Source organism: Pongo pygmaeus, chromosome 22, assembly GCF_028885625.2.
Source record: "Pongo pygmaeus isolate AG05252 chromosome 22, NHGRI_mPonPyg2-v2.0_pri, whole genome shotgun sequence".
NCBI classification, from domain to species: domain Eukaryota; kingdom Metazoa; phylum Chordata; class Mammalia; order Primates; family Hominidae; genus Pongo; species Pongo pygmaeus.
The window spans coordinates 56,707,462-56,924,414 of NC_072395.2; the positions used below are offsets into that span (position 1 = coordinate 56,707,462).

At 52.4% G+C, this 216,953-nt stretch overlaps 3 protein-coding genes, 1 non-coding gene and 2 pseudogenes across 9 annotated transcripts; 2 read left to right on the plus strand and 4 right to left on the minus strand.

The window, feature by feature from the left end:
* Positions 1 to 6,053: 6,053 nt before the first annotated feature.
* Positions 6,054 to 8,734, minus strand: CSTB (cystatin B). Its single transcript, XM_054468927.2, has 3 exons — positions 8,349 to 8,734; positions 6,768 to 6,869; positions 6,054 to 6,438 (listed from the first exon to the last, which is right to left on the minus strand). Exons 1-3 carry the CDS (start codon positions 8,412 to 8,414, stop codon positions 6,310 to 6,312), a joined length of 297 nt encoding a protein of 98 aa, XP_054324902.1. The 5' UTR covers positions 8,415 to 8,734; the 3' UTR covers positions 6,054 to 6,309.
* A 12,008-nt stretch (positions 8,735 to 20,742) lies between these two features.
* On the plus strand, positions 20,743 to 35,658 carry RRP1 (ribosomal RNA processing 1). The gene is made up of 13 exons (XM_054468928.2): positions 20,743 to 21,009; positions 22,599 to 22,681; positions 23,859 to 23,916; positions 24,504 to 24,589; positions 26,507 to 26,568; positions 28,733 to 28,862; positions 28,942 to 29,006; positions 29,219 to 29,412; positions 31,073 to 31,152; positions 32,023 to 32,120; positions 32,366 to 32,385; positions 33,771 to 33,884; positions 35,073 to 35,658. Exons 1-13 carry the CDS (start codon positions 20,877 to 20,879, stop codon positions 35,333 to 35,335), a joined length of 1,386 nt encoding a protein of 461 aa, XP_054324903.1. The 5' UTR covers positions 20,743 to 20,876; the 3' UTR covers positions 35,336 to 35,658.
* Positions 35,659 to 42,865: 7,207 nt separating this feature from the next.
* On the minus strand, positions 42,866 to 43,777 carry LOC129022652 (uncharacterized protein FLJ46757-like; annotated as a pseudogene).
* Positions 43,778 to 85,382: 41,605 nt separating this feature from the next.
* Positions 85,383 to 89,613, minus strand: LOC129022628 (myosin light polypeptide 6-like; annotated as a pseudogene).
* A 5,128-nt stretch (positions 89,614 to 94,741) lies between these two features.
* On the plus strand, positions 94,742 to 216,284 carry AGPAT3 (1-acylglycerol-3-phosphate O-acyltransferase 3). Of its 6 annotated transcripts, XM_054468565.2 has the most exons (11): positions 94,742 to 94,900; positions 118,781 to 118,926; positions 132,396 to 132,458; positions 190,067 to 190,292; positions 198,770 to 198,939; positions 199,953 to 200,114; positions 201,495 to 201,648; positions 202,271 to 202,373; positions 209,700 to 209,775; positions 212,598 to 212,796; positions 213,908 to 216,284. In XM_054468565.2, exons 4-11 carry the CDS (start codon positions 190,115 to 190,117, stop codon positions 213,994 to 213,996), a joined length of 1,131 nt encoding a protein of 376 aa, XP_054324540.1. In that variant the 5' UTR covers positions 94,742 to 94,900; positions 118,781 to 118,926; positions 132,396 to 132,458; positions 190,067 to 190,114; the 3' UTR covers positions 213,997 to 216,284. The 6 variants fall into 6 exon arrangements, with proteins under 6 accessions (XP_054324540.1, XP_054324539.1, XP_054324542.1 ...); XM_054468564.2 differs by lacking the exon at positions 118,781 to 118,926; XM_054468567.2 differs by lacking the exons at positions 118,781 to 118,926; positions 190,067 to 190,292.
* Positions 149,374 to 149,480, minus strand: LOC129022729 (U6 spliceosomal RNA). The gene has a single exon (XR_008496528.1). It is a non-coding gene; the product is annotated as a U6 spliceosomal RNA (small nuclear RNA).
* Positions 216,285 to 216,953: the final 669 nt, after the last annotated feature.

Sequence of the window (216,953 nt, forward strand, 5' to 3'; positions counted from 1 at the left end):
CCTCCCCTGGTGGCACCCTAGTCTCTGATGGAGACCGTGGCCTCTCCACCCAGAAAGTGGGCCAGGCCCCGCCATCCCTGAGCTCTGTCTGCCTACGTCTCTGGCTGCCACTGACCCCACCAGCATCTTGGCCTCTCAACAGACCCCCTCCGCCCTGACTCTGTGTCATACCCAGGCCTCGCGACACACTCCTGGGCAAGGCTGCGTCGGCAGCACTCCAGCCAGGGCTGTGGTCGGGCCATGGAGGGGGCCCCCTGGCTGAGACCACACCCTGTACCCCCAAAAGAGGTCATCCTGCCTGTGCCAGAAACCCCGTCAGGTACATGTGCACCCCTGGAGTGTGGGCGCAGAGGCCAGCCACATTTAGCCAGTTGTACATTCATTCAGGCTGCAATTCTTTCTCATCCCTGGGCTCAGGGCCGCACCCAGACCCGAGGCCGGGCAGGCATGACTCAACAGCCCTTAGGATCTGTGTCCGTGATATTCCCACTGTTAAGGAGCACAAAGGTGAGCGTACCCATGGGGGAGAATAGGGAAGGAAGAAGGGCCAACAGTGGCTGAGTCAGCTCTGCTCAGTCTGAACGGCCCCTCCCATTGCTCCCAGGCCGGGCAGCAGCCTCTTGAGCAGCACCCAGCTCCGCTCTTGTCCTTCCAGCCGGCTCTCAGGGGCTCACCCCCTCCCCACCCCCACAGTCAGCCTTGCAGTCGGCTTTCTCTAAAGGCAGCTCCGGCACACGTAGCTCTCTCTGCCCTGCACATTGTCCACAGCGCTCCCTGCCCCCAGATCCCAGTGTCCCCGCCACACCTCAGCACGGCTCCTTGATCTGGGCCTGCATCAGCATCCCCTGGTTATGTGGCTACACGTGCTGCAAAGGAGCTGGGAAGTGTGTCTTTTCCATCTGTGCGAAATTCTATAGTTTTTCTCGCCCTTAAGGGAAGTGGGGAGAAGGATCTGGGCAAGGAAGGCCTGGCCCATCTCTGGCCACCTATGACACTGTTAGCCTCTCAGAGAGCGGCCATGCCTGCCTCGCTCTGCAAGCAGACCTGCAGGGTGCCTGGCACAAGAACATTCAGATGTGGGAAGGAGGGAGGAGGGAGAGACGACCTGGAAAGGAATGAGTGTGAGCTCAGTCGATGGTCAGGGACAGTGCCCAACCAGGGGCTGGCTGTGCCGTGGGGAGCTCACGGAGCTCTGAGCTTCCAAATGCTGGAGTCCTGACCCTGCCTTTTGTGGGATAGAAAATGGGAATTAACACCGCTTCCGGGCAGCTCAATTAGGACATCTTAGATGCTCTACCTGGTAGTGGAATGATTAGATTACTCAAGCCTACAATTTTATCTCTTGCACAATTTGCATCCAATTATGTTATTCTGTCTCTAGTCTAGTGTGAATCTAATCTCATCTCCATCAATTGGCCCTGCTTCGTAACGCACGTTTCCTACAGCAGTTAGAGGAGAGACTGAGTGAGGCTGTGGTGGCATCTCCCAGCTCCTTTGGGCTGGTAAGGATACTGCTGGCTTTGCCTGGCTCCCCCCAGACCCTCTCTACACAGACAGAACCTCAGCTAACACAGAGCCTGGCTGCCCTGTTCTGCCAGATCGGGGACACATGGCCAGCAAAACCTGCAGGCACAGGGCACGGTGGCTCACGCCTGTGAGCCCACCACATTTTGGGGCTGAGGTGGGTGGATCACTTGAGCTCAGGAGTTCAAGACCAGCCTAGGCAACATGGCGAAACCCCATCGCTACAAAAAACACAAATAATTAGCAGACCAAGGTGGCATGCATCTGTATTTCCAGCTGCTCAGGAGGCTGAGGCAGGAGGATCGCCTGAGCTAGGGGAGGTTGAGACTGCAGTGAGCCATGATGGCCCCACTGCACTCCAGCCTGGGCAACAGAGGGAGACCCTTGTCTCAAAAAAACAAAACCCAGGCCTGGCATGTGGCATGTGGCTCATGCCTGTAGTCCCAGCACTTTGAGAGGCTGAAGCGGGTGGATCACCTGAGGTCAGGAGTTTGAGACTGACCTGGCTAACATGGTGAAACCCAGTCTCTACTAAAAATACAAAAATTAGCCAGGCATGGTGGCAGGCGCCTGTAATCCCAGCTACTCAGGTGGCTGAGGCAGGAGAGTCACTTCAGCCCGGGAGGTGGAGGTTGCAGTGAGCCAAGATTGCACCATTGCACTCCAGCCCAGGTGACAAGAGTGAAACTCCATCTCAAAAACAAACAAAAAAATAAAAAAACAAAAAAAACAAACCTACCAGCTTTGGGAAAAGTGATGCTCGCTGAGAATTCGGGGTGGAGGGTAGGAGACCCAACCAAGATGACACTGTCACTTGAGAGTGAGTGACAGCGGGCTGGGGACCCGTAGCTGCCTGCTCAGCCCAGGGACCATGCCTGCCTCAGGAGCTTCAGAGTGAGGGTCTGGGCTCTCAGCGTGGGGCGGTTCCCTGCCTAGCATCTGTTCAGTGCATTTACATCAGCCGGGGCCCCAGTGGAAACAGGCAGCACTCACAGGAGCAACTCAAGGAGCATTTGGTGTCCAGCGTGTGGAAGCAGTGTTCCCTTTCAGGACGGGGCCCGCGTTACAAACAGGGAGCTCAGGCCAGGCCGTCCTGGGCTCCTGCACGTTCTGGACATTGCACACCCACCCCTCCACCTTCCCGTCCTACCTGTGACTTGAGCAGGCGCCCAGGCTGTAGGGCAGACTGCAGGAGAGGGGCTGCCCTGGGAGGGGGTTGTAGGCCTCTGCTGCCCTGGCTCCCCTTGCCATTTTCATTTATTTATTTATTATTATTATTATCTTCAAGACAGGAACTCTCTCTGTCACCCAAGCCAGAGTTCAGTGGTGTGATGATAGCTCACTGCAGCCTCGACCTCCCGGCTCAAATGATATGATCCTCCCACCTCAGCCTACCAAGGAGCTGGGACTACAAGTGTGTGTCTCCAAACCTGGCTAATTTTTTATTTTTTGTAGAGATAGGGGTCTCACTATGTTGCCTAGGCTGGTCTCAAACTCCTGACCTCAAGTGATCCTCCCACCTTGGCCTCCCAAAGCTCAAGCCATTTTTAACATTGCCGAGGCAAACAGTTTTGGGGAAACATGCCTGAACGAACCATGAGGAAGACCTCCACGTTTTCTTTCTGTTTCTCAGGGGTCTGGAGGGGAAGTGGCTCATGGCAGGTCCCAGCACGTAGGCCTCTGTTTTCTGGTTCATGTTCCAGGATGGGGAAGGACCTAAGCTGTCAGTGTCCTGGAGATCCAGCGTCTTGATTCATTCGGGGTAGCCCGTCCCGCCCTCCAGACTGCTGGGCACACCAGGGGCTCTGCTCCTGCTCTGTCCCAGGACTCAGGGCCCCTCCAAGGCAGCTGCCGTGACGTTGTGGCTATGAGGCATTCAGCCGCCTCCCAGAATGCGCCATGCTCTTGCCCAACCTGGACTCCCCACTCTCTGCTGCTGGTACCAGGACAGTCTCACCCACCTTGGCCTCTGGCTCCTCCTCCTCAAGCTTCAGGTCTGAACTTGGGCATGGCCTCTGCCCAGAAGCCTTCTGCAACTCTGTCAGATCCCCGTTTACCCCCAACAGGAGCCTCCCTTAGGGCGCTTGGTACAATTTCACATCCATGATAGTGACAGTCACCGCCCCCATGCTGTGAGCCCCACGGGAGTCCAGGCTGACTTCTTTCTTCCCCTACTATGTGCCCCATCCACTTTGAGCTCCGTATTAGTCCATTCTCATGCTGCTAATAAAGACATATCCGAGGCTGGATAATTTATAAAGGAAAGAGGTTGAATTGACTCACAGTTCAGCATGGCTGGGGAGGCCTCAGCAAACTTACAATCATGGCAGAAGGGGAAGCCAACGCATCCTTCTTCCCATGGTGGCGGGAAGGAGAAGTGCTGAGCAAAAGCGGGAAAGCCCCTCATAAAACCATCAGATCTCATGAGGATTCACTCACTATCACGAGAACAGCATGAGGGTAACCACCTCCATGATTCAATGACCTCCCACCAGGTCCGTCCCATGACATGGGATTATGGGAGCTACAATTCAAGATGAAATTTGGGTGGAGACACAGCCACACCATATCAGAGCGCCTAATGCACTCTCAGAGGGCAGGGTTAAACCAGCAGTGGGTTCGGTTAAACCAGCAGTGGGTTCAGTAACAAGGGACTTTTGTCAGCAGGTAGTGAAATTCATCAGATTTCCAAGCTGCTGCTGTTAATGCTCCTAAGGAAGCAGACAGCATGTGGATGAAATTGACAACTTCATATAAATAATATATATATATAGAGAGAGAAACAGAGTCGTATTCTGTTGCCCAGGCTGGAGTGCAGTGGTGCAATCTCGGCTCACTGCAACCTCCTCTGCCTCCTGGGTTCAAGCTATTCTCTTGCCTCAGCCTCCTGAGTAGCTGGGATTACAGGCACCTGCCTGGCTAATTTTTTGTATTTTATTTTATTTTTTTCAGTAGGGATGGGGTTTCACCATGTTGGTCAGGCTGGTCTCGAACTCCTGACCTCAAGTGATCCACCCACCTCAGCCTCCCAAAGTGCTGGGATTACAGGCGTGAGCCTGTAATTTTGATCCCTTTGTCAACTTGTATTTAAACCAGACCACAGCATTAGTATTTTATTTTCTGTTTTACACTGATATTTCCTGTTTACACACAAGCTTCTAACCCTAAATCCAGCTTCCCCCAACCCAGGTGCCCCATAGGAGTTCCTGGTCACTGCTCCTGCAGACACCCGCTCCCTTCCTGTTGGGGATGGCTCTACCCCTGCGTGGTCCCCTAAACAGCCCCTCCCCCACCTGCCTTCCACTGGAAGTTCTCAAGTGGGAAATACATCGGGTTTTCCTTTCAATGCAAAACTGCTTGATTCTGTTTTGCATGTTATGAAAGCTTAGTCTCAGAGTTCATGTTAAGAGTGCAGAATACACACTGTCCATGATTCAGTTTTCTTTTTTATTTTGAGACAGGATCTCACTCTGTCACCCACCCAGGCTGGAGTGCAGAGGTGTGATCTCGGCTCACTGCACCCATCACCTCCCGGGTCCAAGTGGTCCTCCCGTCTCGGCCTCCCAAGTAGCTGGGATTACAGGCACCAGCCACAATGCCCAGCTAATTTTTGTATTATTAGTAGAGACAGGGTTTCACCATGTTGGTCAGGCTGGCCTAGAACTCCTGACCTCAAAGTGATCCACCCACCTTGGCCTCCCAAAGTGTTGAGATTCTAGGTGTGAGCCACTGCACCCGGCCTGATTCAGAATTTCCTAACATCACTTTCCAAGCTCCGTGGACTCACTGGTAGATCCCTCCTTAGTCTTTACTGCCCCCACCATCTGGACAGCCTGAATCCTGCAGCTGCAGTTCTGGCATACGCTGCCGGATGCCTTGGAGGCAAAGCGCAGCTCAGGACACCCTCAGGAATACATTCACATCATGACCCCAGTGCACAGAGACTTTCACCCCATCTTAGCTCTTATAATGTATGATGCTCCCTCTTCTGTCCTATTTAACATAGAATCACAGGTGGGAAGCCACCGGACCGATTCCATGAATGGGAAGTAATCCCTGCTGAAAACTAGAAGGTGTTTTTAAAAATAGCCACGCTCTCCTAAGATACCTCCCTTTAGGAGTCCACATGGCTCCATGGGAAGCCTCCTGCACCGCACGGCGCTCAGTGAGGCTGCAGGCTATTCTGCACATGCATGACACTGTGTGGCTGCCTCTCTGTACCGGAGCATAAAGTGTGTGAATGTATCTGAGATCTGGAGCCAGTTACGCTCTGGAATTGGATTTACTCACACTCTTTTATTTTATGGGAGAAACTGAAGCTTGGGGCCAGGACCTAAGAGTCAAAGCAACAACATGTAAAGAGTGGTGGTTAGGAATGCGGGCTGGAGCGGGCAGATGTGAATCCTGGGTCCACCACCCGCTTGCTGTGTGAGCCAGGCAGTCTCCCCGCCCTCCATGCCCCCAAGGGGAAGGACCTGCCCAGGGTGGTTCAGACGAAGAAAAAAATCTAAAACAAAGGAGGCAATCTGTAAGGATTTTTAAAATACATCTATTTTGAAAATATTCTGAAAGTAATTAAGATCACCGATTGGGAAGGAAAGAAATCAACACGATGAAATTTAAGAAGAGAAATGCAAGAGCAGCTGCAGAATCCCGCCCCTTCCACCCCGAGGGGCACAGCCCAGAGATGAAGCTTATTTTAGGATCGCAAGTGCACGCTCTGGTCGACGGAGGATCACTTTAATTGTCAGTCTTCTGGCTGAAGGGCCCTGTCCAAAGTCGGGATCAGAAATAGGTCAGCTCATCGTGCTTGGCTTTGTTGGTCTGGTAGTTAGATAAGGTCAAGGGCTTGTTTTCATGAGGGAGAGACTGGAACACTCGCAGGTGTACGAAGTCCTCGTCGCCGACGTGCACCTGGGAAGAGAGCGGAGTGAGCGAAGCCTCTGATCCCAAGTCACCTTGCTGCATCCCTCCAGGTCATTAGCAGCCGGCTGAGGACAATCTTGTCTTCTCCTGCATATGCAGCGGATGCCTCACATCCCACACTTGTTTCCTTAGGGTTCTTAGCTTCCCAGAAGCCCTAGTCCTTCTCCTGAAAGGCCAATGGACACACACAGTGGATGCTTATCTCAGAGGGCAGCCACAGGGCGCCCCAGCACCTAAGACCACACAGCCCGGGCCTGCACAGGCAGTTTCCTACCAGCACCCGTTCGGGGCAGGTCCTCCCGAGGCCCACACTCTACCTTGATGAAGTAGTTTGTCCCCGCGACCACCTGGCTCTTGAACGACACGGCCTTAAACACAGGGAACTTCTTGTTTTCTTTCTCTTCAAGCTGGGACCTCACCTAGGCAGAGGGGACAGAATGAGGATGTCTCAGTGGCTTCTTGGATTCCCTCCTGCTAGAGTAACTTGCGCGCATGCACACACACAAACACACACGATTCTGACACTGGCTCTTTACACAATTGTCTCTTACAATTGAAGGGACATTTAAACTGTTAGCCTAATAATAAAGTACAAAAAAAACAGTTCCAGTCGGGTACGGTGGCTCAAGGCTGTAATCCCAGAACTTTGGAAGGCTGAGGTGGGCGGATCACTTGAGGTCAGGAGTTTGAGACCAGCCTAGCCAAATGGCAAAACCCCGTTTCTACTAAAAATACAAAAATTAGCTGGGCGTGGTGGCGAGTACCTGTAATCCCAGCTATCGGGAGGCTAAGGCAGGAGAATCCCTTGAACCTGGGAAGCGGAGGGTGCAGTGGGCTGAGATTGCGCCACTGCACTCCAGCCTGGGCAACAGAGTGACTGCGTCTCAAAAACAAAAAACAAAAAACACAGGCCTCAGCATCGCCTGGACCTGTTCTTGCTTGGGGCATCCCGTCGGTCACCAACCATGACAGCGAGGCGGGCCTGGCCTGTGCTCCACCGGAGGGGGGTTCCTGCACAGAGGACCTGCTCATTTCAGCCCCTCCAGAATCTTCTGGCAGGCGCAGAGCAACAGGACGTCCATTTCACAGACGAGGAAACCGAGACACAGGGAGGGTTGCCGTCTGCAACCCAGTCCGGTTTTTATCTTGTTTTTTTGTGTTTTAACTTTTTATTTAGACTTACAGTTTGAAACAGTGCTGGAATCGGAAGCATGTAAAGAAACCTGTGGACCTTTTATGCAGATAAACTTAAGTTTTTAACCCATGCGCCTTATCACTGGGGACCTCTTGCACTCTCTCTCTCATGATTATTTTCCTGAACTAGTTGAGGATACTGACAAAGATTCTTGCCTGGCCAAACTGTAGTCGGGCTCCTGAAGCGCCTAGGCCACCCGCGCACTTCCTTGTAAAATCCAGTTTTAGCAAGAAGCCTGGCTAAGTCAGTTTAGCCAGACCTTTCCCACCCGCTTGCTATCGGATCACCGTGGAGATCGGAGCCGGCTGCTCACCTGCGCCATCGCCGGCGACGCCGCATCACCCCGCCTGCCTGAAGCCAGAAGCGCCTCATCCCTGGGGTTTCCCGAGACTGTCCATGCAGGGACCGCACCCTGCTCCGGGCTATCAATTCCCACTCGCCCTTGCTGTACTCAGCGGAGCCCAGTGTCTCCCCAGCGGCGCCCCAGGCGCGGCCCCCTCCCCTGCACACTCGCGCGCAGCGCCCGAGCGGAGGGAGGCCTCTCACGGCCACAGCCCGGGCCAGCCCGGGGGTCCACGGCCAAGCCCGCAAGCCCAGGGGTGCCCAGCGGGGCCGAAGTGGCTTCTTTCGCTCCAGGAGCCGCGGCCGCGCCCTGAGGCTAAGGCAGGACTCCGGGCCGGCCCCGTCCCCGCGGCCCACCCACCTGGTCGGCGATGTGCTGGGTCTCGGCGGTGGCCGGCTGCGTGGCGGAGGGCGCCCCGCACATCATCTTGGCGGCGACGGAGAGAACCTGGCGAGGGAACTCGGCGAGGGGACCTGGCGGCTCCTCAGCTCAAGTAGGCGCTGCGGTCACGTGACGCGCGGGCGGAACCAAGGCGCGGGGAGGAGGCACCTTGGCTTGGGAGTCCCCTGCGGGGTCGCGGTGGCCCCGCAAGAAGGGGCGCGCGGGGCGGGGCGCAGGGCGGGGCGCGGGGCGGGGAGCCTGGCCACCACTCGCCGCGGGCTGGGGCTCCGCGCCCAGCGCCGGTGTCGGGAGGGAGCGTCCCCCTCCCGGGGCTGGTATCGTCTTTCCAGACGCCGAGTCACACGGACCCGGGCGGGGGCGCGGCCGGGTGTCGCCGGTGGGTTGGGCGCGCAGGGTGGGACGATAGAGGAGGGGCATTCGGAGTGGGCGCAGTCCTGCAGGGTGGCGGGGTCCGGGCCGCGCACGAGGGAGGGCACGGGTGGGGGGGGGCCGCAGCGCTGCAGGGGTCGGGGGTCAGGGGTCCCGGCCCCGCGGGAGCAGGTGTGCGGGCTGCAGTGAACATCACCGCTTGTGACCCAGAACACTGAAGGCTGAAGGGGGTGGACAGAGGGGCCCAGGGAGGGGGAGACGGCGCCCGCGCGCCCCAGGCTGGGTGGGGGCCGGGGGTAGAGCAGAGGGATGAGAAGAAGGCAGGGTTCTCTGGTGGAATTTGCGTTTTAGGATTTCTTTTCTTTTCTTTCTTTTTTTCCTTTTCTTTTTCTTTTTTTTTTTTTTTTTGAGACGGAGTCTCGCTCTGTCGCCCAGGCTGGAGTGCAGTGGCGCGATCTCGGCTCACTGCAACCTCCGCCTCCCGGGTTCAAGCGATTCTCCTGCCTCAGCCGCCCGAGTAGCTGGGACTACAGGCGCACGCCACCACGCGCAGCTAATTTTTGTGTTTTTAGTAGAGACAGGGTTTCACCATATTGGCCAGGCTGGTCTCGAACTCCTGACCTCATGATCCACCTGCCTCGGGCTCCCAAAGTGCTGGGATTACAGGCATGAGCCACAGTGCCTGGCCTCTTTTGTCTCTTTTCTTTCTTTCTTTTCTTTTCTTTTTTTTATTGTTTCTTTCTTTTTTTTTTTTTTTTAGACAGTCTTGCTCTGTTGGCCAGGCTGGGGTGCAGTGGCCTGATCACAACTCATTGCAGCCTGGACCTCCTGGGCTCAAGCGATCTTCCCACCTCAGCTGCTATAGTAGCTGGGACCACAGGCCCACCCTACCACACGCATATATATAGAGACAGAGAGTTTCACCATGTTACCCAGGCTGGTCTGGAACTCCTGAGCGATCTGTCCACCTCAGCCTGCCAAAGTGCTGGGATTATTGGCATAAACCACTGCACCCCTAATTTTTTAAAAAAATGTTTTTGTAGAGATAGGAGTCTCACTGTGTTGCCCAGGCTGGTCTTGAACTCCTAGGCTAAAATCGATCCATCCCCCAAAGTGCTGGGATGACAGGCTTGAGCCGCCACACAGGCCCTTTGGTTTAGGGTTTCTGTTAGACTGGACCACCTGGGGAAGGGAAGGGTCGCTTGCCTTATTTGGGGTGGGGGTGGGGCCTGTGCTAGGCACCTGTTGGTGTGATTGACTCTTCCAAATGACCCAGACCCCCCCACCCAAGGGCTGTCCCTCAGGGGGACTGGTCCGCTCCTGCGTGCAAGGCCCCAGCTGGAGCGGCCCATGAATGGGTTGTGGAGTCCTTTCCCTTACCTACCAGGGCACAGCCTGGTCTGTCACTTCAGGGAAGGGCCCAAAGGGGTGGGCAGTCAGGTGTGGTTGAAGCCTGGGGGGAGCGGGGCCGAGACCCCCATCATTGTTGAATGAGTGAAGGCAGATTTGACCCTACAAAAATGGAAAACTCTTCTATGTGGAAAACAAAGCATCAGAGGAAAAAATGGTCAACAAGAGAAAGGGATGGTCTGCTGCTTGTGCGGGTCCTGCAGCTCTGTGGGGCTTGTGCTGTGGAAGGTGTTGGCCTTGAGGCCTTTGGTCCTGAGGTGCCTCCTGGAGTCAGATCCTCACTCTCCTTGCTGGAGCTGGGTCCCAGGTGCCTCCGTTTTACAAGTAGGAGGATAACAGCTGTGGAAATAAACAAAGCCCACGCAAATGAGAATAAAAGGCCATTTATTCAGGGCTTGCTGTACAAGGGAGTCGCCATCCTCTCTTGTGTTGACCAAGATTCCTCAGCAGGCGGGGGCAGAGCCGGGGAAAAGCCTGGAATGGGAAGCGGAGGCTCAGGTGCACCTGAGGGAGGCTGTGGCCTAGGGAGCCAGAAGAGGGGCTCACTAGGAGTATGACTGTGACAGGTCCGTTGCCTAAGGTGCAGGAAGTCAGCACACTGCCACCCAGGGTTTGCAGCAGACAGTTTGAACCGCAAGGTTGTAACTGGGAGGAGACCTCAAATCCATCTCCCTGAGGAGTCTGGGGCTGGGAACTTTCAGGGGTTTGGAGTGGGCTGAGGGCGGGGGCTGCTGACCGGTGGAGAAGTGCAGAGTGAAGCAGGCTGGAGTCATGGGGTGGGGTTGAAGACACGGTGTTCTCATGCTGGTTCACTTCCTCTGTGGGGCTCTTCAAACTGGTTGGCCTGGAATTAAGGATCTGAAATATCTTAAGGAATTCTTAAACAAAAGCCTCATGATTCTGAAGTCAGAGATTCCATCCATAGGAACAGTAGGGGTGCAGATGGTCACTAGCGCTACGTGACTCTCAGAAGGAAGTGGGTTAAAGTGTAGCCTGACAAATGCTTAGTTATCCCTCTCTCCCTCCCTCCCCGCTCCTTCCCTCTCTCTCTCTTCTCTCTCTCTGTCTCTTTCTCTCTTTCTTTCTTCAGAGTCTTGCTCTGTCATCCAGACTGGAGTGCAGTGCCATGATCTTGGCTCACTGCTGCAACCACTGCCTCCCGGGTTCAAGTGATTCTCCTGCCTCAGACTCCCGAGTAGCTGGGATTACAGGTGCGTGCCACCATGCCCAGCTAATTTTTGTATAGAGACGGGGTTTCACCATGTTAGCCAGGCTGGTCTTGAACTCCTGACCTCAGGTGATCCACCCGCCTCGGCCTCCCAAAGTGTTGGGATTACAGGCATGAGCCACCACACCCGGCCTATAACTCTAATTCTGCTGAATGCTTAGTTATAATAAATATATAATAAATATAATATATAATATAATATATAATAAATGTCCAGAACCTGGGCAGAAAGCTTCTGGCTAGCCGCGAAGGTTGAAGTTTGGCGTCTGGACAGTCACTGTGGCTCAGAGTTCTCTTCCCATATTTGGTCTGGCTGTTTTCTGTTTGTGTGTTCATTGTCTCACGATGTCAAAGCTGCCTTAGTGCTGCAGGTCTGGGTGCAAGCAGATGTTTTCAAACCATCTTGGAGGGCAGGTGCTGGAGCCCAGCTGCCTGAGTGTGGACTCAGCCCTTCTTTGCACCTGCTGTGTGGTGAAGGACTAATTGCTGAAACTCTCTGTGCCTCTCTCTGTGGGGATAATGCTAATAACCAACCTCAAATTTTTTTTTAAAGGACTAAGTGAATTAGTAAGTACAAAAAGCTTGGGACAGTGTCTGAGCTCCAGGGTGAGTTGTCAGTTTTGTTATTATTAGTATGCTAATCAAAGCCAACCTAGAATTTGTATTACTTTTTCAATCAAAAGCCCTGGAATTTTTTATTTTATTTATTTATTTTTTTGAGACACGGTCTAATTCTGTTGCCCACGCTGGAGTTCAGTGGCACAATCACAGCTCACTGCAGCCTGGACCTCCCAGGCTCAAGCAATCTTCCCATCTCAGCCTCCTGAGTAGCTGGGGCCACAGGTGCGCACCGCCATGCCTGGCTAATTTTTAAATTTTTTGTAGAGGTGGAAGTCTCACTATGTTGCCCAGGCTAATCTTGAAATCCTGGGCCCAAGTGATCCTCCTACCTCTGAAACCACCTTTGCAAAAATTGTATCCATGAGAAAATAGTGGCAGTGGGAGAGATCTGATCCAGCCAACCCTGCTCTGGCCTTTAGCTTTTAAGCTGCCTTGATTATTCCTGGGCTTAGGCTGAGCTAACTTTGGCAGACATTTAGTTATAGTTTAGATGATACTGGCCCTTCCCCAAAACTCAACCACCTTTGCAAAGCTCATGAGAGACTAGGCTAGGAGAAGGAGAGGAGCCTGGGTTCAGCTAAGGTGCAGACAAACAATTGCCAGCCATTATTCTGGAGGTCACAGGACAGCAACCTCCCCAGTTAGTCCTGCAGTTAATGTCGCTATTGTAGACTGGCCTTTTGAGATACTTTTGCAGGTTTTGGGCATGTCTGACACCCATGGCTCTACCTGGACCCACTGACTATGGCTCCTGTGGCCCCTCCCAGAAGCAACTCAGTGCAAAAGGACAGTTTCCCATGATGTCATCTCCAACCCACTCGGTCAGCAGCAAGCACCCATTGCCCAGCCACTCCAACCCCTTCCCCCAAACCACCTTTGAAAAACCCTAACCCACAGGCCTGCGATGAGGTTGATTTGAATAATTACTCCATCTCCCTTGTGGCATGGCCAGGCCAGCCTCACATCAATTCACTTTTTTTTTTTTTTTGAGACAGAGTCTCCCTCTGCCACCCAGGCTGGAGTGCAGTGGTGCAATCTTGGTTCACTGCAACCTCTGCCTCCCGGATTCAGGCGATTCTCCTGCCTCAGCCTCCCAAGTAACTGTGATTATAGGCATGCATCTCCATGCCCGGCTAATTTTTGTATTTTTACTAGAGACGAGGTTTCACCATGTTGGCCAGGCTGGTCTCAAACTCCTGACCTCAGGTGATTCACCCCCCTTGGCTTCCCAAAGTGCTGGGATTACAGGCGTGAGCCACCGCACCCGACAATTAATTCTTTTCTTCAATGCCATGGCCTTTGTACAGCAGGCAGGAAGAACCTGTTGGGCGGTTCCACCTCCGCCTCCCAAAGTGCTGGGATTACAGGCATGAGCCATCACGCCTGACCATGCTGACTTTTACCTCCCATTCTTTGATACCAGAGGTTTTCATTTACTGAAGGCAAGGGGACAAGAGCAAATACCTTGTCTCCCCACTTAGAGAATGAGAAAGAAAAAAATTATGAAGATTTCTTATCTGAGGAAAATGAACCCTTTTTTTTTTTTTTTTTTGAGATGGAGTCTCGCTCTGTCACCCAGGCTGGAGTGCAGTGGTGTGATCTTGGCTCACTGCAAGCTCCTCCTCCTGGATTCACACCATTCTCCTGCTTCAGCCTCCCAAGTAGCTGAGACTACAGGCGCCCGCCACCATGCCCGGCTAATTTTTTTATATTTTTAGTAGGGACAGGGTTTCACTATGTTGGCCAGAATGGTCTCGATCTCCCGACCTCGGGATCCACCCGCCTCGGCCTCCCAAAGTGCTGGGATTACAGGCATGAGCCACCAGGCCCGGCTGAAAGCGAACCCTTTTAAGTTATCAGGCCCAGAGAGAAATTAAAATGAGACACAATCACATGCTGTTTATCCTAGAGCTGTGTCACCATCTCTGGAGACTGCTTCCTCTCACCACAAGTAGCTGTAAGTGAACCTAAGGATGCTGCACACAGGACACCGTAATCCCATACAATGTATAGCCAATCACTAATCAATATTATTTCTGTAAACCAATGAGAATTCCTGATAGACAATTTTGTATCAGCCTGCTCCTTGTCCCCCTTTTGCCTTTAAAAACCTGCTTGTTGGCTGGGCGTGATGGCTCACACCTGTAATCCCAGCAGTTTGGGAGGCCAAAGCGGGTGGATCACCTGAGGTCAGGAGTTTGAGCCCAGCCTGGCCAACATGATGGAACCCCGTCTCTACTAAAAATGCAAAAAAATTAGCTGAGCATGGTGTCGGGCACCTGTAATCCCAGCTACTTGGGAGGCTGAGGCAGGAGAATCGCTTGAACCTGGGAGGCTGAGGTTGCAGCGAGCCGAGATCGCGCCACTGCACCCCAGCCTGGGCAACAGGAGTGAAACTCCGTCTAAAACAAACAAACAAACAAACAAACAAAACCCTGCTGTCACAAAGGTCAAAAGCAGCACTCCCAAGGCAACGTGGAAGTGTGTCTTGCTGTCCTCAACTTTAGCCCACACAGTCTCTACAACAATTCTGCCTCAGCTTCTTCCTTCAACAAGGAAGAAAGGAAGGAAGGACTAACAAGACCTGGGGGCACCTCAGAGACTTTGAACATCACTTACATTTGAAATCTGTATTCAGAAGAATCAAAGTTTGAAATCTAAACTATTTCAGAATCTCACTTTTGAAATCTTGGATTTTCCCAGGGTCAGTAGAACCCTAGTTTGTTTGATTGCTTGATTTTTCTTCCATGTGCCTTCTTCCTCAGCATGCTGATCAGGTTTCTTGGGGGTTTTTTTGGGCTTCCTGTTAATACTCCTAAGCAGGTGACTCATACACCTGTTCCTGGTTCCAATCAGTTGTTTGTGTTTCCATTATGCAAGAGTTTCATCATGAGAATTTGTTGTTAATTAAATTCTAGACATCAGAGGGTCTCAGCCCAAGCAATAGGTGTTGGGGGCTGTGGGCACCGGGGGCTGTGGGCACTAGGTGCTGCAGGGGGGCTGTGGGCACCAGGCGCTGCAGGGGGGCTGTGGGCCCCATCCTGGCACCCTGTTCATGAACCTGCAGGCGATGCTGTGGGGAGCTCTGCCTGGTGCGAAAACTGCTGACGTGGTGGGCTAAGGAGGTCAAAATCCCTCTGTTGCAGGATGTCCCAGTGGACCTCAGGTCCTTCCTGTTTGCTGAGCTTGTGTTTCAGCTGCCTTTCTTTCCCACTGCAAGCCCTGCCTTCTTCCAAAAGCTGCCGGTAGATCCAAAGCCCTGCAGACTTCTACTCAGGTTGCGACATGGCAACGTGAATTCCAGTACTCTCCACGTTTCTATTTGAGGATTTCACAAAAGCCAGTGGCTTCCAAGGAAAAAGGCCTGAGACCGTGCATGAACTATTCACCCTTTCATCTGGCTGTGCGCCTTACTCACGCATCCCTTTCATACGTCTGCGCTTGCTGTTGAAGAGCTCCTACTGCAAGTATGCAAGTATGGGGAGAAAAGAAAGAAAACGAGGGAAACAACCAGTGAGCCGGGGAGGGATGCCCCTGGGGCACTTGCCTGTGGGACCCAATACAAGGAAAACCGCTCAGAACCCAGGTCTTCAGCAGCATTCGAAACACACAAGAGCAAGATGGTGGCAGGAGTGTCATCAAACTCTCATCCTGCACGGGCACCGGGACGGACAGATCAGTCAGCGGCGGGCGCGCAGTGCGCTGTGGGCTATGTCATAGGGATGTGGTGCCCAGCACCTCAGTGTGTGACCAAGTCTTGCTGTAGGATGACTAAGCAGGACCACAACAGAAACTGGATGAGCTTCTAAGAGCATGGCCTGCTTGACACTGTTACAGGAAAGGGGTCCCGATCTGGACCCCAAGAGAGGGTTCTTGGATCTCTCGCAAGAAAGAATTCAGGGCAAGTCCACAGAGAAAAGTGAAAGCAAGTTTATTAAGAAAGTAGAGGAATAAGAGAATGACTATTCCATAGAGCAGCCCTGAGGAATGCTGGTCGCCCATTTTTATGGTTATTCTTGATGATATGCTAAACAAGGGGTGGATTATTCATGCCTCCCCTTTTTAGACCATAGAGGGGAACTTCATGACGTTGCCATGGTATCTGTAAACTGTCATGGCGCTGGTGGGAGTGTAGCAGTGAGGATGAGCAGAGGCCACTCTTGCAGCCATCTTGGTTTTGGTGGGTTTTAGCCGGCTCGTTTACTGCAACCTGTTTTATCAGCAAGGTCTTTATGGCCTGTAGTTTGTACCAAGCTCCTATCTCATCCTGTGACTAAGAAGGCCTTAGCCATCTGGGAATGCAACCCAGTAGGTCTCAGCCTCATTTTACCCAGCTCCCATTCAAGATGGAGTCGCTCTGGTTCAAACACCTCTGAACATGTTCATGCATTGTTTGACCCACAGTAGATAAGCCTGAGGCTAAGCCTTTGACTCATAATTCTCGAGAGCATATCACCAATCAGGAAAATGAACAGTGGCAGCCAGGCATGGTGGCTCATGCCTGTAATCCCAGCACTTTGGGGGACCAAGGTGGGAGGGTCTTGCTTGAGCCCAGGAGTTCAAGACCAGACTGTGCAAAGTAATGAGACCCCATCTGTGATGGTTCATGCTGAGTGTCAACTTGATTGGGTTGAAGGATGCAAAGTATTGATTCTGGGTGTGTCTGTGAGGGTGTTGCCAAAGGAGATTCACATTTGAGTCAGTGGCTGGGAAAGGTGGACCCACCCTTAATCTGGGTGGGCACCATCTAATCAGCTGCCAGCAAGGCTAGAATATAAAGCAGGCAGAAAAATGTAAAAAGACGAGACTGGCCTAGCCTCCCAGCCTACATCTTTCTCCCGTGCTGGATGCTTCCTGCCCGCGGATGTCGGACTCCAAGTTCTTCAGTTTTGGGACTCAGACTGGCTCTTCTTGCTCCTCAGCTTGCAAACAGCCTATTGTGGGACCCTGTGATCGTGAGAGTTAATACTTCATAAACTCCCCTTTATATATATATACATATATATATATATATATATATATATATCCTATTAGTTCTGTCCCTCTAGAAAACCCTAATACACCATCTCTACAAAAAATAAAAAATTAGCTAGCTGAGGCGATGCACACCTGTGGTCCCAGCTATTCAGAAGGCTGGGGTGGGAGGATCACTTGAGCCCTGGAGATTAAGGCTGCAGTGAGCTGTGATTGCAACACTGCACTCCAGCCCGGGAGATACAGTGAGACTCTATCTCTTAAAAAAAAAATAAAATAAAATAAAATAAAAGTAGTGGGACATTTCAGGCCATTTAAAAATTTGCAATTTTGGTCTTTAATATTCATTAAAAACCAGGTCATGTTTTCTTGTTACCACCTCTACCCCGGGGGAAAAAGAGAAAATACAGTGAAAAAGAGGTTTAAAGTTAGTTTTCCTTAAGGTTGAGCCCTAGTGTGACTTTCAGTCAGAAATGGGTTATACTGTGGCCAGGCATGATGGCTCACGCCTATAATCCCAGCACTGTGGGAGGCTGAGGTGGGCTGATCACTTGAGGTCAGGAGTTCGAGACCAGCCTGGGCAACATGGCGAAACCCTGTCTTTACTAAAAATGCAAAAATTAGCCAGGTGTGGTGGTGGGCACCTGTAGTCGCAGCTACTTGAGAGGCTGATGCAGGAGACCCTTGAACCCAGGAGGCGGAGGTTGCAGTGAGCTGAGATCATGCTACTGCACTCCAGCCTGGGTAACAGAGCAAGACTCTGTTAAAAAAAAAAAAAAGGGGGAGGGGGTTACCCTGGAGAGTGGTTTTGTTTCTGCCTTCAACAGGTCATGCCAGGAGAAGAGTTTTTTTTTTTTTTTTTGAGATGGAGTCTCACTCTGTCGCCCAGGTTGGAGTGCAGTGGTGCTATCTCGGCTCACTGCAAGCTCCGCCTCCCAGGTTCACGCCATTCTCCTGCCTCAGCCTCCCAAGTAGCTGGGACTACAGGCGCCCGCCACCACACCCAGCTAATTTTTTGTGTCTTTAGTAGAGACGGGTTTCACCGACGAGGTCTGGATCTCCTGACCTCGTGATCCACCCGCCTCAGCCTCCCAAAGTGTTGGGATTACAGGCATGAGCCAGCAGGCCCAGCCCAAGAAGAGATTTTTTAAAGCCACTTTATTCTATTTCCAAATCTTAGTCTTCCATATCTTTAGAGACCACCTGCCATGTCCTTTCCATCTGAAGCCTGGCATCTCGAGCCTGGTGTGAAGGTGCGCTCCCCAATGCACAACTTCACCCTCCTAGTACAGCTTAGTCCCTCCCACCCTGTTCTCTGCAGTGGGGTGTGACATACCCACTGTGTGCCTGATATACCCACTATGTGCGAGACATACCCACTGTGGGCCTGACATACCCACTGTGCGCCTGACATGCCCATTGCGCACACGATACACCCACTGTGTGAATGCGACATACCCACTGTGTGCGCGACATACCCACTGTGTGCGTGCAACATACCCACTGTGCATGCGACATACCAACTATGTGTGCGACATACCCACTGTGTGCCTGACATGACCATTGTGCGCATGACACAACCACTGTGTGCCTGCGACATACCCACTGTGTGCGCGACATACCCACTGTGCATCTGACATGCCCATTGTGCACCTGACATGCCCACTGTGTGCATGCAACATACCCACTGTGTGTGTGCGACATACCCACTGTGTGTGTGCGACATACCCACTGTGCGCCTGACATGCCCACTGTGTGCATGTGACATACCCACTGTGCGCCTGACATACCCACTGTGCGCGCGACGTACCCACTGTGCACCTGACATGCCCACTGTGTGCGTGTGACATACCTACTGTGCACCTGACATACCCACTGTGCACGACATACCCACTGTGCATGCGACACACCCACTGTGTGTCTGACACGCCCATTGTGCACGACACACCGTGTGCGTGCGACATACCCACTGTGTGCCTGACACTGTGTGCATGCGACATACCCACTGTGTGCAAGACATACCCACTGTGCGCTTGACATGCCCATTGTGCACCTGACATGCCCACTGCGTGCATGGGACATACCCACTGTGCGCCTGACATGCCCACTGTGTGCGTGCAACATGCCCACTGTGCGTGACATACCCACTGTGTGCGTGCGACATACCCACTGTGTGCGTGCGACATACCCACTGTGTGAGTGCAGGGCCTCTTCTCATTTGTGCTTGTCCCCCGGAAAGTCATGTCCGCTGGAACCTTGGAATGTGGCCTTAATTTGGAAAACGGGTCTTTCCAGACATGGTTAGTTAACATGAGGTCATGCTAAATTAAGGCAGGCCTAAGTCCACTGACTGGCGTCCTCATAAGAAGAGGAGAGGCTGGCCGGGTGCAGTGGCTCCCACCTGTAATCCCAGCACTTTGGGGAGGCCGAGGCAGGCCGATCACCTGAGGTCAGAAGTTTGAGATCAGCCTGGCCAACGTGGTGAAACCCCATCTCTACTAAAAACACAAAAATCAGCCAGAAATTGCTTGAATCCTGGAGGTGGAGGTTGCAGTGAGCCAAGATCGTGCCACTGCACTCCAGCCTGGGCAACAGAGCGAAACTCTGTCTCAACAACAACAAAAAGAACTAATTCAGATTCTAAAACCAGTTGCTAAATGTTTCCTAACTTTTTTTTTTTTTTTTTTTTTTAGACAGAGTTTCAAAGTCGGTAGCCCAGGCTGGAGTGCAGTGGCATGATCTTGGCTCACTGCAACCTCCGCCTCCTGTGTTCAAGCAATTCTCTTGCCTCAGCCTCCTGAGTAGCTGGGATTACAGGTGCTCGCCACCACACCCAGCTAATTTTTGTATTTTTAGTAAAGATGGGGTTTCACCATGTTGGCCAGGATGGTCTCGAACTCCTGACCTCAGGTGATCCACCTGCTTTGGCCTCCCCAAGTATTGGTTGGGATTACAGGCATGAGCCACCACTCCCAGCCTTTTCAACTTTTTATGAAAAATCTCCTACATAGAAAATGTCAGAAGATAGGTCAATGAAGACCTGTATTCCTGCCTGTAGACGCCACAATTCTAATTTTTTGAGACGGAGTCTCACTCTGTCGCCCAGGCTGGAGTGCAGCGCGATCTCGGCTCACTGCAACCTCCGCCTCCCGGATTCAAGCAATTCTCCTGCCTCAGCCTCCTGAGTAGCTGGGATTACAGGCATGAGCCACCACGCCTGGCTAATTTTTGTATTTTTAGTAGAGACAGGGTTTCACCATGTTGGTCAGGCTAGTCTCAAACTCCTGACCTCGTGATCCACCCGCCTCAGCCTCCCAAAGTGCTGGAATTACAGGCGTGAGCCACCGCGTCCGGCACACCCCTGGTTTTAAAAATAAAGTTTCGAGCCGAGAGTGGTGGCGCCCGTGGTCCCAGCTCCTCGGGAGGCTGAGGCTGGGGGATCCCTGGAGCCCGCGAGGCAGAGGCTGCAGTGAGCCGAGATCGCGCCTTGCACTCCAGCCTGGGTAACAGAGCGAGACTCTGTCTCAGGAAAAAAATACAAGTGGGGTTATAAATAAAATGAGATTAAAAAACAACAGATCTTTGCCTCACAATCCAGACCAACCGCAGCCCCAGCGAGGCGCAGGCGCAGGCGCAGGCGCGCTCTCAATGGTTCCGCGCATGCGCACAGGCAGGGAGCGCGCGCCCTCTCGGTAGCCTTCGGCTTCCGGGGGCTGCAGTTGCGCGGCTCGGCCACTGCGTGGCGGTGGCGTGCGCCTGGGTGTTGTCGCGGGCTGTGACGTCACGCCACGCGCCGGGGCCAGGAGGAAGCGGGCGCAGGAGGTGCGTGCTCAGTGTGCTGGGCACCAGGAGACTCCGGGACAGGGGTCTTGGCCGTCGGCGTCATGGTTTCGCGCGTGCAGCTCCCGCCTGAGATCCAGCTGGCTCAGCGCCTGGCGGGGAATGAGCAGGTGACCCGGGACCGGGCGGTGAGGAAGCTCCGGAAATACATCGTCGCCAGGACTCAGCGGGCCGCAGGTTGGCGGGGGTCTGGGCGGCTGGCGTCTCGGGGGCCGGCTGGGCTGGTGCGGGTGTGGGCGGCGGCGGCCGGAGCTGGGGGCCCTCCGAGCTCTGTGGAACCTCCACGTGGCCGGGCCGGGCAGGCGGGGCCCACGGGCCTGTTCCCGCTGTTACCGGCCCCACGGCCCCCGCCACCGCTTTCCCTCGTGGTGCAGTGACTTCTGGTCACTCTGCGAGAACGCTCCTCCCCAGCCCCCTAACCCCTTTCCTAGCTCAGACGTCCCCTCCCTCCAGTAGACCATGTACTCCTGCTGCCCTGCTGTTTGGGCACCCAGGATTTTTCCCTCATGGCAGCATTTCCCACTGTTTGCAGTTTTCTGTTTGCGTTAATTATTGGATTGTTTTCCGATTTCCACTCGAGGTACTTCTCTGAGGGCCGAGAATCTACTTCTTGTTCATGGTACCCGGTGGTTCTGCGAGCGTGGTCCCCCATCAGCAGTAGCATTCCCTGGACATTTGTTAGAAATACACGTTCTATGCCAGGCGCAGTGGCCCAAGCCTGTAATCTCAGCTACTTGGGATGTCGATGTGGGAGGATCACAGAAGCCCAGGAGTCCAGCCTGGGCAACATAGCAAGACTCCATTTCCATCGCAAAAGAAAAGAAAGAAATGCAAGTTCTAGGATCCCAGCCCTGCCAAATCAGGACTAGCATCTGCTTTATGAAGCTGTTCAAGTGATTCTGCTCCCCACACTCAGCCTGAGAACCACTGCTACAGGAACAGGTTGCCAGACACATAGGACTTCAGTGAATGTCAACTGAATAATGTTTTAAATTAAAATTTTTTTTTTATTTTTCTGAGTGAGACAGACCTCACTGTCATCCATGGTGGAGGAGTGCATTGGCACGATTACAGCTCACTGCAGCCTCTACCTCCCAGGCTTAAGTGAGCCTCCCATCTCAGCCTCCCCAATAGCTGGGACTACTGGCACCGTGCCACCAGGCCAGCTAAGATTTGTATTTTTTGTACAAATTGGGGTCTTCCTATGTTGCCCAGACTGGTCTTGAACTCCTGGCCTCAAGTGATCCTGCCTCAGCACTCAATTCCAAAGTGCTGGGAGTACAGGCATGAGCCACTGCACCTGGCCTGAGTAATTTCTGTTTCTCTCGTAGTCTGAATGCCTGAGTTCGCTTTCTTCTTTTAGTATTTGAGATATATTACAGAAAAGTGCAGAAGCCCTCAGTGTAATGCTGGATGAATTATCACCAACAGATTAACCTTGCGGCCACTGGCCAGCTTAGGAAACCGTCAAGGTTCGCAATTTTGAATTTCCAAAATGGAGTATGGTGCCTGATACCTTGTAGATTCTCAGTCAGTTTTACTGTGTGCGTGAAGTGGCAGTTACCTGGAGGAGCTGCATAGCCACAGGCACGGCAGGTTCTGGGTTAGAAGGATTGTTTGAAGGGGAGGGTCAGATTCTGCCCCCCAGTTGCCTTTACCGTAAGTGGGACTTTGGTCTCATTCAGGCAGTCACGTTTCTGTGGCTTCCTTTCTGGCACTCGAAGGTGTGGGGTTCATTTGGTACAAATGTTGCTGTTTTGATGCAGGTGGTTTTACGCACGATGAGCTGCTGAAGGTGTGGAAAGGACTGTTTTATTGCATGTGGATGCAGGACAAGCCACTCCTCCAGGTGAGTGGGGGGAGCAGCAGAGAAGGTACAGAAGCAGCGGGGGAGGATGGATGGGCATCTGGTCAACCCAGTTTTTTTTTTTTTTTTTTAAGTCGGAGTTTCGCTCTTGTTGCCCAGGCTGGAGTGCAGTGGCGCAATCTCGGCATACTGCAACCTCCGCCTTCCGGTTTCAAGCAATTCTCCTGCCTCAGCCTCCCGAGTAGCTGGGAGTACAGGTACCTGCCACCATGCCCGGCTAATTTTTTGTATTTTTAGTAGAGACGGAGTTTCATCACGTTGGTCAGGCTGGTCTTGAACTCCTGACTTCATGATCGCCCGCCTCGGCCTCCCAAAGTGCTGGGATTACAGGCGTGAGCCACTGCGCCCGGCCTGGTCGACCCAGTTTTAATATGGCCGGAGACCCTGGGGAGGTTGTATAGCCTTGATGCTTGGTTCTGCATGGCTGGTGGGCCGGGGCCTTTGTTAGGTGAGTCTTACACTTGCTGAGATGCTGATGTGACTGAGCTGTGCACCGCAGCAGCACTGGCATGGGTGAAAACTGGGTTTTGTGTTTGTCCTGGGTTGCAAACAAGTGCTGAAATAGTGGAAACCAAGGGGCGGAATTCAAGTCTCCTGAGACAAGGACTTCTCCCGCTAGCCTTTTTCAAACATTGTTTCTCAAATTGTGAATTTTGTGCTCTCCTTCAGAATCTCCTGGGTGGTGAGGGTACTTAGTTAAATTCAAGTTCTTGGGCCCTATTCCATGCCCATTGAATTATCAAGGGGAGGCTATGAAATGTCGCTTAGCGAGTACCCTGGGCAATGCCTGGCGCGGTGATGTAGGCAGATAGCGAGTGATCTATGGGGTCTCACAGCCCTCCTCCTCCTGATGGTTAGGGGGCTGTGAGTCCCAAGGCTCCCTTCCGCTCTCCCATGTTCCTCTTTAACCGTGACTCTGTGGCTTAGGGCACAGCCCTGTCAGGAGGGCAGTGCCTGCCGTGGTTGTGTGAGAGGCTGTTGACCCCGGCTGTAGAGGGGTCTTTGGGAGCAGGGGTGAAACCTCCAGTCCACTGAGCTGAGACCCCCTGGAAGCCGACTCTCTGTGATGAGTGAGTGAGTGAGTGGGTGGTTGTGTGTGTGTCATTGTGAGAGCCTGCTGCTTCAGGGGCTGAGGGCGTTTTTGTTGTTTCCTACGCAGGAAGAATTAGGAAGGACCATTTCCCAGCTCGTTCATGCTTTTCAGAACACGGAGGCCCGTAAGTATGCTCTGCCATAGTTGGGGACATTTGTAGATGTCAGAACCTCTGAGCATCAGAGCCACCAGACCCAGGAGGTTTGTGTTCTCAAATCCAGAGTAAGGAATACCTAAGGGCAAGAGAGCACCAGCTGGTGTCTGTGGGTGCTTAGCATGTATGAAATGCTGGTGTAAGTATTCAACGTGGATTAGCTCATTTACCCAAAACACTATTTCGAGTCTAATGGGCTAGTATCTTACACTTTAAAAATAAAGTGAAAAGCCAGGATAATGTCACCAAGAGATTTGACTGAATTCCACCTGATGGTCCTGAGGTTCCTGCGGTTGATTTTTCTGACTCCTCTGTTCTCTGGTGACCGGAGTTGAGAAGTTCTTACCCTGCCTGTCTGTGGGACTCACTTGAGGAGCCTCTAAAAATCCTGATGTCCAGATCCTGGTCCAGCAAAACCCAGTTCTGGGGGTAGGGCCTGGGCATCAGCATTTTTATCTATAAATAAGTAAAGAAAGCGTTCCTCCACGTTCTCACCTCACTTCCCAGGGTGGCTTCGTGCTCCTCAGTGGTTCTCTTCTGGCTTATTCCTCCTCCAGAGCACCTGTTCCTTCAGGCCTTCTGGCAGACCATGAATCGCGAGTGGACGGGCATTGACAGGCTGCGCCTGGATAAATTCTACATGGTGAGACAGCCACCAGGGCACTGGTGGGCGGGGGCAGCGTAAGTCTCAGTGCCTGGCCAAGCAGAGACAGGCGGCGCCTGGGCAGGGAGGCAACCTGAGGCAGTGCGACCCTGAAGCCAGAGGTGGGAGGTGGAGCCGAGACTCCGGGCGGTCCCTGACCAGGGCTCTGCAGCATTGTCCAGTCTCTGAGGGTCATTGAATGGGCAAGGAATTCGACCCTTAAAACACCACACAGACTTTTGGTTCAGAGAAGGAAAGTGATGATTGCTCTCCTGGTGAGAGTCGATGGTGACACCGTTGTTACCTTGTCGAAGAGGCAGAGTGAGTCTGGAGGCGCAGCAGAGGGGCTGCGGTCACGCCCTAGCGTGAGCCCTGGAGTGCTTAGCCTGCGAGGCTGGGATGGATGGTCACGGTGCGGGACTTCCTTTCCCTCCTTCCTCATTGTATCCCCATTCAGGGTACTGATTTGCCCTGAGAATACAGGGAGACACTGGGGTTTAGAGGTGCAGCGTGTTGCTGCCCGAACCTGCTTCTCTCCTTCCCTCCTTCCCTCTTGTTGAACCGCGAGGTCTCGTTACTAAGGTGGTGGTCATTGTAACCTTAGAGCAGGCCTGAGATACCGGGACATTGTCACTGTGTAGGAGTTGGTCACCCAGTGGGGACACTGAAAGGGGCCGTGTCCGAGCCTCACTGAGGACAGATGTTGATCTGCCACTCTGGCTTCAGTGTCCAGCTCAGATTCGGGCCAGGACTGTGCGGAGAGCGCATATACCAGTATAGAGTATATACACCAGTATAGAATATATACACCAGTATAGAGTATATACACCAGTATAGAGTATATACACCAGTATAGAGTATATACACCAGTATAGAGTATATACACCAGTGATTCTAGAAGTGGAGACCAGGGTGAGACAGGCCTGGAGCTCAAGAAGGAAGGAGGCTCCGGGGCAGGCCAGGGGCCCCGCCATGCACTCGGACAGAGTGCAGACTCTTAGGGACAATGGGGCTCTGCAGGGAGGCCACCCTGCTGTTTTGCTGAGATGTGGCTGCTGGGTCCTTTGATGGATGCGTTCTGCTGCTTTCCATGGCTCTTTTCTGGGTGCCCCTTGTGTGGCTGAGTCCGGCAGCACAGCCTTGCGTCAGGGCCGGCCTCGGTGGCACTGCAGGGTGGCGTGGGGGATAGGCCTCCCGTGTCCGCAAGAACAGTGTCCGGGCTGCTGGGCTGTGCTCTGTCATCGAGGCTTCTGGGGGTCCGCGTGTCCTCTGCTGCTATTGATTGCAGCTGAGACCCCACTCTGGGCGTGTGGACATGCTGGGTCAGTAGCCTAAAGTGGGGACAACTGCAGAAGGGTGTTGAGCCACATGGAGGGAAATGGCATTGTGGGGCAGATCTGGAGCTTGATTCATGGGTGAGGCTTGGCGGGAGGGCCTTTGCTGTGTAGCAGACCGCAGAGGAAGTGAGCTACGTTCTCCCCGTTGGGGAGAGGTTGGTGAGGACCAGCCGTGTTTCAGACCCGGTTTTGCAGAGGGCTCCACCGCCCGTGGGGGTAGCCGTGCCTCTTTCCTGGTTCTCCCTTATGAATTGGACTGTTCTGTTTCAGCCCCGGTTTATGGACTGGAGTCGTAGGACTGTCCCCTATTCCTCCCCGCCTCCCATGCACCTGCTTCCTGCCAGCTGGGGCCTTGGATCCGGGGAGAGGGCGCGTTCTCAGCCCAGGGTTCTGAGGGCTTGGTGGTGTGTCCTCCAGCGTCTGTCTGTCAGCAGCTCTGGGGGCCGGCTGTGTGCCTGGTTCCGGCAGAGGTGACCACGGCCATGGCTTTATCCTGCAGCGGATCGTGGTACATGGGGAAGGGTGGTCTGGTGAAGTAGGGCTGGGCTTCTGCTAACACGAACCTCCTTCTGTGTCAAAGCTCATGCGGATGGTCCTGAACGAGTCCTTGAAGGTTCTGAAGATGCAAGGCTGGGAAGAAAGGTGGGTGCGCGGCAGGCCTGCTCTGGGGGGATCCCTGTTCTTGGGACCACAGTCATGTGTTTGTCATTTGATTCTTTGTCATAAGGAGATGTCAGCCTTTGTATTAATGTGTGCCCCCAATCGTGCTTAGAGAGAAGATATTTTTTAAAGTAAAAATCAGTTTGTGTGTTTGTGGAAATGATGCCATTTATCCTCAGGCTTGGAGGCCAGTTCTCACTGGGAGTCAGAAGGGAGTTTTTTAATGAAAGGGTGTCCAGCCAAGGAGCTTCTTATAAAAACACGGCATGTTCCGCTCCATTAGCAATGCTTTTTGTTTTTTTGAAATAGGTCTCACTGTTGCCTAGGCTGGAGTGCAGTGGCGTGATCTTGGCTCAACTACAGCCTTGACATCCTGGGCTCAAGTGATCCTCCTGCCTCAGCCTCCCGACTGGCTGGGACTGCAGATGTGCACCACCAGGCCCACGTAATTTTTGTATCTTTTTTTGATAGAGATGAGTTCTGTCCTGTTGCCCAGGCTGGTCTCAAACTCTTGGGCTCAAACAATCTGCCTGCCTAGGCCTCCCAAAGTTGTAAGCAATGTTAATTGCTCCTAATTCTAAAAATATGTGAATTGGCCGGGCGTGGTGGCTCACATCTGTAATCGCAGCACTTTGGGAGGCCGAGGCGGGCAGATCACTAGGTCAAGAGATCGAGACCATCCTGGTCACCATGGTGAAACCCTGTCTGTACTAAAAATACAAAAATTAGATAAATGCATAAAAAAGAATTAGGCTGGTTATGGTGGGGCAAGGGGATCTCTTGAGCCCAGGAGTTTGAGGCTGCAGTGATCCGTGACTGAGCCACTGCACTGTAGCCTAGGCGATAGAATGAGATTCTGGTTTTTTTTTTTTTTAAAGGATCAGCAGGAATTGGACTGTGGTTGCTGAGTTTCTCCAGGTTTGAGTTGCATAGGTGATTTTGCATTTAGGGCAGCGGTGCCTCTGGGTTGGAGGGATTTTTGTTCTTGAGTTCCCTGGCAGGACTCGGATGCTAGGAGTCTCATTCATTCTAGGCCTTAGCATTGTGGATTACCCCATAGGGGTCTCATGGCTTAAGCTGAATTAAATGTTAAAGGGATGATTTTACTTTTGTTAACTTTTTTTGGCTTATTATTACAAGAGTATTTTTCTTCCCTGTAACTGATAATTTAGTACAGGAATCATTTGGAAGACCTCGGTGCCTTCCCCCAATGCCTGCAGTCCCAGTGCTGACAGTGGGGTCCGCTCTTCCCGCCCTCTTGGATCTCCTGCAGGCATAACCAGGCTGTCATTAATATCCATGCCATTGCCACTGGCCTGGGAAGTCGGTCCCTCGCATCTGTGTGTCTTCCTCTTGGTCTCAGCACCTGTTCTTGCCTCTGTCTCCTTTTTCCTGAGCCTTAGAGAGCATCACTTTTCCTTTCCATCACCAGTGATTCTCCAGCCTTGCTATGGAGCTTCCTAAGGATCACACAGTTTACAGATCCGAGTTAGGCAGCTGCATCGTTAAGCACCCCAGGAGGTCCAGATGCATGTAGATGCTACAGATTATTCTCTGGGGCTGTCTAGTCTTCAGATCCAGGGCCTGTGATGCCATCAAACCCACCTGCCAGGGAGAGCTCCGGTGGACGTCATAGATGGAATGCGCCGTGCGGCAGGGCCTGGGAAGCCAGCAGGTGGCTCATGGTCCTCAGCCCCTTTCTGGGCCTCCACCTTCCTTTCTCTGCCTGTGCTGTCCTGACGTGTTTTCCCCAGCGGTACCCAGTGGAGACAGTGGAGAGGAACACCAGGCAGGGTATCTCATCTCAGCCAAGCCTTTCTCTCTGCTAGCAATCTTGAGGACAGAGAGAAGGCCTGTCTGAATGTTTACACGCGCTGCATTTTGTAGCTGACATGCAAACTCAGGCCATATGTTCTGGTGCTGGTGCTGGTCACATAACTCCCTAATTGCAAGACTGCTTTGCGCTGGAGGAGACCCAGGATCGTTGATATCATCTGCGCGGACGTGAAGGCTGGCATGTTTGCAGACAGTGGCGCCTGCCCGCACTTAGGTTCCCATCAGAGCGTGTAACTGTGGGAGAGTGGGGGGCACGGCTGTCTTGGGGCTTGTCGAGGCTGCCTGTCATATTTGCTTTTTCTTTCCTCAGACAGATCGAGGAGCTGCTAGAGCTGCTGGTGACCGAGATCCTGCACCCCAGCAGCCAGGCCCCCCACGGGGTGAAGAGCCACTTCATCGAGATCTTCCTGGAGGAGCTGACCAAAGTGGGCGCCGAGGAGGTGAGGCTGGGCTCCGACGGGGCGGTGGAGCTGGGCGTTTGTGGACGAGGAACTGAGCTCCCGCTGGCTTTCCCCATAGCTTACGGCAGACCAGAACCTGAAGTTCATCGACCCCTTCTGCAGAATTGCTGCCCGGACCAAGGAGTAAGTGGTGGGTGGCCTGATCAGGCCCGACTCCTTCACTGAGTTCTTCCCATGGGGCTGCTGTTGTGGGGGTGCTGCTCCCTCAAGGGATGAATCTGTCTCAGAATGGCCGCTGGCCGTGTGGGTGGGGAGAGGTTGCAGGGGAGTCGGCGGTTTCTGCTTGGGAATCCAGCATAACGGGCCTGCTTGCTGGCCTCTGCTCTGTCCATCAGTTCCTTGGTTTTGAACAGCATCACTCGAGGCATCTTTGAGACGATTGTGGAGCAAGCCCCGCTTGCCATTGAAGACCTCCTGAATGAACTGGACACACAGGATGAGGAGGCGGCGTCGGACAGTGATGAGTCCTCTGAGGGCGGTGAGCGCGGAGATGCGCTGTCCCAGAAGAGGTCTGAGAAGCCGCCCACAGGTGGGGGTCACAGTGCGCCTGGCTTCTCCTCGGAGCTTGTCATGGGCTGAGCCAGTGCGGTCTCCTGCTGGGTTGCTCCTGCCATCTCCTGCCTGGTCCCCTTGTCTCTGCCCCTCCCCACAGTCCATCCTCAGCATAGAAGCCAGAGTGACTTCTGTGGGCACCAAGCACACGTCGTTTCCCCTCAACCCCCCAGCCTCTGGTGTGCTCCACGCCCTCTCCGGACCCCTGGACTCCTCGTCTAACCCATGCCTCTGGCTCAGTTGGCCCCCTGGACTCGTTCCTGCCTTGGTGCCGAGTCTCCCCGTCCCTCCCACCGTCTGTCCCCCCATCACTCTCTGGGGCTGGACTCTTTCAGCCTCCTGGCCTCTCCCAGCCCCCCACGCAGTCCTCCCCATAGCATCACTCTGTGGCACGGGATATAAATCACTTGCTCCTCATGTTCCTTGTTCCTGGCCCGTCTCCCCAGAGGACAGCAAGCTCTGTCCAGACTGACTGTGACTGGGTTCAGGCCTGAGACCTCAGGGCACCTGACTGCTCTGTGTGCAGTGTGTGTGAGGGGCAGGTCTACTCACCCGCCCCTCACTGCCTGCCAGAGGCCTCTGGGGGGGTCCAGCCTGGCCCGTTTTTTGGTTCGATGCTGTACTCATTGTCCGAGCCTGCTGGGTGGTCTGAGCTCTAAGTGTGGCATCCTGGTGCTGTGGAGGGCGTGTCTTTGACCATGCTTAGGACCCCAGTGTGCCCCAACTCAGTGCTGTGGCCGCTGTGCCCCTTGGCTTCCTAATCAGAAGACCCCTCCCCACCGCCCCCAGCACTTGGCCCGGCCACGCTGTACGCTTCTCCCCGGTCTCTGCCTTGTCCTTCTCTCTCAGTAGCCAAGGCTCCTGGCAGGTCTGCCAGTGCCTGCTGCTGGCCCCCGGCTGCCACCTCCAGAGCAGACCCTTGTCACATGCTGCTCCACAGCTGCCTGTTGCCCAGAAACCTTTCTTCTGCAGACAGTGCCATCAAAGCCCCAAATGCCCAGCCTAGCTCGAGCGCCCAACCGAAACATCAGCTCCCACAGCTTCTGGATCAGGCCACCCTGAGGCTGGACTGAGCTGCCCCTCCTCACTTCTGGAACTTTTGACAACGGCCTTTATTGCCCAAGATGCCAGCTTGTAGTCAGCCACTCAGGGCTGTATAGGCACCTGTGCCCTGGGACGTCTTTTTTCCTTTCCAGGCCTGAGGTGGCATCTCTCATCCTGTCCATACGAGATTAGAGGTCACGTGGCACCTAGTATCTGCCTTGAGCTGCGGGCTTTCCCAAGCCTGTGCCCATGTTCTGACCAGGGTGCAGGGTGGGCTCTCCGTTCCCGGGTGTTTCCCGCCTGTGCCCGCGCTCCGACCAGGGTGCACGGAGTGGGCTCTCCGTTCCTGGGTGTTTCCCGCCTGTGCCCAGGCTCTGACCAGGGTGCACGGAGCAGGCTCTCCGTTCCTGGGTGTTTCCCGCCTGTGCCCAGGCTCTGACCAGGGTGCACGGAGTGGGCTCTCCGTTCCTGGGTGTTTCCCGCCTGTGCCTGCTCTCCGACCAGGGTGCACGGAGCGGATTCTCTGTTCCTGGGTGTTTGGGGCTGGCACACGTTGGGCACAGGTAGGGTTCACGGGGTCCCTTTTGTTACAGGCTCCATCTGCAGGGCTGAACCTGAGGCTGGTGAGGAGCAGGCAGGTGATGACAGGGACAGTGGCGGCCCCGTCCTCCAGGTGGGTGCCCTGGGCTCGTGGCTGCGCCCTCAGCCTTTGCCCCCCTGTGCTGCCGCTTGCTCTGGAAGAGGAGGGGGGCGTTAGGAGGGAGGATGGCAGCCGTCGGCATGGACAGTTACCCGGACGGGAGTTAGCTTTGAAGGAGGGATGGGTGCCCCAACCCTGCCTGCCTGTAGATGAGTGGGATCATTGAGAGTGGGGCTGGGGCCTGAGAGAGTGGGGCTGGGGCCTGGGAGGGTGGGCTCAGGCAGAACTGCATTATCCAGGGCTGGCCTCACCTCACGCTGTCCTCTTGACTCACACATGGGCAGCCCCCCAGATTTCCTGCGGCCCCCTCGTTGGGTGCTGGTCTGGAATGAGATGGCATGTGCCAAGTGGCTGGGCTGTGGGTCCCAGCGAGGAGTCCACTCAGCCAGTGGGGTCTGACTTCAGGCAAATTGGAAACTTAAATGTTTTAAGTTTTAAATATGATTATCTGCAGACTGAATAAAATTTGGCTATCTTGGGTTAAAATTGATCAAATTAACTTACTTTCTTCGTGCTTGTCTGTGTGTGGCTCCTAGAGTTGTAAAGCTGCAGGCAGGCAGCTGGCGGGCGTGTGCCCTGCAGTGTGCGCCCCGCAGTGTGCATCTTGCAGAGTGTGCCCCGCAGTGCGTGCCCCACAGTGCGCCCGCAGCATGTGTGATGCCCGCCGTGCTGTAGAGTTGGCGGAGCTGCAAGGCCCTCAGTGAGAGTGGGCTGTGTTCTTGTGAGCCGAGTGGAGAACCTGCAAGTGGGACCAAGTTCTGTCTTGGTCTCAGGGGTTCCACGTTCTCGGAGCATGCAGAGCGTGACTGACCTTGCCTCTGTGACGTCTCTCTTTTGAAACAGTTTGACTACGAGGCAGTTGCTAACAGACTGTTTGAAATGGCCAGCCGCCAGAGCACCCCGTCTCAGAACAGAAAGCGTCTCTACAAAGTGATCCGGAAGTGAGTGTCTGAGGGCGCTGCGTCCTCCCTGTTGCCGTTGGAGTTGCCCTTTCCTCCTCAGATCTGGGTGCCTTCGCCTTGTCCTGGGCCCTTCCGCAGCCCCCGGGGTGATCCCCGCTAGGACCCTGAGACCCATCCACAGCCCCTGGGGTTCCCTTGGCTAGGACCCTGCAGCCGCTCTAGCTGGAGCCTCCTCCTGCGGAAGCCGCAGCCGTGGTAAGTGGGTATCTGTCTTACTCTTTCAGGCTACAGGACCTGGCAGGAGGTGAGGACCGGCCGGGCACTGACAGTGGCACCACCTTGGAGGTGGAGCTCCGTCCTCGTGGGAGTGGATTGGTTCCAGGGGTCTCATAGCACGTGGAGTCTCTTTGCAGAGAGGCCTGGTGGTGGTTCTGGGGGACAGGGAGGCAGGGCGTGGGGTTCCACAGCTCTCGTTTTTGTGGTTTTTGCTGAGTGGTTCTCAGACTTGAGTGTCCATTGGAGTGCCCCGGAGCCTGAGAGACGGGGTGCTGGCCTCAGGGGCTCCCAAGCACTGACCGCAGTGCTGCTACTGGTCTGTTGTGCAGCACACGTCTGTTCATGGCAGCGTGTGGCAGATGGAACTGGCATAGGTTATCGGAAGGACGGTTTCCTAGTGGGGTTGATGGTTAGAGACATAAGCGTTTCCCCCGGTGTTTCCTTATGAAAAGTTTCAGACCTGCAGCTCAGTTGGAAGGATTTTATAGTGGAGGTCTGCATGTCCCCGCCGGGCTCCAGCATCGGCACTTCCTGTCCTTGTGTTAAGCTCCTCTATCCCAGCGTCACACCCCCTGCATCCACCAGCGGGCGTGTCATCAGCTGTAGTCCAGGGTTTGGTTTTTTTATTTTTTATTTTTTGAGATGGTGTCTCGCTCCGTTGCCCGGGATGGAGTGCAGTGGTGTGATTCAGCTCACTGCAGCCTCGATCTCCTGGTCTCAAGCGATCCCTTCCACCTCCGCCTCCCAGTCGCTGGGACCACAGCTGCACGCCACCATGCCGGCTAATTGTTTTATATTTTGTAGAGACAGGGTTTCGCTGTGTGGCCAGGCTGGTAGTCTGGGGTTTTTAGGACAGTGCGCGTCAGTGAGGTGCATGAGGATTGTGTGCATCTGGCAGGTTTTGATGCAGAAAGTTGCCTTGTGCCGCCAGCATGGGCATTTTAGGCTGTAGACTTTGGTGTACAGGTTGAGCGTCTCTAATCCGAAACCCCAAATCCAAAATGCTGCCAATCCAAAGCTGAGTGCTGACAGGAAGCTCCAGGGAAATGCTCGTCGGAACGTTTTGTGTTTGGGATTTTCAGATTAGGGATGTTGAACTGGTGAATATGATGCAGACGTTCCGAAACAATCTGACATTCAAAGCACTGCTGGTCCCAAGCGTTTGGGTTCATGAATGCTCTACCTGTGTCCTGGATGCTCCAGGAACTGGCTTTTCCAGATGGGCTTGGGTCTGAGCTGTTTTGTTTCAGCTGTGGTGGGTACTGAATACACTGCTCCTGGGCGTTAGAACAGGGCACTTTCTCACACACGTTGTTGGGAGGTGGTGCTGGGTGGGGCCTGCTGGAAGCAGCGAGCCTCAAACCATAAGCCCCCAGCCCCCGAGAGCCCCCTGACTTCTGCCCTGGTTCTCAGGCATTTTCCCTGAGGACGAGATCCCAGAGAAGGCCTGCAGGCGTCTGCTTGAAGGGAGGCGGCAGAAGAAGACGAAGAAGCAGAAGCATCTGCTCAGGTTGCAGCGGGAGAGAGGTAGGACTAGGGGGTGTGTTAGTCATGGAGCTGACGTCCTCACCTGCTTGCTTGTCCCCTGGATGGGGGTCACCTGCAGTGTCTCCCCCTGAAGCATGAGTGCCGAGTCCCCCGTCCTAGGTGCTTGCTATCCACACATCGTAGAAATGCCCTGTTCTTGGCATCCCTCCTGTAGGCCTCTTCCCCGCCTCCCCACTCGACTTCCTTGTCTGCAGCTCCCCCCAGCTGTGTGCGCTGCCCTCCCTCCCGGTCTGGAGACGATCCTCCTGGCTGGGCTGCCTCCTCCTGCGCCTCCGTCTTAGATCCAAGCCCCGTCCGCTCCTCTCCCGCACCCTCCAGAGATTCCTGAGTCTCTCCACTTCTTCCCTCTGCTTCTTCCCTCCCCTTCTTCCCTCTGCTTCTTCTCTCCACTTCTTCCCTCCCCTTCTTCCCTCCCCTTCTTCCTTCCACTTCTTCCCCCCACTTCCATCCTTGATTTCAGGGACTGGCTTCCCTCTCGGGCCTCTGGCCACACGAGTGTGGTTGGCATGTGACGCCCTCACCAGGGGCAACCCTGTGTCCGCGGCAGACCACTCAGGGCCTGGAGCTGCCTACCTGCAGTGGAGGGGGTTGAGCACAGTGCCGGGCAGGGCACGGGGCCCATGGCAAGAATGGGGTACATAAGAGGGAGACGATGGCTTTGCCCCACACTGCGAAGCCTTCCCTGTTACTCTCTCCGTGCTAAACTGGCCCCAGGGCCTAGGGATTCACCCCTTCCCTTGCCCAGAGCTCCGTGCCACTAAAGCCATCCATCTCATTTCCCATGGGGCAGTGGCCTCCTCTGCAGCCGGCCCTTGGCTGTGTGAACACTGTCGGCCCTGGCGTTCAGGACCTGGCACTGCCCGGTGTCCTCTTCTTCCACCTCCCCTTCTGCCTTGAGCTCAGTCATGCCTACTCCTCTGTGCCTTTGCTCCTGGGTCTCATGACCCTGTCCTCACGCTGGTCCTTCCGAGGTCAGCCCTCGCTGGGGTCCTGAGCTGTGTGGATGGAGCTTGCCGCCCACACTGGAAACGGGATGTGTCTGGCTGGCTGTTGTGGCCGTGTTGTCCTCCCAGGTCCGTGGTGCTGGCATCCTCAGCCTGAGTTGGAGTAAGTGGAAGGAGCCCACGTTGGCATTCTCTGGCTCATGGGGTCTTGCTGTTTTGTCAGGGAAAGGTGAGAAGGAGCCCCCGAGCCCAGGCATGGAGAGGAAGAGGAGCAGGAGGAGGGGTGTGGGGGCGGACCCCGAGGCACGGGCAGAGGCTGGTGAGCAGCCAGGCACAGCTGAGCGGGCCCTGCTCCGAGATCAGCCCAGGGGCCGTGGCCAGAGAGGGGCTCGCCAGAGAAGGAGGACACCTCGGCCCCTGGCCAGTGCCCGAGCAAAGGCGGCCAATGTCCAGGAGCCGGAGAAGAAGAAGGAACGCAGGGAGTGACGTGGCCGGGCCCAGGACAGGCAGGGAGGGAGGCCAGGCCGCACTTGCACCGAGGGATGAGGCCGACCAGGCTGTTCTGTAGACTCAGGACCGTGGCTCCAGAACTCCTGTGCCAGGCGGAAGGGAAGAGCAGCACTGGAGAGATGAGCCCGTCATTAGGGGCCAGCGTCCCAGGAACCGGACCTTTCCCCAGAGCCTCCGCCTGTGGCTGTGATGACCTTGGGCCAGAAGGTCAAACTCTGAAGACAAACTCCACCTGCAGCAGGACTGGCCACCCCCGCTGTGGGGGGTTCAGAAAATAAAATGCTGCGCGGCCCTTGCCAGGGAAGTGTCGCTTTGGGTGTGTCCTACCGACGTGTGGGAGGTGGCAGGCACCAGCCTCTGAGCAGTGTGGTGGTTTATATTCATGTTTGTGGAAAAATCTTGTAAGACATTTCTCCTTTCACAGAGCCGCCCAGGTGTTAACAGGGCTGTCTGGACGGGGCTCTTTTGCTTCCCCCTCAATCTGAGGTCTGGAGTCGTGCAGTGAATTCAGCTCCAGTAAGGCCCGGATTGCCCGGGGTGAGCGTGTGTGTGGTGGGAAGACCTGGCTTCCGCGAGAGCCTTGTCCCTGGAGGCAGGAGCGCCCCCACCATTGTGGGTACCCGCGGGTCCGCAGGCTGCACCCCTCCTCCCCTCAGCCAGGCCACACTCAGCCTCCTCCCTGCCCCTCTGCCCTTCACGCCTTGGAGCCTATGAGGGAGGTGGCGGGTCCCCACTGTGGCGATGGAGATCTGACAGCCCAGGGCTTTCCACCTGCATGGAACAAGGGCCTATCTGCCGCCAGCGTTGTGGCCACAGCCTGCATAGGTGACAAGGGGCCGCTGCGTTGGGTTTTGCCCGCATGTTCTGTTCCATGGGTGCCCAGCCAGCCAGGCCGTGTGGGATCCAGCGAGAGGCCAGGGCTTGGAGTGGGCCCGGGACCAGGAAGGACCCCCAGGCTGTGGCTGGCATTATGCAGACCCTGGACTGCATCCGGTTCCCCAAAGCCCTGCTGCATTCGAGTGTCCCCCAACCCTGGGCAGCTGGCACCTGGTGATACCTCCTTCAGTCCCACTCAGCTGGGTGGCTGGGGCAGGCTTAGGGCGCAGTTCGGGACCAAGGAGAGGGAAAGCCAGGGCCCCTGTTCTAGGGGTTAGGGTTCTTTCCCCAAAGGAACTTAAAAAGACAAGCATGGCCAGGCACAGTGGCTCACACCTGTAATCCCAGCACTTTGGGAGGCCGAGGTGGCCGGATCACCTGAAGTCAGGAGTTTGAGACCAGCCTGACCAACATGGAGAAACCCCATCTCTACTAAAAATACAAAATTAGCCAGGCGTGGTGGCACATGCCTGTAATCCCGGATACTTGGGAGGCTGAGGCAGGAGAATTGCTTGAACCTGGGAGGCAGAGATTGCGGTGAGCCAAGATCGTGCCACTGCACTCCAGCCTGGGCAACAAGAGTGAAACTCTGTTTCCAAAAAAAAAAATAAAAGACAAGCGCGTCCAACATAAACTGCCGGTGGCGAGCGTCAGGTCTGGGCAGTGTCCCCTGCGCCTGGTCAGTGTTCCCCTGGGCCTGGCCTCTTCACCCCAAGCAGGGCCTGTTGGGAGGAGCCCCTGCAGTTGGAGGCCTTTGGAAGGGAACGGGGTGCATAATAACGCTTTCTTGTTTTTGAAGTTTCTTTGGTCAAAAGCTAAGGAAACAACCAAGCTAACAGAAGTTTCTGGAAAAAAGCAAGTTAGTCATGCCGAATTGCAGTTGTGAAACCAGAAGCCACAGTGACTTTGGATCTTCTTTTATGTGTGTGTTCACAGGGAGGGGTTTTTCACGGCTGCACCGGCACCGTCACGCTCTAGCTGTTTCCAGGCCATGCTGGGTACACATTTCCCCTCTTCAAAATCGTTTTAAATAACCACATTGTTCTTATCACACGAATTACTGAATTCCTCTCCTATTGGTAGTCTCTTTTACTTTGTTTTTTATTTTATTTTTGAGACTGAGTTTTGAGTTGAGTTTTTTTTTTGAGACTGAGTTGTTTTATTTCCCCACATGAATGGTAGTTCCAGCTACTCAGGAGGCCAAGGCGGGAGAAGCACTTGAGCCCAGGAGAGAATCATCGAGAGGTAATTCACAGAGTACAGTTCGCCCAACTGAAGTGTATAATTCGAGTTTTCAGCATATTCAGAGTTGTACAGCCATCACCACAGTCAACTTTAGACCATTTTCAGCCCAAAAGAAATTGGGTATGCCTTAGCCATCGCCCCTCTGTCTCCCCGCCACCTGCACGCATCCTCCCGGCTTCAGGTTCCGGGCCATGTCTGTTCTGGCCATGTGTTACGGGATCACGCGGCACGTGGCCTTTTGCATCTGGCTGTTTCCACGCATCACCGTGGTTCCAGGGCTCATCCACACCATGGATTCTTTCCTTCTTATGGCTGAGTGACATCCCATGGTACAGACAGTGCATTGCGTCTGCCCGTTTGTCCACTGATGGACATTTGGGGTGTTTCTGCCTTTGGCCGTCTTGAGTCACGCTGCTGCGTAAGGATGAGTTTTCAGGGGAGGGATGTTTTCATTCCTCTGGGACAGATGCCTAGGAGTGTTATGGCTGGGTTTTATGCTCACCGTGTCTAGTTGCTTGAAGAACTACTTTCCAGACTTTTCTACAGTGGCTGCATGTGTTGAGTTGAGCCTCGGGGTTGGGCGTTCTGCTATGGCCAGGCTGATGGGATCCCAGGAAGTGACACTTCTCAGGACACTTGGCCCAGCCACTTTGACTTTGTGACCAGGACAGGAAGCACCTGTGGTTCCACTCACCTGCCTGTGGAGTGGGAGTAACAGCACAGGGCTGGGATGAGGATGATGTTGCTTTTTCCTGGAAAAACAATCTCTCAACATTCCAGAAACATTGCGGACACAGAGAGCATTTCTCCCCCGAGCTTTTTGAGAGCATTTCGTGACTTGGTGCCCCAGCACCCTGGATGCTTTGTGGCGCATTTACAGAGACATTCCCTTAACCACAGCACAGCGGTCACGTAGGGAGCTAGAGCTGGGCGTCGTGGCACATGCGTGTAGTCCCAGCTACCCTGGAGGCCAAGGCGGGAGGATCGCTTGGGCCCACGAATTTGAGTGAGCCTGGGAAACATCAAGACCCCGTCTCAAAGCAGGAAAAATCAGGGAATTAGCATGGATACCTCACTGTGTCCAACCCTCGAACCCTCAGTCCTTAGTTGTCTCAGTGAAGTTGTTTACAGCCCCAGGGCTCTGTTCAGATTCTCTCATTTCTCTGAAGAGCTCTAGCTCCTGTGAGGGGAGGGTGGTGTTTAGAAGCGGATCTGGCTGGGCCCTTGCTATTCCGATCTCATTGTTCACAGACGTTCTCAGCTGGCAGAGCTGGGGCAGTGTGTGCACAGCGCATGCCTGTTCTCCACCTGTCCCTCTAGCCCACCCGCCAGCCACCCTCCATCTGTCTAGATTAAGGTCTTCAGAAAAAACAGAACCAATGAATGAGGTATGTGTCTGTCCACTGCAGCTGCGAGAACAAAATAGTAGGGACTGGGCAGCTTAGGCCTGGGAAGGTGAGTTTCCGATCTGGTGGATTCCGAGGGAGTGTCGGCAGGGTTGCTTTTCCTGGGCCCCCTCCTTGGCTTGTGTTAATCGATGGCCACCTTCTCATGGTGTCCTGACCATTTTTTTTTTTTTTTTTTTGGAGAAAAAGTCTCGCTCTGTCACCCAGGCTGGAGTGCAATGGCACCATCTCAGCTCACTGCAACCTCAGCCCCTGAGTACCTGGGATTACAGGTGTGCGCCACCATGTCCAGCTAATTTTTGTATTTTTAGTAGAGATGGGGTTTCACCATGTTGATCAGGCTGGTCTTGAACTCCTGACCTCATGATCCACCTGCCTCAGCCTCCCAAAGTGCTGGGATCACAGGCGTGAGCCACCGCACCCGGCCGTCCTGACCTCTGTTACAAGGATGTCAGGAAGGTTGGACTAGGGCCCAGCCCTGTGGTCTCATTTAACCCTAGTGACGTCCTTAGAGGCCCCATCTCCAGTCACACTGGGAGTTAGGGCTTCAACATGTGCTTGTCGGGGGACACAGTCGTGTCGATAGCAGGTGTGTGTGCATGGTGGTGGCGGAGGGGAGAGTGCCCTGTTCATTGTGAGGAGTCAGCTCACAGGACTGGAGCTGGCAGTTGGGAGTTCTGCAGGGCAGGCGGCCGGCTGGAGACCCCGGAAGGTCCTCAGGGGAGGGGACCCCGGTCTTTTAAGGCCTTGGCCAGGCAGACTGGATGAGGCCCCCTCTGCGGAGGCCCACCTGCTTTCCTCAGTCCACCGATTCAAATCAGCCTCATCCTGGCAACACCCTCAGGAACATCGGGGCGCTCCACCCAAAGCTGGGTACCAGCGTCCGCCGCAGCGTTGGCCGCTCACTGTCTTATCTGCTGCTCGTGCCTGCCCTACTCGTGTTAGGAGTTGACCTCCAGGAGAGGTGGTGCCTCCAGCTGTGATGGACACCCAGGGTGTATTCTAGGGTTTCCCTTCTGTGTTTGAACCTCCCTTTCCTGAAGGAATTCTGGCTTCCATTACCCCCGATACTCATTTCATGCAGAACCGAGGCCAGGAGTGGGTGCTGCACCCCTTCCCGCGTGGGTGCCCTCCTCACCTTCGGCTCTGCCACCCCTGCGGGAACCCTCCTTCCTGGTCACCTGCTTTCACACCCAGCCGCGCCACTCCCTGCGTGGCCCCTGGTTCCTGTGGGGCTCCGACACCAGGACACCCACTCCTCACCCAGCCTGGGCTGCCGTGGCGCCCCGCCCCCACGGTGCAGCTCTGCCCTTGTTGGCCCTATCTGAAGCTCCTGAGGGAGCTTGAGGGAGCTCGAGGGTGCCTGGTGAGCGGGGGTCTCCTGGATGCCCCTCTTCCAAGCTCAGAGACTGACCTGGCAAGTGGCAGTGCCCCACCTCCCCATTTGAAGCCCACAAGGAGGAAGAAAAGAAACTTCTTGAACCAACCACAGAGACCCACGGCCATCCCGAGAGGTGCGGCCACGTGAGCAACAACGCTCCACGCTGGGTGTGGGCGAGGGTCTTCCAGGGACCCTAAGCCTTTTCAAAGAACAACTTGGAGATGTAATTCATGCAGCGTTCAGTTCCCCGTTGTGGGTGCACAGTCGGGCGGCTGTGCACTGCAGCACAGTTCATTTTAGAGCATCTCAGCGCCCCAGAGAGCAAGTCCCTACGCAGGGCCCCCTTTACCTGGAGGTGACTCCGGGGAGGGGCCTGTGGACTCGCAGGGTGGTAAGGCGAGTGTGTGCATGTACAGCTTCCTCCAGCAGCCAAACGGTCTAGAACAAACGTGCTGTGTCCTCGCTGACTTCAGAGCTTCAGTAGCAACCCACGCCACAGCTTCACAGTTGACAGTTGTCACAGGCTCTGCTCGGAGGTGACATTCCGGGGACTGAGCAGCAGCTCTGGAGTGACAGACTTAGAGGGGCCATCTCCGGCCCCCCCCGTTTTTCCTCCTTGCCTTTGTAGCAGTAGATGGAGACCCCAGCTGCAGTCCTGCCAGCCCACACGTGCATAAGGCTCTTCCCTGCAGGCTTTCAGCCAGCCTGGGTCGCCAGAGGTGCCCATTTTCCTGCCTGGCATGGCTGAGAAGAGCCAAGAGACAGTCTTGAACCCCAAGACCTCTCCCTCAGCCAGAATGTTCTCTGCATGAGCTTCTCACGCTCAAATATGATTGTGACCTATAACTTCTCCCGGTAGGCCCTGCGGGCAGTAGAGGCGTTGCACGGGCGAGGGAGGTAAGCAGGGAGCAGCCCCTGGCCAGGGTAGGCCCTGCAGCTGTGGCAGGGGTGAGGGGAGGGGCTGAGAGGTGGACGGCAAGTCAGGCAGTGCCCTGGGTGTTGTGGGGCAGTTCACGCAGGGGTGTGACCTGGCCAGGCAATTTTGGACCCACTTCCTGGCCGTGGGATCGAGGGTGGGTTTGGGGACAGTTCTGCCAGCCGCCCCGGGGTTGGAACTTTGACCCATGTCTCACAGAACTTCCACTGTTGCATATACTGCCTTATAAAGATAGACCGGTAATGGGGACTGTCCCCCCTCATTAGCCCAGAAGTTTCCCCAAAGGGCACAAGACCCCACGCGGTGATGTTGAGGCCTGGACGGTGGTGGTGGATGAAGAAGAGGCCTGGTTTGCAGTTTGTGTGGTGCTGTGGCCTACCAGGAAGAGGGCCCAGGAGTGGGCATCCATGTGCCCAGCCCCCAGCCCGTGTGGTAAGGAGCCGGCCCCACAGCCACAGCCTGGAGTCTGAAAGGGAACATCTCCATCTCTGATGGGAACCTTTTCCCCAAATGGACTCTTCTACTGTGAAGAGAATGGCCAGCACCGCGGTGAGCTGCTCAGAGATTATCCATCCAGGCATCACTTACCTGTACAGAAGGGCTGGTTTTATTTCCTGAACCAGATTCAGCCAGAAGGAGCTGCAGCAGATTGCCTCGGAGTCTTCCCGCAGGGGCCGTCTCCCCAGCGCGCGGCCTCTCCCCTGTGTAGCCTCTCCCCCATGTGACACCTGCGGCCTCCCCCATGTGACCTCTGCCCCGTGTGACCTCTGCCCCGTGTGACCTCTCACCCGCGTGGCCTCTCCCCTGCGTGGCATCACCCGTGGGTTCTCATTGCATGGAGCCCTGGCCCCTTACTGTGGATGAGGGGTAGGGGGAGGATTGGCCGTTGGGTTCTGGGTTCCGCAGTCCACAGAGGGCAGTCTGGCCGTCTCTGTGCCTCCCCCAGGGATGTTGCCGGCCCTTTGTCCCCTTCTGTCACGTCCCCTGTCACCTGCCCTCTAGGACCTGCATGGCTGCAGTCCCACCAGCTGCCTCTGGGGGGTGCCCATGGCCCTGGAATGGGCTTGGGGGAGAATGCGCACCGGGGCCTCTCCAACCCTTTGCTCCAGGCCACTTGCTCCACCCTTTCTTGCTGCCCCGTGTGACCCAGGATCCCTTTGGCGAGGGCCTCGTTCTCTCCCTGAGTGGAGCCTCTGCAGGTGCTTCACGAAGGCTGGCACCCACCTCTACCTGTGTGCCACGGCCTGGGATGGACCCTGCAGCTGTGGCCCTCCTGGCACTATCCCTACCCTGTACCCCGGTGGGTGTGCAGTGGGGACAGGCACCCTGGGATCTTTGGAGGCTCAGCCTCCTCAGCCCTCACCCCCGAGACCCCATTGTAGTGCCTGTGTCCACTCAGGGCTCATCCCAAGTCTGGCCAGAGGTGGGGAGGGGACAGAGGGGGCCACATAGGAGCCTCTACCAGCCCCTTTCTTACCACGGGGTGGGGGCACTTCCTTCCCACAGGGTCTCAGGCTTGCGGGCTCTGCCCAGGCCCCAGAGGGCACTTCTGACCCTTCTCTTTGGAGTCTGCCCTGGAGGGTTCCAGGCCACTCGCTCCACCCCGTCCCTCTTCTGGAGCCTCCCAGCACCTCAGTTCCAACTGTGGGGAAAACAGAACCCTAGGAAGAAACCTCACGGCTGTGGGCAGGGGAGGGCGGCGGGGATCCCCAGCTGCCCCACAGGGACATTGAGTGAAGGCAGAGCCTGGAAGGGAAGTCAGATCCGTGCATGGGTCCCACCTTGTTGGTGTTGGCGTCCCTGAGTGAGCAGCCATCCGCCGCCCCCTGGAAAGAGACCTGGAGAAGCAGCTTCAAGCCTTGGAGCCCCGCCCAGCTGCTAGCAGTCCCTGGGTCACGGTGCGAAGGGGAAGGGCGGGGGCTTGAGGAGGAAAGTGAGAGGATTGTTCCCCGGGGGCCCCTGGAGGGCCAGTCTAGAGGCGCGTTGGGGTGAGGCGGTGCTGGCTGTGCGCCTGTCTGAGATGGACAGAGGGAAGGCGCCCGGGGCTGAGCCCAGGGTCCCCGGTCCAGTCCCTCACTGCTCTGGGGTTTGGTTTCGTCACCTGCACAAAGGGCGGGTCCCGTGCTCTCCGGAGGCCACACGGGGTCTCCCTGAGGCACTGAGTCTGGCTTGTTTCTGGAAACCGAGGCACAGGAGGACGTTGATAACTGGCCTCCCTCTGTCCTCTTTCCCAGGGGTGCAGCTCGTCCGTCCCCATGGTTTCAGATTTGCCCAGCATGTTGCAACAACCACCTGGCACTCAGCTTGCCTGGTGCCGCCTGGCCCCGCAGCCTTTCTTAGGCCTTGCAAGGGTGGCACAGATGGGGAAACTCCATCTGCAGGGGTGTCACCCTGAGGGATGTGTCCGCCACACTCCCTTGACGGTCACGTGGGTCCCGGGAGGGCGCGTGTGACTCTCCCCAGGGTTGCAGCATTGGGGCATTCCGCCAGCCTGGCCCCGTGGGTGCAGAGTGCTGTGGACCCCTCGGCCCTCCCGACCTCGTTTCCCTTTGATGTAGAAGTCTGCATGGCATGAATTCCAGTGACAACGGGCCGGGCCAGGCTCCCTGTGCCCCTGGTACCGCTGCCCAGGGCCGGTCTCTGCAGTCACCCTCCTTCCTTCCTGAAGGCCCCTCCCTCCCTCCTTTGTTCTTCTTTCTTTTCCTGCCTAAATGTTTATCCAGTCCCTCCTGCATTAAATACCCGTGCTGTGCAACAGATGACCTTGAACTTGGTGACTTCACCACCACTGCATGTCAGCGCCCAGCTGTAGACGAGGGTTTGGGAGGCATGGCTGGGCCGGCCCAGGGCTCCCAGGCTGAAGTGGGTGCTGAAGCTGCCAGGCACTGGAGGCTGGGCCTCTCCCACACTCCCTGGCTGTTGGGAGGGTACATTCTTTTTTCTTCCGTGTCTTCTAGAGGATGCACTCTTGGCTGTAGGCCTCCCGTTTCTCTCACGGGCTATTCCTGGGGTTCCCTCAGATCCTGGAGGTGCCCACAGCCCCCTTCCCCGAGGCTCCCCCACCCCTACACTTTGCTTCTTCAGTGCCAGCAGGAGAAATTCTCCCTCATCAGCTTCCTCAGAGAAGGGCTCACCTGGTCAGATCAGGCCCCCGCACTAGGGCGGGCACAGCAGGGCGCACCCCGTGATGCACCCAGAACCCGCCCCCGCAGTCCCTGAGTCCTGGCCGCTGTCCCCAGCCCTACGCCCCTTTCAGAGCTTGAGCCAGGGGCAGCACAGTGGGCAGCTCCTTCCCTCTCCTGTCTCTGGAAAACTCTGCTCTGGGCAGTTTGGCGGAGAGTGAGAGGATTTGAAAACGCTGGTACGTGGCAGGGGCTGGCAGATTCCAGAAGTGGCCCCAGACTCCCTGGACGCCCAGGCCATCTACCTGGTGCCACAGTACCTGATCCCCATGGCCAGGGCATTGGGGAGCCAGGCAGGGGCAGGGGAGGGGCGTTCCAGGTCCTCCCTCCTTGCCTTGACCTACATCCTAGGTGACCCAGCGAGGCCCAGGCCCCCGCCCAGCCTGCCCCGCCTCACAGTCAGGCTTCCATGTTCATCCTCGTCCCCAGCAGCCCCTGGGCCCCCCTGTCACCCTCAGGGCACTGGAGGGCAGGGTCAGGCCAGACCAAGTGTGGGGCCTGGCCAGGAGCACGTGGGTGCCGTGGAATGAGTATAGGGCTTATGGTGCCGTGGCCTGCCTGCTGCCTGGTCTGTCCTAGGGCCAGTGGCCCTGTCCCTAGGCTGTGGGGTGCAGGTCCCATTCCCCGGGGGAGTGAAGGGCTCAGGCAGCAGGCAGCCCCGTCCCCTCCCCTAGGGTGTGCCTGGATGACTCCTGGGCTGGCCGACTGGGAGCCAGCCTGAGTGTAGGTTTCCAGTCTGAGCACCAGGTCCTCACCCTGCCCCTGGCACCCCTTGGGCACCTCCTGGCACCCTATCTGCTCTGTGCCACTTGCCCTGGGGTCTGTCCATCCCTTGGACAGACAACAGTGTCCTACTTTTTTTTTTTTTTGGGACAGAGTCTCTCTCTGTCGCCCAGGCTGGAGTGCAATTGCATGATCTGGGCTCAGTGCAACCTCCACCTCCTGGGTTCAAGCGATTCTCCTGCCTCAACCTCCTGAGTAGCTGGGATTACAGGTGCACGCCACCATGCCCAGCTAATTTTTGTATTTTTAGTAGAGACAGGGTTTCACCACGTTGGCCAGGCTGGTCTCCAACTCCTGACCTCATGATCTGCCCGCCTTGGCCTCCCAAAGTGCTGGGATTACAGGTGTGAGCCACCGCGCCCAGCCCATAATGTCCTACTCTTGCCCAAAGGCTCTGAGCCATTTGGGTCTCCTGGACACGGAGAAGCCACAGCCCATTGCCACCTGTGCTTTTCTCTCCGCTGCTCACAGAGGCCGAGGTCTGTACACCCATGGCTGCCCCAGGCTGCCCGCCAGGAGCTGCCTTTTCCCTGGCCAGGCTGTTTCTCAGCCCTGCGGTTCCCAAGGAAACGGGTTTCCAGGCCAGCCCGGATGGAGTTCACTTTTCTCCCAACTAGAATGCGGCTGAATTGAATCCAGCCTCTGCTCCCCTCACCTCCACATCCTGAGTTTCTGCTCCCAGCTCCCTCGGCCTGGGTCAGGTTGGGTGGGTGGTGACACTGTATTCTGGCCCTTGGGGTTTAGGTCAGAGTTGCTGGGGCTTGTGTGGGGTGATCATGGCGCTCTCCGGAGAGGGAGGGAGCCGCAGGTGAGCGGGACGGAGCCAGGCCAGGAGGTGGGCTTGGCTGGAGACAGCCTGGTCCCACTGGGAGCCCTGGAGCACCTGGAGTTGGGCTGGCTGGGGCAGGAGGGCTGTCTTTTGGGCACCCCTCCAACCCGTCAATCAGCCGTGGGCTGCCCTTCCATTGAGATGTGGGGAAAACCTTGATGAGGTTTGTTCAAGGTGAATGTTCGTGTGGTGTGAGCCACCGCGCCTGGCGCATGATGTCCTACTCTTGCCTCTCGCCTAAGGCAAGGGTCCGCAACACCCGGGCTCAGCCTCTGTTTTGGAGGGAGGAAGGAAGGAAGCAGGAAGACTATCTGAAGCCCCCGTTAAGTGGAGAAAACAGAGCAAGGTGAAGGGTTGGCCGCGTGGAGGGTGAGTGTGTGGTCAGGCGAGGGCTTCTTTGGGCAAAGATTTGACGGAGGCAAAGCCGGGAGCCAAGTGGATATTTGGGGCAGCGTGGGGTTGGTGGCAGGAGTAGCCAGTGCCAAGGCCCTGCAGGGGTGCACAGGTGTATAGAACGGTGAGGGGACGTGGCTGCAGGGAAAGGTGGGTGGGCGGGGCAGGGGGGCGGCGGAGAGAACAAGTGGCCCCATCCTTTGAGGCCGCTGTGTGAGTCTGCTCTGGTGGCCGTGACAAAGGACCACAGGCTGGGGCTTCAGCAACCCACATAGATTCTCCCACAGTCCCGGAGGCTGGGGCCCGAGGCCAGGGTGCAGTGAGGCTGGCTCCTGAGGCCTCTCTCCTGGGCTGGCACCTGGCGCCTCCTCCCCGTGTCGTCACAGGGCCATCGTCCTGTGTGTCTGTGTCCTCATTGCCTCTTATAAAAACACAAGCAGGTTGGGTGGGGTCCACCCAAATAGCCTTATTTTAACTTAAAAAATTTTTTTTTTCATGTTCTGGCTTCTCAGTAAATTTTTTTTTTAAATTAAGGTATTTGTGACACTTAAAGATCATATATTTAAGATACAATTTGCTGATTTACAATCTAATTTTAATCTAATCACCTCTCTTAAGACCCCACCTCCAAATACAGTCACAGCTGGGACCCTGGGGGAGTCAAGACTCGCATGTTCGGATTTTTGAGGGACACAGTTCGGCCCGTGACAGCCTCTGCTGTCTGAGGGACACCGACCCCATATGCGTTTCCTGTCTCCAGCTGCCTGTGTCGGTCACACGTGTTATCCTCACATGCCGGCCCTGGTTACCCGGTCCCCTCCGCACCCTGGGCCGTGCCGCACTTGGGTGGAGCAGCCCCGGCCCCTGCCTCCCTCTCCTGCTGAGGGGTTAACAGGGCCTGATCTCTGGGTGAGCTGCTATGCCCTGTGCACTTCCGCGTCCAGGGCCTTCAGCCACCGCCAGGGTGCAGCCCAGCTCAGCCAGGTGGTGAACGGACACAGGAGCCACTGGGGAGATTTGGCCCTAGGTCAGGTCCTGGCCTGGGGTGTGTGGCCCTTGCGGGGCCAGAAAACCTGTCCCTACCGCCTAGCAGGTGCTAGGGGATGACCCCTGGACATAGCCCCTCCTGCCACTCTCCCCCTGACCGGGAAGTCACCCCCACTGTCCCCCCGACACTTTCCCTGTAAGAGGCGACCAGGCACCCCACAAAGCCTGCTGTGGGTTCTCCCAGACCCAGGCTGGAGGGACTGACCCATCAGCCACCTCCCCTCCACACTTCCCAACCCCCCAGGCCCCAGACAGCCTCTGTCCACGAGGGGTCTGCCCCAGGAGCTGGCCACAGCCCCAGCAGGGACGGCAGCTCTGTGGGGCTGGCGGGGGGTGCCTCTGCAGGGCACAGGTGGACAAGAGGCCTCTCCTGGATGGCCCGCAGGAGGCCCAGCCTAGGAGGAGGGCTGGGGGCACCAAACGAGGCAAAGGCTGGGGGACCATGGTTGGGGGGGCCAAGGAAAGAAGGGGGACAGCAGAGAGCGCCGTCTGCTGCAGGCTGAGCTCAGGACAGAGGTCTGGGCACACTTGGCTTGGGGCAGGTGGCCGCCTTGTGTGGGTCGAGGAGGCGCAACCTGACCTGTGACCCAGTCCCTGGTTCTGAGGTCACAGCGAGGCCACTGGAGACCCCAACTGGCCGGGCCTGTCGCCGTGCAGGGTGGCTGCAGAGACCCGCTCAGCGGGTGCCCACTGTCACCTAGCCGGAACCAGCAGGCAGGCGTGGCAGGACGGACCACAGGGAGAATGCTGGAGGGGCCAGGGAAGCACATTTAGCACACCTGGGGCTGTCCCAGAGGGTGACACCTTTCGAGGCTCGAAGGCAGCTCAGGGCAGCTCCTCCCACACAAAGGCCTCCTCTGGGCTGTGAGGGTCAGCGTTTCTCCTGGAAGTGGCCCGGCCCTGGGGCCTCTTTGCATGCCCTCTGGGTGCCAGCTCAGAAGGGTGCTGGCCCCAGGCCTGCTCCGCCCCAGGAACTGGGTGGCGGTGTGTTAGCTGGGCAGTGGCTTCTGAGGGGCTGCACCGGGAGGCTCTGTGGGCGTCCCCGGGGCCGGGGCTTCCCCTCAATGCTGTGGTCCCACCCTAGACTGGGGAGCCAGCCCAGCGCCCTCCTCCCACATAGTGTCACAGACAAGCCCACCGACCCTGTGGGCTTGGGATGGGACAGCCAGGGTCCCAGTCTTGGCAAGGCCTGGTGCGGTGGGTGTCTCGGCTGCAGCCAGCATTGTGTCCACCCCCTCCACAAGGCAGTGTGTTTGTGATCAGAGCAGGAGCGTGGCCTGCTGGTTTCGGTGCGCATGGCAGAATGCGTGCCAGTGCACGCTAGCAGCATCTCTGTGTTCTTTGTGCGGCAGCTCCATGCCACGGCCGAGGTCTCAGTCTCTGTCCTGCTGATTGCTGGAGCAGGTGTGGTGGCCCATGTCCGAGGACGGCTGTGTCCTGGAGAGGTGGGCAGTGGCTGGGTTCATCTGCCTCTGGAACCTGCTGGGCTGGCAGCCTCCTCCCGGGTTTCGTGGCTGGCAAGCATGAAAGCTGCCTCGATGGTGGCGGTGCCCTGTTGATGTCAGATTGGCGTTGCCTCCTGAGAGCTCCTCCTGTGGGTGTGCGCAGGGATTGCGTGTGCAGGAAATGGATGCACCCTGGAGCTGGGCCCCCAGGGGCTGCCCCGGGCCTGGGTGGGGGCCGTGCCCTTGTCTGTCCGTCTCTCTGTCAGTCTGGCTTCCTCCTCTCCAACTCTACCTCTTTTGGGGTCTCCTTTCTGCTCTGTATCACCCCAGGATAGCTTCTCCAGCGTAGAAGCTTTAACTTTCCGTTTTTTTTTTTTTTTTGAGATAGGGTCTTGCTCCATTGCCCAGGCTGGAGTGCAGTGGCGCAATCTCAGCTTACTGCAGCCTCAACCTCCTGGGCTCCAGTGATTCTCCAACCTTAGCCTCCTGAGTAGCTGGGATTACAGGTGCACACTGCAATGCCCAGCTAATTAAAAACTTTTTCTTTTTTTTTTTTTTGTAGAGATTGTGGACTCACTATGTTGCCTAGGCTGGTCTCAAACTCCTGAGCTTATGTGATCCTCCTGCCTTGGCCTCCCAAAGGGCTGAGATGCCAGGTGCACACACACACAAGCACACACATGCACATAGACACACAAGCACACGCAGACACACACAGACACATGCATGCACACACACGTACATGTGCAAACACTCATACACAAGTCCACACAGGCACTTCCGGTGATCTCCAAGCCTGAGGCTTTATGCTTGGTGGGTGGGGTCTGCCTCTACCCTCTGTCCAGACTGAGGACCCCCTCAGCCTGCAGAGCAGTGCTGTGGCTTCAGGAATGTGCTTTGTGAGCTCCCTTCTGTCTTAGACCCCCTCTTCCCTCTGAACTCTGCGGTTGGAAGGTGGGACTTCTCCTATTTTCCTCCCCAACATTCACCGCCTTGTCTTTTGTTCTGCTTTCTGGGAGATGTTCTTGAACGTCCGAACTTCCTCCTGCATTTTAAATTTCTGCCCTCCCAGGTTTCATTTCCAAGAGCTCATTCCTGCTCTCTGCTTGTTCTTTTTTTACAGCTTCCTGTTCCTGTTTCACGAGTGCAGTGTCTTTTTTTCTCCATCTTTCATGCTGTGGTGGGGTTTTCCAGCAGGAAAACTCAGAGCTGGGTGGGAGGGCTCTGCCATGGTTGGTGAGTTTGCTCCCTTTTCCCCATGGGCTGTGTTGGTTGAAAAGAACTCTCTCCCTCCCGCAACTCCTCGTCAAATTCGAATGCTCACAGGGTCTTCAATATTCAGCGACCTTTCACGGATTAAATTCTGAGCCATTGTTTTGCCCCTAGAAGGTTGTCCTCATAGAATAGAGTAAAACTGTTAGGAGATTGTTAGAACAAGGTCTTGCAGGCACCTTCACTTGGCAGAAGAATCGATCAAACTCCATTTAGAAGGGAGTTCATTGAAGGGACCTTAGTTTCCCATTTCCTTTGTAACCAAGACAGTTCTTTCCAGAGGAAATAGATTCGGCTTGACCCTGCATCTCAGCCCAGGTTCCCAGCGGCTACATGCCAACATTCGATGGGGGTGGGGAGGTGCAGTCCCAGGGGAGAGAGAAGGGGGGGTGGGGAGAAGGGGAGGGAGGGAGAGCAGGCTGTGGCTGTGCAGTCCTGAGCTGGCCTCAGCCTTTGGAGAGGACGACGGACATCCTGGAGAGGCCACGGGGAGCCACTGCATCCTGGAAGAGTTGAGTGTGGCAGCCTGAGCCCTGGCCTTGGTTCTGCGACCTCCGGTGTGAGCTCACCAGGTGTGAGAAGGGGACGCTGGCAGGGACACAGACCGTGCCTGAGCTGGCCTTCCCGTGTGGGCCCAGATACCGGCTCAGGTCCCACCTCCCCTGGTGCTGTCCACACCAGGACAGCAGAAGCCTCATGCCTGGTCCCCAGGGACATGGTTCTGAATCAAAACCTCTCACGGCACATCGAATTGAACCTGACCAACGCCTGGGTCCTGGCAGTGGAGGCTGGGAGGAGAGTGTCTGGGATTCTGTCCGGGGAGGCAGGGCTGTCACTGTGGGGAGCTATGAACATGGATGGGGCTTGCTGAAAAGACTCAAGCAGCTCGGGGGTCAGAACAGCTCCGAGAACCATGTCGTCCTCCCATTTTGGGATCTGGGCCAAGTCTCCCTGCCTCTCCGGGCCTTGGTTCCCTCCTCTGTAAGTGTGTGGAGGACAAGATGACCTCTAAGACCTGTCCAGTTCTGGGGTCCCGCCCCTGGGGCCTTTGCAGCCTGGGCTGGCAGCCCTGCATGATACGGGGGACACCTGCAGGGGCCGCACCCCTGCATAGACTGGAGTTAATTCTGGGTTAAGCAAAGCCTGTGTTTCCCACACGGGCCCGGCTTCTGACGTCTGGAAAGATGAGGACCCGCACTTGCTTCCATCAGCAGCATGTCCTATGCACACGAAGGTTGCACCGTCCTAAAAACACCACCCCGATGACGATCTGAGCTTTTAAGTGTCTCCTGCTGTCTGCAGCACGTTGAGCAGAACACCCTCCAAATTCGACCTTATTTGGAATAAGGGTCTTTGCAGGTGTAATTAGTTGAGAGTCTGAGATCATCCTGGATTTAGGGTGGGCCCTAAATCCAATGACAGGTGTCCTTATGAGAAGAGGAGAGGCCGCAGAGGGACACATGGAGAAGGCCATGGACGGTGGAGGCAGGGGTCAAGGTGACACAGCCACAGCCGAGGGACGCCTAGAGTCACCCGAAGCGGGGAGGGGCCGGAAGGATCTTCCTTGGAGCCTTCAGAAGGAGCAGGGCCCTGCCCACACCTTGGTTTCAGCCTTCTGGACATGAGAACTTCGAGGGAATCCTTTTCTGTTGCTTTGGGCCACCAAGTTTGTGTAATTTGCTACTACAGCAGCCACAGGAACTCAGGCACCATTTGTCTTTTTTTTTTTGTCACTCTGTCACCAGGGTGGAGTGCAGTGGCGCCATCTTGGCTCACTGCAACCTCTGCCTCCCGGGTTCAAGCGATTCTTCTGCCTCAGTCTCCTGAGTAGCTGGGGCTACAGGCGCTCGCCATCCTGCTGGCTAATTTTTGTATTTTTAGCAGAGACGGGATTTCACCATGTTGGCCAGGATGGTCTCCATCTCTTGACCTTGTGATCCTCCCGTCTTGGCCTCCCAAAGTGCCGGGATTACAAGCGTGAGCCATCACGCCCGGCCTCTCTTTTTGAAAAGAAGTGACCAACACATTTTATGAGATAATGTAATCTCAACACCAGAAAAATGAGGACATTACAAGAAAGGATAATTATTGGCCAATCTTAATTATTAGAAAAATACTTTTCAAAACAGCAAAGAAAATATTAGCAAAATTCATCAAGCAATGGATTTTGTCCCAGGAACCCATGTTTAGTAAAACATTACAAAAGGTACCCAGATAATGCATCTTTTACCACTCTCACCAGTTAAAGGAGAAAAGACACGCGCCTTTATCAGCTGGTTCATAGCTGATATTCAATAAAATTCAACAAAGCAATGACCTCAACAGGAGAAAGATTTTCTTCCAAAAATCTACAGAAAATGCTCGATGGCCAAAAAAAAAAAAAAAAAAATTTTTTTTTTTAAGAGATGGGGTCTTGCATTGGGCACGATGGCTCACGCCTGTAATCCCAGCACTTTGGGAGGCCAAGGTGGGTGGATCACGAGGTCAGGAGATTGAGACCATCCTGGCTAACACGGTGAAACCCCGTCTCCACTAAACATACAAAAAATTAGCCAGGCGTGGTAGCGGGCGCCTGTAGTCCCAGCTACTCGGGAGGCTGAGGCAGGAGAATGGTGTGAACCCGGGAGGCGGAGCTTGCAGTGAGCCGAGATAGCACCACTGCACTGCAGCCTGGGCAGCAGAGCGAGACTCCATCTCAAAAAAAAAAAAAAAAACAAAAGAGATGGGGTCTTGCTATGTTGCCCAGGCTGAACTCAAACTCCTGAGCTCAAGTGATCCTCCTGCCTCAGCTTCTGAGTAGCTGGGATCACAGGCATGAGCCCCCGTGCCCGGCTCAGAGGGGCTTCTTGTAAGTTAGAAGCAAGCCCAGGCCTTCCCTCCAGATGTGGTTGAGCTGGAGCTCGCTGGAGCTCAGACCCACCGCGCCACGGGACCCCGGCCTCAGACCCAGGTGGCTTTGGCTGCTCATCTTCAAGACCCCAAAGCTCCTATTTCTGCTCCTTTTTGTTTGTTTGTTTGTTTGTTTATTTATTTATTTATTTATTTATTTTTTTGAGACAGGATCTCACTCTGTGGCCCAGGCTGGAGTGCAGTGGTGCGATTATAGCTCACTGCAGCCTCGACCTCCCGGGCTCAGGTGATCCTCCCGCCTCAGCCTCCCGAGCAGCTGGGACCCCAGGTGCAACCACAGTATACCGGCCTCTGCTGTCTTCCATACACGATGGAAGCAGCCGGGAGTGACACCTGCCCAAGTCCTCGTAGGTCTCCTCAGGTCCCGTCGGGTCGTCAGGGCCAAGGTCGGCTGAGGGTTGGGTGTTCACAGGCTGATTTTAGGCTGGGCCTGCTGACCATAGGGCCTGGGAGTGAACCCCATGTCCCCGAGGCCTCTTCCCTGGTCTCCAACCTGTCCCCAGGTAATCTTGGCCTCTGCTTCATCTTGGATAAACTGTGGCCCCACAGAGGCCTCAGAAAGCAAAACCCTGCCCCTGGGAGGTTCTCGTCCCATTTCAGCTCCTTTTGTAATTCGGTGGTGAGACAGCAAACCTGAGCCTAGAGTGGCTGTGCAGACAGGCCCCCCGGCCAAAGGCCCCGGGTCTTCCAGCAGCTTTCGTTGTCACTGGGACCCGGCCTGCTCCCAAGGTTCCCGAGAGTGGTGGGGCTGTCCCCCACACCCAGGTCCCATCAGCGAGGCTGGGGGCTCCTCTCCCCTCGCTGACGGACGGGGAAGCCAGGCTTGTCTTCCTTCCGGGTCCTCGATTCTCACTGGATCAACAGTGTCACAAGTCAGACTCCTTAAAACTGCTTTCCAAGGGAACCCAAAATATCTGTTTCTAGAAGTGTTGGCATTGAAGAGCTGGAGATGACTCACAGCCCAGCCAGTGTCTCCTTTTCCACACCCACACTGCTGGGTCTATTTCTAGACAGCTTGGTTGTGTGCAGAGTTCAGGGAACCTGGATCTTCAGCGTCTTGTCTTAACTGGAACGTTCCATCAGTGGTTCTGTCCAGAGTATCTGGTGCGCTGTTTGCAGCCACTCCCCTGAAGCTCAAAGGCAATGATGAGCCCTCCCAGTGAGCAAAGACAAAGTCACTTATGTTCCACATCATTTACCCTTGCATTGATAGCTGTTTAAGTGCATCCTGGAGGTTTTCTGAGGCAGGCAGTTGGAGTATGGAAGTGGTCATCATGGAAGCCACACACGTTTGTGCTGTTTTCAGGAGGCCTTCGTCCCAAGCCCTGCACCCCACCCTGACCATAGTGCTTAGCATCACCCCCATCCCCGGGGCAGGAAGCCAAGGGCCAGAGTAGCCCCTGCCTGTGAGCAGTGAGGGGCTGTCCAGTGCTTTCATTCAATCCATCCCAGTTTTCTCATCAACAAAGTGAGGATGAGAATGCCTCAGAATCACAATGCTTACCTTTCAGGGTTGTTTTGAGGAGTAAGAGATGACACACGAGCAGGGTGCACACAACAGGCACTTCATGTATGCAGGGATCAGCGTGCACACAGCAGGCACTCCATGTGTGCCGGGATCAGCGTGCACACAGCAGGCACTCCATGTGTGCAGGTCCCTCCTCCTTCTGGATGTTTATCGAGCACCTCCCTGACAGTGCCCCGCGTTCGCTGCAGGCGCCGTGCCCAATGGGGAGAGGCCCCTGGATCGAGTCCGGGTGGGTGCGGCTCCACCTCTTCCAGCTCCAGACCAGGAAGAGCCTCTCAAGCTGCTTTTCAGGGCCACGTAGAGCTGAGGCTGGTGCCACTGTCTGATGGCTCAATGGCTGCCGACCATCGGCTATGTCTAAATCCATAAAAGTCCTAAATGAGCTAACAAACCATTCATGAGATCTTTTCCATCCTCCTACTGGACATGCCTGTTTCCACGAAGACCTGGAAGGCCCGTTAGAACTTGGAAACGGGCTGCTCCAAGGTGGGTTCTGGAAGGTGGCGTCAGGAGCTCTGGCCTCAGCTCCAGCCTGCAGCCTCTTCTTCCTAGCCAGGACCCTCCGGCACCACCACAGCCCTCAGCAAATAGCTGTCCTTGGCTGCCCCTCGGGCCTGGGGTGGTCCCCTTGGAGGAAGGACCCGGGAGAGGCTCATGCAGACCCGGGAGGCCGGCTGGGGTTTTTGGGCAGAGAAATCTCCGTCTGGGGCCCTGGAATGCGGTCTAGAAGGTGAGGGTGGGGGGCTCTGGGCGGAAGTTCCCTGGGCCCTGCAACCGCCCTGCCCTCTGAGTTGGGGGTGCCTCCCACATGTCCTCTCACAGCCTGGGTCTCCAGGCCCCGCCATGGGGAGATCAGCTCGGCAAAGGCACACCCAGCGCTGCACCTCCTGGCCCCCGGAGCTGCACCTCCTGGCCCCCGGAGCTTCACCGGGAGGTTAGGGCAGAACTTTGTTCATCAGGAACTGGGGGGGTTCAGCCTTCTCCACCCCTCCCCATCCTGCCGTGGGAGCAGCTGTCCCCAGGCTCAGGGGCTCCTTTGGCCTCTTGGCAGGGTTCTCAGGGGCACCAGCAGTGAGCTGCCCGCAGCACCCAGTGGTGCCCGGCAGGGAGGCGGCCCCTGCCACCCACTGGCTCACTTGGCCACGGTGAGATGTCCCCATGCAGGATCCCGTACCAGCTCGGCTTGCTGAGAACCCGGCCAAGGCAGGTATCAAATACGGTAACCCGAGAAGAGAGGAATTTCAACAGCCACATACACAAGAAGAGCATGATCCAGCACCCGGCGCCAGGTCTGCTCTGACGGCACGGCCAGGACGGCGGGTCCCGCACGTTCCCGCTCATGTGGAAAGGCTACACCACTTAGTAGAAGAGGGTTTTATCACAGAAGCTAGCGCTAAGGGGACTGCAGCGTGACCGCCATCCCTCATCTTGTTTGCTCACTGCGTGTGCCAGCCCAGACCCTCCCGCCCCGCTGTGGACACACCGAGGAAGGGGCGTGGGAAGGCCGGAGGAGACAGGAGCCCTCCCACCACGCCTCTCCCCTGGCACAGGGCTGCATTTGCCCTCAGCCCCCAACTTAGGGCTGCACAGAGGGGCAGAACTGGGGGTGCTGAGGTCCGGGGTTGGGAGGGGCTTAAAGCCTGAGAGGAGAAGAGAAGGAGAAGCAGCAAATTAGCACAAGGTGGCCCAGGAAGGGGACCAGGAAGTGACCATGTGAGGTGGCCGTGTCCACCCACTGCTAGGGTCAGACCCCTGGACCGGATCCTGAGCTGCCCTCTGGAGAAGGCAGCCCTCCAGGCCTAGGCATCCCTGGGCTTCCCTGGGGCGAACAGAAGCAGCTGGGAAGCCTGTCCCATGGGAGGGACGTCACGGGGTCCTTGAGCTGAGAGAGATGCATCTGGGTGTGGGGGGTATGGAGTGGGGTCTCGGTTGAGCAGCAGTTCAGGGAGGGCCGCAGCAAGCTCAGCCGGCACCAGCTACTCAGGAGGCTGAGACAGAAAGAATCGCTTGAACCTGGGAAGCAGAGGTTGCAGTGAGCCAAGATCGCGTCATTGCACTCCAGCCTGGGCGACAGAGCATTTCTCCATCTCAAAAAAAAAAAAAAAAAAAAAAAAATTACAGTGATTGGCTGGGTGCAGTGACTCATGCCTGTAATCCCAGCACTTTGGGAGGCTAAGGCGGGCAGATCTCTTGATCCCAGGAGCTTGAGACCATCCTGGGCATTATAGCGAGACCCCATCTCTACCAAAAAAATACAAAAATGAGGCAGGTGTGGTGGCACTCATCTGTGGTCTCAGCTACTCCAGAGGCTTAGGTGTAAGGATGGCTTGAGCCTGGGAGGCAGAGGTTGCAGTGAGCTGAGATAGTACCACTGCATTCCAGCCTGCGCATGACAGAGCCAGACCCTGTCTCAGTTTAAACATTATAAAAAACAAAACAAAAAAATACAGTGATGACTGGGCGTGGTGGCTCACACTTGTAATCCCAGCACTTTGGGAGGCTGAGGCGGGCGGATCATTTGAGGTCAGGAGTTTGAGACCAGGCTGGCCAACGTGGTGAAACCCCGTGGCTACTAAAAATACAAAAATTAGCTGGGTGTGGTGGTGCATGCCTATAATCCCAGCTACTTGGGAGGCTGAGGCGGGCAGATCATTTGAGCCCAGGAGTTCAAGACCAGCCTGGGCAAACAGTAAGACCTCAACTCTACAAAAAATATGAAAATTAGGCCAGGTGCTGTGGCTGGCTGGGCATGGTGGCTCACGCCTGTAATCCCAGCACATTGGGAGGCCGAGGTGGGTGGATCAGCTGAGGTCAGGCACTCAAGACCAGCCTGGCCAACAGGGTGAAACCCCGTCTCTACTAAAAATACAAAAATCAGCTGGGCGTGGTGGCGCATACCTGTAATCCCAGCTACTCGGGAGGCGGAGGCAAGGAGGCTTCCTTGAACCTGGGAGGCGGAGGTTGCAGTGAGCCGAGATCACACCAGCCTGGGTGAAAGAGCAAGACCTTGTCTCAAAAAAACAAAAAAACCACAAACAACGCCCCCTCAAGTGTCAAGATTTGATAAAACTGATACTTCCAGGCCATCAAGCACATCAGGTGTTTGGTGATGAAGAATCCGATGTCCATTAGTAGAGCTTGGGGCCATGGCCTTGATTTGTGCTAAGACACCAGCAGTTTAAAAGCACGCTGTGGTAAAATACATGTTTACCATCCTGCCCATGTGTAGGGGTCCCATTCGGTGGCACTAAGAGCATCCACATTGCTGTGCAACTTCACCACCCCGGAGCTGCTTCAGCTTTCCAAACTGGAACTCCGTCCCCATGAAACACTCCCTCCCCGCCCCCCCGCCAGCACCTTCACTCCACCTGCTGTGTGTGTGGGTCAGACTCCTCTAGGGACCTAAGTGGAGTCACACAGCATTTGGCTCTTGTGACTGGCTTCTTTGACTGAGCGTAATGTCCCCACATGTCAGAATTGCCGGCACTCCCGGCTTTACCTGCCATTGCTTCTGTACCATCGACAGTGCAAATGTGAGTCCCATAAAAAAAAACATCTTGAGGAACATCTTAGTCTTGCCATGAAAATAGTTCGGACCTCCCAGACCCCCCAGGGCATCAAATGAGTCCACACAGGAGAACCCCGCACCCCGTGGTCTCTACCCGCAGACACAACTGAGGTTATCACCACACTTCTACTCAAACAGGAACGTTCTCCACAAAGCTACAGTGCTGGCGCCACACTAAGGACATTCACGGCAGTGTCTTTCTGTTGGAGCCCAATATCCAGTCCACACTCAGGCTCCCAGCTGAGCCGGCGTGTCACACGCGGTGTTTTCCAAACCAGCGCCAAGACTCACGCTCTCCTTGGCCGTGGGTTTCTTGTCCCTGTTGTGGCAGAAGCCCCCAGCCCTCCCTGCTTTTCTTCCTCCGTGACAGTTTGAGGACACTGACTCGGAAGAGAAGGCACACCCAGGGCACAGCCCTCCCCAGTGCTCCTGAAACAGGCAGTGCTGTCTACGGCAGGCGTCTCGGCAGCGTGGAGAGAAGCCACCTGGCTGCCGGCTTCCATCTCGGATTTGGTGCTGCTTTGGGTGATGGACGTGGAGAGGGAACCACACCAGTGTCGGTGGTGCCCATGAACCTCAGGCAGTGTGAAACACAGATGCTTCCACATGCCAGAAAGGCTGTTAGAAAATCCTGCATGTCTGCCGGGCGCCGTGGCTCACGCCTGTAATCCCAGCACTTTGGGAGGCCAAGGCGGGTGGATCATGAGGTCAGGAGATCGAGACCATCCTGGCTAACACAGTGAAACCCCGTCTCTACTAAAAATACAAAAATTAGCCAGGCGTGGTAGGGGGCGCCTGTAGTACCAGCTATTCGGGAGGCTGAGGCAGGAGAATGGTGTGAACCCGGGAGGCGGAGCTTGCAGTGAGCCGAGATCGCACTACTGCACTCCAGCCTGGACGACGGAGAGAAACTCTGTCACAAAAAAAAAAAAAAGAAAAGAAAATCCCGCATGTCACCGCCCTCGCCACCAGGAGTCACTCGGTGGTCATTGGACTGTGCCCCAGCGGCGGGATTGGCTTCCCATGGGTGGCTGCCCGCACCAGGCAGGTTGGTCACTGCAAACCCACACTGCCTTCCCACGCCAGCTCAGGAGCCGACGTTGCTTCTCGGTGTCCTCAGCCACAGCCCTTGTTCATCAGACACGAAGGGAGCTCACCAAGGACCACCCAGTGGTGCAGAGTTCTTATCCAGCCACACAACGGCCTTCACACAGCTGCCCTTCAGGAAACAAAATTTAACTCTAACCTGCCTATGTGTGCATGCACTGTCTTGTTATTAAGTGCGCCAACATATTATTTTAATATTTCAATAAGTTTTTCACTTTAATTGGTTTTCTTTGCAATCAGATGTGTTTTATCTTATGGATTTGTCAACATCATTTCAGAAGAAGTCCATAGGGCTCAGCAGATAACCAGGTGGGCCATGGCATAAAAATGTTAAGAATATGCTCGCTTAGACAATACATGTGCTAAAATTGGAACAATACAGAGAAGATTAGCAAATTAAAAAAATGTTAGGAACTCAGTATGGTGAGGTATGGTGCCTCATGCCTGTAATCCCAGCACTTCGGGAGGCTGAGATGGAAGGACTGCTTGAGACCAAGAGGTTGAGACCAGCCTGGACAACATAACCCTGTCTCTGCTAAAAATAAAAAATTAGCTGGGTGTGGTGGTGCATGCCTGCAGTTCCAGCTACTTAGGAGGCTGAGGTGGGAGGATCGCTTGAGCCCAGGAATTTGAGGCTGCAGTGAGTTATGACGCACCACTGCACTCCAGCCCAGGCGACAGAGCGAGACCCTGTCAAAAAACAAAAACAAAACAAACCCCAACAACCTTGGTCTGGAGGATCCATCCAGGTCAAAACGTGTGCAGGTTCCTGTGGAGGATCTGGGGGTTCACGCTGCCCTCCTGTGAGGCCACAGTGTGGGTCATCCCATGGGCGGGGACACCAAATGGACCGCTTGGTGGGGGTGGTGACCTTGAGAGCTCTCTTTTGTGAGGGTCCTTGGCAGTGAGCAAGTCGCCGGCTCAGCAGCACCACAGACACGGCTTTCCCACACGTCCCGGGGTTTCGGCAGCCAGTGCTCACCCTCGCCTGAATCAGCTGTTGCCCGAGGGGGCTGGTGTCTGGAGACGTTCTCAGTCGGCTGTTCCTGCCACACTTCTTAGCTGGCATTTTCTGTAAGGAGAAGCTGTTCCTCATTAACTAGAAAAGGCCGGTGACTGGTGATCACTTTCCTTTCAAAGCCAATCTTCAGAGGGAGGGATTCGCAGGATGTCACCTCCGGGTGACAAATGACATTTGCTTTCTTCTCCCTCGCTCTCTCTTTGGTGTCACTGTAGACTTACAGATTTTTTCTTTCTTTTTTTTTTTTTTTTTTGAGGTGGAATCTCACTCTGTTGCCCAGGCTGGAGTGCGGTGGCACAATCTCAGCTCATTGCAACCTTTGCCTCCCAGGTTCAAGTGATTCTCCTGCCTCAGCCTCCCAAGTAGCTGAGATTACAGGCACCTGTCACCTCGCCTGGCTAATTTTTGTATTTTTATTAGAGATGGGGTTTCACCATGTTGGCCGGGCTAGTTTTGAACTCCTAACCTCAGATGATCCACCCACCTTGGCCTCCCAAAGTGCTGAGATTACAGGCTCGAGCCAGATTTTTATTTAGTACTAGTTTATGATCAAAATAATCGATTGCTCTTTTTAATGTTCCAAATGACCCACACTTGGCCAGTGGGAGCCCCTGCGGCCCAGCCATCCACCCTGCCGGACTTGGGCAAGTGTCCTCACCTCTGGCATGACCAGGTGCCAGGCACACCAGGACCTCACCTGCCCCGCCCTGGAGTCAGCCCCTTCTCCAAAGAGAGTGCCCCACAGCCCTGAGTGGCAGGGCGTGAAAGCATGGCCCTCCTGTGGGCACAGAACGCAGCCTCCCTCTGCCTCAAGCTGTCCTGTGTGGCCGTTTCCCTCTCTCTCATTGACCTTTCCAGGCCCAGGACTTTTGGGGGGCCTAGAGCATACTTGCTTTCCCTCTCTCTCATCAACCCTTCCAGGCCCAGGATTTTCGGGGGGCCTAGAGCATACTTGCTTTCCCTCTCTCTCATCAACCCTTCCAGGCCCAGGATTTTCGGGGGGCCTAGAGCATACTTGCTTTCCCTCTCTCTCATCAACCCTTCCAGGCCCAGGATTTTCAGGGGGCCTAGAGCATACTTGCTTTCCCTCTCTCTCATCGACCCTTCCAGGCCCAGGACTTTTGGGGAGCCTAGAGCATACTTGCTTTCCCTCTCTCTCATCAACTCTTCCAGGCCCAGGATTTTCGGGGGGCCTAGAGCATACTTGCTTTCCCTCTCTCTCATCGACCCTTCCAGGCCCAGGATTTTTGGGGGGCCTAGAGCGTACATGCTTTCCATTTTTAAGGCTTCTTTTCCCGTATGCTGCATGACGTGGCTTCCTCGGACATGCAAGGCCCTGCCAAGGGTGTCCAACACGTGTCCATGACAAAACACCAGGTCCTTCTCCTCCCCTCACCCTGTGCCCCCACAAGTCCATCAGTAAGTCGTGCTGGCCCCCACCTGGACGATGTTTCCAGCATCTGACCTGCCCTCCAGGCTGCCCTCACCCAGGCCTGCATGCTCCCCACGCCCCCATCCCCAGTGCACACGGCTCCCTGTAGCCCTATGACTTTGCAGAGAAGGCCATGTTTCTGAGTCCCTCGTCACCAATGAGGCAGCTGTGGGCAACGGGGAGGGCAGGCAACTTGGCCTCCTGAGCAGGTGACGTGAGGTTGGCAGCAGCTCCCAGGGAGTCACCGCGGCAGGGACTCCCAAGGTTCCCGAGAGTGCTTGAGAGCTGTCACCTCGCTCCTGGCCTTCCTTAGGGTCCTGTCCAGCAGCTGCGAGAGCCTTCGAGCACCTGCGTCTGAACCCTTCTCCTCGGAACACCTGGAGTGGCTTCCACTCTCTGGGCAAGATCTGACTGATAGCCCCAGACAGCCCCTCCCTGCACAGGGTCAGGGGCAGTGGAGATGACCCCTTCCTGGGGCCTCCCTGTGACTAGCAAGAAATGTCAGCGACCACCGGCCACCTTCACACTTGACTCATACCTTAGTTTTCCATCATGACTGTTTCAATGACGGTTTGTAAAGATCAGATGCCAAGTTGTTGTTTTTTCTTTTCGAGATAGAGTCTTGCTCTGTCATCAGACTGGAGTGCAGTGGTGCCTTGTCAGCTCACTGCAACCTCCAACTCCCCAGTTCAAGCTATTCTGCCTCAGCCTCCCGAGTAGCTGGGATTACAGGCACGCCACCACATCCAGCTAATTTTTGTACTTTTAGTAGAGACGGAGTTTCACCATGTTGGCCAGGCTGGTCTCGATCTCCTGACCTCGTGATCTCCCTGCCTCAGCCTCCCAAAGTGCTGGGATTACAGGCGTGAGCCACCACGCCTGGCCAGATGCCAGGTTGTTTTTTTTAAAAAAGCGTGTGACAGTTCCTCAAAAGCTTGAACATATGAAATATAGAGTTGTCATGTGACACAGCAATTCCGCTCCTAGGACAGACCCAGAATACTGAAATCAGGGACTCAGACGCTTGCCCTGGGAGGCTTAGAGTGGCACTCACAATGCCAAAAGCTGGAATCAATCCAGGGTTCCCTGACAAACGAATAGGCAAACTCAGAGTGGCACCCAGCCTGCTGAACATATTTTGGCTCCTGTGTGGGCTTCACCTTTTGTCAATGGGTGTCTATCACCCATATAATCTCTGGCACTGCACTCCAGCCTGGGCGATAGAGCAAGGCTCCGTCTCAAAACAAACAAACAAACTAGAAAAGGTGCCAAAAAAGAAACAGTGCCAAGAAGAGAAAGGAGCGAAGGAATTGCTGTGGTAGGTCCTTAGACACACGCGATGGGCAGTGATATTGTTTCAGGGTGGAACATGCTATGTTGAAGGTGTGCATTGTATCACTTGGCAGACAGGGAGAGGAGGGAAAGCAATTTGAGCTCTGCAAGCTCGCCCCCACCGTGGACACTGGCTGGGCTAGAGGAGAGGAGCCTGCAGAGGGCCCATTGGGTTTGGGGTTGGGGAGGTGTCTCTACTGGGTGCACCCCCCATTTCACTTCCTCCCTTCTGCCAGGCTGGGGGTCCACACACTGTTCTGATTTTCGAGGCCGCCCTCCACATTCCATTTGGCGATGGGCCGACATGTCTAAGCGGGCCAGCGCCTCCCCACCCTGCAGAGGAGCCTGCGTATGCCCAGGAGCGCCCGTCGCCTCGCAGCCTGCTTGGGGGCTGTCTGGTGCCATCGTCTACGGTGGCATTGGATTCTCGGGGCACAGCAGGAGGGTCTCAGGGCTCAGAGCTTGTGCCTGCCGGGGCTGCGTCTCTCAAGGCACCCATAGCGCCCTTCCCGTTGCAGCTTCCGTGTGGCCAGGCCGAGTCTCCAACGTCTCATTCAGAGGAGGGATTGGCGCAGCTGCCGAGCTCACGATCTTTCCCCTCAATGAGCAGCTTTGGTGAATCATCTCTGAAAAGACAGCTGAATTATTTAAAGCAAACGCATCCATGAGAAGGAACTGCTTGCTGGGGCCTCAGGCCTTGCTGTGAGCTGTTCACCAGGAGGGAGCTGGCTGGGCAGGGGGTATGAAGGCCGCAGGTGTGAAGGCAGAGTCGTTACCAGGCAGGGACAGTGTGACCCAGCTGGGCAGAGAGCACTGGCCTGTCTCAAAGGTGAGCTCACAGGTCTGGAAATGGTCTGAATAGAAAGGATTGGTCTCCGGAGGAAAGCATACTCTTCCTATTACCAGAACCCTGTGGGGTTTTTATTGATATTTCACTGGATTACAAATGTTGAAAATGTTGCAAAATGAACATCCTGGTGACTCAAGTATTTCATGGACCCTCACAAACCTCTGTGGACGCTGTTGGACCGGACCCCAAACCACAACGGGGCTGCGGTAGAGGAACTGCAGGAAAAGCAGGTTTCCTATAAGGAAAGACAAGAGGAAGCTCATTCTCCACACACAGACCACTGGGCGTGGTGTTTGCGGCGCCCCTGGGGGAGCTGTAACGGGGCATGGAGACCTGCTCCATTGCGCCCCCGACCAGGGCCGGGCCTGGCTCTGACTCCGGGGCGGGCAGTGATGCCATCTGTCTTCTGCAGAGGAGAACGCTGGGACCCCCTGGAGCTCGTTTCAAGAACGCCTCCAAAGCCGGATGTTTGCAGTGGGAGGAGAGGAAGGGAGTGCCCGGCTGTGTCTTCTTCATCTCCCTAAACACAGGAGGGGGCAGCCTGGCTGAGGCCTGACCCCTGGGGGGAAAGCGCACCTGGTGAAAAACTGTTCTCTGACTGATGTGATGATAAAAATGAATGGCAGGTCCGTCTCATACTGCACGTGGAAAGAAGGCCCTGGAAGCGCCACTGCTTGGCTCCAGCGCCCCAGCTTGTTCAGAGCAAGCTGTGGCCCACAGGGAGCCCCTGGAGGATCTGCTGGCTTCCTTAACGAAGCAAGGCTCTGAGCGCCAAGGTGGGGACGGGGTCTCCCTCAGCATCTTCAGGAAGGAAACAAACCGTGCCTTTCCCTGTGGGCCAAGTTCCAGGCCCTGCCCCTCCCTGAAGGGCAAGGGGCATTGGGGGACAAGAGATGGACCTCCTGGGGACACATCCTTTCCCAGGCCAGCCTGAGCTCCAGACTTTGATTTTATTAAGGGAGTCAGAAGGGGTCCCGTACAGACAGACCTTCATGGGACCACTATGGCCCAGACACCATGGCCACAGGCCATCACCAAGAAGAGGGCAGGGTCAGGAGGCACAGGGACCCAAGCCCTCCAGATGCAGCAGTCCCGGCCATCTCCTCACTCTGGTCCCTCACCCCAGCCCCACAGGATGACCATCACTGGCCATACACAGCTGAGGATCTAGGACCCCACCTGGGCCAAACTCTGACGGGGGGGTCACCAGACATCAAAATGAGAGGGAGATGGGGAGAGAGAGAAAGAGGCAGTGGGGAGGAGAGAGAGGATATCTTGGAATTTAATACTATTCAATGTTCCAAAACGAAGCATCAGGGATAGCCACTTTCAGAATGTCAGAGTAGGGCCCCCTCCAAATCTATTTCTCCATAAAATCAATGAGAATACTGGCAAAAATTATAAAAGTGAACTCTTTCAGCACTCTGGAAATTCACCAAAGGGTTGCAACCCTCTGAGGAGCATCTCTACTAAAAAATACAACAAATTAGCCAGGCATGGTGGTGGGCGCCTGTAGTCCCAGCTACTTGGGAGGCTGAGGCAGGAGAATGGTGTGAACCTGGGAGGCAGAGCTTAAGCCAAGATTATGCCACTGCGCTCCAGCCTGGGCAACAGAGCAAGAGTCTGTCTCAGGAAAAAAAAAGAAAACAGCTGAATCTCATTGGAACAATGAGTGTTGGGGCATTTTAGCTGTCACTGTTTCTATTCCCCACCCCCCCACCCCTGCAGTAGCCTTGAAAACCAGCATCCTGGTACCCACTGGCAGATTAGGGTGGGTTTGGAGCTCCCAGAAACCCCATCCCCTGATAATTGTCACTATTGGACCCATCTGGCAGCTTCCTAGAAACACTCCCCCGCCGCACCACCACCCTTTGCAGGGCTTGTCTTTATTGACCTGACTCAGACCTTACTTAGTAGGAGCAGCTTTTTCCCTGGGATGATTGTTGAGAACTGTCCGTGGAAACTGCTTAACATCACAGCTGCCTAGCTGGCATTACCAGTAGGGGCAAACGAGAAGACCAAAACCTTAAAAGGAAAAGCTGGAGAATGGGATGTCCACAGGGGGTCTGAAAGGCCACATGTTCCTGGGAATCTAGAAATTAGAAATCACTAATAGAAGAAAATTTGGGAAATTCACAAATATGTGGAAGTTAAGTAACATACTCCTAAATCACCAATGAATCAAAGAGGAAATCACAAAATAAATTAGAAAATACTTTGAGATGAATGAAAATAAAACCACAACATATCAAAATTTATGGAATACAGAAATGAAGTGGTTGGAGGAAAATTTATAGCTGTAAACACCTGCATTAATAAAGAAAAAGGAAAAACAATGAGATACCACTACATGTGCATTAGAATGGGGAAAATCCAAAGCACTGACAACACCAAATGTGGGGGAGGACGTGGAGCCACAGGAACGCCCATTCATTGCTGGTGGGAACGCAAAATGGTGCAGCCACTTGGGAAGACAGTTTGGCAGCTTCTTGCAAAAGTAAACATGCTCTTTCCATAGGACCCGGCAATCGCACTCTTCAGTATTTACCCAAATGAGCCGAAAACTTATATCCACACAAAAACCTACACACAGGACTGGATGTGGTGGCTCACACCTGTAATCTCAGTACATTGGGAGACCAAGGTGGGAGGATCGCTTGAGCCCAGGAGTTCAAGACCAGCCTGGGCAACAAAATGAGATCCCATCTCTATAAAAATTTTTAAAAATTATCCAAGTGTGGTGACACACACCTGTAGTCCCAGCTACTCAGGAGGTTGACGTGGGAGGATGGCATGAGCCCAGGAGTTCAAGGCTACAGTGAGCTATGATCACACCACTGCATGCCAGCCTGGGTGACAGAGAAAGACCCTGTCTCAAAAAAACAAAACTAAACTAAAAAACCAACCAACCAAAAACCTACACCTGGATATTTATAGCAGCTTTACTCATAATTTCCAAAACTTGGAAGCAACCAAGATGTCCTTCAGTATGTGAATGGATAAATAAATGGCAATGCATCCAGACAGTGGACTATTATTCAGCACTAAGAAGAAATGAGCTGTCAACTGTGAAAAGATGTGGAGGAACTTCAGATGTGTATTGCCAGGTGAAAGAAGCCAGCCTGAAAATCCTACCTACTGGGTGATTCTGTATGGGAGGAAAAACCTTATCTCTACCCTCTTGGGGTCTTCGGCTGGGTCTGAGAATCAAATTGACCTAAGTCAGGTTAACAGGAGAAAAGCAGGGCCGGGCGCAGTGGCTCACGCCTGTAATCCCAGCACTTTGGGAGGCCGAGGTGGGCAGATCACTTGAAGTCAGGAGTTCGAGACCAGCCTGGCCAATATGGTGAAACTCCGTCTCTGCTAAAAATACAAAAATTAGCCAGGCATGGTGGCGGGCGCCTGTCATCCCAGCAGGAGAATCACTTGAACCCGGGAGGCAGAGGTTGCAGTGAGCAGAGATTGCGCCACTGCACTCCAGCCTGGCGACAGAATGAGACTCCATTTCAAAAAAAACCAAACCAAACCAAAACAAAAAAGCTACAGGAGAAAAGCAGACAGATTTTGTTTTACAGGTACATGGAAGTCCCCACAAGAAGATGAAGACCCAAAGACATGACCAGGCCTAAATGTCTATAGATTAGGCTGAGCAAAGAGAGGAAATTGTGGAAAAGTCACTAAAATATATGAGGCGACTAAAGGAAGACAAGAATTATTTTAACAAGATCTGTTTGTACAGATTTCTCTCTGCCTGGAATCCCCATCTCTGGTGATAAAAATGTTTCTTTCCTCCTGGTGTAGGGAACTGGGCTCTCGTATGGGAGTTTAATCTCCTACTTTCAGGAAGAAAAGCGGGGGGTCTAAGCGTACTTCTTGCAGCTACTTTTATTTTTAGTGCCTTTAGCTAAAATAATTCTTATGCCATAGTAGCAGGTTTTTGGCTGGTATATTCCCTTCAGTTCTGACTACATGATGTCTGGAAAAGACAAAACTATGAAGACGGTAAAAAGATCAGTGTTCGCCGGGGTGGGGGGAAGGAGGGATGAATAAGCAGAGCACAGGGGACTTTTAGGGCCCCTGTCACACTCTGTGTGACACTGTAATGACGGATCCGCTCCAGGTGCATGTGTGAAAACCCACAGAATGTCCACCACCAATAGGCTGGGCGTGGTGGCTCACGCCGGTAATCCCAGCTTTGTGGGAGGCTGGGCGGATCACCTGAGGTCAGGAGTTCGAGACCAGCCTGGCCAACAGGGTGAAACCCCATCTGTACTGAAAATACGAAAATTAATTAGGCATGATAGTGGGCATCTGTAATCCCAGCCACTCGGAAGGCTGGGGCTGGAGAATCACTTGAACGTGGGAGGCGGAGGTTGCAGTGAACCGAGATCACACGACTGTACTCCAGCCTGGGTGACAGAGTGAGATTCCATCTCAAATAATAATAATAATAATAATAACAATGCTGCTAAGGACAGTCGTGTCGTGTATGAGTTTCTGTGGGAACACGTTTTCTTTTTTTGTTGTTTTTTTTTTTGAGACGGAGTCTCTCTCTGTCGCCCGGGCTGGAGTGCAGTGGCGCAATCTCGGCTCACTGCAAGCTCCGCCTCCTGGGTTCACGCCATTCTCCTGCCTCAGCCTCCTGAGTAGCTGGGACTACAGGCTCCCGCCACCACGCCCGGCTAATTTGTTGTATTTTTAGTAGAGACGGGGTCTCACCGTGTTAGCCAGGATGGTCTCGATCTCCTGACCTCGTGATCCACCTGCCTTGGCCTCCCAAAGTGCTAGGATTACAGGCGTGAGCCACCACGCCCGGCCCACATGTTTTCATTTCTTTGGGGCCTTACCGAGGAGTGGAAATGCTGGTCATACAGTGCCTCTATGTTGTACTTTTGGAGAGGCTGCCGCACTGCTTACGGACGTGATTGCACCACGCTGCATTCCTATCAGCCTCCCCTTCAAGGCTTTCTGTGGCCTGCCTGTTTTACTATAACCGTCTGAGTGGGTGTGAAGTAATGATTCATGGTAGTTTTGATTTGCGTTTCCTTAAGGTTACTGGTGTTGAACGTTTTTTCATGTGCTGATCGGCCATTTGTAGATCTTCTTTGGAGAGATGTGTCTTCAACCTCTTTGCTCGTTTTTTATTCAGAATATTTGTCTTTTTATTTATTGTTAAGATAATATTCTGGATATCAGTCCCTTCCTAGATGTATGATTTGCAAATATTTTCTTCATTACTATAGGTTGTCTTTTCAGATTTGTTTGTTTGTTTTTGTTTTTCTTTTTTAGAGACATGGTCTGTCTCTGTCACCCAGGCTGGAGTGCAGTGGCATGATCATAGCTCACTGCACCCTCAAACTCCTGGGCTCAACTGATCCTCCCACCTCAGCTTCCTGAGTAGCTGAGACTACAGGTGCATGCCACCATACTGAGCTGATTTTAAATTTTTTTGTGTGGAGATGGGGTCTTGCTACATTGCCCAGGCTGGTCTTGAACTCTTGTCCTCAAGCAGTCCTCCTGCCTTGGTCCCCCAAACTGCTGGAATTACAGGCATGAGCCAACATGCCCAGCTCTCTTCATTTTTTTGTTTGTTTGTTTGAGACAGAGTTTTGCTTGCATGATCTTGGCTCACTGCAGCCTCTACCTCCCAGGTTCAAGTGATTCTCCTGCCTCAGGCTCCCGAGTAGCTGGGATTATAGGTGCGTGCCACCATGCCCAACTAATTTTGTATTTTTAGTAGAGACGGGATTTCACCACGTTGGCCAGGCTGATCTCAAACTTCTGACCTCAGGTAATCCACCCACCTCGGCCTCCCAAACTGCTGGGATTACAGGTGTGAGGCACTGCGCCTGGCCTCTCTTCACTTTTTTGATGGTGTTCTTTTAAAAGTTTAAACTTTTAGAAATTTACAAATTGGCCAGTCGCAATGGCTCATGCCTGTAATCCCAGCACTTTAGGGGGCCGAGGTGGGAGAATCACTTTAGGCCATGAGTTCGAGACCAGTCTGGCCCACACAGCGAAACCCCATCTCTCCTAAAAATACAAAAATTAGCCAGGAGTGGTGGAGCATGCCTGTAGCCCCAACTACTCAGGAGGCTGAAGCAGGAGACTTGCTTGGACCCGGGAAGTGGAGGTTGCAGTGAGCCAAGGTCGTGCCATTGCAGTCCAGCCTGGGTCACAGAGTAAAAGTTTTAACTTTGATGAAGTCCAATCTGTCTATTTTTTTTCTTTGGTTGCATGTGCTTTTGGTGTCATATCTAAGAAGCCGTTGCCTAATCCAGCGTCACCAAGATTTATGCCTGTGTTTTCTTCTAAAAGTCTCATAGTTTTAGTCTTATACTTAGGTCTTTGATTTAAGCTAAATTTTGTACATGGTGTGAGATAAGGGTCTAACTTTATTATTTTGGATGGGGCTATTAATCTGTCCCAGCACCATCTGTTGAAAAGACGATTCTTTCCTGATTGAGTGTATTTATTTATTTATTTATATATTTTTGAGACAGAGTCTTGCTCTGTCGCCCAGGCTGGAGTGCAGTGGCACGATCTTGGCTCACTGCAAGCTCCGCCTCCCTAGTTCACGCCATTCTCCTGCTTCAGCCTCCCAAGTAGCTGGGACTACACGCGCCTGCCACCATACCTGGCTAATTTTTTGTATTTTTAGTAGCGACAGGGTTTCACCTTGTTAGCCAGGATGGTCTCCATATCCTGACCTCGTGTTCCGCCCACCTCGGCCTCCCAAAGTGCTGGGATTACACGTGTGAGCCACCGTGCCCGGCCCTGATTGTTTCTGGAATGCTGTTTTGAAAATCGATTGACCATGTATGTAAGGGTTTATTCTTGAACTCTTTATTCTACCTCATCGATCTCTATGTCCATCCTTATGCCCAGTCCCCCAACTTTCTTCCTTTTCAAGACTGGTTATTCTGGATCTTTTGTATTTTCATATAAAATTTAAGGCAAGCTTTTCAATTTTTTTGTTTTTAAAAAGCAGCCGGGATTTTGATAGGAATTGAGTCGAATCTGCAGATCAACCTGGAAAGTATTGCCATCTTAACAAAGTAAGTCTTCTGATCTATAAACATGGGATATGTTTCCATTGACTTAGGTCTTTAAAAATGTTCTTTCAGGCCAGGCATGTTGGCTCATGCCTGTAATCCCAGCAGTTTAGGAGGCCGAGGTGAGCAGATCACTTGAGGTCAGGAGTTTGAGACCAGCCTGGCTAACATGGTGAAACCCCATCTCTACTAAAAATACAAAAAATAGCCAGGTGTGGTGGCAAACACCTGTAATCCCAGCTACCTGGGAGGCTGAGCCAGGAGAATTGCTTGAACCCAGGAGGTGGAGTCTGCAGTGAGCCAAGATTGTGCCACTGCACTTCAGCCTGGCGACAGAGCGAGACTTCGTCTCAAGAAAAAAAAAAAAAAAAAGTTCTTTCAGTTATATTTTGTAGTTTTCAGTGTGCAGATCTTGCACATCTTTTGTTAAATGTATTCCTAGGTATTTTAATCTTTGTGATGCTATTGTGAATGGTTTTCTTAATTTGACTTTCTGATTGTTCATTACTGTTTATAGAAATGCAACATATTTTTGTATATTGATTGTTTCCTGCAGCCTTGCTAAATTCATTTATTCATCCTAATATTTGTTGATGTGTGTGTGTGTGTGTGTGTGTGTGTGTAATCCTTATGATTTTCGATATATAAGACCATGTCATCTGTGAATAAAGATAGTGTTACTTCCTTTTTAATCCAGATGCCTTTTATTTCTTTTCCTTGCTTGGTTGTTCTGGTTTGAGTCTCTAGTAGAATGTTGAACAGAAGTGGTAACAACAGAGATCCTTGTCTTATTCCTAATCTTGAGGGGAAAGCATTTAGTCTTTCATTATTAAGTATGATGTTAGCTGGATTTTCATAAGCACCTGTTTTCACTTCAGGTTCACGTTCAGCTTCAGGTTGAAGAAGCTTCCTTCTATTTCTAGTTGTTTTTTTTTGTTTTACCATGAAAGGATGTGTTAAATTTTGTCAAATGCTTATTTATTTATTTATTTATTTATTTATTTATTTATTTATTTTTTAAGATGGAGTTTTGCTCTTGTTGTCTAGGCTGGAGTGCAATGGCGTGATCTCGGCTCACCGCAACCTCCGCCTCCTGGGTTCAAATGATTCTCCTGCCTCAGCCTTTTGAGTAGCTGGGATTACAGGCATGCGTCACCATGCCCGGCTAATTTTTTGTATTTTTAATACAGATGGGGTTTCTCCATGTTGATCAGGCTGGTCTCGAACTCTCAACCTCAGGTGATACGCCTACCTCAGCCTCCCAAAGTGCTGGGATTATAGGCGTGAGCTACCACGCCTGGAATTTTTTTTTTTTTTTTTTTTTTTTTTGAGACGGAGCCTCACTTTGTCACCTCCCTCTGATGCCTGTAATCTCAGGCCCTGGAGTGCAGTGGTGCGATCTTGGCTCACTGCAACCTCCACCTCCCGGGTTCAAGTGATTCTTGTGCATCAACCTCCCAAGTAGCTGGGATTACAGGCACGCACACCACCACGCCCAACTAATTTTTGTATTTTTAGTAGAGACAGGGTTTTGTCATGTTGGTCAGGCTGGTCTCCAACTCCTGGCCTCAAGCAATTCACCCACTTTGGCCTCCTAAAGTGGAGGGATTACAGGTGTAAGCCATCGTGCCTGGCCAATTTTTAAATTTTTGGGGTAGAGACAGGGTCTCACTATGTTGCCAGGCTGTTCTTGAACTCCTGGGCTCAAGCAATCCTCCAGCATCAGCCTCCCAAAGCACCGGGATTATGCTGTGAACCGCCGTGCCCAGCCCTGGATTTTCATATCTTGAGTCAACTTGGCATTCTTGGAATAAATCCCACTTAGCTGTGGTGTATAATTCTTTCTGTACGTTACTGGATCTGATTTGCTAGTGTTTTGTGGAGAATTTTTATATCTATATTCATGAGAGATGCTGGTTTGTATAGTTTTTTTTTTTCTTTTTTCTTGTGATGTCTTTGCTTGGATTTAGTGTCGAGATAGAACTAGCCTCCTATAACGAGTTGGGAGTGTTCTCTAATTTTCTATTTTTTGGAAAAATTTGTGGAGGATTGGTATTACTTCTTTCTTAAGTGTTTGGTAGAAATTACCAATATAGTTATCTTGGCCTTGGTTTTTTTTTTTGTAAGTAGTTTTTTAAAAATATTACTAATTCAGTTCCTTTACTTGTTACAAATCGATTAAGATTTTCTATTATTTCTTGAGTCAACGTGGTAGTTTGTATCTTTTTAGGAATTTGTGTATTTCATCTAGGTTATATAATTTGTTGGCATACAATTATTTATCTTATTTTCTTATAATACTTTTACTTCTGTAAAGTCAGTAGTAGGCCAGGTATGATGGCTCATGCCTGTAATCTCAGCACTTTGGGAGGCCGAGGAGGTCAGATCACCTGAGGTCGGGAGTTCGAGACCAGCCTGGCCAACATGGCAAAACCCCGTCTCTACTAAAAATACAAACATTAGCTGGATGTGGTGGCACGCACCTGTAATCCCAGCTACTTGGGAGGCCAAGGCAGGAGGATTACTTGAACCTGGGAGGCAGAGGTTGCAGTGAGCCGAGATGGCACCACTGCACTCCAGCCTGGGCAACAGAGCGAGACTCCGTCTCAAAAAAAAAAAAAAAGTCATTATTAACGTCCCCCCTTTGATTCCTTATTTTAGTAACATGAATCTTCTTTCTTTTATTCTTGGTTAGTCTTACTAAAGGTTTATCAATTTTGATCTTTTCAAAGGACCAACTTTCAGTTTTGTTGATTTTCTTTTGTTTTTCTATTCTTTATTTCATTGATTTCCACACTAAACTTTATTATTTCCTTCCTTCCACTTTGGGTCTAGTTCACTCTTTTATTCTTAAGATGTTTCTTAAGATGTTTCTTAAGATGAAAGTTGATGGTTTTGCTTTGAGGTCTTTCTTCTTTTACAAAAATACACTTTATTTTTTGGAGCAGTTTTAGGTTCACAGCAAAATTAAGTGAAAAGCACAGAGTTCTCATGTCCCCTCCCTCCACACTGAGCCTTCCCCGCCACCAACATCCTGACCCCCAACATTCGCACCAGAGGGCTTCCTTTGCAGTAGCGGTGAACCTGCACTGGCCCAGCACCATCATTTTTTGTTGTTGTTGTTGTTTTGAGATGGAGTCTCGCTCTGTCTCCCAGGCTGGAGTGCAGTGGCGCGATCTCAGCTCACTGCAACCTCTGCCTTCCAGGTTCAAGTGATTCTCCTGCCTCAGCCTCCTGAGTAGCTGGGATTACAGGCACAAGTCACCACGCCCAGCTAATTTTTGTATTTTTAGTAGAGGTGGGGTTTCCTTCCCGAAGGATGCTAAAGAATGACCCATCATGCAGCTCTGTCTTTACAGAAGGATGTCGAGGAATTACCCACTGTGGAGCTCTGTCCTTCTCGAAGGACGCTGAAGAATTAACCTCAGGTCTAACAACCATGGAGGAACCAAGGCCTCCCAGCAACCACGTGCATGAGCTTGGCATGTGTCCTCCCTGTTGGGGCCTTCAGAGGACAGCAGCCCTAGCACAGCCAACAGCCTGATGCAGCCTCACGAGAGACCCTGAGCCAGAATCTCCCAGCACACAGCTCCCCCACTCCTGACTCACAGAGACCCTGAGCCAGAATCTCCCAGCACACAGCTCCCCAACTCCTGACACAGAGACTGCGCTAATGACGTTTGCTGGCTTCAGCTTCTCAGTTTTGGAGTAATTTGTAACACAGCAATGGGTAGCAAATACAGAGGGAGGAGAGAACACAGATCTGTGGAATTACCATACACACTTTCTGAGGGTCCCTAAGCATCAGAGATATAAATCAAAGGCCTACCGTCCACTTTCACCCAATATGAAATTGCAGTAAAAAGTGGTATAAAGAGATAAAATGCACACATCTGCCACAGGGGTTCCGAGGACAAGTTGGTGGCCAGCAGAGCCAGGGAGGCAGCCTGTGTTCCTAGCTCAGGAGTGTTTTTCGAGCACACGTCTCTGAACTGGATTCTGAAACATGGTGGGATGTTGAGATGCAGATGGAAAGGCTTTCCAAATGCCAAGGTCACCACAAGCCAAGGCCAACCAAGGATCAGATTGGGTATATTCTTAAGAATGGGCTGGGCGTGGTGGCTCATGCCTGTAATCCCAACACTTTGGAAGGCCAAGGCGGGTGGATCACTTGAGTCCCAGGAGTTTGAGACCAGCCTGGACAATATGGTGAAATCCTATCTCCACTAAAAATATAAAAAAAATTAGTTGGATGTGGTGGCATGTGGCTGTAATCCCAGCTACCCAAGAGGCTGAGGTGGGAGGATCACCTAAGCTAGGGAAATAGAGGCTGTAGTGAGCCGTGATTGTGCCACCATACTCCAGCCTGGGCAACGGGAGTAAAACCCTGTCTCAAAAAAAAAGAATGGCTGGTAATTTAACAAAGACATGTGCCCACTCTCTTTAAGCATTGTTTCAGCAGCCTCAACCTCCCATGCTTAAGAGATCTTCCCACCTCAGCCTCCTGAGAGTAGTTGGGACTATAGGCCCGGACCACCATGTCCAGCTAATTTTTAAGTTTTCTATGGAGATGGGGTCTCGCTATGTTGCCCAGGCTGATCTTGAACTCCTGGCCTCATGTGATTCTCCTGTCTTGGCCAAATTGTTGGGATTACAGTTGTGAGCCACTGCACATGGTTGAGCTAAGCCATGTTTCTTAAACTTAATTGTTTCTTTGCCACCTTTATTAATATTTTTTGCTAGGCCCATTTTAAAGTTAAGGAATGCTTTTTAATACAAGTATCCTATATATCTTAATTTGTTTAATTTTTAAGTTGATGGGCTAGCTTTTTAAAATGTTAGTTTTGCCCTAAAGAATAATATCCATCTAACCATTCATATTTGTTCCAATAAAGATAAAATGAACCTGCCTGAAGCAGTGGCACTCACCTGTAATCCAAGAGCTTTGGGAGGCCGAGGCGGGTGGATCACCTGAGGTCAGGAGTTCGAGACCAGCCTGGCCAACATGGAGAAACCCTGTCTCTACTGAAAATACAAAAATTAGCCAGGTGTGGTGGTGCACAACTATAGTCCCAGCTGCTTGGGAGGCTGAGGCAGGAGAATTGCTTGAGCCCGAGAGGCGGAGGTTGCAGTGAGTGGAGATTGCACCATTGCACTCCAGCCTGGCGGACAGAGACAGACTCCATCTCAAAATAAATAAATATTTTAAAAGCCTGCAGGTTTCAGTCCTAAACTCTCCACCGAAGCAGTTTGACTCAGAGGGAAAATGTCTCCTCTGTTATGTTCTCTCACATCGCACGGCGTGGACTTCCATCTGGTTCAGTCGTGTGGTCAGGAACGTACAAGTCAGTCTCTGCCGCTCTTATCTTTCCCACCTGCAAGTTGAGAGTGCCGAGACTGCTCTCTTAGCCTTGGAGGATTAAAGAGACCAGACAAGGAAGGGGCCCAGTGCAGCACCCAGGACAGAACATGTGCTCAGCACTTAACCGCTGCTGCTACCAGCGGGATTGTCCTTGAGAGCGGTAGACTCCAGTTTAGGGACAGGATTAGACAGAGTGTGGGCTTTGACTTGCACCCTCTACAAGAGTGTGGGGAGGGGACGGAGGCCAGATGGCCCCGGGCAGGGATGACTGGGATGTGGCAGCATTGCTGTGTCACCATGGCCTGGCCCTGCATTTGCCGTCCGCGTCCTCTCTGCCTGAATCCTGTTCCTAGTGCCTGGCCGTCCCTCAGAGCTCTGCTGCGTTCCACCTGTTCATGAGACATCCTGGGCTCCAGTTTCCGTCTGTCCTTGCACTGCTCTGTCATGGCACTTTGTATCCTTTTATGACAGTCTTGATGACTGTGTAGGTACCCGACAGGGCTTGGCCCTCTGTCGGGGTAGACGGATGCCACACCGAATCCATCTCTTGCCCGAGATGGTAGGATCCTCTCTAAAGCTGATGAGGAGTTTGGGGGTGGGAAGAACATGGCCGGAAGAGTGTCCGGAGCCCACCCCTGTTGTGGAGTGATAGAAGCCCCCCCTTTCTGTGGCCCCCACCCCACCTTTATCCTCTCTAATGCAAAACTGTGAAGTAGTTACGGTAATTTAGTTCAGCAGGTTCTGAAGTCTCACCCAGTTGGATGCTCCCTACAGTGTATTCCGTAAAATCACAACTCTCAGGGCCATAATTCAAGCAGCCGCCCAGTGGAGTTGGGCTAAACAGACACCTCTGGTTTCATTTCTTTTTATTTATTTATTTATTTATTTATTTATTTATTTATTTATAGACGGTGTCTCGCTCTGTTGCCCAGGCTGGAGTGCAGTGGCATGATCTTGGCTCACTGTAACCTCCTTCTCCCAGGCTCAAGAGATTCTCCTGCCTCAGCCTCCCAAGTAGCTGGGATTACAGGCATGCACCACGCCCAGCTAATTTTTATATTTTTAGTAGAGACAGGGTTTCACCATGTTGGCCAGGCTGGTCTTGAACTCCTGACCTCAAGTGATCTGCCTACCTCAGCCTCCCAGAGTACTGGGATTACAGGTGTGAGCCACCACACCTGGCTCATTCCTTTTAGATCAACACTGAGGCAACTTGAATACATCCATTCATCTCAGCTGTAAAATAACGGAATATTTCTTTATTCCTGGGAACATAAGATATTAGTTGTATCTCCATTAGCAATTTTGGAAGGAGGGTGTGTTGAGGCCTCTCTCAGTGTGAGCTGGCAGAGACAGGGCAATTAGTTGATGTAGCAGTTACCTATGGCTGTGTAACAAACCACTCCAAAACCGAATGGCTTAGAGGAACCATTATTTAGCTCATGATTCTATGGGTTACAGGTGTGAGCCACTGCGCCTTGCCCTGCATTCTAGCAGGATCAGCTGGGCTCTGCTAGGCAGTTCTTCCTCTGGTTTTGTCTGAAGTCAGCTGGAGGCCGGTGGCCTCACTCTCATGCCCGGCGGCTGGCTGGCAGTCACCTGGTCACAGGGTAGGCTGTACCTCTCATCATCCAGCAGGTCAGCCTGGGCTTGTTCACAGAGTGGGATAACAGGGTTTCCAGGACTAGCAAGAAAACAAGCCCCAATATGCAAGTGCTTTTAAAGCTACTACTTTCTTTTTAAAAACAATTTATGTACTTATTTATTTATTATTATTTTATTTTTGAGACAGAGTTTCGCTCTTGTTGCCCAGGCTGAAGTGTAATGGCGCAATCTCGGTTCACTGCAACCTCCGCTTCCTGGGTTCAAGCGATTCTCCTGCCTCAGCCTCTGGAGTAGCTGGGATTACAGGCGCCTGTGGTTATTTCTTGATCATGTGCTAAACAAAGAGTGGATTATTCATACGTTTTCCAGGGAAAAGGGCAGGCAACCCTGGAACTGAGGGTTCCTCTTCCTTTCAGACCATGTAGGGTAACCTCTGGACCTTGCTATGGCTTTTGTAAACTGTCATGGCGCTGGTGGGAGTGTCTTTTCTTATAATATATTAGTGTCTAATGTATTATACTTAGTGTATAATGAGCAATGAGGATGGCCGGAGGTGACTTTCATTGCCATCTTGGTTTTGGTGGGTTTTGGCGGGTGTCTTTACTGCGTCCTGTTTTATCAGCAGGGTCTTTGTGACCTGTGTCTTGTGATTCCTGCTGACCTCCTGTCTCATCCTGTGGTCTCCTGGGAATGCAGCAGCCCAGCAGGTCTCAGCCTCGTTTTACCCAGCCCTGATTCAAGATGGAGTTGCTCTGGTTCAAACGCCTCTGACAGTAGGAGGAGCTGAAGATTATTGGGGCTATTAGTGCAACGGACCATAACTGGGAATGGCAGGGCCGGGGGGCTGTGGAGCTGACAGCTGAGTGCGGGGTGCAGTTATCTGGAAGGCTGCTTTTGAGGAAAGGTGTTATGAGTGCCCCCACTAGGACATCTGATGGGGACGGGGCCACAGGAGGATGACAGGAACATGGCTGCAGGAGCTTCAGCCAGAGAGGGAACAGGAACTCCGGCAGGGGCTGGAGCTGTGGGCCCTGTCCAGCATCCTGGAACTGGCGTAGCAAGGAAGGAAGGGTGTGGCAGGGGTTGAGGTGCCGCCCAGCACACCAGGGTTTGGAAGGGCACGCCCACCTGTTTGGGAGCACACACTTTAGAGGCACTCAATAAACACTAGCCCCTGTTTTATTGACTAATGATAGTCAATGTGAAAGGAAAATAAACCTTGGGACCCCAAAATTACTAAGTTATTTATACTGAAGGGAAAAATCAAGCAGGGAACTGCTTAGGGCCAACCTGCCTCCCATTCTATTCAAAGTCATCCCTCTGCTCACTGAGATAAATGCATGTCTGATTGCTTCCTTTGGAAAGCTGATCAGAAACTCAAAAGAATGCAACCATTGGCTGGCGCGGTGGCTCGCGCCTATAATCCCAGCACTTTGGGAGGCCGAGGCAGGTGGATCACTTGAGGTCAGGAGTTCGAGACCAGCCTGGCCAACATGCTGAAACCCCATCTCTACTAAAAATACAAAAATTAGTCGGGTGTGGTGGCTCACACCTGTAATTCCAGCTACTCAGGAGGCTGAGGCAGGAGAATCACTTGAACCCAGGAGGCAGAAGTTGTGGTGAGCTGAGACCACACCACTGCACTCCACCCTGGGTAACAGAGGGAGACTGCCTCAAAAAAAAAAAAAAATAAAATAAAATAAAACAAATAAATAACCAGAATGCAACCATTTGTCTCATCTACCTATGACCTGGAAGACCTCTCCCCGCTTCAAGTTGCCCTCTTTCCAGACCAAACCAGTGTCCTCTGTATTAGTCCATTTTCACACTGCTATAAAGACATCATACCCAAGACTGGGTCATTTAGAAAGAAAAGAGGTTTAATTGACTTGTAGTTCTGCAGGGCTGGGGAGGTCTCAGGAAACTTACAAATTGTGGTGGAAGGGGAAGCGGCATGTCTTACACGGTGGCAGGCGAGAGAGTGCTGAGCGAAGGGGGAAGAGCCCTTGATAAAACTATCAGATCTCATGAGAACCCCCTCACTATCACAAGGACAGCAGGGTGGAACCCCGGGACCCAGTCACCTCCCACCAGGTCTCGACCTAAACGTGTGGGGATATGGGGATTGCCATTCAAGATGAGATTTGGGTGGGGACACAAAGCCAAATCATTCAAGATGAGATTTGGGTAGGGACACAAAGCTGAACCCTATCAACATCTTACATATATTGATCGATGTCTCGTGCCTCCCTAAAATGTATAAAACCAAGCTGTGTGCTGACCACCTTGGGCATAGGTCACCAGGCCCTCCTGAGGCTGTGTCACAGATGTGCGCCCTGAACTTTGGAAAAAATAAACTTCCTAAATTGACTGAGACTTGTCTCAGATATTTGGGGTTCATATCATAGACCAGGGCAAATGCCTAGTCATGAGCCTGGGTACATGGAAAGAGATGAGGACAGGCCACTCATGAGCAAAGCCAGCTGGGGCCCCACAAGCATGGGAAGGGAGTGAGGCCCCACCTCATGAGCAGACTCTGCACTCACCCCTCCAGGGGGGCTGTTGGAGGTGCAGGCAGTTGGTATTGGCAGCCGGGCCACAGGGGAATTGTACACATCCGAACTGAACCCTCCTCCTCAGGACAGACATTTTAAAATTTCACTTAAACCACGACCTCTTCATTATATAGGTTATAAAATAAACTGTTGCTGGGTTTGCTGTGAAATGGCTTGCCTCTCAGCAGGCTGCCTGCTGTGTGTATTAATCAGAGTTCAATTACAGACCGTCTGGCGCTTGTGCGTGTCCCAGCTGGGCTGGTGCGTGCTGTGACAATTGTCCATGCCTGGGGGTCTGTCTACTGGATCCCCAAGGACAAAGCTTCCTTCGTGGATGGCAGGACCATTTCCACGCACACAGCCCTGGTGGCGGGAGCTGGAGTTTGCCCACGTCCCTCCGCAGTCACAGTGATAGGTGTCCAGGTCCCTCCGCAGTCACAGTGATAGGTGCCAGGTCCCTCCGCAGTCACAGTGATAGGTGCCAGGTCCCTCCGCAGTCACAGTGATAGGTGCCAGGTCCCTCCGCAGTCACAGTGATAGGTGCCAGGTCCCTCCGCAGTCACAGTGATAGGTGCCCAGGTCCCTCCGCAGTCACAGTGATAGGTGCCCAGGTCCCTCAGTCACAGTGACAGGTGTCCAGGTCCCTCCGCAGTCACAGTGATAGGTGCCCAGTTCCCTCCGCAGTCACAGTGATAGGTGCCCAGGTCCCTCAGTCACAGTGATAGGTGCCCAGGTCCCTCCGCAGTCACAGTGATAGGTGCCAGGTCCCTCCGCAGTCACAGTGATAGGTGTCCAGGTCCCTCCGCAGTCACAGTGATAGGTGCCAGGTCCCTCCGCAGTCACAGTGATAGGTGCCCAGGTCCCTCCGCAGTCACAGTGATAGGTGCCAGGTCCCTCTGCAGTCACAGTAATAGGTGCCCAGGTCCCTCCGCAGTCACAGTGATAGGTGCCCAGGTCCCTCCGCAGTCACAGTGATAGGTGCCCAGGTCCCTCAGTCACAGTGACAGGTGTCCAGGTCGCTCCGCAGTCACAGTGATAGGTGCCCAGTTCCCTCCGCAGTCACAGTGATAGGTGCCCAGGTCTCTCAGTCACAGTGATAGGTGCCCAGGTCCCTCCGCAGTCACAGTGATAGGTGCCAGGTCCCTCCGCAGTCACAGTGATAGGTGCCCAGGTCCCTCCACAGTCACAGTGATGGGTGCCCAGGTCCCTCAGTCACAGTGATAGGTGCCCAGGTCCCTCCACAGTCACAGTGATAGGTGCCCAGGTCCCTCCGCAGTCACAGTGATAGGTGCCCAGGTCCCTCCGCAGTCACAGTGATAGGTGCCCAGGTCCATCAGTCACAGTGATAGGTGCCCAGGTCCCTCCTGAGTCACAGTGATAGGTGCCCAGGTCCCTCCGCAGTCACAGTGATGGGTGCTTCACATTTGTATCTCATTTTATCCTCACAACAACTCTGCTGTCAATTCTGATTCTGAGGTCAAACAAGGCTGGGAAGCTGGGTGACCTGGCAGGGACCTGGCCATTGCAGGGAGGGGGCTGCGGACGGAGCCAGAGGCTTCCAAACAGACGGGAAAGCATCCAGTTTGCAGACCAGGAATCAGCACATCTGGAACCGTGAGGCAAGGAGGAGCTTCGAGATCATCCAGGGGGACCTCCTACCTGCCGGGGACTTCCACTCCTATTCCCTCCCAAGCAGCTCTCTGCTCAAAGTCTCTGGGTAAGCAAGGGTCCCTGACAGCTTTAACTGGGGTGGGGGAAGGAGCTGCCTCTCCTATTTAACTTTTTTTTTTTTTTTTTTTTTTTGAGGAGTTTCGCTCTTGTTGCCCAGGCTGGAGTGCAATGGTGCGATCTTGGCTCACTGCAACCTCCAACTCCTGGGTTCAAGTGATTCTCCTGCCTCAGCCTCCTGAGTAGCTGGGATTACAGGCATGTGCCACCATGCCCAGCTAATTTTGTATTTTTAATAGAGACGGGGTTTTTCTATGTTGGCCAGGCTGGTCTCGAACTCCCGACCTCTGGTGATCTTCCCCCCTCGGCCTCCCAAAATGCTGGGATTACAGGCATAAGCCACCGCACCTGGCCTATTTTAATTTTAATTTTATTTTTTTGTGAGACCGGGTCTCACTCTGTCACCCAGGTTGGAGTGCAGTGGCAACATCAGGGCTTGCTGCAGCCTCAGCCTCCCCAGGCTCAAGTGGTTCTCCCACCTCAGCCACCCAGGTAGCTGGGACTATAGGTTCATGCTACCATGTCTGGCTAATGTTTCCATTTTTTGTAGAAACAGGATCTCGCCATGTTACCCGGGGTGGTCTCGAATTCCTGGACTCACACAATCCTCCCGCCTCTGCCTCCCAAAGTGCTGGGATTACAGGTGTGAGCCACCACATCAGGCCTGCCCCTCCTATTTTGTTCCAATTCTTTACGAGGGGTTACGCAAAAAAGCTCTCCAGCTAAAGGGACTGAGCTTTTACTCCCTGCAGCTGTGTGACCTCAGGCAAGTTAGTCTCGGAAGGTGCTTCTGCTGCTACACAGGTATAAGCACGCAATGAACGGGGGGGGGGCTTTGTCATGACGATGATGATGGTGATGATGGTGCTTTGCCCTGATTCTGATAGGCTGGGTTGGTGAAGGGCTGGGGCGCTTCCTCCTGAAGGTGATCCTATGAACCGCCCCAGAGAAACACTCCTGCATCTCACAATGTTCTCCCTCATGCTCTTGTCTTCTCTTTCCTACCAGATTCCAAATTCTCTTCCCAAGAGGTGGCACGAACCTGTGAGTCCCAGCTGCAACCAACAGAGAAGCAAGCGAGCCGTGTCCCTCATTGATCTGGCCAGTCAGCACCTCCGTCTCTCCACGCAGGCCAGGCGGCTCCAGATGCGGGACTTGCTCCTGGCAGCTTGGCAGCTTTGCATCTGTAAGGCGTATATTACTGTAGAGTGCCTTTCAGCGTTACATAAGTCATTCGTGTGTATTGCAGAAAGACAGCGAGGAAAAGAGAGACTGCACTTGTTATGGGATGAGCGTTCAGGTGGGCGTGCCTCCCCCCGGATTCACGTGTCAAAGCCCCAACCCCCAGCATTGCAGAAGGGAACTGCGTTGGAGATGAGGTCCTCACAGAGGTGATTAGAGTAAAATGAGGTCGCTAGGGTGGGCTCTGATTGGACTGGTGTCCTTGTAAGAAGAGCAGATGAGGACACACACACACACACACACACAGGGACAGCCCTGTGGGGATACAGGGAGGAGTCGGCATCTACATGCCAAGGAGAGGCCTCAGAGGAACCAGCCCTGCCGACGCCTTGATCTTGGATGTCCAGCCCCCAGGATGTGAGAGGATGCGTGTCTGTGGCGGAGGCCCTGCAGCCTGTGTGCTGTGCACAGCAGCCCAGGAAGCAAATCCAGCACATCAACAAGGCTGAGAAAACGCTTGTCTTTGCGGCCCCTACTGCCGGAGGCCACCACACGAGCAAGGGGCTGCAGTCTCCCTGCTGTCAGAAGTTTGCTCCGTGTCCTTGCGGACAGCACCCCCATTGTGGAGCTTCCGGGAGACAGGCGCTGCTCAGGCTGGGTGCACAGAAGGGCCAAGGCAGGGCAGGGCTCCTGTATCAGGGCCTGGGTGGAGCTGCCAGGTACAGCCCTGTCGGGGCCCTGTCGGGGCCCCCGAGGAGTTGGATTTGTAGAGGAGAGACTCAGGGACAGAATTTCAGAGAAACCCGTCAGTGGCTTTCCCCTAGTGCAAATTCACCTGATCCTCGCAGAAACCTATGAGACCAGCTGGGCAGCGCCCACCACAGCTTTTGACCATGCAGGAAGCAGAGACTCTGAACAAGACGATCTGCCCTCAACAGAATCCCCAGAGGCTCCGGGCAAGACGATCTGCCCTAAGAGAACCCCCACAGCGCTGGCATGTGCACAGACCCCTCCAGCATGGCCACCCCTCCCCACGAGGCACACAGACTCCTCCAGCATGGCCACCCCTCCCCACGAAGCCGTGTCCGGAGGCAGAGGGGGCTTGCAGTGGCAGAGAACCTATGCCTCCCGCCCGTCACTGCACCACGCTCAGGGGGCACCAGGGACTGAGCCCTTCCAGCTCTGGCAAAAAAGAGGAACAAAAACACACTGATTTTACGAGACCAGGTTCAGTCTGTGGCCTGTCCCGGCACTAAAGGATGGGCTTATTTTTTAGTGTAATGACAGGACCAGGGACGTTAGGAAATTAACCAGATGAGAACTGAAACTGAGGGAAAGGCCCTGAAGTTCCTCCTCTAGTGTTTCCAAGAAGTGACACTAGGCTTGTGTCTAGCGGCCTGTGTGGTGCCTTTCTCCATGGTGGCCCCAGGCAGGAGGGGTGTGGTCTGAGTGCCCTTATTTAACGCTCACTTTTCTCCCAGAAATAACTCTTCTGTTGCTCGAGTTTCAAATTTTTTTTTTTTTTTTTTTTGACAGAGTCTCGCGCTGTCACCCAGGCTGGAGTGCAGTGGCGCAATCTCATCTCATTGCAACTTCTACCTTCTGGTTTCAAGTGATTCTCCCACTTCAGCCTGCTGAGTAGCTGGGATTTCAAGCACCCACCACCACGCCCGGCTAATTTTTGTATTTTTGTAGAGATGAGGTTTCACCATGTTGGCCAGGCTGGTCTTGAACTCCTGACCTCAAATGATCCACCTACCTCAGTTGGGATTACTGGGATTACAGGCGTGAGCCACGTACCCAGCCTTGAAATTTTTCTGGGTGGGAGGGGTACACAGAGAGCAAGTTTATATGGTGAATGCTGATGGCAAACATCACCCAAGAGAGACAAGATGGGAAAGGTGCGGCCACCAGAGGCCCTAGGGAGCCTTAGGCTAGATACAAAATGTCACCCAGGGAAAGGCCTGGGCTCTGGGGAGGCTGGCAAGGCCCTCAGCCATTCAGCACCCTGCGGACAAGCACTTTAGAGTCAATGCAACCATTGCTGTCCTCATGCCCTGCCACCAGCATCTCTCCTCCTTCCTCTGTCATCTCCTCACCCAGTGAGACAAGAACATGCCGGATTTCTGCGCCCATGACGGTGCCATTTTCTTCCTTGTCAAACACCTGAAGTCTTTCCACATAATCCTCGTAGGTGCCCTGGTCCTTGTTCCCTGCCACTGTCTGCAGCAGGGGCAGGGAGTGCTCAAAGTCCAGCACCTTCACGTCCATCTCATCACTCTTGGGGTTCCCCAGGACCTCGAGCGCTGCGGCGTTGGTGGGGTTCTGGCCCAGGGCCCTCATCATGTCCCCACAGGGGCTGGAAGGACCTTGCCATCACCTGTTCAGTCAAACAGCCGGAAGGCAACCTTGAACTCTGTGCTGGTCCTTGGTGAAGTCATACGTCTTGACTGCTCAGCTCTACGGGAACTTTCCCTGTAGTAATGGCTCAGTAAAATATATATATATTTTTTTATTTTTTTAATTTTTTGTTTTGAGACGGAGTCTCACTCTGTTGCCCAGGCTGGAGTGCAGTAGCACAATCTCAGTTCACTGCAAGCTTCGCCTCCCGGGTTCATGCCATTCTCATGCCTCAGCCTCCCGAGTAGCTGGAACTACAGGTGCCCACCACCACGCCCGGCTAGCTTTTTTTGTATTTTTAGTAGAGATGGGGTTTCACCATGTTAGCCAGGATGGTCTCGATCTCCTGACCTCATGATCCCCTCGCCTCGGCCTCCCAAAGTGCTGGGATTACAGGAGTGAGCCACCGCACCCGGCCGGCTCAGTGAAATATTTTATAATCATGATCTATGTCTGTGCCTAAATCGCCCTGCCTAAGACACTGAATAGCCTTCGGAGAAAACTCCCTTTCATGCTAACTCACTGGGCTTTTTTCTGGAAGACTTCCTTGGCCCCACCGTCATCAGTACTTGAGCCGCTACTTTCCCTATTTCTCGGGAATTAGGTGGTATATTGGATCTGTGAGCTGTTGGGTTCTCCTGCATGCATTTAAAATACCAAATTGCCGGGCGCAGTGGCTCACACCTGTAATCCCAGCACTGTGGCAGGCTGAGTTGGGTGGATCACCTGAGGTCAGGAGATCGAGACCATCCTGGCTAACATGGTGAAACCCCATCTCTACTAAAAATGCAAAAATTAGCCAGGCGTGATGGCAGGTGCCTGTAATCCCAGCTACTTGGGAGGCTGAGGCAGGAGAATCGCTTGAACCCAGGAGGCAGAGGTTGCAGTGAGCCGAGATTGTGCTACTGCACTCCAGCGTGGATGACAAGAGCAAAACTCTGTCTCAAAAAGAAAGAAAAAAAGAAACAAATAAACAACAACAACAACAAAACAAATCTGTTGGGCGCGGTGGCTCACGCCTGTAATCCCAGCACTTTGGGAGGCTAAGGTGGGTGGATCACCTGAGGTCAGGAGTGCAAGACCAGCCTGACCAACATGGCGAAATCCCATCTCTACTAAAAATACAAAAATTAGCCGGGCATGATGGCATGCACCTGTAATCCCAGCTACTTGGGAGGCCGAGGCAGGAGAATCGCTTGAACCCGGGAGGCAGAGATTGCAGTGAGCCGAGATCATGCCACTGCACTCCAACATGGGTGATGAGCAAAACTCTGTCTCAAAAATAAACAAATCTGTCGGGTGTAGTGGCTCATGCCTGTAATCCCAGCACTTTGGGAGGCCGAGGCGGGCAGATCACCTGAGGTCAGGAGTTCAAGATCAGTATGGCCAACATGGTGAAACCCCGTCTCTACTAAAAACACAACATTAGCTGGGGTTAATGACACACTCCTGTAATCCTAGCTACTCAGGAGGCTGAGGCAGGAGAATCGCTTGAATCTGGGAGGCAGAGGTTGTAGTGTAGTGAGCTGACATCGCACCATTGCACTCCAGCCTGGGCGACAAGAGCAAAACTTTGTCTCAAAACAAACAAACAAACAAACAAAAAAACAAACAAATCTGTTGGGAAGCTACAGTGGGAGGATCACTTGAGCCCAGGAATTCAAGAGCAGCCTAGCAACATAGTGAGACCCTGTCTCTACCGAAAAAAAGAAAATTTAGCCGAGTATGGCGGCTCGCAACTGTAGTCTTAGCTACTGGGGAGGCTGAGGTGGGAGGATCACTTGAGCCCAGGAGGTCGAGGCTGCAGTGAGCCATGATCACACCACTGCACTCTAGCCTGAGTGACAGAACAAGACCCTGTCTCAAAACAAACTCCAAATTTGAACAGTTGAATTTTCTTTTTTTCCGAGACAGTCTAGCTCTGTCACCCAGGCTGGAGTGCAGTGACGCAGTTGGCTCACTGCAACCTCCGCCTCCTGGGTTCAAGCGATTCTCCTGCCTCAGCCTCCCGAGTAGCTGGGATTACAGGCGCCAGCCACCACGTCTGGCTAATTTTGTACTTCTAGTTGAGATGGGGTTTCACCATTTTGGCCAGGCTGGTCTTGAACTCCTGACCTCAGGTGATCTGTCCACCTCGGCCTCCCAAAGTGCTGGGATTACAGGAGGGAGCCACCATGGCCTGGCTGTTAATTTTTAGAAACCGTTGGTATGTTTTGTTTTGTTTTGTTTTTTGCCCCAGAGTATAATTTGAAAAAATATTTGTGTAAAAGAGAAAAACTAAAGTTTTTGCTTGCTCGTGTGCACATGGCGTGTGTCCTGGAGTGCAGGCGTCTGGGAGGAAGGGAGGCCTTCCTTTGAGAGATGGCATTTCCCTGTGTTTTCTGAGGGGGAAATACATGGCTAAGGAGTTGAAGTGGGTCTGTCCCCTTCCCTGTGACAGGAGCCTGCTTGGGGCAGTGGCTCCTGCCTTCATGAGGAGGCTTTAGTGAATTTAAGGGGCCCGTGGATGGGTCTTCAGTTCGGAAACAGGGGCACAGGCGCCTGCCCTTGCCTGCAGAGTAGGGTGTGGGCCCCGGGAGGTGCTCTGGTCCAAGCTGCATTTCTAAGCAAGCGGGAGACCGAGGTCTCCTTCGCAGGCCCCTGGGTCACACAGGCCTCCAGGCGGTGGACATTCAGTGGAGTTTAGGTGCACGGGGCATGCGGGGTGTCGTAACCTCTGTGAAAGACACCAGAGGGGAGTGGGACTGGCAGGTGAGCCTCAGGCCCAGGCCCCGAGCAAAGGCTGCTGGCCAGGAGCACGGGGCCACACACCCCGCCTGCTCGGACTGGCTGGGGTGCCTGAAGAGGGCTGCCTCGGCCTCTGCACCCCAACAGCCTCCCCTTGGTCTCTCTCTGTCTCTTCTCCTCCCTGAGCCGGGACCTTGGAGCCGCTCAGACTCTGACACTCGCTGAGAGGGTGTGAAGTATGGACCAGAGCTCCCAGCTCTCACCTGCCCAGGCCCTGCGCTGGGCTTTGCAGGCCTGCGGTCTTTACCATGTGGCCACTTCACAGTGCGGTTACTGTCGCCCCACTTTGCGGGAGGAGATGGGGTCTGGACTCATACCCAGGGCTGCTACTCGGTGCAGACACTTCCCCACCTGCTGGCGTTGTCCTGCTCTTGTGACCTTGACTTTGACCTCCAGGCTGATGAGGCCAGGCTCCTCTGGGAGTCGCTCTCTACTCTCTGCTGACCCCTGGGATGGGGGATGGATGTGTTACAGGAAACGGGTCCGGATCTAGACGCCAAGAGGGGGTTCTTGGATCTTGCACAAGAAATATAATTCAGGGCGAGTCCGTAAAGTGAAAGCAGTTTATTAGGAAAATAAAGGAATTAAGAATGGCTTACTCCATAGACAGAGCAGCCCTGAGGACTGCTGGTCACCCATGTTTATGGTTATTCTTGATGATATGCTAAACAAGGGGTGGATTATTCATGCCCCCTTTTTAGACCATCTAGGGTAACTTCCTGACGTTGCCATGGCATCTGTAAACTGTCATGGCGCTGGTGGGAGTGTAGCAGTGAGGACGGTCAGAGGTCACTCTTGTGGCCATCTTGGTTTTGGTGGGTTTTATCCAGTTTCTTTACTGCAAGCTGTTTTATCAGTAAGGTCTTTATGACCTATATCTTGTGCCGACCTCCTAGCTCATCCTGTGATTTAGAATGCCTTACCTGTCTGGGAATGCAGCCCAGTAGATCTCAGCCTTTTACTCAGCCCCTGTTCAAGATGGAGTTGCTCTGGTTCAAAAGCCTCTGACAGATGGCAACAATCTCACCGGACTCATCGCCTCCAGACTGCACTCAGTTTCTCAAGAATCATTTCCAGGGGTGAGGTCTTAGCGCACCCAGGGTTTCTAATCTCTTTGCTGTGAAAGATCTTGTGTATAATTTTTGCCTCTGTAGAAGTCTATGTTTAAAAAATAATGTGTCTCCTAGGAAAAAAAGCTTTTGTTTGCATTGTTTTCCTATTACCTATTAGCCAAAAATAGTTAACGTCCATCCAGTACAGATTAGTGTCCACACACTGGAGTTCGTGTATTTACAGCAAAGTTATTATCTTTTGTTTTGGTAAACTTTTACATCTGAGATAAATATAGAGTTGTCTTTGGGCTTTTAAGAATGCCGGAGTTACCCCGAGGGCCCCTGGCTCTCCCGGCATCCTCTTGGAGATCAGGGAAATCTGGGTGGGAACCTCCTCATTTTACAAAAAAAGAAACTAAGACCAAATGGGTAACGTCCTTGTTTAAGGTCACAGGCTGGCGCTGAGCCTTGGCTCTCAGCTCCCCTGACAGTCGCGCGACTCAGCGTCCAGCCCCACCTGCTCCAGGGCCCTCCCTACTGCCAGCCGCTGCCTGTCCTCTCCCCTGACCTGCCTTGAGCCAGACTGGGCCCCCTGGGCCTTGGGCAGGGCTGGATGGGAGAGTTGTCCAATGAGGCCCCCTCAGAACTGGAAAGCCTCCTTCTGGGTGTGGAGGCGGGCAGCAATCTGCCATTTGGCCCTGGGATCACCTCTCCGGCTCAGTTTGCTTATCTGTGAGGCCAGATGTCAGCAAGTTCAGGCTGAGAATTAGAGCGAATAATGAAGAGGGGGCCCCTTTCCCAGGGCCTGGCTCATATGCGCTGTGGACAACAAATACCAAAAAGGCTGGGCACGTGGCTCACACCTGTAATCTCAGCACTCTGGGAGGCCAAGGTGAGTGGATCACTTGACGTCAGGAGTTCGAGATCAGCCTGGCCAACATGGTGAAACCCCATCACTACTAAAAATACAAAGATTAGCCAGGTGTGGTGGCGGGTGCCTGTAATCCCAGCTACTCCGGAGGCTGAATGAGGCAGGAGAATTGCTGGAACTCAGGAGGCAGGCGGAGGCTGCAATGGGCCAAGATCGTGCCACTGCACTCCAACCTGGGCGACAGAGCAAGTCTCTGTCTCAAACAAACAAATAAACAAAAAAACTACTTTTCCTTTCTTCATTCCTAGCAAAAATCCCCTCTCTGGACAAATACTACTCAAGGTCAGAATCTCCCTTTGCCCCCAGTTTTTCATTGAGAAGACTGAGGATCTAAGTCTCTCTTTTTTTTTTTTTTTTTTTGTTTTTTTGAGATCCAGTCTCACTCTGTTGCCCAGGCAGGAGTGCAATGGCATGATCTTGGCTCACCACGAGTCTCTTTCTTAATAACCAACCCCATTACCGGGTCAGGAGAAGCTGCTGCGCTGTGGCTGCATCAGGGCCTAGAGCCGGGCTGCCTGCCTCTGCTGCCCCGTGTGCTGGCAGATAAGGTAGGGAGGTTTGTTGTGCCTCAGTTTCCTTAAAGGTAAAATGGGGTGTCAGTCGTCTCTACCTTGTGGCCTGGTTTTGGTTAATGAACTAATCTACACACGTAACAAGGGCTCAACAAAGGTTAGCGATGACGTTTCCTGCCAGTCTGAGCACCTGCACGCTGGAACCCTGTAAACAGTTGAGGGTGGGTGGTTGACTTCCAGCTCCCTTCAAATGCTTTTCTGAGTGTCTGAGCACCTGCGGCTCTCCAGGGGCTCGGCTCAGGTCTCAGTGATCACAGGTTCTAATGAAGAAAGGGTCTGTCTCTGTCATCCAGGCTGGAGTGCAGGGGGCACGTTCATGGCTCACTGCAGCCTCGACTCCCACCTAAGCCTCCTGAGTAGCTGAGACTACAGGTGTGCTGTACCACACCCAGCTAATTTTAATTTTGTTGCCCAGGCTGGTCCATCAGTGACATTTTACACCATTGAGACAAACATAATATTTGGGGCTGACTAAAAGCTCAAAGTGAGGCTGAAGGAGCCATCCAATGTTTAAATGAAGAGGTACATCATAATTCATTTTTAATAAGTATGCAGAGCTGGGCGGCTCATGCCTGTAATCCCGGCATTTTGGGAGGCCAAGGGGAGGATCGTTGAAGCCAGGAGTCTGAGAGCAGCCTGGGTAACGGAGTGAGACCCCATCTTTACTAAATAAATAATAAATAAATAGCTGGGTGTGGTGGTGCATGCTTATAGCCCTAGCTATTTGAGAAGCTGAGGTGGGAGGATCCCTTCAGGGATCCTGCAGTGAGCTATGATCATACCACTGCACTCCTAGCCTGGCTGACAGGGGGACACCCTTTTTCTAATAATAATAATAAATTATAAAATTTATAAATTATAAAATGTGTGCTTATGATAAATCTAAACATTACTACCTAACATACATAGAAATCTTATTGTAATAAAATTTCTTTACCCCTGCCCATTCAGTATCATATCTTCGCAGAGCTTTCTGGACTTGTATCTGCCTATGTTGTTTTCTGTTTTTTTGTTTGTTTGTTTGTTTGTTTTGAGACAGAGTCTCGCTCTGTCGCCCAGGCCAGAGTGCAATGGCTAGATCTCAGCTCACTGCAACCTCTGCCTCCCGGGTTCAAGCAATTCTTCTGTCTCAGCCTCCTGAGTAACTAGGATTACAAGAGAGTACCACCACGCCCAGCTAATTTTTGTATCTTGTTTTAGCAGAGGTGGAGTTTCACCATGGCTGGTCTGGAACCCCCGACCTCAAGTGATCCACCCGCCTTGGCCTCCCAAAGTGCTGGGATTACAGGTGTGAGCCACCGCATCTGGTCGTTTTTTTTTTTTTTTTGAGATAGAATCTCACTCTGTCACCTAGGCTGGAGTGCAGTGGCACAATCTTGGCTCACTGCAACCTCTGCCTCCCAGCTTCAAGCAGTTCTCTGCCTCAGCCTCCCAAGTAGCTGGGATTACAGGTGGCTGCCACCATGCCAGGCTAATTTTTTTTGTATTTTTAGTAGATACGGGGTTTCACCATCTTGGCCAGTCTAGTCTTGAACTCCTGACCTCGTGATCCACCCGCCTCAGCCTCCCAAAGTGCTGGGATTACAGACAGGTGTGAGCCACCGCGCCTGGCCATTTTTTGTTTGTTTGTTTTAAATAAAGCACATCATTGTATATTCACTGCTCTGCACTATTTTTATTTTTTAGTTGAACAGATCTTGGAGACTATATCCTATTTGTGTACACAGAATTATCACATCACAACTTTAGAAAAATGTTTTAAATTAAAAATGCTAAATGAATGTTCTAGAGTTTATTTAACCAAGTGTCTGGTTATTGTCAGTCTTCCTGTGATTATAGGTAGAGCTGTAAGTCAGCACATCCCTGTATCCACACATCCTGCAGGTGCCTGTGGGAATTTATCTGTGGCACAGATTACCCAGTGACATGAGGGGTGAGAGGTTTTACAAATGGTGAATTCCACGAGCTTTGCAAATCTTAACTCCTTTTTCAAGAATAACGGAACTGTGAGTAGGACAGGTGCACGGTACTTTCATTTTATTTTAGTCTAAGTATTTTCCGAAATAATTTGAGGAGGCTTAAAGGGAGGTGCAGGCTGGGTGCGGGGGCTCATACTTGTAATCCCAGCACTTTGGGAGGAGGAGGTGGGAGAATACTTGAGCTCAGGAGTTCGAGATCAGCCTGGGCAACACCGTGAGGCCCCATTTCTACAAAAAAAAATTTAAAAATTAGCCAGACACGGCGGTGTGTGCCTGCGGTCCCAGCTACTTGGGAGGCTGAGGTGGGAGGATCACTTGAGCCCTGGAGTTCAAGGCTTCAGTGAGCTATGATTGTACCACCGCACTCCAGGCTGGGCGACACAGCCAGACCCTGTCTCAATAATTAAAAAAAAAAAAGAAAAAAAAGGAAAAAAAGGGGCACAGTAGACAGTACCAGTACTTGGTATTTTAAATGGTTTTCAAATGAAGCCCATCCAAGCTCAGCAAGTCCAGCCTGGGCCTGAGGACCTGAGCAGACGCCAGGTCACACAAGGTAGCGGGTGCAGGAGGCGGAGCCCGCAGCGGGCCCTGCCCTGAAGGCGGCACCTGCGCGGCCTCCGCGGGTTCTGGGATCGGCCGCGGGCCAGGTGCAGGGGAGGGCGGAACAGGAGCCGCTGTCCCGGGGCTGAGATGGCTCCGCGGTCGGGAGGGGACGGCGTCAGCGCCCGCGGGGGTTCGCAGGGCAGCTCCGGGGCGACCCCCACCCCCGCCACGGTCAAGTGTCGATACAGTGTTGCCAGCCGGGTGCCAACTATGAATAAGTCCAAGGGCGCAGCACGTGGGCTGAAACGCGCTCCTTCCGCGGAGCCGCTGCTCGCAGGGCCGTCCCCACCAAGCCCGCCGCGCGGCGACCCCTGACGGCGACCCTAAGCCCCGGCCGACTGGGGGAGGAGCTCGCGCCCGAAACTTCCCCGGAGCCCGCAGGAGACCCCGGCAGGGGAGATGCCGGGGCCCAGGCAGAGCTCGGAGGCCCCTCCCGGCCCCACCCCGCGCCCCGGCCCCCTCTGCGCCCGACCCCGTCCGTGGGAGCCCTCGCGGGACCCCAGCCTGGTCCTTCGCCACCTGCCCCCGTTCAGCTCCGATCTCCCCGATCCCCGGCGCCCCCCGCGCCCCCCGCGGTCCCGGCCCGTCCGTCCCTCTCCCCCAACCCGGTCCCCAGCCCCGTCCGTTAGCGGATCCCATGCAGGCTCCGCACCCGGCCCCGCCGGCGCCCTCGGCCCGCACCTCTCTCCGCGCGGGTGTCCCCCCGTGCCCCCCCGTGTCCCCCGTGACCCCGTGCCCCCCCGTGTCCCCCCATGACCCCGTGCCCCCCCGTGTCCCCCGTGACCCCGTGTCGCCCCGTGTCCCCCCGTGTCCCCCGTGACCCCGTGTCCCCCCGTGCCCCCCGTGCCCCCCGCGTCCCCCGTGTTCCCCCCGCGTCCCCCGCGTCGCCCCCCCGCGTCCTTCCCCCGTGTCCCCCCGCGCGCCCCCCCAGCGTGTCCCTCGGTCGCCCCGCGCGCGCCGGCGGAACTGTGGGATCGCCGCGCACAGGAAGTGGCGGCGGCGGCGCGGCCGAGGGCGGAGGGCGGAGGGCGGCGGGATGGGGGCCGGGGGCGGCGGGCGCCGCACTCGCTGAGGCCCCGACGCAGGGCCGGGCCGGGCCCAGGGCCGAGGAGCGCAGCGGCCGGAGCGGGGCCGCGGAGGCGACGCCGGGGACGCCCGCGCGACGAGCAGGTGGCGGCGGCTGCAGGTGAGTACCGAGGCCCCCGCCCGAGGTCGGGCCGCCCCCCACTTCCCCCACGCCCCGCCGCCGCCCGAGGTCGCCCTCCCGCCGCCGGAGGTCGCCCCTGCCCCAGCCGTCCGACCTCGGGCCGCCCGGGGCCCCGCGCCGCAATGGGCCGGCCGCGCTCCGCGGGGCGCGGGGCCTGGGAAGGCGCGGGGCCGGGAGGGGGTCTGGGCCCGGGTCCTGTGCGCCCCCCGCAACCCCGGCCTCCCCGGCGGCCTGGTCCAGCGCGAGGCCCCGGCCGCTTCCCGCAGCAGCCTCGGTGGCGCTGGGCCCAGCGGGAGGCCCGGGGGTTCGGGGCGCCCGGGAGGGGCCCGGGCCGGGCCGAGGGAGGGCGAGTGGGTTCCCGCGGGGACGTCCCATCCCTCCGTCCTGGACTCTGCTCCGGGCCCCGCTCGGCTCCCCGGTGGACAGGACGCGCCCGCCGCCTGGTTTCGGGGCGCGGCGGACCCGGGACCCCCCCAGGGGCCTCCTCCTCGCGCGCCCAGGCCAAGGGGGCAGTTTCACTTTTGCCGCTCCGCGCGGGGAGGGCTGCGGGGCCCAGGGTTGACCGTGGGTTCGGCCCGGAGACCGGCGGCGCGTTTGCACCCGGCAGGTCAGGGGATGGGGTCAGTCCGGGAACAAGAGCCGTGGGGGCGAAAACCCACTCCTGGCCACCCCAAGACCCTTGGAACATTGGTCCCAAGTACTTAGGAAAGGAGGGTTATTAGTATTTGGAGCTAGTTGAAAATGGTGCAGTTTTTTTTTTTTTTTTTTTTTTTAACTTTGAGAGAAGTTTAGTGACATGGGGAAAATGCTTTTATAAATGGCTTCCCAGACCTTTAAAAAAAAAAAAAAAAGCACAATTTTAAAAGCCTTGTCTAAGAGAATACTTGAGCAGTTGGGTTCTTTTTCCTGGGAAACATGATCTTAGTAGAAGGAAAGATGTGGGCTGTTGGCCTCCAGACAGAGGGTGATGAGCATGCGGCTCTTATTAAAAATGAAAGCCAACTCCGAGAGCCTGCTGGGGGCCGGGAGGTGGGGCGGGCGGCGGGCCCAGGCTGCTAGAGGGACCCAGGATCCTACAGCTTTTAAATTGCAGGCGCGGCTGCATCGACTCGCTTAGGAATTGCTGAACTTCGTCTTCTCAGTTTAAAAGCTTCAGAGGGGTCTCCCAAGGATGCTGAGCACTCTCTTAATTTGGTCACTTCTTTGCTGCTTCCCCTCCCTCTTTCCAACTAATCCCCCTCCCCCACAGAGTTCGGCGTTAGCCTGTGCCTGTTACAACTCGCTTCTTGTATCCATTTCTGGTTACTCTTAAGTATCTTCTTGAGGACATTGTCTAAAAAGCAGCTGCATGCCATTGACATTCAGACCGAACAGGGCCCCTTGGCCTTAGAAGGTGTAGGGGCCTTAAATGTTCCGAAGCTGACTTCATGGAGTGGCCGCCCTCTGTGGTCACCCTACCTGTGTGTGGCCCTGTCCTGGCGTATCTGCCAGGGGGACGCGCTGCAGCAGCCTGAAGACTACTGGGTTAAAGGCAGTGTGGCCGAGTGGGAAAGTCCCCAGGAGTGTGGATTCTAGAACAGGCCTTCCTGGAGGGAGGGTGCTGCCCCGCCCCAGGCTGCGCCCCAGGCTGGGCCCCAGTGCAGACTCCACGCCGGGGAGCTACATCCTGCGCCTGGACGCGCGTCTGTGTACCAGGACTGGGGAAGCAAACTGAAAGTAATGGTTTTATTTTGGAAATTAGAAAAAGAGCATTCACCAAAGTAATCTGTTCGGTCCCTGCCGTAGACACGTGACTGATACACCTGCCTCCCATCCCCTTCGCACTTTGACCTCGTAAACAAGTGGTCTGACGAAGCAGGGCTTGAGTTACTTGCCCGAGGTTATGTCACCGAAGGGCAGGGCCGCCTTTAGGCTTACATCCCTGGAACTCCCACCTCCACAGACCCGTCCGGTGCTGAAAGTCCGTGGGTGCTATCCCTGGTCAAATCAGAGGTAGGTGGGAAATGTTGGAATTCTCCTAAACAGGGAAGGGGAAGATCAGAATGTGTGTTTGAGAAGAGCCTGATTTCCTGGATTCCTTTGGAGGAGGGGTGTCCTTAACTCGCCCAATCACATTTACCCTGTTCATCAACCTTTAGCCCCGCTTAGGCTCTCTCAGTGCAGACCCCACCGCGGAGCCCCTAGTGCTTGGCACTGAAGAGCCAGTGCAGGTCTGTTGTCACCATCAAAACCCACCTCTGGTAAATTCAATGGCTCCTGCTTCCACGCTTTGCCTCCCTCTCTGGCCTTGTCAAAAACTCTTATGATTTCCCTGTGATAAGGTATCGCCGGTGGACTGGTGTTTCCAGATCACAGCATGGGACGTGATTGGCTACATTTGACTGTTTCCTTTTTAATGACTTGTTTAATGTGAGATCTTTAGCTACTTCATCTCATTGCAAGATTTTTGTTACAATAAAGTTGGACTGAGTTTTCTAAAGACAGTTGCTCAGAAATTTCATGGGAATTTACTTTTGGTTAACCGAAGAGTGTTTGGGGTTTTAAATGGGTCGTTTCAAGTGGTAAAGTAACATGACCATGAGTCGTCCGTCCTTCCTAAAACCACTTCATAATAATTTCAAGATTAATTCTAAATTACCAATTTCAAAATGCTGCATTTTAGGCAAATGCATTAATTGTTCACCTTCTGACAGGCTTTCATTTAGTCATTTAGAAGTGGCCACGTTTTGATTATCTTTGTCAAGCAAAGTGCAGGAGACGGGCACTCTAATAACCTTGGGACAGTGTCTGTGTTTAGTTTTGAAGGCGGGAAGGCCGAGTTGATGGTAAAAGTTGGCATTAGTTCTTTCTGTAGGGCAAAAGTCTGTACCTGGCTATTAGGCTGTGTGGATGCTGGGGTTAAATTGGCCACATCTTTTCCCAAGCCTAGGTAGAGGATTGCAGATAGGATATGTTTTAAATGTTACTGGTGGTGAATTGAAAGCAACACAAGTATCCTTCAGTGTGTGACAGGCAGAAATCTCCCTCCTGGCTGGCGTGCCCTGTGTCACTTAGGACTCAAAGTGGAGCTGGGTGCTCTTGGTGGGACAGTGTGCCTGCAACCCAGAGGCCTGTCCCCAGTGACTGGGAAGGCCATGCATCATTGCTAGAGATGGTCTCGATTCCTTTCTGAAAGCGGGTAGGGAATGAAATGCATAAAAAATAACAATAATGATGAATTATAAAATGAGCAGCAGTAACAAGCTGTACAAGGAAATACCTGTCCTGAGATTGGTTACTCACCCCTGACTGTCTGCCCTCCTGGTTCTCGGCCAGGTGCCGGGAGCTGAGTACCAGCGCTGCAGCCACGGTGGCTCTTGTTATCTTCCTCATGTCCTATTAGCTGACCTGACACTAAATCTGTCACCTGCTTTATGACATGCTTACTTTATTATTTTATAAGCTCCTCTACATCCCTGTAAGGAGAGTGGTATTGCCCCATCACACAGAAACTGACAGAGACACTGACATGGGAAACTGAGTGGGGAAGTGTGGCCAGCATCTCAGCTTGGGCAAATCTAGATTTAAACAAAGGTCCTATAGAATCCAAAGCTGTTATTCTTTCCACCAAACCACCTTGATACTCATAAGATCCAATAGATGAAAATCTACATTTCTGGAACGGAGACTAAGTCATTGGCTTCACATACACATATTCATTTAAACACTTTTCACTTGTAGAAGGCCATACTTTGTTGGACTGGGGGCTCTGAAATCTCCATCTGAATTGATAGAAACGGATACATGCTGGATATGGAATCAAGAAGAAAATTAATTCAATTGACGTAAATTCATCTATGCTCAGCTTTTTATGGTACACTTGGTGGGAGTAAAATGAAGAGCTGTTTATTGACTCCTTATGGGAACAATGTGCTGATGATTGGGTTAAGCTTTCATAGATTGATTTCTGATTTAGGCCATTGTCCTAGTCTAATTGGAGTGATTGATTGAGTGAACAAATGTGCATTTTATTAGGGAGCTACACATAATTTTTGCATTGAGAAATTAATCAGTTGTTATACTTTGTAAAATATGATGTAATAGCATTGATTTTTGCCAAAATAGACAGAAGTCAGATTGTTAGAGGAAGACCGCATCAGTTTGGGTTACTCAGTTGTCAGTTTGGGAAGCAGGTGCCGAGATGAGATGGGATGGGACGTGCAGGAAGAAACCCTGCAGAGGATGGTGGGGGAGCACCAGACCTCCAGGCAGGTCTGACCCCCGTGAGAGGAGGCGGAGGGAGCAGGGCTGGGGAGGAGGAGGCTCAGACCCAGCCCTGAGTTAGGTACAGCCAGCCCAGTGCCGAGTGGACCCCCAGGGTGGCCCTGCATGAGTACCCTCTTTGGTCATTACCCCTGAAGGGGTCCCGAAGGTGTCTCAGCAAGGAGGCTGTGGCTCACCTGTCTCCTCACCTGTCACCTTGAAGCGGCTCTCTCTGGCAGAGCTCCATGGCGGCCTCAGAGACAGATTTTAGGGACTTAAAATTTTATGCATTTATTTTAGAGGTGGGGCCTCACTGTGTTGCCCAGGCTGGACTCGAACTCCTGGGCTCAAGCGATCCTCCCACCTTGGCCTCCCCAGTATCTGGGACTGCAGGTGCTGCCACCACGCCTGGCTAAGTTTAGTGACTTGATAATCCACAAAAACAAAAGGAACAGTAAAGACAATCCCAACTGTGACTCACTATGTGGCACGGGCGGGTGGGATTTTGGATTAGTTTTAGGAAGCGAACCACAGCCATCCTCCTTGGACTCCCTGCCGTGGCTGGTAGTGAGCTGGTGCAGGGAGGCGAAGTGCTGGTGTTCTGGGAATTTTCAAATGCACTACAGCGATCAGGACACACGTGTTTCAGTGCACACAGCTTATTTTCAGTTTTCTAAATCAGGAGCTTATTACTACGACTTAAGTTCTAGAACATTGGTTAGAAAATATGTTTGTCGTGCAGTCAGTTCCAGCTCCAAGCTAGCATTGCATTTTCCTGGAGCCCCAAAGTCTTTGTAACTTTCACTTCTTTTCTTTAAATGTTAGTGAATTATTGGGTCCCCGGGCGGTGGTTCACACTTGTAATGCCAGCACTTTGGGAGGCCGAGGTGGGTGGATCACTTGAGGTCAGGAGTTCGAGACCACCCTGGCCAACATGATGAAACCCCCATCTCTACTTACAAAAAAAAAAAAACAAAAAAACCCAAAAATTAGCCAGGTGTGGTGGTGCGTGCATAGGTCCCAGCTACTCGGGATGCTGAGGAAGGAGAATGCCTTGAACCTGGGAGGCGGACCTTGCAGTGAGCTGAGATCGTGCCACTGCACTCCAGCCTGGGAGACAGAGCCAGACTCCATCTCAATAAATAAATAAATAAATAATTGTTAGTGAATTATTGAGTATATAATGTTTCTTTTTGGTGAACAAAGCTATACAGGAAAATTGTAAACACAGATTCTGACAGGGTCCAGCTAGGAAGGTAAGTGAGGATGCAGACATGAGGCCTATGAAGGGGTGGCTGCGGTGAACATGAGTGAGAGACTGAGCAGCCTCTTCCACAGGGTCTGGCTCACCTGACCACCCGCCACTGACCCCAGCTGAGCAGGGCCCGGTGGATATAGGACCAGGGTGACTCCATCTTTAGTCTTCCGAGAGAAGCCAGATATCTGGAGTTTTATATGCAATGTATTTATTTTTAACAAACTGCACATGCCAAATTACAAATGTTGCCACCTGAATTCAACTGGGGCTACTATTTTTACAGTCTCTGGGCTACAGTATTTGTTTATTTCTTGAAATAAAGTAACTGAACTAATTAAATGAGGACAAAACAGGCACTTCCAAAATGCAGGAAGAGAGGGGAAAAAATCCCAAGAATTTATGTGCAGATGAAACCAAAAGAATCATTGCCTCTGTCTCAGGGATGGCTGCTGGAAACAGCGTTCTCTGATGATGCTTAGAGGAAAGGAGAAGGTGGTACTAAGAGAATAAGCATCAATTGGAAAACAACATAACTCCATGTGTCTTTAAGGGCCTACAGGAGACCCTCCCATAAGATCTATGCAAAGATAAAGCCTGCAAAAAATAACGTTTTCAGAATGCATCCATACATTTACCAGAAGCACTTCTAATCTTGACCTGTTTACATGGAATGTTCTATGTCCATGTCTCGGGACACACGTGATCCACATACTCGTCAGCACTTGGCATTGCTGTTGATTTTCGCAAAGACAGTAGATGCAAACTGTTGTGCAGTTGTGGTCTTGATTTACGCCTCCCTGCTGGATGAAATTGAGCATCCTGTATATTTATTGGTTATGTGTGTCCTTCCCTGTGAAATTCCTGTTCATGTGCTTCATCCATTTTTCTTTTGGGTTATGTCTTTTTCTCACCTATTCCTTATATATAGTTTCCATATTATATATTTCTTTATAGATTCAGGATGTTCATCTTTGGTTGTAATGTGTGCATTATATATTTTTCCCAGTTGGGTTTTATCTTTTCACTTTTTTTGTTTTGGTGAAAAGATAGTTTTAATGTAATGTATAATTTTATCCATCTTTCTTTTCTAGGTAGTGCCTTTTGCATGTTACTTTAAGTTCTTCCCAATTCTTGGGTCACAAATGTATTCTGTATTTTTCTGTAGAAGTTGTAAAGTTTGCTTTCTCTGCTTGAGCCCTTTATCTCTCTAGAGTTGACTGTGCAGGTCTTCCGAGGTGTCTTTTGATAAAGCACTGTGGTATTTCACATTCCACCTGACACTCTGTGCTTACATTTATTCCCAGGGGCCCTTATTATTGTTCTTGCTTTTGTCAATGGTGTTTTTTTTTTGAGACAGAATCTTGCTCTGTCGCCCAGGCTGGAGTGCAGTGGCAGGGTCTCAGTTCACTGCAACCTCTGCCTCCCGGGTTCAAGTGATTTTCCTGCTTCAGCCTCCCGAGTAGCTGGGATTACAGGCATACGCCACCATGCCCAGCTAATTTTTGTATTTTTAGTAGAGACAGGCTTTCACCATGTTGGCCAGGCTGGTCTCGAACTCCTGACCTCGAGTGATCCACCCACCTCGGCCTCCCAAAGTGCTGGGATTACAGGCGTGAGCCACCGCGCCAGCCGTAAATGGTGTTTTTTATTTTTATTGATTTCTAAGTCTTTGCTGGTGTTCTGTAGAAATGCAGTTGACTTTTGGGTATTGATTTAACAGCTGATCACCTTGCCATTGCTTAAAATTGATTTGTAGATTTTGGGGATTTTCTCAGTAGACATTCATGTCATGTGGGAATGGTGAAGACTCTGTTTCTTTATATCTTTCATATTTTTCCTTCCTGTTTTGCTGCCTGGGCCAGGCCCTCCTGAGCAGGGCTGTATGGAAGCGTGACAGGCCATCCTTGTCCTCTTCCTGATTTTAGGGAAATGCTTCTACCATGTTGCCTTCTGGTGTGAGTACAAACAGTGGCCACTTAGTTCCAAATCGTCCCACTCTGCCTCCTTGAAGCAGAGGAGGCCTGGTGTGAGAAATACAAACGAAGTGACCCAAAAGCAAGGAGCTGGAGAGATGGAAGATCCACTGCCATGGGTCACCAGGGAGGTGCAGAAACAAAACCACAGAGAGCCGCGGCCTCCCCCTGCCGGGATGGCGAAACTTAAAAGACTGTGGGGACAAGTGCTGGAGAAGATGTGGGGGCAGACGGAGCACTGGTGCCAGCGTGGCTGCTTTGGGAATGGCAGGAGCTGCAGGGAGATGGCATCAAGTGGCAGGTGCACCTGCCGTGTGCTTCCCGGGGGACATGCTGAGGTGTTCATAGTGGCATGTGTGTGTTAGAGTCAGACCCTAGGAGCTCTCTCAATGCCTGTCTCCAAATAAAATGAAAAATAACCTCGTGCTACATTCACCATGGAAAGGGGAAGGAAGTAGCTCCTCCAGGCCACAACATGTGTGCGCCTCCAGAGGATAATGCTGGGTGGAAGGAGTGAGCTGCAGAAGTGTGCGCAGCACCGGACTCCAACAAGGTGAAGCACGTGCACCACCAAAACCCATGTGCCCTGAGGACTCTGGCTCTAGTACCTGGAAGGAGAACACAGGGCTTCTGCATCCTCTGCCTCCCGGGTTCAAGCGATTCTCCTGCCTCAGCCTCCCGAGTAGCTGGGATTACAGGCGCGCACCACCATGCCTGGCTAATTTTTGCATATTCAGTAGAGACGGGGTTTCACCATGTTGGCCAGGCTGGTCTCGAACTCCTGACCTCAGGTGATCCTCCCACCTCGGCCTTCTAAAATGCTGGGATTACAGGCAGGAGCCACTGCGCCCGGCCCAAGTTGTCAGTTTCTTGATACAAAGGTCAGAATATTTTATTAATTTTTAAATCTCTACTATATCTGACAGTAAATCACCCTTTTCATTCCTAAAATGGTTTTACCTTTCTTTTCTAGATTCATCTCACAGAGGCTCATCTATTTTATTAGTGTTCACAAAGAACCAGCTATTAGTCTTGCTGATTTTCTCCACTGTGTCTTTGTTTCCGTATCAGTAATTTCTGCTCATTGTCAGGATTTCCTTCTACACTCTTTGGGTTTATTCTGGTGTTCTCTTTCTAGGTTACTGAATTGAAACATTTTCTTTTCTATTTTCTCTAAGCTTAGTTTCTTAATTTTCAACTTTCTGTCATAAGTATTTTATTTTATTTTTTGAGACAGAGTCTCCCTCTGTCACACAGGCTGGAGTGCAGTGGCGTGATCTCGGCTCACTGCAACCTCCGCCTCCCGGATTCAAGTGGTTCTCCTGCCTCAGCCCCCTGAGTAGCTGGGATTATAGGCATGTGCCACCATGCCTGTCTAACTTTTGTATTTTTAGTAGAGACAGGGTTTCACCATGTTGGCCAGGCTGGTCTTGAACTCCTGACCTCAGGCAATCCACCCACCTCGGCCTCCCAAAGTGCTCGGATTACAGGCGTGAGCCACCGCACCTGGTCCTGTCATAAGCATTTAAGTCTATGTAGCTTTCCTACTTAGTTCTGCTGTACTGTTGTCTTGTTTATTTTGATATGTAATATTTTCATTGTTCAGCATTTTACAATTTTATTCTTCCATGATCCATGAATGCATTTATGTCCAAAGGCATTGAGGATTTTAGGTTGTTTTTATTATGATTTCAGCTGAAAAGATTCATGGGCAGACGGATATAGTCTGTATAGCACTGAGTCTCTGGCATTTCTTTAAGGATTGAATTCTATTATGTATCTTCTGGCTTATAAAGTTGCTGTTAGGAAGTCAGCTGTCATTTCGATTGTCCTTCCTGTGTCAGTAGTAAGCTTTTTGTCTGGCTGCTTTTATAGTCTCTTTATTTCTGGTGTTTCTCAACTTCACTGTGGTCTTTCCAGCATGGATTTCTTTTTATTTATCCTGTTTTGGATTCATTGTACTTCCTGAAGATAAAGTATCACGTCTTTCAGCAATTCTGGAAAAATTTCAGCCATTATTTTGTTCAATACAGTCATTCTGCGGTATCCACTAGGGATTGGTTCCAGAACCCACCATGGATACCAAAACTAGTGGATGCTTAAGTTCCTGATACAAAATGGTGTCGTATTTGTATATAACCTGTGCACATTCTCCCATATATGTATTTTTTTCTTGTTTTTTGAGATGGAGTCTTGCTCAGTCTCCCAAGCTGGAGTGCAGTGGCACGATCTTGGCTCACTGTAACCTCCGTCTCCCAGGTTCAAGCAATTCTCCAGCCTCAGCCTCCTGAGTAACTGGAATTACAGGCACCCACCACCACGCCTGGCTAATTTTTGTATTTTTAGTAGAGAAGGGGTTTCACCACATTGGCCAGGCTGGTTTTGAACTCTGACCTCGTGATCTGCCCTCCTCGGCCTCCCTCCCTTGTATTTTTAAATCATCTTTAGATTACTTATAATATCTAATACAATGCCTATATATAATTTCATTAATGTGGATTTAACATAGTAGAGAGCAGCAAATTCGAGTTTTGCTTTTAGGAATTTTTCCGCCCAAATATCTTCGATCCACAGTTGGTTGAATCCACAAATGTGGAACCCCTAGATATGGAGGGTCAACCATACAGCATCTGCCTTATGCTTTGCTTTCTCATACCATCCTCCCAGCCACTTAAACTCTCGTTCATGTTTTTACCTTTCAGTCTTTTTATGTTTCATTCCAGGTTATTGCTTCAGCTCTGTCTTCCAGTTTAGCAACTCTATCTTCATCTCTATCTACTGTGCTATTTAAATATATATACATTTTTTTTGAGATGGAGTCTTGCTCTGTCCCCCAGGCTGGAGTGCAGTGGCGCGATCTCAGCTAACTGCAACCTCCGCCTCCTGGGTTCAAGTGATTCTCCTGCCTCAGCCTGAAGAGTAGCTGGGATTACAGGTGCCCACCACCATGCCCGGCTAATTTTTGTTATTTCTAGTAGAGATGGGGTTTCACCGATTTGGCCAGGCTGGTCTCAAATTCCTGACCTCAGGTGATCCACCCGGCTTGGCCTTGCAAAGTGCTGGGATTACAGGTGTGAGCCACTGTGCCCAGCCTCTGCACTATTAATATTTAACCTGTTATTGTTGTTCTTCTTTTTCTTGTTTTTTTTTGTTGGTAGAGATGGGGTCTTGCTATGTTGCCAGGGCTGGTCTTGAACTCCCAGGGTCAAGTGATCCTCTCACCTCAGCCTCCCAAGTGCTGGGATTACAGGCACCATGCCCAGCCTAACCTGTTCTTTTAATTTTCTTTTTTTTAATGATTATATTTTTCATTCCTGAAAGTTCTTTTTGTTTCTTTCCAAGTTTGCCTCTCCTCTTGTTTGGTATTATTTTCTTTACACTTATTTTTATTTTCTCTTTATGTCTAAACATACTTATTTTCTATACGTTAACTAATAATACCAAAGTAATACCGATAATAATATTAACAAATACTAAAATTTGAATTTCTTGAGGGTTGGACTCCGCCACTTGTTCTGCTGCCTCTTGTTCACTGATGCTTGCCTGTCACACGCTTTGTGATTTTGGATTGTGGGCTCATTTCACGTGGGCTTTGTCTGTAGATTCCTGCAAGGCTTGAAGGGAGCAAAGCCTCCCTGGAGAAGCCCTGCTCCTGCCAGGAGTCCAGGAGTGGGACTGATCTAGAATTACTTCAGGCTGATTTCCTGGGCTCACAAAGGGGATGTCTAAAGATGTAATTGACTTAGATGGAAAGTGACCCTACAGCAGAAATCTGAGATTGAAGAAATTGCTGATGGTGGAGGTGGATCTACATAAATCCTGATGAATGAAACCATAATGGACAGTAGAAGGAATGTCACAGATTAAATATACCAAAATGACCGGGCTGTCTGGGGTGGGAAATTTTATCTAACTCTGAAACTACCTGGTGGAGGACAACGTGTAATTTCCAGGGTGTTTAAAGCTGGGAAGCCTCCCCACTGAGCACATCATTATCAAATGCTTTTCACCAGTTTTTGTTTTGTTTTTTGTTTGTTTTGTTTGTTTCTTTGAGACAAAGTCTCACTCTGTTGCCCAAGCTGGAGTGCAGAGGCACGATCTTGGCTTACTGCAACCTCCGCCTCCAGGGCTCAAGTGATTCTTGTGCCTCAGTCTCCTGAGTAGCTGGGACTACAGGTGCGTGCCACCACGCCCAGCTAATTTTTTGTATTTTAGTAGAGATGGGATTTGACCATGTTACCCAGGGTGGTCTTGAACTCCTGAGCTCAGGGGATCCACCCGCCTTGGCCTCCCAAAGTGCTGGGATTACAGATGTGAGCCACCATGCCCAGCCCACCAGTTTTAACAATTGCAAAATGTGACTCAGATTTTGTCCTTATAAACTTAACTTTTTGTCGACTTCCCTGTCATCCATCCCACCTGAGATGCTTTCTGCTACTTTAGCATAGGCAGACTAGGTTGCCATTTCAATTGGCTTTCTTCAGATGACTTTTATTCGGTAGCTGAAGAACTGCTGTACATATACATGGCATATGCCAGTAATAGTTAAAGGGCATGTGAGGTTTCAAAAGTAGAAAATAAATGTGAAGAAAAAGACTAGGAAGCACCTGAAATGGTGCTATTCTTTTTATTTTTTTTCTTTTTGAGATTCGCTCTTGTTGCCCAGTCTGGAGTGCAATGGTGCCATCTTGACTCACCACAACTCCCGCCTCCTGGGTTCAAGTGATTCTCCTGCCTCAGCCTCCTGAGTAGCCGGGATTACAGGCATGCACCACCACGCCCTGCTATTTTTTTGTATTTTTAATAGAGACGGGGTTTCTCCTTGTTGGTCAGGCTGGCCTTGATCTCCTGACTTCAGGTGATCCACCCGCCTCGGCCACCCAAAGTGCTGGGATTACAGACATGAGCCACTGCGCCTGGCTGAAATGGTGCTATTCTTGGGATCTGGCTGAGGATATCTTCCCAGCAGGCCCATTCCCATCCGTTGTTCTGGTACCACCATCTTGTCCCCTCTATCTTCTGTCTCCACTGGTGTCCAGGACAGAAACCCGGGCCCCATCTATGACCCCCTTCCTCCATCTCCCACACCCCCTTCCCCATCTATGGCTCCTTGACCCTCACGATTCCCCCTGCCCGCCTCCTGCCCCACTGCCAGCCTCGCCTTCGACTGAGACTGCCCGTAGTCTTGCGTGGGGTCGCTCCAGCTCAGCTCCCATCACACTTGTTCCCCACAGCACAAGAGGCAGCGTTTCAGTGGCCCTGTGCTTTCCCCGCCACTGCTTGCTCAGCACCCCCGTGACAACGCCTGCTGATGTCAGTGTCCCCCGGCCTCACGCTTCGTACCCCCACACCCGGTCTTCAAGCTGCCCCACTGGCCATACTCTGCCTTGGACCTTAGCCTGCCTGGAACACTCTTTCTCCTTTTGCCTGGTGACTTCGACCTGGATGTCACTTTGCTGAGGTGGCCTGCTCCTATCCCGAGTGTGAGTTAGATATACACACACACTTAACGCACAACGGAGTCGTGTCGTGGCTCTGTCTCTGCGGCCTGCCCACTTCAGTTCGCATTGCACTGCTGACTTTCCCATTTGCCCCCTCGAGGGAGGGCTGCACTTGGCTCCACTGTGTGGACACAGCCAGCTGTGGCCAGCCCTGTCAGTGGACACTGATGCCGCTGCGTTTTCCCAGTTATAAATATGATGGGCATCCTTGTACAGTTCTTCTCTAGTCAATGTCTTGAAGGTAAATTCTATAGGTGGATTGCTGAGTAAAGAGTCTTGCCATTTCAAAGACGTTAGACACGTTGTTGCTGATTTACCCTCTGCAAAGATCATGTTTGTTTCTACTCACACCAGTAGTATTTGAAAGAATGACACTGTTGTAGATGTTTAATAGTTTTTTATTTCCATTTGTCTTTTTTTTTTTTTTTTTTGGACACAGAGTTTTGCTCTGTTGCCCAGACTGCAGTGCAGTGGTGCTATCTTGATCTTGGCTCATTGCAACCTCTACCTCCCGGGTTCAAGCGATTCTTGTGCCTCAGCTTCTGGAGTAGCTGAGATGGAAGTTGCATGCCACCACACCTAGCTAATTTTTGTATTTTTTGTAGAGATGAGGTTTCACCATATTGGCCAGGCTGGTCTCAAACTCCTGGCCTCAAGCAATCTGCCCACCTCAGGTCCTAAAGTGCTAGAATTACAGGTGTGAGCCACCATGCTTGGCTTGTCTTCTAGTTTTGAAATTCAACATGCCGCTGGCTGCGGTGTCTCAGGCCTGTAATCCCAGCACTTTGGGAGGCTGAGGCGGGCTGATCACTCGAGGTCAGGAGTTCGAGACCAGCCTGACCAACATAGCGAAACCATGTCTCTACTAAAAATACAAAAACTAGCTGGGTGTGGCAGTGTGTGCCTGTAATCCCAGCTTCTCAGAAGGCTGAGACATGAAAATTGCCTGAACCCAGGAGGTGGAGGTTGCAGTGAGCTGAGATTGTGCCATTGCACTCCAGCCTACAACAGAGTGAGACTCTATCTCAAAAAAAAAAAAAAAAAAATCCAACATGCTAAGACTGAGTAAAGCTTCATCTGCTGTGAATATCGTATAAAGCATAGTTGATGCTGTACGGTATTTTATTTCAGCTGTGAAAATGGACCGTGGGTGTCTGGCTGTGCTGGAGGAGGAGTCTGGTCTTTCTTGGTCGGAAGTGCTGGGTGGCCTTGGGCTTGGAGGCTGGGTCGTGGGGCTGTGGCCCAGGCAAGTTTCCTTCTCTGCTCTCGGCTGTGCACCTGTCTCCTTGTCTGTTCTTCCTCAGCAGTTTGTGAGGCTGCACATGTGAAAATGCCTTGTCAATGGCACAGTGGCACGTGGACCTGCTGCGCCGTGTGCGTGTCAGGGCGGCCATGTTGTGTGTGGCTGTCTGCACTCTGAGTCCTGGCTGGGCTGCCCGGGGATGATGGCACTTAGGGAAGAGTGACTGCAATCAATGAGCACCACGTTGAAAAGCAGAGCAATCTAGAAGTGACAGCCTGAGCTCTGCGCCTTTGTCCTGAGCTGGCTTAGGACCTCTGGGCACCCGGTACTCTTGCTTCCCGTGAGCTCCCATGTCCCCGCATCCTGGCATGTGGGCCTCTCCCTACACTCCTGGGGTGGAACGGAGAGGACGTGGGTTCTGCCCATCTCTGTTACTGTTTATTCTTGAAGAACAGGGCAGCATGACTCCGGGGCTGAGGACGCAGCCCTGCATCTCTTGCGTCCCCGGGCATCTCAGGAGCACTGTGGAAACTCAGGGTGTGGACTTGAGCTTTGACATCAGTTGGCACTGGCCTTTTGCACCCACGAAACTGGTGTTTGTCTGTGGCCTTCCAGGCTGGTGCTGTGTTCCTAGACCAGCATCCGATTCCCCTGCTGCTGAATCACTTCATGGCTCAGCACAGCTGAGGGCAGCAACTGTTGTCCCCTAGAGCCCGAGATCTGGGAGCAGCAGGGGCGGCTGCTGTTCCTGTGGAACACACCGGAGAGGCATCTGCAGGGGCGGGGTGGGGCCCCTGGTCAGCCTGTTCTTGTCTTGTTCTGGTGCCACTTCCTCAGGTATGCGAGGGCTGCCTTTGTAAGTCACTGGTGGGAAGATGGGAAAGGGCCTCTGTAGGTCTCTACTGCCAGGAGCTCAGCTTTGATCTTGAGTGCTGGGGGCTGTCCAGCTTTCCTGGCAGGGATTCTGACGACTCAGAGACGGTAGCTACCCTTTTCCCAGTGGTATTGCCACTGAGTGTTGGGATGGGTCACAGCTATGTCTGTGGCCTTTTGCAAATCAACTTCAAAATTGCAAATCAATCACATTTATGGTAGGACAGATTCATTTCACAATGATTTTGCCAATTACCTTTGTTATTTCCACTCACATATATCTCCCCAAAGTGGAAACAAGGACATGTCTAGAGACAGGCGCTGGACGTCTCCTGCTCACTGGCATTAAGTGGGCAGGCGGCTTATTGCTGAGTGATGGTCCCTGGACGTTTCCAGTCGACTGTGTTTGACATGGTGGTGAATTGGACTCATGACAGGTGGCAATATGTTAACTGTTCGTAGCAGGGAAGATTTGTTTTGAGGCTGGCGGTTTGATTACAAGTTGGTCATTCTTAATGCCAGGGAGGGGGAAGAGAGAGAAAGTGAGAGAGAGAATGAATGAGAATAAATGTAAGAACTGTTTTTGGAAAAAAAGAAAATTGAGAAGGAAGTGATAGTAATTACTAATTGTTTTTACTTTGTCACTTATTATGTATTTATTTCCAGAAAGGGATCAGTTTTTTCTTCCTTCCAAGTTTAGTGGAAGAAAAAGAAAACTGGAAGTATTTAATAACTTTGTCATAATTTTTATTTTGTGCCTTGTGATTACATTGTATTTTGGGGAGTGGGTCAACTTTTTCTTAAATTAAGAAATGCTTTATATGAAAACACAGACATAAAGTATTGAACCCCTGCACCTGCCTCAAGTGGAGAAATTAACCACTATAAATACTTTAGAAGGCAAAGGGTTGGTGAAGCTGAAAACTGCTAAAATTCTTAACATGCAGACAGAAAAGGGAGGTGGGAAGGATGTCGCCCTCAGAGAACCTGTCATATCTCAGCCTGTGCTGTCTGGGGCGGACGGCATGAGCCACGCAGCCCACAGAGCCATGCTGGAAACATGGCTGGTGGGAACTGAGATGTGCTCGTAGTGTGAAATGCACGCCAATCTCAGAGGCTTAATATGAAAGAGAATGTAAGTGATCTCATTCATATTCTTCTATATTGGTTACATGTAGAAATGATAATATTTTGGATATACTGGGTTAGATAAAATGTATTATTATTATTATTTTTCAGATGGAGTTTTGCTCTGTCGCCCAGGCTGGAGTGCAATGGCACAATCTTGGCCCACTGCAACCTCTGTCTCAGCCTCCTGAGTAGCTGGGATTACAGGTGCACGCCACCACGCCCGGCTAATTTTTATATTTTTAATAGAGACGGGGGTTTCATCATATTGGTCAGGCTGGTCTCGAACTCCTGACCTCAGGTGATCCACCTGCCTCGGCCTCCCAAAGTGCTGGGATTACAGGCGTGAGCCACCATGCCCGGCCTATTAAAAATATTTTTTTGCCAATTTCTTTTTACTTTTGACTGTGCCCTCTAGCAATGTAAAGTTGCACACAGGCTGGCATTTGCAGCCCACGCGTGTTTGCCATGTTGGCGTGGTCCAGGGTCTAAGCCACTGCAGGGGCAGAGCCTTGTTCCTTGGGTGAGTCCCTCATCTGGGGGCCCTGTGCCCAGGGCTGAGGGAGTGGTCAGTCTCAGCCTGTCATTCCCCGCCCTGCTGGGCCCCACGTCTCCTTTGCATAATGGAGGTAATGCAGGAAAATGCTTAGAGCAGGGTCTGACGAATGTGTTATTAGTGCTCTGTGTTATTAATAAAGCATTGTGATGTCTCTTGTGCAGTATGGAAATAGGTCTCGTAGATTGCACCCAGGATTTCAGATTGACACGTATTTCCATCTGGAAACTCTTGCAGGCATTTGCACTGGGAGATGAAGTGGTCCCTGCTGGCTCAAGCTGCAGTGACAGGGTGGTGGGGGTAGACTCAGTCCCTTGCCCGGGTTGGCCAAGGCAGGCTTCCTCTTCCTCCCTGAGGTGTGTGTTATGGGAGGTTTCATTCCTGGAAAATCCAGTGTCTATGAAACCAAGACACATGGCATTTGCTTCAGAGTTGGAGTCAGATCTGAGCCCGGAGGGCAGGTGTCTGGTAAGACCCATGAAGGGTGCGTTTCAGCCCCCCTCTAAGAACCAGCAGTGCCTTCCATCACTGCAATAGCAAACACCCCTCCAGAAACATCTAGGGCAGCGAACAGTCACATCCGGTGAGACTCAACTGGATCAGAGGGCCCTTGGGTCTCCTCCAGCCATGGGTGCCCTGGTCTTGGGGGGTGGTGCCCCTGGGTGGGGCTTAAGGAGGTAGCTGCCCAGTTCTGCCTGTTGTCTCCATCCTCAGGGGCCTGGGGCAACTGCTGGCCACCAAGCAGTGTCCAGTGTCATAGCCCCTCACTTGTCCTGTGGGGCCACCCATGAGCTGCAGGATTCCTGGTTAGCCCCAACACCAGGCCCACACCTCCACGCAGGCCTGGAAGGCAGGAGAGAGCAAGCTTTCTCCTCCTTTATTTGTGAATTATCAGCACCTAGAAACTTAAGAGGGCAAATGCTGAATTGCTGGAGACTGTGAAGCTGTGACACACACGGAGTTGCTCCTTCCCTTCCAGGCTGGGATGCTGGCCTGCGGAGCCTCCTGCCTGGGTCACTCCAGTATGCGTGCTCCGTGGCCACCGTGAGGCTGACCTGCCTCAGACACCCTTCTCCTTGAGCTTCAAGGGCCTCATGGCCTGGACCTCCATGATCAGCCAGAGGAGCCCAGAGTCCATGGTGGTGTGGCCTCCTGCCCACTCTGGGACCCCAGGGAGAGGAGCCTGTCCTCGCTGAGCCTCCGACGCCAGTTCTGAGCCTCTTGGACAACATTTTCTCTCCTGTTTACAAGTAGGAGCTCCTTGCATAAATAAGATGGGAAAAACCCCTGCAGATGACATGGCCTGAGCCCTGGGCCCCGGGAGCCGTTTCTGTTCCTTGTCACTCAGCCTGGCCAGTCCTTGAGTTTTTCCCCAGAGTGTCCTCAATAAAGAATAGCAAGCCCGGGTATTTTCTTCTGGTCAGTATTCTGTTTTTTTGTTTTGTTTTGTTTTTTGTTTTGGAGATGGAGTTTTGTTCTGTCGCCCAGGCTGGAGTACAGTGGTATAATCTCGGCTCACTGGAGCCTCTGCTTCTTGGGTTCAAGCGATTCTCCTGCCTCAGGCACCCAAGTAGCTGGGGTTACAGGTGCCTACTGCCACACCCGGCTAATTTTTGTATTTTTAGTAGAGACGGGGTTTCGCCGTGTTGGCCAGGCTGGTCTCGAACTTCTGACCTCAGTCAATCCACCTGCCTTGGCCTCCCAAAGTGCTGGCATTACAGGTGAGAGCCACTGTGCCCGGCTAGTTTTGTATTTTTAGTAGAGAGACGGGTTTTCTCCATGTTGGTTGGGCGGGTCTCGAACTCCTGAGCTCAAGTAATCCACTTGCTTCAGCCTCCCAAAGTGCTGGGATTAAAAGTGTGAGCCACCACGCCTGGCCAGTGTTCTGGTCTGTTTGTGATGGGTGTAAGAATCTGTCTCTTTAAAGAGGTACATCTGGCCAGGTGGTTACCTCTGTCACCAGAGATGAGTCACCCTGTCTCAGCTCGCAGGGCTTCCTGGACGTTCCCAGATAGTCCCCAGGGCTGGAGGCCTGTCGAAGGTGTAGCTCCGCCACGCCCTTTGATCTCTTCCTCCTCTCCTCTTCCCCTCCTTCCCCCTCCTTCTCCTTCCTCCTTCCCCCTCCTCCTTCCCCCTCTTCCTTCCCCCTCCTCCTTCCCCCTCCTCCTTCCCCCTCCTTCCCCCTCCTCCTTCCCCCTCCTCCTTCCCCCTCCTCCTTCCCCCTCCTCCTTCCCCCTCCTCCTTCCCTCCTGCTGAGGGCATTTGGCCTCATAGATAAGTGATTTCTAATGAGCTCACTGTTTTCCGATGGTGGGTGGGGAGTGACTCTGGGCTTTCCGTGCTGCCTCTTCAGCCTTGTCCCTGTTTTCTGCTGTGCGGAGCACGGCCCTTTCCTAATCCGAAAGAGCTGCACAGTCCCTTCCTGTGCTGCCTCTGGTCTCGCCCAGCTGGCTGTGTTGTTGCGGGACGTGGGGCCCAGCCTCCTGCTCCTTCAGAGGCCTGGGGCGGGTGAGGCTGGGGTGTCCTGGTGCTGGATGCAGGGGTGCTGTGGTGCTGAATGCTGGGGTGGCCTGGTACTAGGTGCTGGGTGCCCTGGTGCTGGACTTTGGGTGCCCAGGCACTGGATGCTGGGGTGGCCTGGTGCTGGATGCTGGGTGGCCTGGTGCTGGGTGCTGGGTGGCCTGGTGCTGGATGCTGGGTGGCCTGGTGCTGGGTGGCCTGGTGCTGGATGCTGGCTGGCCTGGTGCTGGGTACTGGGTGCTCTGGTGGTGGATGCAGAGGCAGGGCTATCTGTGGGTCTGCCCTTGGGTGTGGGGCAAGCCAGGTCAGCATATTGCAAAGCACAGGTTGGGCTGCTGCTTGTGTAATTGTCTCATTGTCTCTGCTCTCTCCCTTCTCCCACCTCACCTGGGATAGATCCGAGTTAACAGTGATGTCTTTGTTTTTTGTCAAAAGCATCATACTCATGCCCTGTGGCATTCTCTTTAAGGGAAGCGCTGGTTTTACTAAAGATGTGCTTCAATGCATTGACGTGGGGTACTGAGCAAGGCAGGGAACCTGGCCCCTGAATTGTGTACACTGGCCGGCTGTGCTCCCCTGACCCTGCGGCTAGACCTCAAATGGCGTCCCCACCTCCATCAGCCAACTGCGGCCCCTCTGGTAGCATGGAGCTCGCAGAGGCTGGGTGCAGGAGGCCTGGGCCTGGGCCAGACAGGTTCCCTGCACAGCTGCTTTTGCGTCATTGATGCAGATGCAGAGACTCACTTCTTTGTTTCCTGTGTTCCTAGTTGGTCTCCAGTTCTTGAACAAATAACTTTCAATTACAATTTTTTTCTCTACCTATGATTGCCAGGTTTTTTTTTTTTTGAGACAGAGTCTCACTCTGTTGCCCATATGACAGTGCAATGGCATGATCTCAGCTCACTGCAACCTCCACCTCCTGGGTTCAAGCAATTCTCCTGTCTCAGCCTCACAAGTAGCTGGGATTACAGGCGTACACCACCATGCCCAGCTAATTTTTGTATTTTTAGTAGAGATGGGGTTTCACCATGTTAGTCAGGCTGGTCTCAAACTCCTGACCTCAAGTGATCCACCCGCCTTGGCCTCCCAAAGCGCAGAGATTACAGGCATAAGCCACCGTGCCCAGCGCCAGTTTCTTATATAAGCTGACTTGGAGGAAGAAAAGGGCCTGTTGTTCGATGACTCTGTGGCCCCAGGCCCAGCCCTGCGGAAGCCTGGAGTGTACAGCCGGGGTTTGTGGCACAGGTGAGGGGAGCCACAGGTGAAGGTGCGCAGGTGCGCAGGGCTCCCATGGGCGAGGGCACCATGGCTCAGGGACGGGTAAGCAGTGTTTTCAGGAGCACTGAGGAGCGGGCCAGTGCTGGCAAGGGAGTTAGGTTGCCCGGTCGGGGGCTCCAAATACAGGCAGGGGTTTTTGCAAAGCCGGGGCAGTGACATGCCAATCGTGATGCCATAGGAAGCCGAAGCCTGCAAAGGGCACAGCAGGGTGGACGCAGCACCTGTGGCCAGAGACTGGTGGCTGAGCATGGGGGTGCCTGGCATGGAAACTCGCAGGGCTTGGAGCTGATGGTTAGGGGAGGGAGGCGCCAATATCACCTCTGCTCCTCCTGGCAGTCCCCCTGCTGTGCTATCAAATATTAGGTCTTTATACTAGATCTTTTTTTATTAAAAAAATTTTTTTTAAAGATGGAGTCTTGCTCTGTTGCCCAGGCTAGAGTGCAGTGGCGCGATCTCGGCTCACTGCAACCTCTGCCTCCCGGGTTCAAGTGATTCTCATGCCTCAGTCTCCCGAATAGCTGGGATTACAGCCATATGCTATCATGCCTGGCTATTTTTTGTATTTTTAGTAGAGATGGTTTCACCCTGTTGGCCAGGCTGGTCTCGAACTCCTGACCTCAAGTGATCCACCCGCCTCAGCCTCCAAAAGTACTGGGATTACAAGCATGAGCCATCACACCTGGCCAAATACTAGGCCTTATTCATTCTTTCTAACTAATTTTTGTACCCATTAACCTCCCTCTACCCCCATATCCTTCCCAGCCTTCTCTGTCTTCATGAGTTCAATTGTTTTGATTTTTACATCCCACAAATAAGTGGGAACATGTTATGCTTGTCTTTTTGTGCCTGGCTTATTTCACTTAATATAATGAGCTCCAGTTCCATCCATGTTGTTGCAAATGACAGAATCTCATTCTTTTTTATGACTGAATAATACTCCATTGTGTATAAGAACCACATTTTCTTTATCCATCCGTCTCTTGATGGACACGTGGGTTGCCTCCAAATCCTGGTTCTTATGAACAGTGCTAAACAAACATGGAAGTCCAGGTATCTCTGATATACCGATTTCCTTTCTTTTGGGTATATAAGAGTTAGATAGCTGGGTCACATGGTGGCTGTATTTTTAGTTTTCTGAGGAACCTCCAAACTGCTCTCAATAGTGGTTGTACTAACTCACATTCCCACCAACAGTGGTTTTCTGGAGATTTCAGAGTGCAGGAACTAGCTAAACGTGGGTACTCCAAAGCAACCCTGCTAACCAGGTCAGGGCCCAGCTCCTCCTCTGTTTTTGCAGGTGAAGTAGTACTGGCTGTCACTCCATTGCCTTCTTGGTGCCTGTGGCCACTGTTGAGCTGCAATGGCCCCAAGCCTGAAATAGTCACCATCTTCCTGCCCAGAAGCAGTCGCCAACCTCTGTTCTGGATGAAAAGACCCCAAAGAAACAACCAAATGCAGCCTAGGAACCTGGATTAGAGTCCAGGTTGAAACAGCAACTATCTCAGTGTTTCTGGGACAGCTGGGGAAATGCAAATATAGGTTGACTAATAGATGATATTAGGGACTAAGGGTTAATTTTCTTAGTGTGCTAATTTTATTGTGATGATGAAGAAGAAGGCCTTACTCTTAGCAGAGATACACTGAAATATTTGGGTATAAAGTGCTATGATGTCTGGAAGTAATGCTCAGGTGGTTGAGGAATAAAAGCGTGCGTGCGCGTGCACACACGAACTGCACTCTCCTCAAATGTTAATTCTAATATAGGTAGTTGTATACAGAGTTTATTTATTTATTTATTTATTTATTTATTTATTTATTTATTTATTTAGAGACAGAGTTTTGCTCTGTCACCCAGGCTGGAGTGTAGTGGCATTATCTTAGCTCACCGCAACCTCCACCTCTTAGACTCAAGTGATTCTCCTGCCTCAGCCTCCCAAGTAGCTGGCACTATAGGCGCCTGCCATCACACCCACTGACTTTTCTATTTTTAATAGAGACTGGGTTTCACCATGTTGGCCAGGCTGGTCTCAAACTCCTGAGCTCAAGTGAACTCCTGCCTCAGCCTCCCAAAGTGCTGGGATGACAGGCGTGAGCCACCACGCCCGGCCAATATACACGTTCTTGTTGTACTATTAATTCAACTTATCTGTACAAACTTTTCATTTAAAAAGTTGGAGAAAACATCATGTTTTAGCTTTTTGTTTGTTTATTTTTGAGACAGAGTCTCACTCTTTCACCCGTATTGGAGTGCAGTGGCACAGTCGCAGCTCCCTGCAGCCTCAACCTCCCAGGCTCAAACGATCCTTCCACCTCAGCCTCCAAGTAGCTGGCACTACAGGTGCACGCCACCACACCCAGCTAATTTTTAATTTTTTTGTAGAGATGGGGTCTCAATATATTGCCCAGGCTGGTCTCGAATTCCTGGGCTCAAGCAATCCTCCTGTCTCAGCCTTCCAAAATGTTGGAATGACAGGCTTGCATCACTGCACCCAGCTTGGTTTTACTTTTTAACATTTGTAAGGCTTTACTCCACCTGGAATTGTTTTTGTGTGGGATATATATATATGAAAGCTAATGTATGCTGGGCTTAATACCTACATGATAGGATGATCTGTGCAGCAAACCACCGTGGCACATGTTTACCTGTGGAACAAACCTGCACATCCTGCACATGTACCCCAGAACTTAAAATAAAAGTTGAAGAAAAAAAGAAAGAAACCTTAGCAGGGTAGCTAGATAAATGGTAAGATCAATCAATATTCTTATATATCAGCAACAAACAGGTAGAAAATGAATTATTTAAATACCACTTACAGTAGCATCCAAAATATGAAGTACCAGGAACACATTAAACAAAACATGGGCCGGGCGTGGTGCTTCACGCCTGTAATCCCAGCACTTTGGGAAGCCAAGGCGAGCAGATCACGAGGTCAGGAGTTCGAAACCAGCTTCGCCAACATGGTGAAACCCCATCTCTACTAAAAATATAAAAATTAGCCAGGCATGGTGGCGTGCGCCTGTAATACCAGCTACTCGGGAGGCTGAGGTGGGAGGATGGCTTGAGCCCGGAAGGCAGAGGTTGCAGTGAGCTTAGATTGTGTCATTGCACTCCAGCCTGAGCAATAGAGTGAGAACTTGTCTCAAAAAATAACAAAATTTCTTATTGATTTTAAAAATCTTATCTGTACGTTATTTCAGATTTTTAAACATTTATTTCTTTAACTTTTAGATTTTGAAGTGCACAGTCCTGTCATCTGTGAATAATGACAGGTTTTTCTTCCTTTCAGTCCTTAGATTTCTATCGACTTTTCTTGTTGTCCTGTGCTGGCATCTCCAACAAGCATGGGACTGAGGTGATGAAGGCACGTTGGCGACAGAGGGTCCTGACCAAAGGGAAGCCTTCCTTGTTACGCTGCTAAGTGAAGTGGTTGTGGTGGGTTTTTTTTTTTAATGTTCTTTATCAAGTTGAGAAAATTCCCCTCCGTTTCACATTTGCCAGGAGGTTCTGATTTGTGTTTTTAATCACAGTCATGATTGGATGTTGCCAGTTACAATGATCTTGTGGCTTTCCCCTTTTGATTTGTTAATATCATGTTAAAATGTCCCTGCATTCCTGGAATAAACCCAACTTAGCCATGATCTTTTTCATAAATTACTAGATTAGTTAACTAATACAGGCGCACCTCAGTGATACTGTGGGTTCCGTTCCGGACTTCGGCAATAAAATAAATATCACAATAAAGTGAGGCACACACATTTTTTGGTTTCCCAGTGCATATAGAAGTTATGTTTATGCTGTCTACGGCCATGCCACCCTGAACATGCCTGATCTCATCAGAAGTTACGTTTCTGCTATACTGTAGTCTGTTAAGTGTGCAATAGCATTGTGTCTAAAAAAACAGTGTGCATGCCTTAATTAAAAAATACTTGATTGCTAAAAAATGCTAATGATCATCTGAGCCTTCAGTGCATCTTCGTCTTTTTGCTGGTAGACGGGTCTGCTTTGATGTGGATGGCTGCTGAGCACTCAGGGGGGTGGTTGCTGAAATGGGGTGGCCACTGCAATTTCTTAAAATCTGACATTTTGGATCTGTGTCCCTAAAATTTGACATTTTGGATCTATGTCCCTAAAATATGACATTTTAGATCTATGTTCGTAAAATATGACATTTTGGATCTATGTCCCTAAAATATGACATTTTGGATCTATGTCCCTAAAATATGACATTTTGGATCTGTGTCCCTAAAATATGACATTTTGGATCTGTGTCCCTGTCTGAATCTCAGTTGAATTGTAATCCCCAGTGTTGGCAGTGGGGCCTGGTGGGAGGTGATTGGATCCTGGAGGTGGGTTTTCATAGTTTAACACCATCCCTGTAGTGCTGTTACTTTGATAGAGTTGTCATGAGATCTGGTTGTTTAAAAGTGTATGGCCCCTCCCCCTCTGTCTTCCTGCTGCTCTGGCTGTGTGAGATGCGTCTGCTTCCCACTTTGCCTTCCGTCATGATGGTAGACTTCCTGAGGTGTTCCTAGAAACTGAGCAGATGCCACCACGCTTCTGAAACAGCGTGGAGAATTGTGAGCCAATTCAACCTCTTTTCTTTGTAAATTACCCAGTCTCAATTATTTTTTTTTTAAGACGGGGTCTTGCTCTATTGCCCAGGCTGGAGTGCAGTGGTGTGATCTCTGTTCACTGTAGCCTTGACCTCGTGGGCTCAAGCGATCCTTCCACCTCAGCCTCCCAAGTAGCTGGGACCACAGGTGTGAGCCACCATGCCTGGCTAATTTTTGCACTTTTTGTAGAGATGGGCTTTCACCACCCTGCCCGGGCTGAACTTGAACACCTAGGCTCAAGCCGTCCACCCGCCTCAGCGTCCCAAAGTGCTAGGATTACAGGTGTGAGCCACTGTGCCCAGCCAGGTATTTTTTTTTTTTCCTTATCGTGCCCAGCCAGGTATTTCTTTCATTTATTTATTTATTTATTTTTTGAGACAGAGTCTCACTCTGTTGCCCAGGCTGGAGTGCAGTGGCACAATCTCAGCTCACTGCAACCTCTGCCTCCCAGGTTCAAGTGATTCTCCTGCCTCAACCTCCTGAGTAGCTGGGACTACAGGCACCCACCACCACGCCTGGATAGTTTTTGTATTTTTAGTAGAGATGGGGTTTTGCCATGTTGGACGGGCCAATCTCGAACTCCTAACCTCAGGTGATCCACCCACCTCGGCCTCACAAAGTACTGGGATTACAGGTGTAAGCCATAATGTCTGGCCAGCCAGGTATTTGTTAATAGCAGTGTGAGAACAGACCAATACGGACAGCAACGAAGCTTGCCACATGGATGGACTCTCTTTTTCACAAGTTTTCTCTGTAGCATGTGATGCTGTTTGATAGCATTTTACCCACGGTAGAACTTCTTTCCAAATTGGAGTCACTCCTCTCAAACCCTGCAGCTGTTTTATCAACCAAGTTTAAGTAACATTCTGAATCTTTGTTGTTATTTCCGCAATGTTCACAGCATCTTCACTAGGAGTAGATTCTACCTTAAGAAACCATTTGCTTTGCTCATCCATAAGAAGCAACTCCGGGCCAGGTGCGGTGGCTCACGCCTGTAATCCCAGCACTTTGGGAGGCTGAGGTGGGCAGATCACAAGGTCAGGAGATGGAGACCATCCTGGCTAACACAGTGAAACCCCATCTCTACTAAAAATACAAAAAATTAGCTGGGCGTGGTGGCGGGCGCCTGTAATTCCAGCTACTCGGGAAGCTGAGGAAGGAGAATGGCGTCAACCCGGGAGGTGGAGTTTGCAGTGAGCCGAGATAGTGCCGCTGCACTCCAGTCTGGGTGACAGAGTGAGATTCCATCTAAAAAAAAAAGGGAGCAACTCCTCACCTGTTCAAGTTTGATCATGAGGTGGCAATAATTCAGTCACATCTTCAGACTCCACTAATAATTCTAGTTCTCTTGCTATTTCCACCACTTCTGCAGTGACTTCTTCCGCTGAAGTCTTGAACTTCTCAAAGTCATCCATGTAGCTTGGAATCAGCTTCTTCTAAACTATCAATATTGATATTTTGACCCCCTCCCATGAATCGTGCGTCTTCTTAATGGCATCTAGAATGGTGAATCCTTTCCAGAAGGTTTTCAATTTGCTTTGCCCAGATCCATCAGAGGAATTACTATCCATGGCAGCTATATATTCCTATACAATGTATTTCTTAAATAATAAGACTTGGCAGTATAAATTACTCCACGGCCAGGCGTGCTGGCTCACACCTGTAATCCCAGCACTTTGTGAGGCCGAGGTGGGTGGATCACCTGAGGTCAGGAGTTTGAGACCAGCACGGCCAACATGATGAAATCCCGTCTCTACTAAGAATACAAAAATTACCCAGGCGTGGTGGTGCACGCCTGTAAGCCCAGCTACTCAGGAGGCTGAGACAGGAGAATCGCTTGAATCTGGGAGACGGAGGTTGCAGTGAGCTGAGATCATGCCACTGCACTCCAGCCTGGGCAACAAGAGCGAAACTCTGTCTCAAAAAAAAAAAGATATTACTCCTCGATCCATGGGCTGCAAAGTGGATGTCGTGTTACCAGGCATGAAAGCAACATTCATCTCCTTGTGCATCTCCCCCAGAGCTTTTGGGTGACTACATGCATTGGCAATGAACAGTAATTTTTTGAAAGGAATCTTTTTTTTCTGAGCAGTAGGTCTCAACAGTGAGCTTAAAATATTCTGTAAACCATGCTGTAAGCAGGTGTGCTGTCATCCAGGCTTTGTTATTCCATCTCTAGAGCACAGGCAAAAGTAGATTTAGCATCATTCTTAAGGGCTCTAGGATTTTCGGAATAGTGTATGAGCATTGGCTTCAACTTAAAGTCACCAGCTGCATTAGCCCCTAACAAGAAAGTCAGCCTGTCCCTTGAAGCTTTGAAGCCAGACATTGACTTCTCTCTAGTTTTGAAAGTCCTAGATGGCATCTTTTTCCAATATCAGGCTGTTTTGTCTACATCAATAATCTGTTAGGTGGTCATGGTGGCTCACACCTGTAATCTCAGCACTTTGAGGGGCTTGAGGTAAGCGTATTCCTTGAGTTCAGAAGTTCAAGTCAAGACCAAGCTGGGCAACATGACAAAATCCTGTTTCTACAACCCCCACCAAAATTAGCCAGGCATGGTGACTCGTGCCTGTCATCTCAGCCTCTTGGGAAGCTGACTTGGGAGGATTGCTTGAGCCCAGGAGGCAGAGGTTGCAGTGAGCCGAGATCATGCCACTGCACTCCAGCCTAGGCAATGAGTGAGACCCTGTCTCAAAAAGAAAAAGAAAATCTATTGTTGAGTGTAGCCACCTTCATCAGTGATCTCAGCTCCATCTTCAGATGACTTGCTGCAGCTTCTCCGTGGGCACCTGCTGCTTCACCTGCACTTTTATGTGATGAAGATGTGGCTTCTTTTCTTAAATCTCCTGAGCCAGCCTCTGCTAGCTTCCAACTTTTTCTCTGCAGCTTCCTCGCCTCTCTCAACCTTCATAGAATTGAAGAGAATAAGGGCCTTGCTTAGGCACTAGGCTTTGGTTTAAGGGAATATTGGGGCTGGTTTGATCTTCTATCCAGACCACTCAAACTTTCTCCATATCAGCAATAAGGCTGTTTCATTTTCTTACCATTTGTGTGTTTACCTAAGTAGCACTTTTATAATTTCCTCCAGGAATTTTTTCTTTGCATTTATCACTTGGCAGCTGTATGGCACAAGAGGCCCAGCTTTCGGCCTCTCTCGGCTTTCAACACACCTTCCTCAGCGGGCTTAGTCACTTCTAGCTTTTGATGTAAAGCGAGAGCTGCGCGACTCATCCTTTTACTTGAACACTTACAGGCCATCAGAGGGTTCTTAAGGGGCCACATTTCAACACTGCTGTGTAACAGGGAATAGGGAGGCTGGAGCAGAGGGAGAGAGATGGGAAGAGCCGCTCGGCCGAGCAGTTCAGAGCATGCACGACCTTTATCCACTCAGTTCCTCCTCTGATAGGGGCCCGGTTCACAGCACTGAAAACAATTATGGTAGGAACATCAAAGATCACTGACCACAGATCACTGTGACAGGTATAATAATCATGAAAAAGTTTGAACGATTGCAAAAATTACCAAAATGTGACACAGACGCCAGAAGTGAGCACTTGATGTTGGAAAAACGCAGCCGATAGACTTGCTGGATTCAGGGCTGCCACAAACCTTCACGTTGCAAAAACTCAGTATCTGGAAGTGCAGCGAAGCCAGGCACAGTGAACAAGCTTCCTTCCGGCTTCTGGCGTTCATGCTCGTGAGTGAGACTGCTCTGTAATTATCCTTTGCATCCTGTTTTTGTCAGGTTTTGGCAAAAAGATTATATTAGCTTCAAAATGCACTGGGCAGGGGCCAGGTATTTCTTTCTTTCTTTTTTTTTTTACTTCTCTAAAAGAGTTTATGGAAGATTGGAATCCCTACACTAAGAGTGTAGGATCCCACTGGTGAAACCGTTCTGAACTTAGCGTGATCAGTTTTTGGTGGTGGATGTTTGACTTTTGTTTCAGTTTTGTAACGATTATGGTATTCTTTGGGTTTTCTATTTTTTTTTTTTTGGTAACAGCTTTGTGGAGATATAGTTCACCCACTATATGACTCACCCATTTCTAGGGGATATGTGTGATAATTTAATATATTAACATAATTTGTAAAGGTCAATTTGGTATAAATTGGTATATCTGTCACCATAAGTATTTGTCTTGTCTTTAAGCTAAAAACATTCAAATTCTTCTCTGCTATCTATTTTGAAATATACAATAGATTATTGTAAACTGTAGTCACCGTACTGATCTATAAACACCGGGTCTTATTTCTAGGTCTTACTTCTTTTATCAAGTGTTTATCTGTACCCACTAATCAACCTCTCTTCCTCTCCACCCCTGATTTATTCTTGAGGATATTTTTGTCCGTTATTGTTCTTAGGAATTTGTCCATTTAAGTTTACATTTTCAAGTTCATTCCTATGAAGAGGCATCAGTAGCCTCTGATTTTAAAAGACCTGAAGCACTGGACTCTGTCCCCCTTTCTTTCCTGCCCTGATTCGCGCCTCCTGTCTTTTTATCATCAACTCTCTTGATAAAACTCTTTTGATTTTATTGATCCTTTCGGAGAACCAACTTTGTGGCTTTTTGTATGTTTTCTATCTTATAATTTCTGAGTTTTAGATTGTTTTGTTCCTTCTAAATTTGTTTTCCTAATTTTTTGAGATATATCTTGTGTCATTTGTTTTCAGCATTTTGTTTTATTATTTATTTATTTTTTTTTTGGAGACAGAGTCTTGCTCTGTCCCCCAGTCTGGAGTGCAGTGGCGCGATCTCGGCTCACTGCAACCTCCGCCTCTTGGGTTCAAGCGATTCTCCTGCCTCAGCCTCTGATGTAGCTGGGACTACAGGTGCATGCCACCATGCTTAGCTAATTTTTTTGTATTTTTTTATTAGAGACAGTGTTTCACCATGTTGCCCAGGCTGGTCTCTTAACTCCTGAGCTCAGGCAATCCGCCCGCCTTGGCCTCCCAAAGTGCTAGGATTACAGGTGTCAGCTACTGTGCCCAGCCTGTTATCAGCATTTTAAAATGTTCTAATGCAGTCCACACTTAAGGTTGCCGTTCCTCTTAGGAACTATTTAGGCTGCATCATGCAGCCTATATGTAGTGACATGATTTTTTTTTTTAACTGTTCAACATATTTTTGAATTCCTCTTTTGAATTTTTTGACAGTTGATCACTTTTTAAAAAAAAATTTTTTTTTGAGAGAGTCTGTCACCCAGGCTGGAGTGCAGTGGTGCGATCTTGGCTTGCTGCAACCTCCGCCTTGTGGGTTCAAGTGATTCTCCTGCCTCAGCCTCCCAAGTAGCTGGGATTACAGGCACCCACCACCACACCTGGCTAATTTTTTGTTTTTTGTTTTTTTGAGACAGAGTCTCACTCTGTTGCCTAGGCTGGAGTGCAATGGCACAATCTCGGCTCACTGCAACCTCCACCTCCCTGGTTTAAGTGGTTCTTCTGCCTCAGCCTCCCAAGTAGCTGGATTACAGGTGCCTGCTACCACACCTGGCTAATTTTTTGTATTTTTAGTAGAGACAGGGTTTCACCATATTGGCCAGGCTGGTCCCGAACTCCTGACCTCAGGTGATCCACCCGCCTTAGCCTCCCAGAGTGCTGAGATTACAAGCATGAGCCACTGTGCCCGGCCTAATTTTGGTATTTTTATTAGAGATGGGGTTTCACCATGCTGGCCAGGCTGGTCTTGAACTCCTGAGCTCAAGTGATCCACCTGCCTTGGCTTCCCAAAGTGTTGGGATTACAGGCGTGAGCCACCACGCCTGGCCATGATAACTGTTTTTAACTTCTGAACATACCAGGATTTTTGCAGTTAACTTTTTGTTACTTTTTTCCCCTCATTTAAGCATCTTTGGGGTGAAGGAATCTGCTCTGCTTGATCTCTGTCTTTTGAAACTTGTTAGGACTTGCCTTGTGGCCCAGCACACGGTCAGATTTTAAAATGTTCTGTGTGTCTTTGAACAGATTCTGTTCTGCAGTGGTAGGGGCAGCACTGTGTGTAGATTCATTGAATCAAGTTTATTTATCATGTTGTTCAAATCTTCTATATCAAGGATCAGCAAACTACAGCCCATAGGCTAAGTCTGGCTAGCTACCTGCTTTTATAAAGTTTTATTGGATCACAGTAACACCCATTTGTTTATGTCTTGTCTACAGCTGTTTTTGCATTGTGAATTTGTCTGTTTTTTCTTGCAGTTGTATCAAGTTTTGCTTTATATACTTGAGAGCTATGTTATTAGGTGATACAGACTTAAAATTTTATATGTTCCTTACGAATAAAGTGACTATTACGGTGAAATGATCTTCTTACCTTTTTAATGCTTTCTGCCTTTCAGACTTTGTCTGGAATTAATATAGCGGCACCAGCTGCCTTTTGTTTACTGTTTGCTTTGCATGTCTCTTTTATTTTTTTATTTTTAATTTTTCTGTATCTTTAAGTCTGAAATGTATCTCTCATAGACAGTGTATGATTGGAGGATCTTTTTTAAATTGAAGTTTGACAGTCCTTTTTTTAAGTCTGACAACTAAAAAAATTTAACTGAATCATTTATTTGGTTTACTTTAAATGTAGCTACAGATATTTGCGTTTAAATATACCATCTTATATTTTGTTGATTTCTTGGTCTGTGCTGATGTTTTCCTTTCCTTCTCCTTTCTTGCTCTTTTTTGAGTCAACTATCGATCCTTTCATTTTCTGCCCTCCACCAGTTTGGATGTTATAGACTCTGTTCTTTTACTGGTTTCCCCACAAGCACAACATTCTTATTAAGCGAATCTACAATTAACCTGTACCTTTTACACTCGGGAATATCCAAGGACCTGCGAGCATCCTTACCTTCGTTAATGCCCCTTACAGCTAATAGGCTGTGTATTTAAATTCTTTTTTTTCCCCAAGACGGAGTCTTGCTCTGTCACCCAGGCTGGAGTGCAGTGGAGCAATCTTGGCTCACTGCAGCCTCTGCCTCCTAGGTTCAAGCAATTCTTCTGCCTCAGCCTCCTGAGTAGCTGGGATTACAGGCACCCACCATCATGCCCAGCTAATTTTTGTATTTTTAATAGAGATGGGGTTTCTCATGTTGGCCAGGCTGATCTTGAACTCCTGCCCTCAGGTGATCAGCCCACTTTGGCCTCCCAAAGTGCTGGGGTTACAGGCGTGAGCCACCACGCCCGGCCTGTGTATTTAAATTCTTTTTTACTTTTGAATATCACAAGACATTGCTGGATTATTACTTTATTTTTTTTATTATTTTTTTTTTTTGGTAGATACGGGGTTTCACCATGTTGTCCATGCTGGTCTCAAATTCCTGATCTCAAGTGATCCTCGTGCCTTGGCCTCCCAAAGTGTTTGGATTACAGGCGTGAGCCACTGTGCCTGGCCTGATTACATTTTGTGTTAGATTTGCACACACTTACCACTTTCTTTCCTTTGTTTTGCATCTCAGACTTCCCATCTGGGATCTCTTTTCTCCTTGAAGTGCACGTACATGAGAAATTCCTCTGGTCAGAGTGTGCTGGTGGCGAACCCATCCCTTTTGTGTTTGTCCGGAAGCACTAGTTTTCCCTGCCCCTTGGGGGAATATGCTTACTGGTTGCAGAACTCTTGGTTGGCAGTCCCGTTCTTTCAGCACTTTGATGTCAGCCTCTGCTTGGCCTCAGCATCTTTTTGTGTGAAGAAATCCTTGTCAGGCCATCTCTCCTTTGAAGGTAATCTCCCTTTTTTCTCAGGTTGCTTCTAAGATCAAAATTAAAAACTTTTGTGCTACAAAGGATACCATCAAGAAAGGACTACCACAGGAAGGGGGAAGATGTTTGTAAATCACAGATCCGGCCAGGGACGTGCATCCAGAGCCTCTAAAGGTCTCTTAGAAGTCTGAGCGATTCGTGACCGAACCCCTGGGACGCCCTTGCCCTTACTGAGTGTGTTGCGAAGGGCTGGCAGACAGGGAGGAGGGAGCCCTGCTGCTTGGGCTGGCTGCGGTGAGCAGCAGCAGTGCTGTGGTTCTGGCTCTTGCCTTCCTGCCCTGTGCAGAGCACCCCTCCCATCTGCTCCCCACCGCTGAGGATCACTGGTCCCCCGGGAGGCTTCCCAGACATCACCTCGTGTGTGTGTGTGCAGCGGCTGCCTCGGCCCCAGTTCTGTTGGATGTTGAGAGGAGCTTGGGAGAACCCGTGTCTGGGAGTGGTGGAGATTCGTGACCCAGTGCCGTTGATGCTCTTGACCTGCCTAGGTCAAGAAGAAATTGGGAAGAGGCGATGAACTGAGAGGAGGAGTGTCTCAGGTGCTGTCAGCACATGGTCTGCCTTTGGAGCACCACCTTCTTTTTGCTGATTAACTGCAGGCTTGCCTTCTAGTTTAACATGGGCAGGCGAATAGTCCTGCTATTGCATTCTGACATAGAAAATGTACTTTGAGTGAGATGCCTTCATGGAGAGTAAATGATCTGGAGGTAGAAAGAAAAAGGCAAGTGCTTTTGTTCTCTTCCAGAGATGGCTGTCAAGCTGGCTCTGCAAGTCAGGCCCTCTGCAGCTGAGGTTCCACTTTAGACGTAGGTCAGTGTGTCTTGGAGAGGGAACACCTGCGAGGTCCACTGGAGAAGCCCATTCTGGATGAGCGAAAACTTGGATTTAAAAATGCAGGATTCCAGCTTGCACTTCTAGCCATGATGGAAGATACAGACCAAATTTCACAGCCTACCTTAATCAACCAGAAAACCAAACAAAAGTGCATGAAGCCACAGGCCTCAGACACTGGTGGCAGGCCGCGTGGACAGTGACCGGAGAGGGGCATGAGGGGAGTGAGGCCTCGGTAGACCAGCTTGTCACCTGCAGAGTCTCCAGCCGCAGGGCAGGGAGGGGAACCAGGACCTGGTGGAGACAGTGTGGAGTTAAGGGGCTCCAGGAAGGCTGGAATGTGCAAAGAAAAATATGGAAGAAGAGGGAGTTCCATAAAGAAACAGCTCTGGAGAGCTGAGGAGGGGCCTTCCAGTCTCTGAGAGCTGACCACAGGTGGCGTGTGAATGCTGCCCAGGCGAGGGAAAGGGGCGTGGGAGAGCAGGGGTGGCACAGTCCCCGAGTTCACAGGGTGGAGTGAATCTGTGTGCTTAGTGGCCAGAGGGAGAGACTCACCATCCAAGGTTGTCCTACAAAGGTCTGTTCAGGACTCACCAAACAGAGCTTAGGAGCGAGATCTGAAAGGATCAAACTGGTTCTAGGTTGACTGCTCCCGGAACAAAGTCCAGAGATGCAGGACAGCAGCAAATCCAGCGTCCGGTGCCAAGTTCACAGTGCCCAGCAGCCAAGCAAAAGTGACTGACATTCAGAAAACCCAGAAGAAGAGGAAAATCAACGGTTGGAAACATCCAGGCTAGACACCGTAGCTCCCACCTGCAATCCCAGCACTTTGGGAGGCTGAGGCAGGAGGATCACTTGAGCCCAGGAGTTCAAGACCAGCCGGGGCCACATAGCGAGACCCTGTCTCTAAAAAGATATGTGTTCTTTTGTTTGTTTTAAAAAAATAATTAGCTGGGCATAGTGGTGTGCACTTGTAGTTCCAGCTACTCAATGGCAGAGGCAGGAGGATCTCTTGAGCCTGGAGTTCGAGGCTGCAGTGAGCTATGATTATGCCACTGCACTCTAGTCTAGGCAACAGAGTGAAACTCTGTTAAAAAAAAAAGAGGAGAAGAGAAAAGAGAAGGGAAGGGAACTATATCTATCCAGATGATAGAGCTAGCAGACAAGGATGTTAAGATGGCATTGATAAATATGTTCCACGTGTTCAACGTCAGGGCAAATATGATAAAAATAAAGAAAAAAATGGAAGATATTAAAAAAAAGACCCAGGGCCAGGCGTCATGGCTCATACCTGTAATCCCAGCACTTTGGGAGGCTGAGGTGTGAGGATTGTTTGAGCTCAGGAGATCAAGACCACCCTGGACAACCCCATCTGTACAGAAAAGTACAAAAGTTAACGGCGTGGTGGTGCACACCTGTGGTCTCAGCTACTTAGGAGGCTGAGGTAGGAAGATGGCTTGAGCCCAGGAAGGTTGAGGCTGCAGTGAGCCATGATCATACCATTGCACTCCAGCCTGGGTGACAGCATGAGACTGTCTCAAAAAGAAAAAAGACCCAAATAAATCTTCTAGAAATGAAAAATATGCTGAATGGGATTAATGGTAGATCAGACATTGCAGAAGAAAAGATCAGTATACTTGAAGACACAGCACTTTGTAAAATGAAACACAAAGAAAGAAAGACAAAAAAATGAACAGAGCGTCAGTGGGGCTGTATCGAGAGTAACATATGAAACTGATTTCCAGAACAGAGGCGCACGTGGTAGAAAACACCTGAAGACAATAATGGCTAGAATTTTCCAGATCCAATGAAAACTCATTCCGAAGAAGCTCAACAAATCTCAAACCGAAGAAACATGAAGGAATTCACCCCAATACACACCATCATCCAATTGCTGAGAATCCTAAAAGTAGACAGAGGCAAATGTTATCACATACAGATGAACAAAGACAAAAATGAGAGCCGGTTTCTGATCAGAAACTATGCAGTTTGAAGACAGTGGAGGAATGCCTTTCAAATATCGAAAGACAATATTGGACACCTATCTGCAAAAACAATGGCCCTTCACCCTACTTTATGCTATGTTTAAAAATTAACCAAAATGTATCATAGACCTAAATGTGAAAGTTAGAACTATAAGATTAATAGAAGAAAATATGTGATATATACACTGTCTTTGTCAGTTTGGGCTGCTATAAAAAAAATTAGCACCAACTGGCTGGCTTAAGTGACAGAAATTTATTTCTCACAGTTCTGGAGGCTGGAAGTCTGAGGTCAAGGTGCCTGTAGGTTTGGTGCCTGGTGAGGGCCTCTTCCTGGTTGTGCCCTCATATGGCAGAGAGATAGGAAGCAGCTGGCTTGTGTCTTTTGGCATAATGGCACCAATCCCATTTTTGAGGCTCCTCCGTCTTGGCCTAATCCCCTGCCAATGGCGCTGTCTCCAAATATCACATTAGCAGGGAGGATTTCAATGTATGAATTTGGACCAGGCGTGGTGACTCATACCTGTAGTTCCAGCACTTTGGGAGGGCGAGGCAGGTGGATCACTTGAGCTCAGGAGTTCAAGACCAGCCTAGGCAACATAGTGAAATGCTGTCTCTACAAAAAATTTAAAAAATTACCCGGGCATGGTGGCATGCACCTGTAGTCCCAGCTACTTGGGAGGCTGAGGTGGGAGAATCACTTGAGCCCAGAAGACTGAGGCTGCAGTGAGCGGTGTTTGTGCCACGGCGACTCCAGCCTGGGTGACAGAGTGAGATCCTGTCTCAAAAAAACATATGAATTTGTGGCTGGGGGACACAAGCATTCAGTCCATAGTGTCTGTAGTGGAATATTATCCAGCCTGAAATGTGAATGACATTCTGACATCTGCCACCAAGTGGGTGAGCCTTGAGGACATTATACTGAGTGAAATAAGCCAGTCACATAAGGACAAATAGTGTATGATTCCACTTATATGAGGTCCCTAGAGTGGTTAACTCATAGAGAGAAAGTGTGATGGTGGGTGCCAGGGGCTAGCGGGGATGGGGAGTCGGTGTTTAATGGAGACAGTGTTTCTGCTTGGGAAGATGAGAAAGTTCTGGAAATGGACGGGGTGATAATTGCACAGCAGTGGGAATGGACATAAAGCCCCTGAACCACATACCTCAAAATGGTGGATTTTATGTTATGTGGATGTCACCACAATGTAACACAAATGAGCAAACACGGGCTTTTTCCTGGTTGCAGGCAGGCAGGCTGATGGTCTGCTGGCGGGGGCTGGGCTGGATTTTGGAGGAGCCCAGGGCTGTGGCTGGCAGGGCTTTGGGAAGCAGCGGGAGCACGTGTAAGGCTGGTGTAGCTGTCGCAGGAGCCGTGGCATCCGGAGGGGCCCGCGGTGGCCCCACCTTTCCAAGAGCCTGCAGGTGGCTGGGTGGCTTTCCCGTGTCCTTCCTGGGGCGTGACCTCTGGCGGTCCGGGACTGTTCATTTATGAGCCATCTGTTAGGCCTCCTGGCCAGGCAGTGGGAAGCAGTGCGCCAGCAATGCCCTGAATGGCCTTGACCCTGATGTTTAAGTTACAGAGTGTTTGGTTGATTGGGAAAGGATGTTAATGCGTGTGTGTCAGTCTCCCTGACATGCAGCCTTTCGGGTTTTGAAGTGGATGCATATATTTGGTCACACGGCATCTCTCCAGTCCTGTGCAAACACGTTGACATGTGTGCCTTTCACTTTCAGGCTTGTCCAGCCGGAAGCCCTGAGGACAGCTGTTCCCACTGGCTCTGCTGACCTTGTGCCTTGGTAAGTGGGCAGTGAGGCCGCCTGATGCAGGGCGCCGTGTGTGTGTGTGTGTGTGTGTGTGTGTGTGTGTGTGTTTGTCCAGTGTTGGGGTCAGCGTTGGGCCTTGATACCTTGTTGATTAATTTTTCTTAAAGGGTATATATTTTAACCTTTGCTTATGACCAACAGAATATTTATTACGGTCCCTTCTCATTTGTCCAAAACCCAGATGATAAAGTTCAGGTAACTTTGTTCTCTTCCTGCGAGGGATGAGCTGAGCTCAAAGGGGCTGAGCTACAAATGACGCTGGGCTGAGGTGCCTACCAGGGCACAGCGGACATGGGAGTCACCTCACAGGGCTGCCCTGGCTCTGTTAGCAGCCCAGGAAGTCCATCCCTCTCCTGGAGACCGAGTGGGAGCCGTCTGTCTGGGATGGGGCAGACGTGTGGCCCGGGGACAGCTGCACAATCCCCGTGGGGAGCCCAGCTGGCTGTTGCTGGAGGGTGCCCTGCTCCTGGGGGTTGGTGCCCTGCTCCTGGGGGACGGTGCCCTGCTCCTGGGGGTTGGTGCCTTGCTCCTGGGGGACGCTCTCCTCAGGAAGCCCTGGGTTTGGCTGAGAGCATGGAATTGCCTGGCCGTTGAGTCACTGGGTGGGCCCAGGGATGGGGCAGCTCCTCCTGTGCTCCTGCAGCCCATCCTCACAGGACCCCTGCCCACTGCTCCCGTGTGTTCCACCCCCGTTCCCAGGCCCGCTGCTGTGGCTGATGAGGCTGCAGGTCCCTTCCGGGTGGCCCTGGACCCTGTGTCCTCTCCCACTGTGACTGCTTTCTACCCGGGAGGTGTCTCCTCCAAATGCTGTCGGCAGAGATCAAATCCCATCCCTGATGTTCCAAGGCTTCCAGGTATAACTCACAGGCCCAGTTCTTGGTAGGCAGGTGATGTAGCCTCCTGTGTCCCAATCACAACCCAGGGTGTGTTGAAAGCTACCATTCGATAAAAACAAACCTGAGCAAGATTGAAGTGACGAACAGCAAGTTTGGGCTTTCAGAGATGCAGTCATGGCTGACCTCAAACAGCACTGCTGACCATCTGAGCCAGGTGCTGAATGCCTCCTTAGTTTCCAAATTAAAATGACTGTATTTAGTGTCTCTTTAAAAATATATATATATTTATTTATTTATTTATTTTGAGACAATCTGGCTCTGTCGCCCAGGCTGGAGTGCAATGGAACGATCTCGGCTCACTGCAACCTCCGCTTCCCAGGTTCAAATGATTCTCCTGCCTCAGCCCCCTGAGTAGCTGGGACTACAGGCACCCACCACCACGGCCGGCTAATTTTTGTATTTTTAGTAGAGACGGGGTTTCACCATGTTGGCCAGGATGGTCTCTATTGCTTGACCTCGTGATCCACCCGCCTTGGCCTCCCAAAGTGCTGGGATTACAGGCGTGAGCCACTGTGCCCAGCCTAGTGTCTCTTTAGGATTGTTTTATTAAAATTGCTTATTTGATAGCAGATAACTATGAAGATGCTAATGATACTATAAAGACACAGTGGCAGCTCCCAGCTGACTGGCACTCTGAGCTCTCCTCTAACATTCTGAATTCATAAAAGTTTACTTGCTGGGTTTGCTCATTGTTGATTTAATACTTTGCCTGTGGTTTAAACTGTTAAGTTGTTGCAAATTGCTATTCTGTGCAAAAGAAACTTGAACTGTCCTGCACCCCCCAGTTCAGCTCTCCCTGCATTCCCGCTCTTCCGCCTGTCCTTTGGCTATTGTTGGACTGTACTCAGGGCTGAGAGGAGGGCATGGGGCTGAGAGGAGGGCATGGGGCTTCTGCAGTGGCCACGGGGCTGTGGGAAGGCCATCAGCAAGGGCTGGGGGGCCAGAGGGCTTCCGATCTGTCAGGTGCAGGGTGTGGCGCACGTGGGCTTGTGCTGTGGACGAGGTTTTGCTTCTAGGGGAGAAACTGGCCAAGACGCGCCAGGCATCGGCAGACCTCTCCCAGAAAGTGGACATTTTGAGAAGATGAAGATGGAAATCGGTTTGATCTCCTTTGTTCCCTTTCTGGGGACAGGGACATCACGGTTCTGTAACAACTGAGGTCTGGGAAAAAGAACGGAAAGAAGGGCAGGTTGGAAACATTTTGTCTTTTGGGGCTAGTAATAGCTGAGAACAACCCAAATCCGATTTACAACCAAGCTTCCAGGGTGAGTAACTCCATATTCACAAAACCCAAAACCGGGTGACTGTCAGTAATGGCATGCCACGTTATCACTTTTGGGAGGGAGGAGAGGTTGCAAAACTAAGCAGACAGTGCAGCACTGCAGCCCCCCGCCAAGCTGGTGAGTGTTAATATCGAAATCTAGAGCAAAATATTTGCCCATGACTTGCACCAGTACCTCTCGAAAGGTGCCCAAATATCTAATAAACATCTGAAAAGGCATGCAACTCAATTGGTTATCAGAGAAACGAACTTTTAAAACCAGAAATGTATCACTACACAGTCAGCGGATTGGCTAAAACCAACGAGACAGATAAGGCCAGAGTTGATGAGGAGGTGGGATGGGGCGCGATGGGACGCGATGGGACGCTTGTTCCTCATGGTGGCTGTGACTTCACCTCTTAATTTTGGAAAACTTTGGCAATATCTTCTAAAGCGGAGCAGACCCATGGCTTGTGACCCAGCAGCTCTGCTCTGAGGCGTGAACCCACAGCCAGGCCCGAGAGTGTCGCCGGAGCCATGTTCATCAGGCCCGTGTGCCCTGCGGAGGTGGACGGGGTGAATACACCGCCGTGTACTTGCTCAGGGGAGCAGCATGGAGTGAGGTGCGTGGAGACAGCCCTGCTCCGCCTGGGAGAGCCGACACACACATGCTGGGTGGAAGCAGCGCAGTGGATCAGCCCACGTGCATGCCCCGCAAAGACAGGTAGACCTGGCAGGGGGATCAGGAGGGGCAGCTGCCCTGGCAGGAGGTAAAGGAGGCCCAGGGGGCTTCAGGGGCTGGCAAGGGTCTGTTTCTTTTCTTTCTTTTTTTTTTTTTTTTTTTTTGAGATGGGGTCTCTGTCTCCCAGGCTGGAGCTCAGTGGCGCGATCTCAGGTCACTTCAGCCTTGAGCTCTCCTGGGCTGAAGGGATCCTCCCGCCTCAGCCTCCCGGTAGCTGGGAGCACGGGCATGGGCCACCACACGCGGCTAACTTGTTTATTTTTTGTACAGATCGGGTTTTGCCATGTTGTCCAGGCTGGTCTTGAACTCCTGGGCTCAAGCCATCTGCCGGCCTCGGCCTCCCAAAGTAGTTGGGATTCGTTTCTTGATCTGGGTGCTGCTGGTCAGAGTGGATCCTCTCTGGAATTTCATCCAGCCGCATGCTGAAGATTTATGTACTTCTCTGTATCTATTACACTTTAACAAAAAGTTTCCCATAAAACCGTGCCATACCGGGTACAGTGGCTCACGCCTGTAATCCCAGCACTTTGGGAGGCTGAGGCAGGCGGATCATGAGGTCAGGAGATCGAGACCTGGCTAACACAGTGAAACCCCATCTCTACTAAAAATACAAAAAATTAGCCGGGCGTGGTGGCGGGCAACTGTAGTCCCAGTTACTCGGGAGACTGAGGCAGGAGAATGGCGTGAACCTGGGAGGCGGAGCTTGTGGTGAGCTGAGATCGTGCCACTGCACTCCAGCCTGGGCGACAGAGCGAAACTCTGTCTCAAAAAACAACAACAACAAAAAAACCGTGCCATATAAGCTTCCTAAGAGCTTGTGTTTTCGGTTTCATCTGATTCCCTCTGTGAAAAATATGGGCTTCTACAAAACAGGAGACTCAAAAAGCAACAACAGCCAAACCCCCAAACCCAGCAGACCGATACCATGTTAAAGCCACACGTTTGTCGATTCCCCTGCTCGGGTGTTTGCACGCCCTCTCCGTCGCACAGCTCCGTGTGCTGGAGACCCCGGGGGACCAAGCAGTCCCCACCCACGTGGAAGCATGTTCCTGTAATAGCAGAGCAAAGGGATGATGGTCTTCGGAGGAGGGCACTGGCTCAGGCACCCCGGGACACTTTTGCGTTCCGTGTGCTGGAAGACCTGAATGCTTCAGAGCCTAAGTTATGTGGGAAAAATGTGTTTGTGTTCCAAAGCTGGAGTGAGATTTCCAAGGCGTGTATGAGGCACTTGGCAAGCTTCACTTGTGCCCTAAAGCACAAAATACCAGGGCTTGGGGTGAATTTGGTGATATCCAGAGCTGGCAGCTTTGTTGGGGCTGGTCATTTCCCAGCCCTGAGGACTGTGGGGAAGGAATGCCTGTCGTGAGCAGAACCAGCCAAGTTCACACACGGCCACCTGCCAGCCTGCCCTGTGCGTTGAGCCCCGGCCCTTCTTGATCAGAGAGGAGGTGTCCCGATCAGGGGGAGCACATGGGCTGGGAACTTGTGGAGCCCGGTGTGTATGACTCGCTGCGTGATTCACAACAAGGCATTTGCTTTCCCGGGCCTTGGTGACCTGTCTGTGAAGTGGGCACAGGAGCCCAGCTCCTGTATAGACAGAAGGTGAGAGCATGGGGTAGGGGGAGTGGAGCTGTGGGGGCAGCACTAGAAGGACGAGAAGGGACCTATGGCCTCCAGCTCTGGGTTCAGGGCTGTGTCCAGGTTCAGGGGACTGTGAAACGCCAGCAGCTTCTAAAACCTTTGGGTTCTTTAAGAAAAGGCTAATTGCAGAGGACACTCGCTGACGAGAGCGAGGATCAAAGCCCGTGCTGTGTCAGCGTGGTGGCCTGCCAGCTCCAGGCTGCAAAAGTCCCTCGTCATTTCATTTCCTTCCATCCCTGTGGAGCGAACCCTGTTGTTTGCATTTTTTGGATTGAGGATACAGGCTCAGGCTCAGCTCACACGGTCCCCGGATGCCCCTGCTGTGCTCGGAGGTTGGCCTGCGTCTTTTGCTCCTGGGTCCTCACGTGCCCTGTCACAGCCAGCCCTGCCCTGGAGAGAGAGGCCGCTGGGAAAAACCCCGAGAGCAACCGGGCCTCACCTGAATAGGACTTCATTCATTGATTTTAATTTTTACTTACTATTTTTTTTCTTTATACAACAAACATTGTCTGATAAGGGACTTTACTCTTCCAACTTCAAGAAAGGCTCCTCCCGGGTCTGGGTGCTCCAAGGGCCCCATTGGGCCGATCCTCTGACATCACTTGGGGTGGCTTCCTCGGAAGCTACAGGCCCCTCGGTCCATGGCCCCTTCACGGCAGGCAGTGGACTGGCCGGTGGTGGGCCACTCGTTTTTCAAACACATTTTTTTTTTTTTTGAGACGGGGTCTCGCTCTGTCGCCCAGGCTGGAGGGCAGTGGCGCGATCTTGGCTCACTGCAAGCCCCGTCTCCCGGGTTCACATCATTCTCCTGCCTCAGCCTCCTGAGTAGCTGGGACTACAGGCGCCCGCCACCATGCCCGGCTAATTTTTTTGTATTTTTAATAGAGACGGGGTTTCACCGTGTTAGCCAGGATGGTCTCAATCTCCTGACCTCGTGATCCACCTGTCTCGGCCTCCCAAAGTGCTGGGATTACAGGCGTGACTCACTGTACCCGGCCTTTTCATACACATTTGAAGAGGATTTTAAAGTGTTCTTGAGTCTTTCCTGGATAACGAAAGGTATCCGGATGGTGCTGTTCCATCATATTTGTCTCAGGTCTCGTCTCTCCTTGCTCTGCCCTCGTTGCAGGAGAGCCTGGCTCCCAGGCCTGCAGGCCAGCTGTGGATCTCCGAGAAGCCACTGGGTGGGACTTTGTTCTCTGCTGCAGGGGAAGCTGTGAGGGAGCACTGGGCCCCCCGCCCTGAGCGTTAGTCCACCGTCCTGCAGGGTCTTTCTGAACGCTAGCCCGGTGGGGAGGGGGGAGGGGGGCCCAGGCCTCATCATGGAGAGGGTGGGGGTGAGGAGTAAGCCCCCAGGTCTGCACCAGGGTGCCCCAGGACACCCTGGACTGGGAGTTTAGGTATCGGGGGACCTGCCCCAATAATCATGTAGGTTCTTTTCTATTTTCCTAAGCGTCGGCTGGCTTGAGAAATAAAGGGACAGAGACAAAAGAGAGAAATTTTAAAGCTGGGCGTCCGGGGGAGACATCACACGTTGGTAGGATCCGTGATGCCCCACAAGCCACAAAAAGCAGCAAGTTTTTATTAGGGATTTTCAAAAGGGGAGGGAGTGTGCGAATAGGTGTGGGTGACAGACATCAAGTACTTAACAGGGTAATAGAATATCACAAGGCAAGTGGAGGCAGGGCGAGATCACAGGACCATAGGACCGAGGCGAAATTAAAATTGCTAAAGAAGTTTCGGGCACCATTGTCATTGATAACATCTTATCAGGAAACAGGGTTTTGAGATCAACTGGTCTGACCAAAATTTATTAGGTGGGAATTTCCTCTTCCTAATAAGCCTGGGAGCGCTATGGGAGCCTGGAGTTTATTTCACCTCTGCAATCTCGACCATAAGAGACAGGTACGCCCCGGGGGGGCCAGTTCAGAGACCTGCCCCTAGGTGCGCATTCTCTTTCTCAGGGACGTTCCATGCTGAGAAAAAGAATTCAGTGATATTTCTCCCATTTGCTTTTGAAAGAAGAGAAATATGACTCTGTTCTGCCTGGCTCATCGGTGGTCAGAGTTTAAGGTTATCTCTCTTATTCCCTGAACAATTGCTGTTATCCTGTTCTTTTTTCAGGGTGCCCACATTTCATATTGCTCAAACACACATGCTGTATAATTTGTGTACTTAACGCAATTATTATAGGGTCCTGAGACGATATACATCCTTCTCGGCTGACAGGATTAAGAGATTAAAGTAAGACAGGCATAGGAAATCACAAGGGTATTGACTGGGGAAGTGATAAGTGTCCATGAAATCTTCACAATTTATATTTAGAGATTGCAGTAAAGACAGGCATAAGAAATTACAAAAGTATTAATTTGGGGAACTAATAAATGTCCATGAAATCTTCACAATCCACGTTCTTCTGCCACGGTTTCAGCCGGTCTCTCTGTTTGGGGTCCCTGACTTCCCGCAACATTTAGGAGACCCAGGACGCATCCTGGGGAAGTGAGGCAGGTGTGTGGTGTCTTGTTCTTTCCGGGTTAAAACCCACAGCATGACCCGTGGCTGGGATCCCCCCGTTGGTGAGTTCTCAAGCAAGGGGAGCCTGAAGGGTGTGACTCACACCTATCTCAGGAGCACAGAGGACAGAGAGGGATGGAGACGGCCTCCCTCTGTGCTCCCGGCGTCTTTCTGGGGAATGCGTGTTCAGCCCTGATGGCAGCCAAAGGTTTGTGCCAGGCTGGTCCTGCACCCGTGAGAGGGTGCTGGTCTGCAGAGATTGGTGACAGATGCCCTGGAGGAGGGGAGTGGAGCCACAGGTGTCTCCCAGCGGCTGTGGCCGTGCGTATTGCCAGCAGCAGTCTAGGTCCTAATACAGTGAGGTGAAGGACAGGTGGAGCGGAGGGCCGAGGAGGGCTGGCCTTCCCTCTGGAAGCAAGCGTGCTATACGCCCACGGGGGACTGGAGGAGGTGGGTGTTCCAGGTCACTGTGCAGTTCTTACACCTTTACTGTGCGCTGGAGGAGGAATTATCTTTGTGCTCTAAAGTGTGATATATATGAGGGGAGAGCAAAGGGCTCAGACTTTGATCTGCCAAGCTGTGTCTCGTGAAGTCAGGTATTCTGCAAGGGAAGCTTTTTTCTTAAGAAACAAATCTCATCAGTGTTCAGGACAAGGCTGTACTGTTCCAACCACTGCAGAGATGGAGGGTTGGAGGTTAATGCGCACAAGTTAATTTTCCATTTGATATTTACATTTTCATTATAAAAGTAATACATGCTTATGAAAATTAAACACAGAGCCAAATCTAATAAATAATTAAAATTGCATTCTTTACTCCATCCCAAATCCCACTGTTTTTCCTGGAGGGAACCACTGTAAGTGGTTTGTGGTTTATCCTTCTAGAGTTTATAAAAAATACACATAAGAACATACAAACACCCACAGAGTTTCCAAAAATGCACCTATGTGTCATGACATCTCTCTGCAAAACCTGATTTTAACTTGTCTTGGGAAACTTTTACTACACATAGATCTACTTCATTTAAAGAAACACTTCCTTTTTTATGCATGTTCTAAAGAGATAACTATAGACACACACACACGTGCATTATAAGAACTGTCTGTGTGATAGTTTTGGAGCACAGTTACCTGATTATCAGTCTACTAGAACCCGAGTGTGCTTTAAAGACTTTAACTGTGTTTGTGTGATTTGGAAAGTGTCCTAGAACTGCGCTCTTATATTGAGGAGCTGGGCAGGGTCAGAAGCAGCCTGTCCAGGGCAACACAGCGAGGCCTGTCCAGGAAGATTGCAACACTGGCCCTCACAGCTCCCTGGTCTCTGGGTGACCCCGCCTGGCCCAGATGCCGCCTCGCTGGAAGGCGGACTTTGCCTCCTTCCTGCTCTTTCTTTTTGTCTGTCTGGTGCTGTTCGTAGTTCATAAAGGTGGCAAGGAGGCCCTAGGTGCTCCGTGGCCTGGGCTGCAGACTCCTTTTCCACTCTGGAGCCGCTGTGCTCTGGAACATCCCGCACGGGGTTCCTCCTGTTGGAACACAGGTAAAGGGCTCTATGCATGCACATTTCTGCGTGTTTTATTGACCAGGTCATCTGTGTTCATTAACTAGCAGCTCCCCTGCAGTCCTCTGAAGTGCAGGGCAGCAGAGACGGGGGCGGTGGCTTTCGTCTCACCATGCCTGGTCACGAGGCTGCTGTGTGTCTGTGCGTGTGTCTTCTCTCAGACACTGCCTGCCTGGCACCCCCTTACCTCTTGGTGAATGTAATTCAAAGCAAAGGCTGCCCCTGGAGCTGCCAGGCCGGGCCCCAGCACGTCTTGCCCTGCTGGTTTGGCTTTAGATCGGGGGTCCTGGTGGAACTCCGTGGACTCATGGGCGTGGTGGCACTGGGAGCCTAGAGGTATCTTAGTCGTCCTCACAGGCTCAGCTTGAGCATTGCCCTAAGTGTTCTTCTCGACACTTCCATGTGAATTGGAATCAGGAGGTGTGCCCATGGCAACACGCGGGCCCGAGCTGGATGGGACCACTGTGTGCCTTCAGTCCAGCCTGCCAGAGTGGCAGAGGACGATGCCGGGGCCATGGGGCAATCCTGGCACGTGAGCAAAAGGTGAGGCACATGTGAGCCACGTCTCCTTTTATTGTGGCTTTGTCTCCCTTCCTCATCCCTCCCAAGTGAGGATGAATTTCTCCTGAGGAAGGCACTGGCCATGGCGCAGATCTGGCGAGGATGGCAAGCAGCCCCCGTGGGCACCAGGGGTGCTCTGGCCGTGGCCGGATTTTCCGTGCAGATGATCGTGTCGTGCAAATGATGAAAGCTTGCTTTGTCCTTTCCAATCTTTATTTCTCTCCTTTACTCGTCCTATGCCAGTGGCTGCAGGAAGTGCCCTGAGGAACGGGGCCTCATGCCTACCTCTTTCTTTTTTTTTTTTTTTTCTTTTTTTAATTCTTGTTCTTATTCTTATTATACTTTAGGCTCTATGGTACATGTGCGCAACGTGCAGGTAAGTTACATATGTATACATGTGCCATGCTGGTGCGCTGCACCCAAATGCCTACCTCTTTCTTAATCAGTGGTGCATGGCCATGGACTTCAGCATCTGCTTTTCCTGAGTCTAAATGCAAATCATCCTGGTGCTTTTCTCCTTTTATCACTTATCGTCAATAGTCCTGTTAATTGGTTTTCTATAGTAAACCATTCCCGTGTCCTGAGATAAACCAAATGTGGTCATGATGTTTTGGTAAAGTCCTGGCTGGAGTCAGTTTGCAAATGTTATTTACTGTGGGTATTCCATCGTTGTGCGTGCACGAGGCTGGCCTTTAACTACAGGGCGCTCTGCCTTGTCCCTGACGTTTGCTGCGGTGCCTCCGGTGTTTGCCCAGCGAGTGAAATGCTGACTGTGGCCTGTGAATGAGCACCTCACTGGAAGTTCAGTGAGTGTGTTCTCCTCAGGGAGGCAGACATTGAGGACGTGTAATATTTAGTACTGGCCCCTGCTTTACTTAGTGTTTTTATTGGGAAGCAGGTTGAATTTTGTTGTGTTGCCTGTCAAGCCTTCTTGTTAAGGAATCAGATGAACTTTGTTAGTTGGTCTCCTCATAGCAAACCGTCCTTGCATACATGAAACACATCCACATGGTCATCATGTATTTTTAATGTGCTGTTAGCCCTGTTTGCTAAATTTTAAAGAAATGTTTGCATTCATACTCATATGAAGAGCAGTGGTTCTCAGACCTATGGGCAGTTTACGCTCTTAAAAAATTACTGAGGACCTGGTGTGGTGGCTCATGCCTATAATCCCAGCACTTTGGGAGGCCAAGGTGGGTGGGTCACTTGAGCTCAGAAGTTTGAGACCAGCCTGGGCAACGTGGTGAAACCCCGTCTCTATTAAAAATACAAAAATTAGCCAGGCATGGTGGCGCACGCCTCTAGTACCAGCTACTTGGGAGGCTGAGATGGGAGGATCACTTGAGCCCCAGGGATGGAGGTTGCAGTGAGTTGAGATCACCCCACTGCACCCCAGCCTGGGTGACAGAGCGAGACCCTGTCTCAAAAAAAAATTATTGAGGACCCCAAGGAGATTTTGCTTTTGAGTTGCAGCTATTGTGGTCCTTAACTGGGGTGACTCCCTTTGTCCCTTGGCGGACATTTGGCAATGGCAGGAGATGTTTTTGGTTGGCAGCTGCTGGGAGACAGTCACTCCTGCATCAAATGCACAGAGACCGGGGAGGCTGCTGAATCCTGCAGGGCACAGCTGGCCCTGCAGCAGAGTTATCCCATCCAAAATGCCAGGAGTACCGAGGTCGAGAGACCTCTAATATGCTGTTGATATACACTAGGTAAGAAATTAACAGTGAGAACATTTAAAAATATTTAATAATTCATTTCAAAGTCCAATGCATACAAAAATATATTTTTTTTCCTGTGTCCTGGGATAAACCAGCTTTTGTAAGGAAAACCCATAGTTTCCAAAATTAGTAAGGACAATGGCCCTGTTTTCTATTTTTATCAGTCTCTTTGATGTCTGACCTCAGAGGCCATAGCTGACGTCTCTCTGCCTCTGCAGGCAGCCTGTTGCGCTGTGTCGTGGTTGAGGCTCATAAAAAAAATTATGCTTCACAAGGCTATGTGCTCATGAAGAAGGCTGTTGGAACCCCCCTGCCTGTGAGGCCTGGGGCCCCTGGCGTCCTCACACCACAATTTGAGACGGTGATTTAGACAAATTTCCTTCTTCCCTTCCCTCTGCACTCTTTCTCCTTGTGAATTTTATGTCAGTGTTGCCTCATTAAAGGGATTGGGACATCTTCCTTCTTTATGTTCTGGGAAAGTTTAATTAATGTTAAAATAGTCTATTCTTATAGGATTTGTAGAATTCTCTTGTGAAATCATCTGCCTTTGGTACTTTTTGTTAGAGGTAAATTTAAAAAAACTGTTTAATAGATATTAGATATTTTAATTTAAAATTTTTTTTAATGTAAGATTCCATGTAGAGGTTTTTGTTTTTTGTTTTTCTTTTTTAAGAGATGAAGTCTCAATCTCTTGCCCAGGCTGGAGTGCAGTGGTGTGATCTTGGCTCACTGCAGCCTCGAACTCTTGGGCTCAAGCAATCCTCCTGCCTCAGCCTCCCAAGTGGCTGGTGTGCCCCACCACGCCCAGCTAATTTTTAAATTTGTTGTAAGGATGGAGGTCTTTCCATGTTGCCCAGGCTGGTTTCGAACTCCTGGTCTCAAGTGATCCTCACAGCTCAGCCTCCCAAAGTACTGGTATCACAGGCCTGAGCCACGGTGCCCAGTTCTCAGATATTTTAATTCTGTAAAAACAGGTCTTTCTTAATTCTCTAAAATTCTATAAAGATATTTCTGTTTAAACTATCTTTTCCATGGCCATACTTTATAACTAATTTCTCTTCTAGAAAATTATCCATTTTATATAGATTTTTAAATTTATTTGCATAGAGTTATGCAATTATTTCCGTGAGTTTTTTTAATGTATTTTATTTTGATGATTATTTCCTCTTTTTTTTTTTTTTTTTTTTTTGAGATGGAGTCTCCCTCTATCACCCAGGCTGGAGTGCAGTGACGCAATCTTGGCTCACCGCAACCTCCGAGTTCAAGTGATTCTCCCATCTCAGCCTCCTGAGTAGCTGGGATTACAGGCGCACCACCATGCCCGGCTAATTTTTGTATTTTTAGTAGAGATGGGATTTCACCATGTTGGCCAGGCTGGTCTCAAACTCCTGAGCTCAAGCAATCCGCCCTCCTCAACTTCCCAAAGTGCTGGGATTACAGGCATGAGCCACTGCGCCTGCCCACCCTGACCCCCTGTTTTCTTATTTTGTGTATTTTTATTCTCCATTTTCTTGATTAGTTGTTTTTTTTTTTTTTTTTTTGCGACAGAGTCTCGTTCTGTTGCCCAGGCTGGAGTGCAGTGGTGTGATCTTGGGTCACTGCAACCTCTGCCTCCCAGGTTCAAGTGATTCTCCTGCCTCAGCCTCCTGAGTAGCTGGGATTACAGGCATGCGCCACCACGCCCAGCTAATTTTTGTATTTTTAGTACAGATGAGGTTTCGCCAAGTTGGGCAGGCTGCTCTTGAACTCCTGACCTCAAGTGATCCATCCGCGTTGGTCTCCCAAAGTGCTGGGATTACAGGCATGAGGCACTGTGCTGGGCCTTGATTAGTTTTTTTAAAATTGCTATAAGTAGCTTACTGTTTTGTTTATTTAAAAAAAATTCAATTTAGCTATTAAGATTAAAAAAATTTTTTTTGCTTTTATATTTATTAATCCCTTCAGTTACTTTGTAATTTTCAACTTTTTAAGTTGGAGGCTTCATTCTCTTATTGTCTTGCTTTCATTTCTAAAGATTTAAAGTAATCAATGGGTTAAATTTTCCTCTAAAGCACTGCTTTAGTTTTATTAGTATGGTTTCTAAAAATTCTTCAGTTTTTACTTCTATTTTCCCTTTAAGAGGAATATCTAAGAAGATAATGTTTAAGTTTCAATATAGAAAACCTGTTTTGTGATTTTGTTACTAATTTCTAGGGAATATTGTTTGTATTTTAATTATTACTTGGTTGAAAATTTCTTTGCTGCTTAATATCTGGGTGCTGTTTATGAATGTTTCCATGGGATACTGAAAAAAGAAAGGTGTGTTCTCTCTTACTAAGTACAGAATTGCCTCCTTCTCCTTATGCGCTGCTTCTTTAATTTTGTTGTTTATGTGTCTGACAGCCTTGTGTGCTTATTTCTTGCCCGCGTGTTCTGTCTCGGGTTGGAAGGGACACGCGAGTCTCCTGCCTTCACATGCTGAGATGGGTTTCTGTGGTATCCCCTGAATTTCTGCTGAATGAAGTGTGTCGGGTTATTTGGTACGAATGTATCGAGTGACTACATCTGCTGTAAGAGTTTTAGTTTTAGCATTATATTCCTGATGTCTCATTTATTTCATTTCGCCTGATATTTTATTGTCTAATATCAAGATATTGAACCCTTTTTTTTTTGCATTTTTCCAGTATATATTTATTTCATGTATTTTTTAACTCTGCTGAATTTCTCTGTTTTAGGTCTTTCTCTTCTATCTGCAGAGTTGGGTTTGTTTTAAGCCAGTGCGAATGTTGTCCTTTTAGTAGGTGATTGGAGCCTTTTTGTATTGGTAGATATGATTGGTGTGTTTGGACCAGGGCTGTGGTCATTTTGTGTATTTTAGGGAGTTGCAGATAAAATACATGCATGTTTGCACGCACAGCACAGACACCTGCATCTTCCCATGCGTTGTTTCTGCTCTTGCCTTTCTGGGTTTTTGTTTCACTTCGGTCGAGTTTTTGGTGTTGTTGAGCTGATAGTCGGGAAAGTCGGAGTCTTGTTCGTGGCCGCCTCGTGCTCGTGTCTGCATCTAAGATCCTCAGGCTGCTCCTTTTTGGGTAATGTCTGTTGCTTCTCTAGGAACAGTGACAGTGGCAGAGCCTGTGGCCCCTCGCTCCTGTCCCAGAGCCAAGCTGTTCCCGCTCCTCACTCCCGGGCACCCGGTGACCTGCGGGCAAGTGAGGGGGGCCCACTCTGCCCTGGCCTGCCCCACCGCCCCATTTGCTGGGTTGTCCTCAAAGCACACGGTAAACACCCCCACCCCCACCCCCCACACACATACCGCTGTCAGCCTTCTTGCTCCGTCACCTCCGTCACCTCCGTCCAGGGCACATCCACCGCTCTGGGTGCTGTGAGCCTGTTGCAGGCGCGGTCCCGCTGCTACTCCTTCCGCTGCCCTGCACTGCCACGACACAACCCTCCCTCTAGGTCTCTGCTGAGCCCTCCAGGCCCCCAGGTCTGCCATCTGGTTGCAGGTGTTTTATAGAGTGCAGCTTTACGCTCCCACCCCAGTCATCTCCACGTTGGTGTCTGTCTGTGTGTCCTCTCTGCCTTTAAGTTCTGCCTCTCTGTGACACAGTTTCACAGTTTCTGTGACCAAAACACAGGTTTAGTTGCTTGCTGCTGGCAGAGTCCAATTAACAAGAGCAGGTTGGGTATAAAGAAAGTGACTTTATTCCAAAGCTAGCTTAGGGGAAGAGGTAAAGTGAGGGTACCACTTCACTTTTGGAGCAGAAAGTGGGCACTTTTAAAGGCGGGGGATGTGTGGCACACAGGGGAGGAGGCGGGCAGGAGGGGGTCCGCATAACTCGTTTCGCTGCCTTATCTACCGGTTGGTCGAGTTGGCGTCTTCACGGGCAGAACTGAGTGGGGTTGTTGTGGGTATTGTGGGTATTGTAGGGGTTGTGTTGTGGGTGTTGTGGGTGTTGTGGGTGTTGTGTGGGTGTTGTAGGGGTTATGACTGTTGTGGGTGTTGTTGGGGTTATGAGTGTTGGGGTTGTGGGTGTTGTACGGGTTGTGGGAGTTGTAGGTGTTGTGGGTGTTGTGTTGTGGATGGTGTGGGTGTTGTGGGGGTTGTAGGGGTTGTGGGTGTTGGGGTTGTGGGGGTTGCAGGGGTTGTGGGAGTTGTGTTGTGGGTGGTGTGGGTGTTGTGAGAGTTGTGGGTGTTGTGGATGTTGGTGTTGTAGGGGTTGTGAGTGTTGGGGTTGTGAGGGTTGTGGGTGTTGTGAGGGTTGTGGGTGTTGTGTTGTGGGTGTTGTGGATGTTGGTATCGTAGGGGTTGTGAGTGTTGTGGGTGTTGTGGGTGTTGTCAGAGTTGTGGGTGTTGTGGGATTGTGGGTGTTGGGGTTGTGGAGGTTGTGGGGGTTGCAGGGGTTGGGGGTGTTGTGGGTATTGTGGGTGTTGTAGGTGGCCAAAACTTTCCAGGTGGAGGGAGTTAGTTCATAACAGCACTTTGGGTGTGGATCAACTGTTGCCTCTAGAGGCAGCTGCCTGGTGTCTGAGGGTTCCCCTGGAGCTCCTGAGCACATGGTTAGGTGAGCTCGCCCCGTCGGCAGTGTCCAGTGAATGGGAGGGAAAAGGGTATAATTGCATTTCTAAAGGGCTATGTAGGAAGTGGGGAACAGGGGGAAATGGAGACAAGAGAAGAGAAGAGATAAAAATAATTTAGAAACAGAAAAATGGGGGATACTTGGTTACATTTCAGCTTTGTGTGTCTCTGTAAATTTAGCAATCTGGCAGACAGCTGGATTTTTTTTTTTTTTTTTTTTTTTTTTTTGAGACTGACTCTTGCTCTGCCACCCAGGCTGGAGTGCAGTGGTACAATCTTGGCTCACTGCAACCTCCGTCTCCCGGGTTCCAGTGATTCTCCTGCCTCAGGCTGCTGAGTAGCTGGAATTACAGGCGTGTGCCACCACACCCAGCTAATTTTTGTATTTTTAGTAGAGATGGGGTTTCACCATGTTAGCCAGGCTGGTCTTGAACTCCTGGCCTCAAGCCATCCGCACACCTCAGCCTCCCAAAGTGCTGGGATTACAGATGTGAGCCGCCCCCACCAGCCGACAGCTAAATTCTTAAATACTGTTTATACTTGTGATTACTTATGTATTTAACTTTGTTTTTTCTTTTATTGTCTTAACTTTCTACTTTACCATCACCATCATTATTATGTAACATTCTTTTCCTTCACTTTCCTGCCTGCTCTGAGACGGGGTGAAGTTTGTTTATATTTCCCGTTTCTCCTACTGCCGAAGTCACACGTCTGTCCATCATTTATATTCTTGGAGTGTCATCCTTAAATGTTAGAATGCATGCTTGATGTCACAAAAGTTCACCGGTGTCTCTATTTTCTTTTTTTTTAAACTTCACTAGTGTGTGGGATACAGGTGGATTTTGGTTATGCGGACAGGTTCTTTAGTGGTGAATTCTGAGATTTTAGTGCACCTGTCACCCGAGCAGTGTACACTGGACCCAATATAGAGTCTGTATCCCTCACCCCCTTCCCAATTTCCCTGCCCATTATATCACTCTATGTTTTTGCATTCTCATAGCTTAGCTTCCACTTATAAGTTAGAACAGAGTTTTTGGTTTTCCATTTAGAATAATGTTTCTTCATTTAGAATAATGGCCTCCAGCTCCATCCAAGTTGCTGCAAGACATTATTTTGTCCCTTTTGATGGCTGAGTAGTATTCCGTGGTGTATATGGACCACGTGTTCTTTATTCACTCTTCGGTCCATGGACGCTTAGGTTGGTTCCGTATCCTTGCAATTGCAAATCGTCTTGCTGCAAACATGCATGTGTCTTTTTCTGCTCATGGCTTCTTTTCCTCTGGTAGATACCCAGGAGCGGGATTGCTGGATCGAATGGTGGATCTACTTTTAGTTCTTTAAGGAATCTCCATGCTGTTTCCATAGTAGTTGTAGTAATGTACGTTCCCACCAGCAGTGTAGAGGTGTTCCCTGCTCACCACATCTGTGCCAACAAAAAATATGGAACGCTTCACGAATTTGCATGTCGTCCTTCTGCAGGGGCCAGGCTAATCTTCTCTGCCTCATTCTGATTTTAGTACATGTATTGCTGACGAAAGCACGGGTGTCTCTGTTTTCTTCCCAAATAGTGTAAAGATCTTGGAGCCGGGACTTTGGTTCCATGGTGTTTTCAAACCGGCTTTCCTGGTGTGTGGGTGCCATGCGGGCATCTGCATCTTCGTGCTTGGAGTCTGCGGGGGGTCTCCAGACAGGATCCTTGTTGTCAACTGAAGCTTGGAGAAGGCACAGGAGTGCACTGCAGGCGGGGGTGTGACCACGTCCGCACCCCTCCCAGAGTGCATGGCTGTGTCTTTTTAGTCCATTTCTTCCCCCACTGCATGCTGGGACACTCATCATGTCTTCAGCCCTGAGTATGTGTGTGTGTGAGTGTGAGAGATTGTGAGTGTGTGTGTGTGAGGGTGTGTGTAAAGCGCGAATGTGTCAGTATGAGAGTGTGTGTGTGTGAGATTGTGAGTGTGTGTGTGTGTATCAAGCATGAATGTGTCAGTGTGAGAGTGTGTGAGTGTGTGTGCATGTGAATGTTGAATGTGTGTGTGAGTGTGACTCAGGGCTGAGAGGAGACAGCGCAGCTGGGCAGGTGATGCTTGGTGAGTGTGATAGTGTGATGTAATCAGAAACATACTTTGGTCTCTGGCCCTGGCTCTGGGCACACAGCTCCTACAACCTTTAGTGCTGAGTGTCTTTTTGTTTGCTAATGAGGTGACTGGCTGGGGCTCCAGGACAGCCTCCTGGGGGACTGGTTGCCAGGGCAACCGACCATGTAATTAGAGGTTGGGACTCCACCCGTGGACCTCTGGGGAGAGGAGGGAGCTCGCAGAGGTGGAGTGGATCACCAGTGGCCCGTGATCTGCTCGATCATGCCTGTATAATGAGGCCTCCACAGACTCCCTCAAGGACAGCGTTTGGGGGCTTGCAGGCTGCTGAGCACGGGGAGGTTCCCGGAGGGTGGAGCCCTGGGGAGGTTACAGCAGCTCCGAGCTCCCTGCCCCATACCTCACCCTGTGCATACCTCACCCTGAGCATCTCTTCATGTGTATCCTTTGTAACATCCTTTATAAAAACCAGTAAATGAGGCCAGGCGCGGTGGCTCACGCCTGTAATCCCAGCACTTTGGGAGGCCGAGGCGGGCGGATCACGAGGTCAGGAGATCAAGACCATGGTGCAACACCGTCTCTACTAAAAATTCAAAAACTTAGCCGGGCATGGTGGCGGGCGCCTGTAGTTCCAGCTACTCGGGAGGCTGAGGCAGGAGAATGACGTGAACCCGGGAGGCAGAGCTTGCAGTGAGCCGAGATCGGGCCACTGCATTCCAGCCTGGGCGACAGAGCGAGACTCCGCCTCAAAAACAAAAACAAACAAACAAACAAACAAAAAACAGTAAATGTGTCTCCCTGAGTTCTGTGAGCTGCTCTGGCAAATTAATTGAACCCGAGGAGGAGTCATTGGAAACCCACCCTGTAGCTGGTTGGTCAGAAGCACTGGATGCTCCTGTGCCCCGGACACCCCAGGCCTCGCCCTGTGCCTCTCTCCGCCCGGCTGTCCATCCGGATCCTTCGTAACACCCTTTATAATAAACCAGTAGACAGTGTTTCCGAGAGTTCTGTGAGCCGTCTTAGCAAATGATCAAACTCAAGGAGGGCACCGTGGGAACCCCGGCTTAGCTGGGTGGCCAGGACCACAGGTCACAAGCTAGGATCAGCATCCTGACCCAGTGGCCAGGACCACAGGTCACAAGTGGGGCAGTCTCCAGGGCGAGCCCTGGCATCGTGGGATTTTCTGATGCTGAAATCCCCACCCGTTTTGGTGAGCAGAGCATTCTGTGTTGAGTGTTGAATATGGGGACAGAAGGAAAGAAGAGTTTGTTTCCTGTGGGTGAGACTCTGGGCGCATCAGGTGATGAGCAACTCTGGAGCTCTTGTTAGTTTTGTGGTGCCTTAGACAGTCACTTCGCTGGGTCCGCAATAAAAAGCCGGGGTTGGTGGTTGTTCTTCTGTTAATCAGTAATTAGCTCCACACTGTTGATTCTCTGAGCTCTTTTTTTTTTCCAGGGATAAAGCATTAATTACTTTTTTAACACGATACTAACCTCCTGACAGCCTCCCACCCCAAGCTGGGTGTCTGGGGAAGGCAGGCCTGTCTGCCTGTCTGTCACCAAGGTGTGGGGTGAGTGTGGAGAGGACATTTCACAGCTCCCCGGGGGTCACCGTCAGTGTGAGTGTTGGGACATTCTTTTCCTGATTTCTCTGTCTCTCGATGCCATTTTTTGTGAAGGTTTAGCAAATACTCGATAGATTGCTGTGAGAATGTGGGCTTCCTTATTTGGGGGCGATTTTTTATAATGGAAAAGGTTTCCTTTTTTGGAAGTCACCTGACGGGGATGAGTCACCCGGGGGCCTTGGTTCATGTGGAGGCCCAGGCTTGTGGGGGAGTCGCACAGAGCACGTGTGTGATGCATTTATCAGGGCCTTTCTCAGCCTGGGGACGAGGAGTAGACGTGACGGAGGAGGCTCCTGTTCTTGTGGGGGTGGCGAGGCGAGGATGGTGAACACATTAGCAAACAGGAAGCGCGGGGGGAAGCGTGCGAAGGAGTGCAGCCCCCAAGACCCTGGGCCGAGCCGGGCAGGGACCTGCTTCATTCCTCGAAGGAGGCTGCCGGCTTGTGACCCTCCTTAACCCCACCCTCAAGGCAGGCAGCCCGTGGAGGAGAGTGTCCCTGGGACCCTCCCTAACCCCACCCTCAAGGTAGGCAGTGCGTGGAGGAGAGTGTCCCTGGAAGAGAGGCCTGCATGGCAGGGGGTACAGAGACGCTGGTCCTGGGTCCCCCCGGCACAGGCTGTGACCTGTGACCAAAGGCTGAAGCCTGGGCTGGAGCCACCTGCTCTGTGGGAAACAACAGTGTGCTCTGGGCTTCCATGGGGTCTCCCAGCTCAGGGGCTGCAGCTCAGGAGCCATGTGCCAGGCAGGGCACTCCGTCAGCATGGGGTCTCCCAGCTCAGGGGCTGCGGCCCAGGAGCCACGTGCCAGGCAGGGCACTCCGTCAGCATGGGGTCTCCCAGCTCAGGGGCTGCGGCCCAGGAGCCATGTGCCGAGCAGGGCACTCCGTCAGCATAGGAGCTGCCATGAGGATTGGCTGCATTTTTTCGCTGTGTGATATGACCGGCTGCCCAGTGGTGGTGGCAGAGCCGGCCTGGGGTCTGGGCATGGGGCGCCTGTCCCCAGCGGGGTGGGCTCTGGAGTGCGAGCGTCTGTTCTGTGTCAGGAGTCCCTGTTTCTTTCTCCCCACGCTCACACAGGGTTTTTAGACTTTGTGAAGGGTGTGCTTTCCAAAGAAAACCAGCTGCGGGTGTCTGTGCTGGCACAAGGAGGACAAACCCAGAGAGCACTGGGTTCATTCCTAGAGGGGGATGGAATCCAGGCCAGGCGTGCCATGAGGCTCGCAGCCTCGGGGACCTGTGCCCACCAGCACACCACCAGTGCCCAGGGCTCCTTGTGCTGCAGGAGGGGACACTGGCATGAAGTAGGGGGTGGGGGAGTCGCTGTCTCGGGGGCACTCCATGGACCTCCTGATTCATGCACTCAGGGACCAGGCAATGCCTCGGGAAGCAGCCTGTGCTGATGTCAGGATCTATAGTTTAATACTCATTAGTTTGTCCCCTGTGAAAAGGAAAAAAAGATTTTCTCCCTACTGCACTCTCACACTCAACACAGAACACTTCTGCCGAGAGATGCGTGGATGTTTCCCCACAAGCAGTGCTCCAGGGCACCCACCCAGGCGCCCTCCAATTCCGCTGAGTTCTGACGCGTCAGATCCCCCAGGGCCAGGGCCCAGTCCCACAAGACTGCCCCACTGTCAGATGCCAATCCCAGGTTGTGACCCATGACCCAACTGGCTGGAAGCTGGGGTTCCCATGATGCCCTCGAGTTTGATCATTTGCCAGGACAGCTCACAGAACTCAGGGAAACACCAGCTGTGTCTGCTGGTTTCTTGTAGAGGGTGTTACGAAGGATCCGATGGACAGCCAGGGGGAAAGGGGTGCAGAGTGAGGCCTGGGGGAGCCTGGGTACCAGGGCTTCTGTCCCTGGGGAGCTGTGGTGCACGGGCCTCCCAGCATGTGGTTGAATTCACCACCCTGAAGTCCATTGTACAAGAGTTTTGAGGGAGCCTGGTCTCCAGCCCCCGTCCTTCCTGGAGGACGGCAGGGGGCTGGGGGGTGCTGTCGAGGGCCCCCGCAAGTCTCCTGTCACTCAGGTGGGATTGAAGGGGCTTGTTAGGAGTAACAGTAGATGCTCCCATCCTGTAGGAAATGTAAGGTGTTTTTTTTTTTGTTTTTTTTTTGAGACGGAATCTCGCTCTGTCGCCCAGGCTGGAGTGCAGCGGTGTGATCTCAGCTCACTGCAAGCTCCACCTCCTGGGTTCATGCCATTCTCCTGCCTCAGCCTCCCAAGTAGCTGGGACTACAGGTGCCCACCACCACGCCCGGCTAATTTTTTTGGTTTTTTTTTAAGTAGAGACGGGGTTTCACCGTGTTAGCCAGGATGATCTCAATCTCCTGACCTCGTGATCCGCCCACCTCGGCCTCCCAAAGTGCTAGGATTACAGGCATGAACCATCGCGCCCAGGCAGGAAAATGTAAGGTTTTAAGAATTTTGTACAAGAACCAAATAGAACAAATGATGCTCCTGTAACCCTTCCCACTCAGGAAATTACAAGGAATTTATGAGCTTTGTGTCAGGAACCAGGGACTAAGACCAACAAATATCTGCTGCTTATCACACAGCTCCCCAGGTCCGCACCCGTGAGGAGCAGGCTCTGCCTTCGCAAGCACTTTCACAAACAGCAGATCCATCTTCCTCCTGTTAGCAATCAGGCGGTCGGGGTGGGGGCCACTGCCCCGCCATGCCGCAGAGACCCTGGCCTCCTCCAACATCATGCTCAGGCCCCAGCTTCTGTCCTAGCTGTGGCTCACTGGTCTCAGGATGGCTGCCTTGCCCCGGCTGTTTCATCTGCATTCCAGGCAGGAAAATCAAGAAGGGCACGCCTGGGCTTTTCTTTTGAAGACTCCCCCTGAGCCCCACCCCGCTGCAAGGGGCCTGGGCTGTCACCCTGTGGGCTGAGTCCAGGGCTGTCGTGTTGGAGAGGTGTGTGGGAAGGTGCGTTTTGGGATGGCAGCCAGAGCCTCCTACAACCTGGCAGTGTTGTCACAATTTCAAGCCCTGTTGTGTCTTTGACCTTTTACCTGAGCTGTGTAAGAAGAGGCATTTTCTTGTTTCGTTGTGAGTCCTTCCTCACCGCACTTCAGCCAGGGTGCCGACACATGGTCGGTCATTCGACTTCTGGCTTGGCCTCTTTTGTGAGTGTGGGGCCTGGTCATGTCCTCTTGGTCAGTCTCTCTGTGATGATGAGAACGGGAAGACGGCCATGGCGCCCACCCTGGCAGGACTCTCTCCCCTCGCTGGCGCCGGCCCAGCTGCCATGGGCAGCCGTAGGCACTGTCCCGGGCCCTCCTGTGGGTGCTGGCTGCTCCTGCCGTCCTGGCTTGCAGAGATTCTGGGTTAAGAGGGGGAGGAGGGCAGAGTCCTGCCCCCTCCTCGGGCAACAGAGGATCCAGCAAGATTTCTTCCTCCCCACCCTCCTGCCCCTCCCAGCCTGGGCAGGCAGATAAAACCAGGGCCCCACGCTTCTGCCACCTCCTGCTGCTCACACACTCCAGCCAGGGACCTGCCCCCTGGGTCCGACAAGGTAAGGACAGCGGGGCTGCCCCTGAGCAGAACTCTCTTGTCTTCCCCGGCTGAGTCACTGTGGGTAGACAACAGGGGGAGGGAGAACGGGAGCTTGGGGTCCTAGTCTCAGACCCCATGCTGTCTCCAAGTCTGTGCCCTCTGGGCTGGGCTCTTCCTCAGCCCCAGCCCCAGCACCTCCCGCTCCGCTCTGTCTCCTCAGGGGGCATTGACTCTTTGTAGCCCCGTGGCTTGTTGCCCCTCCACCTCATAACCCTGTGTTGACTTGGGCACCTGTGACATTCATGCATCTGGCCTGCACCTGTCTCCAGCGCCCACATTCCCACACAGAGCTCTGTCAGGGCGTGCCACAGCAGGACTCCCAAGTCCACTCCGCCTTCTCCGTCAGGGCAGGCCAAGCCTCGTCCGCTGCAAATGTCCTGGGAATAACAAACCCAGAGCTGGCCTCTCTGGTGTGGTGGCCGCCGGCCCCACGTACTGCCTGCCCGGGAGAAGCGGCGAGGCCCACGTGTGAGGCCCTGAGAGCTGGAAATAGGTATTGGATTTCAGTGTCCGATGGAGAAGTCTGATATTTTGGATATGTTGGGTTAGGTAAAACACATCATTAAAGTTAATTCCACCTTTCTGTGTGTTTTACTGTGGCCACCGGAGCATGCAGTGGCACGGTGGCTGCGGCTTGCCTTCTCCCGCTGGGTCAGCACCACGGTACATGTCATCTGTAGACTTTTGCCTGAGACACAGATGCCTGCTTGGGACATGGACTCCAGCCCCTCAGCCCTGCCCTCCAGCAGCGGTGAAATCTGGAGCGTTCTTGAGTAACGCGCTGGCGGCGAGGGGGTGCTGAGCCTTCGCTCTGCCGTTGTTGGCTGAGCAAGCTGTTTCTCTGGGGACCACGTCAGGTAACATGTAGGACAGCGGGGTGGTCCAGCAGGGAGGGCGTGTGCATCTGTGTGGCAGGACTGGGGGTGATTTTATCCGGGATCCCCTGGAGTGGCCCAGCGTTGGCTCAGGTGTTTCATTCTCCCAGAGAACAGGCAGCTTCAGGGGCCACGCATGCACGAGAGGAGCCCCTAGCCCCCGCCGCGCGTTCCTAGGTTTCCATGCTGCAGCATTTAAGAAAAGAGCTCTGTGTCGTGCTGCTGGGTAGCTTCTGTGAGCTATGCCGGCTTTTGCTTTTTTTTTTTTTTTTTTTAAATAAAAATGAGGGCCGGGCACAGTGCTGATGCCTGTAATCCTAGCACTTTGGGAGACCGAGGTGGGTGGATCACTTGAGGTCAGGAGTTCAAGACCAGCCTGGCCAACCTGGCAAAATCCCGTCTCTGCTACATTAGCTGGGCATGGTGGCGCGTACCTGTGATCTCAGCTACTTGGGAGGCTGAGGCAGGAGTATTGCTTGAACCCAGGAGGTGGAGGTTGAGGTTGCAATGAGCCAAGATCGCGCCATCGCACTCCAATCTAGGCAACAGAGGAAGACTCTGTCTCAAAAAAAAAGAGACAGGGTTTTGCCGTGTTGCCCAGGCTAGTCTCAAACTCCTGATCTGCCTGCCTCAGCCTCCCAAAGTGCTGGGATTACAGGCGTGAGCCACCAGCCAATACCAGATTTGAACAGTGGTCAGTCCTGGGGATGGAGACGGGGTGAGGGCTGAGCGTTCCCTTCTGACCATGTACCTCGTCTTGGTTTAAAATTTTCACTGCAAGGGGTATTACTCTCTTTTATAAAATAGCATTAATTTACAAAATCTTGTATTTTTAATTTTTGTGGGTACATAGTAGGTATATATATTTATAAATTTACAAAATCTTAAAAAAAAAAACCCACAGAGTTAAAAGTTGGAGTGTTTTTTGCTTGAAATGTTCTATTGCAGCTGAAGGACTGGGTGGGTCTATCTCCCCCAGGCTGTGAGGCTGTCAGGGCTGGTGCTCCAGGTTGATTGGAGGGCTGAATTTTTGTTTCTTCCCAATCCATCGAGACCTGATTTTAGAAGTTAACAAAAGGAAGCTCTGTCTCAAGTGCCCGGTGCCTCTCTGCTCTTCCCATCTTAAATCGCAGCAGGCTTCTTTCCAGTTAGAGGCTGAAGTGTTCTCAGCTGATGGGAAACCTCCTTTCCATGAAGATGTGAGATAAGCACTTTGGTTGGGTTTTGATCCTTCGCTCCTATCTATAGGAGCAGTGACTTTTTGGTGAGATGGCCTGGGTTTGAGTCCTGATTCTGCGACTGACTTGCTGTGTGACTTTGGGCAAGCTGCTGAACCTCTCTGTGCCTTGGTCTCCTCATCTGTAAGGTGTAAGGGCTTCCGTGAGGAGCAAATATGGGGCCACAGAGCTGCCAGGTCGGGCCTGGCCTGCAGAGGGGCCTGGTGAGGGCGACCGACGTGCCTGGGAACAGGTACCGCAGCCTATAGGAGGCCACACAATTCAAGTTCGAACGCCTTGCTCCAAATTCTGGAACTCTTTCTGTTGGTGTTTGAGGAGAACACACCCTCCCTCTCCAAGGAGCTGGGCCTGTTGCATCCTGGCAGGGCTGACGTGGCGCCTGCTGCCCCGTGCCCTGGGAAGCTGAACCAGCTGGACGCAGCTCCCGGACGCAGCAGAAACGGAATAACCACTCGGCCCACTGGAAGCTGTGATCCTTGCCGGACATGGAAGGCTCCTCTGCACAATAAGAAGGGACGATTTCGGGCAGGCCAAGGGCATGATGGTTTCAACTCCAGCCGCAGGGGCCCTCTTCTCCGGGGCCCGCAGGCGTACGCCTGCCCTGAGTTTGACACGGTCACTGTTTTGAAAATGCCTGCTGAGAAACGCTGACACAGCGTTAAGGAATATACACACAGGCAAGGTGGCAAGCCCCGTCATTCCAGGGGGCAGCCGAGTTCTGTTTCCCCACCCCCCTCACCCCGAGGGAGGGAGTGAAATAGGGTAAGGTTCACCAAGAGATTCTGCAGACCAGCGTGGGCAGCAGCCCTCTGGAGGGGTCAGTGCCTCCCACCTGGGGACAGAGGCCTCTGCTTCTCCTGACCCGTAGGCTGCAATGATCCATGCAGTTCACTGCTCTGTCTGAAGGTTTGACTTAGGTTTTAAGTGTTTTTACTCAGAGCAAGCTGATACATATGCATTTTAAGAATCGTGATAATTGTTCCAACAGATTTCATGTCTGAAACTACATCTTGTTTAGAAATCACTTTCCATGTAGGCGTTTTCCTTCTGGGATGTGTTTCAAGCCGGGGCACTCGCTACTGGAAACGTCATCAGATTTACTGAGGAGGGTGTGTTTGCGTGTGTTTGGCTACCTACGGATACTACAGATAAGGCGCTGTCTAATTTTGTTTCACAATGAGCTGAAATTTATTCCCACACCAATCCTCTTTTTGCCCTACGGAGTTTGTGCCTTGGCCCCACCCTAGGTGGCTCCGGCAGGTTCCTTGGCTGTGTGTACTCACCACCCCCACCTTGTCTGCACGTGACTGTGACTGCCGTTAGGAGGCCACACAATTCAGGAAGCAGAGTGTGCCACCCTCGCCAGACATACCATATTTTTAAAACTCCGTGCGTTCTCGTTATTTCAGTGTGAGGTGCCTGAGTGGCGGGGCCCCGATAGCCAGTCCCCTGTGACCCTCAGAAGGAGGCCACTGCTCCCGTAGCAGGTGCCTCATGCGGGTGGGGAGCACTGTGTGCCCACCTTTCACGGAAGCAGGGCATGTACAGCCGTGCGGCAGCAGCAGTGTAAGACGGTTCTGACGGGCTCCAGAGCACTGGAGACGGGCCTGGCTCTGGGCCGCACGCGGGCTGTGTGTGCTTTGTTTGGTTTGCATAGTAACCCGCGCCCTGTCCCCATGTGGATTGGAAGGACACCCTGTCAGCCGCTCCCTGCCATCACCACACACTCCTGGAGCCTCTGCCACCACGGCCCGCGCTGACCCCAGAGCGAGTCAAAGCCAGGAGCCTTCCCACGGTGGGACTTCTATTTTTATTTGTGTCCTTATTTGTTTATTGAAAGATGTGAAGGGCAAGTGGGATTGGCACACAGAACAAGACGGTGCCGCCTGCTGGCCACAGCAAAGCCACCTCCCCCGGGCGCCGCTGTCCTGGGCAAGGCCTGGTCCCTGCAGAACCGGACGCGGCCTGCCAGAGCCAGTGTGCGTGGCAGGACAGGGGACGCCTGCAGAGGCTTGGCCTATGGACGCTGCTCCTCCCTGGGATGGAGGGAGAAGGCGCGGCCCGCATTCCTCAGACTGGAGGGTGGGTGGGATGGGCAGCAGGGGCTGTGGGGCCCGTGAGTGCTGGGCCTCGACCCTCTCTGTTGAGGTCCTGCCCGTGTCACTGGCCTGAGGACAGCTCCCGCCTGGCTGAGCGCCAAGCTAAATCTAGATAAACAGGTTGGTGAGATGGTGCTCCCAGCAAGCTCAGTGTCTCATTAACCTCATAAATGCAGCAGACACTGTCTGGGCTGCAGGTGACAGACGCGTTCTCTGGAGCACCGACAGCCCAGGCATGCTGGAGAGAGGACTTGAGTGCCTGTCCTCCTGGAGCCCAAGGTGCCTTGTCCTGGCGGTTCTGTGTGCATCATGCAGCCCCGTTTTCACATTTGGGAAGTCACGAATCCACAGTGTCTTTGAAGAAAGTGGGGAATAGAGTTATCAACCGTCACTCCACGGAGAGTCTAAGGCAGAGAGAAGTTGGGTTCCCCTTCCACAGTTCCCTGCCCCTGGGGACACAGTTGTGGGAGGTCTCAGGGCAGAGATGCCGCACGGTGGGGTGGGGGGCTCAGGTGCCAATACCAGTGCAGCCTGGTTCCCTGTCCTGGGCCTGCCAGTGACTTTGTGGTCCTGGGCAGGATTATTTTGAGAGGCAGTGGAGCTAGCGGGGCAGAGCTGTGCTGAGCGCTGAGGGATCATTTGTGTAAAGCACCTGCCACTGAGTGTGACCTCAGGGTTGCCCATGTGACCTCAGCGTGGCCCATGGGACCTCGCTGTGGTGTGTCTCAGCAACGTCATCTTTCTTACTGTCCCTGTTCTCTGGGCCTCTCTCAGACCTTGGGGGCAGCAAGCTCTGCCCAGTGAACTCAGAGGCTGCAGCTCCTGATTCTGGGTGTCCACAGTGGGCAGGCCTGGGGGGGTGAGGGTGGGTGGGTGTTTCTGTCGGGATGAGGGGAAGGCGGGGATGAGGTGGGGGTGCACACCTGGGCCGAGGGGAGCAGAGGGAAGCAGGGCTTGCTGGCACATTCCCAGGGGGCTGATGTAGGGGCCAGTGTCCCCTCCCTGGGGCGGCAGGAGGTGGCTCCTCACGGTGGCCGGGGTGGCCCACGGCAGGCAGCGTGCGGTCCTCAAGCTGCTGGTGACAAACGCAAGGGGCCTGCTGCCCTGTCCCCTCGGGCGGGCACCACCTCCTTCCTGCATATTCCTGTTCCGCATTACAGATTGTTTTTATGGCCCTCCTACGTGACATCCTGGGGCAGGGGCTGTGGGGGCTCTAGAGTTGGGGTGAACGCACGTCTGAGGCTCGTCAGGGACTCAGCGTGGGGCCCTGGGGTGGGTTTGCCATTGCCTTTTCTCGAGGGCCTCGTGACTGGACAGCCCAACTGCTCTCCAGGTCAGTTTTCTTGTCCAGACCCGGGGTCGGGGCGGACACTGGACGAGGTGGAGTGTCAGCGAGGGAAACAGAGACCTTTTAGAAATGGTGTCACAGTGACACCTGCGTGCTGGTCCTCCCACGTTCCCCGTGTCTGGTGCTAGTGACCTCGCACTGCTGGGGTGAGGGAAGTTAATCACACCTGGAGTTTCGCTCGGTCACTGGCGTGAGAAAGGGAATGTGAAATCTTCATGGGGTTTATCTGAAGAAAGATTTTATTGACATCCTAAAAACACTCCATTTTATGTTGCGGCTCTGAGGAGGCCTCCAGGAAATTGCATCGACATACTCGGTTCTTCTCTTTTAATATTTTTGTATAAATCATTAAGTTTCCATGTCCAGGGAAATAATCAGGAGATATTATATTCCTATGACATTTGTTTGGGTAATATGTTCAGATGAGCTTTGTTCTTCTTAACCTTAAAAAAGAGATGTGGAGGTAAAAACTGAAGAGCCAAGTGCGAGTAGGATGCCACATCAGCCACTTTAGCAGGACTCCCAGGCAGAGAACTGCCACGTGCTTCAGCTTTGATTGACATTGAGCATCCCCAGCCGCCGGCACCGTCGTCAGGATTCAGACAGTGCAGCTCCCATTCATCAGAGACACCACCAGAAGGGGATTTTGGCAAAGGTCTTATGCCAAAATCCATTATTTCAAAATAGTAAAACCATGATTCTAAACATTCTAGGTTTGCTGTAAAGAGCATGATGAAAAGCTCTAACTATCTCAATGTTCCATACAGGTTGAGGTTTTGTTTCCGTTCTGCTTTTTACCTGAAGAGGATCTCGTGTGTGTGTGTGTCTATCTACCCACTTACCTACCTATCTGTCATCTATCTATAATTGACAAAATATAATTGTGTATATTTATGGAGTACCATGTGATCTATGTGTACATTGTAGAAAGATTAATTGAGCTAATTAACATAGCGATCAGCTCACCAACATCGTTTTTGGTGGTGTGGATGTTAAAAATCTATTCTTTTCCCGATTTTGAAACATGATACATTATTGTTAACTGGTCACCACGCAGCGCGGTGGATCACGAACACATCCCTCTGGTCTAACTGAAACTGTTCCCTTTGATCAGCACCTCCCTTGCCTGTCCTTGCACAAGCCCCCAGCCCCTGGTAACCACCCTGCTCCTCTCAGTTCTGGTGAGATCCCCGTTTCCGATTCCTCATGTGAGTGAGGTCATGCAGGATTTGTCGTTCTGTGACTGGCTGATTATCCACTTAGTGTCAGGTCTACCAGGTTTGTCTGTGATGTTGCCAGTTACAGGACTTCCTTCTTCCTTACGGCTGAATAATAACACAGTGTTACGCACCACACGCTCGCTATCCATTCGTCTGTTGGTGGGCACCTGGGCTGCCTCCATTGTGTGGCTGTTGGGGGTGGTGCTGCAGTGAACACGGGCGCGCAGGTGTCTCTTTGACACACAGATTTCAGTTCCTTTAGATACATACCCAGAAGTGGGATTGTTGGACCTTATGGTAGTTCCTTTTGTTTTTTTGAGACGGAGTCTTGCTCTGTCGCCCAGGCTGGAGTGCAATGGCACGATCTCGGCTCACTGCAACCTCTGCCTCTTGGGTTCAAGTGATTCTTTTACTTCAGCTTCCTGAGTAGCTGGGATTACAGACGCCCGCCACCATTCCTGGCTAATTTTGTATGTTTAGTAGAGATGGGGTTTCACCATGTTGGCCAGACTGGTCTCGAACTCCTGACCTCAAGTGATCCACCCGCCTTGGCCTCCCAAAGTGCTGGGATTACAGGTGTGAGCCACTGCCCTGGGCCAGTAGTTCCATTTTTGACTTTTGGAGGCACCTCCAGATGGTTTGTATAGTGGCCACACAGATTGATGCTCTCTCTCCCCCACAGCGTGCCAGGTCCCCTTTCTCTGCGTTCTCGTCAACACCTGTTACGTTCGTCTTTTTGATAATAGCCATCTGAACGGCATGAAATGACACCTCCCTGTGGCTTCGATTTGCTTCTCCCTGATGGTTAATAATGCCGAACAGCTCTGCGTTAACCTGCTGGCCATTGGTGTGGCTCCTTCTGAGGCACAGCCGTTCAGATCCTTTGCCGTTTGCTTTCTTGCTATTGAGTCTGAGCCCCTTTATCCCGTGGATGCTGGGCCTGCATTGGGCATGTGGTCTGCAGGGTTGTCTCTCACTTGGGGGTTGTCTCTTTACCCTGTCCCTCCCTTTGTCATGCAGAAGCTGTTTAGTTTGCTGTAATCCCAGTGGTCTATGTTTGCTTTTGTCGTGTATTTTTTTTAAAGCTCTGCCATCTGTTTTCTCCATGGGGAAAGGTTTGGGAATATCGATGATGTCATCATACTCCTGGCTGCTTCTTGGCATTTTCCATGCCCAGCATTGTTCTCAGTGCACCCCGGGGGTCTTTGGCTCTCCACAGCCTGCTGGCGTCCGTGTGTTGTTATTCTTTCTTTGTGGTTGAGGAAACTGAGGCACAGCTTGGAAGCGGGTGGCGCTGGGGTTAGACTCCAGTAGTCTCGGCATGTAGCAGCAACTGTGGGAGGGGCAGCACATGGGAAAGGTGAGGGGAGAGTCAGGAGAGGACGCTGCATACCAGATGCCCAGAGGCCCCGGCGGCCTCCATCCAAGCACAGGCCCAAGCACCAGCTGCAAGAGCCACAGGATGATGTTCCCACGCCTGCCACGAGCCTCACGTGGAGAGTGGACAGTGGCATGGAAACGCCGGAGGGTTAGAACTGAGCAGCAAGACGGGGTCTGTGGGTGCACGAGAGGAGGCCCTTGGTCTGGAATAGCCTGGGGTCCCCATGTGCTGGCCCGGTGTGGGCCAGCCGCACCTGGTGTGCCACTTCCTTTCTCAGTCATGACCGGCTGCCATATGCCGTACCAGGGCAGGGGCAGTGGAGCAGGTGTCTGCCCCGCATTGCTCATTCTTGGTGGTTTGGGTGATGAGGTTTTGAGACCTGGATGCTGGAGAACAGGCAGACATGGGTGCCCGGCACGCCAGCCCCCCGAGCACCAGCTCCCCGCCCGAGCACCAGACCCTGAGCACCAGCTCCTGTGCCGAGCACCAGCCCCCCCAGAGCACCAGCTTCCCCCCACCCCGAGCACCAGCCCCCCATGCTGAGCACCAGCCCCCTGAACACCAGCCCCCAGAGTACCAGCTCCCATATGCCAGTCCCCTGAGAACCAGCTCCCCGAGCACGCCTGCCCCCCAAGTACCAGCTCCCACACACCAGCCCTCTCACCGCAGTGTGCCTGTCTCCACCTCCCAAGGGCGGAAGGAGGGGCCTCCAGGCCTTGTCTTCCTTTGCTGTGCCCATGCTCAGGGATGGTGACTTCATAAGAGGCCACAGAGGCTCCACAAGTCCCCAGGCCGTCGGCTGCCTGGCCCTGGCCTGCGTGGCAGTGCAACCTCGTTGGTAGAGTCAGGAGGCTGGGCCTCCACTAGGATGTTATACAGTCAGCATGGCTTAGGTGTCAGAGACAGGAAAGGACCTGGAAGAAAAGAACTGTTTCCTTTAGGCCCTGGGGTAACCAGAAGGTAAGACTAGGAGGTGTGTGATGGTGGTGGGGCGGAGGAGGGGACAGCGGGAAACTGCGGAGGGGCGGGCTCAAGTCCTGGTCGTGAGCAGGACGATATTCAGGTAGCTGGGAGCATGAGGAGGCCACGTGCCCATGGTGGAGGAGCTACAGCACAAAGCAAGCCACACCATGCCACCCACGTGCTGCCATATCACATCACGCCACTCACACGCCACCCACGCCACCCACGCCACTCACACGCCACCCACGCCACTCACACGCCACCCACGCCACTCACACGCCACCCACGCCACTCACACGCCACCCACGCCACTCACGCCACCCACGCCACTCACGCCACCCACGCCACTCACACGCCACCCACGCCACTCACACGCCACTCACGCCACTCACACGCCACCCACGCCACTCACACCACCCACGCCACTCACACCACCCACGCTACTCACATGCCACCCATGTGCCGTCCACCATCCACGCCACCCACACCACTCACATGCCACACACAGAACCAGTGTGGAGGCTGGACAGAGGGGGCTTCTCACCTGAGAGCATGAGGAAGCAGTGGGGAGCACCTGGCAATTCTGGAGAGCTCAGCAAAGTCACCAAAGTGCCGTGCAGCGCTAGCACGCTTTGCTGTGCGGTCATCGGTTGGTGTCACACACTGGGCCGTGTGGTGGCCTTGAGTGGCGAGGGAGCAGGAGGCAGGCTCAGGACACACCACAAAAGCAAATGTAAGAGCTGGGACCCTCAGGGGCAGTGCCCTCCAGTAGCAGCACCCAGATCCCGCCTCCCTCCAGCCCCGGGGAGGCTGAGCCGGGGTCCCCAGCTGGGAGTGCCCCCAAGTGCCTGGCCCTGGCAGGCATGAAGCCGTTGAGGAGGAGGGCAGGGCCAGCATAGGCCCCACAATGTCCCCACAGTTTTTACAGTGAGAAGTGGCCTTAGAGGTCAAGTCCAGGAGTGGCTTGCAGGGCGGCCTCTGCACTCAGTACTGGGCACCAGCGCCGCCGCGGAGCTAGGAGAGACCTGAGGCCGGGCCCACAGATGCTCACCGCTCGGTAGGGGTGTTCTGGGGCCTCAGGGCTGGGTCCGCCTGGCATTTGGGGAGTCTGTTATTCAGACATGGAAAGGGAACGACTCTCCCAGGAAGGGATTTTTTTTTCCTTATCACGAGAAAGGCAGTGACCCAGGCGTGGGGCAGGAAGGACAGCCTTGCTTCTCAGGCTCCGACAACCTGGCTTCATCATCACAGGCGGCCATGGAGGAGCTCAGACTCGGGCCCACAGCATCTCTGCTACTCTGGAGACTAAGGAGTGGAGAAGCCTCAGCCAGGGCTCGGGGCTTGGGGCAGTGCCCTGGCTCTCCAGGTGCGCTAAGCACACAGATCATGCCAGGCTTTTTCCCTGATGGCGGCTCGAGTCGGAAGCCAGAGTGTAGAACAGTAGCAGAGCCCGCCCAGCTGTTCCTAAGCCAGGCCCAGGCTCCACTGCAGGGTCACATGGAAGGCTGCGGCCCTGGCCCTGGCCCCGACACCTGCAGCTCGGGCACCCCTGGGGATAGCCGTTGTGGTCAATCTGCTCACTCCAAAGAGAGGGAGCCAAGGCCAGAAAAGTCAGGTGACCTGCCAGGACCCCAGCTCTGCAGCCCAAAGAGGCCAGGACTGAAGCAAAAGCAGGAAGAGGGGAGGACAGTGCGGCCCCAGCCCCTTGTGCCTGACATCACACCAGGCTGGCACCAGGCCTCCCACCCCAGCCGGGTTCCTGAGCCTCCCCTAGCAGTGGCGAGCACGGCATTGTTTACTGGGGGCTGTGGACTTTTCTGTGGGCGCACCTGCAGCGTTCATCTGTCTGAGAACGAACTCCTGTCCTCCGTGGGGCCAGTGCCTCTGCCCTCCTGGCACATGGCCACAGTGCCTCCCTCTGGAAGAATGACCTGGGAGTCAAAGCTGCAAGTTTTAGTTGTCTCCTCATGTACAAGGATTTCTCCGGCAGAGGAAGACACAGTGAGAGAATCAGGTGGCTCGCCAGTAATGCCTGTGTTCAAAGACCTGCTCGTGAATGAGCTCTGCCCCTATAATGCTTCTGTTCTATCACAGCTGAAAAGCTCACCCAGCTGCTGCCCACAGAGACTTCAGATACCTTGGCAAAAACAAGACATCCTTTCCTTTTCCTGACCGCAGCTCTTGTTTGGAGGCACGGAGGCCTAGTGCTTCTGAGTGGAGCCGTGCCTGGCGCCAGCCTGGCTCTCCCGCGTCAGCTCCGCCTAGAGCGGCTCCCAGGCCTCTGTGCCTCAGCGAAAAGGGCTTCCCTGTGTATTTGCAACTGCACGGCCTGTTTCCTTGCCCTAAAATTTGTTAAAATCTTCATGATGTGAATAAGCTTTTTTCCTCTTTCTTAAAAAAAACAAAAAAATGACATATTTAGAGTAGGCTGTGGGTCCCTGGGACGCTGGTTCCCCCAAGTATTTTTCTCTAATAGAAATTGGTTTTGTTTTTAAAAGGAATTCTCCATTCATGTACTGTTCTGAATGGTAGCCATGTTTGCTTTAAGATAAAAGAACACCCCGCCTGCAAACCTGAGTGGGGCTGGCACTCCCGGGTGGGGGAACGTTGACCCTGTGGCTTCCTGTGGTCCTGGAGAAAACTCAGGCTTGCTGTTATCACAGGGGTACCCATGAGTGACTTTTGGATTTTGGGAAATGCAAAGCATGTAGATAAGAAGTTCGTCCCTAGATATGTGTGAGTTCCAAAGGCCCACTGGTTGGGGCGCTGGTGAATTGAGCTGAAAGTAGCAGAATCTGCCTTGAGCTGACCTAGGTGGGAAGCCCCAGGGGTCAGCTCCTCCACGCTGGCCTTTGCTTGGCTTGGCGGAGGCACGCAAGGCCCCTGGCTATATCCGTTCCTCCTCTGGGCCACCCTCTAGGTTGCTTTCCACTGTAGGCCTGTCTCCTTGAGGTGACATCATGGCTGCCTCTGCACCAGCCATCACAACTTGATACAGAGAAGTCTGATGTCAGGAAAAGGGATTTGTTTTGTTTTGTTTTGTTTTTCTGGAGACAGGGTCTCCCTCTGTCACTAAGGCTTAAGTGCAGTGGTGCAATCGTGGCTCACTGCAGCCTTGAACTCCTGTGTTCAAGTGATCCTCTGCCTCTGAAAGTGCTGGGATTACAGGCGTGAGCCACCATGCCTGGACAGGAAAAGGGAAATTTCTTTTTGCAACCTTTTGTCAGGGGCTGAAACCTTTCTGGAAGCTCCAAAAGACTCCTCTCTCTCTCATTAACTACCTCTAAGGCATTCATTAGGACGCATCCCATGAAACCAGATGACTTCTGCATAGCCATTGCCTCCTATACCTCAGGCAGGGTCTTGTTAGAAGAAGTGCCAGGCAGAGGTTGTGTGGGCAGCCAGTCGTATTTGCATATTTTGGGGTGGCTGTGCAGACAGTGCTGGACTAAGGAAGTTGTGTGGGTCCTCGCTGCAGAGGGAGGAGGAAGCAGCTCACACGCTTGCTGTTGTCTGGTGGGAGGGCTGCATTTCTCTTCTCTCCCCCACTTTCTCTCTCTCTCTGTCTCACACACACACATACACACACACACACACACTCTCGGGTTTCTTGGGCTGCTAACAGGATTAAATGAATGTCTTGGTTCCATGGTGTGCATTTCACACTAGAGAGCTAAGTTAGTTAACATTGCTCATTGGGATAGAAGGAATGTACTGAGGAATGTACTGAGGATTAGAAGTCAGAATTCTTGAATCTGCAAATCTTTTTTTTTTTTTTTTTTGAGACAGAGTCTTGCTCTTGTTGCCCAGGCTGGAGTGCTCACTGTAACCTCTGCCTCCCGAGTTCAAGCAATTCTCCTGCCTCAGCCTCCTGAGTAGCTGGGATTACAGGCGTGCTAATTTTTTTGTATTTTTAGCAGAGACAGGGTTTCACCATGTTGGCCAGGCTGGTCTCAAACTCCTTACCTCAGGTGATCCACCAGCCTCGGCCTCCCACAGTGCTGGGATTACAGGTGTGAGCCACTGCACCCGGCCTGCAAATCTTCTATTTTGTTCAGACACTAACTCCAGCCCTATAAATAGTCATCCAATACTTCCAGTAAATGGTGCGTCTCATATTGATCTGCCTGGTTGCCTTATCGTGTTTGTTACATTGCTGTGTAACGAGTTACCCACAAACTTAGCAGCGAAAACAACAGACATCTGTTATCTCACACAGCTGCTGAGGGTCAGGAATCCAGGAGTGGCTTAGTGGGCGATTCTGGGTGTCATGTGGAGTCACATGGGGTCAATGTGTTGGCCAGGGATGCAGTCACCTGAAGCCTTGAGGGGGAAGGAGGGGCTCGTCCAGGCCTGGGAAGGCTGCGGCTGCCCCATCACGCTCTCTCCTCCACCAGGTTCACAGGTTCACAGAAGTAAAGGCTGAGCATGTCAGGACTGAGCTGAGCAGTTCCCACCTCTCAGTCCACAGCTTCCCACAGAGCACACAGGGGCCGCACCAGGGCTGGGATGGGGCTGCGACCAGGCTGGGGGAGCGTCCTGGGCAAACCCTGCTGGGGACAGGTTCTTTGTGTCTGATGCCATGGGAGACGCACGAGCAGGGACTTTCACTTTATCCCACTGTGGCCCCGTGACCCTGAGCGAGAATGCATTGGCCGGGCCTCTAGGGGGCGCTCCCTTCGTAACGCCCCATCCCCGCTCCCGTGTGCTGTCGAGGGCCTCCAGGGGGCGCTCCCTTAGTAACACCCCATCCCCGCTCCCGTGTGCTGTCGAGGGCCTCCAGGGGGCGCTCCCTTCGTAACGCCCCATCCCCGCTCCCGTATGCTGTCGAGGGCCTCCAGGGGGCGCTCCCTTCGTAACGCCCCATCCCCGCTCCCGTATGCTGTCAAGGGCCTCCAGGGGGCGCTCCCTTCGTAACGCCCCATCCCCATCGCTGTGTGCTGTCGAGGGCCTCCAGGGGGCGCTCCCTTAGTAACACCCCATCTCCGTCCCCGTGTGCTGTCGAGGGCCTCCAGGGGGTGCTCCCTTAGTAACACCCCCATCCCCGTCCCCGTGTGCTGTAGAGGGCCTCCAGGGGGCGCTCCCTTGGGAACGCCCCATCCCCGCTCCCGTGTGCTGTCGAGGGCCTCCAGGGGGCGCTCCCTTAGTAACACCCCATCCCCCACACAGTGTGTTGTCGAGAGCCTCCTGCCCTGGCGATGCTCTGGTCCCTGGGTCCTTTGATCTCATCTCCCTAGTTTAGCCTTTGAACTCCTTCATTTCAGATTGAGAGGTTTCAGGCTGGAGAGAGTGGAGGGACGTGCCTGACTTCCTGGAGGATAAGAGGCGGCCCACCCCACAGCTCTTCCAGCGTGGGGGCCCCGAACATGGGACCCAGAGCACCACCGTTTAGCAAACCTTGCTGCAGTTTGGAGCGAGTGTCGCGGGTGCCTGGCCTGTGCGGCAGGCTGGGCGGCTGTTCTCTGTTGAGCCCACAGCCATGCCCCACATGCAGGACGTTTGCCTATCACTTGGAGGCCTTTCAGGGATCTTGCTAGCCCACGGCTGAGCACAGGGTAGACCTCACCAACTCACCCACAACCTGGCCCCTGGACACACTGGTGTTGTGAGGAGGAAGATGTGAGCACTCTCAGGTCCCCGGTCCTAGGGGTCCGTGCAGGGGTGGGGCTCGTTGACCTGCATCCTGGCTGGCCCTGTGACTCTGCCTGTTTACAGTGAACAGCTCCTGGCTGAAAGCTGCTTATTGGATTAGCCGGTGCCCCGACGGCAGAGCCCACAGCTGTGCGCAGGACAGACCCGTGTGTACGTCCTGCTTCAGCACGCTCCTGGGGGTCCCTTGAGTTGGTCTCTGTGACTAGAAGGACAGTGCTGGCCATGCAGGTGGCACCCTGGGGGTGCCCGGCACCCACTTCCTGCTGAGCAGATGCTTTGGGTGGCCACAGTCCCTGCCAAGCCTGGGCAGCTCAGGCCAGGTCCTAATCCCTCTGCTTGAGCTCGGCTCCTCACCCTTCGGCCAGGCCGACACCTGCTCCCCGCAGGTCCTTCTCACTGGCTTCAGGCAGCACAGGACCGAGGGCTGAAGATGCTGAGCAGCTACCCAGCCTGCCTCTTCTCAGGGATCTGTGTGGCCCTGCTGGCGGTGGCTTTGGCCTATTACTTCTACTGGTGAGTGAGGCCGGGGCCTGGGCAGTCCTGGGGGCCTTTACTGTGTGCACCCCTCCTCTTCCAGCTCTGGACCGTTCTCTGCATGTCAACAAACCCTGCCTAGCCCTTTGCAGGGGAACTCCTGGGAGGTAGGGAAGCAGGGGATGGCAGGCGCTCATTCTGATCCCTCCTGGGGTCCTTGGGCGGCTCTCCCATCCTTCTGCAAAGGGGTTTTTGTTCAGAACATTCCTGAAGGAGCTGAGCGGTTTCATACCATCTGGGCGGTGTTTGTAGATGCCTGGCATGTCCTGGGAAGGACGAGTGCCCGATGCATGGGCACAGACTCCCACTGCCCCCCAAGGCAGGTGCTGTAGGGTGGCTGATTTACATGGTGATCTGCACCCTGAGCAGAAAATGTGTAGTTACCATCAAAGTGGCGCTGCTCTGTCACACCCATTGCCTGATGGGCTGGTTTATGGTGATCGCAGGCGATTTCCCGGCTGCCCTTGACCAGAGTCCCCGCCGGCTCTTACAGCAGAAGCTGAGAATCAGCAGGCGTCACAGATCACGCTGGCCTAGGATTGCAGAGATTCGGTCCCAGCCCCGCTGTGTCTCCGGGCTGGGATTAGACGGGGTGTTTGTGCTCCAGGCCTCCAGTGCTCATTGGTAAAATGGGACACTGATGCTGCCTGCCGTTTCTGCAGAGGGTCAAAGGGCACAAGATGCATGCCAGCCTCTGTCCATGGGGTGTGTGATGATGGTACCAGGTGGTGCAGGGGGCAGCTGGGGGGACCCAAAAACCCCAAGTCTGGGTGGTGACTTTATTTTCTAGAGCCAGAGAATGGGGTGATTTCCTAGGAAGAGACCAAGCTCCCCTGGAGGTTCCACTCTAGATTGTGTTTGTTTTTCTTGGTGCACACTTGGCCAGGAGCTGCTTCTCTCTGATCTGGAAGCTTTCTCTTCTATAGATCCGATTAATGCACTTCCATTGCTAACAGCAGGGAGGGTCACTGCAGGTGGCACAGGCAGGAGGCTGCCCAGTCTTCCCCATGACTCAGTTTATGTAAAAACGATCAATACTATTTACAAAGAGGTTTACCCAGAGCCGAAAGAATCCTAAGGCTGAGACAGGAGGATCCCTTGAGCTCAGGAGGTCAAGGCCACAGTGAGCTGTGATTACGCCACTGTACTCCAGCCTGGGCAACAGAGCGAAACCCCATCTCTAAAAAACAAACAGAACCTAAGTGTGGAATTTAGGAGACAAATTAGCCCGGGATTTGAGGCCTCTGAGAGTTTGAGCAAGGGGGCGGTCATTGGTGAGGGTTCCAAAACCCCAGGAGCAACCGCTCACTCATCCTCAACCTGGGGCTACCGCGAGTGTGACGGGGGCCACATAGGGCAGGCTGGCCCTGGCGAGCGGGCGATTCTGGCAGCTTCCACGGCCCGTTCCCGGCACCTGGGCAGAGGCAGGGTATCAAGTCATTTCTTGGGATTCGTGGCTGAGCTATGCAGTTTCACAAATGCTCAAAATGATAAAAGACCTGTTATGTGTTGGGAAAAGAGCGCCTCTGTCTGGGAAAAGTGCAGCCTTGCACCTGAGCAGCTGCTCGTAATTGGCTTATGTAATGCCAAGCCTCTCAGCTTCAGCCTGCTGACCAGGTGGCAGGGGACTGGCTATGCCACCTCCTCACCCACAGCGTTTCCAAGGATGTGCATTTCTCGTTTGCCCTCAGGTCTTCGGTAAGTTACCTGTGGAATTCGAGGCCTCAAGTGGTGGCCTGCGCCGTGGCAGCGTACCCACAGGTGCCATTTAGTTGTACTTGCAGTACGACCTGGGAGCTTCTGGAACCTGTGGGCTTGTGAGGTCCCTGTTGATCCTGTTTGACCTGGAGGGCCACAGAGGCGGCTTGGTTTTTTTGTGGGGACAGAGATGTTGAGCCTCACGGTGGGTGCTGGGCCTGTAATAGGGGCAATTCTGCATTGGTGGCACCACGGGTCCAGGGAGGCCTCGCCAGCTCCCTCCCAGAGCAGGAAGGAGGGCTGGCCACTCACCAGGAGCCTGGGAGTCTGGCGTCCTTCACGAGGCTCTCCTGAAGCACCTCTGCCCACCCTGCGTTCGCCACACGTGCCCAGGCACCAGGCGACGGACAGCAGGGAGCCCACAATGCCAGCTCTTCCTGGAGACACCCACCCCTGCGGTGGCCATTGGTGTTCAGTGTGTGACTCTCTGAGCACGGGGTTCTGGACCAGGAACCCTCTGTTCTCGGTCCACATGAAAAGAGCGGCTTCTTGTTCATCTTCAGAGACCTGCTCTTAATGGGCAGCGGGGGCTCCGAATGCTGAGAAAACCCCACAAGTGGCAGCTGGGTGCCTCGCCCTGCAGCCACACCTGCCAGCGGTCACCCTAGGGTGCAGCAATCACCCTGGGCTGCTGTGGTCAGGTGGGGTCTTGTCTTTAGCCCCCTTCGGCGGCTCACTTGGCGGGAGGAGGGTGGCAGGGTGGTGCCATTGCCTCATCTGGGCTCAGGGAGACCTCCAGGACCTCTGTTCTGTCTCCCGTCACCTGCGTTTTATACAGAGAAAAAGCTGTCCCGGCAGCCCTCAGAGCCTCTTGCCGGTTGGAGATGGAGGAAGACAGGCCGCAGAGCCTTGTTCATCTGGCATTTCCACAGCAGAGGGAGGGAGGCCTGCTCCCCAGGGCCAAGTGGCCAGGGTGCGTGGTCATGCTGGGACATCATTTTCTTTTCTTCTTTTTTTTTTTTGGTGGGGGGGATGGAGTCTCGCTCTGTTGCCCAGGCTGGAGTGCAGTGGAGTGATCTCAGCTCACTACAAGCTCCGTCTCCTGGGTTCACGCCATTCTCCTGCCTCAGCCTCCCGAGTAGCTGGGACTACAGGCTCCCGCCACCACGCCCGGCTAATTTTTTGTATTTTTAATAGAGACGGGGTTTCACCGTGTTAGCCGGGATGGTCTCGATCTCCTGACCTCATGATCCACCTGCCTTGGCCTCCCAAAGTGCTGGGATTACAGGCGTGAGCCACCGCACCCACCCGGAACATCATTTTCTACTTGTAAACCAGAAACCTCCTTCCTCCCTCCTGCCATCCCATAGGATTTTATTGATCGCCTACTGTATACCAGGCACTGGCTAAGCCCTGCACGCACGGTGGTGAGCAGGCAGTCCCCACCCTCCTGGGGCTCGATTTCCCAGAACCCTCAAGAGAAAGCCAGTCCTCAGGGGTCAGCAAGTTCCATGTTCAGCTTCGGCTTTCGGCCATTCCTGCCGCCAGGCCACGCTAAGAGTCTGCTGGGGCACCTCGGTTCCCTGCGCCCGGCCTGCGTCACGGAGGAGGGGGGCTGCAGCTGCACTCCCGGGAGGTTGGAGTCGGGGTGGGGCAGGCTGCGTGCTGTTGGTGTAGGATGGGTGATGGCAGTAGTGGCAGCTTATTACCACATCAAGAGAGGCCAGAGCGTTTTCAGCAAGGTCAGAAGCCTGTGCTGTGTTGAAAACCAGGGCGAGAGGCAGACAGGGAGGGAACGTTCCGCCACCTAAACCACTTTCCTGCCGCGTCTTTCACCTGGAGTGGAGGGGCAAGTGCCTGGGCCCGGTGGTGGCAGCTTCGGGAGGGTTCCATGAGGCTGCCTCGGGAAGCAAGGGTCCCGGCGGAGCTGGGTATTCTCCTGGGCCCCCTCAGGACAGCAGCATCCACTTCAGGCATCACCTGTCTAAGGAGCCACCCCTCCCTCTCAGGCCAAGTATGAAAACGACCCACAGCACCACGTGTGCCAGGGCCCCAGCATTTCACCCACATGGCAGAATCTGTGCCCTAAATGCCACAGCCCCTCCCCACCTCGGAAATGCAGGCTGAGTGGAGGCCCCGGCCCTCGCTACTCTGGAGCGATGGCTATTTCAGGCTCCAGGTGGCCGCCGAGTGGTTCCCAGGCTGGTCCTGCATTGCGGCTGGGCAGGGGCCACACGTCCCTCCCCCGTGGGCCCTGGTTGCCTGGAATCTGGAGCAGAGAGAGAGAGGGAAGGTAACAGCATGGCCTGTGTATCCCTGCCTGCGGGCGCTGGCCTCGCTGTCCCTGGGCACTGCCTGTGGACTCCAGGGCACTCTCTTTCCTGGAGAGGAGGCTGTGGGAGTCGGCGCGGGGCAGATCCGGGTGGCCAGCAAGGCCGCCTCTCCTCCTAAGTGGTACTGATTGATAGGGGAGAAAGACAGAGGCTTGTTCCCCAGAAAAGCACAGAAAACCAGGCTTGTTCCTCAGACAGGAAACGATGTGCCAGGAGGCAGGCAGGGAGACAGCTGTGCTCGGCCTCTATGCAGTGGGATTATTAGGGACAAATTCCAGAACAAAACTTGGTTTCATCTAAGCTTTTTGGGGATTTGGGGAAAGCAGAAGAAAAGAGGGAGCCCAGGAGGAGGTCAATACACCATGCCAGGAAATGAGGAAAAGCTCAGATGTGCAATGTCAGCGCTTTTCCATGAATCACGTCTTACCTCTAGAACAGCAAGTGCGGGAGGCGTCCAGGTGCGGGGGGGCCATGCGCCTCAGGGGCTTCCCTCCCCAGCCCGCCTGGAGACATCGTCACTGACTCAGCTCCAGCAGGCAAGGGTCCCTCGGGGTCCACCACTGGGATTGACACCAGCAAGTCGGATCCTTTCTCAGAAGCCCAGAGGGAGGGCAGAGCCGTAGCCACAGTTTGGAGGCATCTGCTGGGCTAGTGCACATTTTAACAGCACCTGTGACAAGGTGAGGCAGCATGGGTGGCCCTGCAGGTGGCAGTTTGCATATGTGCACATCCAGCCAGCTCCATTTTCCAGTCTGGGGACTATGGTGACAGGAAGTAAAAAGGCTGCGATTTGGCCTACGGGGTCCCGGGGTCATCCCGGGGTCGCACCTCGGCTACCAGGCTTGGGGGTTCTCTGTGCGATTTCAGGGGAGACACACAGCCCATCGCACACCTGACAGCCGTCACCCTAAAGCAAATTCGGCTGAACTATGCGCACTGGGGACTGTGGAGCATTTTCATTCACATTACACATTTCATTTCACTTCACGTTTTATTGGTCTGAGTAATGGTTTAGAAACTATCTTTTACTTCAAAATGTTTGTGCATCTGAGATTTTCTGAGTTTATATCCCGACGGGGCGCCGTAATGATAGACGACGGCCGAGGTGCAGGGAACCCTGGTTCTGTGGCTCAGGACAGGTCCGGCCTTTCTGAGCCCTGTCCCCGCAGAGAGCCCCCTTCCCAGGCACCCGTGTCTTGGGTCGTCGCTGGCCCTGTGAAGTGCCACTCTGTAGCTCTTGTGCTGTCCAGGCCAAGGGTGGCTGTTCTGAAACCTACTCAGTTTATTCCATCTTGAATCAATGCATTTTTTCAAATCCGTGCCTCAGGGTGCCTGTAGAATGACAGATGTGGCATTTGAATCTGTAAATAATGAGTACACCTTTAAGGTCCAGGCACTCTTTGTTTAAAATATTGTGGAATGCCTACATCATCTCAGGTTTGCACAGGAGCGTGGCTTTGTCAGGACTTATCCCCAGGCAGCCCTGTGGGCACCTGGTGGAGGCTGGACAGGGGTCACAAGGAGAAGCCAGCAGGAGGGTGGGCCCTCCACCTTGTCCCCGCAGGACTCCCCTCTCTCCCCAGACACACTCAGCCTCTGCCAGGACTCAGGGGTTCCAGCCGAGCTCCTCTTACCAATGATGCCCCGTGACTGCCCCAGAGACGGGAGGGCTCAATGCCATTCCTCTGCAGGCCGTGTCTCTCCCCAGCTTCCAGTTGGTTGTCCTGCAGCCTCAGGTCTCTGATGGGATGAAGCAAAGTCGAGAACTTACGGTTTGTCTGGCTTTATTCTTGTGAGAGTGGGAGTGACAAGCTCTCTACATCCCCAGCAGAAACCAGAATTCCACCTCCTACATAACTTTGTAAATTGCAAAATATAATGAAAAGTGCATGAGGCCAGGCACAGTGGCTCACGCCTATAATCCCAGCACTTTGGGAAGCCAAGGTGGGTGGATCACCTGAGGTCAGGAGTTCGAGACCAGCCTGGCCAACATGGCAAAATCCCTTCTCTACTAAAAATACAAAAATCAGCCAGGCGTGGTAGCCCGCACCTGTAATCCCAGCTACTTGGGAGGCTGAGGCAGGAGAATCACTTGAATCCAGGAGGCAGAGTTTGCAGTGAGCTGAGATCATGCCACTGCACTCCAGCCTAGGGGCCAGAGCAAGACTCCTTAAAAAAAAGAAAAAAGGTGCATGAGACATTGATGACCAGTTTAATGAAAAAGTATGCAGCAAATGTCCATCTGTTTCTGTAGAGTAAAAGTTGTTATTATAATGCATAGTTCATTGTAAGAAAATTACGTCTAGGTCAACTTAGCTGTGACTGTTTTATGTGTGCGTGCATGTGCATGTGTGTGTGTGTACATGGGCGTGTGTGTGTTTTGGAGTGTGGTCCCCACAAGTCTGCCACCCTTGGAGAATGCTCTTCTGCCCTGGCACATGGCCGTGCCCTGGCGTGGGAAGCGCCCGCTGTGTCCTGCAGGCCCGCAGGCTTGTCACAGGTCCATTGTGCCGTCATCAGGCCCTGGGAGCTTTCCACATCCCTCCACTTCCCACCCAACATCACCACTCTCCGGCCAGTGAGACCGTCACAGCACCCCAGAGGAGACAAATTCTGGAGCTCAGAGAGCTGGGGTAGGTGACGGGAGGGTGGGGGGCTGGAGGTCCTTGGCCAGCAGCCTTCCCACCCCGGGCCACCAGCACCCTCATCCTCCCTTCGTCCTGCCCAGCTCTGCCTCCTCCCTGCGCTCTTCTTGCCAGGGTTTGCAGTTTACACTGGCAGTGATGCAGTGGCAGACACAACTTGGGGAAATAACTTTAGGACCCTGGTCTTTAGTTCCCATTCCCGGTAAGACAGTACCTGGCGGGGAGCTTCTCGCCCTCTTCAGAAGTGGCCTGGGGGCCCTGGGGCTACTGATCCAGCCCAAAGCTGCAGTCAGGAGAACGTGCGGCCGTGTGGGTCTCGTAAGAGAGGCCGACCAGGGCTGCCCGGGAGGAGCTTCTGTTTGGCCTCTACCTGCTGAAGTGACGCCCCTGGCATCTCCAGTGAGGCCTGGAAACGTCGCAGTCTCCTCTTCACTGAGTCCAAAGTCACTTCCATCTCGGGCTCGTCCAGTGTCTGTCAGGGCCTTGAATCTGAGACGAGATTGTTTGCTGAAGTGCTCCATGGACTCTCTTTCAGGATTGATGATGTTCTTTCAGGAACTTTAAACGGAGATGGCATGTAACGAGTGTGGACTAAGAAGTCATGCTGCTGTTTCTTTTTTCTTTTTCTTTTTTTGAGACAGAGTTTCAAAAAAAACTGCCTCCCGGGTTCAAGCGATTCTCCTGCCTCAGCCTCCTGAGTGGCTGGGATTATAGGCGCCTGCCACCACACCTGGCTAATTTTTTGTATTTTTAGTAGAGACGAGGATTCACCATGTTGGCCAGGATGGTCTCAAGCTCCTGACCTCAAGTGATCTGCCCACCTTGGCCTCCCGAAGTGCTGGGATTACAGGCATGAGCCACCGTGCCCAGCCTATGCTGGCTGTTTCTCACAAATGTATATTGAATATGAGCCATTCGCTTAGAAAACATTGATCAAGCATCTATATTCTATGCCAGGCCCATGTGAGTAAGAGTCATAGCTGTTGATGATGTAAGGTGTGTTTTCAGCCAAAGGTAACAGAGATAGTGATTTACCGTTACCTCTTGTCTTCCCCACCTCTTGAAGAGGGCAGCTGCTAGTGTGACCTCAGCTGCTCCCCAGACCCTAAGGGGACCTGGGACCTTCCACCTTCTACCAACAGTGTTGGTCTTCTGTCCTCACGCCTACAGCTTCACGTGCCCACAGTAGCTCCTGCACCTTCAGACACCGCCTCCTCACCGAGGGAGGGAAGAACGACAAAGGGGATGACCAGAGGTATTTGTTTCTTGTCTTAGGAAAGCAAAAGCCTCCCTTAAAACCCCCGCAGACTTCTCCCTGGCTGGACCCAGGGCACATGCCCATCCCATCCCTGGATCACTTGCTCAAAGAGGGGATGGGATTACCTTTATGGCTTAGATCTGGGGCTGGGCTTCCCTCCCATATCGAAGAGTGAGCGCTGCCATAATAGCAGGAGGTTCTGTTACCAGCAAAGTGGGTAGTGGCAGGTAGGTAACCCACAGTGACTTGTGTGTTGCAAAAGGCAGGGTTCTGTTATCCAGAATTGGAAGAGTGGTTTTAGGTACGTCATGTAATTATGCCTTTAAATCCATTGGTTGAGAAAATAGGCAATGCTAAAAGATTCTCATGAACCTAGCAGTGGTTTTAAGTTAATTTTGTATTTTATTTATTTTATCAGTATCTAAATACAATAGAAATACAAATACAATAGAAATGGAATGGATCATGTGAGATGTGTGTTGTTGACTAACCTGTAGTCAGTGCTTCGTGCACATGGGATCCAAGTCCCCAAACAGTGGCTGCAGATCCACACTCTGCTCCAGGTGCTGAGCTGCCCCAGACAGCTGCTCCTAGTCAGTGAAACATTGATTCTTTAGTCTCAATTGTTGGTCTGCATGTCTACTGATAAGCCAGTACTGTGCTATTTTAATTATTGAGGCTTTCTAGATGTTGTAATGTATTTTAGGGCTATTTTCTTGTTCTTTTTCATTATTTTCCTGGCTTTTCTTTCCTGTTTAGTTTTCCATATGAACTATAGAATCAGTATGTCTAGTTCTGGGGCTGGGGGGAGGAGCTTTTGCTATTTTAATTAGGATTCATTTATATATTTAGGTTTATGTATCATTTACATATTACTATCTAACAAACTACCTCAAAATGTATCAATTTAAAACAACCACCATGTCGGGGGGCCCTCAATTCTGTGGGTCAGCAATTTGGGCTGGGCTCAGCAATGCGGTTCTTCTGCTGGTTTCCCCTGGGGTCATTGGAGTGGCTGTCATCAGCTAGAGCTGCCTGGAGAACCTCAGGTAGAATGGTCCATTTCTGGTCTGTTTCTGCTCCATGTGGGACCACCTTCTGTCAGACTAGCCCAAGCCACCACCTCTGATAGCCACAAGGGTGTAAGGGAGTGGCAAGGCTCTAAAGACTGGCTTGGAAGTCCTGTGACACCACTCCCACCACATTCTATTGATGGGGTGAGCCCTGAAGCCAACCTGGGTTCAAAAGGTTGGGGAGTAGACTCTGTGTCTTGGCAGGAGGAGCTGCACGTTGCTAAGGACATGTGTGTAGGGAAGGGGTGGTTGCAGCCTGGTCACACGGGGTTTTTCCATTTGTTCAGCTCTGCTTTTGTATCTTTCAAGATGTTCTGTGGTTTCCTCATAGAGGCTTTATTTCCTCTGAAGCTTGTGTTTAGGTATTTTCTCTTTCTTATTGCAATCTGTGTTCTCCTTCAAGACACCTCCTGCTTTTGTGTGTTCCTGTGGAGGGGTGGTCTGCTAGGCCCCGCTCCTTGGCTCCTGAACACACAAGGGGATCATATATCCATATCCTCCCAAGCTGTAAGCACTTGCGCTGGGCTGCAAACTTGCATCCTACTTGCCGTAGAGGACAGCCCCTCCCCTAAACTTCCAGTTCCCCCCTCTCCTGCCTGCCTGAAAGGCACCAGCCAGGCAGTCTTGGAAGCCTCGTGTTGAAGGTGGTGGAGCCCCCAGAGCCTGGGCCCAGATGACACGTGGGACAGAGCCGCCAGTGACCTGGAGCCATTAAGGGAGAAAGAGATAAACTCTGTGATTGTCTTGGTCTCTTCTGACTGATTCAGAGGCCACTGCAGTCTGCGTGTTGTACATTATTCCCATTAGCATCACTATCAACTCTAGTTCCTGTTGTAGTGGATTTGGATTCTCCTGGGTATTGAGGCTACACAGTCGTCTGCACAGACTGACAGTTTCACCTCCTCCTGCCAGACTTTTAGGCTCCTGCTAATTCCAAATGCTGATAAGGTTGGGCCGGCAATGATTTCATATTTTTCAGGCTTATGAAAAGATAAGGTGGTCTTTGTAAGTGAGTTTACCCAAGAACTGAAGTTTGCCCTTTAAACCTCAAAATAGGATTGTGTTTGTTTCATCTAAAATTTTAGTTGAATGCTTAGTAGTATCTTCGCTGCTTACCAGACTTCTCAGATAATGTGGTAACTATGACGCCGCCCTCTCTCAGCATTCCGATGAGATCAGTGTGGGCCACGATCACCGCATTGTGCCCTCATGTGTGATGTCAGAGAGCCTGCAACCGCGCCCCGGTGCTCAGTGGCCTCCAAGGGGCCTCAGGTCCTGGGCTCGTTTCTGCCCCAGGTAGTGCTGTCAGCAGCATGCCTGCCTTCTGCAAGCCCCTCTTCCCCAATCCCCAGCCCACACTTCCAATGAGCTGTGGGCCAGGAAACCAGCCCATCACACTTGTCCATGCTGCGTTTAAAGCGGGAGGAAGGAGGACCCAATGCAGGGCCCGAAAAGTCCACCGTGAGTGAAGTCTCTTTCCTTATGGGACACCTAGGCTGGCTTCTCAGAAAGTGTGTGCAGTTTATTTCTGGGTTCTTGGCGGTGTTCTGAATAGTAAACGTTGCCAACTAAATGAAGACCCTTTGAGATATCGCTGCGTCTCTACTGTTCCTGATGGTGGACTTTCTCCTCCAGTGTCTACTGACAGTAACAGCGGAGCTTTCCGCAGCACCCAAGAGCCAGGGGCTCACCATGGTCCCCTCCTGTGCAGCTGGCACACAAGGCCCTCCCGTGCCACCACCTCGCAGGGGGCCAGGTCTGCTCGGCCCACTACACCAGAGCACTTGGGTGCAGGGTGGGTGGGACAGAGAAGAGGAAGGGGGAAAGGAGGGAGCTGACAGCCGTTTCTCAGTTCCCCATTATGGACTTGGATTTGGATCACTGAAATCCATATGGAACTAAGAAGTTATCTTTATCCCACAACTCAAAACTCCCGTCTAGAGCATCAGAAATGATGTGCTTTTGGCATCCTGAAATGTCTTTCTCCTCCGCCAACTGCTGTCTGCTGAGAGCTAGCCTTGCTCTCGGAAGGGCAGCTCGGGCAGGGCAAAGGGAGAATTCCAGGGTTTGGGAGCGTCTGCTGATCCCAGAATAGTTGCCAGTGATGACGTCTTCTTCCTGGACCCCAGGACCCAAGGACAGCAGGTCCCACCCCAGCTCTGCCCAGCTCCTGCCCCTGCACAGAGCAGGACGCTGGCTGGGGTGGCCACTCTGTGGCATTTTGGGAAGATAGTGCTGTATTTAGGAGGCTGTGCCATCTCCTCTGGGGGATTTCAGCGCTGGTGACAGAGGCATGAAAGGCTCATGGATAGAGGAACTGGTGTTTACCCCTCATAGAAATGAAGTTGCCGTCCTATGTGTGCAGAGAAAACCAGGGACTCCTCTGTTCAGAAGGAAGAAATGGAGGGGCCTGGTGGGCCTGGCAGCGGCGTGGAGGTGGTGGGCTCGGAACTGTAGTTTCCAATCCATAAAAAGTCGTCGTCAGAAAGGTTGGGGTTTTTGGCAAAGAAGGGGGGTCTCTGGGGAGACTGCGTGTGGGCGAGAGCCTCTGCCTGGCCGGTTTTGGAGGAAGAAGGTCACAGGGACCAGCGACGGGGAGGAGGGTCGCATGCTGCAGCGAAGGACCTGGGGCAGGCAGGGGGTGGGCTGGATGGCGGAACATGGGGATGGGCCCGTACCTCTCCAGAACTACAGACCTGGGATGAGGCGGCCTGTGAGTGCGACTGGGCTGTGTGACGGCACCAGAGGCGGGGCTGCAGCTGCAGGCTTTTGTCGTCCTGTGGTCCTGGAGGCTGCCAATCCGAGGTCAAGGATTCCTTCTGAGGCTTCTCACCTGGGCTCTGACTGCACGCAGTCTCCCTTTTTCATAAGGACACTGGTCAGATGGAATCAGGGCCCACCCTAATGATATCATTTAATTTAATTACCACTTTAAAGGCCCTGTCTCCAAATAAGGTCACATTTCGAGGACCTGGGCATTACCTTTCTGGAAGGAACTCAGTTCACCCTAACAAAAGGTGGCAGAATTGGGTGTGGGCGTGTGGGGCTGGGCTCTGATTGGCAAGCAGTGCTCTGGCCCTGCCCAGGCAGAGGCAGCCTCTTGCCTCACCTTTGCTCCCCTGATCTAAGAAGGTGCAGACCCTGGTAGCTTGTGCAGGGGCCAGGACAAAACCCAAGAAGCAGCCATCATGCCCCAGGACCAAGACGCACTGGCGCCAGGCTTCCAGGCGACCTAAACCTGTTGTTTAATGAAGAGGCTCAGAAGCAACTCAGTGTCCTCCATGTCTCAGTGGCATCCGAGCAGCCATGAAAAGGTGCCATGGGGACTGGAGAGGCCCATTGTTACACCTCCCAGCCCCAGCCCCAGAAATCAGATGGAGCCCCAGAGGTCCTACCCCTGAGGTCCCACCCTGTGTGGCTCTTCTATCCCAGGTGTTCTCCAAGGTCCCCGGGGTGCTGGGGGCTGCCCAGGCTATCTGCTGCGGTCAGGGTGTCAGTGGTGTCACCAAGTGAGGGGAGGTTCCACATTGCCGGCCAAGTGGCTTTATGTGCCTCCAATGGGATGTGGCAGGAAGCACCCAGCGGCTCTGCCATGCATTCTTGACCAGAAATGTTGAACCTGAGTTAATTGTGAGGAAATGGACAAATCCAGGGTGTGGGGCATGCTGCAAGAGCTGCCTGAGCCTCTTCAACACCGTCAGGCCAGAATAGGCGGGGAGTGTCTCGGGGAAAGGGGACAGAGAGACATGCCATCCAAATGCATGTGTGTCCTCCACGGGGCCCTGCATCCCCAAAGCTAGGAAGGTCATCTGGGGACAGTTGGTGAAATGGGAACAGGGACAGGATGTTTGGCAGTATTCTGTCAGCATTCATTTCTTGGGTGTGCTCATGGTGTCCTAGTGAGCAGGCTGTCCTCATTCGTATGAGATGTGGACGAACATAGAGGGAGTGCCGTGACGTAGCCCAGGAGACCTTTTTAGCTTAAAGCCTGTGCATAAGAAATATGCAAGTGAGTTTTAGATGTTCGTACATATTTCATTGCAGAATATTAGTTTAGGGTGATCAATAAAAGACTTTCAAGCCTAATGTTAAGCAAAAGAGACTTTCAATATATTCCACAATGATGAAATCCCATGGAAGAAGGGCAGTGGGAATGCAGATTCCAAGAGCAAATGGAACAAAGCCAGCTGTCCAGAAGAGCTTTTTTTTGGGGTTTGAAAACAGGTGCCAATGGTGGCTGTCAAATCATGATGGCATTTGGGTTCTACTAGCTACATTGGAGAGAAAGAAAAACACTATGCTTTACAAGGTCAAAATCTACAATATGCCAGACTTTACACCCCTTGCATATTTAAACTTAAATGTAGAAGCTTAAAAATGTAGAAGCTGGCTGGGTGCAGTGGCTCATGCCTGTAATCCCGGCACTCTGGGAGGCTGAGGCCAGAGGATCACTTGAGCCTAGGAGATCAAGGCTGTGTGAGCCATGATGGCATCGCTGCCCTCCAGCCTAGGTGACAGAGTGATATTCTGTCTCTATAAACAAATACATGAAAAATAAAAAGTAAAAATGTAGACGTCACCTTCACATTGTCTGGGGATGCATAATTTTCTAAAAATTGCTCTAATGGGCTCACGAGCAAATGCTCTTGGGGGCCACTGAGTCCAGGCCCCGCCCAATGCTTTCCTGCTCTGCCAGCCCAAAGGAGTTTGAAGCTGGAGGCAGGGACCGGTGTGGCCAAGCAGGGCACCTTCCTCACCATCACCCTTCTGCAGGGAGGGAGGCGGCCTCTGCCTGCTGCCATTGGAGGTTTGCGCAGTCAGGTTTATCAAGAAGGTCCAGGCAGGCTGGGTGCGGGGAGGTGGAACAGGGTACCTGCGAGGTCTGTGAGTGAGACTACACTGCTGGCTGGACAGAGACATGGCAATGACCCAGGAAAACCATGTTGAGCACTCTTGTGGGGGCAGGCGGGCGGGAGAGGCCCCTGATTTCCGCTGGCTGGAATTAAGCAGGCGAACAGCAGATGTTCCTTGGAATGGAGTCTTGTCCGTAGTAAGTGATGAAGACATGTGTTTGGACTCCGTATCTAGGACCTCCAGGAGGTAGAGGTTGCTGATCCAGGCAGGTGACCTTCGGCGAGGGAGCACGTTGAAAGGCCGTGGGCCGTGCAGACAGCTGGGGGACACCGTCCTGGGTGTGACCTTGGGCCACACAGCAGGGTGGTGGACTTGCTGCTAGAATTGGGCTCCAGGGCTGAAGCCGGCCCCTCTGATCTGGCATTGGCCGGCTCCATTCACCCTTTTTTGGGCTTACTGCCACAGAGACTTCCTGTGAGTGGAGCTGGACCCAAGACGTCAGAGTTCCGGGGGCACTGAGTGCTGTGTGGCACCCGGGCCAGGAGAAACATGTGCCAGAGGGCAGGTGTGGGCTCTCCGGGGAGTCTCTGCATAGACTTTCTAGCCCAGAGGTTCAGATGATGGACCAGGGACTGGCTGCTCTGTGACACCAAGGACGGTTGATAAAGTGGATTCTTGAGGGGAAGCTCCGTCCACACAGAGGCTGGGACGTGAATGTGCATCACGGCTCTGTCTGTGGCCCCCAAAGGCTGGGTGCCAGCTGCCTGTCAGCAGGGAGCGTATCACCGTGGCACATCCATGCCGTGGGGGTCACTCAGCAGCCACGGATGCGCCCCTGGGTGCTGTCCCGGGGCCGTCTCAGAAGCACTGCGCTGGGCCAGCTGGGCCAGATGCCATAGGATTCTGTGTTTGTGAACCTCTAGAAAAGGTAAATTAACCTATAGATCTGGAAAGCTGATCTGCATTGTCAGGCTGGGTGGGGAAGGACTTGGATGGAAATGTTCCCTGTTGCAGTGTGGTGGGGTCACAGGCGGCTCAGCTTGTCAAGACCCATAACGCTATGCACGGACACTCAGCAAGCCCATCTTAATCATGTGTTATTTATTCCTGGATGAAGTTCTTTTTTTTTTTTTTTTTTTGAGATGGCGTTTCACTCTTGTCACCCAGGCTGGAGTACAGTGGTGTGATCTCAGCTCACTGCAACCTCCTCCTCCCAGGTTCAAGCTATTTTCCTGCCTCAGACTCCCAAGTAGCTGGGATTACAGGCACGTGCCACCACACCCGCCAAATTTTTGTATGTTTAATAGAGATGGGGTTTCACCATGTTGGCCACGCTTGTCTCCAACTCCTGACCTCGAGTGATCCGCCTGCCTCAGCCTCCCAAAGTGCTTGGATTACAGGTGAGAGCCACTGCACCCGGCTGAGAACCTGATTTTTAAAAATAAACTTCGTGACTGGGCGCCATGGCTCACACCTGTAATCCCAGTGCTTTGGGAGGTTGAGTTGGGCGGATTACCTGAGGTCAGGAGATCGAGACCAGCCTGGCCAACATGGCGAAACCCCATCTCTACTAAACATACAAAAATTTGCTGGACGTGGTGGTGCATACCTGTGGTCCCAGCTACTCAGGAGGCTGAGGCATGAGAATTACTTGAACCTAGGAAGCTGCAGTGAGCCAAGATGGCGCCACAGCACTCTAACCTGGGCAACAGTGAGATAATCTGTCTCAAAAACAACAAAAAAAATCAGATTCTTGTACTTTGCGCCCTAGCAACGGAATCAGCAGGTCTGCTGTGGAGCCCGGGCATCTGCTTCTCAGAGCATCACAGCTGATGTGCTGGCTCTCAAGCAGCCTTCTCGGGACCCTGGTTCTTCTGGGCCAGTGTGGAGTGATGTGTGCCCCTGGGTGAGGACCACCTGGTCTCCTGGGGCTCTGCTGTGTGCCAGGTGGGGGCCAGGTGATGGGCTGCAGTGTACAACTCAAGATCTGGTCGAATACATCATCTCTAGCTCAAGAAAGGCGTTCTGAAACAGCAAGCCTGGTCTGCCCAACGTGTCTGAGGCTCTGCTCTAAGGGACCCCTGCCCACCCTGGGGGGACTGCTGTGTGTCTGGGCGAGCACTGACTTCTGAGCCTCGCTGCCTATACTGGCACTGGCTCTACTGCTGATTCCCTGTGTGGCCCCATATGATGCACGAAGCCTCTCCATGCTTCTGTTTGCTCACCTGTCAACTGGGGCAGTGATGGCATCCCGCTGGGGTCGTCTGAGAGTCTGGGAATGCGTGAGAGGTGTTCAACACAGACCGTGGAACAAGTTAAGCCCATAAAAAGTGTTTTTGTTGCCCCCTTGTCTTTTCTGTCCTTTCTATCTAGGGTATTAATTTCCTGTTGCTGCTTTAATGAATCAGCCCAAAGTGTGGTGGTATAAAACAGTAAAACTCCTTAACCCTGCAGTTTGTGGAGTCAGCAATTCAGGAGTGACTTAGCTGGGTGCTGTGGGGTTGCAGGTGAGCTGAGGCCAGGGCTGGGCTCATCTGAAGGTTTGACCAGGGCCAGAGGGCCTGCCTCCTGCGTGGCCCCCTCAGGGGTATGAGGTCAGCCCCTTCCACGCAGGCAGGACCTGCTGCTCACACATCCTTGTGATGTGGCCATCCTGGGAGCAGAGCCAGGCAGAAGCTGTCCTTTTTGTGACCTAGCCTTGGCAATCACGTAGCACATTTCTGCAAGGCTGTTCATCAGATGCAATGACCGAGTCCAAGCCATAGTCAGAAAGCGAAGAAGACCCTCCACCTTGTGAGGGGAGGAGCGAAAGCGTTTCAGGCCCATTTCTAAACCATGACCAGAGCTCTTGTCCCCACGGTTTCTGGGGAGCCAAGGGCCCAGTGTCTGGGAGAGGTGACTTTTAATGCCCCATAGGTTGAGAATGTCCAAGGGTGGTGGGAGTGACACTGGCATCTGTGGCCCCCGAGTGCCATTCAAGGCAGCGCCTGCAAATCCCCGAGAGGCAGAGGGTGGGGGCCTGCATGGAGGGCGCTCTGTGGAGTCGGGACAGGGGGTTTTATGGGTGGGTGGGGTGGGCGTCCATGGAGAGCCTTGCTCTGGGTGCAAGAATGGCCACAGTGGGGGCAGCTGGCGGTGTGGAACAGGGGCTGCCCTGGGAATGTGGAAGGCCAGCTGGCGCCACTCCAGAGCCCGCCCCTTTGCCCACCATGGGAGTGCACTCAGTACCCTTCCAGAGGACCAAGTCAGGGGTTGGCAGCACCGCCAGCCTGACTGCCAGGGTTTCCCCTCCACACGGGGGTCTCGGGTTTCCCCCTGCACACGGGGGTCTCGGGTTTCCCCCTCCACTCGGGGGTTGCAGGGCCACTCAGTAGCAGTGCTGCCAAGAGTGGAGGGGGGCCACTGGCTTCCCCGCTGAAACTGTGAGACGTGCGTAGAAGGAAAGGGGGAGCCGGTGGAGCCCCTGGGGAGTCACTCCTTTTGTGCAGGAAACCAGAACAGAAATCTTTCAAGCTTAAAATACGCACACGAGCGTGGGAGTGAAAAGCATTGATTCCCACACCGGGGTTTCGTGAGGCCTCCTGGCTCTGTTTGCAGAGATTGATTGTGCAGTTTGGATCTTTTAAATGAAATACTAAATCAAATAAAAATTATGATGCCTTCACCGCGAGTTAATCACTATCAATATTTGGGTGTATTTCTTCTAGTCTTTTCGTTTTTTCTTTCTGGTTTGCATGGGAGAGTGTGTGTGTGCGTGAGTGTGGCATGTTTATGTGTATGATGTGTGTTGTATGTGTGAGACTGTGGTGCATATGAGTGTGCATGGGGTGGGGGGATGTGTTGCAGTGTGTGGTGTGTGGTGCAATTTGTGTGTGTGTGGTGTAGAAGGTATGGGGCTGTGTGGGGCAGTGCGTGTGGGATGTGGTGTATGTGTTTTGCACTGTGGTGTGTGTGGTTTGTGCTACAGTGTGTGTGGTGTGGTATGTGCAGTGTGTGTGGTTTGTGGTATGGTGCTTGCAGTGTGGTATGCACCGTGTGTGAGCGTGTCTGTCGTTTGTGGTGTGTGGTGTGGCATGTGTGTGGTGTATGTGTGGTTTGTGGTGTGTGTGGTGCAGGTGGTGTGTGTGGTTTGTGGTGTGTGTGGCATGTGTGTTGTTTGTGGTGTGTGTATGTGGTGTGTATGTGGTTTGTGGTGTGGTGTGGTATATGTAGCATATGTGTGGTGTGTGGTGTGTGTGGCATGTGTGTGGTTTGTGATGTGTGGTGTGTGTGGCATGTGTTTGGTTTGCAGTGTGTGTGTGGTGTGTGGTGTGGTGTACGGTGTGTGTGTGGGTGGTGGAGTGGTGTGTGTGTGGCATGTGTGTGGTTTGTGGTGTGTGTGTGGCGTTTATGTGGTTTTGTGGTGTGTGTGGCATGTGTGTGGTTTGCGGTGTGGTGTGTGTGGCATGTGTGTGGTTTGTGGTATGGTATGTGTGGTGTGTGTGGTTTGTGGTGTGGTGTGTGTGGCATGTGTGTGGTTTACGGTGTGGTGTGTGTGTAGTTTGCAGTGTGGCCTGTGTGTGGTTTGTGGTGTGGTGTGTGTGGTTTGCAGTGTGTGTGTGTGGCCAGTTTGGTTTGTGGTATGTGTGTGGCATGTGTGTGGTGTGTGTGGTTTGCAGTATGTGGCATGTGGGGTCTGCGGTGTGGTGTGTGTGTGGTGTGTGTTTGGTTTGCGGTATGTGTGTGGCATGTGTGGGGTTTGTGGTGCACTGTGGTGTGTGGCGTGTGTGTGGTTGGTGTGTGTGTGTGGCATGTGTGATTTGTGGTGTGTGTGTGACGTGTGTATGGTTTCCAGTGTGGTGTGGTGTGTGTGGCATGTGTGTGTTTTTGTGGTGTGTGTGTGTGGCGTGTATGTGCTTTTGCGGTGTGTGTGGCATGTGTGTGGTTTGCGGTGTGGTGTGTGTAACGTGTGTGGTTTGCAGTGTGGTGTGTGTGACATGTGTGGTTTGTGGTATGGTATGTGTGGTGTGTGTGGTTTGTGTGTGTGTGTGGCATGTTTGTGGTATGGTATGTGTGGTGTGTGTGGTGTGTGCGTGTGGCATGTGTGTGGTTTGCGGTGTGGTGTGTGTGGTGTGTGTGTGGTTTGCGGTGTGGCATGTGTGTGGTTTGTGGTGTGGTGTGTGTGTGGCATGTGTGTGGTTTGCAGTGTGTGTGTGGCCTGTGTTTGGTTTGTGGTATGTGTGTGGCATGTGTGTGGTGTGTGTGGTTTGCAGTGTGTGTGTGGCATGTGGGGTTTGCGGTGTGGTGTGTGTGTGGTGTGTGTTTGGTTTGCGGTATGTGTGTGGCATGTGTGGAGTTTGTGGTGTGCTGTGGTGTGTGGCATGTGTGTGGTTGGTGTGTGTGTGTGTGGCGTGTGGCATGTGTGGTTTGTGTGTGATGTGTATGTGGTTTGCAGTGTGGTGTGGTGTGTATGTGGTTTGTGGTGTGTGTGTGGCGTGTGTGTTTTGCAGTGTGGTGTGTGTGGCATGTGTGTGGTTTGTATGTGTGTGGCACGTGTGTGGGGTTTGCGGTGTGCTGTGCAGCATGTGTGTATAAGCGTGAGGCGTGTGCGGGGTGTGCAGTGAGCAGTGCCCCGGTGTTCCTGTGAGGGTGTGGGCGTGGCCACCCTGACGCTGTCCCTGTCCCTGTCTTTGCAGGACGGCTGTCCTCAGCGAGGGGCCGTGCACCCGCTCCTGAGCAGCGCCATGGGCCTGCTGGCCTTCCTGAAGACTCAGTTCGTGCTGCACCTGTTGGTAGGCTTTGTCTTCGTGGTGAGCGGTCTGGTCATCAACTTCGTCCAGCTGTGCACGCTGGCGCTCTGGCCGGTCAGCAAGCAGCTCTACCGCCGCCTCAACTGCCGCCTCGCCTACTCACTCTGGAGCCGTGAGTGTCTGCCGAGCCAGTCCCTGCCGCCTGGGGCTCCCGTGGGGGTGGCGCGGGACCATGGACGGGGCAGCCGTGGGCTCTCAGACAGGAAGTGAGGGCTGTGCAGGAGGCGCCGAGGCCATCTGGCTGGCAGGCTGTAGGAAGGCACCCGGCTACCTCTTTGCCTTAGCTTGAGCTGTGTGACGTGCCAGTCTGACCATTCTGACCCACAGCAATAGCAGCTTCCCACGGTTTACCAGAGCATATGGGAATGTTTAAACAAAAGTAAAGAGAATGCTGAGTTCTGTTTACCCGTTACCAAGTTCCAACAGCTCTCTACATGGCCCCTCATGTGTCTTGCCCACACTGCGCCGACACCAGAGCATCCCTGAAAGAAAAGGTGTCCTGCCTCCCTGCATATCAAACACGTGTAGCTGTGTGTCTGTCCGTATGTGCCTCTGTGCGTATGTGTATTATACATAGAGAAACTGATCTTTACCTGTCATGTGGACAGAGACTTAGAGGCTTGGTAACAACACTCCCTGTGGACAGGTAACTGCTCACACTGGGCATCGTGGGGACATGAACAGGCACATCTCTGGAGGGTGGTTTGGCAGTGGCTGTCAACAGTTTAAGTGGTTGCAATTTTCAACTCAGCAGTTCCACAGAATAACATGCAACCTACAGAGACGTATGCAAAAGTATGCAACTGGACAGATGTTCTCATTTTATCACAGGTATTCTCATTATTGTATTATTTTTATAGTAGCACAAAACTAGAAGCCACCCAAGCACCTGTCACTGGAGACTAATTATGCTGTGCCCATACAGGGACCGTCTGCGGCCATCATGGAGAGCTTCATCTTGCCCGTACAGTTTTAGGTGAAAAGGAAGAGTATATGACAAAGCCCATAGGATGCCGTGATTCATTCTGTGTCTTAAGAAACGATGCTGGGTGTGTGGTGTGTACATGTGTGGAAAAAGCCCAGAAGGGGCCGGGCATGGTGGCTAACGCCTGTAATCCCAGCACTTTGAGAGGCTGAGGCGGGTGGATCACCTGAGGTCAGGAGTTCAAGGCCAGCCTGAGCAACATGGCGAAACCCTGTCTCTATTAAAAATACAAAAAATTAGCTGAGCATGGTGGTGCACACCTGTAATCCCAGCTACTCGGGAGGCTGAGGCAGGAGAACTGCTTGAACCTGGGAGGTGGAGGTTGCAGTGAGCTGAGATCACTCCACTGCACCACTCCAGCCTGGGCAACAGAGCAAGACTCTGTCTTAAAAAAAAAAAAAAAAGAAAACAAAAATCTCAGGATGCCTGAGAAAACTGCGTGATGCTGATATCCAGGGAGTGGGGAAAGGAGGGGATTCTTATGTTTTATTTCACACTCTCATGCTGTTTCCATGTTTTTGCATGAGCGCATACACACTTTGTCTCATATGGGAAATGGTGAGTGCGTAGACACTTTGTCTCATGTGGGAAACGGTGAACGCATAGACACTTTGTCTCATATGGGAAACGGTGAACGCATAGACACTTTGTCTCATATGGGAAACGGTGAACGCATATACACTTTGTCTCGTATGGGAAACGGTGAGCGCGTAGACACTTTGTCTCATATGGGAAATGGTGAGCGCGTAGACACTTTGTCTCATGTGGGAAATGGTGAACGCATATACGCTTTGTCTCATGTGGGAAACGGTGAACGCATAGACACTTTGTCTCATATGGGAAACGGTGAACGCATAGACACTTTGTCTCATATGGGAAACGGTGAGCACATAGACACTTTGTCTCATGTGAGAAACGGCGAGCGCCTATACACTGTCTCATGTGGGAAACGGTGAGCACATAGACACTTTGTCTCATGTGAGAAACGGCGAGCGCCTATACACTGTCTCATGTGGGAAACGGTGAGCGCATAGACACTTTGTCTCATATGGGAAACAGCGCATAGACACTTTGTCTCGTGGGAAACAGTGAGCGCATAGACACTTTGTCTCATATGGGAAACAGCGCATATACACTTTGTCTCGTATGGGAAACGGTGAGCACATAGACACTTTGTCTCATATGGGAAACAGCGCATATACACTTTGTCTGGTATGGGAAACGGTGAGCACATAGACACTTTGTCTCATATGGGAAACAGCGCATATACACTTTGTCTCGTATGGGAAACGGTGAGCGCATAGACACTTTGTCTCATATGGGAAACAGTGAGCGCATAGACACTTTGTCTCGTGGGAAACAGTGAGCGCATAGACACTTTGTCTCATATGGGAAACAGTGAGCGCATATACACTTTGTCTCGTATGGGAAACGGTGAGCACATAGACACTTTGTCTCATATGGGAAACAGTGAGCGCGTATACACTTTGTCTCGTGGGAAATGGTGAGCGCATATACACTTTGTCTCGTGGGAAACAGTGAGCGCATAGACACTTTGTCTCATATGGGAAATGGCGGGCCTGTAACCTTGTCTCCACAATCTCCTTCCAGTTCAGGAGCAGGTAGCACTGCTGAAAAGGCTGTTTATGTCAGCTAACTTTCCATGCCTGCGACACCCCACTGTCTGCAGAGAGACTAGTAAGCCAGCCCTTAGACTCGCTTGTCTTAAATGTGTTATGCTTCAGTTCCTGGTTTGTTTGTTTTTTCTCTTTTTTTTTTTTTTTTTTTTTTTTGAGACTGAGTCTTGCTCTGTCGCCCAGGCTGGAGTGCAGTGGTGCAATCTCGGCTCACTGCAAGCTCCGCCTCCCGGGTTCACGCCATTCTCCTGCCCCAGCCTCCCGAGTAGCTGGGACTACAGGTGCCTGCCACCACACCCGGCTAATTTTTTTTGTATTTTTAGTAGAGACGGGGTTTCACCGTGTTAGCCAGGATGGTCTCGATCTCCTGACCTCGTGATCTGCCTGCCTCAGCCTCCCAAAGTGCTGGGATTACAGGCGTGAGCCACCGCGCCCGGCCAGTTTGTTTCTTTTTTTAAATAAAAGGCTGCTGCTTTTTTTTGTGGGAAAGGATAATTGAAAATCCTATAATATAAAATATACAAATGAGTTATTCATGAGTATAACTGGATAAGATGAATATATACAAAAAGGGCAAATATTAACTGATGAAAACTAAATTATAGACTCCTACTTTCTAGCAGTATTCGGAAGCTAAAATACTACAAAACAGCAAAATCCTGCCTGAAACTGGCTTTTTAATGCATTTCTGGGCTCACAGTAAGGAAACAAAAACCTCTCAGCTCCACCCTTCCACCAAATCCCTTTAGCAAAAACTGGGGTGTGCAGAAATGGAATGTCAGCACTGCCTTTCAGGAGCCTAACCCTTGGGCAGCTGTAGCAGAGGGAGCTGAAGCTAAACCAGGACTCTTGGGCGAGGGCGCGAGACAAGCTAGGGTAACAGTGACCCTTGGGTTTCAGCAGAGGCAAATGAAAGTACACTCTCTGGAGAAAGTCTCTCATTCAGGCCTGAAGAATCCCACAGATTAAGAAAAATTAAATATGAATTCATAATCAAGAATGACAATGTAAACAGCAGATGCAGACCAAAGATGACCCACTGTGCCCCGACTTGAAAAAGAACCAAGTAGAACTGCTATCAGTGAAAACTGTAGATATTTTAAAGCAAAAACTTACAGATGGGTTTTGTATCAGATTAGACACAGTTAATGAGAGAATGGGTACACCAGACATCAATGTGAAGAAATCATCCAGTGACAGCAAAGGAGGTGAAAAATGTGAAATAGGAGTGAAAAGATGTAAGGACAGAATGAGAAACTTCATAAAATAGGGCTTTGGCCCCTGTCCCCAAAGGAGAGAACAGGAGAAGCCTCCTGGGAAGAGAGGATGCCTGAGGACCTCCTGAACTGACAAAGGCACAATTCTTCAGATACAGGAAGCACGTGTACACCAAGCAGGGCAAATGCACAGAAATCCACACCTAGGCAGGCCCTGGGGCATCACAGGCCATCAGAGACAAGAAGGAGCCGGGCGCAATGGCTCACGCCTCTAATCCCAGCACTCCGGAAAGCTGAGGCGGGAGGATCACCTGAGGTCAGGAGTTTGAGACCAGCCTGGCCAACATGGTGAAACCCCATCTCTACTAAAAATACAAAAATTAGCTGGGCCTGGTGGCACGTGTCTAATCCCAGCTACTGGGGTGGCTGAGGCAGGGGAATCGCTCGAACCTGGGCAGTGGAGGTTGCAGTGAGCCAAGACTGCATCACTGCACTCCAGCCTGGGTGACAGAGTGAGACTGTCTCAAACAAACAAACAAAAAAAGGAAGTCTTCGAATCCCCGGAGAGGAAAGCTGGAGAACCATGCTGGACGGTCAGCAGTGAGGCTGACAGCAGATTTCTTGTGGCAGGCAGCAGCAGCAGAAGAAGGTGGAAGATCCTCAATGTGCTGGAAAATCGCCAACCTAGCACCCTGTGCTGTTCAAGAGTACGAATGAAATAAAAAGTTTTTGGTAAACAAGAAAATGAGAGCTTTTACTGCCCATAGATCTTCACTTAAATATTTTTTAAGGACGTGTTTCAGTAAGAACAAAAATTATAAAAGTAGGGTCTAATTTTCAAGAAAGAATGGTAGCCAAAGAAATTAGGAGATGGATGAATCTAAACCGTATGTAAAATAAAAACAGTGCTCAGCTGGGCGCAGTGGGTCATGCCTGTAATCCCAGCACTTTGGGAGGCTGAGGTGGGCGGATCACCTGAGGTCAGGAGTTCAAGACCAGCCTGGTCAACATGGTGAAACCCCATCTCTACTAAAAATACAAAAATTAGCCTGGCATGGTGGTGGGCACCTGTGATCCCAGCTACTCAGGAGGCAGAGGCAGGAGAATCGCTTGACCCTGGGAGGTGGAGGTTGCAGTGAGCTGAGACTGCACCACACTCAGCTAATTTTTTGTTTTGTATTTTTATTAGAGATGGGGTTTCACCATGTTGCCCAGACTGGTCTCAAACTCCTGACCTCAGGTGATCCGCCCACCTCGGCCTCCCAAAGTGCTGGGATTACAGGCGTGAGCGCCCAGCCCAGGTTCAGATTTTAATGGTAACTTTGTTAAGTATAGGGTAGGAAAGAAGAGAGATCAAACACAACTTCTAAAGTATTAGAAAAAGATGAGGAAAGAAAAAAGGCAAATCTCTTTTTTTAATGCAAGAAAGTAGAAAAAAAGCATTAAAATAAGAAATATTGAGGTATACATTAAGATCAATATGAAATTCCCAGATACTTGGGATGACCACAAATACACAAGAAAAACGCCTCAGTAAGAACAGAAATAATCGGCCTCTCCATCTGCTGGGCTTGCGTGGGTTTGTGAATTCTGTCTGTGACTTGTTGGATTTGGGATGTTCTCCACTTAGATTTATTTCCATGAATACATTTGTGGGAGCCCTTATGCAGTCAGAGCTATGTGGAAGCCTTTTCCAGTTCAGGGGCGCATGGTGAGAGCAGACCTCACGGTGGGTTTGTTTATGTTTGTTTGTTTTTGAGACAGGGTCTTGCTCTGTCACCCAGGCTGGAGTGCAGTGGTGTGATATTGGCTCACTGCAACCTCTGCCTCCTGGGCTCAAGCAGTCTTCCCACCTCAGCCTCCTTGAGTAGCTGAGACCACAGGTGTGTACCATCATGCCCAGCTAATTTTTGTATTTTTTGTAGAGACAGGGTTTTGCCATGTTGCCCAGGCCGGGCTCGAACTCCTAGCCTCAGCCTGCTGGGCTGCTGGGATTACAGGCTGAGCCACTGCACCAGCCCAGTGTTTTTTAATGACCCCGAACCACTGTTTTATTTTCAGTTCTTCATTCCTGTTCTCATTCTTTAATGCCGGGTGCCTTCTTGCTGCCCATTTTGAACTCACTGCCAGTGTGTCTCTGCTGTCATCTGACCTGCAGAGCTATAGGTGCTGTGGCGAAGGGTGCAGGTTTGGAGCCATTTAAACAGCCTGGCCCAGACTCCTCACTCCCTGCTGATGTCAGTCAGGGCCTCAGTCTCTAAACCTGAGCTTTCTCATCTGCAGAGCACAGACAAAACCACCTGTCTTTGAGCTGTATTATAAAGCCTAAATCAATGCGCACAGCAGGTACACAGCAATGCTCGATAAATTGGTACTATTATTGGGTGAATTTTAGGGTTTTTTTTTTTTGTTTTTTGTTTTTTGGTTTTTTTTTTTTGAGACAGAGTCTCTCTGTTGCCCTGGCTGGAGTGCAGCGGTGCAATCTTGGCTCACTGCAACCTCCATCTTCTGAGGTTCAAGTGATTCTCATGCCCCAGCCTCCCGAGTAGCTGGGATTACAGGTGCCCAGCACCACATCCAGCTAATTTTTGTATTTTTAAGTAGAGATGGGCTTTTGCCATGCTTCCCCAGCTGGTCTTGAACTCCTGGCCTCAAGTGATCCTCCTGTCTCGGCCTCCCAAAGTGCTGGGATTACAGGCTTGAGCCACTGCACCCAGCCAGAATTTTAGATTTTTTTAAATCCGTGGTTGAAAAATAGGCTATGGCTGGCTTACTCATTGTGCTTTAGGGAAGCATATATTTGAGTGAAGGAAATGATAAAAGGAATTTCATGTCGGGCCCAGGTGCCGCCCGCCCTGCAGGACAGTTTACAGATGCCTGCCCTGACAGCTGTCTGCAGTTAGCCAGCGTCGGCCGAGGGGTCCTGAGATCTGCTGAAGGCCGCCTTCGCATGCCGACGGCGAGGGAAAAGTGCCACCTGCCCCTGGGCCTGCCACAGGTGACCTTTGGATGGGACTATTCTCCAGACAGCGCAGCTCGTCTTTCCAGAACATTCATGGGGAGTGTGCCTGTGTCTGGCTGGCTGTGTGGGCTCCTGTTCAGTTCATTCCTCTTCTTCAGCCTTTAGGCATGACCCTAAAGGCAGAGGTCTTGAGCACTTGCCAGGGGTGAGCCAGCGGTGGGGGCGCCCCTGCCAGGGCAGGCCTGCTGTGGGGCTTGGTCAGCAGGTCTTCTTCCCACACGCAGGATTTCCTCCCGTTCACTGCCTCTGCCCACAGGCGACCTTTGTCTTTTAAAGGAATTGGGGTCCCTCGGTGCCGCCACAAACTGAGTTCCCTCTTTCCTTTCTGCATCCTTTCTGCTTGCCTGCATGTGCATGCAGCATCATGACCGCTGGGAAGACACTTCCCTGCGCCTGCACACTGTCTGCAGGTGTCTCTGGCCATCCTGGGCTGAGGTGCGTGATCTCGGGTAGCGGCCCCTCGTTCACCCGTACAGGATGTCTTTGGAATTGGTCTCTAGTGTCCTTTATAAATAACCGGTATAAAAGAAGCCCCAGGCGATGGCCTTGCAGAAAGCCCACACTTCAGAGCTGGGCTGGTGTCCAGCGCGAGAAGCCTGAGGCCGTCCTGAGCTGGAAGCCGCGTCCTGGTTCTGTGGGGCCGTCCTTCCCGGACAACTGGCTGGGGGGCACAAGACTCTGGTGGCTGACAACAGGCCCACCTGCTTGGCCTCCCTCTTGTCCTTCCGTACACGGCCCTCTGAACGGGACTCACTCCCTCTGAGGCCCACGTGTGACAAAGATGCGCAGTTCTCACCATGGAACTCTTCAGCCCTGCAGTTCTCCCGAAGGTGAATGAGGGCGTCCCAGAGTCCCCATCAGGAGACAGATGATGCCGTGTTCCCAGCATCCCCAGAGCCCTCCCAGGCGCGCAGGTCTCCTGCCTGCAAACAGAGCTCCCGGCACGAGCCCCTCCACACTTCTGGGAAGAGTGTCTTCAGCCGACCAGGCCGGAGCCAGGGGAAGAGACCGAGGGAAGAGGCTCCAAGAACCCCTGGCTGGGGGGGACAGGGACTCAAAGCTGGGACTGGCACCTCTCACATGCCAGCACCCATGGGGTCAGGTGAGCCCTGCTGTCTCTGGGGGCCCAGCAGGCCTCTGGCCACCTGCCCAGCAGCAAGCCCCGTAGAGCACCCCCAGCCAGCCTTCCTGGGGGCGGGCTAGGCCTCATATGGCTTTTTTTAAAATATGGAAAACCAGTGTAACCCCAAAGCAAGTTTTAGGAGAAAATATAATTCCTATTACTCTGTCATCTATAATTCCATTCCGCTCTTAACTCTTTATTTTTTCCCACTGTCTGTTCTGCGGACATACAAGGGTTGTATTCTGCTTCCTAATCATCTAGTGACATTTTTCATCTTCTGCACCTCTCACGGGGCATGGCTGTGCAGTACTCGGCCACACCAAGGTGCACGTGAGAATCGTAATTGAGCGTAAAGATCAGCGTCTGCATGCAGAGTGGCGGTTCTCTCCCTTTCTGCTGCTACCTTCCGTCTGTCTCCTCCCAACTGTTGCTTAGAGTAGGTCATTGTAATTTCATAAAATGTACACAATGTAAGTCATCAAAACTCATGTTTAGCAGAGACTTCCGCTCTGGACGAAAATACTGTAGGTGTCTCCTGCAGGCACTCCCTGACCATCCCAGGAGGAGGGGTTCCACCGGTGCCAACGCCCTCCCTCTGTCCGCAGAACTGGTCATGCTGCTGGAGTGGTGGTCCTGCACGGAGTGCACGCTGTTCACGGACCAGGCCACAGTAGAGCGCTTTGGGAAGGAGCACGCGGTCATCATCCTCAACCACAACTTCGAGATCGACTTCCTCTGTGGGTGGACCATGTGTGAGCGCTTCGGAGTGCTGGGGGTGAGCGGGGACCTGGGGAGGGCTAAGGGTGAGCAGGGGGGCCCCGGGGAGGGCCGGGGGTGAGCGGGGACCCAGGGAGGGCCAGGGGTGAGCAGGGGGTCCCTGCAGGGCTGGGGGTGGGGTGGTCCCGGGGAGGGCTGGGAGTGAGCGGGGCAGGGTCCCAGGAGGGCTGGGAGTGAGCGGGGCGGGGTGGTCCTGGGGAGGGCTGGGGGTGAGTAGGGGGTCCCAGGGAGAGGCTAGGGTGAGCACCTTCCAGGGGAGGTGCTGGGAGTGAGTGGCAAGGGTCCTGGGGAGGAGCTGGGGGAGTAGGGGAGTGCTGGGGGTGAGCAAGAGGGCCCTGGGCAGGGGAGGTGCTGGGTGGAGCAGTGGGGGTCCCAGCAGAGGAGCTGGGGGAGCCTTGGGTTTCCCAGGGAAAGGGCTAGGGGAGCAGGGGAGTTCCTGAAGAGGTGCTGGGGAGGCCCCTGGGGTCCGAGTCCCTGGGTGTTCCTCCTGGGGCGTCTCTTTGAGCTGGGCAGTGGTGCCTGGCTGGATGAGGGGCCCTGGCCCGCAGGGCCTCAGCTGTCCCCGAGCTGTGCCCTCCTTTCTCATCATAGCCTTTGCCTTTGAGATGACCCCACCTGCGTCCCTGCAGAACCACTTCTGTTAGCTAAGCTGCCTCGGATGAAACCTAAACTACTCCCCGATGCTGGCAGAGGAATTTCATTGCAGTCAAAGCCCCTGTGTGAGGCAGCACCCCCAGGCCACCCCCAGGAAGCCTGGCAGCCTCTGCATCCGGCTCACCCACCCTCCCTGAGGGCCCTCCCAGCCAAGCCTGAGCCTCAGTTTCCTCATTTCTGGGGCCATCCTTTCACGCTCAGAAGCTGGGTCCTCCTTCACAACAGACCCCCTGAGCCACAAAGCCGTGACTCCTAGAGCGACACCACACAGGAGCTGGGTGCAGCGGGAGCCTGGCCAAGCCCCTGGCCTCTGTCCAACGCTGAAGTGCCAGGTGCCCCTCATTCTCTTCCCTCCAGAGCTCCAAGGTCCTCGCTAAGAAGGAGCTGCTCTACGTGCCCCTCATCGGCTGGACGTGGTACTTTCTGGAGATCGTGTTCTGCAAGAGGAAGTGGGAGGAGGACCGGGACACCGTGGTCGAAGGGCTGAGGCGCCTGTCCGACTACCCCGAGTACATGTGGGTGAGTGCGCGGAGCAGCCTGACAACCTGCATGCCGGGAGGAGGCCACGCCAACTCCTGACGCACCGCTGCCCACATCCCAGGCTGGGAAACCCCACGAGAGCCTCTGCACACGGGGTGCTGTTTCCATGGGGCCATGGCTCCCCCATCCGAGCTGCAGGCATGGAGGCTTCTCTTGGGCCACCTGCCTACTACTCACCGCAATCCCAGCTCTGACCACGCCGTCCTAAGGGGACCTGGCGGGGGGAGGGGGCAGAGCAGGGTGCCCCCAGTGAGCCCTGGCTCTGCCTGCCCTGCTCAGTGTGCGTCCCCATTCCTTTTTCTGTTCCTTCTTCCTGGTCTGTCTTGGAAAATGGGCTGCCTGTGCTGGTAGCATTTCTATCTTTTTGTTTTTGTTTTGTTTTTTTGTTCATTTTGTGTGTGTGTGTGTGTGTGTGTGTGTTTGAAACGGAGTCTCACTCTGTTGCCCAGGCTGGAGTGCAGTGGCGCGATATCGGGTCACTGCAACCACCACCTCCCAGGTTTAAGCGATTCTCCTGCTTCAGGCTCCCAAGTAGCTGACATTACAGGTGCACACCACCACACCTGGCTAATTCTTGGTATTTTTAGTAGAGATGGGGTTTCACCATGTTGGCCCAGCTGGTCTCAAACTCCTGACCTCAGGTGATCTGCCCGCCTCGACCTCCCAAAGTGCTGGGATTATAGGCATGAGCCACCGCACCAGCCTGCTGTTAGCATTTCTTTTTTTTTGTTTTGAGACAGAGCCTTAGTCTGTCGCCCAGGCTAGAGTGCAGTGGCATGATCTCAGCTCACTGCAACCTCTACCTCCTGGGTTCCAGCAGTTCTCCTCTCTCAGCCTCCAAGTTGCTGGGATTACAGGCACACACCACCACGACTGGCTAATTTTTGTATTTTCAGTAGAGATGGGGTTTCACCATGTTGGCCAGGCTGGTCTTGAACTCCTGACCTCATGATCCACCCGCCTCGGCCTCCTAAAGTGCTGGGATTACAGGGGTGAGCCACCACGCCTGGCCTGCTGTTAACATTTCTAATTCATGCTGTGGCAAGTGGATGAAACCGTCTCTGTTTTCACACTGATCAGAGGCTGCTGCCCCAACACACCTTCATGTTTCACTTCTTTCTGGAAAGTTCTTTCTGGAGAGCTCTCCTGTGTGAGTGAACGTGTGTGACTGGAGTGCAGACTGTGGCCCTAGAATAAAAGAACCTTTCAGTCATAACCCATGCTGCTCGCTAAAGCGGTTCCAAGATTTCCACAAATTCAGCCACAACCTTTGCTGCCTGTCAGAAAGGCAGGCGTGGCCCGGACATGCACCCACCCCAGCTGCTCTGTGGAGTGACCGTGTCTCCGTGTTGATCCTAGTTTCTCCTGTACTGCGAGGGGACGCGCTTCACGGAGACCAAGCACCGCGTCAGCATGGAGGTGGCGGCTGCTAAGGGGCTTCCCGTCCTCAAGTACCACCTGCTGCCGCGGACCAAGGGCTTCACCACCGCGGTCAAGTGCCTCCGGGGGACAGGTAGGCCCCAGACTGCCTGAGCCGGGGCCACCGCTATGCTCATGGAAAATAGTGATTTCTTAAAAAAAAAAAAAGAGTACATTCCATGTGAACACAGAAGAGCAAAAGTGCAAAAGGAATCAAGAGAGGGGGTTGGCGCCGCAAGGTTCCCACGAAAGGAATCAAGTGAGGGGGTCGGCGCTGCAAGGTTCCCACGAAAGGAATCAAGTGAGGGGGTTGGCACTGCAAGGTTCCTGTGTCAGGTTTTGAGGTGATAAAATGCTAATTCATGAGAAACAAAATAATAAAAAATACATAATGCAAAACCTTATGAAGGGAAAATAATCATTATTATATCTTATTAATCCAAAAGGAGTCGAAATAAAGGGACAAAGAACAGGAAACAGCCAGACAGCAGGGTCACACTCACAGCGTCAGTCCCCATGGGAAACGTCAGCCACTAAATGCCCTCGCCAACAGAGGAGAACGGGGAAAAGAGAGGGGGAAAGAAAACTCGGAGAAGAGGTCCTGGTGTGTTCTCCCCAGGACGGGGCCGGGTCCCGGGTGGAATTTGCTTTTCCCTCTGGCAGTGAACACGCAGCCACCTGGGCCGGGTCACCCACCCTCCCGTCTCCTCCCACAGTCGCAGCTGTCTATGACGTAACCCTGAACTTCAGAGGAAACAAGAACCCGTCCCTGCTGGGGATCCTCTATGGGAAGAAGTACGAGGCGGACATGTGCGTGAGGTGAGGCCAGACCCTGTGGCTCTTGCGCCACCCCCCCATACCTTCATGAGCTTGCGCTGGACAGACGCCAGGAGGGTGGCTGGGTCCAGGTCCCATGTCCCACAGCCCCGCGGGGTGGAACTCACACGGAAGGCCTGTCTGCAGCCCTGCCCTGCTGAGCAGACACAGGAGAGGCCCTGCAGGACTCGTCCGGGGCTCGGGATGCGGGCCACGGAGAGGACACGGAGACACGGGGGATGCGTGGGGAGACTCACCATTGTCCACGGTGTTTCATTCCTTTGGGGAAATCGTTGACCTGGCATTCCGGGCCACGTCTGTCCTCTCCTGCCTCCTTGGGAAGCCCCTGCAGTTCCCTCTGTAAGATGCTCTGTCTCTTCGAGGGCCTGGTCTCAAACCCCACTGGGCTCCATAAGTCTCCTGGGGCCTGCAGTCACACAACCTGGGGGGTATACGGTGCTGACTTCTCACTGAGGGGTGAAACCCAGGCAGGTCTCTTAGTGGGCAGGACGGGACCCCCTGCAGAGCCCCAGGCCTGAAGCAGCGCTGGTGATGGGAATGGCTTTCTGCTGGCCCTGGCGATGGCAGCCGCAGCACACGAGGGACCGCAGTGTCTGAAGGAGACAGTGGTGAAGGGAAAGGAAGAGGCTGTTTGATTTTTTTATTTTTCTTGGAGACGGAGTTTCACCCTGTCGCCCAGGCTGGAGTGCAGTGGCTCAATCTTGGCTCACTGCAACCTCCGCCTTCCCGGTTCAAGCAATTCTCCTGTCTCAGCCTCCTGAGTAGCTGGGATTACAGGCGCCTGCCACCACGCCTGGCTAATTTCGTAATTTTTTAGTAGAGACAGGGTTTTACCATATTGTCCAGGCTGGACTCGAACTCCTGACCTCAACTGATCTGCCCGCTTCAGCCTCCCAGAGTGCTGGGATTACAGGCGTGAGCCACCACGCTGGGCCGAAGAGCCTTTTTCAAACCCCGTCTTGAGAGTTGGGGCTTCAGTGCTATGGGGCCCCAGTCCTGTCCCAATGAAATAAAATGGGAGTGGTGTGTCTAGACCCCAGGAGGAGCCTGGGGCTTGCTCTGCAGGGTACCAGCGGCTTTCCTCAGGGCAGTGTGTCTCTTTCCCCACACAGTCAGGGCTGTGGGTGCTGCCACCAAGCCATCGCTGCCCTTGGACTCTGCAAGCTTCTCTGGCTCACATAGAGAAGAAAATCCACCCAGAAATCCTGTTGACTTAAAACACAGGCTGGGGTTGTTACCTTGATTCCAGCACAAATCATCATTTCAGGCAGGCCTTTGAGGCATGAAGAAACCATGCGCTGGATGGCTCTTGTTGAGCTCGTCAGTCTCTGGTTTCATTCAAGTGTGTGTGGAAAGGCAGGGCCCTCCTTACCATGTGTAAAGCTGCACAGAGCCGCCACTATGTGTGTTTCCATATTTGGAATCCAACCACCACCAACTGAGTGTGCATCCTGGTCAGCCTAGCCTGCCCACGGTGGCCACAGGCCCTCTACATGCTAATCTCGAGAGCCTGAGCATGTACAAATTAAACAAAGCAAAACTACACCACCCAGTTCTTCTGGCCGCACTATAAGAGGTTTCCAGGAAGGGTTTGTGAACATAAACATAAGCTAGGTAACACTCCCTTCTGAAGTTCAAGGACTTGCTGATTAGAGGTGGAGGCGTTCTTCTCTCGACCCAGGGTCAGTGGGGCCACGAGCCGAGAGTTCTCTCCCTTATGTGCCTAAAACCCCTGGGAGGGAGCTCTGAGCCATTGTGGACCATGGAGGCTGTGGTGACTGGCCGGGGCCCTGGACGGTCCAGATGGCAGGCTGGGACAGGACATGAGAGGGGATGACAGCAGCTGGTGGCCCTGTGCCGGATCCTGGCCACAGCTGGCCTCAGTCATCTTCACAAGAGGAGCCCTTGAGGCACGTCTTGCTCTCATCCTTGGGTGGTTAGTGGTGGCCCGAGGCTGGCCGGTCAGAGTAGCTGCCCAAGGTCAGCACTGGCCATGGAGGAGCCCGGCCACCCACCACCCTGCACGGCGCCTCCGCCTCAGTTGCCACGCAGCCCCCCACGGAGACACTCCTCATCCGCCGTCCTCCCTGCCACTCCCTTTATTTTGCCCGATCATATTTTAATAAATTCTCGCTTTGAACTTGTAAGGCTTCAGCTGTTCAGGTCACTCACCACTTCACTGTTTGAGGAGCAGCAGTGTCCCCGCGTGCCCCTGCAGCCATGCCATCATAGCGCCAGGCTCCCCACAGCATGGGGCTGGCCCTCCTTCCTCCTGCTTTGGTGGCGATGCCCAGGGCCATGGGGAAGCAGGGCCAATGTGTGCAGGGCGGCTGTAGGGCTCTCCTGTCCCTAGGGCTGGCCCTGGGCCGAGGGCCTTCAAGTGGCTTGAGTCAGCTCCAGGAGGCAGATGCTCAGGGTGACACCCTGGGGTGCAGAAAAAAATAAAATTTTTATTTATATTTACTTTTTATCTTATTTTAAATTCTTACGTTTATATATTTCATAATGTATATAACAGACATATAATAAAACCTGTATGTGGGGTATGTGTGGGTGTGTGTGTTCATGGGGAATGTGTATGTGTGGTGTGTATTATGTATGTGGTATATGTGATGTGTGCATGGTGTGTGTGTTATGTGTGCATGTGTGGTGTACATATGTGCATTGTGTGTAAATTATGTGTGTGTTGTATATGGGTGTGGTATGTGCAGTATAGTGTGCATATAAATTATATATGTGTGTATAAATTGTGTGGTGTGTGTGTAAAAATTTGTATAAATTATTCGTGTGGGGTGATGTGTGTGGTGGTGTGTGTATAGTGTGGTGTGTGTATGAATTACATACGTGTATGGTGTGTGTGTGTGTGTGGTGTGCATAAAATGTGTGTGTGGTGTGTGAGGTATGGTGTGTGTAAATTATATTTGTGTGTGGTATGTGTGTATAAATTATAAATGTACATGTGTGTGCAAAACGGGTGGGTTTGGTGTGTGCGGTCTGTGTGGTATAGTGTGTCGTGTGGTGTGTGTGTATAAATTATGTGTGTGGTGTGTGTAGTGTGTGAATATAAATCATATATGTGAGGGTGGTGTGTGTGGTGTGGTGTGTGTATAAATTATGTGTTTGATGTGTGTGGTATGGTGTGTATAAATTATAAATGTGTGTGTGGTGTGTGTGGTGTGTGTATATGAATCATATATGTGAGGGTGGTGTGTATAAATTATAAATGTGCATATGTGTGTGTGTGGTGTGTGTGGTATGTGTATATGAATCGGGGGTGGTGTGTGTGGTGTGGTGTGTATAAATTATATGTGTTTGATGTGTGTGGTATGGTGTGTATAAATTATAAATGTGTGTGTGGTGTGTGTATATGAATCATATATGTGAGGGTGGTGTGTATAAATTATAAATGTGCATGTGTGTGTGTGGTGTGTGTGGTATGTGTATATGAATCGGGGGTGATGTGTGTGGTGTGGTGTGTATAAATTATATGTGTTTGATGTGTGTGGTGTGTGTAGTGTGTGAATATAAATCATATATGTGAGGGTGGTGTGTGTGGTGTGTGTGTATAAATTATGTGTTTGATGTGTGTGGTGTGGTGTGTATAAATTATAAATGTGTGTGTGGTGTGTGTGGTGTGTGTATATGAATCATATATGTGAGGGTGGTGTGTATAAATTATAAATGTGCATATGTGTGTGTGTGGTATGTGTATATGAATCGGGGGTGGTGTGTGTGGTGTGGTGTGTATAAATTATATGTGTTTGATGTGTGTGGTATGGTGTGTATAAATTATAAATGTGTGTGTGGTGTGTGTATATGAATCATATATGTGAGGGTGGTGTGTATAAATTATAAATGTGCATATGTGTGTGTGTGGTGTGTGTGGTATGTGTATATGAATCGGGGGTGGTGTGTGTGGTGTGGTGTGTATAAATTATATGTGTTTGATGTGTGTGGTGTGTGTAGTGTGTGAATATAAATCATATATGTGAGGGTGGTGTGTGTGGTGTGTGTGTATAAATTATGTGTTTGATGTGTGTGGTGTGGTGTGTATAAATTATAAATGTGTGTGTGGTGTGTGTATATGAATCATATATGTGAGGGTGGTGTGTATAAATTATAAATGTGCATATGTGTGTGTGTGGTGTGTGTATATGAATCGGGGGTGGTGTGTGTGGTGTGGTGTGTATAAATTATATGTGTTTGATGTGTGTGGTGTGGTGTGTATGATGTGGGGCTGTGTGTGTCAGGTACCACAGTCAGCCAGCGTGGGCCTCTGGGCAGGCCCCTCCCCTCACTGTAGACAGAGAAGCCTCTGCGCCTCGGTTGTTCGTGAAATGGCATCTGTGGCAAATCCTCCCCATGCCAGTTGAACCTGGGGCCAATGTGAAGCTGTTTTTATTTACCGGGATGTGACATCATCTTCACGGCCATCTGCTCACCAGCGTGTGGCAGAGCCTTGTGAACACTGCAAGTGTGCTGGTGTGTGCTGTGTGCTGTTGTGTACTGCATTTGCTGATGTGTGTGGTGTGTGCTCGCATGTGATGTGTGGTGTATGTGCCAGCATGTTGCATGTGCTGGCATGTGCCAGTGTGTGCACTGGTGTGTAGTGTGTGCACTGGTGTGTAGTGTGTGCACTGGTGTGTAGTGTGTGCTGGCATGTGGTGTGTGTTGAGGTGCGCTGGTGTGTGGCATATGCTGACGTGTGGTGTGTTCTGGCATTGCTGGTGTGTGCTATGTTCTGGCGTGTGCTGGCGTGTGGTATGTTTTGGTGTGTGCTGGCGTGTGCTGTGTTCTGGCGTGTGCTGTGTGGCATATGCTGGCATGTGCCGGTGTGTGCACTGGTGTGTGGTGGGTGCTGGTGTATGACGTGTGCTGCCGTGTGCTTGTGTTGCAATGAGACTCAGCTTTCACCTCTGATGGGGTGAGGATCCACAGGTGGAATCCCCATACACCAAAGCTTCAGGTTCCTCAGTTCCTAGACAGAAGTGTGAGGCGCGTCACCCTAGAGCGTGGAGACCTGCCTGGCTGTGGAAACCTCGCGGGTGGGCCCCGCAGCTCCAGCCTGGTCTTTCCCGCTCTGAGGTGCGTCGTCGCCCCCTGCTGGGCGCTGGGAGGCACTGCGGTTGCCCGTGGACAGCAGGTTCCTACCTGTGTATCTTAATTTTGGGTTTTTTGGTGTGTGTTTTTTTTTTTTTTTTTGGCTTACAACACAGCGATTTGCTTCTCCCTCATAAAGGTCCACGATGAGCCCAGACAGTGCTCAGGGCAGCCCAGCTATCCCCGCCTGGTGGCACGGGGCCGCCCTTAGCAAAGTGATTCTCCGACAGCCGTCGCAAGGAAGAGGCAGCATTGAGCGCCCGCTGTTAAGATGCTCCCTTACGGAAGCAACTTGTGGGAGGCAGGGATATGTGTTTTTCTTTTCCTTTTTTTTTTTTTTTAAGAGAAAACCACATTTTATTTTTGTTAATGTTGAAGTTAATTTTCAATAAAATTTTATAGAAAATGATTTTTTTTTTTTTTGAGATGGAGTCTTGCTCTGTCACCCAGGCTGGAGAGCAGTGGTGCGATTTCGTCTCACTGCAACCTCCGCCTCCTGGTTCAAGCAATTCTTCTGCCTCAGCCTCTCGAGTAGCTGGGATTACAGGCACATTCCACCACGTCTGGCTAGTTTTTGTAGTCTTAGTAGAGATGGGGTTTCACCATGTTGGTTAGGCTGGTCTCGAGCTCCTGACCTCGTGGTCTGCCTGCCTCAGCTTCCCAAAGTGCTGGGATTACAGGCATGAGCCACCATGCCCGGCCGAAAATGAATTTAATTTTAATCAGTTTGACTGTAAGGCAAGATTTTCTGAATTTCGTACAACTTTCATAATTGTTTTGAATGAAAGAGTACATTCATGTTCTAAGAAAACTCTTCAGACACATGAGCCAAATTTTGTTCTTATATCAGTGTTTTTAATTTTATTGCTTAATTTATATAAACAGCCTGTTTATATAAATTAATAGCCTGAATAGCCTGTTTTGAATAGTAGCCAACTTGTTCGGATGTGTGTTTTTCTTAACTGCCCAAAGGGAAGGGAGAACTGGGCACCAGTGGAAACGGGTCACGCCTACCTGACGTCTTGCCGCGTGGCTCAGTGACGGGCGCTGTGGATGTGGCAGCCCCTGAATCCCAGCTCCCGTACACACAGTATCGCTGCTGCCTTAGAATCACCGCTGTCATCCTAGCTGGCAAACTTGGTGTTCTTATTAAATTTTAAAAGTATTTAAAAGATTTTAATATATCATATGTGAGTGGCTTACCCCCTGTACTTACTCAAATTCCAACTGACTTTTAAAATAAGAGCTGTAACATGTTACTTATTTAAAATTTTCCAATTAGATTTGTCAGGTAATTACCCTGCTTATCTTACCAAGTAGACATGTCAACTTGTGGGCTGCTAATCCACTTGGTAGATGAGGTAAGTAAATAAATTAGTGTCCAAACTGAAATCAGCTATTTCATAATGGAGATTAAAATGCCTACATTTTTAATACTTTTCATATTTGAAGCAAGTGGATTTCATTTGTGAAATAATCTTCTTTGCCTAAGGAAAGACACTCTCAGTCATGACTGTCTCTAAAGGATGAACAGATTAAGAAAGACCAGAACTCTCAGGAGCTCACACATGACCACTCTTCTCATGGGACCAGGGGCGTGGCCTGCCCGCTTAAATCACTCGTGGGCACCCTGGGGTTAACGCTGCCGCCACCCTACACAGAAGGCCACATCCTGGCCTCTCGCCGTCATGCCAGTCTGACCGTGTACTCAGGGCGAATGCCTGAGGAGAAGCTCATTTAATGTTTGTTTTTAGAAATTGAGAGTGAGAGGCTGGGCGCAGTGGCTCACGCCTGTAATCCCAGCACTTTGGGAGGCCGAGGCGGGTGGATCACGAGGTCAAGAGATCGAGACCATCCTGGTCAACATGGCAAAACCCCATCTCTACTAAAAAAAAAAAAAATACAAAGAAAAAAAATTAGCTGGGAGTGGTGGCGCGTGCCTGTAGTCTCAGCTGCTCAGGAGGCTGAGGCAGGAGAATCACTTCAACCCGGGAGGCAGAGGTTGCAGTGAGCAGAGATCGCACCAGTGCTCTCCAGCCTGGCAACAGAGCGAGACTCCATCTCAAAAAAAAAAAATTGAGAGTGAGATGTGATAGAACGAGTGGGGCCCACAGGCCACCCTGGCACATGACATGTTCCCCTGTGCCCTCTTTTTAGTGTGAGGTCACGTGATGATTCACCCTACCTTGAATCTTCTTCATAAAACAGGAGATTTCCTCTGGAAGACATCCCGCTGGATGAAAAGGAAGCAGCTCAGTGGCTTCATAAACTGTACCAGGAGAAGGTAAGCAGGCTCTGCTCCCGCTCAGGGTCCTGGTCTCCTGAAGAGGCTGTGGAAGGGGTGCTGGCGAGCAGGCAAGTGACATGTGGGAACTCCGTGGGAGACAGGAGTGCCACCCAGGTCCCAAATACTCCTGATCCTTCTTTCATTTCTTTCTGTTTTTTGTTTTTGTTTTGTTTTGTTTTCTGAGACAGGGTCTCACTTTGTCACCCAGGCTGGAGCGCAGTGGTGCGATCCTGGCTCACTGCTGCCTTGACCTCCTGGGCTCAAGAGATCCTCCTGCCTCAGCCTCCTGGGTAGCTGGAGCTCCAGGCGCGAGCCACCCTGTTCAGCTAATGATTCAAAAAATTTATTTTTGTAGAAATGAGGTCCCACTATGTTTTCAGGCTGGTATGAACTCCTGGGCTCAAGCAGTCTTCTGGCCTCCGCCTCCCAAAGTGCTGGGATTACAGGCATGAGCCACCACACCTGGGCCCTTTTTCTTCATGTTTGAGAAATTAACAAACTACAGACAAGTATGAAGGGTAACATGATGCCTGTATAACTATGGCTGGTAACATTTGGTCACATTTGTTTCATTTTCTTAAATAAAAGAAACTACAGGTATGTAACAGACATAGATGGTCACTAGACTCCTTGTGTAATAGAAACTAATTAGGGATGTTAGAGCATTGTTTTGAAAACCACACTCAGTTCTTCTTTCTTTCCCCCACGGCTTACTCAGCCCAACAACTACTTTCTCTTTGTTTTATACACACAAATGCATGGGGCATTCGATTTCCACCGTCGGCCTTGTGGGAGAGGAGATAACCAGGAAATCCTCCCAGGATGTAAAAAATATCATCGTAAATGCATTGATGGGCTCTCAAGAAAATAAGGGAAATCAGTCAGGTGCTGTGGCTCACGCCTGTAATCTCAGCACTTTGGGAGGCCGAGGTGGGTGGATCACCTGAGGTCAGGAGTTCAAGACCAGCGTGACCAACATGGGTGAAACCCCATCTCTACTAAAAATACAAAAAATTATCTGGGCCTGGTGGCGTGTGCCTGTAATCCCAGTTACTCGGGAGGCTGAGGCAGGAGAATCGCTTGAACCCAGGAGGCGGGGGTTGCAGGAGCCAGGATCGCCCCATTGCACTGCAGCCTGGGCAACAGAGTGAGACTCCGTCTCAAAAAAAAAAAAAGAAAAAAAAAGGGAAATCTCCGGGACTGAAAAGGGAGGTGGGGCTGAAACACGGTCCTGGGCCTGGGAGCCAGCAGCACCACGCCCAGCTGGTGCTTTCTGCCTGCCCCATCCCCTGAAGTCTCGAGCTGTGATGCCTACATGGAAACAGAAGATAAAGATTTCCCCTCATTCAAGGCAGGATGTTAGAACCGAAAACCCCACATGATGCTGGGACCCTCTAAGAATTGGACCCTCAGGAAGGTTAAACTGGAAAAGAAAATTACCTCCCAGCACAGAGAAATGGCCTTGAAACTTGCCTTTCTCCTCTTGGGCTCAAGAAAGTCTGCCTGGGAATTCGTAATTACAGGCCTGCCCTCCAACAGGCTTGAAGTTTGAATTTATACAAACAACATAGTTCAAGAAGCACACAGCCAAAATGTGTGTGCCAGGACACTCGGGGACATTCCAGAGGCAGGGAGCTGGGTGCTCAGGGGTGGCCAGGACACGATGACACCTGCCTTTGCACGGACACAGTGTGTGGCTGGCAGGGGGCACCCCAACCCCAGTTTCCAGCAGGAAGCTGACAACCGTGAAGAGATCAACTCGAAAAAATAAAATCTCTTGAAGCCGGTGAGCTCAGTGTTAACAGTCTCTAACCATCTTTAAAAGAGAGCGGGTCAGCCAGGTGTGGTGGCTCACGCCTGTAATCCCAGCACTTTGGGAGGCCGAAGTGGGTGGATCACGAGGTCAGGAGTTCGAGACAAGCCTGGCCAACATGGTGAAATCCTGTCTCCACAAAAAATACAAAAATTAGCGCAGTAGTGGGCACCTGTAATCCCAGCTACTCAGGAGGCTGAGGCAGGAGAATCGCTTGAATCTGGGAGACAGAGGTTGCAGAGAGCCGAGATCACGCCACTGCACTCCAGCCTGGGCGACAGAGTGAGACTCCATCTCAAAAAAAAAAAAGAAAAAAAGGAGAGAGAGGGTTGATGGTGCCCTTCACTACTTCCCAAGCATCCTAGAGTCCCACGGGCTGCCCCGCCCATGGGCAGTGGCTGCCGACTGTCTGCTCTGTCAGGCGTGATTTCCTGCTAGCCTGTGCCCTTGACGTTCCCACCAGAGACAGAACCTTCTGCAGGTCGCCCTGGCCAGGCTCCTCTCTCCTCCCAGCTCCTCATTAGCCTCCTTCGCCAGGCCAGGAGACCGCGGTATACGAGGTTAAGGAACTTTCCGTGGGCCGTGCAGCTGAGAGTGCGCTTTGCAGGGATTTGCATCCTGGCCGAGGGAGTCACACAGGCCACACCTGCCAACCCCGCTGCCTCTGGCTCGTGGGAGGTGTGGGATGTGGCGGGTGGCCTGGGCAGTGCTGGGCAGGCAGGTGTTGGTATTCATAATGTTGCTTTCTTGACCGATTATTTTCCTGGGAGACTTCCTCAGTCAAAGGGTTAATGTGATTGCGAGCTCTTGATGCACGCTATCAGAGATTCTCCAAAAACGTAAAGCCAGCTTCGCCTCCCACCTGCAGCTTCTGTGATTTGTCCTCTTAATTGATGTGACGCCTTTTTTTAGGTTGAGTTGTTTTTCATTGCCAACAATCTTCTGCATTGAAATAGTAGCTTGTAAAGAAGCCTCACGCTTCCTTTTTCTCTGTTGACTCTTCTAGGACGCGCTCCAGGAGATATATAATCAGAAGGGCATGTTTCCAGGGGAGCAGTTTAAGCCTGCCCGGAGGCCGTGGACCCTCCTGAACTTCCTGTCCTGGGCCACCATTCTCCTCTCTCCCCTCTTCAGTTTTGTCTTGGGCGTCTTTGCCAGCGGGTCACCTCTCCTGATCCTGACTTTCTTGGGGTTTGTGGGAGCAGGTAATGGACACTGTCGCTAACAGCTCACACTCTGACAGGCCTCACAGTATCGGCCACAGGGTCCAGGACCCGGTGACTCATCACAGTGGCTGTGGGAGGCAGGGGCCTGGCTGTTATGGACCCTGGAGCCAGGATCCCCCCACGGCCTGTGGGCCTCAGAGCCTGGATTCTTGCACTGAGCTGAGGGTCGCCTCCTCAGAGAGCCGAACGGCTGCCACCTGGCGCCATCCCTACTGCAGCCCCACTGGCTGGCACCCTTGAGGATGCCGATGAGAGGGTCCCCGAGAGGGTCTCCAGCCCCCCTGTCTGCTTTTGGGCTCTTAGGGGTCAGGCTGGGATGGCCGTTCGGGAGGTTTAAGCAGGACGTCATCATTCAGCTCCTCCGCGTTGACCCCCAGTGACTTCCCCACTGTGTGCCCACCCCAAGCACAGTGCCAGGCCCCCCACGACTCATCAGCTAGCCTGGGCCCAACAAACACCCAGCCTGTCTGTGTGGTGAGCTCAGGCGCCCGCCCACTCCCCGTAATTGAGGGGTCTCTGTCCGTGGAGACACAGTCCGTGTGCATCGCCCCGTGAGCCGACTCCCCAGGCCCAGCAGCTGGGCCAGCTCCTCCCCTGCTCCTGCCGCCCCTGCCAGGGGCCTTGGGGGGAGGGGTCCCGAGAGGCAGTGACTGCCATCAGCCTCTCCCATTGGACTACATGATGACTTGAGGCCACCCACAGAGGACAGGATGTGACCTGCTTACATCTGAGGGTCCTGCTCGTCCACCTCTGTCACCTGTTGGGTCTGCAAGGCCGAGCTGTTAGAACGCCCTGCAGCCCTTCTGCTCCCACCAGCCAAAGACCCAGAGGGGCAGGCAGGGCAAGGTCCACGTGTCCACCTGCCTGGGACCCAGCCGGTCAGAAGATGTGCCCCTCACCCCTGCCTGAGCAGGCCATGGCCGGAGGGCTGTCTCCCCGCAGGCCACACCTACTCACTCAGCAGAGACCACTGGGTGTGGGGCAGAGGGAGAGGGTCTGGGGCAGAGGAAGGAAGCCCCAGTAACACGTTTTACAGCAAAAAGGCAAAGTCATCCGTCTTACCTCTTCTCTCTCTCTCCTGTCTTGAAAGCTTCCTTTGGAGTTCGCAGACTGATAGGAGTAACTGAGATAGAAAAAGGCTCCAGCTACGGAAACCAAGAGTTTAAGAAAAAGGAATAATTAATGGCTGTGACTGAGCACACGTGGCCTGACGGTGGTATCCAGTTAACTCAATTAAAACCAGAGCAACACACAGAGTGGAGGAAAAGACAATTAGAAACTATTTTTCTTATTAACTGGTGACTAATATTAACAAAACTTGAGTCAAGAGTAAAGAATTCAGAAGGCCTGCCAGGTGAAGTCTTCAGCCTCCCACAGCGAAGGGTCCCAGCATCTCCACGCGTGCCCGTGGGAGGTGGGTCCGGCCGGAGAGGCCTCCCTCGGATGCCGTCTCTCCAGAACTCCGCTTCCAAGAGGGAGCCTTTGGCTGCTTTCTCTCCTTAAACTTAGATCAAATTTTTTGTTTTTTAATCAGTTATTTTGGGAACTTAACCTGGCCCTTCACCTCTTCTGCACCCCCCCGAAACTGTCTCGTAATGAATTTCTGCTGTCCTCCTGGGAGTGGACGGCCGGGTCCCGTCCCCCGGGAGCATCACTTGGCTTAGCACCTTGGCTCCCAGTGGGGGCCCCGTGGAGAGCGCCCGTAGTGATAAGCACACCGGCATGAACATCAGGTCGATTCCTCGAAGTCAGAGCCCTCACTCTGCCCTGTCCTGGGGCTGGCTGAGGGCGAACGCCCAACCTTACTTTCTAGAGCCCTGTCTACCCTAGCTCCTGTTTGACCCTGTGTGTAAATACGTACATCTGTTTTTAAAGTGGATGGACCCCTGAGAACTCAGTGAAATGCAGAGTTCTCCATGCACCTAAAGCTCCTTTGTCCTTCTCATGGCTGTCAGACCCTGGTCCCTCCACACTGGGTGCTGGGGAGGGAGGACCCTCAGGGCTACCGCGTGCCCCCCCGTCCCACAGATCAGGAACCAAGGAGGGAAGACAGGGCAGCCTGTGGGACTCTAGGATGCTTCAGAAGAAGCGAGGGCACCGTCAACCCTCTGTTTTTTAAAGGTGGTTGGAGACTGTTAACACTGAGCTCATTGGCTTCTAGAGATTTTATTTTTGCTGGTTGATCTCTTGGTGGTTTTCAACTTCCTGCTGGAAACTAGAGATGGGGCACCTCCCACCCCCCAGCCTCGCACTGTGTCCTTGGGGAGGGCCTGCCCCCATCTTGGCCAGTGTCACTGGGGCCCGGCCACCCCTGAGCGCCCAGCTCCCTGCCTCCTGGACGTCTCTGAGAGTCCAGGCAGAGCAGAGGGCAGCGCTCGGCCGGTCATGGGGGCTCCCTCGGCCTCAGAGCTAGCCCCTGGCCCACGCCGAGTGAGGGACGCTTCTCCCTACAGCATGTCCACTCCCCCGGCGTGGCCGGGTGGAGCCCCTGGGGCAGTGGCAGTGGTAGAAAGCTCAACTTGGTTGCGGTACCATCAGCCCACCTGCATTTGGCTTTCAACTTGCTTGTTCTAAGTCACACCCCCCTCATCTTTTTAGCAAGGGAAAAAAACAAAAATGGGTGTTATCTCTGATATATTGTAACCAGCATTCCGAATAGAGGTAGGTTGAGTTTTCTAGGGGAATACAAGTGGAGAAAAGAGGCATGAAGAAAAGTAAACCGAGAACATAATTAGGCATCAGGCCTAAGTGTCCTGGGGAGATTGGAGGGGACGGCTGCATTCTGCATGACGGAGGCACTGCCGGGCCCCAGGTCTGTGGGGGCTGTGCTCTAGGGGCGTGTGCGGGACACCACCTGTGCACACCTGCTCAGAGCACGGCTCCTCACGGGGGTGAAGGGGCAGACCAACAAAACCAGATGAGACCAACAAAATCAGGCAAGACACGCTTGCAGACACTGTTGTTTTGGAAATGTGCTTCCCTCCATCTGAAATCTCATCCCTCCACCCGCCCACTCGGGCAGCTGTGCTGTGAGCAGGGCACGCGCTCCCCTGGCTGAGCACCCCAGAGATTCTCCTGCACCTTCCTCACGCTGCACGCTGCTCATCCGTCTCCGTGTGTGTCTAGATCCACGCCATTCACTGACTCACTAACACCTGCAAAATCTTTAAGGAAAAAAGCTGAAGGGTACGACCATGCACATATGTGACCTGGAAAATGCAAATTTCGATCTTTTATGATTTAATTAATAGTTATTGTTTCCCACAGAAGTTCCCTCCCTTTGAAATTAATATATAATGTAGAGATTCCACACCGAGCCATGGTGGGGCTGGGCAGCCCCTAGGTTCGAGTGGAGACGGAGGCCCAGGCGCAGGGGTCACACCTCATCTGCTTTCCTTCCCATCTCACAGCTTAGCTTGTGCATCTCAACACCAGGCCTTTAAGAGCAATAAAAACTACACCATGAATGTTTGGATTTTTTTTTTTTTTTTTTTTTGAAGGAGGGTGGATTTTGCTTTTCATCCAGAAGGAAAAGGGGAGGAGAGCTCCTTTACACCCTACTTCTGAGCTTAATTCAGTTGATGTTATGTCCAAATTCAGGCTGAGTGCTCAGGCTGAAGCAACTCTGTAGCCCACAGTCCGTGCTGGCCGCTGTCGGGGTGAGGCACATTCTAGGCCTGGCATCGCTGATGCCCTCTGCACCCGGTCCTTGAGCCAGGCCGAGGACAGGAAGGGCGTTGCTGGCCTGTAGCTCCTGTTGCCCACCCAGAGCCAGGCACCCCACTGGAGGCTCCCAGCCGAGAGGGCCCAGGCCCACCCATGGGCATCTGGCAGGCCAAGCTCCCAGCCTGGGCCGTGGTCTCCTGGGGACATCGCTGGCCTCCCAGCTTAGGCCCAGGTGCCAGGTGTCATGGGATGTCCTGCCCATCTTCCCAAGGATGCCATTGCTGTCTTCATCATCCTCCCCCGTGTGAGACACTGGTTGTCTGGTACTCGGCGACAGTGTACCAGACGCACACCCTATGTGAGGTGCTTTAAGGTCCCTGTCCTCAGGAAGCGCAGTCTGGTGGAAGAGATGAGCGCTGAACAAATCACTAAATAACACAAAACAACAATGTAAGCAGCACTTTCTTGTA

Bases quoted from the DNA above. Each gene is read 5' to 3' on its own strand.
- RRP1 (XM_054468928.2), top strand. From the start codon at position 20,877: ATGGTTTCGCGCGTGCAGCTCCCGCCTGAGATCCAGCTGGCTCAGCGC. The intron at 22,682-23,858 runs GTGAGTGGGGGG...TTTCCTACGCAG, and splicing joins AGGACAAGCCACTCCTCCAG to GAAGAATTAGGAAGGACCAT. The intron at 33,885-35,072 runs GTAGGACTAGGG...CTGTTTTGTCAG, and splicing joins CAGGTTGCAGCGGGAGAGAG to GGAAAGGTGAGAAGGAGCCC.
- CSTB (XM_054468927.2), bottom strand. From the start codon at position 8,414: ATGATGTGCGGGGCGCCCTCCGCCACGCAGCCGGCCACCGCCGAGACC. The intron at 6,870-8,348 runs GTGGGTGGGCCG...CCCTCTGCCTAG, and splicing joins CCCAGCACATCGCCGACCAG to GTGAGGTCCCAGCTTGAAGA. The intron at 6,439-6,767 runs GTAGAGTGTGGG...CTCTCTTCCCAG, and splicing joins GGACAAACTACTTCATCAAG to GTGCACGTCGGCGACGAGGA.
- AGPAT3 (XM_054468563.2), top strand. From the start codon at position 180,942: ATGCTGCGTTTAAAGCGGGAGGAAGGAGGACCCAATGCAGGGCCCGAA. The intron at 198,940-199,952 runs GTGAGCGGGGAC...TCTTCCCTCCAG, and splicing joins AGCGCTTCGGAGTGCTGGGG to AGCTCCAAGGTCCTCGCTAA. The intron at 202,374-209,699 runs GTGAGGCCAGAC...TTCATAAAACAG, and splicing joins GAGGCGGACATGTGCGTGAG to GAGATTTCCTCTGGAAGACA.